This window comes from Tasmannia lanceolata, unplaced genomic scaffold (assembly GCF_043159265.1).
Source record: "Tasmannia lanceolata isolate RefF3 unplaced genomic scaffold, GAP_Taslan_0.1 ptg000011l, whole genome shotgun sequence".
Classification (NCBI taxonomy): domain Eukaryota; kingdom Viridiplantae; phylum Streptophyta; class Magnoliopsida; order Canellales; family Winteraceae; genus Tasmannia; species Tasmannia lanceolata.
The window spans coordinates 15,607,858-15,870,361 of NW_027518688.1; the positions used below are offsets into that span (position 1 = coordinate 15,607,858).

The 262,504-nt window shown below is 38.8% G+C and overlaps 8 protein-coding genes and 1 pseudogene across 12 annotated transcripts; 5 read left to right on the forward strand and 4 right to left on the reverse strand.

Moving 5' to 3' along the window:
- Positions 1-7,705: 7,705 nt before the first annotated feature.
- Positions 7,706-15,313, forward strand: LOC143886479 (uncharacterized). Of its 2 annotated transcripts, XM_077390455.1 has the most exons (5): positions 7,711-8,971; positions 11,446-11,551; positions 11,665-11,773; positions 11,898-11,945; positions 15,072-15,313. In XM_077390455.1, the coding sequence occupies exons 1-3, from the start codon at positions 7,779-7,781 to the stop codon at positions 11,752-11,754; spliced, it is 1,389 nt and encodes a 462-aa protein (XP_077246570.1). In that variant the 5' UTR covers positions 7,711-7,778; the 3' UTR covers positions 11,755-11,773; positions 11,898-11,945; positions 15,072-15,313. The 2 variants fall into 2 exon arrangements, with proteins under 2 accessions (XP_077246571.1, XP_077246570.1); XM_077390456.1 differs by lacking the exons at positions 11,665-11,773; positions 11,898-11,945; positions 15,072-15,313 and having other exon boundaries at positions 7,706-8,971; positions 11,398-11,536.
- A 4,791-nt stretch (positions 15,314-20,104) lies between these two features.
- Positions 20,105-21,848, forward strand: LOC143886179 (protein NUCLEAR FUSION DEFECTIVE 4-like). Its single transcript, XM_077390133.1, has 2 exons — positions 20,105-20,448; positions 21,254-21,848. The coding sequence occupies exons 1-2, from the start codon at positions 20,323-20,325 to the stop codon at positions 21,734-21,736; spliced, it is 609 nt and encodes a 202-aa protein (XP_077246248.1). The 5' UTR covers positions 20,105-20,322; the 3' UTR covers positions 21,737-21,848.
- Positions 21,849-27,266: 5,418 nt separating this feature from the next.
- Positions 27,267-31,762, reverse strand: LOC143886180 (uncharacterized). Its single transcript, XM_077390134.1, has 4 exons — positions 31,636-31,762; positions 28,890-29,088; positions 27,991-28,156; positions 27,267-27,525 (listed from the first exon to the last, which is right to left on the reverse strand). The coding sequence occupies exons 2-4, from the start codon at positions 29,078-29,080 to the stop codon at positions 27,352-27,354; spliced, it is 531 nt and encodes a 176-aa protein (XP_077246249.1). The 5' UTR covers positions 29,081-29,088; positions 31,636-31,762; the 3' UTR covers positions 27,267-27,351.
- A 13,905-nt stretch (positions 31,763-45,667) lies between these two features.
- LOC143885925 (uncharacterized) lies at positions 45,668-48,121 on the forward strand (annotated as a pseudogene).
- A 2,520-nt stretch (positions 48,122-50,641) lies between these two features.
- On the forward strand, positions 50,642-77,804 carry LOC143886481 (MLO-like protein 4). Of its 3 annotated transcripts, none has more exons than XM_077390457.1 (15): positions 50,642-50,905; positions 50,999-51,056; positions 51,502-51,734; positions 58,520-58,636; positions 58,882-58,942; positions 63,264-63,370; positions 65,569-65,643; positions 67,698-67,783; positions 68,899-68,948; positions 69,080-69,120; positions 69,226-69,393; positions 69,479-69,514; positions 74,722-74,789; positions 75,350-75,410; positions 77,228-77,804. In XM_077390457.1, exons 1-15 carry the CDS (start codon positions 50,792-50,794, stop codon positions 77,648-77,650), a joined length of 1,698 nt encoding a protein of 565 aa, XP_077246572.1. In that variant the 5' UTR covers positions 50,642-50,791; the 3' UTR covers positions 77,651-77,804. The 3 variants fall into 3 exon arrangements, with proteins under 3 accessions (XP_077246572.1, XP_077246573.1, XP_077246574.1); XM_077390458.1 differs by having other exon boundaries at positions 50,643-50,905; positions 63,273-63,370; XM_077390459.1 differs by having other exon boundaries at positions 50,646-50,883.
- Positions 77,805-80,031: 2,227 nt separating this feature from the next.
- Positions 80,032-146,747, reverse strand: LOC143886482 (uncharacterized). 2 transcript variants are annotated; one of them, XM_077390462.1, is made up of 10 exons: positions 146,720-146,747; positions 106,460-106,542; positions 94,216-94,328; positions 85,611-85,682; positions 83,744-83,779; positions 81,938-81,983; positions 81,469-81,556; positions 81,249-81,306; positions 80,708-80,811; positions 80,032-80,328 (listed from the first exon to the last, which is right to left on the reverse strand). In XM_077390462.1, the coding sequence occupies exons 2-9, from the start codon at positions 106,536-106,538 to the stop codon at positions 80,761-80,763; spliced, it is 543 nt and encodes a 180-aa protein (XP_077246577.1). In that variant the 5' UTR covers positions 106,539-106,542; positions 146,720-146,747; the 3' UTR covers positions 80,032-80,328; positions 80,708-80,760. The 2 variants fall into 2 exon arrangements, with proteins under 2 accessions (XP_077246577.1, XP_077246576.1); XM_077390461.1 differs by lacking the exon at positions 146,720-146,747 and having other exon boundaries at positions 106,460-106,579.
- Positions 118,917-122,103, reverse strand: LOC143885926 (uncharacterized). The gene is made up of 3 exons (XM_077389958.1): positions 120,379-122,103; positions 119,050-120,288; positions 118,917-118,925 (listed from the first exon to the last, which is right to left on the reverse strand). The coding sequence occupies exons 1-3, from the start codon at positions 122,101-122,103 to the stop codon at positions 118,917-118,919; spliced, it is 2,973 nt and encodes a 990-aa protein (XP_077246073.1).
- A 1,739-nt stretch (positions 146,748-148,486) lies between the features above and the next one.
- On the forward strand, positions 148,487-238,577 carry LOC143886181 (DEA(D/H)-box RNA helicase family protein). The gene is made up of 19 exons (XM_077390135.1): positions 148,487-148,808; positions 150,702-150,884; positions 154,712-154,780; positions 154,947-155,053; positions 170,149-170,227; positions 171,782-171,955; positions 174,137-174,285; positions 193,167-193,262; positions 194,762-194,864; positions 202,543-202,605; positions 203,049-203,110; positions 218,789-218,885; positions 221,574-221,692; positions 221,777-221,819; positions 221,974-222,075; positions 234,659-234,757; positions 234,867-234,953; positions 235,458-235,741; positions 238,180-238,577. The coding sequence occupies exons 1-19, from the start codon at positions 148,557-148,559 to the stop codon at positions 238,196-238,198; spliced, it is 2,187 nt and encodes a 728-aa protein (XP_077246250.1). The 5' UTR covers positions 148,487-148,556; the 3' UTR covers positions 238,199-238,577.
- Positions 238,578-240,554: 1,977 nt separating this feature from the next.
- LOC143885927 (uncharacterized) lies at positions 240,555-243,494 on the reverse strand. Its single transcript, XM_077389959.1, has one exon. The coding sequence runs from the start codon at positions 243,492-243,494 to the stop codon at positions 240,555-240,557; it is 2,940 nt and encodes a 979-aa protein (XP_077246074.1).
- Between the last annotated feature and the right edge of the window lie 19,010 nt (positions 243,495-262,504).

The window sequence follows — 262,504 nt, forward strand, 5'->3', positions numbered from 1 at the left end:
AAGGCACCCATTAAAGCTAAATAATTTCAATCCTACCTCCCTCCTTTATGCTTTTTTAATAAAAAATCTATAGGGTGATTTTAACCATCCGATTTAAGAGGAACAACGTATTATGGAAACCTCTATAGATTGGAGGGCTAGGATCAGCCTATGGAAATTATTTTTGGGGCACAACCCATTTATTTGTGTTCCATCACATGGACGGTTTGGATCAACCTGTGATGTGGTCCGTACAGTTCTTTATCGGCCCGTGCATCGCACGGGGTTTTTTACTAGTATATATATATATATATATATATATATATATATATATATATATATATATATATATGGAGAGAGAGAGAGAGAGAGAAGTATTGGTGCGCTTAAACGCACCATTTTTTTGGTGCGCTTAAGTTGTTATAACGCCTCCCATTGGTGCGCTTTAGCCGGACCCACAGGGACCCAAACATTTAAACGAATGGGAGGCATTATAACAACTTAAGCGCACCAAAAAAATGGTGCGCTTAAGGGCACCAACAGTTTTCTCATATATATATATATATATATATATATATATATACAGAGAGAGAGAGAGAGAGAGAGAGGTTGAAAAGGCCGAGGTTGGGGATTCTTATAGAGAACTATGGAGTTTGCGGGGAAATCTTTACCATGTGTGTACCGAGCCAAGCTGGGTTGTGGATGTGACCCGCATATGTAATTTTTGTTTCTTTTTTATCTATTTAAATCTATTCATTGCCATGGAAAAGGGCTTCTTGAACGGATTATGCTTATCTCTTTTTACCGTCCGAGTTTCGGTTTCCACTGGTTTAGTAGACCGTTTGGAAACATCTAATGTGCGACGTTTCACGCATTAAGCGTCTTTTCATTTTCTTTAAAATTGGTTTTCAGAGATAACAAAAGACATCCGAAAGGGAAAAGGCTCTTATGATCTCTCTGGTTTTGTCTTTTACAATCTTCTTCCTCCATTATTTTCTTATCAACGAAATCGGCAAGAGAAGAGAGTTCGAAAGGCATCCAAACTGCGTGAGTACACACTCCTGGAGTGAGAGTTGATACCCTGAAGGCATACGCCAATCAGCTCATCTACACCATTGATTCATCATAGTGGGAAGGAAATTTGCCTCAAGGACAGCAAATACAGATTCACATCTCAACTTGATAAGTAACGTCTTCTCTGTTTATATTCTTTACAATTCATTGCAAGAGATTATTGCTTTTGATAATTGCGATTTCATCTTCTACGATCATGATAATTAAGTCATGGTATGTTCTTAATCCCCAAATATTGATCTACATACATTACCAACAAGTACACTTGTTTCAATGCTTGTTTCCTAGAATTCTTTTTGCCATTCAAATAAAATGCTATTCTATGGTCAAACGAGAACTGAATATGTAATAATATATAGAGAAAAGTGTTCCTGCGCAGCTGCTCAGATAGCTTATATGAGCAACTGCTTTAAAAACTCATGTGGCCCTACATTTTTGGGGTGATCCAAAGCATTCATTTGGAAGGCCCTTCCATGGATAGGGTGCGTACCAAAAATCAGCCATTTAGGATCATCCTAACCCTGCCATTTGTGGAGGGAAAAAATTGCCAGAAACAGTGTCTGTCCATTTTCCCCTCCACCTTTGATTGGGTTAGGATGATCCTATAAGGCTGATTTTTTGTACACACCCTATTCATGGAAGGGCCTTTCAAATGAATGCTTTGGATCACCCCAAAAATGTGAGCCACATGAGTTTTTGATGCAAATCTGAGCAGCTGCATAAGAACACTATTCTCTAATATATAAGTCATATATTAATGGGACATGCATGCAGAGTCTGTTAACTTATCAACTTCTCCAAAAGCTTAAGTTGTTGGAGAAAGGCGTTATTTATCTTTTATACTTTAACAATCCCCGCACGTGTGGCCCACCTGGCAAACACGTGGCACATGTGGTCCTCACTTTGGGTCGACCATCGCATGTGGATTTTTGCTATCCGAGAGGTTTGAACTTGAGACCTTTTGCTCTGATACCATGTTAACTTACCAACTTCCCCAAAAGCTTAATGGCCGAAAAAAAATAAGGAACCCCATGCATATAAACCAATCAATAATCTACTAATGAGGCTAAGATAGAGGAGAAATTATATGGTGGCCACCCTTTACGTATAAAGGGCGGAGAGAGAAAATATCAGCCCCCTTGATTTTTGATCAAGGGGAAAGTCAAAAAAGGGGAGTTTGAGTGGATCAAAAATCAAGGGTGAGAGTTTTTTCCCTCTCTGCCCTTTATGTCAGACGGTCGGCCACCATATAAAAACTCAAGATAGAGAGCCCAATAGTAAAAAACCAATGGTCACACATGTATAGTAACTAGTAAAACAAGCACTCAGCACTCACCCACATGATAGAGAGTAATTTCTTTCTTCTTTGTCATTTGATATTTTCATTTTTGAGTATGAGATTTGATCTCATATTGTTTTTTTCTTACCATGCACCCCACATGTGTGCTGATGAGTGATTTACAAGTGAGCCTAATGCCATTTCTGGCCACCATGAAAAAAATATCCCATGGAATATTTGTGAGGCCAGTTGAGAGAGACGGGTGAGAGATGAAGAGACTTGAAAGGGTGAATGTGGGGAGCATGAAAAGCTCTTAAAAACGAAAAAAACAAAACACCAATTCTACATAGGTATTTTCTTTTCTTTCTTCCCTCTCAGCCCCTCTCATATTGTTGGGCCCACGAATTATTCCATACAATAATTTTTCATGGTTGCCAAACATGACTTAAGATTAGGCCCGTTAATTGAAAAATAAATCAAACCACTTCCAAACTAATGAGTGATCTATTAGACTGGGACCCACATATACAATAAAATGAGTAATCCACTACAAGCACCATCATAGATGACCTAGCAACCAAAAAAGGAAAAAAAAAATAAGGCCCACATGTATACTAATGATGTTCCATTAGTGAGGAGATTAGTAGAACACCCCTAATAGTCATTAAAGCAGCCATGAGTGATTCATTTGATTCGACAAACACCAATCACTTTCTTTACACAGTGCAATATTGGAGGAGAGTCTAATCGACAAAAGGCCCACTGGAAAAGTGATATATTAGTATTTAGGGATTAGTATGAGAAAACGGTTCCTACACATATGTGTAGAGAGTTCTCTACGCACTAGCTTAAAATACAGTGGGGGCCCACATTGTTTGGGTGATCCAAGCCATCCATTTTAAAGGCTCTCACATAGATAGGGTGTCTATAAAAAATCAGATCCATTGAGATCATCCCAACCCTACGATTTGTGGATGTAAAATGGATGTTTTTAAACCTTCACAAATTAGTCCATCTTTTGCCTCCACAGTTCGAATGGTTAGGATGATCCTATGGATCTGATTTTTTGTGGACACCCTATCTATGTGAGGGCCTTAAAAATGAATGGTTTGGATCACCCAAACAATGTGGGCCCCCACTGTATTTAAAGCTAGTGTGTAGATAACTTATCTACACGTGTGTAGGAACCGTTTTCTCTTGTAGTATTTGGTCATCGGAGATTAGGTATATATTCATTCAAAAGTTTATTCCTGACATAGTGGAATTTTAAATGATTTGATTAGAACAGCCCCTCTTTATTTTTTGGGATTTGCTAGGAACCAACGCAGAAAGAATTTCACCGATGGGTTGTTGCATGTGAGAGCAGCCACCTCAAATTAATTAAATGAATAAGACAAAATATGAGCCTGTGTGGCTGTTCTCACATGCAACAGCCCATCCATCTGCGAAATGCCTTCTGCGATGGTCACTAGCAAATCAATTCTTTTTTACTCCAGGGAAATGATACATTTTCCCCCTTCTCTTCCCCGGGCCACTCTCCTTTAGTGTATTTATGACTACTATTTTAACACTAGTGGGTGTGGCCCAGAGGAGAAAAAGGAGCAAATATATCATTTCCCTTTCTTGCTCACTAGGTATATAGTCCCCTTTGTCTCTTTTTGTAGGCCACCGGCATTCCTTTTGTGGAAAAGAAAAAGTAGAACAAAGCCCCACTCTCGTGGGGTGTCAACCACTGGTCTAATAGATTCAAAGTAGCTAATAAATGTGGGCTATTGATATTAGCACTGCAATGTTTTAATAAATACACTAAAGGAAAATGATATTTAAGCCCCTTTTGATCACTAGGGACACCCACCGCCAGTGTACGTTGCAATCAAACCCACCGGATTTTTCCGACATCAAGTACATTAGCCCCCCTTTGTCATTAATACACTGACACTGGTTGTCCCTGGTGATTAGAAGGGGCGTAAATATCACCTCCCTACACTAAATTATTATGTCTTTTGTTTTAAACAGTGTATATGGCTATTACAGTTCCCAAAAGAGCTCTTATAATTACAACACATAAGACAAGCTGATTTTATGCAATTATCAAAACATGGTAGTGCCAATATCAGTAGCCTAAATGTAGGACATAACAATCAAGTGTGTGGGAACTCGATAGTCACACGCAACTTTCAGAATTAATGAATCAGCCTTTTTCTTTTCACGTGGAATTAATTTCTATGAAACATTCATTTGGAGTTCTAATATCATTTTGCCACCAATGCTATGGACATAACAATCAAGTGTGTTGGGACTCAATGCACCTAGAATTAATAAATCCACCATTACTTTTCACGTGGAGTTAATTTCCGTGTTCGCCTCCGTTTCTTTTAACATAAAAATGGATGTAAAATTTGTTTTATGCTGTAAAATTAGCATAAAACAAATTTTACTTCCATTTTTACATCGAAAGAAACGGAGCCGAAACATTCATTTGGAGTGCTAATATCATTTCCCCACTGATGCACTATCATTCTCATATTCCTCTTTGGCCTATTACACAAGCCAATGCCGCGAATTGTATCCTAGATCCCATCTTTTATTGATCTAAACCATCCATTTCGTGAGCCTCACAAGTCATCTCTACCACTCGATCAAGACCAACATAAAACAAATGACAAAAATTTACGGATCATCTAGACGAAAATGAGAAAATGATTTATGAGAGAAGGATGTCGGCAAAGAAAGTGACATATTCTCTCCCTTTTCTTCCCTGGGCCAGTCTCCTCTAGTGTATATATGATTACTTTTATACTACAAGTGGGTGGGCCAAGTAAGGAAAAAGGGACTAATATATCGTTTACCATTTGCAGAATTCTAAAAAGAAAGGGGGACTATTGCCTTATATGATGTAAACCCTTATAGTCCCGTATTTTTCAAAAAGTACTGTGCGGACCACATCATAGGATGAACCAAACCGTCAATGTGATGGGCCACAACGTAAATAGGTAGTGCCCCAAAAAGTCATTTGCACAGCTCCAATCTACAGAGTTTTCCATAATATGCAATTCCTCAATAGATCGGAGGGTTGGGATCATCCTGTATAAATGATTTTACCTATTTACATTGTGGCCCATCACATGGACAGTTTGGATCATCCTATAGTGTGATCCGCACATTACTTTTTGAAAAATACGGGGGACTATAAGGGCTTACACCGTAATAAAACTCCCTAAAAGAGAACAATACTTTTTTGAAATTTCTGAACCGTCCATTTTATAGCAAACATATTAGAGGGTTAGGATTAGGGCTGCAACAGGGTCGGGTTGGGCGGGTTTTTCAAAACCCTAGCCCAGACCTGGATCCAATTATCTTGGCCCTGACCCGCCCTGACCCTGAGTCAGGGCCAAAAGATGTCAACCCAAGGCCCGCCCTACAGGGCTCAGCGCGGCCCTGGCCTGCCCTGATTGGCCCTAATTGGGTCCGGCCGGGCCGGATTAACCCTAGCGCAAACACATTGCTGTCCATAATATAAAAACAAAATTTTATAAGGTGTGTGACTGTACAATCCAGTGTTTTTCAAAAGTACAACCCACTTCATAGGATGATCGAACCGTTCATTTGTTGGGCCACAACATAAGTAGGTTGTGTCCCAAAATTCATTTCCATAAGATTATCTTAGCCATCCGATCTATAGACTGGACGGTTAGGATCATCCTATGAAGTGGGCCTTACAGTGCTTTTTTTTTAAAACACTGGACTATATGGCCACACACCATATAAAATCTCTATAAAAGCTCTGGTTTATAGATCCATTACTACTCGGATTTTTATAGTGTAAGGTGTCCGGACCTAATGGCACTTATTTTTTCAAAAAGAAAAAAAGAAGTAGTGGAGGCCACCTTATTAGAAGATACAAGCCATTTGCCACAATATAAATAGGGCATGCCCCTAAAATCATGTAAATAGGATGATATTAAGTTTTGTGGTTTGACAAGTCACATATACTGTAAAGTGTAAATAGGGTCGGGTTGGGCGGGGTCTGGGGTAAGGCGTGAAAAGGGTCAAGTCAGGTCGGGTTGGCCCCAGGTATCAACCCTAAGCCTGACCCGACCCTTAGTCAGGGCCTAAAAAATGAACCCAAGCCCACCCTCAGGGTTGGATTTTCCAACCCTGACCCTGTTCGGGCTCAGGGTGGGTCAGGGCTCACTGGGCCAAACTTGCACCCCTAGTTAGGATCATCCTATGGACATGATTTTCAGGACCCGGCTTATCTACGGAGGGCAACAACAAATGAATGGTTTGGATCATCTAAATAGAGATTTTATACTATGTAGGCCGTTATAGTCCCTTTTTTTTTCAAAAAGTACTGTACAAACTACACCATAGGATGATCCAAACCGTCCATTTGATGGGCCACAACGTAAATAAGTTGCCCCCAAGAAATCATTTTCATAGGATGATCTTAGCCCTCTGATCTAGAGGAACAGTTGTGATCATCCTATGGAAATGAATTTTGAGCCGGAACCTATTTTTACATTGTGGTCATCAAATGGATACCGTACGTTTTTGAAAGAAAAAAAAAAAACTGGCCCATTCGTATTAATCCCGCGCGTATATTTACTTTAATAATACGCCCGAACTTCACATTATTCCTTCCCTCAGTTATTGACAAAACCCGTTACCAAATTACCACACTCGATTCACCACGTAATCTAATCAAATCCCTCTTGCTCGACGCATGGTGCGCACTGCATGACGCACCCCCGAAACCAACAGTTGTAAAACTTGGGTTACTTCAACTGTTACGATCCTAAATGGGGGCCGCCTAATTATGGGACTGGGTGGGGCCCAGCCTGGTATGGGACAGGTTTAAAGGGCCTTGCCCGACAAATTCCATCAAAAGCGTGGTGGTATGTTATGGTCCTAGGTGGGGCCTGCCTAGGTATGGGATTAAGTGTGACCCAGCCTGGTATGGGACAGGTTTAAGGTTAACGGCAGCCTGTGAAAAGGGTTACCTGAAAAAAAGGCCATAGTGAAAGTCGTCACAGAGTGGGCTACAGAGGACGGCGGATTTGGAAGCATGGTGATATGTTACAGTCCTAAGTAGGGGCCCGCCTAGGTATGGGACAGGTTCAAAGGACCTTTGCCAACGTGTTCAATCATCTTTGGAGCTTTTGGCGAATGGGTAATGTACCTAACATCAACCGCCGTATAAGAGTTTCAACTCTTTTACTTATCTATGAAATTATATATTACCCCCTATTTTACATATCCCATTCCCATCTAGTGTAAAAAAGTAGCCATAATTACACTAGAGGAGGCTGTCCCAGATAAAAACGAGGGCCAAATATATCACTTCACCTAAACTCATACTCTAATAGTCGGTGGGATAGAGAGAGAGAGAGTCCAGATTCGAATATGCTATATCCCTTTTTTTCTCTTCTCCTCTTTTTATTGAATGATTTCTATTCTCATCTCTGCACTTTTTTTTTCCTTAGAAGCGAAGCAATCAAGAAGAAGAAAAATGGATTTTTTGCAGGAGCTCGTTTTAATTGCTTTGATTTCCATCCTCTTATCTCTCCTTCTCGCCAAGCTTGTTTCCATGGCTTCCTCTACTGATTTTGATACTGTTTCTCCAGATAAGATCGCTTTAGCTTCAGATCTTGTTGAAAAATCTGTCTTGGGAGAAAAAAGCGTGACGAGATCTGTGAAGCAGTCGTTTGGAGATGTGGAGAACAGTGGATTTGTTAAAGAAGGGGTTTTAAGTGAAGGAATTGGAAAAATCAGTGAGTTTGAATTCGGATCGGTGGTTGAAGAGGATGAGAGTAGTGGATTTGATAAAGAGGTGATTTTGAAAAACAGTGAGTCTGAATTAGAATCGGTGATAAAAGGGGCGGAGAGGAGTGGAATTGTTAAAGAAGTTGTTTTGAATGAAGGAATTCGGAAAAACGATGAGTTGGATTTCGGATCGGTGATGAAAGAGGTAGAGATGGTGAAGGATCGGTATTTTGAGCGAGAATCAGGGGCGGAAGCTGGATTTAGTGGGATTGAATTAGAGGAAGGTTTAAAAGAGGGGGAAATTGATGAATTTGAAGAAAAAATAATGACGATGGAAAGGTCTGATGAGGTTGAGACTGATGATTTAGACATAGTGAAAGAGGTGAAAGAGAAAAGATTAGAGAAAAATGGTGAATTTGATCTAGAAGTAGTGAAGGAAGATCCGCAATTGGGAAAGGCGATGGGATTTGAGGAGGCAGAGGAGAAAGATGATGAATTTGATCTGGAAGTAGTGAAGGGAGAGCGAGAATTGGGAAAGGATGAGTCTAATGAAGTAAAGAGAGGTTTGGAAGAGGTTAGGTTTGTTGAATATGAGTGTGATGGGGAAAATAGGGTTGGAGTGGAGGAGAGGAGAGAGGTTGAGAAGGATAGACTCTTTAATGAAGATGATGATTGGGAGGGAGTGGAAAGAAGCGAATTGGAGAAGCGTTTTGGTGCTGTGGCAAAGTTTGTTGTTTCAGGGAATTGTGATATCTTGTCTAAGGTTGGGAATGATGTGAAGATGGAACTTTATGGGCTTCACAAGGTTGCGATGGAAGGGCCTTGCTCTGAGCCACAGCCCTCAATGCTGAAGCTTTCTGCTCGTGCAAAATGGTATTGTGTTTTTGCTTGATTTAGCTCTTTGCTGGTTAGGGATTAGTTAGTTAATTGCTTTGATATGCTCTTGGTGAATCATCTAAACTGAAAAAATGTTTTTTGAAGGCAATATACTGTCTTGCAATGTTGAAATCTCTTGATTTATTTAACCTCTGTGATTTTGCTTGATTAACCACTTTGCTGGTTAGGGATTACATTGTTAATTGCTTTGATATGCTCTTGGTGAATCATATAAACTGGAAAAAAGTTATTTGAAGGCAATATACTGTCTTGCAATGTTGAAATCTCTTGATTTATTTAACCTGCTCTTTGCTGGTTAGGAATTGCTTGGTTAAATTGCTTTGATGTGCTACTGGTAAATCATATAAACTGGAAAAAAGTTTTACGAAGGCAATATGCTGTTGCAATGTTGAAATCTCTTGATTTATTCAACCTTCGTGATTTTGCTTGCTTTACCTCTTTGCTGGTTAGGGATTACTTGGTTAATTGCTTTGGTGATTCATATAAACTGGATAACATTTTTGAAGGTAATATACTGTCTTACCATGTTGAAATCTTTAGATGTATTTAACTTCATGGGTTGTCGGTGGGGAGGATTAGTTTTTAGTAGTAGTAAGGAGTGAAATTGAAGGATAGAAATGGAATAACACCATCCAAAATGGCCAGCCAACTCGACCCCGTGCCCATGTGCAATTGCATCACAACCAACTTATGCTGCTTCCCTGGTTTTTTTGTTGTCACCTTTGCTTTCCTACTATGCCATGAAACATTGACATCTAGAAACAGGACCAAAAGAAATTAAGAGAAATTTAGAGTCAAAATCAAGAAACCCGCAATTTGCACGATTTAGAAGTCTTTAACATTTACACCCAAGCTTATGAAAACCATTACTCTCTCTCTCTCTCTCTCTCTCTCTCTCTCTCTCTCTCTCTCTCTCTCTCTCTCTCTCTCTCTCTCTCTCTCTCTCTCTCTCTCTCTCTCTCTCTCTCTCTCTCTCTCTCTCTCTCTCTCTCTCTCTCTCTCTCTCTCTCTCTCTCTCTCTCTCTCTCTCTCACACACACACACACACACACGCGCGCGCGCGCGCGCTTGCGCACGTGCACACACTCGCATAAAAAAACCATGAATGAAGACTCCATTGAGAGCTCCAAAAACCCAAGTTGAAGCCTCAAAACCCAAAAAAAACAAGTAAAACGGAAAAGAGAAAAGAAAGAACAAATGACCTCATAGTCCAGGACTGTAGCTTCATAAACTGGACTTTTTTAATGACAGATAACTATATATAGAGCATAAAAAGGAGATTACAGATTCACATCAACGGGGAAAGAGAGTCCAGAATATCCCTTAAAGCCCCCAATTTAGCCAACCGATCCACTAGATCATTGGCACTCCTAGGGATATGAACAAAAGAGAGAAAGCTCTCGTTACACATAGAACTAATCTCATCCAAAAACTTAGCTAATCTCCATGGTCCAATGCTCGATCCTTGAACCCAAGAAATAACATTTGAAGAATCCCCCTCCACCTCTAGCTTGCCTTCCTTTTGATCGCTAAATAAAAACATGCTGAAGTGAAGAGCATGAATATCCGCTTCGGTAGGGTCCGTTATTCCAATCAACCCAGAGAAGACATAGATAATGGTACCGTTGCTATCTCTAAAAATCCCTCCAATTCCCTCTTTTCCAGGGTTGCCAAGAGAACAAGCATCGACATTGAGATTTAAACATTAGGTGGGGGAGGTCTCCAAATCGCTATTCTCTTTTCCTTTGGAATGGAACCCATCATGACTGTCTTCTAATTCTGTAAAATGCAAGCCGTAGAGTAGCCTCAAAAAGCATTATTTTGCCGAGGCTAATTTGCCACATTGAATCTGATCTTCCAAGCTAGTGTAAGGGAAGATGAAAACTTTTCCTCAAAAGTCCGAGTGTTCCTTTCCAACCAAATCTCCAACATGACCGCAAACGGAATGAGACACCAAAGTATTTTGATAAACTGGACTTTCCCATTTTCCAATTTGCACCCTAGTTGATTAGTTCATCATGCCATTAAGTTCATGCTACATGTCCGTTGAGGCTCTTGGCTTTCAAGTGGCTTTTTCTCAGTCCTCTTTATTATTGTTTTCCTTTTTCCCTCTTCCCTGAGGTTATATACTGCCGAAGCTCATGTTTTAATAGATCTGCTGTCTGAAAGCCTGACATACTGAATGGGCAAATTCGATACTATAGAAAGGTTCAAGGTTCATCTACTTCACCATCACCGATTTTAGTTCAAATGAAACCATACACCTTAGATTACGTTTTTACTAGAAGCTAATAAAACTCAGACCAATGCATTCTATGATGTATAATAGCCGTAAGGAACACGTAAGGACCTATTTTCAACCAAATTTCAGGGTATAGTTTGATTGCTAGTTATAATAACAGGCTAGAGAGCTGCTATGTGTGAGTGATGGAGAGGTTGCGTTGTGCAAGGCATGCGTGGAAACGATTGGGAAACATGGATCCAGAGGAGGCTATGGAGCAGTATATTGCTCTTCTTTCAAAGAGCATTCCTGGATGGTTCAGAGAAAAACTCGGAGTAAGTTTTGTTCTTGCAAGATTTAGAAAGTCCATTTTCTTTGGTGATTTCTACAGTTCATGATGTTGGGTGGAAAAATTTAGCTGTATTTCTTGATGTAATGCTTGTTACAGGAAGTTGAGAAACAGGAGGTAGGCGTTGAGACTCCAGAAGGATTATCTGGAACAAAAGCTTGTGGTTTAAGCTCATCTAAATGGCCTTAATAGGCTTCGAGAATAAAAGGTGCCTTGAGAAATGTTATTCCTTATCAATTTGAGTTGGCAAACAATGATAACTTTTGAGATTCCTTTTTCCGTCTATTGGTTCTTTCTTTGCCATGAAGTTTTCAAAATTAATTGTCCTGCAGGCATTGAAGGAGGTGACATTGTTGGTGGTCCAAAATCCTTTGAACAAGGTATGCCTATGGATCCACTTACTGTTAAATTTCTTAACTAAGGCTCCCACTGACCTTTTATACTCAAAAGGTGTAGCGGTAGAAAATTCTTAATATTTGGAATTTGAGATTATGTTAAACATAAACTCATGTATTTTTTTTCCTTTACCATTCAAAAAGTAAACAAAATTTGGATGCAGGCATCTGTTAAAAGAATTTAACTTGTTAGTGGTAGTTGGGAAATGATCTTGTTTTGACTCTGTATTACTTGATTATCACTATTCATACTTTATGAGTTGCTGTATTACACAAGAATTAATAAAGGATGCGTGTTTACTATTTCTTCACAGATGAGTGTCTGCACTCATTATTACTGAACTTAACTAATCCAAATCCTTAGACATGTGCTACACAGGTAACAAGTGTTGCTGTGTTGGACTCCAACATGGACATATAATGTTGTTATCTTTCAAAAAGAAAGGATATGGCATGTCACACTCGGGTGACTCATTATAAGATGGAGTTCAGACTTATAATTAACCAATTTAAAAAAAGAAATACTTGTAAATAATATTAGGGTTAAAATATGATTACATAAATGCGATTTTATCTTCTATATAAAAGCTTTACATCATGAAGGTTAAAATGCTGAAGAGGACTTTACTGTGGGGAAAAGTTAGAGTGCAAATGATCAAGTATGGAGAATATCTGACTATCATTTATTGATCAATGGATGCTAGAAAAATATCACTAAAATTAGGAAGAGTTAGTAGTTCTAACTTGGTACCCTTTGAGATGCGGAAATGACATCTGACTATCATTTATTGATCAATGGATGCTACAAAAACATCACAAAAATTGGGAAGAGTTAGTAGTTCTAACTTGGTATTCTTTGAGACGGGGAACAATCTTCATGAAAAATAGGAGTAAATGGTGGAGCCCTTCAGTTTCTGTATTTTGTAGTGGTATCATTGCCATACTGGGGCTTTTCTATTGTTAATGTAATTGGAAAAGATTTTAATATTTTATTTAAATTAGGATTTTGATGAGGGCATCCAATATGAATTTAGGGTGTTTCAGTGTAGGCGGAGATGGCATTTTCCATCTCTCGCTTCCATATGGTTAGATGATGGCATGCCAGCTTTCTTTCAAATAGATCCAGAACATTATGCCCACCTCCATTCCACTCAAGTGATTTGGAAAGTTAGAAACGAAGGAAAATTTCTTGGACCCAAAAGAACCCGAACTATGCTTGGTTATTCATAAAAAACTTTGTTGTCTTAGGCTTTGATATTCAATTGTTACACATTTTCTATCAAAGAGGGTATCTGTAGACACCTCATTTTGTTCTATCTTTAGCCTAACACCATTCATTTGCTTTGATGATGATGATGGTGATGTATATATGTGTATCGACGAGTTGAACTCTTTATAGGACATGAATTTCAAATGGTTTCAAAATGCCTTTGTTCTAAAATCATTTATAAATCCATCATTCTCAAAACATTTTTTAAAGAATTCTTCGATTTGGGTCTATAAAACATCTCAAAATAGGTTTAAAATGGCCTTTAGACATGTTTTATCGAATTCCTCCAGAAAATGCCTAGGAAAATGATTTGAAAAATATCCTTTAAAAAATCCGTCCGGCTATTGACAAGTCCATCACTTTCTTCATGAAAATTTTCTAAAGGATTCATTAGCGTACCCAACTACTTTGGGACAAAGGATATTACTACATGTTCCCTCAAAAATTCAAATTGTTTATTTGATTTCACACTTAGCTTGATGCTTTTGGTTTTTTTTTTTTTGGCAATGTTTAAGCCCCATATCGGTTTTGAGCGTCTTGTCTTGATTTTCAGTTCCTACATAAAAGAGTTCAACTCAATTCAAGGAGAAAGATATAAAAAAAAGGGCAGTGAAAATCAACCCCGAAACATTTCGACAGAAACTTTTTTTTATCTGAAAAAATTGCATATTTCACACATTTCGATCGAAACATTAACGAAATCCTAAAATTTTGGATGAAATCTGGTATTTTTCTGAATCCAAGTGGATTTCGTTTTGGTTGCTGCCGAAATCGCAATATTTCGGCCGAAACACTTCTTTTTGGCCGAAATTTAAAACCATGCCTTCAACTTTGTAGGAAAAATTTCCTTAAATTTGAAAAGTATTTCAATAAAAACTATATACATTGGTCCCAAGTCCCAACAGTTTGACAATCATTTTTACCTAAAGTGTAATAGGTCTCCTTTACTTTTAAAATCATAAAATGGTTACAAGAGGACACTTCACTTGGATAAATTACTGAAGATATGCCAAGAACAGAACTCTTTTAACATTGCTTCCTAAAATAGGCCAAATCAATAACATGGAAAGGTGATGGCACCCTGGACTGAGAAATGAGGTCTGGGCCCCTCCTGTAAGCAGAAACCCTACTAGCAACTTAATCTATCCAATTGAAAATCATTACTGAGTAAGCTGACCTTTCTAAGTTCTAAATTCAGAAGAAAGTTAGCAGTCCGGATATCATCTCATTGTTAGCCACATTCATTTTCATTATGAACAAAAAATCTGTTAGTTTAGAGAGTGTACTGCAAACGTTTCATCCAGGGCCTTCCTATTCATATACAGCAACTGTAATCATTCAAGCAGTAATTCTGCAACAAGGCTTTACGGTAACTAAAATACATGCTTTAATTACAGACTAGATTAAGGTAAAAAAAACAAGTTTACCTGTTCTTTAACATAAGAAACAAAGAAATTGTTTGTTGCGAATTTCTTAATTACATAATTTTCTGATAATGACTTTTGCATTGGTTCTATTTCTGTTCTTCATGTAATTGCTAGAGTTCCATTGTTTGTTGCATAGTATTGGATTGAGTTCTATATTGGGTGAAAGTCTACTTGCCTAGGCTCAGTGTTAAGAACTGATGGCTGATGCCCTTGACAAGTCCTCTTCTCTATCATCACCCTATTGCCCTTTCCACGTGAAATTACTAACCTCTTTTGGCCTCAGGATTGCCTTATAATTACTCGTTACATACAAAATCTCCCTTCTCGTTGCATCTTTCGTGATTTGGCTTAATTCAAGGATTTTCATCTAAGCATGTACACTTGCATTAACTTGGTTTTGTGTGGATTTTTCAGGACAATCAATGACAGGGTCCTCTCCAACTGTGGGACATTCCCAAGTATCTTACTGGAAACTGTGCTGACGCTATCGCCAAGGACAGGACTGTTTATATAAACATTAGTGTGACCTGTGTGATCTGAGGTTTGCTGAGTCTTCATTGTCAATAAGACTATGTATATATCCTACACTCTACTTTGACATATGGTTCCGTAAATAGCAATATTCATACGTATATAATTGTTAAGAGTTAAGACCATGCACCACTACTTATGGACCATAGAGATACTTTCCCAAACAACCATTGTTTCGAATGAATCAACCTTTTAGTCTTTAGGGTAGCATTTTTGAGAAATCATCATGTCCAGCCCAAGTTGTGTACATGTAGTTCACCCTTGCTGACCCTTGTGAAAAATACTTCTCAAGGAAAATCTTTTCTTAAGGAATTTGTTTCCCACCATTTAGGCCCTGTTTGGATTTCAGGATCTTTATGAAAAAGTTTGGAAAGGAAAAATATTTCTAAACGTTCCTACTCTGTCTAACGGAATGCAACCCTCTAATAGCAAGGGGTGTGGAATTTCCTCTGCAACGTTTGCTGAACCTAGTTTTGTTCTTTGTTTACACATGAAAAAAAGGATTTTGAACCCATCTTTTCAATTTCTATGGAGAAGATTTTATGGGCAAACCTAATTTACGTCTAGGCCCAACAAAGGAATGGTCTGGATTGTCCAAACAATGTAGGCCCTACTCTATGTTTGGGCTCAGCATACATGCATGTCTGTTGCAATCCAAATAGGGCCTAAAGGGCAAAAAAAAAAATGCTTATTTAGGCGGATATTATTCTAACCGTAAATAAGTTTGCCGGGAGAGACTGGAGGTGAAACAATCGTGCTTTCGGTGAGGGGAAAGGACAGAGATGAAGAATAGGTCTCGATTAGGGCTGCAACTCGAGCCGGGTTTTACCCGACCCGCATCGACTCGACCCGAAAATAACTTGGGTGGGGTTCAGGTTTCATGGGTTTCGGGTCGAGCCGGGTTTGAAGGGGCCCGACCCGACCCGAGTTACATAAGTTAGAGTATGTACATTTTTTTCTATTGTTAGTTAAAAGTTAAAAGTGAAAACGCTCGCACCCACTGTTATTGTATGTGAGTGTAATTTCTGCTTCTATGAGTTGAGTTGATTCAAGTGTTTGATTCAGCATTGTTTGATTGTAATTACAACATTGTTTGATTCAAGTGTAATGTGAGTGTAATTACATCATTGTTTGATTCAAGTGTACTGTGAGTGTGATTTCTACTTCTATGAGTTGAGTTGCCTTGCCAAACAAGAATTTTTCTTCAAAATTGCGTCAACGTGAAAATACGCGACCCGACCCGACCCAAGATATTTCTCGGGGAGGGTTGGGTTCTCCAAAACCCGACCCGCCCGACCCGAGTTGCAGCCCTAGTCTCGATAGTTGCGGGGCTCGTAAAATGTGAAGGGTAGCTGATTTTTTAACTAAATTTTTCTAAAAGTTAGGAAAGAGAGGAGATATTTATGGAGAGAGAGAGAGATTTACTCAAGAGGGAAGAGAGACTTAATAGAAGATAGATAGATTCTGTTACGTATATGTGTTCATATTTGGTCATGCACCATGCCATATATTGCTATTTGAGCCATTGTTTGAATGCCAGTGGTACCCTTACGTTTTATTTTTGAGTTTTACACAGCTGAAACTGATAAGACACAATAAATCTTGCACGTGCTTGAATTTTTATTGAGTACATGTTTGAACATTCTCAGTATACCCCTTAGTTGTAAATATCATTCTGGTGACCATTTCGTTTTGGTCACCAGGACGAAATGTTTCGGTCATTCTGGACATTTCGTCCAGATTTCGTTTGAAACTTTTCGTTCCGCAAAAAATTGTCCGGATTCCGATAAATTTCTGTCATTCCAGACATTTCGTCCGGATTCCAGTAAATTCTGTCCGAAATTTCTGGAATTGGATGAAATCCATAACGAAACGATTTTTTTGTCATTTCATTCCGTTTTTCAAACGAATTCGAGAATTTCGTCCGGAACGAAACGATATTTACAACTAAGGTATACCCTCAATCAATGTTTTAAATTTTGGTTTTGGAATGCATTTCGGTCCTCACCGAAACTGAAATTTTTGCCGAAATTTCATTCGAAATTCGACGAAATCAAAAAGCAATAATTTCTCTTGTCCGAAAATTCTGGCCCGGGAGAATATTAAATTAAGCCAAAATTCCAATTTTTTAGGATTTTCCTGAAATTTCATGAAAAACGAATACCGAAATTTCGTAATTTCTGTCGACAGTTAAAACCTTGCCCTCAATACACACCTGACTGTTAAGGTGCATTGGAAATTATATTTTACAATCTATTTCCCATGTTCTTTGAAAAAATTACACAAGTTCTGAGACTTCTTTTTACAAAAATTGCTGCAAAAATCATTTCCAATGCACGTTAACGAGTGCCCACATGTTGACTTTTTGGCACATTTTGTCATTCATTTAATTAACATCTGAGATGGCTGTTCTCACTTGCAAAAGCCAGCCGCGAAATGAATTTCTGCAAAATTGCCTAGCAAACCCCCTTAAACAAATCTTTAACATGATATTCAATAAACAAACTCCCTTACCAACCAAAAATCTTGGTTTACTAGATTTCTACTTTCTATCACCCTAGATGGATGGTCTAGATCATCTTCCATGTAGCCACCACCTGATTAGTGGGTCCCGCCATAGCATTGCACTTCACAGGATGCATCTGGATTGCCGGAATAAGGAAATCGGAATCGGCATCATAATCATATCCCTATTCTGATTCCTCCGGAAAGGGAATGCAAAAAGAAATTAAAATAAAAATAATTAATCAAAAAATCCCAATAAAATTTTCATTCCAACCGGGGCAGAATAAAAAATACCACCGCTTGGAGTAAAACAGATTCCATCATTATTTCCCGCTTTCATTCTTTCATTCCACGCTTACGCTACTTCTGCCCTCCCAATTCAGTTCATTGTTATGAACGCTGGAGCGGGTAGAATTGGAATTGGATTCACATTGCAACACCTGAGTCCAGTAATCTTATTATCTTCTATTGGATTTAACACCCGGATAAGAAAACCTTGCACCGTGGACTACAAAACCACTGGCAACAACTACACATTCTCCAACTACTCGGACGCAGTGAAAACTCTCATGTCTCTAACCCAACTCCAGCTCAACAACCTCTCTGTTGCCAAAGATGCCTGAAAAACCTTTGGCATCCTTTCCGAACTTGCTTCCGACCGTCTGTCTACTCCGGCCATCCTCCTCATCGGCTCCTTAGAAGGGTTCATAGGTTATGGAGTGCAATGGCTAGTTGTGAGCCAGAAAATAAGTCCTCTCCCTTACTGGCAGGTAAGGAAAAAAGCTTACACTTTCATTTTCCATGTTTATCCTGTTAAACAACCAATTACTCCAAAAGCTTAAGCAGTTAGAGTTGATGTTATTTAGTCATTTACACTTTAGAGAAAGGGAAAAGTGAGCGTACTCGGTCGAAGTAGATAAGCTTATCAACTCGCCCCACTAAAAACAGTAGGGCCCACATCTTTTGGGTGATCCAAACCATCCAATTGAAAGACCCTAACCTAAATATAGTGTCCACAAAAAATCAGCCTATAGGATCATCCTAACCCAACCAAATGTGAAGAGAAAATGTGAGCGATATAATACATACAGCTCTTGATATTTGATCCAACAACAGCCTCTTAAAAAGTGGGCTGCTGTTGGATCAAATACCAAGGGCAGTACCAGACAAATGGGACTTCACATCTTGCGCCATTTAAAAAATATATACTTCAACACTCCCCCTCATTTATGGTCTTTTTTTTGGTAGGCCCACACGTACAATTTAATACAAAGGAGTTGTGTTTTGAACTGAAAACTCTTTTTTTTTTTTTTTTTTTTTTTTTTTTTTTTTTTTTTTTTTTTTTTTTTTGATAACGAAGGGTGTCCCCACCCCCTTCGGGGGTAGGACTATTTCCCTACGGATGCGCGCAATCACCCGGAAACCTCGTGCATCGGGTAATCAAGGGGGGATTCGAACGCTCGTCACTGGGGAGCAAACCCATGACTTTACGCCAAAGAGCCACACCCTTCCGTGAGGGAATAGATCATACCATGTGAAACAACCAATTACTCCAAAAGCTTAAGCAGGTAGAGTTTGTGTTATTTAATCATTTATACTTGAGGAATGCTAGATTTACACGCACATGAAAATAAAAAAAGTAGGGGTGAAACTCAGGTCGGGTTGGGTCGAGATTGGGTTGAGGCCAACCCGAACCCAACGGAACCATTTATTCAACCCAAACCCAACCCAACCCAACCCAATCTGAGTTCCAACCCGATGAGGTTCAACTCGAGAGAAACCCTCTTTTCCAACTCGAACCCGACACGAGTTCAACCCAACTCAACCAAGGCTTTAAGCTTACTAAAATAAAAATGATAAAAACTGTCGGGTTTCACTCGGGTAGGGTTCCCCAAGCCCTCAACCCAAACCCGAACTCAGCCCGGGTTGGGAGACTTTTTTTCAGGTTGAAACCGACGTGTCCTCGCTTGGAACCTGACCCAAGTTGCACCCGTAAAAAAAGGAGCAAAGTGCACCCCTATTGGTCAGATTCCATTAAAGACATCTTAAGGCCGCCCTTTGCCCCCCTTTGTTTTGCAAGGGCACCTGTGAATCTAGCATTCCTCTTTATACTTTGTTAACAAAAAAATAGTTAGAATTTTTTATGGGTCCCTTTCTTTTGATTCAGAGGTGCATATTCCTCTGTATAGGCGGCAACAGTACGACGTGGATGAACACAGCAGTTCTAGTAACCTGCATGAGGAACTTCAGTAAAAATAGAGGACCTGTTTCTGGGATTTTGAAGGGTTTTTTAGGCCTGAGCACGGCAATTTTCACCGATATTTGCTCGGCGATTTTCTCTGATAATCCTTCATCATTATTGTTAATGCCTGCAATTGTCTGCATAACATCTATGGTATTTCTTATTGTCTTTCTTTAACGTCGTGGCAGTAATCATTGCCGTCTTATCTTTTGATGTTTGATATCTCAGGAAAGCATGGTCAGGATTTATCCAAGGCCTTTGCAGTGGGGCTTCTAGTTCTGATGGCAACCCCATTGGGGGTTCCAATTTACGCGGCGTGGAAATCATGAAAAAGGTGGGAATTGGATTTGGAATGTCAGATTAGTGAGAGGCTTTTGATTGGCGAAAATGCGGGTTTGGAGAAGGAAGGAGAGAAAGAAGAAAGAGGAGGTTTGGGTGTGGAAATCAGAGAAGATCACACGATTTTGGATCGGTTCCGGTACAGTGTCAGAGTATTTCAGAGTATTTCAGCAAGTAATTTCTCTTTTGATGATTCTTCTTTCAGAATGATGTTTATACTATATAGTTACCGAAAACTTTCTAGTTGGTTAGGAAGCTCACTTCCCTGAAAACTCGCTTCGAAAGCTAAGTTCTTCTCACTTCCCAAATTTAGGAGAAGCGCATGCTTCCTTGTGAATGTTAAACAAAGGGGTACACTTGTGAAGTATAAATGATTAAATAACACCAGCTTTAACCGTTTAAGATTTTTGGTTAATTGGCTTTTTCACATGGTATCAGAGCTATTGCTTCATGCCATGTCCTAGGTTCAAAACCCCGCAAACACCAACTCTAAGAGCTTAAGCTTTTGGAGTAATTGGACGTTTCAAGCAAATCCGAAATTTCAGATTTCGGTTGGGACCGAAACTGAAATTTTTTGAAATAAAAAATAAAAAATTTCAGAACTTTTGGCCGAAATTTTGAGAAATGCAAAATATTTTTAAAAAAGATTATTATTTTTCCAAAAATTTCACCGAAATTTAGTAAATAATATGCTAGCATCCATCGCAGAAGGGATTTCGCAGATGGGCTGTTGCATGTGAGAGCAGCCACACAGGCCCACTTTTCAGCAGATTTTGTCTTCATTCATGAGGTGGCTGCTCTCACATGCAACAGGCCATCCGTGAAATGCCTCCTGTGATGGACGCTAGCAAATCCCATATTAAAATATGCCTTTTCTTTGGTGTACCTGATTTGGAAGGCAGAAAAGTATACTGAAACCGAAATTTAAAACCATTTTCCTTGCTCTTCTGTTCATTTATCCATGAATTATCTTGTCCAGGAAGGCTGCGACACCGAGGCCCGTATGGAATGCAGCTTCTCAGATTCTGATGGCTGTTGGGTACGCAATGATGGCCATGGCCTTGCCGGGATCTTTACATATAGGCTGCATCCTGTCGGAATTTGCTACGGTGTCCGCCTCGCAGTCACCGTGCCAATAGCATCCCAGCTCTTCGGTCTCAAATACTACGGCCTCATCTACAACATTCTCATCTTAAATCTCCCCCTGGGATCCTTCCTCTTCTCCGGCAAACTCGCCAGTTTCTTGTACGACGCTCAGGCGATGAAAATGCCCGGCGGTGGAAACACTTGCGTCGGAGCTCACTGTTACAGGCTGGTGTTCTCGATCATGGGTCTTGCGTGTATTATCGGATTTGGGTTGGATGTTTTACTGGCATTTAGAACAAAGAACTTGTATATGAAAATCTACATGAGTAAGAAGTTGAGAAAAGTGCGGAAGGAGCCTGAAACCATGAAAGGTTGAAGGGTTAACCGTTTTGATTCTGTATCACGTTATGTACATTAGCCTCTGTAAGATAGATTGCGATATCTGTAAAGTAGGCCTTGATTTAGAGAGGGTGATTCTCAACTGTAATTGATCCCATTTTTCAACAGAATTTCATTTTTCTCTATTGAGCAGATCAGTCTTTGTTTAATGATAAAGACAATCCAAGTGGTCAGGGTAATTTCGGAATCAAGATTTGACGGGGAATTTATATGACCTACGTTCAATGGGTAAAAATGAAGATGTAGGGTGGTTGAGAGGAGCACTGAATATTTTGAGGGGTATTCCTTAGTTTCATTCCCATGGTGACAGTGTTATTTTAAAACCTTATAGTCGGATCCCTCTTGGATCTTTGTGTTAGAAGTTTCGAATCCTAGAAATTGCTAGCCTTATGTGGCCTTTGCATTGAGGCAATTCTATGTTTTGGCAACTACTCACTAGGTTTTGGAAGGTTCTTAATCTTGGGCTCCAAATTTTGCACTGGCAAGGTGCTATTCTTGCTATTATTGGACCCAAGATACCAAACAAAAGCTGCTTTATGGGAGCTTTCTTCTCTAATAAATATGGTCCCTCTTCCTCTCTATTATGTTTTCCATCTCTTGTAAGAGAAAATTCACGTCAAAAGGAAGGTCTCCCATTAATCGAATAGAGAATAGAAGGAAGAGAAAAGCAAGGGTCATTTCTGGGTTGGTTTTGTGCTCGGGCAAGCGAAGGCTCTTCATCGGATTCAAAGGATTTGGAAAGCATCAATGGCACTATCTAACCCTCTTAATATATGATGAGTTTTTCTCTGATTTGAATGCCAAAGATCCAAGGGATCGATTCCAGTGATGTTAGTTTAACACTTTGGCCATTAAAAGAAAAAAAAAAAAAAAAAAACTCATGCCATATGAGGAGAGAAAGAGCTTTACCATTCACGTCGGTTCCTTGATGAATAGATTCAGATACTTGTTGGGGCCTTCCTCCTTGTCCATGGTTGTGTAAGAAAAGCCCTAGGCCCCCCTTTGACCCAACTCGGTTGATGGAAAATCCATGTATTAGGTATGAGAATGCTCTTCAAATTGAGCACTTTTCTTCTAGTCTTGGAAGAGGGACCTTGGGGGCATTTTATTAGTTGAAGAGAGTTTCCATCAAAGTTAGTATCATCACCAACATGAATGTCATTTAACTTTATAGTCCACTTTATGTCTATTATAGATATTCTGCCTCTTTTCCTCTTTTATAACATCCATTTTTGTGCACAAAACTTATAATGGAGTAGCACATAAATAAAAACTTAAAGTGATCACGGTACAAATGTCTAAACATTCATGCGGACTCCCGCTATTTAACATAGTCAGCCTTATCCACCAACTTGCACGCTACATGTTCCTTAAAGAGTTTAGGTGATGAGCCTTTCGTCATTGGATCCTCTAACATAAGTGCGGTATTGATCCTGAATTATTTCCCTAACAACAAGATACTTTAAACTGATATGCTTATACCCATCTCCTTATCTGTTGTTCTTAGAAAAGAAAAGCGCATCGGCATTATCACAGTAGATTCTCAGCGGCTTCCTAATGTAGATTCTCAGTGGCTTGAAACCCTGAGATAAAATTTCGCAACCACAATGCTTGCGCCGAAGCTTCTCGGCATGCTATAAACTCCACTTTCACAGTGGACAAAGCTCTCATTCCCTGCTTAACACTTCCCCATGATATGGGTCCTCCCGAAAGCATGAAAATATAACTTGGTATGAATTTCAATGTGTCCCGACAATTGGCAGAGTCAGAGTCGGAATAGGCAATCACTTGAAGGCTATCCGTTTTTTTCTAAATGTGAGCATGCAGTCCTAACTCCCTTGCAGGTAACACATAACCTTTTTGGCAGATTTCAAGTGATTCATACCAAGACCACTCTGATATCTGCAGAGCATACCCACTGCATAGGCTATGTCTAGACGGGTGCATACTTCAGCGTACATAAGACTTCCTATTGCTGAAGCATAAGGAATTTTCTTCATTTGCCTTGTCAAAACATGGGAGTACCCATATCATCTATGTGTTAGTTGTCAAGGGTAGATTGATAGCCATCCTTGTGCGTGCCCATGCTAATATTCTTTGTATCATTCTAATTTTATTGGGTGTCTTCTGGTAATCTCCTTCTAGAATAGAGAGAGATAGAGACACATAACCTTTTAAAGGTTTTTTAGTAATTGAGTGAGAGGATGCCACCTCGGTAGACAAGGGACTGAAAAATAGAATAGCGGGCGAGTAGTCATCTACCGTTTAAACGCACTAGCATGACACCCAAGTTTACGAGTAAACTTTTGTATGTCTGTCAAAATGTACAACACATGCCAAGATTCCTAATAGTATGTTTTCAGTTTAGTGACTTCAGTCTAATCGAAAGAAGGGGAAATGTGGTGTTTAAGTTGGATGAGATTGTTGGTACATGTGAAAGAGAGCGCAACCCAATAAGTAGCTAGGTTCATAAAGAGGTGGATATATCCAATACTCTGTTACGAATTTAGGGCGACGAACAGCCCTCCGCAGTGACCCGTTAATAAACCAAACACAAAAGTGTGTTTCTTGTTTTGTGTGTTAACACTATGCAATTTTCTCAAATAGATTTGCAAGAACAAGATAAAACAAAGTGCAGGACAAACCACAAATAAAATACACAAGATTTATGCGGTTCACTACAGTGTGTGGCTATATCCACGAGAGAAGACTTCAAAAGATTTTACTATGTAGAAAATTAAAGGGGATTACAAGAAGCACTCACCGGATTACATAACTACAAAACTCCCTCCAATCACACGAGACACGAACTCGGTATGCTCTATGCCATCTAGGATCCAAGCGCTAGGTTCCCTAGTTACCCGTGCTTCTTCTTCTACATTCTCTTCCGAAGAGAGATTCAAAACCCAAACCCTTCAATTCCGTGTTCTTGAAAATGCTCTCTCTCTCTTCTTGAAGATGTTTTTCCACTTTCACTTTTTTTTCACCAAGTCATACACAAGCCTTGTTTTAGTAAAGAATAGTCTCCAAAACCTTCAATGTTTCCTATGTGAAATAGGATTTACGGTTTGCAAAACCCACTAGATGGGACTCTTAATAAAAGAGTCCCAAGAATCTCAACCGTAACATACTGGACAGATATTACTATCGTCAAAGGGATCGTAATGGGCTCCTAAATGCACAATTCCTCGGAAATATTACCTAGATTATTACAAAATGCATAGTTTGGTGCCTTCAAGTATGAATTCAAGCGAACTATTCAAAAAAAAAAGTATGAATTCAAGCGAGATCTTAACGTATACTAATCTGACTGGAAGGAATCAAATGTAAGAACATTAGAAGTAATCGCCTTCAATAACAAGCCAGAAGGAGTCCGGGAGTGAAGGAATCCCTATCATTGAAGGTTTGCAAATTCCATTGAAGGAGTCCAAGAGTGCACGAAGGGCACACGGTTCTTTTTCAACATGTAAGGAGATTGGCTAATAGCAATGCAAATCGGTTGGCATAAATGTGAGTCGGGAAAGCTCGTTTAGACTTCTTTCTTGATTTTCCTATCTTGTGTACCTTTCACTTATTTGTGGCTTTTGGATTTACATTTTATTTTGTATCTTGACCACCTCGGTTGTTGGTTTTTTTCCCATTTTAAACATAACACTCACCATTCAAAAAAAAACATGTCAGATAGGAAAGAATGAGTCTCTTTACTTGTTTTAGTCATTGTTTAGAGGAATCATCCAGCATGAAATGTATAGACCGAGCTCTAGTGTATGTATTTTCATCAACGCCGTGGTGACTATCTAATTTGACCCTCAACTGGTAGTTGTGACTTGCGAGGTCACAGTTCCTGCTCATAATCAAAGTGTAGCAGATAATAGTAAACAATTCAAAGTGTTGCAATAACATCAACTTTAGTTCAGAATTCAGTAGAGTTTGAATATGAATATGTGGGAATAAACAGATTCATTCAGACACGATATCTTTATTTCATTTGAAAACATAATGACTGTCTGAGGAGTTCAACAAAATTGCCAATGAGTTACAGAGGTTGTCAATGGATGGTTTTGAAAAGTATAAAATAAATCATACTGACCATTGTACCGACAGGTTACGATCTTGATAAAGTGCCCTTTGATATTACATTTGTTGGGCTTAAATGCGGCAAACCGGGATTGGTTGGGAACACTTTGAGAGGAAAAAACCCTCTTTTGATGTAGTTCTTCAATCATCTCAAGAATTCTAGATTGTCTCTTCTGCTGATTAAGCCATGAAATCTACTATTATCCCAAAAAAAATGCAAATGATATTACTTTAACAGATGAAAAGGATGGAAATTTAATGGTACCCAGAAGCAATTTGGTTGAACATGGAGGCCCTTGAGACTCATATTGTAATTCTAGGGAGCCATAGGAATATACATGGAATAAAATTCAAGATATAAATATAATACGATTTAATTGTAGGTTCTCAAGTCGGTTTCCCTACTGGTTCCCATAACATTTTTCTTTCAAGACACTGCATATCTGTAAAAGCATTACCCAACAACTCAATCCAAAATAGTACAAAAGATCAAATTGCCTATGTACTTTGAAAGGAGGAAATGAGTCCGGGCAATCAGTCTCACAATATTAGCTGGAATTGACCTAACTATCTGATTTGATCTTGCTGCCTATATAATGCAAGCAGATAACATTTATGTTTTGCTAATAGGAGAACAAGAAAAGATAACTTTCTGACAAACGATAGGGAGCTTTATTGATCATAAGCAAACTATAAATAACGTTAAGACAAGATCAACACCCAAATACAGAGCTTATAACACTTGACACATTGCTCAAAGCTTGTCCATGTCATTAGATCACAAGTAGGCTTCTTTAATAATATGTGAAAAGTTGGGTATGAACCACCTATGAGAATAACCTGTCAAAATAAGGTGTTGCCTCCCAATGACGACAATGTCGCAAAAGAAGTAGGACCTAAAGCAACATAATGATCATAATAACCTAGAAGCCGCCAATGACTCCAAAGACCAATTACAGAATTAGGAAAATCCCAAATCTGATAAAAACAGGTAAAAGAAATGTCATATTTCAAAAAAAAAAAAAAAAAAAAGCAATCAATGATGAGAAGTTGTTTTGTCTTTATCAAGTTAGAAGGAAAAAGTTGCGATGGGGAAAGTAACTCACACTATTCTCTGTCATAAGAATCCAGCTACAAGGCATACACAATATAAAGCTGACATGTGTTGCATGGATATGGATTCGCGTGTCGGGATCCGACATGGATTCGAGGTGTCGGATTCGGCAAACCCCAAAAAATAGGATATGTGGATTCGGTAATTTTTATTGAATAAAATAAATTTTTTTAAAATTAAAAATTTAAATAAATATGTGTGTATTCATGAAAATTTTGAGGCCGGACGGTCGAGGCGTTTTTCGATTGAGAGTTGAAGAAGGGGGAAGGGGGAAGGGGGAAGGGGGGTTGATGTTCAAGGGTGGAGGTCTAGGCGCTAGAGTTTTTATTAAAAGGGTACGAGGTGTGCTTTTATATAAAAAAGTTTAGAAGAAAACATGTTTAAGGAGAAATATACAAGATTCACATTTTACAAGAGACAACAATGTGTCGGATTCGCCCGAAAAAGCAGGATTTGTGCGGGACACGGCTGCGAAGAATCCAGGTGTGTCCCATTTCACGTGTGGAGACGTGTCGACACAGATTCGGAATGGGGGGCAAAGAATCCATGCAACACAGAAGCCGATGCCCCTGGAGCTGCCACAGAATAAAAGAAAATTTTCTCATGAGTGTCATTTCTGCTCAGCAGGTAAGTTGGGATTAAACCCCAAGTAAGTGTTTCTACTAGTGGGTGCTAACTATGAGTATCATGCACAAGGCTCAAACAAAAGAAACACATGTTTTCAACAGCTATCACCAGAATATAGGGAACATATCTATTTCGAAATTGAAGGGGTTACATAATCCATGAACCATATCCATTTCATATTTAAATGCATCTAGAAAAAGACCCAAAGAAAGCCCAGCCTTCCAATAATTAAACATGGTGATCAAATTCCTAAGCTTGTGAACCAGAGGAAAAGAAGCCCTATACATGAGGGCTCCAATTGCCTCCACCACAACCACAGCCAAACCAGCAGATAGAATGTCCCAGTCACCTGTTTGCCCTATAACAGTGGCGAAGGCAGTTGCACAGTAAAATCCCACCAAGAAAAAGAGTACCTTCATTGGAAAACCCTTTTTGATCTCCTTGATTCTTGCATTCAACTTAATTCGGAAAGCTTGAATAGCTCTAACCAGACGAGTTCCTCCATTAGTGCTACTGCTACTCTCTGAAGGGTCTGATCTGCCACCGTCCACACTACTCCTAACAGACCAGCCCACCCTTCTAAACAAAGTCAAGAAAGATTATCAGATTATGCAAATGGATTAATTACAACAAGATAGGATCCAGCAAACAATCCTAATAGCCATGCTTATTTTTAGAACTGCCAGGTTAGCCTTGTTTTTATGGATAGCAGAAGCATACAGTGTGTATAGATAAAAATTAAACATAAGAAAATAAAAAGGAATTTATGCCTTAAAATCATCAAAGAACTCTGCCAAATCTCAAAAGGATGATCAGAAATATATTAAAAAAATTTGATAATACTTGAAATGATTTGTTCACAAAATCGATGAGTCCAGTAACTATGGGATATATCTGCAAATGGGTATCAAATCAGGTTTGGAAATCAAGGATATTCTAGCATTTTAGCTCAGAAGATACAGTATAAAGTATAAGTGATAACAAATGCAAGGTTAAATTACAGAACATATCAATGTGTTGACTAGGAAACAAATTGTGATTGTAGGCATCACGAGAAAAATGCATGTGCATTAATCATTTTTCCAGCAGGCAGGAAATTATCATTCATAAATGCAAATGCCCAAGGTTTCCAGCCACTTAAATGAAAAAGTGGAGGTGTTTCAATATGTGCATGACAAACCAAAGGAGACAAAATCACAAGAATATCTCCTCGGTTAGAAGAAAATCATCATAACATAATTGTGAGATATAATCTCTATTACAAGAAATACGAAGTAGAATTTCCAAGAAACTTTAAAGATCAAAAATTTACCTGGAACGATAGAGTGAAGGCAGAACCGCATGATAAAAGCAAACGCTAGGATAGAGCCTCGAACTAAAAGTACAGGCAGTCTTCTGAAGGCAACCCACAAGAAGAAATCTTGATCTTAAAAGTTTAGAACATGGAAGCATGATACTTTTTGGATAATGGGGTAAAGCTGACATTTTTGTTGCCACCACCATACATGTACCTGCAAGTGAAAATTCAACTTTTTTGATAAAAGGAAGATCAACAACAAGTGTAGTAATAAAAAATAATCTAACCTTTCTCAGCTTGTCACATGAGAATCGTACCAATAAATTTACACAAGTAAGATATAGTTTAAAAAATAACAAAACACGGATATGTCTTTTACAGAGAAAAGGAAGTATTACATGTACATGCATGATGCATCCTAAGAGTCCTAATTGCATCTAAGTCGCTTCACCTTTCTTTCAGCCTAAGTGTATCCTGTTCCATGCATTATTGAATTATTTTTTGCCCAATGGGCATATCTATAAGAATATCTTGAGAAGTGAGATACATAGATAATTAAATATCTTGAGGTTTACTACCACACTTTGGCTGTATAAGGACGGTGAGAACCATCCTAGAGAAGAGAACTGCATGAGAGACTATAATACAAGGCATCCATGGAATGGAATCCAGAGTTCTCAAGGCCTGATGATAAATCCAGCAACAAAGGTCTAGCATGAATGAGATGCTTAAGTATTGCTTACAAGAGATTCAAATGATGAATACCAAAACAAGATGCTGAGAGCTGAGACCTTAGTTATTGATTCAGTTCTGATGAGCATTTTGTTTTGCTTGATAGGGCAGAACGTTTTAGTTATTCGTCCATTCCAGTGTTCTGTTCTGCAACATGCGCTAAGATAGGTGGATTCTTTTTTTTAAACACATTTTACTGCTTAAAACAACTCCTATGTGCATGAAATTGGATCTTGATGAGCCTAATTAATATCAAATTTAGCACAAAACATTAATAACACTCATAATTCATCATACTAAAAGCCAAATATAAACGATGCGTAGGGTTTTGAGGAAGAAATGAGCTTTTCATAAGTATAAAAATGAAAGATTTTGATGTATTTTGATGTCTTTTTAACCCCTACCCACTCGTTAGATAGGGTTAAAGATAACAAATGCCCTTCAAACCATAGTTTCAAAACTCCCCCACATCATCGTGGACTCCCCTACTCGACTCCACTTTACCATGGCCACATTCAACGTTTTGCCCTACGAAATCTAAAAACTCCTTTGACTCTCCCGAGTAATGACCACATCAACCGAGTACTCGGCCACATAATGCCGAGTCACTAAGGGTTTTCTTCAGCCACGTTTCGACCCACATCCGCGTTTTAAAACACTGCTTTGAAGGATTACCAAATGGCCACTAAAAAAAATTGACACACAAATAGAAGATTAAATTGCCCGAAATTCTGCTCGGTTTCGTCATGAACAAGCTGTTTCACCCTATTTCACTCATTTCGAGCAACATAGACCAAATTGGACCGAAACAGAACGAAGTTGACCAGATTTTTTGTCTGGTCAATATTAAATCATAGCTGGTGATTGTTGTCTTGAGTATGTGCCGAGAGTATCTTCCAACTGAAAAATATTTTTTGAGTGGTCAGAATCACTTGTATGGTGTGGGAAAAGTTGGGAAGAGTTTCAGCCCTGCAATGCTGCAACCCTATATATGACTTTCGCAATTGAGCTCCTACAAGACAGTGCTTGGCTACACGCAAATCAGGATTCTTGCAAGGCTCTGGCAGTGGATCATATCTTGCAATTTAAAATTATCTGGTACTTCTAAACATGAGTATTAAGCTAATGAAACCTTCTCATGTTGGATGAGAACCAGCAGAATGTAGTTAGCACCAAAATGATTAACATCCCATCAAGAACTGCAGGGTGCATTGATAGCTTATAAATGGCCTGTTCCCCCTTGGAAAGGACAGGAAAACAGTCATCAAATAAGGCAAATAGACAAGGTCTTTCGTCAATTGAGGAGCTCTTTGGAAGCAATCAAAATGGATCCTTGTTTGCATATGATTGCTTTTAATTTAATCTTATTAACAACTGGGATATTAAGGCATCTCTGGAAGCCATTAACTGTATCATTTCTAAAATTATTGTGACCATTATTTACAAATAACCATATTTAACTTAACCATTTGAATATGAGATTATATGCAAATAATTTCTAGAGATATCCAAAGAGGCCTTAATTCTCAAAGACTAATTTCCTATATTGGGTCAAATATACTCTCAAAGAATAAGCAAAGTGGCCCTACCTCCCAAAGATTAATCTCCTATATTGGGTCGAATATACTCTCAAAGAAAATCCAAAAAGGCCCTAACACTCATAGAGACTAATTTTCTAGAGATACCCAAAGAGGTCCTAACTCAAAGACTAATTTCCTATGTGTTTCTGCATATTATAACCATACCCATATGCTCCAAACATGTAAAACAATGTCAATTCTATGTTGGGTCGAATCAAAATGTCATCTTATTCCCAAATTGGGTCCCTGATATTACTAAGAACCCAATTATGGATTTAAGGTGAGGTTTCTTCTACTGTGATGTTCATTTCCTCAGTAAAACAACATCATGAGAAGCTAACGAAAGAAGAATGGAATGAAAATGAAAAAGAAGGAAAGCGGAATTCTACAATCCTCAGAACAGAGAAATAGAGAAAAATGAAATAAGAATCATGGTGAAACTGACATACCCGAGAAGCTCAAATTCGGGTGAAATTTTAAAATCCTCAATCTGTGGCGACACAAAATGAACCTTTGAATGGGAAGAAAGAGGGTGGGTATTTCATGATCATATTCTACAGAATATTGGAAAACACTTTGAAGACAGGATTCTGTATTGCATAAATAAAAGGGGAAAATACAAAAAGATCAAAACTTAAAATGACGAAAATACCCTTATCTTAGGGTTAAATTTTAATATAAACACCATCAACACTAATATGATTACCTCCCAGAAAAAGAGGGTGTCTTGGAAACACAAAGAACAAGGCTCTAGTCCCCCGGTAATTAAATCATACACACTTGTCTCACGGTTTGTTCCAAACAGCCAATCCAATCTTGCCATGTATCCCTTTATGGTATATTTGTCATTTGATACCAGATGAGGCAATGTTGGAAATTTTAAAGAATTTGAAAAATCAAAAGTGATTTTGCCTTGTCTTTAAAATTTAGAGGGAAAGATTCAAAATTTGATTTCCCTTTTATTTCAAAAGCTAGTGACTTTTGAGTGCTTTTTTGGGTTTAAATGAAAAAAAAAGATTTTTTAATGCCCAAAACGGTTCCATTTTACCCATTAATTGCTAAATGTTTTTTTTAATGGCACCCCAAACGGTTATGATAATAACACCTACTAAAGTTGCAAAATCATTTCATCTCTAACGGTCACAGATATGAATGTTGGAAGAGAAACGTTCAAGGCTTTTAATGGTGGCTTTTCTCAACATTAATACCCATTATTGGTGGCTCTTTCCAACAGACACTTTGTGGTCTATAAAAAGGAGAGGAGAATACGGTTTGGGTAAGGCTAAGAGTTTTTGAGGTCTACGTTTGGGGTGACTTTTGCCAACAGAAAAAGAAAGAGGTTTACACAGAAAAAGGTTTATGTTTTCTGGTTTTGCTTCATTTCCTTCCTTCTGTTCCTTCCGTGTCTGAGCACAGTTCTAAGGTGGTTCTGGGTGGACCAGTCAGCGAGTGCACGTGGACTGGAGCCATATTTGGCTGTTTTATCTTGGAGCGTTGATTCGCGGATCCCGGTTGCACCGGTAGGGGGCGGATACGATTCTTAAGGAGAGTGACCAGTGGCACGACTTAGCCTTCTCTCTTCGAATCTGGTTTTTTTCAAACGTTTTTCCATCAAAAGAGATATGTGCAATATGTTTTTCATGTTTTATTTCAATTATGGTTTAATTTACAATACATGAATTTTTTGCTTCAACTTGCACTGTTTTGAGGTCGAGTAACATGTTTTCGTTTCAAGTAATGTGTTTTGGGTTCAACTAAGCCATATATCATTCTTTCATTATTTGTTTATAAGATCAGTAGAAATCTGCTCCGTCAATTTTATCCAACAGTCTTAAGAATCATATTTGGGCTTCTTAAGATATGGATTCTTTCCAACAAACTTAAGAATCGTTGTATTTCAGATTTACTACTACTCTTATAAGGGTCAAACTTGTTACTGATCTATGATCTATGGCTTTCTAAAAAAAACCCAATTTTGGTGCAAACAAAGTCAAAAGATATGTTCAGATTTCTCAAAAGAAAATAGAACATTTTAATGATTTTTAACCTCATGTTATGATGTTGATCCGTTTATGTTTGCTCTTTAAAACATGAAAAGTTCCATAATTTATTCCAGTTACAGTTTTGAAATTTTACATGCTTAGTTGAAATTCATATGATGTTTTTTTTCATCGTTTAGTTAAAACTCTTTTGATGTTTGGAACTAAATGGATCACGTGGATGGGGTTTGGGAAATACCTTGTTTTTAAATTGGTGTAAAAACCCATCTCTTATTTGGTTTGGCAAATTAAAAGGTTGAGTACCTTATGACTCAATATTGTTATTGGCACCTAAACTAGTAGATTATATTTGTTTGACTTTGATTATGGATTTTCTTATTATATCTTTATACAATTGCCTGTTAAAATTTCTGTTTTAAGAAATTTTATTGGTTTGTTGATAAAAGAAAAGGGAATTCATGGTTGATCATCATAGGGGCTTGATATTTTGACCGTTTGCAGTGGCTCATAAAATCAGTAGCCTATGTCTTGATATCAACACCCATTTATCTAGTTAAATGTTTTGACACTCATTTGTTTTGGTAATGGTACATGGTCAAAAAAATGATGCTTGTCAAGTGTTTGCTAAAATGTCTTTAAGAGATAAGCATGTCTTGTTGAATGCTTGTAAATGAATCTAATGGCAATATAAGTAATGATTTATTTTCAATGAGAAAAAATCAGCATTACTTGAATGGGAATGCTATATAGTTCATATTCTTGTTCTTGTTAAGGAACTTGGTGTATTGCCATTATGTATTGGAAATGATGTTTTATATGTACTATGGCATGGAAACTCTAAGAGCCAAATTGGGTTTGGCATTACCCTAACTAGTTCATTCCATCTAAAGAAGAATTGATGAAATTCATCAATATAATGCATGTTAAAATGTCATTCTAATTTTCTATATTTTTTTGGAAAATAAGTAGATTTGGCATATTGGAACACAATTTGAATATTATATGCATTATGTACCTATTACATACATATTCTGCAGATTGCAGAATGTAAGTCCATAAAAATACTTATATGAAGATTGGACAATTGAATGCAATTACATATGCAATGATGCATGTAGTGTATGGACATGACTTTAAATTCTTGGTTGAGAGGTTAACCATAATTTTTGGAGTATGGAGGCTTAAAATGTAAATTTCATATACTCACTTATGGTTTGTTGCCTGATAGGTACATGTGTACATTAGATTGGGATGGATTGTACCTGGTAACTCAGAATTGAGAGGTAATTGTTCAAATTGTGGAGGTCCTACTGTTCAAGAAGGCTAGGTTGCGCTAATTGGATCTCTAATTGAGAGAATCCAAGTATACCAGTGGGTACTTATCCATCTTAAGTGGTGGAGCGATTTCATGAAAATCGGTTACACACATGTGTTGTAAAAGTCCCACTATATGATAGTAAGATTATAATAGCCTTATCTCTTGCAGGAGGTGGAGCCAAATGGCACAAGTTATGTTTTTGTGGCAGATGGGTTGTTATGACCAAGACTGGTTCCCTCGATAGTAACTGCCAAAAATGCTTTAGCCAAGGCCAAATGTAAGACCTTAAATGGCAAAAAGGGCATGTTTGCCTAAGGCATAAGTTGGTAAAGCATATGAGGGACAGTAACACTCGACCTTGTAAAGGCGGAGAGGAGTCAGCAGATCCTCTGGTAGAGCCACATAAAGCAGTGTATAAGACATCGGAAAGGAATGGGGTTAAAGCCCAAGGCATTAACCATTAGTGATGGACACCCAACCTATGTGAAAGGAGATCCCTAGAATTAGGTTCAATGGGTACTAACAAGTCACCGGATGGTTTGTTAACACTATCAACCCCTACTCCTAGATGCCAAATGTTGAAGGATAGTGTTCACTGCAAATGTGGTAGGATGAGTTTGAGACTCTTAATTAGTTCATAACCTTAATTGGGTGGTGTGTTACTTGCAGTGCACACTTGATGACTGACCTAAGTGAATGTGGAGGTGAGGCCGCTTCCTATGAAAATTTAACGGGTAATTCTCTAGAACATTCATGAGAACCAAGAGGGGAACAAGGCCAAAATGTTCCAATACTGTGAATGAATCACCGAGGAATCGAAGGTAGGGTGTGGGTAACAGGTTAGCCAGTTACACCTACTAGAAAGGGTTGAAAGAGTCTAACTCTACCCGTACTCGGTAACGTAATCTGTTTATCCTAAATATCGGTTGAAGTCCAAAAGACACCGGTATGAATTCACTTTATTTTTCTAATGTGCTCAGATGCTTCCGTTTTTAAACTCTAACTGTATTTTGAATCTTGTGGGGGATTGTTGGAAATTTTAAAGAATTTGAAAAATCAAAAGTGCTTTTGCCTTGTCTTTAAAATTTAGAGGGAAAGATTCAAAATTTGATTTCCCTTTTATTTCAAAAGCTAGTGACTTTTGGGTGCTTTTTTGGGTTTAAATGAAAAAAAAAAGATTTTTTAATGCCCAAAACGGTTTCCATTTTACCCCATTAATTGCTAAATGTTTTTTTTTAATGGCACCCCAAACAGTTATGATAATAACACCTACTGAAGTTGCAAAACCATTTCATCTCCAACGGTCACAGATATGAATGTTGGAAGAGAAACGTTCAAGGCTTTTAATGGTGGCTTTTCTCAACATTAATACCCATTATTGGTGGCTCTTTCCAACAGACACTTTGTGGTCTATGAAAAGGAGAGGAGAATACGGTTTGGGTAAGGCTAAGAGTTTTTGGGGTCTACGTTTGGGGTGACTTTTGCCAACAGAAAAAGAAAGAGGTTTACACAGAAAAAGGTTTATGTTTTCTGGTTTTGCTTCATTTCCTTCCTTCTGTTCCTTCCGTGTCTGAGCACAGTTCTAAGGTGGTTCTGGGTGGACCAGTCAGCGAGTGCACGTGGACTGGAGCCATATTTGGATGTTTTATCTTGGAGCGTCGATTCGCGGATCCCGGTTGCATCGGTAGGGGGCGGATACGATTCTTAGGGAGAGTGACCAGTGGCACGACTCAGCCTTCTCTCTTCGAATCTGGTTTTTTCCAAACGTTTTTCCATCAAAAGAGATAAGTGCAATATGTTTTCCATGTTTTATTTCAATTATGGTTTAATTTACAATACATGGATTTTTGGCTTCGACTTGCACTGTTTTGAGGTCGAGCAACATGTTTTCATTTCAAGTAATGTGTTTTGGGTTCAACTAAGCCATATATCATTCTTTCATTATTTATTTATAAGATCTGTAGAAATCTGATCCTTCTATTTTATCCAACAGTCTTAAGAATCATATTTGGGCTTCTTAAGATATAGATTCTTTCCAACAGGCAGCAATTTGTTTTCACTAAAATAGGCAGCAATTCTTAAGATATGGTTGCCGGGTTTTTTTCTTTTCCTGGGATTTATGTGGGTAAAGGTAGGAGACAAAGGAGGGGACAAGCATTAATTAGAGAAAGATATTATGATGAGTGGAGAGAGAAGGTAGAGAGAGAAAGAGAGACCACAATTTTCAAGACAAGATTTTGCTGATGTCACCAAGAAAAAGCTGATGTGACCACTAAATATTCTCCCACATAAATCCTAGGAAAAAAAAACCCAGCAACCAAACGGAGCAGCGAGTAGCTTTTAAGAGTGAATTCTACCCGGGTCCCAACAAGTGGTATCAGAGCCGGGGCATGGTAACCCCGGTGTACGCTCGAGGATGGAGAAAATTCCTTAGGAAAGATCTCAGTAACCCCGGTGTACCCTCAAGGACGAAGAAAATCACTCGGAAAAGATCTCGTAGTTCCCAAGTTGCTCTCGCATGGGCAAGATTTTCACATTGTTCCGCGTGGATGGGGAGATTGTTGGGGGCGCCAAGCAAAAGCACACATTGGAGAAGTGAAAGAGATGAAGATGGATATATAAAGGCTTGGGCACCCTCCTCTTAACGGCCAGCTTTTATAGCCAGCTCTTTTAGGATGGAGCTTAAAACCACCATCCACATTAACTTAAGCCACTAATGTGGAGGAGGAATAATATTTGACATCGTTGGGAGAGAGATGAATGTCTATCTAGCTGTAGCAATCCGATGGGCAAATTCTGGTCAAAACTAACAAGATAAACATAACCACATAAAACTTGCAAAACGAATGCATTAAGAGTAGACGTGATTCACATTGTTGAGAAAATTCGCCGGGCAAATCATATTGATCATGCACAAATAAGTAAAAGGTAAAATAAACACAAGCCACGAGATGAACACCGAGGTTTATGTTGTTCAACCAAGATGCTTACATCCACGTGTGAGAACATGATCTTCCTTTATGAGAAAAACAATATACAAGGACTATTATGGATTAACACAAAACCCACAAACACTTTGCAGCCTCCCACCACTTCTTAAGCTTGAATAGAAGTTGATTTTATACATAGGGTTTTGTAAAACCTAAAGAAAACCTTTTATTTCCATTTCTCCCTTCCCACCACAAGTTGTGGGAAATAAGGCAACTTTCCCAACACTCTCCACCTTGACTTATTTTCCACCCACATGAAGATTTTCCCATTGATGTTGCCACAAACTTCCGAAGTACCATCTACACACCATTGAATCACCTTGGTTCTATCTCCTCCTGATCTGATCAACACGGCCAATGCACCTGTTGGGTCACCTAGTCAACCATGGAGAGGGATCTCGATCCATCCTCTCCAACGCAGGTACCATTATCTTCTCACCATCGTCTGCAACCTAGAAACATGTCTCTTCACCAACTGTGAAAGAGACCCTACAACTCAGTTTCCAACTAACCATCAAGATCTTAGAAACATTAGTCACCATGTCCCCGACCAGACGATATAACCCTCCACACTTCTCACCTTTCATCAGAACCATACAGCTGTGTGTGATTTTCATGGCTCCACATGCAGCTGAATACTTGCAACTTCTAGAGTCCAACTGGCTAATTGATATTAGATTCTTTCGCATCTTTGGGACATATGCCACACCACCCAATGTACGAACCAACGTGTCGAACATCTTGATCTTCACTGTCCCAACCCCCATGACGTCACAAGTCGACCCGTCACCTAAGGAGAAGTGTGATTACTTATGGAGACTGTGAGAATATTTCTTCTTGTCTCTTGGAACGTATCAAAATATTTCCTCTTGTATCATACATGGACATAGTACCCTGAATCTAAAATTCACTCATCATTAGGAAAAGTGTGATTACTTGGAGACTGTGAGAATGTCTCCAACAACCTCTTCGCTCTGCTCATCTGTTAAAGCCACCACCATATTCGTACCACCAATGTCTGACTGGTCAACTCGCTTTGGACAATCCCACTCAATGTGGTTGTATCCCTTTCAACGATAGCATTGCATGCCCCTTCTGTCAACCTTGGATCTGGACCTACCTTTCCTACTCCCATGTCAGGCGACCTTCCTCTTGGATTTCCACCATGAACAACCAGCCCATGCTCATGATTCCCATCAAAAACATGTTTCTTCTGCATCGCATTCGATAAAGAGCAACGTCGTGACTTCTTCTAACTTCACTGTATCCTAACCATACAATAAAGTCATCACTAGATTTTTCATACGAATTAGGGAGTGAAGTAAGAAGCAAAAGGGCCTTATCTTCTTCCTTCACCTTGTCACCAACCTCGTGGAGTTGATCCATATGCTCGTTGAACACAATAATCTGTTCCAAAAGATTTCCACCTTCCCGCATGTTTAGCCCGTACAACTTTCGCTTCAGATACAACCAGTTGGCCAAGTTTTTTGACATATAAAGCTTTTCTAACTTCTCCCATAATTTAGGCCCTTCTTCTTCTTCCAAAATGTTAAACATAACATTATCTGCCAGACATAGCCGAATCGTACTAACCGCCTTCAACTCAATGTCTTCCCATTCGACATATGTCATCCTTTATGGCTTCCCACTGTTTCCCTTTAATGCCTTAGCTAATCCATGTTGAACTAGGATGTCCTTCACCCCATCATCCATAGGATAAATTTGACCACACCTAGCATGCAACACGTCAAAAAACGTCTACCAGGTCATTGCGCCTCCTCCTTGTTTGAATAATTGGTACCACAACTGAGCATCTCCCTCCAGATGGAAAGATGCAAGAACCACACGTTCTTCTTCTAGAGTTTGATGGAACTAAAAGAATTGTTCCACTCTACCGTCCAACTAGTTGTATCATCCTTGCCATTAAAACGGAAAAAATCAAGTTTGACAAATTTTGGGGCGAAAGACTGTTGTGAACCACTCTGACGCCTCTCATTAGTATTCCCAGGTCGTACATGATGGCTCGGGAGTGGAGCCATTAAGTTCTCACATTCTTCATGATCAATAATGGTAGGATGTGGATTAAGCTTCTCGAACAACTCCTTGAGCATGTCCATTATCTGTTGTTGTCGGATGGTGAGAGAACTCTCATTGCCTTCCAACTTCTCCACTTGTTGATCCATGTCCTTGCTCTACACCACTTTGGTACATAAAGAGGATTATCCCTCTTATTCTTTCTTGTGCCTATGACGGTTAACAAGAGTTGAGTAGGGAATAGTATTGGTTTAATGGAGGAAGTCGGGCCTCGTAACACAAAGTGTTGGTTTGACGAAAACTAGCCTCAAATAAATCTCATTAAATAAAAACTATCTTCCAAATACAATAACAATGATATTTGTATAAATCCAATAGAAAGTAACTTACTTCTACATGGAATACTTCCCTAAACATTAGCAACAAATATCCTACATGAAAACTCCTAAACAATAGCACTTTCCTAAAAAGCTGCAAAGCGATAATAACAACCTACACAATCATTGTGACTAAAATCTCCCAAACCCATGTTGCTTATCCCAACAACCACGTTACCATCCTTATCCCAACAACTACATCACATATAAACCTGGCAAACGGATGGGCCTAGCCGGGTTTCACCTGACCTGTACGGGTCCTGGTCATACGGAGGGGGGTGTCAAAAATGACCCGGAATTTTACGGGTCACTACTTGGTGGACCCGGACCCCACCCGCACGGGCCGGGTTGATCCGCGGGTCACCCGTTTTTTTTAAAGAATTTTAGTTGTTTTTCTTTTTTTAAAAACCCCTTTGGCACGTAGTTTCTTGAGAGTGGTTCACTGCTTGAGGATCAATTCACCACTTTTAACTTTTCCTGTGCCTTTGAAACTTAAACGTATTTGTGCCCTTCTTTCTTTCTTTTATTGTATTTTTCTCAATACCCAAGCATGGGTAACTGCTACATTTTTGCCTCGGGATAAGGCAATTTGAAATGACCATCTATAGGAAGATTAAAAAGCATCCTCTCCCCCCAAAAAGAATTTTCGTCATTTATTGGTTGAAGTTACATAAATGTATTTTGAAATGGCCATCTACAGACTACATGAATTAAATGAGAATCGGTTGAAGTTACATAAATGTCCTTCATATATTTTCGTCACATCCTCTTTTAACAGGCACCCGCGGGTCCACTCGGCCCGGACCAGTTTTGACGGGGTGGGTGGACCCGCGGGTTAAATTGAAACAAGTCACTACTTTGGGACCCGGACCTGGAAATTAAGGGTGGGTCGGTCGACCCGCTGGTCCGGGTCACTTCTTGCCATGTCTAATCACGTAGCATATCCCACTATGCACGTAACGCTCCCCCATTAAAATGACGGTCCCATCCTATGCAAGGATTGCCTAAAGCAAGATGCATTTTTCCCAGTAAAATTGTTAGGGGGGGTAATTCTACCCTCAAATTTGAATTGCCACTAGAGGATCTACCTGGGTAGAGATGGCAAGCCCATTATGGTCGTAAAATGGCAAGCCCAATCATATGCATGGGTTTAGGTAGGATAAGGGTGTCAATTTTGGCTCAGGCTCGGAAGCTCGCTCGAGCTCGGCTCGAATCCTTAACGAGCCGAGCCGAGCCGGCTTGCCAAGCTCGTTAAGCTTAACGAGCCGAGCCCGATTTAGGCCAGGCTCGGCTCGGCTCGTTAAGGCTCGTTAAGAATTTAATATATTTAAATATATATATTATATATTAATATATACACTAAAAGGGTTATCCAGGAGTGAAAGGGGGAGGCAAAATATGTCACTTCATTTTTGGAACCCCATTGGTTACTTGGACCACCCCCCATAGTGTAAAAAAAGTAGTCAAATTACACTAGATAGGGCTGTCCAGGGAAGATGAGGGGTGTGAACTTAATATAACCCGAGCTCGGTAAGGCTCGCGCGCCTGGCCAAGCTCGGCTCGGCTCGGCTCGTTTACACCCCTAGGTAGAGATGGTCGGTCCTGTCATATCAAAGCATGACGTGTAAAATAATGGGCACCACCCATGATGTAAAAAAATCTACCATAGAAAAATTCCAATAAAAATTTTTCATCAATTTTTTTCAATAGCATTTTTTCCATGGAAAGAAAACAAATGACGAAAAAAAGAAACAAGTTTAGTATATATTATAGATAGAGAAATGCCAGCGAGACCGAGAGTAAGACTGAGCAGGGACCAAATAAATGGAGTCTCACCACCAAGTTTTTAAATTTCGGTTTCGGTCGGCACTGAAACGGAAATATTTCGGCTTCGGTGGAAATCTTGTAAAATCACGGAAATGTATGGAAACATATGCAAATGATGAAATTTTTTATCTTTTAAAAACATATGCAAATGATAAAATGTTTAGAAGAAACTTTGGGAAATACTAAAATAAGCACAAATACATACTTAGAAACTATCATATAAGTAACAAAATCATCCATAATAGCTTAATGACACGAATACTTAGTGACATGCGTTGTCACGCATGTCTAGAATAGTAAAGTCAATAAAGAAGTATAATGTAATAAAGTATAAGATAGTACAATGACCAGTCTCCCCTATAAGGACCCCAACTCTGTGTCAATACCACATAGAGTTACAAGGTATTATTGGTTCCATGCCAATATGACATCCCATGCATAAGACTTTGTTGTGTTGTTCAATGATGTTTCCTACCAAATATCATCATCTACACTAATGAAATCAAATGAAATGCAAATAATAACATCTTTCCATTTTTTGCTCGGTCAAATTTAGGATATTTCAATCGAATTTTGGGAATTTCGATCGAATTTCAGTAATTTCAATCAAAATTTCTTGGAAATAATGATGTGAAAGGAAATCATTCGGATTTCATTTTGGCGGGTGTGGAAAAGGAAACATTTTGGTCGTTTCGGAAAAATTTTGAGAAAATTTAAAATCATGCTCACCACAACATCACAAGTGACGTGAGTCATCCCTTAGATGGCAGGAAAAATATTTCTTAAGGAAAAAAGTTTCCTAGAATTTATTTATTTCCACAATTTAGACGGAAATGATAAATTTTAGGGATATCATTATATACTAATAGTCCCTCTAAATAAAACTCAGTGGTACAAGTCACTTTTTTGCCATGTATTTAAACAATGGAAAAGCATGAAATTTTGAAAAACTTTTCTTTAAACTTTATCTTTCCCAAACTTTTCCAAAAAATCTTGAAAAAACAGGGTCTTCAGTGACCAATTTCCGACCTCTTCTACTGACTTGTATCAAATGCATTATTAAAATTCATCAGTGGTACACAAAAATCTATTAGAAGTGAAACAAGATATGGCACACAGATAAAAAAAGGATGGCTAACCATTTTGCACGAGTTTTAATTAAAAAGAATAGAGGCATTATGATTGTTTCAATAAATCTATTAGAAGTAGTTTTGATTGTAAACACTTACTTAGTGCACTCCAACGGTGGTCCTCCTCCTCGCCAACTCTAACCTCTTTCTCTACAACCTTCGTTGTAGTCATCTATATGAGAAACATATTATAAACCTTCCGATTTGGAAAAAATTATTACAAACACATTGAGATTTAAAAACATACATCTTCCTAGGGTATGTTTTTGCACGTGGTTGCATAATGGCCTTTTTCTCCATATTTTTTACACGTCCTTTGCTACTTGAGTTGAGATTGAGAGGGCTCCACTGGAGATGTTCCTGTCATTCCAGCAAATATTGCTCTTGTTAAGAACTGGACAGTACATGGACTCTACTGGGGAAGCTACAAAATACATCAACCTCATGTTCTTGATGACACTATGAAGGAGCTGCTTTCATGGCTAGCGAGGAGCTTGATAACCAGTGGCGGAACTACGCATTGCATTGGGGGGCCACGGCCCCCCCAAAGATTTGCAAAAAAATTAAATATCTATTATTTTATAGTTTCTCAAGGGGTGAAAATATCAATTCCCCCATCTAAGCCATCTCCTTATCCTTATGTTAGAAAAAGTAAAAAACTACCGTATAAACTTCCATTTTAGCCTTTTAGGAGAGTTCTCTGCTGAAACTTGGAAAGGGAAGTGAATAAGTGATCAAGTGAATATTCACCCCATTATTTTAAGGGGACCTCCATCGATATACTCTCTATTTCTAAACCCCCTTCAGCAAAATTGGTAATCGAATCGATCTCTAAATCTTTCATTTCAATTGCTTTCTTTATTTTAGGTTTTAGGGTTTTGTCTTTGCCTCATATGGTTTTCCTTTTCTACATTTGCATTTTCTAATCTAGAGTCTTAGTTCTTCTAAGTTTTTTGGGTTTCTATGAATGTCATCTCTTCATGGATTCCTCATGTTCTGTTAGAATGTCAAAAGCTTGTGATGAAATTAAGTTACTTTTCATATGAAGAAATCAGAGTGCAGCATGTATTTGTTGAGCCAACTCATCACAAAGTGGGACTAGGGTGGAAATCATGTTGCAGTATGTAAAAACCTGATTCAATCAGAAAAACCATCTGGGGTAGCACTGGGTTTATAAGTCTATCCGGTTTTCCCATGAAAAATCTTGACTCATCCGACCCAAGTTACAACAGAAATGGTAAGATTGGGAATAAAGCGGTCGCCCACCGTATATCAGTTCTAATCAAAGTGTAGGAATTCCAATCCCAATTACATGACCAAGCACCAGTAGTGAGGGAATATTAATAAGAGTAACTTATTTTGGCAAGGCTACTGATATTGGCACTTCCATGTTCTGATAATTGAACTAACTCATCGTCTTTTATTAGGGATTTGCTACTGCCCATCACAGACTGCATTTAGCGGATGGACTGTCGCATGTGAGAGCAGCCATCTCACGAATGAAGACAAAATCCATCTGTTTGGCTGCTCTCAAATGCAACAGCCCATCCACCAAATGCCTTCTGTGATGGATACTAGCAAATCCCCTTTTATTATTTATGCAGCTTTGAAACGTTATTACAACTCCCAAAAAGCTCTTACAAGCCAATTAAAGCAGAAAAGACAAGCCGTTTATGCAACTGTTATATGGTAGTGCCAATATCTATAGCCATACAAAGAAACTAGATTGCAAGAAAAGCATGTTGCCAAAAAAAAAAAAAAAAACATATACTCTCTATGGATGTTGGATATCATTAGATATTTGTTTCCTAAGCTTTTTTGAGCCTTTTATTTACAAAGATGGAGAAAGGTGAAAGAAGAGTAAGGCCCTGTTTGGATTTCCAGGAAAAACATTTCTGATGGTAATTTTTAGGTGTTATGGTTATTTCTATGATGCCATCAAAAAAATAAAAATAAAAATTGATTGGGGGTTATCAGTTATGGTTATTTCTATGATATTCTAAGAAGTGATTTTTCAATTCTGTTTTATCATTAAAAAAAGTGATTTGTCAATTCTGTTTCGATCACAACTAGGGGTGAGTTGGGACAGTTCTCTTTTAAAGCTGTCATATGTGAGAGTCAAATATTATTTTGCTCTTATTTTTAAGAATTCTAGCGTCACCAGGTATGAGGGTTGGTTAGTATCAAGTTTTTGTCTCTTGCCACTTTCAATGTTTAGTAGTTTGCTGATGCAGCACAAAACCCTTGATCCTTCAAATATGGATTGAAGACACTTAGGGTCTCGATGGCTCCGATTATCCTCATTTATGACAATTGTGGTAAATCTTGGAATTGTAAAATGGAGCATTTTTCTCCGTATTTTTTTTATTTTTTTAATACTACAAACTGGCATTATAGCCATAGCATATACAGGTTACATGGTTCACGATCATTCAAGAACTTTCACAGCATGGTAGTCATCAATTTCCTTTTGATTTCTTTTGTTTGGTTTCTAATTCTATTAATTTGATCCTGGTTGGGTGAATATCCAATGAAATGAGCAGATTATGCAAAGTTAGCTCATCATTTACATTGATTCCACTATCTATATTTCTATCTCTACTTCTCACAATCTTGACTCTTGAGGTGTGCCTCCTCTATGTTATCATTACTTCGTTATATATTTATGCATGCCCAGATGTCCTATTATCAATCTTCTTATTTATAAGATTAGTCATTAGTGGTTTATAAAATCCTTGAAAAATATTATACTAATTGATAGATAAAATTTTCAGGTTGTTTATTAATCCAGATTCACTCCTCAAAATTATAAGTTGAATCATGGGCAAACCAAAAACTATCGATGCATTCTTCAAAAAAAAGAATGTTAATGATTCAGAAGTCAGCACACCTTCTCCATTAAATTCTGACATGTCAAATGTTGAGCAACGTCCTTCTAAGTTACCAAGAACCCATCTTGAAGAGGTTGATACCACTTCCTTAGAACGTGATCCAGGATTGCGTCATCAAATGTGGGAATATCCTGTTAATCAAAGAGATGAAATTCGTCGTGCATATCTTATTGCTGGAACATATCAATATCAACTTTCAGAGTATCCTCTTTCTGGAGCAGAGAATCATCTTCGCCGATTTCAATCTTCTTAGTTCAAAAAATTTTGTTGGTTAGAATACTCCCCTTCAAAGGATGCTGCATTTTGTCTTCCATGCTATCTTTTTTGTAAGGAACCAACAGGACGCCCGGGATTAGGCGCGTTTACAAGTGAAGGGTTTCGAAATTGGAAAAAAGTGAATGATGGATTGAATTGTGCATTTTTAGGTCATGTTGGAAAAGACCATAATTCACCACATAAAATTGCTGAGAATGCTTGTCATGATCTATTGAATCAATCGCAGCATATTGAAAAGCTGATAGAAAAACAAACATCACAAGAGATTGAGAATAACCAGTTGCGACTCAAGACTTCCATAGACACTGTTCGTTGGTTAACATTTCAAGCATGTGCTTTTAGAGGTCATGATGAGAGCTTAAGTTCAAAAAATCGAGGTAATTTTATTGAAATGATAAAGATTTTGGCAGATTATAATGAAAAAGTTTCCGGGGTTGTCTTAGAAAATGCTCCAAAGAATGCCAAATACACATCGCCTAAAATTCAAAAGGAAATATTGCATATTTTCTCAAGTAAAGTGCGTAGTGCAATTCGTGAAGAAATTGGGGATGAAAAATTTTGCATTATTGTTGATGAAGCTAGAGATGAGTCTATGAGAGAGCAAATGGCTCTTATTTTGAGATTTGTTGATAATGATGGTTTTATTAGAGAACGATTTTTTGATCTAGTGCATGTTAGAGATACTACTGCATTGACTCTTAAAAAGGAGATATGTGATGTTCTCTCTCGTCACAGTCTCAACATTCAAAACATTCGAGGTCAAGGATATGATGGTGCTAATAATATGCGTGGTGAGTGGAATGGTTTAAAAGCCTTATTTCTTAAAGATTGCCCGTATGCATATTATGTGCATTGCCTAGCTCACCAATTACAATTAGCATTGGTTGGAGCATCCAGAGAAGTAATGTCTATTCATCATTTTTTCTCAAAGTTGTCTTCCATTGTTAATATTATCGGTGCCTCTTGCAAACGTCATGATGAATTGCAGTCTAACCAAGCGGATGATATTGCATATTTGATTTCTATCGATGAGATTGAGTCTGGTAGAGGGGCTAATCAAATCGGCACTTTGCAACGAGCTGGGGATACTCGATGGGGCTCCCATTATAGATCTATTTGCAGCTTACTAAAGATGTTTTCTGCTATTTGCACAGTGCTTATAAATATCATTAATGGAGGAGGAGCCACTTCTTCTCAACGTGGTGATGCAGATACCGCTTATGATATGATGACATCTTTTGAATTTGTTTTTTTATTACATTTGATGAAAGAAATCATGGGAATCACTGATGTTCTCTGCCATGCTTTGCAAAATCGTTCGCAAGACATTTTGAATGCTCTGCACTTAGTCTCAACTACAAAATTACTCATTCAAAAATTGAGGGAAGATGGCTGGAATAGTTTACTCGAGAATGCGAAATTATTTTGCGAAAGACGTGGGATTGAGATTCCTGATATGAGTGCCCCTTACACAGCAGGTCGTGGTCGGTCACGTGAATCACAGGATCCCATTACGATGGAGCACCATTATCGGGTTGACATATTTAATGCTGCAATAGACTCTCAATTGCAAGAGCTAAATAGCAGATTCAATGAGCAAGCAACATAGGTCCTTATTCTTAGTTCTGCTCTTGATCCTAAGGAGGCTTATAAATCTTTTAAAATTGAAGATATTCGTAATCTTGTGGAGAAATTTTATCCTCAAGATTTCTCAGAGCACGAAAAAATGCATTTGAGATTTCAACTGCAGCATTATGAGCTTGATATACTTCAGCATCCAGATTTTCAAAATATTTCCACAATTTCTGAACTTTGCCAGAGATTAAGTGCAACATGAAAGTCAGCGATCTATTATCTGATTGATAGATTGATACGTCTTGTGTTGACTCTTCCAGTTTCAACTGCAACTACAGAACGTGCATTTTCAGCTATGAAGCTTGTTAAAACAAGACTTCGTAACAAGATGGAAGATGAATTTCTTGCAGATTGCTTGGTGGTCTACATCGAAAAAAAAATCGCTGAGAGTTTCAGTACAGATATGATCGTAGATGAATTTTATGATATGAAAAGTCGACGGGCACAACTTAAATAGAAAGATTTAGGTTTACTTTTTTTGTTTTCTTTTGTCGGCTTCAATCAAAGTTGGCTAACACGTTCGCATATTCATGGAGTTTAGCATACTCTTCATGTATTGAAAGTCCTATCATAGTTTTAATTCATTAGTTTAAATTTATGGTTTAACTTTTTTATTCTATGAAAGTGTGTGTGTGTGTGTGTATCATGCAATTTTTTTACAACTAGTCCGGCCCCCCCAGGTGTAAATTCCTGGTTCCGCCCCTTTTGATAACCATCCATATTTCTCATGCTTACAGTCTATCACAGGCAAACCTTGCATTCTCTGCTATCAAAGAACGTAAAGCTATCGGCAAGGTGATGATCATATGCCTTGAATGCTTAGATTAAATTTCTCATTATCGTCTTGAAATGATTTAATATTTTTTTTAGAGGTCTGTATGTTTCAAGAAATGCAGTGTTTCACTTAATCTGTGATAAATGTTACTTTGTCCTTTGAGGTAAATTCTTTATGTTGGAATTACCATGTGGATAAGCTTGTTATATGGAATTATACTAGAATAATTTGAGTGTAAATAAAGGAAATCACCTGTGTATGTCTGGATTATGTTATGTTGGGCAATTGTTGTGTACTCTAAAATTACAGTGAAGATTGGATGCTCATATCCATTTTGCTTCTCATTTTTTTGTCATAGAGGACTGCTGAAATTTTCATTTCCCTAGGATGTACAGGGCTGATATCTGAATTCATTTTCTTCCAATAGTGGCACTCTCATTTTGATTGATTCAGGAAATCTTCTTTTAAAGGATGTTAATATAGAGGTGTCAATGATCCTTAGGGGGTAGATTTTTTTGTACACGTGGCACATTTTAATTGTTGGACTCTCTCATTGGTCTTACCCTTGGTCACGATATCATTTTCCTTATAGATATGGTGGGTTAGCTTTTGACTAACCCACAATTGATATAGAAATAAAGGGAAAAAAATAGAAGAGATATTTTAATTAATTAGCAGAGAGAGAGAGAGAGAGAGGAATGTTAAAATTTATTAAGAGAGAGTCAATTAGGAAAGAAGTGTGTAGTTAAACCACATTGTCTATAGAGAGAGATGAAATTTTATATATATATATATATATATATATATATATATATATATATATATATATATATATATATATATATAGTGGGAAAGGGATTTGCTAGGCAATTTTGTGGAAAGACACATTTGGCAGCTCACATTTGCAGGAGAAAACAGCCATCTCAGATGATTTAAATGAATAAGACAAATTCTGCAAAACAGTGAGCCTGTGTGGCTGTTATCTCAAGCAAAAGTGAGCCGCCAAATGGCTTTCTGAGAAATTACCCAGCAAATCCCAACGGGAAAACATGTGTCATGTGTATGAGTCCACATTTATTAAAACATTATAAAGTATTCATTTAATATGTAGCTTACTTATGTCTAATTACTGTTATTAAATATCTTGTATATACTAGAAATAATGAAATGCAGTAAATCATAAAATAATAAGGGCACGTTTGGCAGCCATGAAAGCAAAAAAAGCATTATTAGATTATTATTATTTTTCACTGTCTTTTGTAGGGCTTTTTATGCTTACCTAACTTCCACCTTTGAAAGTCTCTCCGGCTCTGCCTATCTATCATAACGGGCCCCACAATTATTCCAGAAGATTTTTTCATAGTTGCCTAACATGCCCCTCTTTTATATCTACAATACTATATAGTATCGCATCTCTTACTTTCAAAATACAGATACACCCCCTCAACTTTCTGACATTTTCAACAATTACCCTGACTTTTCAACAAGGTCATCAAAGACACCCCTTAGTTTTCAATAATGCTTCTTATCCAAAGAGGGGCACAGAAATCGTTCTTGGGGTGGACGGAACGGAGATATTGATATGTGACGGGGTGGATGAGAACGAAGAAATTGTCAGGGGTGCCTTTGATGAGTTTTGAACTATAGGGTGAAAAGTCAGGGATCTATTTCATGGACGGTGAAAAGTCACGAGGTGTTGTTGATGGCTTTAAAAAGTCAGGATTATGATTGAAAACGTCATAAAGTTGTTGATGGAGTGTATCTATACTTTTCCCTACTTTTTAAGGTGGCTATTGAATTTTGGGTTAAAGAATAGATGGACCTACTCTCCATTTCAAACCAAACCAGTAAAAGGGCACGTGCTGCAATGAGGCAATGTGCCCCCCACATGTGTGTGCGCGTGAGAGAGAGAGAGACCATGTTAATGTTTCTCAAATCAATGTACCATTTCCCCTTTGTTTAAACTTCTCTGATTTACTGGACAGCATAATGGTCAGTAGTAGTTGAACCAGACAAAGACGAAGTTAAAAAAAATAAAGGGAGTGCGAATATCGAATATGGAATATCAGTCCTTTTAATAATTAAACTCATTGAACACAAGACCTGTTCAACTTCACACTTGGAAAGCGTTCTCCCTCATATCATATTGCACAAAACTCTGTCGTTTTCAACACTTCTCGACAAACCCATGCAATATATTTTACACCATGTTTTATGCCCACCAGCTTTACCTCTCCATTAAACATGCAAAAAGGGCAAAGGAGAAAAAGAAGAAGAAGAAAAAAAATTGAACGTTGGATTTCATATTTCCAAATGTAATATCTTGAAATTTTAAGTACCCACAAAGGAAGGATGAAGGTAGGAAAATCATTGGAAGAAACCCCAACTTGGTCAGTTGCAACGGTCATAACTGGTTTGATTGCTCTTGGGTTCCTTTTTCAAAGGTCTATAAAACGTTCAGAAAGGGTATAAATGATGGTTCTTTTCTTTTATTCAGATTTTTGCTACTTGGGTTTTTATGATTCTAAGTTTTTTTTTTCTGTTTTGCCTTTTTGGCAGTGGTTGGTTAGGACTAGAAGGAAAGCTCTTCTTGCTGCTTTGAAGAAGATCAAACAAGGTGAGATATTGGGTTTCAAGAGATGGGTTTTTTTTTATTTTTTGGCTAATGATATTGGCAGTACTATGTTTTGATAATTGAACTAAATTAGCTTGTCTTTTCTTTTTCAATAGGCTTCACTGAGCTTTTGGGGAAGTGTAACATCCTTTAACAGCTTTTTAAATAATAAAAAACAAAATTATTCAGTGCAATTATTAAAACATGGTAGTGGCAATATCAGTACCCGTACTGATAATTGCACTAAATCAGCTTGTCTTTTCTATTTTAGTAGGCCTCTCTGAGCTTTTTGGGAACTGTAGCATCCTTTAACAGCTTTTTAAATAATAAAAGACAAAATGAATTAGTTTATTAAAACATGGTAGTGCCAATACCACTAGGCTTTTCTTTTTTTTTTGGTATTTTTTGCTTTTATTAGTTGAGGTTTTGTGTTTAATTTTGCAAGCAGAGCTCATGCTTTTTGGGCTCCTGTCTCTTCTATTGGGCCATTGGACTATATGGGTAGCTAAGATTTGTATAAAGTCTTCAACACTGAGTGCAAGATTTTATCCATGTTCTAAAGAAACTTATGACCTGGATGAAATGTTCTTAAAAAGTATGCCGGTATCTAGTTTGTACTCCTTGAATCAATCGGCTTTCGGAGAGCCAAAGAAGAGGTCGCGGTATGATTTCTGCCCCAAGGTAATTTTCATCCTAAACAAATTTGGATTGAATCTTTGTTTTCTTTTTGTGGTAAGTACAAAGTATATGTTAGTTTCTTTAATAACTTGCAGATTTACTTAGACTGTCTAATCTTGTTGGTCACTTTTTTTTTATACTCTTAAACATGGAATGTAAAGACTTGTATAAAGTGAGGTAGAAGAACCATATATATAAACGTGTGGCAAATATATGAAGTGGGCACTATGGTTAACTTGTTATGTCAATTTGAGGTTGTGGGAAGGAAACCGTTTCCATTGTAAAAATTGGTGGCAATATAAATATATGTGTTGGGAAAGTTGCCTTATTTCCCACAACCAAGTGGTTGTGGTGGGAAGGCAAGAGACAACATAGGAAAGTCGTTTTTCTACATGGAAACCTAAGTATAAAACTCCTTACATTCACACAATCAAAGGTGTGGGAGGCTTGAGGTGTGTTGGCTACCTCAAGGGGAGAGAGAGAGAGAGAGAGAGAGAGAGAGAGAGGTTATCTCATGGGTTTTTCTCTTGGGTGTTCTCTTGAGTTTTCTCTCGGTGCACGATCTTGGGTGAGAGAAGCAAGAAAAGGGTTGCGGGTTTGTGGGTTTGGGTTTAATCCATTGTATTCCTTGTATATTGTTTTTCTCAATGGTGGAAGATCGTGTTCTCACCTGTGGATGTAGGCAATTGGCCGAACCACGTCAAATCTTGGTGTTTATCTTGTGGCTTGTTTTCTTATTTACTTTTCCGTTTACTTGTGTACGATCGGATCAGATTTGCCAAGCAGATTTTCTCAACAACATATGTATGTATGTATGTATGTATGTATGTACTGTTGGAAAAGTTACCTTGTTTCCCATGGTTTGGTAGGACGCAAAATTAGAAACACATGTTTTTAGGTTTAGTAAAACCTAAGGTATAAAAAGGCAAGAGATGATTTTCTCTTAGCACGAGAGGCTCTTTGTGTGATGGCTGCAAAGAGGCGGCAAGGGAGAGAGAAGAGGTTTTCTTCTTGAGGTTCTCTTGGGTACGGTCTCAGTTGAGCAGCAAGGAAAGGGTTGCTAGTTTGTGGGTTTTCGGTTTTGGGTATTGGGTTTTATCCCATTGTAATCCTTTTATTTTGTTTTCTCATAGTGGAAGATCGTGTTCTCACCCGTGGAGGTAGGCATCTTAGCCGAACCATGTAAATCGGCGGATTTTCTCAACAAAACATCCACGGGAAAGAGAAGAGGTTTCTTTTCGAGGTTCTCTTGGGTACGGTCTTGGTTGAGAAGCAAGGAAAGAGTTATTGGTTTGTGGGTTTTGTGTTTGATCCCATTGTAATCCTTGTATTTTGTTTTCTCATAGTGGAAGATCGTGCTCTCGCCCATGGATGTAGGTTTCTTGGCCGAACCACGTAAATCTCAGTTTTCATCTTGTGCTTGTGTTTATGTTTACTTTTTGTTTTGCACTATCGAATCGGGTTTGCCTGACAGGTTTCTCAACAGTGGTACAGAGCTGTGGTTGGAGCGATCAGTGAGGGTGGGTGGAACAATCGTAGGTGTCATATTTGGATTGTGGTTAGAGCGATCATTGGTGATAGAAAGATTGTCCGGGAAATTCATGTTCAAGGTGGAGCTCCACAACGAGGGTGATCTAAGATGATGATAAAACCGGTTTCTACCGAATTTAACATCGACAGGTTTAACAGAAATGTTAGTTTCATCCTATGACAGATGAGGGTGGAGGACATCCTTGTTAAATGGGGCCTGGCTAAGGCGTTGAAGGGAAAGAATGGGAAGCCAGAGAAGATTACGAATACTGAGTGTATTGGATGCTATTGTCTGGTCAGGGACACGGTGACTAGTGTTCCTAAGATCTCGATGGTTGGATGGAAATGGATTGTCGTGTGCACCCGTAGGGTCTCTTTCACAGTTGGTGCAAAAATGGGTTTTTAGGTTGCAGACGATGGTGAGGAGGTGATGGTACCTGCAGTGGGGCGGAGGGATCGAGATCCCTCTCTGTGGTTAACAGAATGAGTCAACGGGCTAACAACTACACATGTGCATTGGCCGTGTTGGTCGAATTGGGAGGGGTCAGAACCAGGATGATTCGATGGTGTATAGCTAGTGCTTTGGAAGGCCAATGGTGGTTTGCAACCACAGAAGACCAGTGACGACAACTATGGAGAATCTTCTGGTGGCTGGGAAACAAGCCAAGGTGGAGATTGTTAGGAAATTTGCCTTGTTTACCACAATTTGGTGGGAAGCAAAATTAGAAACACGTGTTTTTAGGTTTTAGTAATATTTAAGGTATAAAAGGCAAGAGATGGTTTTGTCTTGGCACGGGAGGCTCTTGGTGTGACGGCTTCAAAGAGGAGGCAAGGGAGAGGGAAGAGGTTTTCTTCTTGGGATTCTCTTGGATATGGTCTTGATTGAGAAGCAATGAAAGGTTTGTGGGTTGTGGGTTTGATCCCATTGTAACCCTTGTATTTTGTTTTCTCATTGTGGAAGATAATTTTCTCGCCCGTGGATGTAGGCATCTTGACCGAACCACGTAAATCTCAGTGTTCATCTTGTGCTTGTGTTTCAAAAAGTGGTATCAGATCCAAGGCGTGGTAACTCTAGTGCACGCTCGAGGATGGAGAAAATCCCTCGGTGAAGATCTCGATAACCTCGGTGTACCCTTGAGGATGGAGAGAAATCCTCTGAGAAAGATCTCATAGTTCCCACGCTGCTGCTACATGGAAGGGCGAGATTCTCCACATTGCTTATGTGTAGAGGGGAAGATTGTTGGGGTTCCACGCAAAACCAAAGATCCTACATCGGAAAAGTAAAGAGCTATGGTTGGGCTTATAAGGGCTTGGGCACCCTCTCCTTAATGGCTAGATTTTAAGGGTGAGTTCTACTCAGTTCCCAACATATACTAACACATATGTATGTGTGTGTGTATTTGTATGTATGAATACACACACATATGTGTGTAGAAAAGAGTTCCTACTCCCTAGAATAGATAATTTATCCACTCCCTAGGCTTAAAATACAGTGAGGGCACATTGTTTGGGTGATCCAAAGCATTCATTTGATGGGCCCTTACATAGATAGGGTGTGCCCAAAAATTTAGCTCCATAGGATCATCCTAACTCTTCCAAGTGTGGAGGCAAAAAATGGACAGATTTGTGAAGGTTTATACTCGTCCATTTTTACGTCCACAAATTGAAGGGTCAGGATGATCTTATGGAGCTGATTTTTTGGGCACACCCTATCTATGTGAGGGCCCATCAAATGAATGCTTTGGGCCACCCAAACAATGTGCCCCCACTGTAATTTAAGCCTAGGGAGGTTATCTACTCTAGGGAGTAGGAACTCTCTCTCTCTCTCTCTCTCTCTCTCTCTCTCTCTCTCTCTCTCTCTCTATATATATATATATATATATATATATATATATATATATATATATATATATATAGGGAAAATTGTTTCTACACTCAATTGTAGATAAGCTTATTTGCGCTCGAGTGCAGAAACAGGGTGGGCCCACATTTTGGGGTGATCCAAAGTATTCATTTGATGGGGCCTATCATAAATAGGGTGTCCACAAAAAATCAGCTCCATTGGATCATCCTAACCTTTCCATCTGTGGAGGGAAAAAAATGGGCAGATTTGTCGACAAATAGTATCTATCCATTTCCCTCCACAAATGGACACCCTAAGATGATCCAATGGAGCTGATTTTTGGTACACACCCTATCTATGATACGGCCCATCAAATGAATGCTTTAGATCACCCAAAAAATGTAGGCCCACCCCTATTTTCTGCACTTGAGTGTAAATAAGCTATTTGCGCTCGAGCGCAAAAACAGTTTACCCTATATATACACACACACAGAGAAAGGTTTCTGAGCAATACTTCAAATAGCTTATCTGAGCAAGCTCATATAAATAGGGTAGGTAGCTATGTTGTTTGGGTTATGTTACATGTTGATTCTATAGGACCTGACATAGATAGGGTGTCCCTAAGAAATCATCTCCATAGGATCATGGTAAGCATTGATTTGTGGAGGTTTATTTATATATATATATATATATACTAGTAAAAAACCCCGTGCGATGCACTGGCCGACAAAGAACTGTACGGACCACATCATAGGTTGATCCAAACCGTCCATGTGATGGAACACAACAGAAATAGGTTGTGGGTTGTGTCCGTAAAATCATTTCCATAGGCTGATCCTAGCCCTCCAATCTATAGAGGTTTCCATAATATGTTGTTCCTCTTAAGGTGCCCGGAATTCGTCAATATTTTGAAAGGCGTCCTGAATCCGTAGTATTATGTAATATGTTCACAAAAATCCGTAGTATTATGTAACATATGTACCCAATCCGTAATTTTGCAAGTCACTATGTTGCTTTGTCTACTTTTTTTATTACAAAAGCATAAAGGAGGGGGGTAGGATTGAAATTATGTGGCTTTAATGGGTGCCTTTGTTAAAAACCATAAAGGAAGGGGTAGGATTGAAAATATGTGGGTTGAATGGTGCCTTTGTTAAAAAAAGTCAAAAAAAGTGATGTGTAATTCTATTAGAATTTTGGGAGAAATTCAAATAATTCTCTCCTTTTCTCTTCTGCTATATAGATATACTAGTAAAAAAACCCGTGCGATGCACGGGCCGACAAAGAACTGTACAGACCACATCATAGGTTGATCCAAACCGTCCATGTGATGGAACACAACATCAATACGTTGTGCCCGTAAAATCACTTCCATAGGCTGATCCTAGCCCTCCAAGCTATAGAGGTTTCCATAATCTGTTGTTCCTCTTCAGGTGCCTGGAATTCGTAAATATGTTACAGGTGTCCGGAATTCATAACATCCTCAAAAAATTCATAAGGAAAAGTAGTTTTTTCGTAATTGTCGTATATCGATACCTCGTCGTTGTAGTTTTTTCCGTAATTGTCATATACAGGTACCCGTTTCGGTACTTTTTCCGTAATTTTGCGACTTTCAAGCACTCTTTCCGTAATTTTCCTCCAAAACTTTAGTACGTAGTGATTATTATTGCCTTTGTCCACTTTTTTTATTCAAAAAGCATAAAGGAGGGGTTAGGATTGAATTATGTGGCTTTAATGGGTGCCTTTGTTACAAAGCATAAAGGAGGGGGTAGGATTGAAAATATGTGGGTTAAATGGGTGCCTTTGTTAAAAAAAAGTCAAAAAAAAGTGATGTGTAATTCTATTAGAATTTTGGGAGAAATTCAAATAATTCTCTCCTTTATATATATATATATATATATATATATATATATATAAATTGTGTATGCATATTTCTATGTTTATGCATTCTTACAGGGTGATGATAGATATGTAACTGTTTGACACCCAACTTGTCCTACAAACATTGGTAAGCATTGGTGTCTAATTCAATTGAAGTTTGAATACACTGATCATGGGAAGATATCAGGACTATGGCTTGGTGAAACAAGGTTTATATACAACCATTCCCTAGCACAATGAGAAAATAAAGGAGAACATGTAAAAGAACTCAATTTAAACCAACTCGTAAATCCTTTGAATGACTAAATCTCTAAATCTCTTCCACAAGATACTGAATGTAGTCAATCATTTTAGGCTAATCTCTAAATAACTCCAAGACAAATTCTAAGCTTTGTGGTCAGGTTGGTAGAGTGTTTGATGCTTCCTTTGATTATAGTCAATCTCTTCCCCAAGTAATGAATGTAGTCAATCATTTTTTTTGGAGTGTTTGACGCTTCCTTTGATTATACTCTAACATGATGGCAACCAACTTTGATATGCTTTATTGACTTGTTGTGCATTATCATTGTCACAAATTTTTTTTATTGGAAGACCGGGATGAAAACCAAGTTCTTTCCATGAAAAAATTGGACCACACAATCTCCCTAACAATTGAGGACATCTCTCTTTTATTCCATTTGAGCCAGCACTGTTCCTTTGTCCTTAGTTCTCTAACATATCAAACTGGGGGCCCATAATCACATGTTATCTAGTGGCGAATTGTCAAACAATGTGAGAATTGGCCCATTCATGAGTGAGAAGTTCGTAATTTCGAGGGAATAATTAAGAAACAACAAGATTCCTTGTTCTCTTCTTTTATCAGTAACTAACCTCTTTAATGGAAAACCAGCATAGCAAGATTTTTTTCCCTTCTATTTGTGCATAGAGTGACTGATATTAAGCACAATATTAGGATGTACCATGGGACTGTAGGGCTTATTGAATCTTATTTTCTTCAAGCTATGCCTGAATTTTGCTGTGGTTTGGAAATTCTATTGTTTGGCTACATCAATATTGTATGTAATTCCTTCTTTTATGCCATTAGGGACTTCCCATTCAACTATGTGATCATAAAAAGGAGGATTCAAGCTTCCTTAAATAGATAAGAGACCTCTGTAACTTTTATGTGCACAACCAGCGTGGGAGTTAAAGGCCAGAACATGATAGCAGTACATAATACAGTAAAATAACAAAATAACTAAGAAAAAATGTTAGTCTGCATTCTTAACACTCCGCCAAACTCAACTCTGTTTGAGGTTTGGGACCTAGCTCAAGTGAGATGTGATTTCAATTTCATTTTAATTATTAAGCTTCAATAACTTGTGAAAATTTCTGGCACAGATTAACTTTTGAATATTACAAATGCTAACAAGGCAGAAAACAATGTATTGTGTGTATGCCATAGTCAACCATTTTTGGTATGTTGACTTTTGGTTGTTGTTTCATCTAGAATGTTGACTTGTGATCTTTCATCACCGACAGTTTACTAATTGTGCAGGGGCATGAACCTTTTGCTTCATATGAAAGTCTTGAGCAGCTCCATCATTTATTGATTGTTCTTGGAATTATCCATGTTTCTTACAGTTCTCTCACTGTCGCTCTGGCCATGCTTAAGGTCAACTCTAATCCTTAAAGAACTTAGTCATCAGTTTGCATTTCCCTATGGCCGTCTTCATTTAATATTATGACAACTGGTTGTGAGTGCTAAACTGATTATTGGACTCAAAATTATGTTTAAATTTGAGTCAAATAATTGGTTTGGCCCTAACAATCGGCTGTGATAATCTTAAATGAACAGGGCCTAAGTTTGGAGATTTCTACTTTTTTAGAGGACTTTAATTTCTTCCTTTGTTCATCTAGATCTATAGCTGGAGGACCTGGGAATTTCAGGTGAGGTCAATGGCTATTCAAAATTTACAAGGTAAGAAGTTGATAATTTCAGGATACATTTAAGTGTTTATGAAATTAAAAAATTACTAGCTCCTAGAGATTAGATGATGAGGTCAATCACTGATTTCGTGATTAATTTGTTGTTTCTCCTCGTTTCTGTTGACCCGAAAATGTCCATTATCAAGGTATTTTAGTGTTGGATTATATGGATCTGGTTGATGAGAAAATACTTGAAGTAGACCTCCCAAGCATGTGAAATAAAGTAGAGAAGGGAGGAGTTCATAGAGTTGGAAGTCTTACCCCACGACTCCCATAAGATCTCTTTATTTATGCGCCTAAAATGAATGCTACAATAATCCCATTATAACCCTATGTATAATGTGTGACACCCTCGCTACACGCGATTAACATATGTAAACTACCCCATCTCTTAACACTTCCCTGAAACTAGAACATAGATTTCATCTATTCCTGGCTTGGAACAAATAATGGGAAACTTACCATGACCAAGTGCTTTGGTAAAGATGTTTCTTACTCGATCCTCGGATTTCACATATGGAGTAGAAATATGTTTACTCTAGATCTTTTCTCGAGTATAAGTGACAATCAACTTCAATATGTTTAGTCCTCATGAAATATTGAACTACTCGTTGCATGAATTTCCATCTAGAAACCATGTTGTGCTTCTTCCTTTTACAAGTTACCAAGTTCCCTCCAATAAAGGTGCAATATCCAATTGTAGAACTTATATCAAAGGGAGATCTAGTCTAATCAGTGTCAGAATGCTCTCAATACTCAAGTGACTGTTATGCTTAAAAATAACCCCTTTTACTTAGGGCACCTTTTAGATTTTGTAAGATGCGACTAATTCCTTTCCAATGGGGAACTTTCAGTGAGCACATTAACTAACTTAACACACTAGATGCAAAAGCAATCTCAGGGTGAACAATAGTTAAATTGATAAGCTTCCCAACAAGTTATCTCTATTTTCCTAGACCATCCAAGGACTCCCCTTGATCCTGTTGTAACTTACTGCTTGGATCCATAGGAGTATCAATGGGTTTTAGTACCCCCAACTAAAATAATATCTCTATCGTTAAATTTTTCACATACTCTATGATAGACTAATACCACATTTAGATCTAGATACCTCAATTCCAAGAAAATACCTTAGTTGATCCAAGTCTTTCATTTGGAAGTGCTGGAGACGATATTTATAAATTCTTGTTTGATCATTTACTTCCATAACAATGTCATCAATATTGACTTCCAAGACATAAAAGTAGAAGATTTCCTCAAAATAGATAGAGAGTGGTTCACATGGCACTTGCAAAACCCATATATAGTGGCAACAAAGTTAAATCTCTCAAACCACAGAAGAGGAGGCTTCTTTAAACCATAAATTACTTTCTTCAAACTACAAACTAGGGATGCAATTTGGGTTGCGTCGGTGATGCTGGCCAGGGAAGAGAAATAGAAGAATAAGAGAAAAAGAAGAACAGGAGAAGAAGAGAAGAGGAAGATGGGAAAAGGAAGAAGAAGAAGATATCTCTAAGAGTGATTAAATCCTTAATCAATTCAATTTATCATCAAAAACTAAAAAACTCTAATACATGAGGGCCTTATAGGCAATGGAAAAAAAATCATGGAAGCAAATAAAATCCCTAACTCTAAATAACATGGAAATAAATAAAAATCCCTAAGACTAAATACCATGTAAATAAAAATACTAAAAACTAAATAGCATGGAAATAAATCCCTAAAAGTCCTAATGGGAAAATATACCCCTTATTGGGCCTACAATCCTCTTCAGTCGGGTTGAGCTTTTGTTAAAAAAAATGAATTGGAATCAAGTCGGACCCTGCCTGATTTTATGGTAAAAGCTCAACCCAAATTTCCAAAAGTCAACCCGAGTTTCACCCTTTCTACAAACCTTATTTGACTCCCCTAAGCAGCAAGCCCAAGTAGTTGCTCCATACAAACTTAGGCCAATCAATATTTAAAAAAGCATTTTTAACATCAAGATGCCACAATGGCGAACCCATATTAGCAGCCATGGATATAACTACATGAAATGTATTAAGTTTAGCAATATGAGCAAAAGTATCAGAATACTCAACTTCAAAGGTTTGAATATATCATTTAGCAACTACCCTGTCATTTCACCTCTCAAACTTTTTTTGGTAGGTAAGCTGGGATTAAACCCATGACCTCAAGGTTGCAGAACAAAGCCTTAACCAATTGAGCTAGAGGCTCAACCCTGGCTTCAAACTTAACATCAACACCCCATAGGCCCATCTAAAACCAACCACACATTTTCTACCGAGTAAATTAGTAAGCCCCCAAAGTATTGTTTCATATGAGAGCAGATATCTCCTCATCCAATAGCTCTTTTCCATCCATCATGGGAAAGGGCATCCTGAAACAATTGGCAAAGAAATGGAAAAGGGGGGCAACATGAAATGCTTATGTGGAGGCAAATTATCAAAGGAAACTTATTGAGAAATATGATTCTTATTACAAGTTTGCTTAACTTTTTAAATAGAAATTGAATGATCAGAACTACTAGAAGTAGAGCTAGGATTTGCAGACTGATAATCTAACAGATTATCTTGTTGATTCATGACATTAGGTATTTTCCTTACTCTCCTCATGTACACCTGTAGGGACTGCTCATTGGATATATTAGGCAGACCAAAGGAAACAACTTCAAAAGGTACATGAAAAGAAGACAGAGAAGTAGCCACTAGAAGAGGAACAAAAGAAAATGGACACGTTACTTCTTGATAATCATGATGAAAATCTGTTATAAGTTTTGATGTTTCTTTTTAAAAAATATGAAGTATTCTAAAAAAGTAGCATCAATACACATACACCTCTTTTGAAGGCCATGATTGTAAATACAATACTGTTTTCGAGAATATCCCAAAAAAAAACCCTTTTTGAGTTCGAGAATATCCAAGGCAAAAAAATGACATGTATTAATAAACAAGCATTCATTCTAACTCTCTGTTCTGTTGAGGACTATCTTCACAAGCGGCTTGATGGAGAATTTCATGACTGCCAAGATAATTTTGAAACTATTCATATAAATACTCCTTAGCTTTATCAGAATATAGTGCACAAACATTTTGAACGTACTGATTTTGAATTTCTTTATGAAACAACATAAGAATGGAAAAAGTTTCGGTTATTTCTTTCATTAAAATATCATTCTTGAAAAATTACCAACAAATATCACAAAGTATTTATGTCTAGACAAGCCCTTTATTATAGATGGACCCCAAATATCATAATGAACCAAGGAAAAAGGAATTGACTACCGGAAATATCATAATGAACCATAGAAAAAGGAATTGACTCTCTTTATCATTTCTAGAGTGAAATAGGACTCTGTGATGCTTGTCTAACTCTCAAGCTTTACACTACAAAACTAGAGAATGAATGTGAAGAAGGAACTAAATACTTCAAAGTACTCAGATATAGATGACCAAGCTGACAATGCCAAAGATGTGAAGAGGAAGCCCGATGTAGAGGAACACCATCAAGTATACAATCGAGATAATAGAGGTCATATAACTCAAGTCTGCCACCAATTATCTCTCTATCTTTATACCTTGAAAAACACAAAAGGATAAAAAGTTATGACAAATGAAGGGTTTTGGTTAGTTTACTTAGAGATAACAACTTATAAGGTAACTTAGGAACATGGATGACTGAATATAGTCAAAGAGAAAAGGTAGAACAAACATTACCTCTACCAAACATACTTTATAAAGAACCATCAGCAAGTGTAATAAATGAGTGAAAGACACTTAATCAAATGAGGAAAACAAGATGTATCACCTATAATATGGCCAAAGACTCCTGAATCAATGACCTAGGGAGATGAATTCTATGAAACCAAAAAATGCAGAATTACCTGAGTTGTTCACAATAACCATGGATGGATGGCCCCTGGACTACTGGGAGGTCTTCACAAGCTTCTCACACTCATCTCATGAGTGAAATATTGAATCTCCGGCAAATTTGAGTCTGGTTTTTTTTGGAACCACTTGGTTTTCAATTTTCTTTGACATTGATGATTTTTACTCCAAAAAAAATATTTTATATTATTTATTCTATTTTTCTACCTAAAATTTCTTGTCCTTTATTGGGTTCCATAAATCATGAAGGTTGTTCTTGCTGTAGGTTTTCATGGCTTGTTTTTTCTTTGCCTTCTCATGAGTCTTAAACAATTCTTGTAGAGATCTTCCTACGAAATCTCTTCAATGTATTAATTTCTTACTACTATTCAATCTGATGTTTCACTTGTAGATGCTATGCATTTCAATTTTAATTTTTGAAGATAGGTTTCTCAGGTTTTGACACAAGGAATGTGGTAATTAGGGGCCAATCAACCTTTGCTTTCCACCATACCTCCCATCCATGGAGCCAGAACAAAGTTCTCATTTGGGCGGTAATGTCATGCACTCTAAAATTGATATATTGGTTTGGTAATTTTAAGGCTATTTTCATCGACAACTTTCTGTCTTTTATACTTCTGTGTGTTTAAATCTCCTAATGAATTCATAATCTTAATTGACCGCTACCGAGCTGTCTTGATATGTCCATGTCAAACTCAGCATGTTTAATTAGTTGATGAAAATAAAAATTGCTTATCTATTATATACATAAATTGGAAAACTTATAATGTTTTTTTAATGGTAAAGAATTAAATTAATAAGACAGGGGAACACCCTGCTATCGAGATGAACAAGATGGAACAAGCAAACAACGAAAAATAAAAAAAAACTAGAATTCAGCCCGGACCAGTCCGTCACAGGGGAAGAAAGTCAAAAGTCTCTAAAGACACTCTAGCTACCCCTTCCCTTGCTAGCCGATCCGCCTCACTATTCACCGATCTTCTCACATGCTGAAAAGAGATGGATGATCCCGCTACTCAATCCAATATCTCATCAACCCACTGAGCAAACCTCCAAGGATGAGAGAAGCCTCCACTTAACCACTTTTAATGTTAATCGGCCTATAAATGTGGTTCATTGCATTTAAGGTAATTATATAATATGGACTTCAAATGGATTGAATGGGATCTAAGGATTATTGATTGAGAAAAGAGGTGGATAAGATTGATTCAAGGGGTGGGTGGATTTGGAACAGAAGAGGGCACAAAGATACACTGGTTTAAAAGAGTGAGAAGAAGACGTGCAAAGAGAATGAACTCACATAAGATAATCTTGAGAGAGTGGAATGAGGAGATGAGATGAATAAAAATAGATGGTGATAATGGAGTAAATCATAAAACCGTCTCACATACGTTTCTTCCAGCTTCACAGTAGTGCTTTTTTAATAAAATATACTTGAGCTATTGCAACTTGACACTAGGTTAATGGGAAAAATTGAACCAGTTTGGCCAAGTTTGGAGTTGATTCGGCGAGTTTGAAAATTAATACTTGTAAACTTTATTTTTAATGATCACATTAATTAAATATTATTTTGGATATTAGAAGTATTAAAATAATTTATTTCCTTATATTGCAGACATAGATACACAGAAGTTTTGGTTGAAGCTGTTTGTAAAATTTCTTTTTAAATATCACATTAATAAAATATTATTTAGATATTAGAAGTATTAAAATAATGTATGGCCTTATATTGTAGACATGGACACACAGAAGTATTGGTTGAAGCTGTGTATTGGGAATTTCAACCAATTATAACTTACACATAGACCAACATTAAAGTCACATCAGCCACTAAGGTTATAGCAGACAAGTTTAGCTATAATCTCCACATTCAATCTGTTAGTTGCTGGTCCAAGAATTTACTGGTAAGTAGTTGAAAGTTGCATCTTTTGGATGAGGGCTTATTAATGTCAAACACAAACAAATCAAACTTTTTGTTCAATAGTAACTATAATAAGACCTTTATTTGTTAATTTGCCAATCATTTAAACATGACTTATTTGATGAATTATCTGAATGATAAGTGATGCAGTGACATTAACAACTGACTTGTTTATGGATCGATGGTGGAGCCAAAAATCATTTCGCAAGTAGTTTCCAAGATGTCCAGGAAGTTACTGAAAAATGTCTGGAAAAGTGTCTGGGAGCTTGGTCGAATTTAATAAGTGGCCCCACAGTTGGTGTCTAGCATAGTTCCTTTTATTCATTCACTTAATTTATGTTTTAATTGCTTTAAGTTATGTTGTGTGGATCCACTGGTTACATTTTGAGGAGTAGTACTTGAGTCATTTGGAAGAGTACCAAATGGAAGCATGTCTATTTACTGTAATGTTGCTAAAATGGAAATTTTATCTTCTGAGTAAGAACAATTAAAGTGTAAGTTGGAGAAATAATCTCTACACATCTAGTAGCAAAATCAATATTTTCATATGTAGGCTTTGACTGTGGTGTACAATTAATATTGTTCCCACATTTTTCTTAAAATTGTTCATGTAATTATGGACTCCGATGTTAGGTGCACACTATCATATTCTCTTCTTCAAAAAAACATCTAGATTCCACGCTAACTAATTTTCAAGCTTTTACTTTATTACTTGGTCTTAAATTTTACGTTCTACGGACATGTTTTCCATCATTGATTTGTTATCTCTATTTGGAACTAATTTCAAACTTAAACCGTTGCTATGTGCAGCTTTGCTTTATCCGCCAATTCTGGAGTTCTATAAACATAGCTGACTATATGGCTCTGCGTTGGGGCTTCATAACAGTTAGTTCTTTCTCAAGTTTGTTTCAATGGATGATTCCACAACATTGATCTTGTAAATCAGACAAATAAAAATCTATGGCTCAATTTATTCATATCAATTCATGCTTTACTAACTTTTTAAATCATTATTACTCTTTCAGTTATATTAAGGAGATTGGCAGCACCGTAGAAGATTCTTAATGATCTCTTCCACCTCACTTGTTGAAGCTCCCATTTTATATAATTCTCTATTGATTTAATTTATCTAAGTGCTTGACAATTGCTGCCCTTCACCACTCATTCTACAGTAGTGTAAAATTTGGCAGCAGTATTTAAGGATTCTTTGAAAGACTTCACCCTAAACCTTAAGTGCCTTAGAGAAATATCTAGTGGAAAGGATATTTTTATCCAACCCGAGGACATGAATGTCATCAGAAGTTCCAAAAGCAAAGGATTTATTTTATGGCTTAGATTGACCCAATCTGTGCCCATGACAGTAATTACAATTATAACATGAATTACCCATTATTACAAAAATGTTCTTTCGAACTTGTGTTTCTTCATGTGCTTCTAGAAGTCCCCCTCAAACTAGATTTTAACCAATTTGGAGGGCATTAAGATTGTTGAGATGGAATGGTGTTGGAAATGTTAATTGGGAATCCTAAATTTTCCGAAAAACCTTGTAGTCAGACAACTAAAGACATCATGTGATACTGCACAACTGTGACTATCTTCTTAATCTTACAATAAATTATAGCCACACCAAACCTGGAAAAAAAATCCCAGACAGGGAGTTACGATCCTATGGTCATGTTCATTGCAGGGAGAAACGTGATGGAAAGAACAGTCCAAATCGAGAGGTGTGATGGACAGAGTGAATAATCCAACGTATAACTCGAATTTGTGGCTCGCATTGATTAATGTAAATTGACTGATAGTATGAACTATATGGGCTATATCTGGTCGTAGAGTTATGAGGCAAAAAGAGTACCAGAAATATATGTTATGAGACTGGACCCATTGTGTGAGCTCTCAATTTAACTTTCAGCTCCATGTTTGTACCATTTTGTTACCAGTTAAGGTTTCTAGAATGGATACTTTTCTTGAATCCAATCATGTGCTGTCTTCAGCACTAAAAGTTATTCAAGAGAAGAATTAATCTACTTAGATTTAATCAGCCTAATTTTAAAGCAAACAATTATTTATTAATGTTTGTGCTCAACTTTGAGGTTGTCTAAGAAAGAATTTAATAGAGCATAATTTTCACTCAATATTCTATCTATTTTTCTCTGCCTACCAAAAAAATGTTTTAACCATTATTTTCTGCCATCATGCCTTCCATGGTCTTGCTCCTATTATGCCTTATTTGTATACCCATCCATCCTTTACTAGTTGTGATACATAAGTGTTTAAAAACTCATTGACTCGACTCGGAACTCGCCCGAGTCAACTCCCGTTTACCTTGGCCGATTCCGCATTGCACCGCATCCACATTCCGCGTTTTGTCTTACAGAGTCAATAAAAACTCCTTTGACTCTCCTGAGTTATGACCACGTCACCAATGTTATTGGCTGCGTCTGCACCGAGTCGACAAGGATTTTTCTTGGCCGCATTCCGCGTCACATCCGCGTTTTTAAACACGGATTTAACCATTCTACAAACAGTCCAAATCCATGCAGAGGAAATTCCTCAAATACTCAGTGAAACATTCCTATGCATAGGTAATGAGTATGAAACAAGCAAGAATTCAAGAAAGCTCTGAGATGTTATAATCATATAATAACCGATGTTTTGTATTTGAAATAATTATAAAAAACAAATAACATATCATTTCCTCATTCAAATAAATTCCATACGACACAATAATTGCTTGTGCATTGTCGGTCCCTTGGATGATCTAAGGAAATTTAGTATCTCCATATTAGATGCCACTCTTTCTGTAATCATGTCCTATTATGTTATGTTGTAAAAGGACTCTCTGGAGCAAATTCAAAATTAGGAGGCTAAGAGTAGTTAATCAGGATCACCAATGCATCTTTTTGGTCTCTTGCTTATAGTTTTATTGTTTTATGTAGAATCACAATCTTCACCCTTCCTATAATTTCCATAATTATATGTTGCGTAGCATGGAAGAGGAATTCCGTGATATCGTAGGCATCAGGTATTACGCTTCTCTCAAAGATTTGGATATCATTGCTCTTCTTTGAATAAAACCTGAATTGGGCCAGAAGTGGTATTATTTGTTTATAGTATTCTAATGAACCATTTAAATGTTTGGCTTAATCATGTTTATTTTTTATACAGTTTACAATTCAAGCAATACTTGACTACCCTGTTTAAATTGGACTAACTAGGCTAACCTGTGGGGGGCGTTAATTGAAATTACATTCTCATAATATTCTTATACAATTGAAATGGAGACAGGACCAGCTGTGGTCATCAAGCCTTCAAAAGAACTTTACATGTGCATCTGGTTATGTTGGATGTGAATGAGAAAATACATTTTTTGGTATTTGATCAGTTTGGTGAGAATGTACTGATCCGATCAAAATGATTTTCACTGCATGCAGAAAGTAAATTAACAATAATGTGGAGTGGCATAAATGACCATAATGGTAGGTTTGAATTGTAATTGTTAATATGAAACTATAACCCCCACGCCCTTTTTTCAACAAAGAAGTTTCAATATCTCCATGAGGCAACATTTCTTCAAACTTATAAGATATGAAGTCCATCTAAAAGATATTTCAACACTATGAAAAAAGTCAAACAATCAATCAATGGTTTAGTGGCCGTGATTTTGTGATGCGGAAATAGAGGAAACTGATCTGCTCATGGGTCAATGGGAATGCCTGAAAGCATTTTGCAAATAGCTTTTACGGTATTCAAAAAGTGGCCAAAAGGTGTCCAAGAACTTGGCCAGCTTTAATAAGTGGCCCCACGTTCGGAGTTAGCTTAGTTTCTTTTACTCATTCACTTAAGTTATGTTTTGAAGCGATTTAAATTATGTTTTGTGGGTCCACCTATTGAGTTTCTACTGAGATTCTCATGTCTTCCTGCTCTATTGACATTTTTCATCTTCTTCCTCAAGTCATTGGTTTTGTTTGCTTCATTTACATCGATAGTCACTCTCGGGATAAGATAGATCCTAGGAACACGAAGTGTATTTTCCTAGGATATCCCCTACTCTAAAAGGGTATAGGTTGTTATCATCATTCTTCCCATATGAATTCAGTATCCTAAATTCCATTTACCTTTTTTTGATACATTGTGCAGCATTCCACTCTGGGGTTATGCCATAATTTGTGTTATTCTAAACATCAATGGTAAGTTTCTCAAAGCTCATTTTTATTTTGAGAAGTTAATGACAGAGGCATTTCTCAATTATACCAAGCATCTTTGTTTTCTTTGGTATCAAATATTATCTCTAAAGCATGAATATTTGACTTTACTTCAGGAACAAATGCCAACTTTTGTCTGTCTTTTATTCCAGCTATTGTAAGTCCTCAACCTTCCATTTCTCTCGTTTATGCTGAGGTCACTGGTACTAAATGTCTATCCTTTGCTACTTATTTTATTTTCCTTTTCCCATAAATTTAATAGTTGATCCTACTAGTTGGTACAAAACTGCATCATATAGTGGTACAATTGGCTCTTGAAGTAGTGGATACAAGCCCAAGTACAGGAAATCAGTTAAACCCACGCGATGAACTATTTTGGTTTGGGAAGCCCAAACTTTTGTTGTGGCTAATCCAACTAATTTCTTTCCAGGTAAGAGGAAATAAAATATGCCTAGGTAACATATGAAATCTATCTTCCCATGAGATCTTATATGCTTTTGGCATTTTATTTGCAGAACGCATTTGAGATGGCAATATTTATTTGGTCACTGGTAAGAACTTACTATCAGGGTTAAACTGTGCTCCAGCTTGTATAAAATTTTGGTCTTATCTATTTTATACTCACATTCATTTTCATGCCCGGGAATTAACTGACAGTTACTTCTTTAGATAACACATATTTTATTCCAAGCATTGAATTAAACACTTGACATCTCTTAAACTGTTATTCGTGTTATATCATATAATATGCCGTGTGTAAATGCATGTTGATATGAAACGTATTAGCAAAATATTGTTGTGTTTTAGAAAGAAAATTTAAGTGCGGGGTTTATGCGCATTGTATAAAAAAACTGGCACAGAAATAGCTATGCAATAAAAATTGACATAAAATGTTTAGCAGTGAAACAGAAAAGGTTTGGAAAGAAAACAGGGCTCAAACTAAAATAAAAGTGAACCATGAAACGGGGAATGATTAGAGGTTGAACTTTGAAAATTTTTGTGTTCTTTCCTAATGAATAATGATCCATGGGTTTTAGTGTTTCTTTCCCTTCTTACCCAAAATAAATAGAATTTTAAAAAAAAAAAGTAAAAAAATGGGCAAACGAGTTTCAAATAATCAACTTACTTTTTCTAATTTTTTTTAAATAATTAGAAACAATATTTTTTCAATAAAAATGATTTTTTTTAGAAAGCACATGCTCCTTGCCATGTTTTGCTACTATTATCTGAAGTTAACATCTTCAGTTTGTCTTTCTTTTTCAGCCCCCTGGGATATAAATATAACATGAAACACTCCCCTCCTTTCCTTCTAATAAATATCTAGCGTACAAATATAGCATTGTCATCTTAGAAATGTCTTATGATAAGCAAGAGATGGAGTTGGTAATTAATTGTAATAAATATATTGATGAACAGTAAGCGTAGAGCATGCAATTTTTGTTTCTTATTTTTAATGTCATTTCATGCAAAATGGTTATATGCTATTCTGCCGTTTCCTTTGGTGACCTGATAAAAAAAAGTAAGATGTAGTAAAGGAGATGGGACAGTTTTATCCCAGTTATTATATGGAAGCTTTTTATGGAACTTTGACTTGATTCTTGTTTTTCGATTTGATATTGTTAGAGTATTTTTTTTGTTTAAATGTGTTTTGAAAAGAAACGTGTACTTTATTTGTAACGTGGGGTGCTTTGAAAAGAGAGTGAAAAGTGCTCTGTGAGAACTGAGAATAGTCCCACATTGGAAAATCAAGAAGTTGGGGAAAATCAAGAAGGTTCTTGAGAGGTTTGGTTTCAATGCCAGATGGAGGGATATTATTAAAGAGACCATTCATGGCTGCTGGTACTCAATTCTTATTAATGGGGAACCATAGGGTTACTTTCAATCGTCGAGGGGTGTTAGACAAGGTGACCCCCTATCTCCAAGCCTCTTCATTATAGCTGAAGAAATTCTAAGCAGAGGTCTTCAGGAGCAATTTCAAAAAGGTTATGCCCAATTCTATTCATTACCTAGAGGTACACTCCCTATCACCCATTGTCTTTATGCAGATGATACAATTATATTTTCTAATGGATCTAAGTCTTCAATTAACGCTATCTTGAAGTTTGTGGGCAGAATGAAAGGGCTTCAGGACAAAAGGTTAATAAGAATAAAAGTTGTTTCAAAGGATTATTGCCAATGCCACAGGTTTTTCCCATAAGGACGGTCCCATCTATTATCTTGGAGCTCCCATTTTCAAGGGAAGAATGAAGATAGAATACTATGATAAGTTGATAGGAAAAGTTCAGAAAAAAGTGGAGGGATGGAAAGCCAAACTTATATCTAATGGAGGAAAGCTCACTCTTATCAACCATGTTCTGTCTAGTGTGCCAGTGTACATTTGGCAGTATTAAGCCCACCTAAAACAGTTATCAAAAGAATAAATAGTATCATGGCCAATTTTTGGTGGGGTCATTCAGAATTTGGAAGAAAGCATCATTGGGTATCTTGGAGTGACATATGCAAGCCTAAGAAGGAAGGAGGCCTTTGAATAAAATCATTGTATGATTATTGCATTGCTTATCGGGTAAAATCATTTCATAAGCTCCATGAGAACACTACCCTTTTGGAGCAAAGTCATGAACTCTATCTACACCAAAGATAGTCATCTAAATGTTGTGCCTATTAGAAAGACAGCATCTAGGCAATGGAGAGACGTACTAAGCATCAGGGGAAATGGCTAGAAAATAGTAGATGGCTTATAGGGCATGGACAAATTCTTTTTTGGGCTGATAAATGGATAGGACATCAGCCTCTCATTGAATATATAGTCAACAGAACAGGGATCAATATTAACACCAAGGTTATGGAACTTCTTGATAATAAAAAAACTGGAATTTGGGCCAAGTAAGGAACCTCCTTCCTCCCCAGGTATGCACACATATTCTCAACACTCATATTCCTTTAAATGGTAGCAAAGATATGTTGGTATGGAGCCCATCCAAATGTGGAAAATTTCAGACTAAGACGGCATGGAAGGTTGTGCGTGAGTCAAGCTCAACTATCGAATGGGCGACTTATATATGGGATGAAATCCCTCCCAAAATTAGTGTTCATATCTGGAAAACATTCAAGGAAGCAATTAGTGTAGATGTCAGAGTTAAAAGTGTTCATATTCGTTTCGCATCCATGTGCAATTGTTGCAAGCACCCGAAAGAAGAAGACATAAATCACTTTTATTTGTATGTGGTGACATGGCAATTGAAGTATGGAAGGCTTTTGCGGTAATATTTCAGATTGATTGTGATATTTGCCATACAACACTTCATAGAGCCATGATATGGTTTCGCATGGCAAAAAAAAAGAGATACAAGAACATGGGAGTCATTGTGAGAAGCATTCCTATGTTCATCATGTGGGAGCTATGGAAAGAAAGGTGTGTAAGGAGATGGGAAGGAAAAGCTAAGAGTGCTAATTACATTATTTGGAAAGTCAAAGAATGGATCACAAGCATATGTAAGAAATTTACATTACATCCCAATAACAGGTTTCAATGTGAAGTTCTAAGATGGTTGGACATTACTCCCCAATATCACAAAGGTAATAAAATCAGTCTTATTCAGTGGAGGAGGCCAGAATAGGAAGGTTCAAGTTAAATGTTGATGGAGGATCTAAAGGTAATCCAGGAAAGTCGGGCGGAGGGGGCATTATTAGAAATGATAAAGCAAAGATGTGTGTGGCGTTCTCACATTTTTATGGTGAAGGATCCAATATGCAAGCAGAATATAGGGCCCTTTTAGATGGATTAAGACTTGCTAAGTCTTTCGATAAAAAACTACTTCAGATTGAATCTGATAGCAAAGTGCTATTAGACATGGTCCTAAATAAAGCTCAAATTCCTTGGGCCATTCAATACTGTTGGTCAGAAATTTCCTGCCTAATGCAAGATCTTACCCCCACTAATTCTCATGAATATCGAGAGGGCAATCAAGTTGCAGATGCTTTGGCCAATGAAGCTTGCCAAAGTCAGACCAATCAACAATTCTTCTTCTGGAGGGATCTTCCTAAAGAGGGAAAAGGAGCAATGAGATGTGATAGTGTGGGATCCCTAGTCTCCGTCTTAAGGGTTGATCATGTTTCTTGTTTTAAAGTAAGCTTTAGACGTACACGTCCTCATTGTTCTGTAAGCCTATTTGGGCCTTGGTCTTTGGATTTTTCTAATAAAATCATCGAGTCCGTCCCAGGACCTCGGTGCAAAATTCCGGGCTAAAAAAAAAAGAAGTTGGGGAGGAGGTCATAAATTTTTACCTACTTTTCCTTGCGCCTTAAAGTTTTTCGACTAAAGTACTATGCTCGGAAAACTCGCAACCTACAACTACTGCCTTCTTCTTTCATCAACCGGATCAGCTCATTCCTTTGAAATCGGTACTGCTCAAGAACTCAGTTAGTTAACCAAAGTCGGGAGATTCAAAGTCGGAGGTGGGATAACCGCAGGACAAGTGGGTTGGTTCGTTTCGTCCTCCTATCTACTCAATTATCTGTCTTTGTTCATGATCATGTTGGGAGAAAGGTATAAGTAGAGGAGTGGCTGTGAAACTGCGATTCCCCCTTTTCCATTGAAGTAGGGAGGGCCTCCAATTGAACGGATTGAGCAAGTTTGAATTGATGACAATGTGTGCTGACGACACATCTCGATCAATTCGTTCATGCGGGGCGGCGAACAAAAGCGGGTGTTGGGTTAAGGTCTTACCCTTTTGGGGCAGGAGCTACTCCCAGACATTAAGACCTTTTAGTCGTAACCAAAAGTGAGCTAGCCGTCTAATCAATGGCTGGACTCAACTCTCCCATCTAACTCATGAACTTGGTCCTACTTCACCGTCGAGAAACAAAAGAAGACTTCCATCTCCAAGCTCCAAGCAAGGTGTCAAGGACTTGCCTGCGGCTATGGCTGCGGCGGACACGTTGATCGACTACAAACAGTCGTCAAATTCTTCGGGTGGCGATACTAAAGGGAAGTCGAAGGAGAAGGACTACAAGAAGAGAGTTCATAAATTTTTACCTACTTTTCTTTCTTGCTTTGTTGCACAATGGGTTTTGGAGTGGTGGACCTGTGGGACAATACAACGCGGGGGCTTTCAGTGTGGTCCACCAGGGGAGTATCTCACAGTTGTCTTCATTGCGATCCACCGAGGCTATCCCATGGTTTCCTTCAATGTGGTCCATTGGGAAGTATCCCATGGTAGTCTTTGGTGTTGGCCCATCTAGAATATCTTCTAGTAGCTTAGTTATCAATTTTGTTTCGTTCTGGACTGAATTTCTAAATCATTTTCAAAAACGAAACTTTCTAGGGTAAATTTCAAAAATTCGCGTCTGTTTCGATCATTCAAAAAAAAAGAAGAAGAAGAAATGTCAGCCATAACACCCCATTCTTCTTGTCATGCTCATTTTCACCCAAACCATGTTGAACATCTGTAACTGTTGCACCAGGGTAATAATGTAACATAATGATTGAGTTAAAACATGTTATATGCTTGGAGCTCTGATGTGTTGCATGATCAAATGAATCAGTTCCCTTCTGTAGATTATCTTCCAATTCAAGTTTGGTTAGTTTTAATTTGATAAACTTCCTGTTTTACATCCTTTGCTGGAAAATTTTCTACAACATTTTCCTTGTGAAGAAATAATAACCTATTGTTTAAAGTAGGTTGTTCTGATATTTACTTTCATGGTATAAATTCCTTTTAGAAAAAATTTTACTGATATTGTTAACATTTTCATTCAGTGGGAAATAAAGGAACCTTCCTGTTTCATGAAGAACCGTGTATTCCTTGTTATTCGCCTGACATCCGGGTACGTCTTAATTATATTATTCTGTGCAACATTGAATACATGTGCATTAGGAATATCACTTTTTTGTTCTGTGCAACCTTGAATACATGTGCCTTAGGAATATTGTATCAACCGTAGATTTTTTTCTTTTAAATGCGACATTTGTAAAAGTGATGTTTAATTTCAGTTTACTACGAGACACTTGATGGTGGACCAAATAGATCCATGGTACACAATCTAGATTTTTAAAGATTCTCCTATAGAGATTTTTAATTCCCTACCATATAGGTCTCTAGACAACTTTCAGACCAGCCCATCTAAATAAGCCAGGCAATAGAGACATATGGTTCCTGAACCTCAAACAAATGCACATAAGTAATCATGATGGTACCTGTAAAAATATTGTAAATTGTATCTTCCTCTAATTACTTGAAATGCACCTAAGTAGTTTTCCCACATTTTTTATACACATAAATATGAGTAGTGGCACAGCATATGTTGTTCAAATAGAAGAGGTACATTTTTCTCATTTGAAATCTTATTGATGTGTGACAAACTCTTTTTTTTATTTATTATTGCAGGATCATTTTCCAATTCTGGTGTAGTTATAACACATTTCCCCTATATGTTATCATTACACAGGTTTGGCTTAAACTCTTGGGACTAAATGTTGAATATTTAATGCCTCTAATCTAGAAATAATTGTATTACATGATTTCCCTTTGGAATATATAAATTTTTTTAAGACTTCGTTTGTTTCATTTGTTCAAATTAAAATTCAAACTGTTCCTTGTGAGAAACTGAGTTCTCTTCAACCTAGTACTGGAATTGTACAAGTTTCATTTCACAGTGCATTCTTACAGGTTTCTCCCTCTTGAAGGAACCATATTACATTGTTTAGAATGCAACTTCCACTTACTGGAAAACAGTTGGTATATCTAACATCCCTAAAGGTAATACGCGAATTATCCATGAGAACCTCCCATTTTAAGGGAGTGTGATTTGCAATTGTGCATAGTGTAATTCAACCAGCAGGGACCGGAAAAGTCTTTTCTTTTTAAAAATATTTGAAAAGTGAAAAAGTGGGTTGGCCCACTTTACTTCCAATATAAGACGAGCGGGACAATCAAGAGGTTCAAAGAGATTAGAAGCAACTTTTGAGGATGTCGAAGTCCCGGGGTTCCTTTTAGAGCAATAGCATGTGCACCCCCAGTGGAAAGTTTTAGTATGAAGTAGATACTCTTATCTACTGGATTATACCTTGCTTGAGAAAGTTTTATAAAAATCCAACACCAAGCCATTGAATGCTCAAATACATTCAAGTTCACTGGTTCACCCAAACCAATCCTAACTCGGCCTGCTTTGTGTTTTGTTTTCACATATCAACCCTTTCTGTCTGGTCGGGTTTAACTTTCCAGGACTTAATATTTTGGATGCTATACTTTAGCATACAAAGCCTAATGAAACCCTGTCCAACGAACTATGATGTATGTTAAAATATAATCCTGTGTGTGTGTGTACCGTAATTTTGTGCTGGAAATTTTATGATTTTGGCATTTTGCAACTAAGTAATTATGTCTCATTCAGTGATGATATAATTTCCATCACATGACATGAAGATATAAAGCAGTTACATTGGTTATAAAAACACGGTGAATCATTCTCTAATAATTTGATGGATTTCATTTCCGGCACTTCTAACAGTTGGGTTGGGTAGGTCAAGCAACAGCTGTGGTTGGGTTGAGTTATCTTTGGGTTTGTCTTTGGTTGACACGTCTCTCGGTTGGGTCCTAGTCCCATAGCTCTTGGTTTGGGTTTGGACAGACCCATATCGGACTAACCATACCCACTTTCACCCCTACTGAGTACGAATCCAGAGCTGAGACATTGGAGTGTACAAAGAAATTAGAGGGGAAGTCAAATTAGCTTTTCAAGCAAAATCTGAAATCAAGTTAGCTTTTTCGGGTCTTATTGGAAACCCAAAGACTTAAATGAAGTCAAAGGCTTGAGCACTCTTGGAAGGGCTAGTATATCCTATAAACAGTGTTAATCTCCATGGTCAATGCTTCTACCTGCAGCCCAAGATTTCATTTTGGTATGCCTCACTAACACCCTCTCTACACCATCTCTTTTATGAAGTAAGGTCGGCCACTAATGTAATTGTGCTTTTTCATTAACTAAGACACACACACACAGAGGGAGAATGAATCTCAGTATGATATCACCAACCTTTGTCTCTCGCCCTTTACCTACAGTGCACAATCGGATTCTCTGAAATTGTCAAAAAAATCAGGAACCTCGTGGATATTTAAGTTTTTTTCTCCGTGTGTGTGTGTGTGTGTGTGTGTTCTTCATGCTTAAATAGCAAAAGAAGATTCATGCAGTTCATTACTCCACTGTCTAAACTTTATTATGACCTTTTGTGCACCTTACTAACAATCCTTGTTTTACTAATGTAGATGGGATCAAGGTTTAAGAAAGCCTTAATTGCTGAAAGTATCAGAGAATCACTTCACAGGTGGCACAGGAGAGTGAAGACAAAGTCAAGGCAAGATCGTTCGATCTCCAGTCTTGCAACTACGACATCAACCACGTCTTTGGATTCGATGGCGGATGAGATAGGTGAAATCAGCAATGCTTCTCCGAGTAGAACTTTGAATAGTTCAATGACAGATGAAAGGATATCAGCTTTGCAAGAGTCAATCATGGTGGAATCAGGTGAGATTTATGAACAACCTCATAGTGATGAGGCTTTGGAGGTTCCAAACTGTTCTAATCCTATATTTGACAATTATAATGATGATAATGATGATGATGAAAATGATGAAAATGATGGAAAAGATGCATCATGTCTTGTTTTATTACCTTTGGAAGGTGCTTAGTATTTTGTTTGGAAGAAAAATAGACATTTTCACAAAATTTATGAAAGATATTTGTTCTGTAAGGAGAATAGGAGATGGATCATCTTTAAGTTATGTTGATGCCACTAATTTTCAGATTATATTGGAAAGGAAAAAAGAAGTGAAGTGGTGTGTTTGTTTTGGATTTTGAGAAGTGATTATGAGTCCAAAACGACTCAACTCAACTCAACAAAGCCTTTGTCCCAAACTGGAGTTGGGGTCGGCTAAATGAATCCTTTAGAAAAATTTCATGAAGAAGGAAACTACCCGGCTCTAATCCTGGCTCTAGTTTGGGTTCTTCTACATGGATCATTTTCTTCCATTCTATCCTATCCAAGGTCATGTTCTCTGTTATGTTCCTAGCTATCAAGTCTTTCCTCACTGTTTCTGCCCAAGTTGTTTTCGATCTGCCCCTACCTCTTTTTACTACATCAATTTGGCACGAGTCGCCTCTTCTCACCGGAGCATCCAGAGGACTACGTTGGATATGTTCAGACCATCTTAAGCGGTGCGCTCTAATCCTGGCTCTAGTTTGGGTTCTTCTACATGGATCATTTTCTTCCATTCAATCATATCCAAGGTCATGTTCTCTGTTATGTTCCTAGCTATCAAGTCTTACCTCACTGTTTCTGCCCAAGTTGTTTTCGGTTTGCCCCTACCTCTTTTTACTACATCAATTTGGCACGAGTCGCCTCTTCTCACCAGAGCATCCAAAGGACTACGCGGATATGTTGAAACCATCTTAAGCGGTGCTCTCTCGTCTTCTCCTCAATTGGTGTCACCCCCACCTTTTTACGAATGTCTTCATTTTTAATTCTATCTAATCTTGTGTGGACGCACATCCATCTAAGCATTTGCATCTCTGCTACACTCATCTTATGCACATGCTGCTTCTTGGTGGCCCAACATTTTGAGCCGTACAGCATAGCTGGCCTCACAGTTGTCTTATAAAACTTTCCCTTGAACTTGGCAGGGATTTTACGGTTGTACAGAACTCCTTAAGCAAGCTTTCACTTCAACCAACCTGCTCTAATTCTATGGTTAACATCCTCTTCAATCCCTCCTTCCTTATGTAGAATTGAACCAAAACGACTCAAATGTAAGTTTAATTTTGAGTCCAATAATTAGTTTTGGACTTACAGTCTGATCTCAAAAATTCCAAAAAAAGCAGGGCCTCAGTATTTACTTTGATGGATTGTCTTGTCGAGATTTTATATGGTGTCTGGCCGTATGGTCCAGTGTTTTTTCAAAAAGTATTGTAAGGCCCACGTCATAGGATGATCCAATTGGGGCACAACGTAAATAGGTTGTACCCTAAAATATTTTCCATAGAATGATCCTAACCCTCCGATCTATACAGGGACTGCACATTATGAAAACCTCTATAGATCAGAGGGCTAGGATCATCCTATGCAAAAGATTTTCAGGGTGCAACCTATTTATAGCCTAACAGATAAAAGGTTTAGATCATCCTATAACATCACCTAGAGTACTTTTTGAAAAAATGCTGGACTGGCCCACACCATATGAATTCTCGTCTTAATATCTGATTATAATGTATATATGTACAAAAATACCCCCTTTATATGGGTATAAATATGTGCCTTTAATTACTTCTAATAAAAAATAAGAAAAAAGGTTAAAAAAGGTATTTCTTCCTCATAAAAACATCATTTCAATCTGGTCCTTCTGTTATCGGATCTCTATTAAATTCGAAATGGATCATGACCTAGACAGCAAATACAATGTCGGGCGGTAATTGGGCTTCATATCTGAGAAATTTAACCGGGTAATTGGGCTTCATGAATTTAACTCAGGCCATTTTCGTTTTGGATTTTTAGAATCGATTTTGAGTCCAAAACTGATTATTGGACTCAATTTAATTTTGAATCCAATAATCAGTTTTGTACTCAAAATCCAAAACGAACAGGGCCACAGGAAATCAAAATATGTAGAGATGAATGTCAATTTGCAACACATGAATCTTAACTTTAGCTATTTTGATGGTAGTCTAAATCTGTTTTGATGTTTATTTTACCATCATGGGCAAGATATAACATGAATCTTCACCACCGCTTTTCCAACCCTGAATATAATAATACTGATTCTCCTACTGGTCTTTTCAAGCTACAGAACTGTATCCACCTTCCTTCTTTACCTTTCAATAAACTTTGATATTCATCAGACCAAGATTTTCAGTTTTCCCACATATTTCTATTTAGTTTATGATGAAAATGGCCATCATAAACATTACCCAGATGTCTATGAATACATATGCAATTATTACAGAATGTAATTTCATGTGGAGAATGTAATGGTCATGAAAACTTCTGATGATTCAGAATGGACTGGTGCATATGATGTATTGCAATCACACTTTGTATATTCCAATTAGAGTATGGAATCTTAAAAAAGAGCACCAAAATACCTCAATTAATGTCCCAAGAAACTTTCACTATGACCAAAGATAGTTGCATCACAACATTAATTTAATCTATGAAATCTCTAATCCATGTAAAAATGTTTTGGGCACAAATTGTCATGGACCGCAGTCGGTCGGCATAGAGGACATGTCTAGACACCTGAGTATATAGGGAATGGAAAGAGTGATTGCTTCTCTCACCATACAAAGTCAATTGTTCAACCACCAACAAGATTACCTGGACAGCAGAACAAAACAGAAAACATGTGCTTATTATGCTGATCATGGTTGTAAAATGAGAGGGTCAGAAATTGGAGCAATAAATAAAAAGTGGGGGCATACCCATTGAAAATATTAAACTAAGGGCATGTTTGGCAACCATGAAAAAAAAAATCCATGGAATATTTGCTTCCCTAGGAGGTGGGGAGTATTTGCTTCCCTCAACAGAGAGAGAGAGAGAGAGGGGGGGGGGGGGGTGCTCCCCTTGGGTAAACAAATATTCCATAAATCTTTTTTTAGTGGTTGCCAAACATACGCTAATTTTTTTGTTTTGAAACTAACATTTTCATTCAATATATGAAGGACAAAATAAAATGGGAATGGGTTCCTTTCTATACCTGGCTGAAATAAAAGTTTCTGGGGTGGTCAAGCATACGAACTGGAGACATATCTACTCCTTCGAAGTTATGACCAGCAAACCTAAGGCACCGATGAGCAAATACTGCAAGAAAAAAAAATACAGCAATTAGAATCTAGATTTAAAAGCTTGCTTTGATTTTTATTTTATTTTTTTATTGAACAAACAGAAAATGTAATTTTAGGGAATTTTGTGACAAATAACTACTGAGACAATTGTAGTCTGCTATTATATAAAAATTGTATTCGAAAATTTTTATCAATATAGGAACTCATAAGAAGTCTAAAAAAATAAAAACGCTTTCCATGAATTGGCACTCAAGCATTTTCTATAAGTCCAGAGAATTTGTTCAACAAAACCCTCTATTACTCTACAAAAGTGGAGGCAACTGCCAACTATACTTGGACAATGAGGCACCTTTTCAATGGTGAAAGGGCAGCCACCATTTCAAAAAGGCCTGATATTGCTTTTTTCCATTTTTTGTTATCACCAAAAGTAAAAAATTTATAGAGAAAGCAGACCTTGATAATAGGTTTTTCAGTCATGATAATTGTCACCCAGCCAACATACGGTAGAAACCTGTAAAGGAATTGCCAGAACAGAACATTAAGACGAGGAGATCAAATGAATAGCCAGCCCATCGATTGATGGATGATGACCAGATAATAACAGTGATTAGTCCTTGCTAATGATAATTTATAAGATCAATGTAAAATTGATGCTAGATGCTAAAGATCTTACCCTACAGCCCTCCCCATGATATGATGACGCTGAAGCCAGAGCTGACCATGAGCATACAAAAGCCTGTCATCCCCGAAATTGTTATCCCCTGAAAAAGGGAAGGCCATAAAGAGACGGGAATAGCAGTATATCAGTAAAATTGCCACTGCTTCGAGATTAAAAAAAATCAAATCCGAGTCGCAAAAATTTTGGTTTAAAAGCATCAAATGGACAAGACATGTCATTCATTTACTAAAGGTGTAATAACTATTCTTGGACAACATGCATATGATTTCAATTGGTAGGATTATCAGGGATAATATATTACATGATATTCATTTTCAAATATATATATATATATATATATATATATATATATATATATATATATATATATATATATTACATGATATTACGCCTTAATATTATATCAGTGTCTTGGTTCTGTGGCGTTCTAATATTTAAAAATCTTTATTCAAATATTTGATACCTTTTGTAAGAACATCAACCTCTCCAGTATCCTGTCGTTCATGAACCTACAACAAAAGTTTATAGATTATCAGGAGAAAAGCTGTATCCATCTACGAAAGGCATCTCATTTCTTTTCTTTTTTTTGAAATGGCAATATATTGAAAGAATGGAACCGAGATGGTCCACAAAAATACAAAGAAAGAGAAAAGTTACATCAAAAGGAAAAGGCATCTCATTTCTTATGCGAGAGTACCTTTCGCAAGATCCATAGGCATCTCATTTTACATTTCTGTAGTTGCCCACAATTCTCAATAACCAGATCAATAATACCAAATTTCGACGAAACAGAGGACATGGCCTCACTTAAATCATTTAAATGACTTAAAAGAAACCTTATAACCTGACTGATGGGTAATAGGGCCCACCACTAAAACTTATCCAAACCCATATAAGAGACCAAGTACGGAACCCCCTAAGATAGATTTTTGGACGTGAGAACATCCCAAGCAGCTACCAAGAGAGTAGCTACCGCCCTTCTTAGTTAGTAGCGTGAGAGGGGCCCTCTCATGTAAGGCGCGCCTGACTTACGATACGTGAGAAGGGCGTGAGAGGGGCCTTCCATTAGTAAGGGTAGGGTAGCACAAGACTTACCAAAAAAGGGCGCGCTACGGCCCTATTAACCCTTCTCGTGTACGGGGGCCTACGGCCCTACACAACTTGCCAACTTCCCTTACTACTATACTAATAAGGCGCGATAATATATGGGGGGGCAACATGCATAGCATCTACTAAGCATACTGGCCCAGTGAACTTCGCCTTCATAAACTTGGCTAACAGAGATTCGGCCCTCGTTCACAGGGAAGGCAAACCGTATGTTAGTGCTAGGGACTGTTCATCACCGGCAGCACCTCCCCCCACTTCCCTCTTCCCTCCTTGACCCCCTTACCTTACTCCTTGGCTGTCGACCACAGATTTTCTGCACTTATTGTGCAGCTGACAGTCATCCCTGCACCTCCTAATCTTCTTCAACCACCCTGCTATTATCCTTGGCAGGTTACAGCCTTTATTCCCTCTTTCACCTTCTATCTCCTCATCTTCCTCTCTCTTGGACTGTATTGCTACTCGTAGGGGCTGTTCCCACTGGATTATCACATCTTCCTTTACTTTTAGGGAAGATTTTCACCACACCACTGCTCGTCTCGCTATCTCTGCTGCCTATGCATATATTTTTGCCGTCTCCATTGTGGCATGTGAGTTAAGTGATTGATGCATCCCTCATGTGGATCGGGTTGCCGCTACTTCTCCACCCCCTCTTGGGTTTAGGGTTTAGGGTTTAAGGGATCTGAGGGAGAAACACTTAATTTCCTGATGAGACCTGACCTCTACAGGACAAATATGATCTTGAACCACAGTAGGCGGATTGCAAAAACATCCAACCATCATAGATTTCACAAGGACATTTTTATCTATAGCATGAATTAACTGAATATCTTTCTTAAAATTATTCATGTGGGGGACTGGAATGTATAATAATAACTGTGGCCTTGATAAAATAGACCATTCAAGATATACTACCATTTTATGGCCTTTATAAATACAAGCATAAAGAGTTCATTTGATGGAGTGTCCAACAACCTAATAACAAAATGAGTAAAATGAATGACTATCAAAACTGATGTAAAAGAGAGAAAAGCCAACAAACAAGTCAATAACCCTCACTTCTAATCATGTTCATTGTGCATGTAGCCAATATTAAGGAGGGTCCTATCGCATAATACTGCAGTTAAAAAAGAATGAATGAAAAAGGGAGGCCCAAAATAACTACCTTAATTACTCGATGAACAATAGGAATTTCACGTCCCTGAATCAAAAATAGAAACAATTGGATAAAGGATATCAGTAAATGCTTGCGACATATATCCAGGAGATAAATAACAAGGTAAATGATAAATGTCTAGAGAGAATAGCAAGCACTCATCCATAAGATAAAACCAAAAAATACAGGGACAAGTATCAACCTCTATTACACATCCAATAAGCATCATTCAGAGACAAATACCAGATTACCAGCATTTAGATAAAGAAAACAACTAATAGTTTGTGCCAATTTCTAGCCCAAAGTTCTACAGAAAAGGTGATCATACCGAATGGAGCAGATTACCTGAAAAATAATAGGAAGAACTATAAACATTCATTTCTTTACTAGTATGAATCAAATGTGTCTATATAGCCTCATTAGTGAAAGAAGCCCCTAAATTTGTGAGAACAATTATCACGCAACCGTGTTTCTTCTCATTAAAGGAGTTCGTCTTTTCACTCCCAATAATAGCAAAAACTAAAGACAGATTTTTACGTCTAAAAGTGCAATAACAAAAAGGGCGGCCCAGTGCACGAGGCTCCCGCCATTGCGGGGTCTGGGGAGGGCTAGATGTACGCAGCCTTACCCCTGCTTTGCAGAGAGGCTGTTTCCATGACTCGAACCAGTGACCACCAGGTCACAATGGAGTAACCTTACCGTTGCGCCAAGGCTCGCCCTCTAAAAGTGCAACAATAATTCAGAGAAAATCTCAGGACAGGAGAAAGTAGAAAAACCTCATCTTTCACGGTTCACCCCCGCTCGGGCCAAACGGTCTGCCTCACTATTGGCCGATCTCCTGACATGGCGGGAAAAAAAAACCGGGGTTCCTTCTAGCCAATCTTGGATCTCCTCCAAGAAATCTACAAACATCTAGAGATAGGGGGATATCCCCTCAAGCCATCTGATGAAATTAAGGGAATCCCCTTCCGCTATCAGCCTAACTCACTCATCTCTCGCTACTTATCTTGCTACTTAATCTGATACCTTGCAACACAACCCTGAGCTCAGCTACAGTTATATTTATGATCCATTGTGCGTGCGGGCGTGTGTGTGTGTGTGTGCGCGCGCGCGTGTGTGTGTGTGGCTGAATCCCACACAAACTGATATTCACTATTGGGAATTTCTTAGCCACACATGTTGCACATGCTCATTCAATCATGACTCATCGACGTACAGGCCAATCATGGATGGCCCATAGTTGAAAAATCTTGTTGTTCACAAACAATGGATGTTTGGTAACATGGGCCTGGTCTATCCATTGGCGGGTCTCAACTCAGTGAGCATGTGCCAGATGTAAGGCTATGAAGTGACACAAAAACTAGCACACACATGCATGCAGGCCACACAAAATCATATGAATTACATAGAGATTTATAGTTTCTCAGGTGCATCCCTGTCGAATAATATCATAGAATTGTTTTCTAAGCATGTTAGAATAGCCCATAGCACACATAACTCCAAAATGAGCGAGCCATAACATAACTTCATGAAAAAGGTATTACATTGAAAATATATCTTCTTCCATGCAAGTTCTTTCACATCAAATGGAAATCCATCCAGAAAATTTTACTGGAGAACTTAGAAATATCTTAGGCATGATCAGCAAAGTGGCTTCTTCCCTTTTACAAAATTGAGGTAGTTAACAAATTTATTTGTGCAAATCCAATAGAAGATCAAAAGAACATTTGAACTTTGAAGTGCCCATTTTAACCAACAGAACAAAATTATTATATGAATGTTACAAAGTTCACAATCTCCATCAATATTGTAAACCAATAACAAAATGGCATTCACAATTAAGCAACCATGTTAAATAACAACAAAGAACCCATACATCAACGTTAAATACGACAATTTCCCCGGTACGAATAGGATCGCTACTCATGTGCAAGAACAATATATCACCCTGCAATAGTAAAAACAGCTGTCATTATTAAGAAAAGAGAAGGCAACAACACTAACAATAATGACTGCAACTTCAAGTACCACTTCAAACTAAAACACCTCAAATATGAATTACAAATATTGAAGAACTACCATTCAAAAAAAATATATTGAAGAACCTCCACATTACAAAGAAACCTATGCTGCCTCGTATTCCTAACAGGTGAAACTATTTACAAGTATTAAGTATAGTGTGGGCATAGGGTTGCATATGAATCATAAATCTCATCATAAAGCCAGATAATCACAGCTTGTCAAGCTGAGTTAAGGCTTAACATTTAGTACTTGACCTGAACAAAAAACAAAAAATAAAAATGGCATGCATGTATAAAAACTAAAACATTTTTTCTAGGCATGATTCCTACTAGCAGCACATTGGTAATAATCTAGTTTAAAAATTCAGTATTCCACTATTCCTTATATTCATTCAGCAGAAAAAACTAAAATACTGCTAGTTACTTTATAGGCTGGAGTTCTGAATATCAAACTAAGGAATAGTATAAATAGGATTGCAGTTTTTGTTTTGGGTTGCATGCTTTTTTTTTGAATTGTTTGTACTAATCCTCAAAACCTCAACCTATAAGGTTTAAGAAACGTTCCAAGCCATCGCGGCAATGGAGAGAATTGGTATTTTGGGTTGCATGCTTTGCCAATCAAATAACAAAAACTACTTTCCAATGTTTAAAATGCAAATTGATACAACGTTTAAAGGGCACAAGTTCAATCAAGACGTACTCAAAGACTTCTTCTTTTTTTCCAGGTGTGTCCTACGATCCCTATAATCATACCAATGATTCATGCACAATGATATAGATCACATGCCATTAGGACCCACACTGGATGTACAACAGTGCAACAAAAGTACCAATCAAATGATCCTAAGCAAGCATTCGATAGCTTGTAAATGGTTATTTGTTGGTCTGTTGCAAGAATCATTTGAGATTGTGGTATGTCTTTGGGTTTTGATGGGTCCGGCAGCGTATATCTGAATCTAAGTTCTCAAATTCACAACATGAAACTTGAAATTCGAGCCAAAAATGCATTTAGGTATTCCTGAACAGCGTCCCATGAACTGAAAATCACAACACTAACATTAATGTAAAGCAAACTAAAAGCATTGGTTTTCTTTATTTAATACCCAAGTACCAAAATATCTCCAAAATGAGAATCTTCTCAAGAACATGTGTTTTATGCCAGGGAAGAAAAGAAATAAAAAACAATTTGTTTATTTTTTACTGTATATTGTATATTTTTCTAGATGTGGTCATAGGAATACATGGCATGCTTTAAAATGTTTTAGGGGCATTCAATAGCCTTTGCACCTCATTTTATATTTAAACCTAAAAAATTAGAAACATAAAAACACGCGGAAAAAAGGATATGTGTGTAGATAACACTGGAAAATCGTGGTCACTTTACGTTTGCAGCATATAGACGTGTCGACACAGACAAGGGAGTGGACATGTGTCAACACGAATTTAGACACGTCCACCATCCTTTTCCTCTTTAGTTATGCAAATGATGTAAAAGCCAAAAAAGTAAGTTCCTTTTCCTTGCAAACAACTTTTCCTCCCTACGCGATATGCACAAAGAAAAAGTTACTTTTCCTGGCAAACAACTCAAAGACATCTATTTTCCCTTTTCCTCTATTGTTATGGCAAACATTTCAAACAATAACTTTCTTTTCTCACACGCAAACAGATATTTTAGTAACTTTCTTTTGTCTTTGAATACGGTTTTGTAAGCCCAATGGTTCTACCTTGGCCAATTCCTATCTAGTTTTGATGATTCCAAACACAAGTGATTTTGTGTTGTTATTACTAATATGTTTGATGATTATAGAAGATCTATTCCATCAAGCATCAAAGTCAGGGAGAGCATGGATCATGGCTTGAACCAATGGTGGAAATCATACGAAGCCAAAGTGAAGATGAAGGCTTGAACCTCTCATGAAGATCAAATGAGCCAAAGATAGAACCATTCATGAAGACCATGAGAAGCCAAAGAAAAGGAGAAAAGATCCATGAGCAATGAAGACTTGGAAGTGTTGAAGACAAAGTGAAGAATCAAGTGTGTTTCAAGTCTTTATATTGTATAAAGTCCAATCCTTAGCTTAGGGCTTAATAGAGGATCAAGGAGTCATCATTTAGAGTCCCAAAACATGATAATTTACAAGGGACAAGACATAGAGAACATACCCTAGATATTAGGATATTTATAGCCTAAATGCGAAAAATTGGCAGGGCCAATCGACTGCCCCTACACCAGTCGACTGGGGGTTTTGCAAAATACAAGTTGTTGGTAAAAAGCAAGTGGTCCAGCATTGGACCAGTCGACTGGGGAGTCCAGTCGGCTAGTGGCCTCCAGTCAACTGGTCTAGGCTTGAAAAACTAGCTGTTAGAGATACAACGGTTAGTTCTTGGGGACTTCGGTGAAATTACCAAAATGCCCTCCAATACCGGATGCTTATTAAACACGTCACTAGAAATACAATTAAGGGGGAGGATTGCTACCGAAAAATATTCTTTCGTTAACCGACCTCAAGCTTAGGAAGCATCCAGAGAAACGGCTAGTTCTAGTTTCTAAGCCTATATATAGGTCCCCAAGGGTTTCAAACTCAACTCTAACACTCTTAAACCCTAATGAAACACCTCTAGAATCAGAGAACCCTCCTTGAGCCTCTAGTTGGTCATATTCAAAGGATTGGACATAGGGATTTACTTGTACATCTTCTTCCACAACATTGTACCCTTTGAGAAGGGATTTTTGGTTTTCTTCTTTTGTAATCGACATTGTATTTGGGCGAGTGTTCGGAGAAGCGGAGCCCTCTCTCCGTGGTGAAGGATCGCCACCAAGGTTAAAGCAACTGGATTGTAATTGGCAACGGTCTTCGCCGAAGTTAAGAAGATCAACATAATGAAGCCATCAACGTGTTTAGTTGGTGGAGTGGAGTAGGCCTTGTGGGTTTGAGGACCGGACCACTTTAAATCCCCGGTGCATTCTCTTCTATCTCTTAATCTTTACTTTCATTTTTGCGCTTTGGATTTAGCTTTGTGTGCTTGATTGTTTGTTTGGTCTTTTAACTTTCTTTTGGAGAGCTTAAAATTGGGTTAAATTTAAAAGGCTAAAATTTGTTATTTTACCCAATTCCCCCTCTTGGGTTGCCATTCTAGGTTGGGCCACATAGATTTTTTCAGGTTTCTTTTCTCCTTGTTATCAAATAGATATTTTAGTAACTTTCTTTTCTCCTTGTTATGGACATTTTGTAGCTATTTAAAGATCCATCTTTGTGCCAATTATCACAGCAACTGTGAGACTCTACAACTTTAATTGTTACAACTGTGAGACTATGCAATAGTGCAAATTCTCTACAACTTTGACCAATGCAACCGTGAGGCTCTACAAGTTTGCAACTCTGCACCTTTAACTATGATTGGTTCCTCCCATGGTTTAAAATTTCGACCGAAATCTGAAATTTAGGATATCGGTCAAGACAGAACCCGAAACTACCTGAAACCGAAATTTCGGCCAGAGTCCTAAATTTCGGCAATTTACTTTTTTTCCAAAATTTCGGCTGAAATTTCAAATTTTACTTTTTTCCGAAATTACCGAAAGTACCAATTTCGGTCAAAATTTCAGAACAAGTTTGAAAAAAAAAAAAAAAATTTACAGAACTGAAATTTTGGTATTTCGGCCGAAATTTCAGTTTCGGCTATGTTTGAAACCGAAACCAAAAATTTAAACATCTGTGGGATTCGATTATTGAAAGAGTCAAACGGAAATTGGCTACATGGAAAAGAAATTATCTATCTCTGGGTGGGCGGGTCACATCGATCAAAGCAGCCTTATCAAATATGCTTGTATATTACATGTCCCTATTCAAGATTCCTGCCAAGGTGGCTTCTTGTATTGAAAAACTTCAGCGTGATTTTCTGTGGGAAGGAAGGGAGACCGGATGCGGCAAATATAAACATCTGCTTAAATGGAGCACTGTATGCCGGGCTAAAAGATATGGAGGACTCAGCATTGGTAAAATAAGATTACGTAACAAATCTTTGGTAGGCAAGTGGCTATCGAGATGTGGTACGGAGAAAAACGAATTGTGGCATGAAATTATTGGGGATAAATATGGTAGAAGTTGGGAGGATTGGGAATGTGGCTCTACGTCTGCTGGCAGAGCGTCTGGATCACGGCGCTACATCTGTTCTGTCAAGCTGGATTTTAAACCTCTTGTTAGAATCAAACCTGGACGTGGGAATGAGGTTAGATTCTGGATGGACTTATGGCTTGGCAAGGCCCCCATTGGCACTATCTTTCGGGATTTATTCAGACTCGCGCAGGACCCTGAAGCTAGGATTGCTGACTATTTACGAAGGGTGAATGGCGAACTCTTTTGGGACATTCGTCTTTGCAGGAATCTGAAAGACGGGGAGATTAATCATCTCACTTCCCTGCTTGCTCAACTTTCGGACCGATATTTATCTCATCACGAATGTGATAAATGGATCTGGATGCCGGAGTCTCATGGTCGCTTCTGCGTGAAGTCCTTTCATCAACTGAATGTGGAATCAAGGAGGACCGCTAGTAAGTTTCATCTATGGAATGCAAACATCCCACCTCGGATACAGTGTTTCGCTTGGACGGTATCCCATAGGTCGATAAATACATGTGAACGGCTTAAAGAAAGAAAGATTCAATGCGCTAGCTGGTGTGTCGTGTGCCACAACCACGAAGAGACGTTGGACCATCTACTTCTATTATGCCGTTTCTCCTATACGGTATGCATGGGTATTTTCAGATTTCTTGGGATTTCTTGGGTAATCCAAGATAGTATCACAAAGACCTTGCTAAATCGGGCAGGAGGTTTCCATGGTTGTCTTGGGAACCTGATGTAGTCCTCTATGCCTTTTGCTATGCCCCCCCCCCCCCCCCCCCCCCCCCCCCCCAACAGACACAGACACACACCGCCCACCTTGCGGTTGGATAAAACTTAATTTTGATGGGTCGTCGCTTGGTAACCCAAGGATGGCTGGCATTGGGGGTGCGAATCGCAATTTAGAAGGCCAGATTATAATGACATTTTCAGGTCCAGTCGGGATATGCGATGCCAACGAGGCTGAGGCAAGAGCCCTATTATTTGGATTGAAATGGTTCTGATCACACAATCTCAGTCCTTTGATTGTGGAAGGGGGGATTCCTCAAATGTCATTGCTTGGGCCGCAAATAAATGAGCGGGGCCTTGGCGCCTTTCTCATATTTTGGATGAGATCAGAGACTTGATCTACTGCCTAAAGCCGCAATTGGCGCATCGTAGGAGATCGGCTAATACAAAAGCAGACGAACTAGTGAAAGAGGGGGCTACTAGGAACGATATGGTAATTGTTTTTAACGAGGATGTAAACATACCTACTGCTGCTTAAGGTGTGGTTTTACTTTGGTTCATTGGGGGCATCTTGTCCCCCAGTACTTCTCAGCTGTACTTTGGCTTTGGATTATTAATAAAATTGTTAACTCAACTCAACTCAACAAAACCTTTGTCCCAAACTAGTTGGGGTCGGCTAAATGAATCCTTTAGAAAAAATTCATGAAGAAGGTAAAAGGAATCTACCCGGCTCTAATCCTGGTTCTAGTTGGGTTCTTCTACATGGATCATTTTCTTCCATTCTATCCTATCCAAGGTCATGTTCTCTGTTATGTTCCTAATGACAGAGAACATTGCCTTAAATCCAATATCGAATTGCACCTGGGAATGGACTGCGGAAAATGCAGCCCCTTTAGTTGTACTCCTGTAATGCCAATCTAGCCAGTAAAGGACATAGATATAGCATCTCCCAGACTATAGGTGTTTCATCACTTAGTACTCCTGCAATGCCTAGTTTTAAAAAAAATTAAAAACTACTTGGTTTTGATAAAAACAATAGTCATGTCCCTGTTTCTTTCTTTCTTTCTTTTTTTTTCTTTTTTTCTTTTTTTTTTTTTTTTTTTTTTGGGGGGGGGGGGGGGGGGGGGGGGGGGTGGGGTGTCCGACACTATGTGTCCGTGCCGACACGTGACACCCAATGTCTCCGTGTCCGTGCTGACACGCGACACCCATGTATGTGTCCACAAATCATATCTTTTGGAAAAAAACGGTGATTTCCATAAGATCCATCCACACCGTATTGCCTTTCCATATGAACGAGTCCAATGTCTCCCATCCCCCATCGCTCACTCCATACATGTCCTTGAGCACTAACCTTCACAACATTGAAGGCTCCTCACGAAACCTCCAAAGCCATTTGCCTAATAATGCATTATTAACTATCCTAAATTTTCGAGTGGCAACCCCTCCTTGCACTTCAGGACGACATTCTTCCTCCCAACTTACCAGGTGGAATTTCCTATTTTCCTCTTTATCATTCCCCATAAGAAGTTCCTACGCAACTGATTCAGTTTATTTATTTTCGAGCATGGCCACCTAAACAAAGACATAATGTAACAGAAGGTTGGCAAGAACGGCTTTGATATGGTGATCTTTCCTCAAAGGGAAAGCAAATTTTTCTTTCAGGGAGCAAGATTCCCTTCAGCTCTTTCGATAACCGGATCCCACATTCCTTTGGATGTCCGATCAGAACACAAGGGGAGACCCAAATAACTATTAGAGAGCAAACCTCTCCTACAACCAAAGTCTCTAGCAAACACCTCCTCCTCATTCAAGTGGATCGCAAGCAAAACCAACTTCGACAAGTTAATACATTGCCCCGAAAGGCCGAAACTGCTTCATAACATCTGAGCGGCTTTTATCCGCCTCACAAAAAAGTAGCGTGTCATCAGCATACTACTGGTGAGATACTTCTATACCTTCTATGTTAACTTTGAACCCATCAATCATATTTAACCTCGCTTTCCTCAACATTCTACTTAAGGATTAGACTAATAATGTTTATGCTTGCCATATGTATTGATGGATATAGCAATTATCACCTATTTATAGGAATTATCACCTACTTAGCACCTCATGTTGTTTCTTTAAATATCCATGCATATAATAGGATATACCCATGCTCGTACGTATCAGGGTTCTCAGAAAATCCAGAGTTGTACTTGTACCCATGTAAGAATTGTTGTATATCGCATCCATATCAACACCATCATATATTAAACAAGGGACAAAGGGTAAACTGGACACCTAATGCACTTTATAATCACCATATTCTGCCTGCTAGAAAAACCCAACATGCAAGGGTAAGATATGTTTTGTGTCATACATTTCTTCCAAAATATTTTCTGATAAAATGCTATATGTTTTGTGTGTATATGGATGCATATTAGCAAAGAAGAGAATAGGGTCTCTCTCTCTCTCCTCCTCCCCTCCCCCCCCTCATTTAAGTAATGTATTCCACTTTAGAAGAGGGCGGGTTTGTGTTAATATTGAGGAGGTTTTCTCTCGACTTATTTTATTATAGTTTCGTAAGGAAAAAAGCAAACATGGTAGCAATAATATGTGACTCAAAAAGAGGGAGAAGGTTACATTGGGAGGGTTTACATGGGACAGTATTAAATGAGTTTTTTTTTTTAATTTTAAGAATCCTTTTTTGAAAATGATGCGGGCATTGAGGACTCGAAGGTTAGTTAATGAAAAATAAATAAAAGAGGATATTAATGAGGAAGTGAGTTTTGTTAATTTAAAAAAATAACAAAACCTCTTGATTTATTTTGAAAATCTACATTAAGGAACTAGGTCCCAGTTACACCAACCGGATTGTTTCAGCTCATCAATGTGATAGCAAACCAAGAGAAGCTAGTTGTCAAGGACATAGGGTTCGCAAACCAGTACAAATATGGTTCAATAAGTTCTCCAAAAATAGAGAACCAATTAGCTATTCTACAATGAATCAATACACATGCATTTGGTTGCAGTTCTCCTCTATTACAGAGACCCAGGCAACATTGATATAAAGCCAGTTTAAAACTTTAAAATTCTTTCATGTTGCCAAAAAATGCTATTCTACATAGTAAGTCATATTTACCGGTGCTTGCAATATTTCTCTTTTGAGGTTGCTGTTCCTGCACAGTGCAGAAACAGGGTGGGGGCCCACATTTTTGGGGGGTCCAAAGATTCACTTGGAAGGCCCTTCCATGGATAGGGTGTGGCCCAAATGGGCAGAAACATGGACACACAGTGTCTGTCCATTCCCCTCCCCCAACCTTTGATTGGGTTAGGATGATCCAATGGGGCTGATTTTTGAGCCACACCCTATCCATGGAAGGGCCTTCCAAGTGAATGGTTTTGATCCCCCCAAAAATGTGGGCCCCCACCCTGTTTCTGCACTCGTGTGCAGGTAACTTACCTGCACACTTGTGCAGGAACAGTTTTCTCTTTTTCCAATCAAAATAGGAATGAAATATATAACTTATGTGCCCGAAAAGGGCCTATAGTGAGTAATTAAGTAGCAGCAAAACACAATCTCTAATATGAAACCACCTGCAAAAGTTGGTCTGCTAAACGGACTCACCCTCTTAAAGCCAGGTTCCATGCTTCCAGAAAGAACAACGACCACAGGTGATTCACTCCCAGTAATACACATTAATCCCTTCCATATTATCAGTGCAGATGTGACAATCATACCTGAAACACGTCACAAAATGGAAAATGTTCATATGCAGATATGCCCAATCACAAAACAGAAGAGAAAATTTCTATTATTTCTATTATTTTCCTATACATTTTTTTTTTATGGGTACTTCTTTTTTTTCCCTATACATACTTGGTTGGAAAAGAAAATATCAAATATAGAAGAATTCACAGAATATATTGAAATAAAGATGTATATAATAAGGATGCAAAATAAGTTTAATATTTTATTTTATTTTGAATGTTAACTGAATATATTAAAATGGGATAGACCGAAAAAAGGCCCCCCCGCACACCCCACTATGACAGAATTACACAAAGGAATAAAGGAAAATAGGAAAACAATACAATAAGAAATTAGGGGGGAGAAAGTCATAAACCTCCAGAGACTGCTTGACCGCTCCCGCTTTAGCCAACTTGTCAGCGACTTCATTGGCTGATCTCCTAACATTTTGGAAAGCTACAGAGCACCCGACCGTTATATCCTTTATTTCATCGAAAAAACGAAGAAATCTCCAAGGAGGAACCACCGAACCCTTAAGCCACCTAATGACATTTAACGAGTCTCCTTCCACGATAGTGTTTGCTACCCTCTCGCTCCCTAACAGCAAAATGCCTTGATATGCGGCTCTTACTTCAACTTCGTTTGAATCTGCAACACCTATAGGCCCAGAATAAGCCTGCACAACATCCCCATCTGAATTCCTTAAGATACCCCCGATCTCGGCTGGACCAGGGTTACCCAAGCTTGATCCGTCAAAGTTCAGCTTGGAAAATCCAACAAGAGGATTGACCCATTGCTGAGAAATTCTAGGAACTGGTACTTGACTGTTGCAAACCACTTTCCATCATGCACACAGGTCGAAAGCCGAAACAAATTTGAACATGAGCAGTGCCCTCGCCCAGGATATTGATAACGCAACTACCTTGATATACAGATAGTAAGAAGAATTAGCATGCCCAACAAAAATCCTATTGTTTCTTTCCGACCACAGAACCCACATCGTAGCCAATAACGATATCGACCACAAAACTTTACCTTTTTTTCTCCATGGACTCAGAGACCACCCTTCAAAAAGATCCTTCACATGGGAAGGGAATACCCACTCGATACCGAATCTCGACAGTACCCTTCCCCAAACCTCTCGAGCTACTTTGCAATGAATAAATAAATGCTCCACAGATTCTCCCGCTTCTATACACATAGCACAATGATTGACTATGATCATATTCCTTGCCCTCAAAAAATCTACCGTTTGAATACGGCCTTGGATCACCGACCAACCAAAGAAACAAATTCTTGGGGGAACCTTCATCTCCCACACTTTTGCAACAGAAAGATTTACCGCACACGGATTCAATCCTTTGTAGAAAGATTTGACCGAAAAATAACCCGAAGACTCCCACACCCAGATCCTTTTATCCGCCCCTGATGAACAAATGTAGTTACCTTCCAAGACCTGAAGTAATGAGACCAACGAGAGCAATTCCCTGTCAAAGAAATTTCTGCGGAACAGCGGCTTCCAGATCACCTTATTGTCCCGAAACTCAAAGCAATCTTTAACTAAAGCTTGTTTGTCACTGGCCACAACATATAGATCAGGGAACAAATCTTTTAAAGGAATGACGGAACACCATACCATATTCCAAAAAGAAATTCTATCCCCCGAGTATACTCTATATCTTATGCCACGGTCGAACCATGGACTCAAACGCAAAATATCCCTCCACAGAGTCACCCCTGTTTTGTTGAATCGATTTAGGGATCTCCAATTTCCCACGTCTGCGCCATATTTACCACCAATAACTTTCACCCACAACTGTGACTGTTCTTCGCCAAACCTCCACAGCCATTTCCCCAGGAGAGCAGCATTTACCTGTTTGATCTTACGGATCCCCAAACCTCCGCCAAGTACCGGCTTGCATACATCTTCCCAAGAGACCAAAGAGAAGCTCCTCTTTTCCTTCGATCCTCCCCACAAAAATCTCCTCTGAATCAATTCGATCCGCTTTGCAATAGAAATAGGGCACCTGAATAAAGATAATTGGTAAATAGGAATATTAGACAACACTGCCTTAATCAAAGTCAATCTTCCCCCTTTTGATACCAAATTCCTTTTCCATGTATCTAGTCTCCTTTCTATTCTTTCCACAATGGGCGCCCACGAACCTATTTTTGGTCTACCACCTCCCAAAGGGAGCCCAAGATAAGAAGAAGGGAACCTATCCAAAAGGCATCCCATTAGATTAGCCAAATTCTTTGCTTCCTCCTCCCCCACATTCACAGCATACATTCGAGACTTTGAAAAATTCGATCTTTGACCAGTGATGATTTCGTAACACCTCAGCACTGCTTTAAGATTCAAAATTTTCGAAATCTGGGGAGAACTAAATAAAAGAGTATCATCTGCAAATTGCAGATGAGACACTTCAACTCCGTTCTGGCCACATTGGATCCCCTTAACTAGTCCCACGGATTTGCCTTTCTCCATTAATAGACTCAAAGCTTCAGCAACGATAACGAACAGGAAAGGAGATAACGGGTCCCCTTGCCTCAAGCCTCGAGACGATCTAAAAAATCCTTTAGGAGAACCATTTATTAGGATGGAAAACCAAGCCGACGATAAGCAACTTTTGATTCACCCCCGCCAACGATTCCCAAACCCCATTTTCCCAAGGAAATGGTCCAAACAATGCCATTCTACTCTATCATACGCTTTTTCCATGTCAAGTTTGCACACAACCTCCGCAGAACCCGACTTAACCATCCAGTACACCGTTTCATTGGCCACCAACGAGCAATCCAAAATCTGCCTCTGGCTCACAAAACACACCGATTCATAGAAATGATCGAAGGAAGAGCCACTTTTAATCTGTCTGCCAATATTTTTCACAGGACTTTATAAAGGCAACCAACTAGACTGATAGGTCTAAAATCCGAGACCTTCACCGTGCCTTTAATTTTTGGCAGCAAAGCTATGAACGACACTCCAGGACCTCTATCCAACTCCATACCGTCAAAGAAGTCCTTGAAAAATTTAAAGATGTCCCCTTTAACATACTCCCAACAGGATTGGAAGAAGGCCAAACAAAAACCATCCGGCCCTGGAGCTTTATCGCGGGCCATCGAAAAAACCCCAATCTCCACCTCTTCTTCCGAGAACGGCCTTTCCAGCGCCAACCTGTTGTGGTCATCTAAAACCTTAAAATGCACTTCATCTAAGACCGGTCTCACAATGACTTCCGAATAATATAAAGACCTAAAGAAATCCAGAATTTCCTTGGTGATGACTTCCCGATTGAATGATGGAGCAACGTCGACCTCAAGAGCCGCTATATGATTGTTTCGCCTCCTCGCACTAGCGATGCTATCAAAGTAAGCTGTGTTTTTGTCCCGTTTTTGTCCCCTCCTTTAACCACAAAGCTCTTGATTTCTGCCTCCACAATATTTCATCCTGCAATAAAAGACATCTATATTCTTCCTTGTATCGACCCAACTCTATCAGCTCTTCCTCTAAAGCAGTCCCCTCCTCATCCGCCAAAGAGATAGCTCGAATACAGTCGAGTAACCACAATTTTCTTTCTGATCTTTCCCCCAGTCTATTAGAGTTCCATTCTTTGAGTTTCTTTTTTACCGCTCTGAGCTTTTCCCCTATGACAAAATCCGCCGCCCCTTCAACCTTGTGCGATACCCACCATCCCCCCATCAACTCCTCCATCTTAGGAAGTTCAAGCCAAGCCAGGTCAAACCTAAACGGGGAGGAACCCCAAGAATCCAATCTTGGATCCAGCAATAGCGGGCAGTGGTCTCAGACAGAATGAATAAGAGCCTTTTGATAGGAGTCCGGAAAGATGGATAACCACTCTGAGCACAACAAAAACCGATCAATCCGACTCTTCCTGGAGTTTCTAGACCAAGTAAATTTAGCCCCCGACAAAGGAATATCAATCAATTCATATCTAGCAATAAAAGCTGAAAAATCCCCCATACACTAATTGGATCTTCTGCACCCCATCCTTTCTTCCACCCATCTAACTTTGTTAAAATCCCCCCCCCCAAGCTCCACGGATGAACCCACTTATTCCTGACTACGGCTAATTCTTCCCATAAATTGACCTTGTCATTCCTCACTGTTGGACCATATATGCCTGTGAAGGTTACCAGGATAGGTTCCCCCACCTTCCTCAAGACAATTGAAACTGAAAACTTGCCTATCCATGATTCTTGTACTTCCCACCGTGATTGATCCCACATCACTAGAACGCCCCCTGCAGCTCCAATGGCATCCAAGGCTAGGAATTCGCATTCGCTCCTAAGCTCTTAATTAGAGACCTATTCACCCCCCCCCCCCCCAACTTAGTTTCTTGAATACAAACTGCCACAGGTTTATTATGTTTTACAACTGCCTTAACTTGGGCCTTTTTTTCCAAAGACCCCAACCCATTCACATTCCAAGAAATAATCTTCATGGACACACCGATTGGAGAGCTACAAGACGCCTTGGACCTCCTCTTCTACTGCTTTTCCTATTTGAAGATTTGGCGATTCTACCATTAGACCCATCATAATTAACATCGGATTTGAGTTTAGCTAATTCCCGCAGCATCTTCTTGATCCCCTCCAAGCTGGAAGGGTCGGATAACATTCTCTGATCTAACTCTCTTCCCTCAGCAACCCTGAACAAATTTATTAACTGATCCTCTGATCCGGAGTAAGTCAAGCCCAAAGCCCTGCTCGTAGAAATGATGTGGTTAACAAACACCTCCAGAATCTGAGCTTTAGGATCAACCCAGGAAATGGGTTTTGGATCTTCCTCCTGAGTAATAACCAAAGCCAGTTTATTACGCCTGTTATCGGACCAAAAAGATTCGTCGTTGCCCCTACTATCCTCCCCACCGATACCCTCCCGCCTATCCATCTGCACGCAACTATCGGAAGATGCATTTGATGAAGGAATAACGTCATTCGCCTCCTCACTTTGCAACAGTAACTGACCTTGACTCCCCTTTGATAAAGAAACATCCCCCTGAACGCCCTCCTCGCAGTTACTTGCTACCAGGGAGGCTTCTGCGAACTCGTCCAATAGATTAGAGATAAGATTAGAGTCACCCAGAATCCCTTCTTCCCCTCGGGTCCCCAAACTTGGTGATAGAAAGGTCGAAAAACCCTTGGCTAGCACAGACCAATTGACTAGAAGAGAAGGAGAAGAATTTTCAGAGACTTTCAACTGAAATTGGGAATCTTCCGTGCTTCCAACCCCACTTGGATAAGCTAAAGAAAGCCCATTGACCGAAATATCCATAAAGTCCATCAGGTCCCGTGGGCTTTGGGCCTCCAAACAGCAGAGGTTAAAAAGGTCCGCCGATCGAGATAACTCTATTCTTCCCAACGGAGAGGATTCAATAGGAAGGATTGGATGGCTAGATCCACAGATCCGAGGGATAGGTGAAGAAACAATCTGCTTTACCGGGCCCATCTGCAAGTATTGCTCATCTGATGGCTGAGGACCCACTAAGCTTAACAGGGGGATACGCGCCTCCACCACAGTCGAGAAACCTACTTCTGACGCACGTCGTACTGTAGACGAATGAGAACCCTCCACGTTGTCCCTCTGCATGGCAATCTTCTCAACGTTCAAATTGTCGTAGGCTATCCCCTTATAGCTCAAGCTACCACCACGTTTAGAGGACACGTCGCAGGGCATGCTAGAAGAGGAAGAGGCGTACGAAAGTTTTTCTTCTCCTTGATTGCTAATCTGCGCACCCCTCTTCTCCGGCACGACTCCGCCATGATTCTCGATCGAACCAGACCAAGGCTGAAAAAATAGTTCTACCGACTCCTCCGATTCACGAACTTCATTTAATATCTGTAAATCAAATCTTTAAAGAAGAAAAGCACCTAAGGAAAATCATTTATGCAAGCATAGGAGAACTGAAAAAGGGTTGGCCGTTCATTGGAAATATACAAATGATTCTAACATGAAATTGCAAACAGTAATTAGTGAGTATCTCACTGACAACATGTGAAAACAATTCTAGAACACTAGATTCAAGGAAAGTAGATCTACAAAAGAAGAAAATGACAAGGCTCATCTCCTTCTGAATATATGCATCACTCTAACATGATATTACAACGAATAACAAACAGCAAGGCATATCTCATTGATGGAGAGTGAAAAGATATCTTGAATACAACCTCAAAACATGGTTTTAAATTTCCACCAAAACCAACACGAAATGACCGAAATGTTTCCGTTTCCATCCCTACCGAGACCGAAATGCATAAACCAAAATCGTAAGTGTAATAGTCGTATACCATATTAGTATTATTATATAATTATATTTATACGAAGTGAATGCAAAATGTGGTGCATGCATTATTTATAAATATTGATATGAATTACAAGTGAAATTTTTTGGCAAGTACTAAATTGTTTGACATGCGCGACAGTGCATGTCATGAGGTGTCTAATGTTTTTAAACCATTATGGATGGTTGTCTTGCTTGTATAATGATTTATAAGTGAGTATTTGTGCTTATTCTAACCTTTCCTGAAGTTTCATCTTTAAATTCTATCGCTTGGATATGTTTTCATATGTTTCCTTCATTTTATAGGTTTCCACTGAAACTGAAACATTTCTGTTTCCATGACGACCAAAATCAAAACCGAAACCAAAATTTAAAACCATGAATCCAAAGAGATAAGAACCATAAAAAATCATGATTTTCTCTTAAAGAGAATGGAAGGAATATTATCTCTCACCCCCACAAAGATAAATTTGATTCAAACAACTTGCCCAGTGCCAGTGACAGCAGATAAACTTGAAAGGACTATATTGGAATTCCTAGAGATAAAGTGGTACAGAGAATGCACCTCATGATTGGAAGCTGGTATGCATATCGAAGGCTAAAGGAGGTCATTCGGGAGCATCAGTTTAGTCGTGCAGACTTGGAGTACCATACTAGGGTGTGAGATGCTGCACCATAGCACAAGGCAAGTTGCTAAAGGAGAGATGTTTGGTATGAGTTAATAGTATTCCGGATCTTGTTTTATTTAATTAGGTTTTAGTCGACTTAAGCAAAGTAAGGGTAAGGCTGTGTACATCTAGCCTTCCCCAGACCTCGCAATGGCAGGAGCCTCGTGCACTGGGCCGCCCTTTTTTTATAGTCGACTTAAGAATCATGGGAACGGTCAACTTAAAATATTGCTTTAGAGGGTATTTGAGTCTTCTAGTTCATTCTCACTTAATAAGTGTGGCTGAGATTAGACTATATTGATCCTTGAGATAGTCATTAGGGTTTGATATAGTATCAAGGGAGCATTAAGAGATGTAAGGAGTTATTATTGAAAGTTAGTGAAATTTTGATTGAGGGCTTCTTCCCAATCAAGTTATTGAAGGAATTGGAATAGATATTTGAGGATTTCTCCCCAATCAAGTTATTGAGGGAATTAGGATAGATATTTGAGGATCCTAGTCGGTACCAACATCTTGTGGGAAGACTTGTTAGACCATTACTCGTCCAGATATAGCATTCGCAATGAGTGTAGTGATTCAATTCATGCATTCTAAGAGGATTCTTCACTAGAATGTAGTTCATCAAATCCTAAGATATCTAAAGTATGCTCCAGGATGAGGAATTAATTATTTACGACTCAAATAAAGTATTGAGAGTTACTTAGATGATGATTTGGTAAAATACCTTCTGAATTCTGACAAACGATAAACTATTGGCTGGTGTACCTTAATTGGAGGGAAATTGAAGACATGGAAAAGTAAGCAACAGAGTATTATTTTATATCTAATGTTGAGGAAGAGTACCGAACAATGGCACATATTGCATCTAAGATGATGTGGATGAAGACACTAATGCAAGAGAAGAGGCTTAAGAATGATGACACAATGAAGATGTTTTGCGATAATCAAGTTGCTACACCTACACTCATACCCAGTAATTCAACGTTTAATGAAAAAAAAAATACAATGAAGCATATTGTCATTTTATTCCAAAAAGGTTACTAATAAACAGATATATACTCCATATGTGGTCAAAAGGTCATAGTCTGACGCTAGAATGCATTCCCTGCACTGATGGTGATGCGGATGAGGCGAAAATTCGTGCGGTGTGGAGTGGGGTTAAGCTCAACTAGGTATAACTAGGATTTGGATGGAAGGAGACTCCCAAAAGACTATCAGGTGGCTTAGGGAGGAGCTTAGACACTCCATAATGCTCCGTTTGGTTGCTCGTGGTGGCTCAGAAAGTAGTGGAATATGAAGTCAAAAGAAGTCAAGCAGGACGAGACAAGCATTTTGATTTGTCTAGAATTACCTCGGAGAATAGTGAAGCAGTGTTTGGTTGCGCGGCATATACTCGGAAACTAGGAGAATAAGTAGGGGTGTCATTACCAATATAGGGATAGAGGAAAGAGAGAGGCAAGAGAGAGCATCATTCCCTAGAAAATTCAACCAATATTTTTTAGTATTGGAAGGATTTGCTTTTAGAGGGGACAAGGATGTCAAGGAATCCACATCATCACACAAGTAATTATTACATGGGAGAAATCCAAGGGAGTCCAATGCTATTTTGGCAACCAAACATGGAATGGCATGACAAATCCAAACCAAAATCCGACGGCTGCCGAGCTTTTGTGCAACCAAACGAAGCATAAGGGAGTCTAAATCTTTAGACACTACTTAAGGGAGATTTTAGACTCTCTTTTTTTTTAAAGGTAATGATTTTATTTCATAATCCAAAAGTACAAGTAGAGGAGGGACAAGGTGTCCCCACAAAAGTACAATCCAAGAACATCCAATACAAGTTGACAGAATCCTGATGAGAGCTAAATCGCCTCCATCTTAGTTTAATTTAAACCAGCCATCGGGAGGTCCATACCAGCGGGGCAAGACTTTAAATGCTCATTTGTTCTCAGTCATTACTGTGGCACCAATCCGAAGTACCGCGCAAATGGAGTAAGGGACGCCACCCAAGTTCCTGGACCATGAGATGACGGCAATCTTGAGATGTCGAGAACAATGCGATACCAGGACTTAGACGCACCGTTAAATACCCGGTTATTCCTTTCCATCCAAAGATAACAGATAACCGCGAATGGAATGGCATTCCACATCAATTGCCAACACATCCGTGAAAAGCCCCGCACCAATTAAGTAAAAGCTGAGAAATATTGCTCGATAACACCCACGTCATGCCAAAGAATCTAAATATGGCCATACAAACAGCAAAGGTAAATGGGCAAATGAGGAGCACATGATCCAAAGTTTCCTCATGCTTACGACATAGCACGCACCAACTCGCAAATCTGAAACTCCATCTCTTGAGACGATCACACATATTGATGCATCAGTATGAGTCAGTCCAAGCAAAACCCACGATCCGTGGAGGAATGGCAGGTCGCCATAATCGAAATCTGTGTGATGTAGATCAATTGCCTTCATTTAGTTTCTTGAAGAACGACCTAACGGAAAAAACCCCCTCCGAATCAGGAGTCCAGATCCATCTATCCTCCACGTAGGGAGAAAGGTAAGAAGCAGATAATAGGGAGAGGAGAGATGAGAAAGAGGAAATTTCCCCATCCTTGAGATCGCGTCGTAACCGTATGTCCCAAAAGGAGCTCCTGCTGTCTGCACCTCTAATAAGATAATCTGAGATTCTGGCCTCTGATTTGCCGCAATGCGAAAGATATCAGGATAAGAGGTACACAGCGGCACATCCCCCAACCATAAATCAGCCCAAAAACGTATTTCGACCCCCAAACCTGCTCTGAATCTGACCAAGGCTCGAATTCCTCCCGGGCCGAGAAAATGGATCGCCAAGCAACCGATCTTTTTCAACTTGCCGGGCCACCACTCTCCCAATCTCCCCATCCCCTCCCATACTTTTCCCCAATAATATTGTTCCATAATGCATCTATATCCACCTCGAATCTCCATAGCCACTTCTCGAGGAGGGCCTTATTTCGAAGACATAGTTGCCCGATGCCCAATCCACCTTGTCGCTTTGCCATGCATACCTCGCTCCACTTTAGCAAATGCCTCAATTTTTTGTTACGTTCTTCCCTGCCCTCCCATAAGAAATCCCTTTGAATTTTCTCAATTCATGAAGCAACTTTACTGGGAATCTTGAACATCGACATATAGTAGACCGGCATATTAGATAATGACGCTTTGATCAGCGTTATGCGTCCACCGAAAGAAAGGTATTTCCTTTTCCACTTTGGAGTTTCCCTTCAATTCGTTCCACCACAGTGTCCCATAAAGCGATTTTGGGTATGCCAAAACCAAGTGGAAGCTCAAGATATTTGATAGGAAAGGAGTTCATAGAGCAACCGAGAATATTGGCATGGCTTTTTAGCAAAGCAGATCAAGGTTGATGCCGGCAATAGTGCTCTTAGAGAAATTTGTCCTCAGTCCCGATGCCATTTCAAACCAACGGAAAACCCCATTTAAATTATGAAATTCTGCAAGTCTGTCTTTGAGAAATACCAGCATATCATTGGAAAATTGTAGGTGTGAGATTGAAGAAGAGTTTCTGCAAGGCCAGAGACCGCTGAAGTAACCCTTTGATTCTGCCTTGGATATGAGAAGGCTCAATGCCTCCACGACCGTGATGAATAGATAAGGTGATAATGGATTGCCTCGCCGAAGTCCGCGAGTGCTTGAAAATATCCCTGTGGAGTCCCATTAATAAGCATGTAGAGAGATACCGTAGATATGCAAGATCTCATCCACGGGTTCCACTTATCCCAAAAACCCATTTCATTCAAAATGAAATCCACTTATCCCCAGACATTGTTTTAGACATTTTGTGCAGTATCAAGTGCCCCTTCTCCCACATACATAGGGAAGGAAATATAATGGTCGATCCTTTGGCCAATTTTGGAGTCTCATGTTAGAGTTTGATGGTTTGACACGAGATACCTAGTTTTAATCTTTATTTTTTGTTTTTTGTGTTATATATGTGTTATCTATGGCTAGCACGATTTAGTTTTCTTCATAAATCTCACTTCAAAAAAAAAGATCGACTAGAGAATTCCTTATTGTTCTCCATATTGTCGACTACGGATGCTGCTCAAATCAAAGGCCAACGAGACAAAATGATCCCCATAACACATGAACTCTGGGTTTGTAAAATTTGGATACTTACCTGAATCTCTAGTGTTAATTAGAGAACTCCTTACATTTCATTATTCTTTTCCCTAATAAGCACCAATTATGGTGTTGATCCAAAACAATGTTTCAAAACCCAGACTTGGGCCAGAATTCAACCAAGGGAAAATGAAGTCGACTCTAGCGAGTCAATGATTGACGTGAACATGGCTGGGGCGGGTCAAAGGAGTTGTAATTGACATGGCAGGGAAAAGGCATACACGTACAAAAACTCGACCAATGTTAAAAGGGAGTCAACTTGGGTAAGTCGGTAGTTGACTCGCTGAGTTTTTAAAAAGTAGTCTAAAAGATTCCTATTATTGCGCCTCCTTCATATACCAGTGTACTGTTTGTGGGTGGAATTCCTCACCCAGACATTGCTTTTAGCTCCCTGCACTTTCCATAAATTGTACAAAAAAGCACCCTCCTTACGGAATCTTGCTTTGTCCAACAATCACAATCCCCAAAATCAACTTGAAGGAAAAGGAATTCAGACCAGCCATATCTGAATGCATAATCAAAAGTTATAGTTTCTAGGTTCCAAAACTAGCAATGAAAAATGGAAAAAGAAAAAAGAAAAAGCAAGGACAATGATAATCCACAATGCCACGTTAATTCTTGTATAATAATCTCTTATATTCTCACATAAAGTAATAAACTCCATCAAAGTAAAGAACCCTAAAATCATCAATGTGATCTTTCATCATCTGAAACCAGTGTTTAAACAGCTTGATTGTAGCAGCATGTCAAAAATAGAAAATTGAGACTTGCTCAATTTAATTCAGAAACTTTCAGATGAAAATCAAAGCAGAGATCACAGAGAAAATTACAAATCATCCATTCCACAGAAACCCATTGAAGTAAAGAAATAAAGATCAAAACCCAATAATCTCAGCAGGAAGAGAAAACAATCTAAAGAAGAAAAACCAAGAAATCAGATGAAAAATAAAAGAAATGTACCGAGACTGATGGCCTGGGTGAGAACATGCCTAATCTGAAGGGAACGAATAGAGTCCAAGCTCTCGCCGATCCAACCCATTTTCCTCTCTCTCTCTCTCTCTCAGAGAGTTCTATATCGTTGGACAATGCAACAGAGGCCTCTAAAAGGGTTTTGGGCAGCTTTTTCTGAATTTACGGAAATACCCCGTTGGAGCAATGTTTTAAATTTCGGATTTCAGTCCAGACCGAAACCGAAACTGCCTTTACCCGAAATAATACTTTATTTTGGCGAAATACACTGAGCCCGAAATTTCGGTGTTTCGCGTATTTCGCCCGAAATTAACGAAATGAAGGCCAAATATTCAATTTTTGTCCAAAATTTCACAGTTAGAAATTTTATAGGGGCTGCATTACTTGCACGCTCCCCTTATAACGTGATTTGACATAAAGTTGCCCACTTTTCATGTCAAATCAGGTGATAAGGGGAGCGTGCATGAAATGCAAGGGGAGTGAAAATATCATCTCCCATTTTATAGGGGCGAAATTTTGAGATTTTATTGGAGCAAGATTTTATATGTCAAGATTTGATTGGAGCGAGATTTTATATTGTGTAAATTATTGTACGGTGTAATCCCATAGAATCCGGGTAGAAATCACTTTTTGAAAAACACCGTGTAATCTCATAGAATCTGGTAATTTTCAAAAAGTACTTGTGGACCCCGATCCGAGAGAGGCGCGGCGGTGAGGGACGTGCCCCCACATGCTAACAGTCTCAGGATCATCCACATGAATGGAGAGCTCTACCAAGGAACTCTCGAAAGAAGTGCCTCTCACAGCATGAGTGGCGATATAAAAGGTGAGATACCTCTCGATTCGGGGACTAGCCCAGATTCGAGGCGTACCTTAACAAAGAAGAGTCGCCATCCAAGGAAAAAGGCAAATGGGCCCTGGATCCCATACTATGCTCTGTTGCAACGGATAACCAGAGATTATAAAAAGAGGGTTCGTGCCTGGTTACGAATTTGGAAGGTCTAAAGAGCACCTCATCCGCCCAAGTGTAAACACCTGGTCTCTTATGCCATTTATTTAATGATTTTGAAGAGTTTTGAGCAAAAGTCATATGAAATGAGAATCAATATCACCGAGAAGACGTCTATCTAATCATGCATGTCTCGGAGATGAATTATAATCACACATAAAAAGAAATGAAATAAGTGTCGCCTAAGCAAAACTAGGTTATAAGTGACATGCCTAATGGGTGTCTAAGTTCTGGTGAACAAACACATGCATGACACACCAAAAAAGTATAAGATCTGCGCAATAAAGTAAGAAAACACTGCAAAACATAGAATATGACTCGATACCATACAACCCTAAAACTCTAATCTATACCTAGGCCCGAGTCTTTAGATGATCTGATGTTCATCCAAAGAAGCCTACGTATCCCCGCCTCCACGAGAATCAAGGCAACGTAGTTCTTCGCACCTATTCTAAGCTGTGATGCCTAAGACATCTAGACCTCTATCCTAGACTCGATCTAAAAGACCGGACTAGTTCTTAAAGCTTTTTGTGTGATTATTTAAATTCCAATGGATTGTAGATTTTAGGACACCCTATATGCCTTAACTAAATGCAGGTTAGCCCTAAGCTAATGCAGGTGGTTCTTATAATCTATGTGTAGCTAGGCTGTATATCCTAAGAAAACAGTAGGATCTATCGCATCTTAGACCTAGTCATCAATTGGCGATGTGGATCGCCAATTGACCGGACGGAGGCGTAAAACTCCTAGCTAGGACTCACTCCTAACTCTAACACAAACAAATAAAACACACAACAAACAAACAACGAACAAGGGAGCAACTCCCGACTCAAAAACTCTCTAACTAGGACATGCTCCTAACTCTAGAGGAAGATCTTTTCGAAGAAAACAATATTTTGAAGGATTTTTGTAATTTTTGAAAGATTTAAAATGCTTATTTTTAAAGGTTTGGCTGGACTTGGGATGTGGATCCCAAGCTGCACTACGTACCCTGTTGAAAGGGATCAAACCAACGTAGTTCGGAACAGAATTCCTAACTACTCTCCTAATGACTCAAGATTTTTGAGATTTTTGGTGTTTTAGATGTTTTTGATGTTTTTGACACGAGAGGACTGAATCCTATCATCATAAAGGGAAGACAGACTCCTGATATCCCGCAAAGGTTGGACAGCATCCTATGCTTTGCGGGGGGAATGAACAGAAACACGACTCTGCAAGGGTTGGACAGCATCCTATACCTTGCAAGAGCGGATAGAAGAACATGATCTGATGAAAGGTTGGATAAAATCCTAACCCCTATGATGATAGAATTTGATTCCTGAACAGGAGGACTGACTCTCTAGACTAAGGACGGATTCCTATGCTAGTGGACTATCAAACTAAGATAAAGCTCACAAGTAATAAGGAAAAAGAGACCTTGTGCATATTTGGCAAAGGTAAAACACCCAGCTGGGCCGGACAGCTACCTAGCCCTAGGGTGCAACAAATGTGCAACCCAATACCCATAAGGGTAGGGGTATGTTGCCAAGCCGAGCAAGGTGTTCTCCCAAAACCGAACGACGCACAAAGAGGAGGTTTAGTAAGAGAATGAGATTGGGTAAGTCTCTTAGACACAGAGGTAGGATAGAGAAAAATATTAACAAGGAAAAGAGACCTTGTGCATATTTGGTTTAGGTAAAACACTCAACCGGGCCGGACAGCTACCTAGCCCTAAGGTGCAACAAATGTGCAACCCAATACCCATAAGGTAAGGGGTATGATGCCAAGCCGAGCAAGGTGTTCTTCCAAAACCAAACAACGCACAAAAAGGAGGGTTTAAAACCTATGAGACTAGAGGTTAACTTAGGTTGATTCATTAATGAGACAATGCCTGTCTCCAAAGATTTGGATCTAAAAGACTAGGCAAGTCTTTTGAGAAAATAGAATGCTATTTGGACTGTGCAAGTCCCCCTATAGATGGGCTTGGGCTAGCGCCTTCATCGCCCTTGCAATGATAAGGGATTCTAGCATCTAAAGAAATTTAACAAAAATCTAAAAGACTGTGTTAGTCTATCAAAGAGAGAAGAAAAAGGCTACCAGATAGTTGTAAATTTCATTCTATTCTTATAAAAATACATCAAGTGCTAAGCAAAGAAGAATTTTCAAGAACATAGCAATCATAAAATGATAAACAATATTAATTAGTCCAGACCAGCCGCTGGATAGCCTAATAAAGTAAAAGTAAACAATATCAAACACTTCTATTCCCAACCATACACATCACCCCAATATGGGGACTCCAATGAAATCAGATGATGCTAAAGTAATCATCTGATATCAAATACACATGATAATATTTCTACATCCCGCCTTGAAATCAGACAGTACTCATGTCGATAATATCGAATAGAGTAGTCATCTGATCTCCTTCTTCCTATTTAAACAATTTATTTAAATAAATAATAAAAAAAAAAAATGAGTATAATAAGCTTCGAGATAAACTCACCTGAACAATTCATTTATTACCGTCTTCGAACCCTAACTCAAAACTTAGTATGAAAAAGAAGTATTAAATTTATAAGTACTGGACTGTAAATAAATGTGCTCACAAGACATGGATTGAATTAGATAGTCTGATTTTATAAGCATACAGAAGATAAACCTGTCCACAACTAGATAAACCAATTCTACAAACCTTCGGTCCATGAATTGTATTTTGCGCAACTTGTAGTACCATATGTAAAGAGAAAAACAGAATTTGTGCAATACCAATACATGTAATGCTAGTAATAAAAGGGAACACTAAATTAACAAACAATGATCTATATAAGCACTAATAAGCACTAGTCTTACAGGCATTGAACTATATGAACTGGACAAATTTACAACCTATAAATCTGCTCCCTGTCATTGCTCTTTTGAAGGTATAAAATGAAGATTTTAAGGCTGAAATGGATAATAAAGAAGATGATGATCAAAAGGTGACTAGGTTGGAAAAAGGGCTATATAAAATCTTATCAACTCATGAGTTGAAACAAAACAGGGGCTGAACCAGGAAAATATTTCATCGCTGGATTTAGGATTCAAGAGCTGATCTAAAACAGGGTTCAAACAGGGACTACAAAATCTTTATCATTTGATTCAAGAAATATATGGACGGTATGCATATAATGTATGGCCATTCAAACCTACAAGGAACTAAACTATATGGGAATAGAGCTTGAATGTAAAACCTGATAAAAACCAAACCCCTGAAACTAGTAGCTATATCCATGTGACCATAAACAATCGGTACTTACTTTTTAAAAATTTCTATGAAAATATTTATATTACATATGTAAAATGATTCCAATAAAAAACCTGGCAATTATATAAACTTAAGTAGAGAATAATTCAACCTATGTAGGATAATTTACTAATCAAATAAGAAAGGCATTTGAATTTCAAAGACTACAAACGAACCCTCTTGATTTGAATCATAAATCATTGTTATCTATCCTCTCTGGATACTACCAAGATTATATGAAAACGCCCATATTACTAATATCTCAAGCATATATATTTCAATTTATGCCAGTTAAGAGCCTGATATATAAGTTTGGAATATAAAAATCATAAGTACCACTCAAAATGAAACCAGTCAATATACTAAATGTAATAATGAACTTCAAAAACACATGATACATTCTCAATGAACAGATCTTTTAATATTCTAAAAGAATAGATGAAGAAACAAGCTATATAAGAAAAATCACACAGTGGAGATCCATAAACATATAAACACAGACAATTAACTCACTGATGGACAGATTCCATAATTAAGAATCCCTATCCGGCTCAATTGCTCATGATAATCTATATCAATAACTAAAAGGGACACACCTTAGCTAATATCTATACACATATGTGACAATCAATTTATCAAGAACTGATTTCATCCAATCAACGATAACGATGATGATATTACGATGAAAATCTATCAGAGATATCATGGAATTTTCAACTAAAAATCTGAACATTGACATTTCTGATCCTAAAAATAAAAATCCTACCCTTTCAGTTCATAGATTAACCATCAAGTGAGCGAAAATGCTAATTTACAGAGAAATTATTTGTACAGACGTTATTTTAGACAAATCACAAAAGAAAATCTCATAATCATAGCGTAATTTACAGAACATTGCTGTACAGAGCTCTTACCTCTTTTGCGCTTTTACTCTTTTCTTCTCAAGCTTAAAATTCTGATGAAACAACAGACTCTGCACCTTCAATTTCTTTGTTTTTGCCTCTGATTTTAGTAATCAATCTACTAATATATTCCTTCCTCTTCACTATTTTGAAAGAACAATAGATCAAGGTATTGACTGGCCGGAGCTTGTCAGAGTATGACCGGAAAGCAGTAGAAACGAAACCGGAGTTCTGGCGAGCTTGCCGGGAAGTCTGGCCGGAAAAGAAAAGGCTCGGTTAGGGTTTTAAGCCCAGAAAATCGAAAAAATTTAGGTCTTCTAAAAACAGATCTATGAGATCAAGCAACGGAGGAGAGTAGATCTGACGCTTTTCACAGATTTAAAGGAGATTTACTAAAGTTAGGGTATGAAATCGACAGATTTTGCAGAGGAAAAGTTGGATCTAAGATTTTATAATCTTGATTCGAAGTTAGGAAGTGTAATCTAGGGTTTGGATGAAGGTTATAATGTTAGGGTTTGTGATGAAGAAAATAAGGTATTTTCTAAGGTCTGAGATGAAAAGAAGCTGAAAATCAACCCCAAAAGAACAATTTGCAGAGAATAGAGTAACTAAAGGAAGAAAAGAGGTAGCCCTGGGGTTTTAGTCGGAGACTTGCCGGAGTATAGCCGGTGGTGAAGTGAAAAATGGTCGGCCGGCGAAGATGAGCGATGGAAATCGAAATTTGGGATCTCTCTTTCTCTAATTTTCGCTCTGCTAGGGTTTAGAAATCAAATCTTGTTTTTTTTTTTTTAGAAAATGAGTTTAAGTTTTTATTTATAGAAAATGGTGGAATCGATATTTACACTCAAATTGATAGGCGCACAAATGTGCGACCCTATCAGGATAATGCACCCCCTGCTTCCTGATAACTGCACTAACTCCACTTGTCTTTTTCAAATTTCTTCGTCGGATCTTTCTGGAATTTTGCAGGGATTTTTCTGGGGTCTTAAGGTTTCCAAAAATGTATTCATGGGTACTTAGGATCTTTGGATAACTTGAATTTTCCCTAAAGTACATAGATTTTTAGGTAAAATGAAAAACCTAGTGGGCCACCCCCCATTACACTACACACACCAATTCAGCCCGTTTGCTGGGCAAACGCGCTCAGATCATGATGAAATTTTGCAGGGGGTTAAAAGAGACCCGAATCTAGCCTAGGGTGAAGTTTGGGACCCTAATGCTGAGATTCGGATGGATTTGGCACGAGCTGGGAAGGTGTAGGGTTTAGTCAAAATGGGGTGTCTACAGATGCCCCTCTTTGGCAGAGCGTGCTTGTCGCGCGAATGTCAAAGCTGAACAGACGTCACATTTTGACTAGCCCCAAAATTGATTTAGAGAACGGGATGGAGAAAATGACTTGGTGAAGGTTGGATTATAAAAGGGTTGGTTTGTTAGGAATGTTGGTTTTCTGCTCAGAGGCGGATGGTTTTATGCTCAGAGGCAAAATGGTTTATGCACGGAGGTTGAAAGGTTTTAGCTTAGATGCTAGGGAATTTTAGCTCGGAGGCCTGAGTTTTTGCACAGAGGCTTGTTTCTATGTTCAAAATCATGGTTTTATGCTCAGAGGCGAGAATTTATGCTTGGAAGCAAGGTTTTATGCTCAGAGGCAAGGATTTATGCTCGGAGGCAAGTATTTTATGCTCAGAGGCAAGGATTTTATGCTCGGAGGCAAGGATTTTATGCTCGGAGGCAAGGATTTTATGCTCGGAGGCACGGATTTATGCTCGGAGGCGGGGTTTTATGCTCGGAGGTAAAGAATTTATGCTCGGAGGCAAAGTTTTATGCTCGGAGGCAGGGTTTTATGCTCGGAAGCAAGGTTTTATGCTCGGAGGCAAAGAATTTATGCTCGGAGGCAAGGTTTTATGCTCGGAGGCAATGGGTTTATGCTCGGAGGCAGAGAATTTATGCTCGGAGGCAAGGTTTTATGCATAAAAGCTTGATTTTTAGCTCAGAGGCTTGATGATTTAATTTGAATGCTTGGTTTATTTATATTGTGGATAGAAACTCCACTGGGGATTATGAGATAGGTTTTCAATAAGATGATAAGAAAAACTCTCAGAGGAATTTGACTAAAGCTCTACTGAAGTTCTTCTTATCTTCATTTAATGAAAATAATTATCTCAATTATCAGAGTTCACTTGATATCTTTTATGACCTGAACAGGTTATAAAAGATGCCCCTAGTACGAATTTACTTCCATGACAAATACATAGGATAGCAAACACAAGGAAAATGGTAAAAAGGGGTTTCATTTCCTGAATTTTTGAAGTTACAAATCTTTTCATATACAACAGACTGAATCTGATGATTTTCTTCTCTCTTTGTCAGCTGCCAACACTTTGAATGGTCTGAGTACCATCCTTCTGAACTCTGCTCTGCTCTGTATCACTTTCGAGGATCCACAACTTAATCATTTTTTTCATTACTCCAGCCTTAAAGAGACATTGACCACACAGGATTCCCCACACAAGATTTTGGAGTTTAACCTTGACTTGATAAGGAATGAACTGTGGCTAACAACAAAGGAAGGCTTTGACCATGACATGACTTGGGTTCTAAGGGAAACTGAATCTGCTTTTCAGCCTGATAATTATTTTAAAATGGTACATTCTACCACTTCTTAGAATCTTTCGAAAACCGTATTTAAAGGTATTTCATTCCTCTTTTCAAGTTTTCCGTCATGGTTATTATCCCTTTGGTTTGCTTAGTCTTAACTCCTTAGCTTATAGAGTGTCAGAAGAATCTCTACTGGCGCTTACTCAGACTTCAGAGTAATGCCTCAGAAGAAATGAAAGTCTTGCTGGCATTCAAAGATTTTGTCCTTTTGAAGTCACTGCCATGACCAAATTGCCTTTTCAGGTTTTTGATTTGGCGGACTGCATGCCTTATATTTTGGGTGGACTGTCTGCCCTTGCAGATTTTCCATCCAGCAGGCTCTGCACCTTGATTTTTGCCTAAGCCGCCCTTTCGGGTTTTCAACTTAGCAGGTGAATGACCCTAATTTTTGCCTAGACCGCCCTTTCGGGTTTTCAGTCTAGCGGGTCTAAGACTCCATCATTTTTTCTTTCTTTATGTTTCTCTACAAACCTGGACCTAAAATACACCAGAAGGACTTTTAGGTAGGCTTGGGTTCAAACAGGTTACATATTGGTGATTTTTCATGTATTTGACCGAATCTGGCCCTCCAGACTGCCTACGTATCCCCAAAGAAATGGGAATCAGGTCTGCGTAGTTCGCCCATTTTTGGGGTTTCAAGGATTGTTTGTTTTGTTCTTTCTTTCATGTTTTTAAGGATTTGAAAGATTTGGAGGTTATGAAAGATTTGACCGAACCTGAATTGATCAGGCTACCTACGTACCCTGTAGAGAGGGATCAGGTCATGACGTAGTTCAGGTTAAATATCTTTTATGACGCAAGTCATAAAAGATGCCCCTGGTTTGAATTTATCAAAGAAATAATGTTTTCTCTCTTTTTAGGCTCAAAGGGTTTGCAAATGGTATTTGACCTTTGGGTTGTTAGCTTTTGGCTCTGATCGATCAAAGACGGTCTCCTGGTGTATTTAAGCATAGTACTTCTTTAGTTGGTCTAGGTTTGTAGGTTCTGTTAATTTTTCTCCATTTTCATTGAGGAGTCTTACGGCTTTTCCGGGCAGGACTTCATCAACAATGTAAGGACCAGACCAGTTCGGCCTGAATTTTCCTCTGGGATCGAACACCGGTGCTCGATAAGATTTCAAGACGAGATCTCCTGGTTTCAGGTCTCGAACCTTGACTTTCTTATTGAATGCCCTTTCGATTCTTCTCTGATACCCTTGGATGTGGTATAAGGCTCTCAGCCTCTTTTCATCAATCATCTGCAATTCCTGATGTCTGGCTTTGGCCCACTCAGACTCTGGCAGATTTGCTTCCATCATAACTCTTAGAGACGGGATTCTCACTTCAACAGGGAGGACTGCTTCCATTCCATACACTAGAGAATATGGAGTTACACCTGTAGAGGATCTAATCGATGTCCTGTAAGCCCACAAAGCAAAAGGAAGCTTGTTCGACCAGTCCTTATAAGTCTCGGTCATCTTACTGATTATGACCTTGATATTCTTATTTGCTGCCTCTACAGCCCCGTTTGTTTGCGGTCTGTAAGGAGATGACTTGTGATGCTTGATTTTAAACTCTTCGCACAGGTGCACTACCTCTTTCTTGAAATGAGATCCATTATCAGAGATCAATTCATGAGGTACTCCATATCTGCAAATGATGTTTGCACGGATGAACTTCGCAACTGTATTGGAAGTTATGGAAGCATATGAAGCAGCTTCTATCCACTTCGTGAAATAGTCAATGGCCACCAAGATGTACTCGTGCCCACTTGACGACTTAGGATAGACTTTGCCAATGATATCAATCCCCCATACTGAAAATGGCCATGGCGAGGTCATAGAATGCAGCTCTGACGGAGGCACATGAATAAGATTCGCATAGACTTGGCATTTATGACATTTCTTCACAAATGCGAAACAATCTGTTTCCATTGAGGGCCAATAGAAACCGAGTCTAAGGATCTTCCTTGATAGCATTTTACCATTCATGTGAGGACCACAAACACCTTCATGTGTTTGTTCAATGAGCTCCGCAGCCTGATCTTCATCAACACACAGAAGCTGAATCCCATCAAAGGATCTTCTGTACAATTCTTCACCACAAATGATGAAGTTAGCGGCGAATCTCTGAAGAGTTTTTTTCTCTTTGTTGGAAGCTTCAGGGGGATGCCCCTTGCCTGAAATGAGATTTCGGATATCAGTATACCACGGTTTTCCATCTGGACATCGCGCTGATATCTCAATGGCATTTACATGCGCTGGAGCCCATTGCGACCTCACAGCTAAAGGCTGAACCTCCATTGTCTCAGAAATATCCAACATCGAGGCTAAAGTAGCCAAGGCATCTGCAAAATGATTCTTGGTTCTCGACAGATGGGTAAATGTGATACTCTTGAATTTCTTGGCCAGGGATTCGAGATAGAAATTATATGGGATCAATTTCGATTCTCTTGTCTTCCAATTACCATTGGTTTGACAAATTATCAGAATTGAATCTCCAAATACATCAATCTCTTGGACTTTCAAAATTAAAGCTGCCTCAAGTCCTGCGATACAAGCTTCGTACTCTGCCATGTTATTTGTACATTCGAATTGTAACTTGATGGATATCGGGATATATTCTTTCTTGGGAGATACAAGCACTGCTCCTATTCCTTGTCCTCGATTGTTTACAGCTCCATCAAAGTACATTGTCCATCTGGTACTTGGAATTTCTTCTTCAAGTTCCATGATCTCTTCATCAGGAAATTCAGCCTTCAGAAAAGCATTCTCCTCAACAGGAGCATCAGCTAGCTGCTCAGCAATAACCCGTCCTTTGACGGATTTCTGAGTGACATATGTGATGTCAAACTCAGATAACAATAGCAACCATCTTGCAGTTCTTCCTGTAAGGGCGGGCTTCTCGAATAAGTACTTCAACGGATCCATCCGTGAAAGCAAAAATACCTTATTCGATAAGAGATAATGTCTAAGCCTTTGAGTCGCCCAGACTAATGCTAGACAAGTCTTTTCCAAGATAGTGTACTTTATCTCGTACTCTAGCATTTTCTTACTGATGTAGTAGATAGGCTTCTCCTTCTTAGATCCTACATCTTGCTGAGCAAGCATACAACCCATTGCTGTATCTGTGATGGACAAATACATCAACAATGGTTGACCAGGAATGACTGGGGATAAGACAGGAGGCAAAGACAAACACTGCTTGACCTTTTCAAATGCTTCCTGACATTCTTCATTCCATTTCTTGGAGGAATTCTTTTTCAATAATTTGAAGATGGGTTCACATGTCATAGTTAAATGAGATATGAATCTCCTCAAGTATTGCACCTTGCCAAGGAATCCACGAATTTGCTTTTCCGTCTTTGGTGGTTGCATTTCTTGGATAGCCTTGATTTTCTGAGGGTCCACTTCGATTCCTCTTTCACTGACCATGAATCCCAGCAACTTCCCTGACGTGACCCCAAATACACATTTATTTGGGTTCAAGCGAAGTTGAAACTTTCGGATTCGCTCAAAGAACTTTCTCAAAGCGACTGTATGCTCTGGCCGAGTCCTGCCTTTGACAATCATGTCATCGACATAGACCTCGACCTCCTTATGAATCATGTCATGAAGAAGAGTTGTCGCAGCCCTCTGATAGGTAGCTCCAGCATTTTTGAGGCCAAACGGCATTACTCGGTAACAGTACGTCCCCCATTGAGTAATAAATGCCGTCTTCATCATATCCTCAGGCGCCATCTTGATCTGATTATAGCCTGAAAACCCATCCATGAAAGATAACAGAGCATGTCCAGCAGTGTTGTCTACCAGGATATCGATGTTCGGAAGAGGAAAGTCATCTTTCGGACTGGCCTTGTTCAGATCTCTGAAATCAACGCACATCCTGACTTTCCCATCTTTCTTGGGCACAGGAACTATATTTGCAAGCCATTCGGGATATTCCACTACTTCAATGAATTTTACCTCAAGTAGTTTCTTCACCTCATCATGAACCTTTAACTCCCATTCTGTCTTGAGTTTTCGGAGTTTTTGCTTCTTCGGCTTGATGCCCGGAATTAGAGGTAATCTGTGCTGGACAATGTCCTCACTCAATCCCGGCATGTCATCGTAAGACCAAGCAAAGACCTCCTTAAACTCTTTTAGCAAGGTGATTAATTCTTCGCGCTCCTCAGGAGATAAAGTTTTGCCAATCCGAATCTCCCGAATTAAAGTTTCATCACCTATATTTACGGTTTCAATTTCTTCTTCGAGTGGTTTTGCTCGGCGAATCTCCTCTTGTTGAATCATGTATTTGATTTCAAAAGGAGTTTCGTCGGCTTCCTCGTTTGAGGGGGAGTCTTGATTATTATTATTATTAGTTATTTGATCAGGCTTTGAAGCAGAATCAGAAACAGAATTAGAAATAAAGACAGGATCGTACACAAATGAGTCTTTTATTTCTTTTGCAGAATTGATGATTACATCGAATGATTCACCCACATCGGGCGTTACAGACTCTGAATTCAAATGAAATGACATGTTGACATCAGTATCAACATAGACAGGACTATGTACAAATGAAGAATCAGTGAAAACATCTTCTGACCGAGACTCGACAGGAACCGACTCTTCACCACCTCCGAGAACTACTCCGACCTCTATGGTACCTGCATCAAAAGAAAAGTTAGAAATGACAGACTCTGGGTTGAACTCAGAAACTGACACGTTTTTTGAAATGACTGACTCTTTTGAAAGGACTGGACTATACTGGAGGACTACTTGGGGTATAACCTGTGCGGTCCAATTGTCTAAGGGTCCAGTGGCTGGAGTAATGCAATCCCTTGGGCTCGTGAAGGGCACATCTCCTCCAATCATAGCGACGATTGGGGCCTCAACCTGATATAGGGAGTCTAGGAGATGCGGCTCAATATTTTCTGCCCAATCTGCAGCTGGTTTTTCTGCTATCGAAGCCAAGGCAAACTGCTCACTGTAGAAATCTTCTGACAACTCATCTGTGAAGAAGATCTCTAACCCTGGAAGCCTCTTCCCAGTCTTATCGCACCAGGTCTCAGGAAAACCATAGAACGGACAGTCTGCCCCTTCTCTTCTGAATCGGCCGTTCATAATCATGCTGTACGGTCCTGTCAGAAATTCTATACCTCGACGACGGCATTCAGCCCACTTCATCATATAACGCTTCATTTCTTGAACCTCTTTCGGAGTTGGCTCGTACCCTAACCCGAATAATCCGCCGACTGCTTTCAATTCCGGCCACTCAGTTGGGCCCTGCAGATTTCTTCCCAGACCAGTTCCCGGGACATAACCATATTTTCGCATTATCTTCACCACTTGAGTGTTCGTGCTTGATAAAAACATTATCTCTTCATTCATTGCTTCCCCAAAGGAAATTGTAGAGATTTCTAAAGAAAAACCGGTTAAACTAACATCTCTTGATTTTTCAGGGTTCAGTTCAGATGTTATTTGTCCAACTTCCGGCTCAGGGTCTCCTCGGACTGTTATCACTTTGTTATTCTTAACAAATTTCAACTTCTGATGCAAAGTTGAAGGAATAACTCCGACCTTGTGCAGCCAAGGTCGGCCCAGAAGAAGGAAGAAAGAAGTCTTTATATCGAGTACTTGGAATTCAACCTCAAAGGTTTCTCCCCCTATTTCGATATCGGTGGCCAGTATCCCGATCACGTCTCTTCTCGTACCATCGTATGCTAATATGCCTTGCTCAGATGGTATGAAGTTGTTGGGCCCAAATCCCAAAGTAACAGCGGTGCTCAAAGGACATACGTTTAGAGCAGACCCGTTGTCTACTAGCACTTCAGGTACCCTTTTCTTGTTGCAGATTATGGTAATCCTGAGAGGTCGAGTGTGATCTCTACCCTCCGGAGGCAAATCCTCATCAGTGAAAGATAAAGTCTTTGAGGCCCTTGCCATGGCAACTAGACTGACTAGTTCGTCAGGAGTAATCTCGACTGACACTTGGGATGCGTTAAGCTCTCGAAGTACAACTTGTCGGTGCTTTGGGGATGCCATCAACAAACCCCAAATTGAAACATTAGCTTGTGTTTTCTTCAATTGTTTCAACAAGTTGTCTTCTTCTTCTTCTACAGTCTGTCTTTGCCTCTGATTTTCTGATGCTCGGGCTATTTCGGCAGGATTCTCAGCTCTGAGTTCAACTGGCTTAAAGACCCGACCACCACGTGTGACATGACGAAGCTCGTCACACTGATCCTCTAGAAGCAACAAGTCTTCTTCCTCTAGTCTCAAAACATAGGGGACTTTTTCTTTCATCTCTTCTTCCTCCTCACTCTTGAGGACATAAGAACAAGAACACTCAGAGGATCCTGTTAATCCTTCATCTGGAAGGGACAGTATGTAAGGCTTCTTGTTTTCAATCGCTTCGTCTTCATCATCCCATCTCAGAACATACGGTCTATCAGAAATAACCGCACAAATACGGGAGTGATCTAAGAGGATTTCTTCAGTGAAAATGGCATACACGTTCGGGGGAGGCATTGCATGTGTAGGCAATGGGTTTCGAGTGACATTCGGTGCTTCAACGGCAAGATCCTTTGCTTCTATCATGTCTTGGATCTTGTGTCTTAAAGCCATGCATTTGTCAGTCAAATGCCCTGAATTCTGATGATAATCGCAGTACTGGTCCTTCCTCCAATACTTGGGCAAAGGGTTAGGAAGCTCTCTAGGTTCCAACAAAGTAATCTTTTTATCTCTCAGCAACTTCTTCAAAGCCACTGATAAGGAGTAAGGGAGGGGGTCAAACTGACGAAAAACCTTCTTTTCAATAGGCCTCCTAACTTCAGTCACCGTTCTGGATGGTGGTTGATCATAACCCGGTGGTCTGGCATAACTGGAAGGCCTGGTATAGTTAAGATTGTGCACCTCCTTCGGTGCCACAATAGGTCTTTTTCCCTCTCTCACATCAGACGAAGATCTTGATCTTAGTCCCTTGGACAAAGCATCTTCGATTTGAGTCCCTGTTTTTATCAGATGATTGAAGTCCAGAAAATATTGAATAGCCATGTGATGATAGTATTGCGGGGATAGGTTCTTGACAACAATCTTAATTTGATCGGCATCTGATAATCGATGTGTCATCTGCGCCGCTTTACGCCTCCATCGGCGAATGAAAGAAGTGAAGGTTTCATTGTGCCCTTGTTTCAGCGCCTTCAGATCTCTTTTTGTCACATCTATTCCCTCCTCCATGGAGAATTGCTCAACAAATCTATTGGCAATATCCTCCAGAGTTCTGATCTCTTCGGTTTTCAAGCTTAAAAACCATTTCTTTGCTGTTCCAGTAAGAGATCTAGGGAAAAGAAGAGCAATCTGCTCTGGAGTAAGCCCATGCTGCTGTAAGAGAGGAATAAGGGCTTTCAGATGACTCTTGGGACATCCTGTCCCATCATACTTATCATGATCCGGCATCTTGAAATTAGGAGGTAGCACAACTCCCGGTATTATCATATACTCGGCCATGTTTAGTTTTTTCGGACCCTGCATTTTCATGCTCTCCATCTCCTGGGCCATCTTATCCAACCTATCGACTATCCCCTTGCCTTTATCCAGATGGGGGAGACAGTTCTCTTCTTCATACTGCTCGTCATCAGAATTGTCAAAGATTGGCAACACAGGAGGCTGAGCCATCGTAGGAGGTGGGCGAGGCATGATTGGGGTTTGCTGAGGTGCAGGATTCTTGGTAGTAGATTCTCTGTCATTCTTTAATCGGGCTATTTCTTCATTAATGGTACTCAATTGTAACATTATCGCTTTCATCATCTCATTGGTGTCCATGCTATTTTGCCCATTCTCTGCCATCATTTCAGGGGTTGGTTGGACTGGTGAAAGTATTTCTTGAAAATTCAAGGAAGGCGATAAAGGAGAAGTAAAAGAAAAAGGTGACAAGGATTGCCGGCTCAGCCTGGAATCAGATGTCTGACGGGACCAGGTTGGTTTTGAAACGAGGATTTTCTTAGGAGCAATGGCTGCTCAATCAAGAATCCTGAAATGGAAGTATAATCACTAGATTAAAATTTTGATAATCGAGAAAACTATCTTGATCAAACAATGACAAAAGAAACAAAAACACACTTTCATTAATAAAATCCAAATTGTGATTACAACGGATGAAAAAAATAATCTCTGATCACAGCTGGATAAACAGACTGACAAGAATGGGAAATGCAGAAATCGGAATAACAAAACATGATATGGATCTTCAAGGTTCCTCAATCCGAGCTCGCCGGCTTGCGGGCTCTTCCGATATTTCTCCACGTCGGAATTTGCGAGATAAACCTAACCTCCTTTCTATATTTTTGTTTCCCCAAGCAGCCACAATGGATCGGACGAGATCAGGAGTAAGATCTTCACAAAGAGGAGGGACTATGATTCCGGGAGGACATGGAATTCCCGTAATCTGATGGAGAATTCGAATGGGTGCATAAAAAGAAGATTTCTCGATACCCATGAGGTAAACAAATGAATGTGGGTAAGTGCTAGTAAAAACATGAAAACATGAATGACTTACCCAGCGAAACTGGCTCTCCTCTACATGTTGTAACCAATTGTGCCATTCATCAATGGACTGAGGTTGGTCGACTATTGGTTTCCATGTATGGAAATTCTTCAGGGTATACGGATTTTGTTTTTGTCGCTGAAGAATTTGAAATTTTTCACCAAGCCAGACATACAACAACTTCACACACCCACAGAAATTGTCTTTGATATTTTGGGAAGCAATAAGATCTAGTCCCAAAAAGGTCTCTGCTAACATGGTAGGAATGGGATTCCTCCCTTTGTTAATTTGGTCTACCACAGTTAACAAGGTTAACGGAGCAACACGAGGGTTTTTCCGAATGACATATCGCGCAAAGACACTAAAAATCAAAGCATTGCGTCGACAACTCTGAAAACGAGAGTTAGTAGGATCGACGTTTTCAGAAAAAAGGGTGATGAGGTTCTGAACTTGTACACACGTATCCGTTAAGCATGAAAGTGCATCAACGGTTTGATTTTTGAATAGCTTGCAAAAAATGGAATGAGAGGAATCTATGTTCGAAGATTGTATCCAAAGTCCATCTGTTGGGAGCTCTAATAAAGCACACCAATCTTCGAATATAGGACAAAGCTCGAATGATCCAAATCGAAAAACATGAAGATTAGGATCCCAGAATCTAGTGGCTGCCTGGAGAAACTTCCAATTTATATCGGAAACACTCAAATGACTGAAGGCACAGATGAACCGATCAGCCATACTCCTATCCGAGGATTCTAGCGGAAGAGCCCCAATAGTCTCGCTTATCCAGCCTTTCAACAAATTATTCGCCATGATTTAACCTAAACACAAAGAATAGGATGGGATAATTAGGGAATGGAGGATAACTTGGAATAAACAAAGAATAAAGATGGACTTAACCAATAATCACAAGAAGGATATAATTGGCGACATCAAATGTTCCATTGATGATCAAAGATGATCAGAAACTCAGGGAAGAGACCACGGTCATAAAATGACAAAAGTAGATCATAGACCGGATCTAAATCTGAAAGGTGGACGACAAAAATGTACGATCAAGAAGATCAAAAATGATAGACTATGGTCATAGAGACAGCAGACAGGCTATCGACCATATCTAAGACAGGACGAACAATAATCTGAGTAATACAACAAAAGAATGGATAAATGAGGTTTGCATTTGAAGGATGAAAACAGGTAATATTTATCATTACTGGGTCGAGGAAATAAACCATAGCTATGAGTGTGACAGGTAGAAGCCACTAGCTAGGTTTAGATCTGAAAAATGAATATACACGATTGATTGATTCAAGCCCAGGAATCTCTACTAGAAAGTAGGTCCTGATCTTATAATCAAAAGATATATGGACAAAAATCTCAATGAATAGAGCAAAAGATAGGCCACGACCATGAGAGGGCAAGTAAAAGCCACTGGTCGGGTCTAGATCAGAAGAACGGACTGATATGACTAATTTGATTAGATAAGGAAGCCTCACTAATGAGTAAGCTCTAATCTGATAATCAAAATATAGATATATACATATATATCCTAACCAGGGGCACCAGCCCTAAATATGATTCCATAGAGTCAAGAAGCTTGACTCAAGACAGACATGTGAGTGTATTAGGACTGCGATGTAGTCATATAAGGTGAGCTACAATAATCTAAGAAATAGGACATGGCTCCTAAATCTAAGCTCCAACATGTGTGAGCAACACATGTTCGTCCTTATATGAATGCAATATATATATAAGCACATGCAGATCCTAATTGGGTTTTACTAAATCAGCATATATATCCATGTACATAATATATGTAAAATGAAAGTAGAGCTCCGGACTCAATCAGGTACTATGCATATGATCCATACTTTAAGTATATAACACAAGTACACCGAGTGTTATATACAGTATGCTTCATTGCTCACTGGCTGCTGTAAACACAAGTACACCGAGTGTTTACGACTGCAGCACTGGCGCATAGCTTGGTAATAGATACAACAGCACCATCTGGATAATGATATCCCATGAGGCACGCATTATATCTATCCCGTGGAGCCAATAATAAGAAAATCAATAAAAGAAAATAAAGAACAAAATGATGTATGCTGTGCAATGTGTGAATCCCTTGTTTTAAACACCTATCTGGTGCCCCTGGATTCTAAGCGATTACATTCCCATTTATAATGATTTCAGCTCAAAATTCTTCAAAATTAATAACAAATGGCATTTTAACAGAGTTAGGCAATGTTCTAAGAACTCCCCAGCAGAGTCGCCAGCCTGTGGACCCCGATCCGAGAGAGGCGCGGCGGTGAGGGACGTGCCCCCACATGCTAACAGTCTCAGGATCATCCACATGAATGGAGAGCTCTACCAAGGAACTCTCGAAAGAAGTGCCTCTCACAGCATGAGTGGCGATATAAAAGGTGAGATACCTCTCGATTCGGGGACTAGCCCAGATTCGAGGCGTACCTTAACAAAGAAGAGTCGCCATCCAAGGAAAAAGGCAAATGGGCCCTGGATCCCATACTATGCTCTGTTGCAACGGATAACCAGAGATTATAAAAAGAGGGTTCGTGCCTGGTTACGAATTTGGAAGGTCTAAAGAGCACCTCATCCGCCCAAGTGTAAACACCTGGTCTCTTATGCCATTTATTTAATGATTTTGAAGAGTTTTGAGCAAAAGTCATATGAAATGAGAATCAATATCACCGAGAAGACGTCTATCTAATCATGCATGTCTCGGAGATGAATTATAATCACACATAAAAAGAAATGAAATAAGTGTCGCCTAAGCAAAACTAGGTTATAAGTGACATGCCTAATGGGTGTCTAAGTTCTGGTGAACAAACACATGCATGACACACCAAAAAAGTATAAGGTCTGCGCAATAAAGTAAGAAAACACTGCAAAACATAGAATATGACTCGATACCATACAACCCTAAAACTCTAATCTATACCTAGGCCCGAGTCTTTAGATGATCTGATGTTCATCCAAAGAAGCCTACGTATCCCCGCCTCCACGAGAATCAAGGCAACGTAGTTCTTCGCACCTATTCTAAGCTGTGATGCCTAAGACATCTAGACCTCTATCCTAGACTCGATCTAAAAGACCGGACTAGTTCTTAAAGCTTTTTGTGTGATTATTTAAATTCCAATGGATTGTAGATTTTAGGACACCCTATATGCCTTAACTAAATGCAGGTTAGCCCTAAGCTAATGCAGGTGGTTCTTATAATCTATGTGTAGCTAGGCTGTATATCCTAAGAAAACAGTAGGATCTATCGCATCTTAGACCTAGTCATCAATTGGCGATGTGGATCGCCAATTGACCGGACGGAGGCGTAAAACTCCTAGCTAGGACTCACTCCTAACTCTAACACAAACAAATAAAACACACAACAAACAAACAACGAACAAGGGAGCAACTCCCGACTCAAAAACTCTCTAACTAGGACATGCTCCTAACTCTAGAGGAAGATCTTTTCGAAGAAAACAATATTTTGAAGGATTTTTGTAATTTTTGAAAGATTTAAAATGCTTATTTTTAAAGGTTTGGCTGGACTTGGGATGTGGATCCCAAGCTGCACTACGTACCCTGTTGAAAGGGATCAAACCAACGTAGTTCGGAACAGAATTCCTAACTACTCTCCTAATGACTCAAGATTTTTGAGATTTTTGGTGTTTTAGATGTTTTTGATGTTTTTGACACGAGAGGACTGAATCCTATCATCATAAAGGGAAGACAGACTCCTGATATCCCGCAAAGGTTGGACAGCATCCTATGCTTTGCGGGGGGAATGAACAGAAACACGACTCTGCAAGGGTTGGACAGCATCCTATACCTTGCAAGAGCGGATAGAAGAACATGATCTGATGAAAGGTTGGATAAAATCCTAACCCCTATGATGATAGAATTTGATTCCTGAACAGGAGGACTGACTCTCTAGACTAAGGACGGATTCCTATGCTAGTGGACTATCAAACTAAGATAAAGCTCACAAGTAATAAGGAAAAAGAGACCTTGTGCATATTTGGCAAAGGTAAAACACCCAGCTGGGCCGGACAGCTACCTAGCCCTAGGGTGCAACAAATGTGCAACCCAATACCCATAAGGGTAGGGGTATGTTGCCAAGCCGAGCAAGGTGTTCTCCCAAAACCGAACGACGCACAAAGAGGAGGTTTAGTAAGAGAATGAGATTGGGTAAGTCTCTTAGACACAGAGGTAGGATAGAGAAAAATATTAACAAGGAAAAGAGACCTTGTGCATATTTGGTTTAGGTAAAACACTCAACCGGGCCGGACAGCTACCTAGCCCTAAGGTGCAACAAATGTGCAACCCAATACCCATAAGGTAAGGGGTATGATGCCAAGCCGAGCAAGGTGTTCTTCCAAAACCAAACAACGCACAAAAAGGAGGGTTTAAAACCTATGAGACTAGAGGTTAACTTAGGTTGATTCATTAATGAGACAATGCCTGTCTCCAAAGATTTGGATCTAAAAGACTAGGCAAGTCTTTTGAGAAAATAGAATGCTATTTGGACTGTGCAAGTCCCCCTAGAGATGGGCTTGGGCTAGCGCCTTCATCGCCCTTGCAATGATAAGGGATTCTAGCATCTAAAGAAATTTAACAAAAATCTAAAAGACTGTGTTAGTCTATCAAAGAGAGAAGAAAAAGGCTACCAGATAGTTGTAAATTTCATTCTATTCTTATAAAAATACATCAAGTGCTAAGCAAAGAAGAATTTTCAAGAACATAGCAATCATAAAATGATAAACAATATTAATTAGTCCAGACCAGCCGCTGGATAGCCTAATAAAGTAAAAGTAAACAATATCAAACACTTCTATTCCCAACCATACACATCACCCCAATATGGGGACTCCAATGAAATCAGATGATGCTAAAGTAATCATCTGATATCAAATACACATGATAATATTTCTACATCCCGCCTTGAAATCAGACAGTACTCATGTCGATAATATCGAATAGAGTAGTCATCTGATCTCCTTCTTCCTATTTAAACAATTTATTTAAATAAATAAAAAAAAAAAAAATGAGTATAATAAGCTTCGAGATAAACTCACCTGAACAATTCATTTATTACCGTCTTCGAACCCTAACTCAAAACTTAGTATGAAAAAGAAGTATTAAATTTATAAGTACTGGACTGTAAATAAATGTGCTCACAAGACATGGATTGAATTAGATAGTCTGATTTTATAAGCATACAGAAGATAAACCTGTCCACAACTAGATAAACCAATTCTACAAACCTTCGGTCCATGAATTGTATTTTGCGCAACTTGTAGTACCATATGTAAAGAGAAAAACAGAATTTGTGCAATACCAATACATGTAATGCTAGTAATAAAAGGGAACACTAAATTAACAAACAATGATCTATATAAGCACTAATAAGCACTAGTCTTACAGGCATTGAACTATATGAACTGGACAAATTTACAACCTATAAATCTGCTCCCTGTCATTGCTCTTTTGAAGGTATAAAATGAAGATTTTAAGGCTGAAATGGATAATAAAGAAGATGATGATCAAAAGGTGACTAGGTTGGAAAAAGGGCTATATAAAATCTTATCAACTCATGAGTTGAAACAAAACAGGGGCTGAACCAGGAAAATATTTCATCGCTGGATTTAGGATTCAAGAGCTGATCTAAAACAGGGTTCAAACAGGGACTACAAAATCTTTATCATTTGATTCAAGAAATATATGGACGGTATGCATATAATGTATGGCCATTCAAACCTACAAGGAACTAAACTATATGGGAATAGAGCTTGAATGTAAAACCTGATAAAAACCAAACCCCTGAAACTAGTAGCTATATCCATGTGACCATAAACAATCGGTACTTACTTTTTAAAAATTTCTATGAAAATATTTATATTACATATGTAAAATGATTCCAATAAAAAACCTGGCAATTATATAAACTTAAGTAGAGAATAATTCAACCTATGTAGGATAATTTACTAATCAAATAAGAAAGGCATTTGAATTTCAAAGACTACAAACGAACCCTCTTGATTTGAATCATAAATCATTGTTATCTATCCTCTCTGGATACTACCAAGATTATATGAAAACGCCCATATTACTAATATCTCAAGCATATATATTTCAATTTATGCCAGTTAAGAGCCTGATATATAAGTTTGGAATATAAAAATCATAAGTACCACTCAAAATGAAACCAGTCAATATACTAAATGTAATAATGAACTTCAAAAACACATGATACATTCTCAATGAACAGATCTTTTAATATTCTAAAAGAATAGATGAAGAAACAAGCTATATAAGAAAAATCACACAGTGGAGATCCATAAACATATAAACACAGACAATTAACTCACTGATGGACAGATTCCATAATTAAGAATCCCTATCCGGCTCAATTGCTCATGATAATCTATATCAATAACTAAAAGGGACACACCTTAGCTAATATCTATACACATATGTGACAATCAATTTATCAAGAACTGATTTCATCCAATCAACGATAACGATGATGATATTACGATGAAAATCTATCAGAGATATCATGGAATTTTCAACTAAAAATCTGAACATTGACATTTCTGATCCTAAAAATAAAAATCCTACCCTTTCAGTTCATAGATTAACCATCAAGTGAGCGAAAATGCTAATTTACAGAGAAATTATTTGTACAGACGTTATTTTAGACAAATCACAAAAGAAAATCTCATAATCATAGCGTAATTTACAGAACATTGCTGTACAGAGCTCTTACCTCTTTTGCGCTTTTACTCTTTTCTTCTCAAGCTTAAAATTCTGATGAAACAACAGACTCTGCACCTTCAATTTCTTTGTTTTTGCCTCTGATTTTAGTAATCAATCTACTAATATATTCCTTCCTCTTCACTATTTTGAAAGAACAATAGATCAAGGTATTGACTGGCCGGAGCTTGTCAGAGTATGACCGGAAAGCAGTAGAAACGAAACCGGAGTTCTGGCGAGCTTGCCGGGAAGTCTGGCCGGAAAAGAAAAGGCTCGGTTAGGGTTTTAAGCCCAGAAAATCGAAAAAATTTAGGTCTTCTAAAAACAGATCTATGAGATCAAGCAACGGAGGAGAGTAGATCTGACGCTTTTCACAGATTTAAAGGAGATTTACTAAAGTTAGGGTATGAAATCGACAGATTTTGCAGAGGAAAAGTTGGATCTAAGATTTTATAATCTTGATTCGAAGTTAGGAAGTGTAATCTAGGGTTTGGATGAAGGTTATAATGTTAGGGTTTGTGATGAAGAAAATAAGGTATTTTCTAAGGTCTAAGATGAAAAGAAGCTGAAAATCAACCCCAAAAGAACAATTTGCAGAGAATAGAGTAACTAAAGGAAGAAAAGAGGTAGCCCTGGGGTTTTAGTCGGAGACTTGCCGGAGTATAGCCGGTGGTGAAGTGAAAAATGGTCGGCCGGCGAAGATGAGCGATGGAAATCGAAATTTGGGATCTCTCTTTCTCTAATTTTCGCTCTGCTAGGGTTTAGAAATCAAATCTTGTTTTTTTTTTTTTAGAAAATGAGTTTAAGTTTTTATTTATAGAAAATGGTGGAATCGATATTTACACTCAAATTGATAGGCGCACAAATGTGCGACCCTATCAGGATAATGCACCCCCTGCTTCCTGATAACTGCACTAACTCCACTTGTCTTTTTCAAATTTCTTCGTCGGATCTTTCTGGAATTTTGCAGGGATTTTTCTGGGGTCTTAAGGTTTCCAAAAATGTATTCATGGGTACTTAGGATCTTTGGATAACTTGAATTTTCCCTAAAGTACATAGATTTTTAGGTAAAATGAAAAACCTAGTGGGCCACCCCCCATTACACTACACACACCAATTCAGCCCGTTTGCTGGGCAAACGCGCTCAGATCATGATGAAATTTTGCAGGGGGTTAAAAGAGACCCGAATCTAGCCTAGGGTGAAGTTTGGGACCCTAATGCTGAGATTCGGATGGATTTGGCACGAGCTGGGAAGGTGTAGGGTTTAGTCAAAATGGGGTGTCTACAGTACTATACAGCTTGCACTATAGGATGATCCAAACCTTCCATTTGATGGATAGAAACGTAAATTGGTTGCTCCCCAATAGGAATTGTAGCATGCTAGCAGCCAATGAGAGAAATTTCGCCCAAAATTACAAGGATTTGGTTTTTTTTTTTTAAATATGGTTTTTTTCATGGTGTGCCGAGCCCGAAATTTCCGAATTTTTTGCCTAAGTTTCGGCAATTTCGCCCGAGATTTGGTATTAAAAATATTATTTTTTTAATTGTGCACTAGATTTCAGCCGAAATTTTGAAATTTCGGTTAGCTTAAGGGCGAAACGCATACCGAAACCGAAATTCAAAACCTTGCCTTAGAGGCCTCCCTAAAAATGAGAGGGTTGTCCCAAGGTAACAAAAAAAAGGATATATTATATCAATTGTGCACAATACAATTTTTTCAACAATAGTGGGTCATCGGACCCTTAATCCTCATTTTTTCAACAATAGGAGAAGATGAAGAAGACATATTTTATATGCTTTATTTGCAGCTGAGGGCAAAATTGTCTTTTTAGATTGTACATCACCATAATTCAATCACTTGATTTTCTATGCCAATCACCAAAATTTTCTAAATTTTTATGATATGGCTAGGTCTTTTACCCTTTTTTGCCATCCATGAAAAATTCTCCCCTATAAATCTCCATTCGCTCCCTTTACCAACTGTAGAATGGGAATCAGTAAGATCTCTCTCTCTCTCTCTCTCTCTGCTACCTTTTTTCCTCTCATCTCTCCTTACTCCTGAACACCCAAAACCATCCCCTTTTTCTCTCTTGAATGATTTGATAAAAAGCTTCTCCACAACTCTTATGGCGGATTTGTGCATGTGTTCATTTCTTTTTCAAATCCTATAATCCCAAGTCAATAAAGCTGCAAACTATTTCCTGTCAACTTCGTCCCCTTCAAAATCATTTAAAACCCCCACTAATCCCATTGAAATCTCATCTACCCGTTTCCGCCCGATTCTATAGGAAAAAAAGAGAATGGTTGCCGAACACGCCCTAAGTTTTCAAAAGGGCAAAGATCTTCTAAAACCCAAATCACCCCCTCCTCTTGGGTTTCCATTATACACCTGGGCCTAACATAAATTGATCCAGATCAGTGAGTGAACCATTCACTGCACCCACGTTGTTTGCTTATGGTCCAGTACCTAATAGCCGAGATAAGCCACTCCAATTCGTGTACAGAGGCAAGGCCTAATGATTGTTGTGTACGGGAAGAGATGTCCAGCTTCGGCTCCAGCCAGGAATATTTTATGTTTGCAAAGATCTCAGATATCATATCTTGCCTCCTCCCAAGATCTTGAATCCATTGGCATGATAATCCTACCTTTGCGGAAGGAGAAACACATGTCAATATAAAAGCACATCGCAAATTCCTTTAATAATACCCAATAAATGTCGCAAATTTCATTGATATACAACAATGACTAATTTTTAGGGCATACACTCCAACATGAGGCGCATTATGAGTTCTTAACGATGCCACTTGGCATCACTAATCCCCCATCAACTTTTCAGATCCCTGTGAATGAAGTATTTCGGCTGTACTTATGAAAATTTATCCTCGTCTTCTTCGATGATCTTAGCCTATAGTTGTACCCGGGAAGAGCATTTAGAGCATCTACAAATTGCACTTGATATTCTTCGTACCGACCACTTATATGCAAAGGAATCCAAATGCATGTTTGGATGTGAGAAGGTGGAGTATCTTAGCAATGCTAGTTCATATGAAGGAGTTGCGATAGGCCAAAATAAAATATCAGCCATGTTGGATTGGCCGTGTGCTACATCTCCAAGAGGCTTACATGGGTGCCTCGATCTCATTGGTTACTATTGCAAGTTCATAAAAGATAGTGGGAAGCTGGCTTCTCCTCTTACGACACTACTCACGAAAGGCTCATGGGGATGGAATCGGGATGCAAAAAACACCTAGCTTAAGAAATGATTGTAGCACCCATTTTGGCCTTGACCAATTTCTCCAAACCCTTTATCATTGCATGTGATGCCTTCGGATTGGGTATTTAAGGTGTGTTCCTGCAGGAAATAAGTCATAATGCATCCTAAGTCAAGCACTACATGGAAGCAACTTATCTTTGTCTACTTATGAAAAAAAAGTTGTTGGCTATCAATGTTGTTTTCGATGTGGAGACATTATTTCATGGGATGACCATTTGTAATCAAGACTGACTAGCAAAGCTTAAAACTCTTACTTGAGCAGTGAGTGGCAACAACCACTCAACACCGAGGTCTGTCAAAGTTACTTGGTTTTGATTACATCATCGGGTACAAAAAGGAGAAATAAAATACAATGGTTGATGCTTTGCCTCGCACGTACGAAGGAGAGCTCTTGGCCTTGTCGACTCGGTTACCGACTTGGCTTGAGCAAATTAGGACTGAAACGTGGATTGATCCTTATCTTCTTGAGTTGATCAAGACGATATAAGCTAGTCTTGTAGACTGTCAAAATTTTAATTAAGAAGGTGGGATTCTATTTCGAAAGGGTAGCATGGTTATAGGGCCAACATCGAGTCTAGGGAACCTTATCATCAAGGAGACGCATGAAACACCTCCTAGAGGACATTAAGGCTATGAAATGACCTTGAAAAGGGCCGCATGAAACACCCATTGGAGGACATTAAGGCTATGAAAGGACCATAAAAATGGCCACTTCATCTTTCTATTGGTGTGAGTTGCACAAACATGTCAAACATATATATGGTGAGAGAATGAGATGTTTGACAAAGCCAGAAATATGAAAACACTGCGTCGCCAGGTTTACTTCAGTCATTGCATATTCTTGATCTTGTATAGACATAAATACTGATGGATTTCATATATGGGCCGCCCTTCTCTCATAGTAAATCCATTGTTTTGGTAAGAGCTTTTTTGACTTTAAGGAACTCGCTTACAAATGAGCTCTTCCTATCATCCTCAGTTAGATAGCTGAACTGAAGTGCTTAATCGGTGCTTGGAGAATTGCTTAAGAGGCTTTACTAATGCCAAGCCAAATGAATGGGTCACTTGGTTTACAGATCAAACCTTTCTACTGGTTTGGTCTTCATTCTCGGTCCCCAACTCGATCACCGCATCATTATTCTTATTATTTTTTGAAATTGAAGGCAAAGCTAAAAAAGGGAAATGATAAATGTGCCCCTTTTCATCACATGGGACACCCACCTGCAGTGTACATGGCAATCAAATCCATTGAATCCTTCTGACGTGAAGTACAATAGCCCCTCTGCAGTCATTGATACACTGCTCTGAGTGTCCCAAGTGTTAGAATGGTGGGGAGACGAAAGGTCGGTGGAGAAGATAAGCATGAGTTGTGCTTGAAGCATTCCTCTCAGTGCATCTAGTTTGGAATGCAAAGACAGTTGCCCCCAGCCCCTATTTAAAAGGATAAATATTAAAAGGTTTAAGAGGGTAATGGGCTCCAGCCCATATGGGTCCACTACACCTGGTCCATTATCTATGGGCTCATATTAGAACATATCCAACAATCTCATCCTATGTTCTACATATAGTACAATCCAACAGATAGATAGTGTGATGTTCAAACAAAATTTTGAATCATCAACATCACCATATGGTCTATATCATAAAAGATCTGTAATCCAACTGAAAACATAAATCCTTTTATGACAAACCAAGAGTTATAGATATACAACAATCTAAACTCAGCCAAAAAAGTAGTTTCACATATAAGTGAACCACTACTGATCTTTGATGAATTCATTCATGGGGTATGATTCTCATCGAGATCCAAAAATAAGTTTCGCACACAAGTGAACTTTCAAGTGAACTTTCTATATAAAAAGTTTCACACACAAGTGAACTCTATACACATACTGAAATGAAGCATTACAGTCTTCATGACTTTAGACGATTTACTCATCTAGTAAGTCATCCTTATTAAAATCAAAAAACAAGACAAGCTCCTCCTTTTTCGCCAATCCCTATGAATTATCACATATGAATTTCATGAAAATGAATCCAACCAAATGTGTAAAACATAAATTACACGCATGAAAGTGTAGACACCCCATTTTGACCGGACCCAAATTCGTAGCGTTGATGTGAAACCTTGTCAACTCAGTGAGCTGGGGTCCTAAATTGAACCCTAGGGTAGCTTAAGGTCTCCCGTAGGTCTCCGTAAAATTTCGTCGAGATCCGAGCGCGTTTGCTCAGCGAACGAGCCAAGAGAGTGAGCGCAGTGCAGGCCAAAAGGGGGGCGAATTATCTGCACCGGGGGGTGTATTTATAAAGCCATTAAATATAAAGTTGAGAAGGAGGGTGATTTATCCTGCGATGGGCGCGCCCGGGCCGAATAGGACAAAAGTGGCGGGCGCGCCTCATCCTTTTCCGCGCGCCTCATCAAGTGAGGGTGCGAATATCAGCATTTTTTTTTATATATAAACAAAAAATCAAAAAGAGAAAGATCACTGTTCTATTTCTCGTGAAAAGAAGCAGAGAAATAAAAAAAAATTTGGGTTTTCCTCCCCTCCGATCGTCTTCTCCGATCATCTACTCCTAAAAGCTCCGGTCATATTCCGTCAAAAGATCTAAAAAGAGATTAAGAAGGGGATCTGAGATTTCTTTGTTTGAAATTCAGAGAGAGAGAGAGAGAGAAGTTGAAATTTCCAGATCTATCCCTTCGATCGTCTTCTCCGATCAGATTTGCCAGATTCCAGTTATTTCCGATCTCTGATCCTCTCCGGTCAGTCGATTTCCCCCATTAAATCATTTATTATCTTCTTCTTCAAGTTCTACTGTCATTATCTTCTCTTTCTATCTCATCTAAACCTTGTTTCTATCCTTTAAACTTTAGATCCGAGTTGCGAAATCCTAGATCCGGCCATTGCGATCCTAAAATCCGGCAGACTCCATTTTCCCCGGTCAAGCTCCAGAGATTTTCCGGCCAGGTTCTCGGATCTGAAACTTTAATTTGAAAATTCTCTAGATCCGATCGTTTATGATCCAGATCTAACCATGTTTTCTTCGTAAATAATTAGCTAGATCTGGTGATTTCATTGGAATTTGGTCAGGTGGTTAGAATTTGGGATCTGATTGATCTGGAGGTTTGAAAAGAGGATTGTAAATTTGAAAGAAGAAAGGAAAGCAAGGGGAAAAGGTGCTGCTTGTTGTGAAAATACAAAAAACTCAGGTATTATTTTGTTCTTGTCTTGGTTTGTGGATTGTATAATTATTCCTAAAAGTGTTTGGTTCATAGGCTAGATCTGCGTATTTGTTTGTGTGTGTATCGAAGTAGTTTTCGCATCAATATTTCGAGATCAAGTCATTGATCTTTGATTTCTTCAAATTTAATTTCATTTTGTTAATTATTAGGTGATTTCTCTGATGATTGTTGAGAGTGTACAATGGTGATTTTGTTTTGAGACTTGTGGAGATCTTTCACGATAATTCTTGTGTAATGACCATAAAAAGTACGGAACCAATAATGTGCAGATTTTGAATTTATTCTTAGTTTTATTTATTTATTTATCTATTGGAGTTCCAGATATGTTGTTGGAATCCTTTATAAACTTGTTGAATCTCTTTGATTTCATTTCCTCATGTATAGTTCCCTGTAATTTCATATGAGTTGAACAATCTTGTGATTCCAGCAATGACTTGGATCTTTCCCTACCTTACTCCTAGGTATTTGTTTTCTTTTTCGTTCTCCGAAAGCCAGAGACTATTTTAAAGCTTTAGATCTTACTAATTCTTTGGGTTTTTAGCTAGTTGATCTTTCCATTACATTATCAAGAGTGATTTCACTGTTAATTTTGATTGACTACATAATTATGATTGCATTAGATGTTGTTTATATATATGATGTTTAAAGCATATGACTTAAAGATGTGATGACTGAAATAATAAACTATGTCCAGTTTGGGATTATTCTATAGTCCTCTAGGTGTTGTCTTTAATTTCTCATGAGGAAATAATGGTACAATTTCTATCTCTTTCTAATGCAGAAGGGTCATCTGACTTTTGTTGTAATTTACGGCAAATAGGCCTCTTTTTACTCTTCTTACCTGACCTGCTAACCCTGCCTTCATATCAAGTAGATGTATTTCGAGATACACTTGAACCTTGAGACTGAACTTGGGACTACAATTTATTGATACCCTGTTTATGGCTGTATTGTGGACTCACCTGGCTTTTATCTGCCATCTAAGCTTCTTTCTCTTGTTTCTCCAATTTGCTCGCTTTCGATTTCAATGTCACTGTTTTCATCATCCTCGTCAGAAATGGCATCTTTTGGAAAAACTCCCATCAAAAAAAAAAAGAAGTCTGCAACATACAAACAGATTTCTCCCTTATTTTCATCCATATTTCTTCACTGTAATCTGCATTGCGAGGTAATATCAATGCATTTGGCATCTCCCTTACCTGAAGGGACAATTGGATAGATCAGTGCCCACCACCAAATAAAAGAAATGAAATCATTGTCACAAACAGATAAAAATTGAGCCTGCAATGAAATGTGCTTCAAATCTGTAGTCTCATATCCATAGTATTATTAGTCTTGTGTGTTTCATTGAGAAAACTGTGAAGATTATAAGGATTACACTCTTAATGAGCTTGTAGGAATATTTAACTGTAATATCTATATAATAGTCCCTGAAAACAAATGGATAAGATGCATATGGTGTCCTCAAAGTGTTCAAAGCCTCTTTATTTTCTCTTTGTTTCTTTGCATCCAGTCATATGCTTTATGTCCACTTGTTTAAATGAGCTAAGTGGTTTAACAATTTGATTTTCCATTATATAAAGGTTGTTTATTGGGTTCAAATGATGTAGCTGCTGTTGGGAATGATATTCACCATAGATTTTTTTTAAAAAAAAAAAAAAACTAAATAGCAATATTGTTATCTATAATAATAATGCTACCTCCCCATTCCATATTTCTGTAAGGACTGTGGTGAGAGTTTGTTATCTATTTTGCATTTACGGATGTAGGATTAAAAGGGAAAAATTGATTTTTATTAAGATGACATTCTTTGTCTTATTAGTAAATCCCCCATAGAAAGCATACGGCTATGACCTCACTAGTCACGCACTTAATTGTTAAAACTTTGAGTGAGATAAGAGCATTGGCCTGATATTCATCACTGCATAATTGTTATCCTATGGCTTGTATGCTTTAAAGAAATGATTCTAATTAGATTAAAGAGCACATAAATGCTATTCTGCACTATATAGCTATTATCCTACACGTTATTACTTTATAGTTGTGATGTTGTTTAGATTTAAAAGTGCATATGTGCTTTTCATCTTTGCATAGCTGCTGTCCCATAGTTTTTACACTTTCTAATTATGATTTCAGTTGATTCAAAAGTGCATATGTGCTGTCCATAATTGCGTAGTTGCTGTCCCCATAATTTCTACACTTTATAATTGTGATTTCAATTGATTTAAAAGTGCATATGTGCTGTCCATAATCACATATCTGCTGCCCCATAATTTCATTACTTTAAAATTATGATTTTAGTTGAGCTAAAAGCACATACCTGCTGCATAGCTGCTGCCCTATATTTTACAGGTTTTATAATTGCAATTTGGATTGAGTTAAAGAGCATATAGTCGATGTATATTTATTATATAACTTATGTCCTTATAAATTGTATACTTTATAATTGTAATTCATTCTTGGCTTAGCATTAATTGTTTTCATAAGAATTGCTGTGATTTGAAATTATCGCTTTGTTTTTAGGCTCCCTTCTTCTTTAAGGGCGATGAAGGCGCTAGCCCAAGCCCATTATCCTTAGGGGACTTGCATAGTCCAAAAAGGGTGCACCCCTCATTCTTTGAGTAGACTTGCCTAGTCTTTTAGACGCCTTTTAAGCATTAGAACCCTTCTCATTGTAAGGGCAATGATAGCGCTAGCTGGAGCCTGCCTTTTTAGGAAGACGTGCTTTGTCTCTTAAGGAGCTCCTCCTTTGAGGCAAACCTTGGTCATATTAGAGGGCTTACCCGTAGAAGGCGGGTCTTGCCTCGTTGATAGAACCCTTCTTAAGTTGTATCCCAATTTGTACCCCCTACTAGGAGACATGCTATGTCTCATTTGGCCTTGCTCCTTTGGAGTCAAGCCTCATTTGGAGCCTACCCTCAGGGAGGTTGCCTTGATTTTGACAAATAGTGTACCCCTAGGAGGCATGCCTTGCCTCATTTGTGGAGCCCCTATTTGGAGACAAGCCTTGTCTCATTTGAGGGTTTCCATTTTTAGAAGGCTTACCTAGCCTTATATTAGAGCAGCTCCTTTTTTAGAGAGTCTTTGACTCATTCCTCCTTTAAGTTGTAGTATTAGAGAGCCTTTGGCTCATTGGTCTTCTTTAGTGATTTTTTGTTAGAGAGTCGTTGACTCACTCGTCCTTTAGATAGTGTTATTAGAAAGTCTTTGGCTCAGTTGTCTTAGTTGGTATTATTAGAGAGTCTTTGACTCATTCGTCTTTGACGCTTTCGTCTCTTAGTTGGTATTATTAGAGAGTCTTTGACTCATTCGTCTTTGACGCTTTCGTCTCTTTAGCGATATTATCGGAGAGTCTTCGACTCTTTCATCTTTTCTTGGTATTGTTCGAGAGCCTCTATCTCAGTTGTATTCCCTCTTTAGTGTTATTTAATTAGGAGTTTCTCCTTTAGAGTTGTCATTGAATACTTTGATTAGAGACTAACTCAGTCTTATTAGAGCTTTGCTTGTTTGAGATCTTAGATTCGTTTTCTCTGTTCTTGGGGCAATTCTTTATGTGTTGTGGTTCGTCTCTTTGAGACGCTTGTTGTTTGTTCGGGGTTTTTCCTTTTGATTTAGGGCTTTGCCCTAGTTTGTGGTTATGCTTGCGTGTCCCCTTGAAGGGTGAAAACATTTAAGAATCCAAAAGCATTGGAATATTTTAAAATCTCAAAAAACACCAGAAATTCGAAACTCAAAAACATTTGAAAACTTTAAAAATGTCAAAAACATTTGAAAAACTTTAAAAATATCAAAAACATTTGAAAAATATTAAAACCCTTAAATCATTTGAAGTGTTAGGTTTTAGTCATGAGAGTTCATTTCGAACTACGTTGGCTTGATCCTCTTCCGAGGTACGTAGTGCAGCTTGGGATTTATATCCCAAGTCCAGCCAAACTTTTTGTAAATAATATTTTAAACTTTCTTCAAAAATCTTTAAAACCTTGTTTTTCAAAAGATCTCCCTTTAGAGTTAGGAGTTTCTCCTAGATAGAGAGTTTTAGAGTTAGGTGTTTCTTTTGATAGGTTGTTTGTTTGTTTGTTTGTTTGTTGTGTGCTTGTTTTAGAGTTAGGGGTCTGTCCTAGAGTTATAGGAGCGCCTCCGTCCGGTCAGTCGGCGATCCACATCGCCGAGTGATGACTAGAATAGGATACGCTAGTCCACCCTTTGTTTTCCTTAGGAAACACAGCCTAGTTACACATAGGTTGTAGGAACCACCTGCATTAGCCTAGGGCTAATCTGCATTTAGTTAGGGCATATAGGGTGTCCTAAAATCCACAATTCACTGGAATTTAAATAATCGTACAATAAACTTTAATAATTGGTCCGGTCTTTTAGATCGAGTCTATGATATAGAGCTAGGTGTCTTAGGCATCCTAGCTTAGAATAGGCGCGAAGAACTACGTTGCCTTGATTCTCGTGGAGGCGGGGATACGTAGGATTCTTTGGATGAATACCAGACCATCCGAGGACTCGGGCTAATAATTTAGAGTCTTAGGATTTGTTGTGTAGTTATTGTATGATATGTTTTCTTACTTTTTTGTACTGATCCTATACCTTTAGTTGTAGCTTGCATGTGTTCGCACATTAGAACTTAGACACCTATTAGGCATGTCACTCATAACCTAGCTATACTTAGGTGACACATCTTTCATTTTATTTTATATGTGTTTATTATTTTTATCCTCAGGAAATGCATGCTTAGGTAGACGACTCCTGAGGATTGTTCCCATTTCACATGATTTTTACCCAAACTTCTTTGGAATTAATAATAAATGGCATAAGAGACCAAGTGCTTGTACTCGGACGAATTTGGGGTGCTCTCAGACCTTCTCCATTCGTAACAAGGCACGAACCTATATATATTTCTGGTTATCCATTGCACAGAGGATTTGATTTTAGGGTTCCATGGCATATCCATGGATGGCGACTCTGAGTTTATTTTAGGTATGTCTCGGTTTCGAGCCTTGGCTCCTAATCAAGACATATCTCATTCGTTTTGTATCACCACTCGTGCTATGCTATGAGGGTGGCATCCGTTTTGAGAGTTCCTTTGTAGAGCTATCCACACACGTGGATGATCCAGAGGGTGTTAGGGACCCGTTCCCTCACCGTCCTCGGATCGGGGTCCACAGAAAGTATCTAGTTCTACTTAAAGAACTTAGTACAACCCAATAATTCACGAAAGTAACTAGTTCTATCATAAGAATTTAGTACTCTTCTAAAATGGCTGAAAAAGGTATCAGTATTACTCTCATCATAGGCATTATGGTCAAGTTTCAATAATGAACAAATTCAATAAAGAACAAGACCAACAACATCATGGCTTCTTTTGCATTATTAAAGAACTATTTCATCATAATTATAAAGTTTCACTAAAAAAAAAAAACCAAAATAGTTTCATTTGCAAAGAACCATATCATGTTTCCTTAGAATGAAACAGTCATCTTATCTCTGATTGGGTTAAATTTGATCATCTATGTATGGAATGTCCAACCCTTCCCAAAAAGGATAACCAGACTTGAGGTATGTTGTATCATTTATATATGGAATGTACAAAATTTCTCAAATGAGGGTATATCATCTATGTATGGAATGATACACAACTTCTGTAACACCTAGGAGAACATATCAAGTGCCTATCTTTGGGCCATAAGGGAGATTCAAAAATTCAAACTTAACATGGATAATGTAGATTAAGTCCATAACATGGATAAAGTAAGTTAGGTCGAGTCTACATAGATTTTAACCTATAGATTAAGTCCTGTCTACACAGACTTTAACCAAGTTAAGTCTTGTTCACATAGACTTTAACCTATAAATTAATTCTTGTCTTACACAGACTTTAACTTCATTTTCCTCTGTCTATACAGACTTTAATCCATTTCCTTACAGTTTTGAATATTCAATCTATGTACGATCCCTTTTGTGAGAGCTTCGGCCTATTATCCTTCGATTTCATATCAATGAAAGTGATAATCCCGTGTTCTTGAGATAATTCAGCATGGCATTTCTCAGCCCAAGATATCTCCTCTTACCATTAAAGAGTGAGTTCTTCACAACCATAGTTGTAGCTTGATTATCACAAAACACACATAAGGAACTAATCCTTAATCCACTAAAGAACTAATCTTTAACCGGTTCAGTGGAATGTCCATAACCATAATCAAATTCTTTATCCCTTAGCTTTCATTTCGAACTGAAGCTAGAGCATAAAATTCCAATTCGACTTCCACACAACAACAATAAATTTGCTGTCCTCTGATTCTGAGCCCCATGATCCATCAGAATAAACTTCCATAATAAGTGGATAGCCACCATAGTTTTGAGCATTCTTGTGAGTGCTCTTAACATCTCACCAGTTTTATAAGGGCATCCATATGCTCATGGCAAGGATTGCTAGTCTAATGACTCAGTATGCCAACTATAAAGGCTATATCTGGTCTAGTGCAATATATAACATACATGAGACTACCAATCAATTTAGAATAATCTAACTGATCCACACACTGTCTCTTCCTTAGAGATCAGCTTCTTGGTATAATTACATGGTGTCTCAATCAGATTGCACTCACTGCATCCCCAATTGGAAAGTAGTTTTCAGTATAATGGCAAAGGTCAAGGGTGATTCCTTGCCTTTTAAAAACTTACTTTCATACCAAGAATGGTGTTAACAACACCCAGATCTTATCATGTTGAATTCTTTACCCAATATTAGTTCCACGTAACTCACCATAAAGAGAGTTTTGAAACAAGAATCAACATCTACATTTAAACAAATAATTATGACATCATTTGATACCATAAAGATAGTAAAGGCATTTATCCGAGTAATTGATTAGAAAACTCATAGCTCTTTACAACTTAGTCGAGTTTCTATGTCACAATTTAGGTGCTTAATTAATACCATACCAGGATTGTTAAATCATAACATCCATACAAATTTTGTATAATCACATACAAATATTTACTTTCAACTCAAAGCCTTAGCCCCATTTGGCAAATCAACTAGCTGTCAGGTTAGATAAGCAACAGAGAGCTCATTTCATCAAGAATGGCTTCTGCTAATATCAAAGAGTCCCTAGATCTCATCACTTTCTAAAAGGATGATGGATGATGCTCCATATGGTCGGTCACATAGTCCTCACCATAACCCTTGGGTACTCTATGACATAAGCTGTAACTCATAAGAAATGGAGGAGCAATTGAGTTTGGCACTCTATTTAGGATGTGACTTGCAACTAAAGTAATTTCTCCCCAAATGATACCAGGAATGCTAGCTGGCAATAACATGGAGTTTAACACTTACGTTAACTTCATGTTCTCACACTCAGCTATGTCACATGATTGAGGCAAGTGAGGAGCAGTGGTTTCAAGAATTACGCTCTAAGAAGCACATAATTCTTTGAACCCTGTTAATGTATATCCTTCTCCTCTTTTATCACACCTAAACTTCACTTGTCAAACTTAATTGACATATATAATGGTGTATTATGAGTGTTAGTAAATTTGACCATTTTCTGATAGTGCACATGTCCCAATCGGTTGTGTAACAACTTAGGATCAAGTAGCAGTGAATTATCCTAACTAACAGTCTCATTTTCTAAACTCAAACTATACATACGATCTATCAAATATGCACAACCAAAATAGTATGAGTTAACAATCAAAATTACTCTACCACACATAAATGAAGTGCATATACCAAAATAGTAGTAACTACTTATATAGTTACACATCTTATATAGTCAGTTGTTTACCTAAAGAAAGGGCCAAGTTCGCAGTATCAGTGTGAGTGACCTCTCCATGTCTGCTCCACTAGCCACTGTACCAGTCTCCTTTACTTCGGTAATACCAGTGAAAAATTTCTTTGAGTTGCAAGCATGGCATGTGGCACCTCTATTTAACCACCAATCTGAAGAAGTACTAGCTTTATCCTTGCCCAACATGACAGAAAAGCTTTTAGGCTCAGCTTTTTCTACAAACATAGTAGCTTCCTTCTGTGGTGTGTCAGATTTAACCATCTTAGGTAGCCTACAATATGCAGCAAAGTGACCATATCTCCCACAATTGTAGCACTTGCCTTTCTTTTTCTTAAAGACAGTCTTTTTTGCTTCCAACTTGGGGACATCACCTTTAGATGACTTGGACTTCTTAGGAAATTTCTTGGGATACATCACCGTCTTAGCAGCTGTCTATTACAAACATCTCCAAGTTATTCCTAGATCTATTCTCATCTTCGATTCGAATGAATCGTGTGAGATCATCCAGTCACACTTGCACCTTCTTTCTATACATTTCTATCTTGAAAGAGTGCCATGCAGATGGTAACTTGTAAATGATTGCACTCACAAGAACTGAATCATACACTACTATTTTCTTATTGGTTAATTTAGATCTCAAATTCTCTAGATCAGTAACTTGGGGAGTGATTTCTATGTCCTCTTAGAACTTGAAATCCATGAATTTGTCTACTAAATGAGTCTTGGACAATTCCTCCTCCTTTGGAATTGAGCATCTAAATTATCCCAAATATCTTTAGTAGTGTCAAACTTGCTATAGGTTTCTGCAAGACGGTCTGACAGACAATTTAACAAATAGTCTTTGCAGAAATTCTCATCTCGAATCTATTGAGATTCCTTAACACCTTCAATTGTATCAGCAAAGGTACTCAAGACGGTGTGGAAAACATTCAAGTACTTCAAACCGAATTGAGTCTTTCGCTTCCAGGAATAAAATTCTGAACCTTCAAACGATTGAAGTTTGATCATCTCAAAGGGAATTGCAGTCTTTTCCATTTTATTTTCAAATTAAAACACAAATTGGAAAGAGTGCACCTGATTTGCGAATCGCAAAAGCAAAGCCAAGAAACTGCAAACCAACTCCAATACCCGATTCCGAGATAAGAGCAAACCAACCAAAACGAAAGTCGAGGCAAGGTGATTGCGATATGCAAATCTAATAGCCAATGCGACACCCTTCAGCAAAAGATTACCACCAAGGTAATAACCCAAACCCAATTGACAGCTATTGGGCTTTACAGGGGGTGAGAACAAAGTATCAGCCAGGGCGAAACCTGAGGCGAGGTAAAGCCAACCAGCTGAAAGAACCTAGCTTTTGGGAACTATTTGCTAGGAACCAAGCTTGTCTGAGTTCTCACTCTTCCTCTCCAAGTGGGCGACAAACTAGTTGCAAGATCACAAAATTCGTATGAACTAGTACAAAATTGATTTCATATCATGAACCAGTTTCAATTGCCTAACCGATGGTAGAGAAAACAGTTGAGAACTGTGATAAACCAGTTGTGATAATTTGTCTGAGAAAAACCAGTTCCAAGAACCGATCACAAGTGGTACGGAGGTAACCAGTTTGCCCAAAAAATTCAGCATATGGCCTATTGCAGCCAAGTTGAAATCCTCCACCAAAAAATCTCAAGTGAAGAAAGTGAAGAAAGAGAGAAAGATTGTAACAACCCCAAAAAGCCATACGTGAGAAGCTTTCTTTACATAAAATATATTGCCAAAATCTTTTCTCAAAATAGGAGAGAGAAAGTCAGTGTTGTAAAACCATGAAAAGGAGGGCTGCCCATATCAAATGGATGAGGGGGCTACAAACGTCCTTGTTCTGGTAAAAACAAAACCCTTCAATACCTGATTCTGCTGTGAGGGTATGTTGATTTCTTTCTCCAGATTCGACAAAGCACACAACACTTTTTGGATTACGTGGTGGGAGAGATAAGATCAAACGATAAATTAAGAGGCAGACGTTCCTCTTTCTCTTGTATTCCAACGAGGGTTCCCAACAAGGGTTTCAACGAGAGTTCCTAACGGTCCTATCTGTTGAGAAGAGGCACACCAACAATTCAGCCCCAAACTTGATTGTAATCCCAACGAGGGTTTCTTAATTCCGAACTAACTCTGTGGGAGAGGAAACCCACCACCAAATACGAATTTTGAGGCTTTTCAAAGCCAAGAGATTTCAGCAATTATGTCTGAAATTGCAGAGAAGAAACCCCCAATTCGTCTGTAGTTGGAAGAAAATTCCGACCTCAACGCCCTTTTTCAATCGAACAAAAATTAGGTTCTAGTGCTTCAAGATTGTTAGAACGGCGGGGAGACGAAAGGTCGGTGGAGAAGATAAGCATGAGTTGTGCTTGAAGCATTCCTCTCAATGCATCTAGTTTGGAATGCAAAGACCCCCCAGCCCCTATTTAAAAGGATAAATATTAAAGGGTTTAAGAGGGTAATGGGCTCCAGCCCATATGGGCCCACTACACCTGGTCCATTATCTATGGGCTTATATTATAACATATCCAACACCAAGTGATGAAAAAGGGACGCATTTATCATTTCCTCCCCAAAAGGAACCATGTTGCTAACATGTAAAAAGGCTACTGGTTCGGTTTCCACTCTCAACTCGGTTACCATATCATGAGATTTTATATGGTGGCCGACCTTTACATGTAAAAGTCGGAGAGAGTAAACCCCCCTCCCTCAATTTTTGATCCAAGAAAAACCCCATTTTTTTACTTTTCCTTGGATCACAAATCAAGGGTAGTAGGCTCTCTCTCTCTCTCTCTCTCTCTCTCTCTCTCTCTCTCTCTCTCTCTCCCTCTCTCTCTCTCTCCGCCCTTGTTACTACACGGTCGGCTACCATATAATTTCTCCCATATCATTATTCTTCTTCTTATTATTATTTAAAATTTAAGATCCGACACCTTCAGAAGAGTGCCAGCTGCTAGCATCATAAACGCCCTTATCAGTATGTAGTGATGGGGCTTTAAAGAAACCGTATTTTGCTTCAAAACCTTTACGTGCCCTAAATACCCTTACGTGAGAGGGGCTAATAAGGGCTAAGATGGGCTCCCTACTAATTGAACTTACCTAAGAGGGGCATTAATAGGGCTAGGTGGAGTCCCCATCACATAAGGGGGCGCAAACGGCTTGAACTTTGTACTATATTCTCAAGGGCTAAGAGGAGCACGAAGGTTCTTTATTTTCATTCATTTAAATACTGAAATGCTTATGTAGTAGTGGTTTATTCAGTTGAGTATTCAAGTTTATTAGAGTTCCTTCTAGGGAACTTAGTTTTTGATGTATACATAGGGAAAGCCGTGTGCAATGTCTTTGGATTTTTTTTCCTATGGAGAAAATTCGTGTCTTGTAGGGTGTATTTTCTCTATAAAGCACAAAAAAAGAAATTGATTTTAGAAAAAAAAAATCCCATATAAAATGAGTAGAAAAGTCAATTTCAATGCAATAAAATTTATAGAAATTTATTTTCAACAAACTAATTTTCCAACAGAAATGATATCAGCACAATCCTATTTTGATATTTTCGCTAACCCATCTTGTCTTTAGGAGCTGTTTGGAGACGCAGATTTTAGAATCTTGGATTTCCTCAAAATCCCAATGGGAGACAAGAGAAGGAGACCATCAATTTCGCTTTTCTTTATAATCTTGGATTTTAAGTAAGAAATCTAAGTTTTAGAAATCTCTCCCCCATATTGAGATTATTGAGATTTCTAAAACCCGAAAACATGGGATGATCTCCTACTCTCTTGCTGAAGGAAAGAAGGACGAGAAATCAGAAAACAACGGACGGTCTCCTCCTCCTCTTGTCTCCCGTCAAGTGTTTTGAGTAAATCCAAGATTCTGAAATCCGCGTAGCCAAATGGCTCTGTAGTGTTTAAGAAGCTATCAAAAGGTTATTACATTTCCCAAAAATATCTCATGAGCCAATTAAAGAAGAAAATAGAGCTGGGTTTGTGCAAATATCAAAATAAGGTTGGGTTTGTGCAAAATCAAAATAAGGTTGTGGTGATAACATTTCCCTTTTTCCAAATACAAAATTTCCTCTATGCATCCCCTTCTATTACAATTTCACCTCATATTTTTCAAAATGGACTGTACAGCCCACACCACAGGATGATCCAAACTGTCTATTTGATGGGCCACAACGTAAATAGGTTGTGCCCCGATAATCATTTCCATAGGATGATCCTACCCCTCCGATGTATGGAGAAACTTCTATAGATGAGAGGGCTAGGATCATCCTATGGAAATGATTATGGGGCACAACCTATTACATGGCCCATCAAATCGACGATTTAAATCATCCTACGGTGTGGGCAGTCCATTTTGAAAAACAAGGTGAATATTGTAATACGACCTACTTAAGCTGTAATGAGACAAGCATCTAAATCTGGTTGATGAATCTTTCAAAAAAAAAATCCTTTCACTATGGAGGCTAGCAATTCCCTCATATGTACTATTGAAAAAAACTGCATGTAGAAGGACTAGGGACTGTTTGGTAATTCTCGCTTAGGTTTAGGTAACGCTTCATATACGGCCTAGACATAGGGACAAAAGGCACAAAACCCTTCCTCCCAAAACCCTACTCTCCCCCAGTTTTTCGTTTTCGTCTGTTCATGGACCAAACTTTCGAATTCGAGGCTGCTAGTTCTGACGAAGAGATAGAAAACGAAGAAGATAATGAAATCAAAGAAGCTCAATCTCCATGGGAATTCGCATCCTATTCTGAATCAGTTGCAGAAGAACATGCTCAGAAGAGCACCACTTCCATCGATTACAAAATCTCCAGACTTCTCGAAGAACGATCTGTTCCATTGCCCGATGAGGCCGAGGATGATGATAGCATAATCTCCGAACCAGATCAGCATGTAATATCTCTTTGCTCTTTCTTTCTCTTCGATTTTCATCAATTTTTGTTTTTTATTTTAGGGCACGTTTGGATATCATGATTTTTTTTTTCCTGTTTTTGAGCAACTTCTCACCTTCATCTCAGTTGTGTTCTCTCAAATCTCTCTCCTTCTTCCTCCATTTGGAGACACTAATTTATATGGACTATGGGAGCAAAGATAGAACTTTACAGTTATAGATATCCATAACATGGATATGGTTGCGGATCTTCGTATTTCATACCATGAGGTAGGACACATAATTTATATAATCAGAAAATTTAAACCGATTTTTTGGAAAGATAATTGCAATATATTAGAAAGAAGGAGGAGAATTACAAAGAGGCAAAGGTTGCCCCTGTATTCACGATCGCTCTGCACTCCAGATTCGGCGAACGAATCGGCTAGGCCATTGGATCGGATGTTGGGTGATCCGGGAATACAAGAAAAGGGAACATCTGAAGTATTACAAACACCAACTATCCAATTGATAAAAGAGGCTGATCTCAATGGTCTGACACTCCTCCTGTCCAAGAACTTACATTAGAAACTCTTTTTTTTTTTTGAAAAGAAAGATATTAGAAACAAGGAAGAAAATTACAATGGGGCAGAGGCTGCCCTTCACGTACACAATCCCTCTGGGCTTCAGATTTGGCCAACGAATCAACAAGGTCGTTGGCAGACCTTGTAGTACAAGAAAAGGAAACGCTTACTATCTCATTGACAGAAGAGGCTAATCTCAAAGGTCTCCTACTCTTTACTTCCGCTCAATGAGACGCCTTTGATGATGGGAGGAACACTAAAATCCCTCTTGAGAATTCTTAATCCAACTAAAAAAGCCTTGATACCATATTGGAATCAAATCTACCGATCATGCCAGGGAACAAGTAGATAACAGTCCCATTCAAATCTCTGAATACTCCTTCCACTCCCGTTGGCCCTGAATTACCCAAGGAATAGCTATCGAAGTTATGATTGATGACAGATGTTCGTGGGCACTTCCGCACAACAACCTTCTTCTTTGGAACATGAAAGTAAATATTTTTCTTCTTCTTTGGTATGTACAATTAGAAACACTTGTAGAATTTAACTTTAATTATATTTTTTGGGTTTCTTTTCATAGTCTGGAACAATTACGGTTAGTTCCATTGTTAACAAAACAGTATGTGTGATAGTGGAAATGATATTTCTTTCTTGTTCTTAGAGAAGCAAATGGTGGGTGGTCTTTTTGCCAATGAGGGTGTTCTTAGAGATGTTTTAGCCTCGGTGCAACACTGCAACCTCTGCCCTTTCTTCAATGTCTATTCTTATGCCTAGTTTAACACGGGGAACTGAGCTATGTGTTGATAATAGCGTCTACAAGATCTACATACTCAAATTTGAATCACCTAACAAACAAGAAGCATGATGGTTAATTTGGTGAGGTGTCATATATTTGAACTTTTAAGCATGGCATTTAATTCGTCTAATTGATTATACCTTGGATAGATACCTTGGGCTTTTCTGTGTTTGCTTGGCCTTGAAAAACATGCTAGTTTGGAAAACAATTCACATCTCTCTTTGGTACTTAAGCTATTGCGCCATTTTCCATTCCCCATGATTGCCTAATTGCTTCTCATTTTCATTCTAGATTATTCAAATAGTTCGTATAGCTTTATGTAGCACTTTAAATTGGTATGAGATTCAGAAGGTTTCATGCATTGTTTAAACGTTTACTACTTTAGTTTGGGTCACAATAACTTGAAATATTATCTGTTCTTCCTTTATATTTCTTGTGTACCTAACATTCTTATGAATTCATATTTTGAGTACAAAAATTCCCTTGTACATAAAAACAAAGGTTAGCGATCTTATGGCATTTGTTTCTATTTATAGGAAAATTATAAGCCAGAGGATGCTGATGTTGACCGTGGAGATGCTCCTGGATGTCCCAGTACCTTTTTCGCTCCATCTGAAGGCACTTCTTTTCATGCAAATTCATTCATCGAGCTTAATCTCTCTCGACCTTTACTTCGAGCTTGTGAAGCCTTGGGTTATAAAAAACCAACACCAATCCAGGTCTTGTTATTGTTACATGTACATTTAATTTTCACTTCATTGTTTATTGTTACTTTTTTATTTTAATAAGTTCCCAGGTTTTATGTCAAAATTCGGGAAATAGAAATGTTTCCCCCATTACACTTGATAACATATAATATTACATTATCTGGTAAGGGAATTGATATATTCGTCCCCTTTTCTTCCTTGGGCCACCCTCCTCTATTATATTTATGACTACTCTATTACATTAAAGTGGGTGGCCCAGGGAATAAAAGGGGGCAAATATATCGTTGCCCTTTGGTAAAATGAAATTAACAGTTCAATGTAATAACTAATATGCACAATTCAATTTAAAGCAAAAACATGTAAAACACAAAGTTCAATAATACATTTGCAGCAACACTCACCGCTATTGAAGAAGAAAAGGAATATTGGAGTTGTGGGAGATTCTCATTTCACCAACTCTTATTAGATGTTTTTTTGAATGGTAGCAATTCATTAAAGAAAAGGGAAGACCGAGATAGTCAAGCCCAGAACACAAGAGCGAAAAAAGAAAAGAAAAATACGAAGAAAGTATACAATTACGGAGGGAGGAAATCAAACAAGTCCAAACCAAGCCTGCCCATCCCTATCTGCCTCCTGGTTTGCCGATCTTCTAATATGATTGAAAACTATGGCAAAATCACATATCCGATCTTCGATTTCGTCAAACAAAGATGCAAACCTCCAACGCGGCACTCGCACACCTCTTAGCCATCTAATGACATTCATTGAGTCACCTTCCACAATTATCGAGTTCAAGAGTTCACTTGGAATACACTTTATACCTTGATGAGCAGCTTTTACTTTTGCCTCACTAGAATCTGCCGTCCCAATGGGACCGGAGAATGCCCATAACACCTCATCCAATGAATTCCTCAATACTGCACCAATCCCCGACAGACCTGGATTGCCCAAGCTAGAGCCATCAAAGTTTAGCTTGAGCCGGTGGAGCCTCCCAATTATGAACTATGATGCTCCGCCTCATTACTCTTGCATATTATCCTCCATCCCTCCCATAAGTCATGAGCCGATACAAATAAAAACATAGGGGTACTCTCGCCTAGGAAGACCGGAATGCGAGGATTTTTGATAGAGTTGCAAACTCTTATTGGACTTATATTAGAAAGAGTTATTGAATGGATAATTTGTCTTGGTGAAATACTTCCATGATGGGAATCCAGTGGGCACAAAAGCCCACATATAGCCAAATATTCAAGCATCCCTACCTGGCTACGTTTTTATATGAGAAAGAAGAAAAAACAACCATATTCATACCTTGTCGATAATGCCATGGTGTCATCCTTACATCATTTTTTGCCATGGTGTCATCCTTACATCATTTTTTTAAACAAAGAAATATTTTATTAAAAAAACAAAAGTGCATAAAGCCAAGTGGACATAAGCCAAGAGCATAAAAGGAAAAAAAAAACCAAAAAAACAAAACTACATTGTAGGCATCACATGCCACACCATGATATCAGAACTCTCGTTCCAAAATTTGCTAGAGAATCTTCCCTAACATCTCCTTCTTATGGATAATGAGAGAAGGACCGCCTAGAAAATGGTGACAATAATTCATTTATTCCATGGAATTATCTTCTCAATTGCCAAGGAGGACATATATCATCTTTGTGGCCACTTGAATTGGAATTAAGTTGTTGACTTCTTTCTCTTATTCCAAAGTTTGGATTAAAGACGATTCTCCGACATTATTAAGCAACTTTCCGGATTTCAACATTGTCATTCATTGTGACTTTACTTTTTTCTGACAAACTTTAGCATGATGTGGGGTGGGTAGTTGTGGGCCGGGGGGGGGGGGGGAGGGGGGGAGGGGATCCAAATGTTAGGGACTCTCGAAATCCATGATTTATTATGGTTATCCTAACGTCATCTTGTCCCTGCTGATTCTTTAGCAATGATTTGTGACGGTCTTTTTGTGATTATTAGAAGAGTCCTAATCTTACTTATGAATTTTGTTTCATTTCGACCGAAACAGACAAAACGTATCGTACTAATCGCAAAACTGGTATGTAAAACAAGAATGAAACGTATTGGCCATATCATAAGCAGTATAGATCATGAGGAAGGCACCTCTTTTTGGCTTGACAAATGGTGTGGGGATCAAATCCTAGTTGAGGGCTTCCAAATCTTTTTGTGAAACAACCAGTTACTCCAAAAGCTTAAGCTGTTGGAGAAGGCGTTATTTAATCTTTTATACTTTAACACTCCCCCTTACGTGTGGCCCCTCTTTCCATGGTTTCCGTGCACGTGGCACATGTGGCCCCTCTTTTGGGTTTGGCCATTGCATGTGGATTTTTGCTACCAAGGAGGTTTGAACTCGAGACCTTTGGCTCTGATTCCATCTGAAACAACCACTTACTCCAAAAGCTTAAGCTGATGGAGATGGTGTTATTTAATTTTTTATACTTTTAACACTCCCCCTCACGTGTGGCCCATCTTTCCAGGATTGGCCTACATGTGGCCCTTCTTTTGGGTTTGGCCATTGCATGTGGATTTTTGTTATCAAGGAGGTTTGCACTCGGGACCCTTGGCTCTGATACCATGTGAAACAACCAGTTACTCCAAAAGCTTAAGCTGTTGGAGAAGGTGTTATTTAATCTTTTATACTTTAACACTTTTTAAGAAAGAGATGACCCCTAGGGCACCTATTGCGGATCGTGTGTCTAGACATGGCTATAATCCGGTCATTACCAAGATCTTGCACGGCGGATTATCTCTGAGAGCTTCTAACGAATTCTTAGAACTAACTTCCCCTTTTGCTGAATTCTTAGAACAAAAATAAATAAAAATTCTACTCCCATTGTCATCAATCGTCATTGAACTTCTAGCTGTTGAAGGGTTTTTAAAAAATAAAAATAAATCTTGGTTATTATATTTAGTGGCTTAAACAATTGTCTAAACTTAGTAAATCTCTTAAGGTGGCGGTAGAACTTTTTTTAACAAAAGTTTTTCACGTATTTGGAAAGTATTGCTTCCATAATCTGTTTGGGAGCCCAAGATATCGGAGAACCTCCTCTTGGTGGCTGGACAAAACTGAATTTTAATGGTCGCAATAAAATCTTAGTGGTGGACAATTTAGAGACCTAGGAGCAGGCATTATGGGGGAATGGTTTTGGATTTTGCAAGACCTTGCGATTATATTCATGCTATTGGGACTGGAGTACAGGGGATATTTGCAAAGGCTAGATTTTGGATCGAAGGAGATTCTCTTACTACAATTGGGTTGCTTATAGCGGGAATGTGATCCTCCGTGGTGTTATATAAGATTTTTATTGAGATGAAAGTGTGCTTGGCTAGAAGGGCTGAATTCTAGTTCAACAAACATTTGATTACAAGCCCGCTTTTACCACTATCTGTCTATTGACGGCAAACTCCAAACCCACATTGGGGTCCTCAAGCTATACCAAATCTCAAGATTTACCTTCCTACCCAAAGTAAGAACCTTACAACCAATGGCATTCTCAGTATTGACCTTGGACTTTTTTTGGGCTGTCTTTTAAACTGGCTTTGTCTATATCCTAGCCATTTTGCAAAATAGGAAATTTCCCTCTTTTGCCTTAATGGAAATGAAATTGTTTCTCTATAGCAAAAAAAAAGAAAAAAGAAAGAAGAAAAAGAAAACTCTCCGATGCGTACTTCTAGTAAGTAAAAGTTCTACTGGAAGCACCATTTTTTTTGGAATGGTTACTGGAAGCATCATTTTATCATATTATAGACAACTTGCCATTAACATGTCATCTCTTCTTCACATCATGCTTTAACTGTACATTTCCTTGCTTTAGGCAGCATGCATACCATTAGCATTAACTGGACGTGATATCTGTGGGAGTGCCATTACTGGTTCTGGAAAGGTATATGCTCAACAGTTTATTTTAATTCATTTTTTTCTTGGGTCTTAGGTTCTTACTCTTTTTATTTTATAGACTTGAAATTTTTCTTGGCCCTAAGTTTTCTTAGTTTTTTTAGCCATTCGAAAAAAGCCATTAAAAAAAGTTTCTTACTTTTTTCATCGTATAGACAGCTGCCTTCACCTTGCCTGTTCTGGAGAGATTACTGTTTCGTCCTAAGCGTATACCTGCAATCCGGGTGCTAGTCCTTACTCCAACAAGAGAATTGGCTGCGCAGTAAGTCTTTCTTTCTTTTCTTCATTTGATTGCCCTGCCTTATGTTTTGTTCTTTTATATACCCACGCGATTTTTTTGTGCAACTTACCTTATGTCAATTGTGACCCTAATATTTAGTGAGCTTCCGACCTGTAGACTCTAAAAGTTTGCTTTCTAGTTAGTTTTTTTTTTTATTATCAATTCATGTACTACAACTTCCATATTTCATACTAATCTATTTTACAGTCTTCAAGTCTAGTATCGTTATTCATATAGTCATATTAGTTTTTTTTTCTGGAATTTCTTTTGGTATGTATGAACGTAAGCTGAAAATAAGTAATACATTTATGCTTCTAACGTTCTTTTAGGGATCTAGGTTTGCACCAGTTACATAAATTATTTATTATGTTGTTGATCTAAGTCTGAGAGGAATGTAGGCTTTAGAACTTTATACTTCCTTCTAACTCATTGAATTGTTAGGATAGAAAGTAAGATTTGGGGGCGGGTTCTCATATACGAGATTGTACGACTTATATCAATTGAATGAATTGATTCATTATTGAACTTGATCCCAAAAGTGCCATTTGCTCAATAGAATGGAAAGTTAGTCATTTTTTAAAACCAATGTCATTGGTGGGTGGGTTTCATTAGTGCTAAAATGAGGGGATTTTTCATATTGCTGCTTACTTCTTCCCGTAGATGCTCGCTCTGCACACGGTTCTTCATTGTTTATAAGCATTTATTCAAACTTCGACATTTGAACCTACGCGCTACTATCCCTCTAGGTGCGATATAGGCTAAAGATCTGGTCTGAGGATTCTCGATCTTTTGGGGGCTGAAAAGTTTTGACTTCTTGTGCGAATAACTCGAGGAAACTGGGTCCTTTTGGCCTCAGGCTGTTGATTATGGCCCACCATAAACCTGTGTTTTAGGAGAATCTATCCTTTCCTCACACTTTCCTTGATGCCGGCAGGGATGAAGAAGATTTTGGGGAGGAGAGTGGAGGGCAGGCTTTGGGTCTTCTTAGTATGAGTGACGAGTGGTCTTGGTACGCAAGGGAAGAACGATGGTTTCAACATGCTATGCAATGGTCTTGGTACTCTCAATTCTTGTTATGAAGAGATCGTAACTTAAAGAATGGGAAAGAACAATGTTGGAGATAAAATTAAGAGTTAAATGGTTTTATGAAGTGGATAAGAACCTCACCTTTTTAAATTGTATTGCTAATGCAATGAGAAGTTGCATCCTCAATATTTAGATTGACGGAGTTACATTGGGCACGCTTGAGGTGTGGTTGATTAGTCCTCTTTTTTCCCAACCTTTTACGAATCAAAGTGTTTGGAAAGACTGATGCTTTGGGATTTGACTTTCTTGAGTTGTTAACCACTGTTTTTGTTGACAGAAACTTTGAGGAAGAAGAGGTTAGAAGGGCTGCTTTCGATTTGCTCTGGATCAGATGGTTCTTACTATCTTTTCTGTGAGTTTATTTTACTTCTTTTGTGGTGAGCTGATGCAAGTAAGTTTGTTTGGATTATCATAGGTGGACATATGTTCTTGTTTTCCTCTTGCTTGTTAGGAAAAGATTTGAATCCGTGGAAAGGGTATTTGAAATTGGTTGACCTCCTTGCTTCTTTCATGGCACAAGCCTTTCCTGCCGAGCGCCCTTTCTCGGTCCAAAAGAGTCAAAATGTGGTACTGGCACTAAAATTTCATCACAAAAACGACTCACCAAGTTAGGATACTAACCAATACTAATGTAATATAAAAGAATTGTCTTTCTCTATACTTCCCTCTGTTTTGTTGCTATTGCGGGACTCACATGATGAACTATTGAGATCACCAACTATTACTTGTATTATCTCAGATTTCATCTATATGACTCCAAGGAAAGAGGACTTGTGAGAATCCATGAAAGTGTCATTTTGTACATGGTTCTAATTGGTTCCATGCCGTGTTGGTAAATATCACTTCTCCCCATTTGTGATTTGGTAAATATCACTTCTTCCTATTGGTGATTCAGTCCTGGTTTATGCACCCAACAAACCCAAGATGATATCCCCGCTGTTTGAAAATTACATATTTTATATAAGCTGCAATTAGGGTTTTCCAGAGTGTGAAATCAATCCTGCAGCAAGTAACACAAAGCTAAAATAGAGTTAGATTTGTGCTAGAACAATCCAATAAAACATAAAATAAACACCCAACTAATAAAGAATTTAGTCATAAATGTTGGCTGGAAGGGAATATGTCAAAATCTAGTGCCAATGGGTTTCGAAACAATTTTCTTCTCAAGATAATAAAGATCAAGCAATGTCAAATTCGTTAATCCAGAGTGTGAAACCAATCCTGCAGCAAGTAACACAAAGCTAAAACAGATTTAAGAGATTTATGCTAGGACAATCCAATAAAACATAAAATAAACACCCATTTAATAAAGAGTTTAGTCATAAAGGTTGGCTGGAAGGGAATATGTCAAAATCTAGTGCCAATGGGTTTCGAAACAATTTTCTTCTCAAGAAAATAAAGATCAAGCAATACCCAGAATTTATTTAGGAAGCCGGGCTGGCACCTTAAATTTTATTGATATAAGAAAAAAGTGCAAGAGGGGGACATGACACCTTACCTCTGGATTCAAAAAAGACTTGACTCAACTTACTTGCATTGAATACTTGGTATACCCAAAGCATCACATTTAGCTGCACCTCATGTTCTATTAGGAAGATCTCTCCAAAATCTGAATACATTCCATTTATTATCGCAAGCATGATTCGCTAAAAGAATCGCCAATTTGATTTTCCTCTCTGTAGGCATAAGACATCTGCGGTTTTAGATCATGCTAGTAAAAATTTATGGCCCTAAAGGGTCATATTTGTCCTTAAGTAAATCAACCAACACCTGCAATGAGACTTGATCCAAATCTTATCAAATCCTAATGCTTTGCAGTATCTTAGGCTGTCAAATATACTTCTTTCTTTTGCTTGCCTGTTAGTTGGAATATTACACACCAGGGTTGCCTTTGGAAGCCCCATCCGTGTTTAGCTTGATCTCACCTTCCCTTAGTTTTTCCCAAGCTACTTTCCATATCGTAATAAGATTAATCGGTTTAAGAAAAGTAGACATTTTGCTAAGCGCCCAAGCTTCCCAGTCAAAGCAATCGATTATAAGTGAGAAGGACTTGGCTAGCATCTTTCCTCAAGCTTTGATGTTCATTATGATCGCATTTGTTGTCTTCCTTAAGCCCTCTATCCACCTTCTACACCTTCCCTTCCATATCTCCCAAGATTAAGGTATGGAATGATCTTCAAAGCAAAATCAGTCATAGATTTTTTTTTTCCTTTTAGCTAATTCAAATTACTGCAAGAGTCTAACGGTTATAGGTTACTTTTGAAACAACGGAACATCAAGTTGGGAGGCCAAATAGCTCTACAAAGCTCTATGTAAGCCCAAGGGTTCCCATGGGTTAATCATTCATCTTACCTTCTTGTTTTGATGCTAGCAAACTAAATTGATAGCTTTCATGGACTAATGTGTCGCTTTGAGGTGTTGTGTCATATACAGGAATTTCATGTCATAATCGCCATTACACAACTCAACTCAACACATAGCTTGTGGATCAAGAAAGCAAGGAACAAAGAGCTTGCACCTACATTGGAGTCATCACCATTTGGAGATATCAAGTCAAGAAGCTCAGCATGAAGATCCCACAAGTTCCCCAACAAGTGTCAAGAAGGAGCTTGGAGTTGAACATGCCATGGTGACACCTCATGTACCTCAACATGCATTGAAGATTGGAGGTAAAGTCACAAGAGCCAAGACAAAGCTCAAGATGTTCACTCAAGCGTAAGAAGTCCAAGGAAGTGCAAAGGAGCCAAGACAGTCCAAGAAGACTCAAGGTTCTTATGTTTAGAATGTAGTTGGAGTCCCCATAGGCTGATCCTAGCCCTCCAATAAGCCCAAGACCTAAGGCTAAAGCCCCTGGATTTTAAAAGTTAAAAATGAAATTTTACTCAGGGCCAGTCGACCGCGGGATGCTACCTGAAAGTCCAGGGCATCTCGAAATTTATCGGGCCGGTCGACCGGGGTAAGCTGGGCGACCGCGGATATGTTTTCTGGAAATCCAGAAAACATCCAGGTTGGGCTTGGAGGTCGACCGCCATAGGTCCGGTCGACCGCGATAGTGTTTTTGAGTCGAAAATTAATTTCAAACAGGTAGCCCTCGCCGGTATGAAATTTGAAATTCAAACTAAGAGCCCGATAAGGGCGGGCGACCGCTGTGCCTTAGTCGACCGCCGCGACAAGGAAATAGATCCGTTGGGGCCTTCGCAGGTTGACTTTTTCAACCCTGTAATTTACAGTTTTACCCCCAAACGGTCATATTTCCTTGTGGGCTGTATATACACTATCTAAACCTTTCTAAACAACCTTTTGGCAAGATTAAATCCTATCTTCTTGAACCTAAAATTCTATATGAAAGGTTAAAACCTCTTTGAACTTGTCTCTGTACATTCTATCAAGAGGTACTCCATAGGCTTTACATTTTATCTTCCTTGGAGTGTTTATGAGCTTTCAAAGTTGTAATCAGCCTATCTAAGAGGCAAAGAGAGTTCTTTTCTTTTATTTCTTCATTTGTTTGTGAGGGTCTCCGATTCGGTCCGTTAAGAAAGGTGAATCATTGTAAGAGGGAGGTGGCCTCGTAAGGCTTCGTGCAGAAAGGGTGTGATTTTTTTGAAGGAGAAGCTTGTGTACGGCTTTGAGATTCGCCCGTTGAAGAATCTCATTGGTTAGTGGAGATTCCTAAGGAGGAAAACTTGGAAGAGTGGAGTAGGTCAAGTTGTGACCAAACCACTATAAATCTTGTGCCTTGTGGATGCTTTCTCTTCTCCCTCTCTTTGCACTTGGTGATTGATAATCTCTACCCTTTAAATTGCATTTATGGTTTATTGAACAAGGGTTAGAGTATATAAGCTTAAAGTAACAACTAAACCCTAAATTTCACTATATTGATTATTTGAACAAGGGTTAGATTAACTAGTGCTTAATTAGTAAATTGATTTTAATAATCCACTTAATTAAGCCCCAAATTTTTAATTAGCCAATTCACCCCCCTCTTGGATTGTCACCTTGTATTTCACTCTAGCTAGCGCACTATCAACAAATATGTGATTCAAATCCTCTTTGGTGATGGATAGAAAAGGGGTAGAAATTTCTTTGAGCCTGCCGTCAACTGGGATCTCATTGGAATTTTTTTTCCAAATAAAGCAACCCACTTTTGTAGGTAGTTCCCTCCAGATATATGATGACCATCTTTTCTTCAGCTTTTTACCTCTGACCTTGTTCCAAGCAGATGTGGTAGAAAAGTGTCCATAATTGTTATGAATCTAGGTGCCGGTTCGGACTAATCCTTTGGGGAGCAGGTGGGTTTTGATAGGTTGCTAGAAAAGTCTCTTCGTTGTGGGTGTCTGGTGAGGAGCGTCTTCTCCGGCGCTTCCAAGTCGTTCTGGTGTGGGGTCTCCCTGTTGTTCTCGGATTATCTCCCCCCATTTCTGCTGTCTCTGCTTCTCCATTCGTTCCTGCTGTCTCGGTTTCTCTGTTTGTTTCTTCCTCTTCATCTTCATCTTTGTCTTCCTCTTCTTCTTCTGTATTAGTGGGAGTACTCTCTGGTTCTGTGTCAGACTCCTCCACTGTATACACTTCTGGTTCATCATATTCACTATCTGCCTCTGAATCGGTTCCCATCTTGTTATCTTCATTTGTTTCCGTCTCATATCAAGTTGTGCGAGGTGAGAACTGTCTGCACATTGTGAGACTGTTAAGCTCGTTTTGGCTTGCAGCTCCTATTTATGGAGGAATTTGTTAAGAACATGAACTCAAATGGGCATGAGAGGAATATGGATCAGAATGCTTTTCAACCCCGAATCTGGAATAACAACAGGGTTCTCTGGCTAAAGAGTACCTATCAGGGAGAAAAAGATTACAGGAGGTTTGGAAAGTAAAACGTAGTAGAAGAGATGAGAGAATGTTTAGGGTGGCAAAAAGAAGAAAAGAAAGTAATTTAGGGGATTGGAAATGCTCTAAGTGTAAGTTTATCAACTTTAGAAGAAGGGTGGAATGTTACAGGTGCGGGAAAGTTTGGTCGAGGTTTGACATTAATGTTCCCTCTACTTTTTCAAGAAACTCATTAGTCATCTCATCCAAGGAGAAGTTGACAGAACCTTTGCCTAAGGTAGCTGCAAGTGAAGAGGAGGCAAAGAAAACAGGGGTTTTCTCTGACGTAGCTCGTAATGAGGAGGGGTTTGCAGGCTATGCTGCTGAGCCAGAATTTAAAGAGGATACAGTTTTTTGTCCAGAAGAAATCTGGGCGGACTCCATCGCATTAGCTTCCCAGTTCAGTATTAATAGCACTCTATGGGGGAAAACTAAAGGTGGAATAACTCTTGATGTAGAGGAGTTGCAAATGTGGTTGGAAAAGATGTCAGGAAACACAGGAAGCTTAAAGGTTACGCAGGTGGCTCCTCAGGAGTTTGCTATTGCCTCTTCACAAATTCTCTTACTGGACTCGTATAAGGTTCAATGGGCAAGTGCTGAAGCTAGTCCATTCGAAAGGGTATCTGAGTGGAAGGATAGATTTTTAGGGAATTTCTTATCTTCTTGGTGGTCGATTAAAGGTTTGCCTCCTCATGCTTGGTCTGTGGTCAATTTCAGATTAGTGGGATGCAGAATCGGGAGAGTGCTAGCGACAGATGGGTCTTGCGAACAGGGTAATGAGTATGAGACGGCTATGATATTATTAATGGTATCCAATTCTGCTCCCGTTGTAATGAAAATTCCGGTGTGGATAGATGAAACAGTATTCTGGGTGGTGGTATCACGATGTTTTACTCGACCTTGGCTCACTGAAGTTCGTGAATCGGAGGAGACGGCAGAATTATTTTTTCAACCTTGGTCTGGTTCGATCGAGTATAATGGCGGAGTCGTGCCGGAGAAGAGGGGTGCTCAGTTTAGCAATCAAGGGGGAGAAAAACTTTCGTACGCCTCTTCTTCTTCTAGCCTTCCCTGCGACGTGTCCTCTTCACGTGATGGTAGCCTGAGCTATAAGGGGGTAGCTTACGGCGATTTGAACGTTGAGATGATTACCATGCAGAGGGACATCGTGGAGGGTTCTCATTTGTCTCCAGTACGGCGATCGTCAGAAGTAGGTTTCTCGACTTTGGTGGAGTCGCATACCCCTCTGATAAGATTAGTGGGTTCTCAACCGTCGGATGATCAATATATGCAGATGGGCCCTTTATCGCGGTTTGTTTCTTCGCCTATCCCTCGGATCTATGGATCTAGCCGTCCTAACCTTTCTATTGAATCCTCTCCGTCTGGTATTATAAAGTTATCACGTTCGGCGGATCTTTTTAATCTGAGCTGTTTGGAGGCCCATAGCCCACGGGATCTGATGGACTTTTTGGACATTTCGGTTAATGGGCTTCCTATATCTTATCCAAGTGGGGTTTGTAGTGCGGCAGATTCCCAAATCAGGTTGAAAGCCTCTGTGAATTTTTCTCCTTCTTTTATAGTCAATTGGTCTGTGCGAGCCAAGTGTTATTCGATCCTTCAAACACCAAGTTTGGGGGCCCGAGGGGTAGAAGGGATTCTGGGTGAATCTAATCTTATCTCTAATCTGTTGGACGAGTTTGCAGAAGCTTCCCTGGAAGCAAGTAACTGCGAGGAGGTTGTTCAGGGTGATGTTTTTTTGACAAGGGGGAGTCAAGGTCGGTTACTGTTGCAAAGTGAGGAGGCGAATGATGTTATCCCTTCATCAAATGTATCTTCAGACAGATTTGCGCAGATGTATAGGCGGGAGGGTATCGGTGGGAAGGATAGTAGGGGCAACGAAGACTCATCTTGGTCCGATAACAGGTGCAATAACCTGGCTTTGGTTATTACTCAGGAGGAAGATCCTAAACCCATTTCCTGGGTTGATCCTAAATCTCAGATTTTGGAGGTGTTTGTCAACCACATTATTTCTACGAGCAGGGCTTTGGGCTTGACTTACTCCGGATCAGAGGACCAGTTAATAAATTTGTTCAGAGTTGCGGAGGGAAGAGAATTAAATCAGAGAATGTTATCCGACCCTTCCAGCTTGGAGGGGATCAAGAAGATGCTTCTTGATCCTAAATCTCAGATTTTGGAGGTGTTTGTCAACCACATTATTTCTACGAGCAGGGCTTTGGGCTTTACTTACTCCGGATCAGAGGACCAGTTAATAAATTTGTTCAGGGTTGCGGAGGGAAGAGAATTAGATCAGAGAATATTATCCGACCCTTCCAGCTTGGAGGGGATCAAGAAGATGCTGCGGGAATTAGCTAAAGTCCAATCCGATGTTAATTATGATGGGTCTAATGGTAGAAACTCCAAATCTTCAAATAGGAAAATTAGTAAAAGAGGAGGACCCAGGGGTCATTTAGCTCTCAAATCGGTGTGTCCATGAAGATAATTTCTTGGAATGTAAATGGGTTGGGGTCTTAGGAAAAAAAGGCTCAAGTTAAAGAAGTTGTAAAACATAATAAACCTGAGGTAGTTTGTATTCAAGAAACTAAGATGGGGGTGGTGAATAGGTCTCTAATTAAGAGCTTAGGAGCGAATGCGAATTGGGAATTCCTAGCCTTGGATGCCATTGGAGCTGCAGGGGGCGTTCTAGTTATGTGGGATCAATCAAGGTGGGAAGTGCAAGAATCATGGATAGGTAAGTTTTCAGTTTCAATTGTCTTGAGGAAGGTGGGGGAACCTGTCCTGGTAACCTTCACTGGCATATATGGTTCAACAGTGAGGAACGACAAGGTACATTTATGGGAAGAACTAGCCGTAGTCAGGAATAAGTGGGGACATCCGTGGTGCTTGGGGGGGGAGGGGGGAATTTTAACGAAGTTAGATGGGTTGAAGAGAGGCTGGGCTGCAGAAGATCCAATAAGTATATGGGTGATTTTTCTGATTTTATTGCTAGGCATGAATTGATTGATATTCCTTTGTCGGGGGCTAAATTTACTTGGTCTAGAAACTCCAGGAAGAGTCGGATTGATCGGTTTTTGTTTTGCTCAGAGTGGTTATCCATCTTTCCGGACTCATATCAAAAGGCTCTTATTCATTCTGTCTCGGATCACTGCCCGTTATTGCTGGATCCGAGATTGGATTCTTGGGGTCCCTCTCCGTTTAGGTTTGACCGGGCTTGGCTTGAAATTCCAAAGATGGAGGAGTTGATGGGGGGATGGTGGGTATCGCACAAGGTTGAAGGGGCGGCGGATTTTGTAATAGGGGAAAAGCTCAGAGCGGTAAAGAAGAAAATCAAAGAATGGAACTCTAATAGACTGGGGGAAAGATCAGAACGAAAGTTGTGGTTACTTGACAGTATTCGAGCTATCTCTTTGGCGAATGAGGAGGGGACTGCTTTAGAGGAAGAGCTGAATGAGTTGGGTCGATACAAGGAAGAACATAGATGTCTTTTATTGCAGGATGAAATATCGTGGAGGCAGAAATCAAGAGCTTTGTGGTTGAAGGAGGGGGACAAAAGTACTGCTTACTTTCATAGCATAGCTAGTCCGAGAAGGCGAAACAATCGTATAGCGGCTCTAGAGGTCGACGGTGCACCATCATACAATAGGGAAGTCATCACCGAGGAAATTCTGGATTTCTATAGGACTTTATATTCTTCGGAAGTCATTGTGAGACCGGTCTTAGATGATGTGCATTTTAAGGTGCTAGATGAGAACAGTAGGATGGTGTTGGAAAGGCCGTTCTCAGAAGAAGAGGTGGAGATTGGGGTTTTTTCGATGGACCGCGATAAAGCTCCAGGGTCGGATGGTTTTTGTCTGTCTTTCTTCCAATCTTGCTGGGAGTATGTGAAAGGGGACATCTTTAAATTTTTCAAGGACTTCTTTGAAGGTATGGTGTTGGATAGAGACACTGGTGCGTCGTTCATAGCTCTGTTGCCAAAAATTAAAGGCGCGGTGAAGGTCTCGGATTTTAGACTTATCAGTCTGGTTGGTTGCCTTTATAAAGTCCTGTCAAAGATTTTGGCAGAGAGAATAAAAGTGGTTCTTCCTCTTATTATTTCGTTGAATCAGTGTGCTTTAGTGAGCCAGCGGCAGATTTTGGATTGCTCGTTGTTGGCCAATGAAACGGTGGATTGGTTAAGACGGGTACTGCAGGGGTTGTGTGCAAACTTTACATGGAAAAAGCGTATGATAGAGTAGAATGGCATTGTTTGGATCATTTCCTTGGGAAAATGGGGTTTGGGAATCGGTGGCGGGGGTGGATAAAAAGTTGCTTATCGTCGGCTTGGTTTTCCATCCTTATAAATGGTTCTCCAAAGGATTTTTTAGATTGACAAGAGGCTTGAGGCAAGGGGATCAGTTATCTCCTTTCTTGTTCGTTATTGTTGCTGGGCTTTGAGTCTCTTAATGGAGAAAGGCAAATCCGTGGGACTACTTAAGGGGATACAATGTGGCCAGAATGGAGTTGAAGTGTCGCATCTGCAATTTGCGGATGATACTCTATTATTTAGTTCCCCCCAGATATCGGAAATTTTGAATCTTAAAGCGGTGCTGAGGTGCTATGAAATCGTCACTATTCAAAGATTGAATTTTTCAAAGTCTCGAATGTATACTGTGAATGTGGGAGAGGAGGAAGCAAAGTATTTGGCTAATCTAATGGGGTGCCTTTTGGATAGTTTTCCTTCTTATCTTGGGCTCCCTTTGGGAGGTGGTAGACCAAAAATAGGTTCGTGGGCACCCATTGTGGAAAGAATCGAAAGGAGACTAGATACCTGGAAAAGGAATTTGGTATCAAAAGGGGGAAGATTGACTTTGATTAAGGCTGTGTTGTCTAATATTCCTATTTACCAATTATCTTTATTCATGTGCCCTATTAGCATTGCAAAGCGTATCGAATTGATTCAGAGGAGGTTTTTGTGGGGAGGATCGAAGGAAAAGAGGAGCCTCTCTTTGGTCTCTTGGGAAGATGTATGCAAGCCTGTACTAGGCGGAGGTTTGGGGATAAGAAAGATCAATCATGTAAATGCTGCTCTCTTGGGGAAATGGTTGTGGAGGTTTGGCGAAGAACAGTCATAGTTGTGGGCGAAAGTTATTTGCGGTAAATATGGCGCAGATGTGGGAAATTGGAGATCTTTAAATTGTTTCAACAAAACAGGGGTGAATTTGTGGAGGGATATTTTGCGTTTGAGTTCATGGTTTGACCCTAGAATAAGATATAGAGTTTACTCGGGGGATAGAATTTCTTTTTGGAATATGGTATGGTGTTCCGTCATTCCTTTAAAAGATTTGTTCCCTGATCTATATGTTGTGGCCGTAGACAAGCAAGCTTTAGTTAAAGATTGCTTCGAGTTTCGAGACAATAAGGTGATCTGGAAGCCGCTGTTTCGCAGAAATTTCTTTGATAGGGAATTGCTCTCGATGGTCTCGTTACTTCAGGTCTTGGAAGGTAATTATATTAGTTCTTTAGGGGTGGATAAAAGGTTATGGGTTTGGGATTCTACGGGTTATTTTTCGGTAAAATCTTTCTACAAGGGACTGAATCCGTTTGAGGAAAATCTTTCTGTTGCAAAATTGTGGAAGATTAAGGTTCCCCCAAGAATTTATTTCTTTGGATGGTCGGCGATTCAAGGCCGTATTCAAACGGTAGACTTTTTGAGGGCAAGGAATATGATCATAGTCAATCATTGCACTTTGTGTATAGAAGCGGGGGAGTCTGTGGAGCACTTATTTATTCATTGCAAAGTAGCTCGAGAGGTTTGGGGAGGGGTACTGTCGAGATTCGGTATCTCGTGGGTATACCCTTCCAATGTGAAGGATCTTTTTGAAGGGTGGTCTTTTATTCCATGGAGGAAAAAAGGGAAAGTTTTGTGGTCGATTTCGTTATTGGCCACGATGTGGGTTCTGTGGACGGAAAGAAATAATAGGATTTTCGTTGGGCGTGCTAATTCTTCTTACTATTTATATATCAAGGTAGTCGCGTTGTCGATTTCCTGGGCGAGGGCGCTGCCATTGTTCAAATTTGTCTCGACGTTCGACCTGTGGGCGGGAGGAAAGTGGTTTGCAACAGTCAAGTCCCCGATCCTAGAATTTCTCAGAAATGGGTCAATCCTCCTGTTGGCTTTTCCAAGCTGAACTTTGACGGATCAAGCTTGGGCAACCCCGGTCAAGCCGGGATCGGGGGTGTCTTTAGGAATTCAGATGGGGAAGTTGTACAGGCTTATTCCGGGCCTATCAGTGTTGCAGAATCAAACGAAGCTGAAGTTAGAGCCGCATATCAAGGCATTCTGCTGTTAGGGAGCGAGAGGGTAGCGAACACTATCGTGGAAGGAGACTCGTTAAATGTCATTAGGTGGCTTAAGGGTTCGGTGGTTCCTCCTTGGAGATTTCTTCATTTTTTCGATGAAATAAAGGATATAACGGTTGGGTGCTCTGTCGCGTTCCAAAATGTTAGGAGATCAGCTAATGAAGTCCCTGACAAGTTGGCTAAAGCGGGTGCGGTCAAGCTGTCTCTGGAGCTATACGACTTTCTGCCCCCTTAATGTCTTATTGTATTGTTTTCCTTTTTCCTTTCCTCCTTTGTGTAATACTGTCATAGTGGGGTGTGTGGGGGGACTTTTCGGTCTCTCCCTTTTTAATATATTCAGTTACCATTCAAAAAAAAAAAAATTTGTTATGAATCTAAACTAGTTCATCCTCCATAAATTTTTCGGTAAATGGGTAATATACATAAATGGGTAGCATAAGTTTTAAAGTCGGTAACGTAAATATTTAATGTTTAAAATTATTATTAAATCTAATTATTATTAGGTACCATATATTTTAGGGTAAATAGGTAATATACATTAATGGATAGCATGAGTTCTAAAGTTGGTAACGTAAATATTTAAGTTTAAAAATATTATTACATTTGCTTTTTTTTATTTATATTCCACTCTTTATTGATTTTGATCATTTTGGGGTCGTTTGGATCTGCGGATTTTAGAATCGAGGTTTTAGTTTGAAAAAGAAAAAGAATGTAAAAGAGGGTTCATGATCAAGCTGCTGTATGCTGTCCTAACAACGTTTCTTGGATCTGAAGTAAGAAATCCAGGTTTTAGAAATCTCTCCCGCATCCTGAGATTTCTAAAATCTGGAAACATGGGATGATCTGCTACTCTCATTGACGGAAAGAAGGGTGAGAAATCAGAAAACGACGGCTGGTCCGCTTCTTCTTTTCTCCCATCTACAATTTTGAAGAAATCCCGGATTCTAAAATCTGCGGGGCCGTTTGGATATGTGGATTTTAGAAACCTAGATTTCCTCAAAATTGTATATGGGAGGCGAGAGTAGAAAGTAACCAGCCGTCGTTTTTTGATTTCTCACCCTTATTTCCAGCAGCAAGAGCAGCAAATCACCCCATGTTTCCAGGTTTTAAAAATCTCAGGATGCGAGAGAGATTTCTGAAACCTGGTTTTCTTACTTAAAATCCAAGAAATGCCGTCAGCGCAGCATGCAACAACTTGAACATTAACTCTCTTTTACACTGTTTTCAACTTAAAACCTGGTTTCTAAAATCTGCGTGTCCAAACGGCCCCTTAATGTTTTTTGTAAATATTTTGTAAACTATTTTGTTAACAACCGAATACTCTACCGTGTCAACCGAGTACTCGACCGCATTGTGCTGAGTCTACTAGGATTTTCTTCGGCCGCGTTCCGTGCGCATTTTTAAACACTGTTATAAAAAATTATCATTAATTTCACTAGTATTTATATTTTTATATATTAATTTTATCATTTATTTTGATCATTTAATGTTTTTATGAATATTTATTTGGATCATTCTCAATTTTTATAACTGTAACCTTTTTATTAGGATTTTTTTTTTCATTATGAATAGTGATAATAAATTAATAATATGCCTAAAACATATAGCTAAGTTTTAGGGTAACATAAATTTACCTACATTATTTTAGTAACCTAATAATATACCTAAATTCACCTAAATAACTATCATTAGTTAATTATGATAACATTCCTATTTCTTACAAAAACTGATAATTTTCCTATATTAGGTAAATTATAATAATTATTTGTTTAGTAAACATAAGTTAGGTGTTTACCTAAATAACATAACTTAAAAAGCCATTCAAAAAAAAAAACCTTAATAAATTAACAACTCATATGATTATATATTATCGATTAAATAATTTTGGTATATTATTAAGTATTTTTTTTCATTTTTATTGGGAATTAACTATGTATTTTTATGATTAAATAATTTTTGGAGTTCCCTTTCTGTTTTACAAATTTTTATGTTTTAAATAAGTTTGGGAGATGATTTTTTTGCCCCCCTTCCCTGTAGGATAATGCGCCCCCCTTTTAACGTGAATTGTGGACAGACTTTAACGCTTTTTGATGTCAAATCACGTTAAAAGGGGGTTGAGTCGTATGGGCGATTTGACACAATTGTGTAATAAATATATAAACTTATGGCCAATATTGTGTAACATGGTCCGGGACCAGTACAATTGTTATATTGGGCCAACTCCAGGATGTACAAATTGGCATGCTATGCATGCTGAGTGGAGATCTCGTCCGCTCAATACAGCCTGGGAAAAAAACGAGGGCAATTGATCTGTTGAGCCAACTCCAGGATGTACAATTTGGCCTGCTCTGCATGCTGAGTGGATCTTGTCCGCTCAATAAGGCCTGCAAAAAAGCAATGGTCAACAATTGTTTGTTTGTCAATATCATTTTCTTTTTGAAATGGTTTAACTTTTGTTGCTACTAAAAAGTTGTTTATGTGTTGTTGACATTTAATGGAAGTTGGACAGCTTCTTTACTATATCACAATATATTTGATATTTTGATCTCCATTTGAATCTCATGCCAAGGTGTAATTCATGTTGTATGGTGTATCTTTTTAGTTGTTTATTCTGAATGGTGTGGACCTTTTATTAATTTGACAGGGTTCATACTGTGATTTAGAAGCTTGCGGGTGTGATTCATGTTGTAGGGTTTATCTTTTTAGTTACGTTTATTCTGAATGTAAGTCTATATCAATTGGGGCTGAATGCTGTGGACATTATATTATTTTGACAGGGTTCATAGTATGATTGAGAAGATTGCACAGTTTACTGATATCAGATGTTGCCTTATTCTTGGTGGGCTTTCATCGAAGGTTTGTATATAAAATTTATTGTGCTTGTGCAGCTAGTATTTTGTGGAAGTACAGCCCTTTCTTGTTAATGAATTCCTCCTTGTGTTTTATTTATTCGTTCCTAGAAGGTTGAGCTATAAAGAGGCGCCTTACTAGCCAAGAATTGTTGGCAAAGTGCATTCTAACATGTTTTTTTGAGATGACAGTTCACTTCATATTTTAATGTTTGCCGAAATTGTCTTACCTTATTTTATATATAAATCTATATGTTTTTTTTACTGATACTCTTCTCTAATTTGGATGGTTTGAGGCATAGTGCCAATATTGTTCTCAGGAATTTATCAAGATGGTTCAAAGTTCGATTTTTTACCATGACAACAATCAGGAAATTATTGTGAAAACTAAAATATTTATAAAAATCTATAAAATTCAAAAATCAATAGCGAGGAAATTATGGAAAATAATATTTTATATAATCAACAAGGTAGAATGGATGAAAATGATCCATGTAGACGAACCCAACTAGTGTCAGGATTAGACTCAGTCAATTTGAGTCAATTTGAGCCAGATAGATCCTTTCACCTTCTTCATGAAATTTTTCTAAAGGATTTCGTTAGCCCGACCCCAACTAGTTTGGGACAAAGGCTTAATTGAGTTGAGTTGAGTCGTATAAATCAACAAGGTAAATTGATTTTATTGACAATAATTGTCCCGTAGGTTTGAGACACTTGAGCTATTTTCACGGCTTTACGGTAGGGATGGCAAAATTGGCCGAACCAAACCGGAACCGAGCTGAAACTGAACCGAAAATTTGGTTTCGGTTTGGTAAAACCAAACCAATTCAAATTTCGGTTTGGGGATCAAACCGAACTGAACTGAATATTTCCAATTATTATGAGTAAGGGGTGGCAAAATTGGCGGAACCGAACCGAAAATTCGGTTTCGGTTTGGTAAAACCAAACCGATTCAAATTTCGGTTCGATTCGGTTTGGGGGTCGAACCGAACCAAAACCGAACCATTGCCACCCCTACTTTACGGGCTGTGAAATACTAAAGAAGCATCTTTTGATTTTTCTATGCAGCTTTGATTTCGTTTTAGGTTCTAGTTTGGCAATATTGGTAATGATCATTAACTGATTACGATGTACTATAGCGAATGCCATTCTTATAGATGAAATCTGTAGTTGTATCAGTTCTCAGGTGCTCACTCTTGCTGTACACTTTTTTGAATGGCACACTCTTACTTTATATTTGGCTTCCTGAAGTTGTTTTTATTGAAATCATGGATTTAAATTTCGGTTTCGGTTTTGGTCCCTACCAAGCCGAAACCGTTTTTTTTTTTCCAATTTTGGTCATTTCGGCCGAAAGTTTTACAATTTCGATCAAAATGACCAAATTTTGGCTGCAATCCAAACCGAAATCTGAAATTTTCAGATTTCGGTCTCAACCGAAATCCGTTCCGAAATTCGGATTTTGGCCAAAATTTAAAACAATGATTGGAATACACTATTTTTACATTTTTATAACTTAATGGTTATTGTTATCTATTTACTTATGACTTGATATTATATTCAGATGCAAGAGGTAGCCTTGAGGTCCATGCCTGATATTGTTGTAGCAACTCCGGGAAGGATGATAGATCATTTACGCAATTCTCAATCAGTCGGGCTGGAAGATCTTGCAGTTTTAATCCTTGATGAGGCAGATCGCCTGTTGGAGCTGGGTTTTAGTGCTGAGATTCAGGAGCTGGTATCTCGTCACAGTTCCTTGTTGATTTCATCTGTTTGAACTGAAATTTCCATCTCTTTGCATTTTGGATTTTATTTTCCAGGATCTTTTGTGAAAAATCTGACATTTCAAAGCCCTTTTTTCTCATTTACGCTTGATAAGGTGAGAGAATTGTTTTAAATTTCCACCGAAACCGACACGAAAGAGCCGAAATGTTTCTATTTCCATCCCCACCGAAACAAATACCGAAACGATCGAAATGCATAAATTAAAACCGTAAGTGTAATAATTGTATACTATGTCAGTATGTATTACATAATTATATTTTTATGAATTGCATGCAAATGTGGTGCATGTATTAAATGTAAACATTTACATGAATTATATGTGAAATTTAATATGTACTAAATTATCAGACATACGCAACAATACATGTCACTAGGTGGTCGATGCTTTTAAACCATTATAGATGATTGTCTTGCTTATGCGATGGTTTCTAAGTGTGTATCATTTCTTATTCTAGCATTTCCTAAAGTTTCATCGTTAAATTCTATCATTTGCACATGTTTCCATATGCTTCCGTTATTTTACCGGATTTGCACCAAAATTTCCAACCGTAACCGGAACCAAAATTTAAAACCTTACTTAAGACTAACCGATGATCCACTATCTAGACTGTGATGCCAAGAGGAAGACGATCTCAGCAAAAACACGGGGGGCCAGATCAACGTTCTTCACCGACTTACCTTTTTATGCAATATTCACCAAGTTACTTATTTATAGCCATTAAATATATTTTGTAGCTATTAAATTTTCCTAAAGCTATTAGTTTCCTTATAAATATAATTATTCATAGCTCTTAAATGTTATAACTTAAAATGGCATAGCATGGATCACCTATGTTATTAACTTACTGGTAAATGCAAAAAAGAAAGTCACTTTTATGTGCCTTCTTAAAGGACACTTGTTTGGTGGCACTTTTCGAGTTACTCTTTTGTAGCTATTAAGTGTCTTTTTTTAATGGAGCTATTACATGTCTTTTGTAGCTATTAAATTTTCACTTTTCGAGTTACTCATTTGTAGCTATTAAATATCTTTTTTTAATGGAGCTATTAAATATCTTTTGTTGCTATCAAGTTTTCCTAAAGCTATTAGTTACCTTATAAATATAATTATTCATAGCTATTAAATGTTATAACCTAAAATGACATAGCATGCATCACCTATGTTATTAACTTACAGGTAAATGCTAAAAAGAAAGTCACTTTTTCGTGCCTTCTTAAAGGACACTTGTTTGGTGGCACTTCTCTCATTTATATGATCTGAACGGCAACCATAAGGTCACCCAATTGGCGAAAATGCTAATGATGAACAAGCATATGGAATCATATGAAAATGATGAAAATTTAAGATGAGACTTCCAGAACCATTCAAAAAAAAGAAGATGAAACTTCCAGAAATGCTAAATGAAGCACAAATAGACACTAAAACAACATAACGTAAGTAAGAAAAATAACCATAATTGTTTAGCAATTTCGGTCTGATAATTTTGTACATAATACATACACCACATTTTACTTGCAATCCACATAAAAATAATTATGTAACACATAATGGCATAGCATAATATACCACTAATAGGCTAAGTGGCAAATAATGATATTTTTATTATTAAGACCATTAAAAATGATGTTTTTGTTTTTAAGAATGTTTTTAATATTTTATTAATAAGTTAAAACATAAATAAAAAACAGTTAGAATATACAACATAAATTTTGTGTATAACTATGGCATGGTCAAATCTGCCCATGCCTTGATTTTATTAATTTTTTGAAATATAGCCCTTTCAGTGAATAATGGGTTATGTTTTGGTTCCGGAATGCGTTTCGGAGGGAATGAAAATAGAAACATTTCGATTGTTTTGTGTCGGTTTCAGCAGAAATTTAGAATCATGTTTTGTGTATACGTTAAAGAGAAAACTCAAAATTACACCTTTGCCCCTTAAGCATGATTAGGCCCCATTATTAGCACTCACACATGCACGTCAACGCTCATGACTATATCTGTAACCAGTTAAGAACTGCAGTTGGCCCTTTTGGGAGTTCTGAGAAAGGTTTATGTATGGTTGATGTGTTTTTAAACAAAAAGTAAAAAAGTTCTTATAACTTCCCACTTTTTGTCTAACAACATTTTATTTTTCAGGTTCGTCTTTGTCCAAAACGGAGACAAACAATGCTGTTTTCAGCTACAATGACTGAAGAGGTTGACGATCTTATCAAGCTTTCTCTAACTAGGCCAATGCGCCTTTCCGCTGATCCTTCTACGAAACGACCAGCAACATTGATTGAGGAGTAATCTTTTCTTTTCTTTCAATTTTATTGAATTTCACATATAATTCTTATATTCTGAATCATCGATCTACTTTCTTTTCAATGGATAAGATTATTCTACTTTAGTCTTCAAATATTGCAACCCTTATCCTGTGGTTTTTTCTTGTTTGACATTTCATTCAATGCTTTGGTGGGCAAGGGGCCCTATCTATGAAATTATATCATCAACATGTAAAATTTGAGCTATCATTTCAGCGGGTTGCTAGGGACCATCGCATAAGGCATTTCACGGAACCGCTGTTGCGTGAGAGAGCAGCCACATATGCTCAGATTTTGTCGTATTCATTTAATTCATCTGAACATATGTGGCTGCTCTCTCATGAAGTTGGGGTCGGCTAATGAAGAAGGTGGGGTCGGCTAATGAATCCTTTAGATTATTTTCACGAAGAAGGTGAAAGAATCTACTCGGCTCAAATTGTCTAAGTCTAATCCTGACACTAGTTGGGTTCATCTACATGGATCATTTTCTTCCATTCTCTCTTATCCAAGGTCATGTTCTCTGTTATGTTCCTAGCCATCAAGTCTTTCCTCACTGTTTCTACCCAAGTTTTTTTGGTCCGCCCCTACCTCTTTTTACTCCATCAACTTGGCACGAGTCACTACTCACTTTGGAGCATCCAAAGGCCTACGTTGGAAATGCCCAAACCATCTTAAGCGGTGCTCTCTCATCTTCTCCTCAATTGGTGCCACCCCCACCTTCTTACGGATGTCTTCATTTTTTATTCTATCGAACCTTGTGTAGTCGTACATCCATCTAAGCATTCGCATCTCCGCTACACTCATCTTATGCACATGCTGCTTCTTAGTGGCCCAACATTCTGAGCCGTACAATATGGCTGGTGTCACAGCTGTCTTATAAAACTTTCCCTTCAACCTGGTAGGTATTTTACGGTAGCACAGAACTCCTGAAGCATGCTTTCACTTCAACCAACCTGCTCTTATTATGTGGCTAACATCCTCTTCAATCTCTCATTCCTTATGTAGGATTGAACTAAGATAGCGAAAGATATCCCTCTTAGGTACCTCTTCTGTCTAGTCTTATTTACTACATCCTCGGCCCCCTCCTTACATTACTAAATTTGCACTTCATATACTCTGTCTTAGTCCTGCTCAGTCTAAAACCTTTGGATTCCAAGTAGTTCTCCTTAACCCTAACTTAGCATTAACTCCTGCTTTGGTTTCGTCAATTAATACTGTGTCATCTGCAAATAACATACACCACGGCACCTCACCTTGGATACCCTCCGTAAGTTCATCCACAACTAGCGTAAAAAGATAAGGCTTAGAGCCGATCCTTGGTGCGGTCCTATTCTAATCGGAAACTCCTTAGTCTTGCCATTCGTAGTTCTCACACATTTTCTTTGAATGGTAAAATAACTATTTAAGTTCCGATATCCGTAGTTCTGACACTAGTTACTGCTACTCCGTACATATCCTTAATCACATCAACATATTTAGTAGGCACTTTTTCCTTTCAAGGACCCACTGCATAACACTCCTGGGAACCTTATCATATGCTTTCTCCAAATCAATGAAAACCATATGAATGTCCTTTTTATTTTCTCTAAATCTCTCCATTAACCGCCTAATCAAGAAGATAGCTTCCATAGTCGATCGTCAGCTATGAAGCTAAACTGATTCTTCGACACCTTAGTCTCTTTTCTTAGTCTATGCTCAGTTACCCTCTCCCAAAGCTTCATGGTGTGACTCATTAGCTTAGTTCCCCGGTAATTGGTGCAACTCTGAATATCCCCTTTATTCTTATAAACAGGTTGATGCAGCACCGTGAAGAGAAATTGAGAAAAGGGGAGAGAAATAGACGAAAGGAGAGAGAATTAGATTAATAGGGGAAGAAGAGACGAAAATAACCTGAAGAAGAGGAGACGAATTTAGGGAGAAGTAGAAGAAGAAAAGAATAGACGAATTTAGGGAGAGAAGAGAAGAAATCAGAAGAGGGAAGAAGAAAATTAGAATTAGAGGGAGAAGAATCTTTATTCAATATCAATCAAAGTTACAAAATAAATTGTAAAGAGGCCTATATATAGGCAAATAAACAACCTAAAAGATAGAAACCTACTAAAATAAGAATTTCTAAAAATAACATGGAAAATAAAATCCTAGAAACTAATAACATGGAAATAAAAATACTAGAAACTAAATAATGCGGAAATAAATCCCAATATCTGCATCATTCTCCTCTGCTTGAAAAAGAACTCGCCCTCGAGTTCTAGTCCACCTGGGTCAAAGATGTAAACAATCCGCTGAAGTAATAGAACACGTAATCCGGCGGAAGCAATCATCATGTCTACCGCTCGAGACAATCGAGAGAAGTATCTGCAAGGTCGGCGGAAGAAGAGAAAAGAAAGGGCCCATGTAGACTCATGCGAACAGAATTTGCGCTAGAGAAGTAAACTAGCTGGGAAGAACGCAATGTACTCCTCTTGGATCGGTAGGATCGGCATAACAACAATGGGCAGTACCAATCCATAACTAGCCTCAACATGGTCATCATCTACTGGTATCACATCGGGCGCAATGGAATCAACAACAAAGTCATCTGCTAGAATCGTATCCGGCATAGTGATATCAGATGGGCAATCCTCCTGATCAATCTGCATAACAAGTACCTCTGTGTCAGCCAAATCTCGACAATCTGCTCAACTGGCTAAAAAATAGTGCAATCCTCCGTAATATACTCTCAATCATCTGTCTCAAGTAATGGCTCGTCAAGCAAGGCACTCGTCTCTGACTCATGGTGGTGCTTGGTCGACTCTATCAATGGATCAACCTCATGCTGCTCGGCCAAAATATCTGTCTCGACTGTAGAAGTGGCAAAATCTCTCTCTAGATGCTCAGCAATCGGTGCGGCAGAAATCTCAGAAGCATCATGTGCAACGATGTCGATATCAGCAATCAACTGAGTCTCTAACTCTGGATCGTCCATCTCAGAGCCTGAATCTGAAAGAATCAAAGGCTCAACGTCGATGATCTCATCAATACTAGCATCGGGCTCCGTAAGAATAGCAACAACGTTAGGTGTGACGGATGAAGTAGTGAAGCGGCTCTGCAAATATGACTCGCGCATGCGACGCTCGAAATATCGGTTTTCGGCAGCAATTTCAGCGTCTCGTGCACGGCGTGCTGCGACTTCTCGTTCACGTCGAGCTGCTTCTTCTCGTCGAGCAGCTTCTTCACGCATCAATCTTTGGTCATACACTGCTCGCTAATGGTTATATCTCTGTCGATTTTGATAGTGGTATGTAAACTCATAACGAACATCCTCCCATCGACGAAATGAGGCTTACAAAACTCACGACGCTCGTTAATGAAGAAATTCCATCTCGACTTGGCTTCGCGGCACACTGTATCCGTGACTTTGCGAATTGTTATTTGATGATCATAACCACAGTACCTATGGTATGCATTAAGTGCCTGGATCCAATCTAAACACGCATCCGCGACATCTCCATAGGGATAGGTGCAGTCATCATAACCATAGAAATATGGAACCTGTGGTGCAGAAGAATATCGATGATCATATCTATCACAATATGGACCAGCTGGCGGAGCCATAGGGATCTGTGGCGAAAACTGAAATCAATTGTCTAATCTGTCTGGCATGTCGAAAGAAGCACAACGTCTGTCGCGGATCTGAAATCGGATGAGTGAAAGCTGATGATCGGAAGAAGGGGCGCTATCAACGGCTGAGATGGCTCTTGAAACTGTACTGAAGACTGCTGTCTGTTGCTGAAAATAGGATGGATGCGCTCTAAAAGTTGTCACGAACAACTTTCGTGTTGAGGTCGAGGGCCAATTTTGAGCAGAAGTAGCCCGAATGAAGAGAGAGAAATATAGTCGGAGAGATGAGAGATAAACTAGAAAGTGTAGAGAGAGGTGAGAGAGAAGAATTTTCTATTTTTCTTTTTCTTTTCATTTCTTTTTCCTGATTTTTTTTCTTTGTTTCTGATTCTTTATCTTGGGGTGCCGAAAGGTAATTGTGTGTGGGGGGGGGGGGGGGGGGGTTTACTTTATTTGGTAAAGTAAATAATTACACCTAAAGGGGGTGTTCTAGGGAAGAAGAGGAGGTGGTGTAATTAAGTGGAAATAAATAAAGAGTGGGGCTGTCCAACGGAAAAAAATAGGGGTTACTTTTATTTCTCAAGTGGCAAGTTACTGCTTCAAAAAGTAACTTGGTAGGATTTTTAAAAACTGAAAAAACAAGTCTCCTATTTGCCTTGCAAAGGCAACCAAAGCCACGTGCGTTGCAAAGTACCTACTTTTTTTTTTCTTCAAAAAGTAACCACTTCCATAAGGTAATTTCCAAAAAGTATTTTTACTTTCCTTTTTTTTTTCTACAAGTTACCATGCACATGCAATTGAGTTTCCGTACAAGCCTTCTTTCTTGTGTTTCTATTGTTACCTGTAGCCAAAGGGTGCTAAAGTAAAGGCCGCTGTTAGTCAAATAGGGAAACTGACAGATGTAAACAAGGCAATTGCCAATGAAAAGGAGTAACTTGCTATGCAAGGCACCCAATATTCCTACTTTTTAGGTTTCCTTATCAGAGAAGAAACCTGTTGCCTATCCTTGGTTTGCACGGATGTTGCTCTGCAATTGTTGCCTTTCCCTCAACAACTAAAATTAGAAGAAATAAATCCTGGATCTGTGGTACAACCTCCACGGAAACAAAATCGAATTGGTGAATAGAAAGTCTCTTCTGGGCAGAATTGTCCTGTGAAAATCTGTGGCTAGGTCTGTGATGGGTCAGGGGCTAGGGTTAGGGTTTATATGGGGAGCGGTTTGGGGCTTTCTTAGGACTGGTTTTGTGATTTAGCATGTGAGATTGTGGGGCTTGTGGCTTAGAACAAAAATAGATTTGGGTGGCTGAAATTAATAGGTTTCGGTTGAGGGAAAGATGGGATGCAAAGATGAGATGGGTTTAGTGATGGTTTTAAGTGTGCTTTTAGGCTGATGGGGGCTGTTTGGGATAAATTAACTGTAGATGTGGTTACAAAGAGGATGCTCTGTGGCTGTTTGGAGTAGGAAAACAGTGGGTTACAGGTGGTTTTATGGGTGGAGGTGGTGGCTTAAGAGGATCAAAGCGGATGTTAATAGGTGGGATAAAGATAATGGTTGGGCCAATAAAATACTAACCTGCAGAACGTGAAGGGCTGATTGGTCTCCTATCTTTGAAGGCTTGTTGATGTTGACGCCGGAGATTGTTGAAATCGTCTTCAACCGCGAAGAACGCTTGGATCGTAGGCTTTGATACCAAATTGATGCAGCACCGTGAAGAGAAATTGAGAAAAGGGGAGAGAAATAGACGAAAGGGGAGAGAAATAGAAGAATAGGGGAAGAAGAGACGAAAATAACCTGAAGAAGAAGAGACGAATTTAGGGAGAAGTAGAAGAAGAAGAGACGAATTTAGGGAGAGAAGAGAAGAAATCAGAAGAGGGAAGAAGAAAATTAGAATTAGAGGGAGAAGCATCTTTATTCAATATCAATTAAAGTTACAAAATAAATTGTAAAGAGGCCTATATATAGGCAAATAAACAACCTAAAAGATAGAAACCTACTAAAATAAGAATTTCAAAAAATAACATGGAAAATAAAATCCTAGAAACTAATAACATGGAAATAAAAATACTAGAAACTAAATAATGCGGAAATAAATCCTAATATCTGCATCACAGGTACTAATGTACTCTTCCTCCACTCATCAGGCATCTTCTTAGTTTTCAAAATATTGTTAAATAATCTAGTTAACCAAACCAAACCCACATCACCCAAGCATCTCCAAGTCTCAATAGGAATACCTTCAGGCCCCATAGCCTTACCTAATTTCACATTTTTCATAGCTACTTTTATCTTTGATGTTCGGATGCTACGAACAAACCTCCGGTTTGTATCATCAAAAGCACTATGAAGTCGTCCCAAATTCGCTACGGGTTCTCCATTAAACAACTTATCGAATTAACTTCTCCACCTTTCTTTAACCTCGTTTTCTTTTATTAGCAATATTTGATTCTCGTCTTTGATGCATTTTATATTATTCAAGTCCCTGCTCTTCCTTTCTCTCATCTTAGCAAGCTTGTAAACATCTTTTTCACTCTCTTTCGTCCCTAACTTGTGGTACAAATCCTCATAGGCCTTGCCTCTAACTTCCCTTACTACCTTCTTGGCTTCTTTTTTAGCCAATTTATACTTCTCAATGTTCTCCTCATTTCTACACTTTTGTAAACATTTATAACACTCCCTTTTAAACCTAATCGCCTTTTGGACCTCCTCATTCCACCACCACGATCTTTAGATAGCGGCCCACTTCCTCTAGATTCTCCAAGTATTTCTCTAGCCACTTTCCTGATGTAACTAGACATCTCATTCCACATAATAATAGTCCCGTCATGACTCCAATGTCCTTCTTTAAGCAGTCTATCCTTAAACATATTTAGTTTTTTCCCTTTGAAATCCCACCACGTAGTCCTCAGATGTCTAACATCTCTAAAAATTCTTTTCTCTTCCGATGTTTAATGCATATATCCAACACCACCAGCCTATGTTGTGTGATTAAACACTCCCCGGGTATGACTTTACAATCTTTACACACTTTTGTCCTCTTTCCTAGTGAGGATAGAATCTATCTGGCTACAGTTTGTGTCACGGCTAAAGGTTATTAAGTGTGAATCTCTTTTCTCAAAAAAGTATTTGTTAACAGCAAATCATATGCCACGGCGAACTCCAAAATATCTTCTCATGCCTCATTCATATTGCCAAAACCTAGTCCTCCATGAACCCTCTCAAAACCTCCACCACTTTTTCCCACATGCTCGTTTAAATCTCTTCCTATAAATAACTTCTCTCCATTTGATATTCCTTGGACTACTTCATCCATATCCTCTCAAAATTGTCTCTTGACAGAGTCGTTTAATCATATTTGAGGGACATACGCACTAATAACATTAATCGTTTCTTCACCTAATATTAATTTAGTTACAATAATTCTATCACCTTTCCTTTTAGCATCTACAACCTCATTTTTTAGGCTCTTATCTATCATAATCCCTACACCATTTTTATTCCTCTCCTTCCCTATATACGGTATACCTAAGGTTTGAAATTTCGGTTTCGAACCCAACCGAAATTGATTTTTTTAAAATTTTGGTCATTTCGGCCAAAAATTTAAAATTTCAGCTGAAATGAGCAAATTTCGGCCGAAATCAAACCCAAAATCTGAAATTTTAAAATTTCGGTCCAAACCGAAATCCGAAGTTCGGCCAAAATTTAAAGCCATGTGTATACCATGACTTGAAACCCGTATTTTCTATTTCCCTAGATTTTTCTCCTTACCCTTTTAGTCTCCTGAAGGGAGGCTCAATTAATCCTCCTTCTCAGCGTATCGACTAATTCCCTCAGCTTACCTGTTAGTAAACCTATGTTCCAACTGGCTAAACGAATCCTACTCCCTAGCAAATCCCTTCATTTTATGGATGATTTGGAATATTATATTTGCTTCATCTACTTGTTCTACAATGCGCTTTACAGTATAATACCCCTTTTCCATTTTATTATGAAAATCTAGCCCTTTTAGAGCATAATGGGTTATGTTTCAAGTCCATCATGGAATCCAAGATTTTAAAGTTTCAGTCTCCACAAAAATGTTTAGCTGGAAGTTTCAATGAAAATCCCGTAAAATCATGGAAACATGTAGAAACATATGGAAATGATAGAATTTTAAGATGAAACTTAAGGAAATGCTAGAATAGGCACAAATACGCTTAGGAACCATCACATAAGCAATCTGTTGAACTCGCTGTTCCCAAAAGTAAAAGGGATAAACATAAAGTAGAAAAATACTTTAATAGAAAAGAAAAAATAAAAAAATAAAAATGAGGGAGTAGGAGCGAGTGAGCGGTTTCTGAACGAGCAGCAGATGGGTTTAGAAGAGATGATCGTGCTCCGCCATGCGTGGCTAGTAGAGCTAATCTAGTTCCGCTAGGAGGAGGTAATGTCGGCCAAAGTTTATCATCTGAGAATAGATGGGTTTTGTCAAAGGATAAGAGATCCAAAAGGATAGATAGGGTTTCGAATAGACGCTTGGAAGGTGGATTCGGAGATTGGAGATGCTGTAGATGTGGGTTTAGGAACTTTAAAAAAAGGATGGCTTGTTGGGAGTGTAACAAGATCCGGTCAAGCCTAGATTTTAACTTTCCTCCTCAGCAAAGAAGGAAAAATCCGGTGATTGGTAACCAGGAAGAAACTCAGTCAGGACTGAGATCAGGAAAAGTTTCTCCACAGACTTCGGAAGGAGTGGCCTTCAATCTGAAAGTGGTCCCCCTGAAATCCATTAGTAATGCTGATTTGGGCATCTGGGGAAGCATTAAACGAGGTTGGTCTGGAGATTTAAAGGCTATGGAATCCTGGCTTAATCGTAAGAATGGTGTTCAATGTGAAGTAGTTGTTTATAGAATTTCCGAGCTGGGGATATTGATTACTCCTCCGATGGGGATTAATAGAAATCATCTCATATCTGCCTGGAAGTCTGTAGTTAATTCTCCATTTATTGAGCTTTTACTTTGGGACAAGAAATTTAGTTTGGAAGGAAGTGTTCACTGGTGGTGCATTGAGGGCTTGCCTCCACAGGAGTGGTGCGAAGAAAACTTTAGAAGAATAGTTAAAAATAGGAAAAGTGATGCAGGGATATTGAGCAGAAATTGAGGGGAAGAAGAGAGAAGAAGAATTAGGGAAGAAGAGAGAGAAGAATAGGGGAAGAAGAAATAGATGAATTCAGTAGGGGAGAGTAAACGAGAGTTTCAAATCAATATCATGCAAAAAGTATTCAATAACGTTTGCTTAAGGCTTTAAATAGCCAATTTACATCCCAAAACAAATAGAAACCTACTAAAACTAAACTCTAAGAAATAGAAACCAACTAAAATAGGACAACATGAAATGACTAAAATATCCCTAACTAAAACTAATAATAACAAAAAGGTCTCTGTGAGGCCCAAATAAGGATCAAAACAACTTTAAGGGCCTGTCGGAGGGTGGGCGTGTCTCGAATAGACGCACAAAGGGCGCCGATCTCCATCAAAAAGTGGTGGAGATGGATCCTTCATGTCAAGCTGGGAATGGGTATTCGTTTGCCAAACTATTAATTTCATCTGTAGGGGTGCTAGGAAAGGTGATATCCATTCAGGTGTCCTTAGATGGGGCCATCAGATGGGTGGGGGTGAGAAAGGAGGAGGAGAAGGGGAAGACCATCTCAGAAGGCGTATCGTCGGATCATGATGATTCAGATAGTGAAGATGAAATAGGGAGTAACTTTTCGGTGGACGAATCTTTCTCTGAGGATCTGGGATCGTTGGAGGTGATGTCGGATGACGAGAAACTTTATGGTTCAGAGGCGAATGTCTTGGAAGAGGAGGCTCACGATAGCCTTGGTTGCTATCCTGCACTGCATGGGGGCGCAGGTTAGTAATAGGACACATGGCGATGCTTTTGAATTTCAAAATAGTGCGTCACCAATAGGGTACAAGTGGAGAAGTATCTGTGGAGGAAATCTTGTAAATTCGGAGGTGGTGGACCCCACTTGTTCGATTAATAACTTCCTCGATATCATCGATGCTATTTCTCCAGTTTCCACTCAAAAGGAAGTTTCTTTTTTGGATAACTCTCATCGGGTAGCGGGTCAGGCTATCAGTGTAAGTGGGTCCTGGGCTTTCGGTTCGAAGGTCACCGAAACCGATTTTGGGCTTGAAATAAGCCCATTAGCAATTAATAATCAAAATCTACTGGAGCCTTTATTGATTCTGATTGGTGGGCCCAATATTAGTAGCCGAAGTTTGTCTTCTAATTGTGCTTTTGGTGGCTCGTGGGAAGGCGAAGGGTCTATAAACAATAGTAGCTACTCTATTTCATTCAAGGAAGAATTCTATGTGGAGGAAGATGAGGCGGGTGACTGCTATTTGGTTGTGATGAGCAGAAACTTGGTCATAAGGGGGGTTGCTTCTTGTCTGGACTTTGACTCCAAGGAAGAGATAGATGATCGCTCTCAGGAAGTATTCTCGCGAGTTGGAATTCCGCCAAAGACCCATTTATCTACCTTAAAGCTAGCAATAATTGGTTTTTCAATGTGTTTCTGTGATAGCATTCGAATGGAGGTGCTTGGAAGGGGTCCTCTTTGTCTTAATTCCTTTGATAATCTGGTTACCATTTCCATGGAAAATATGAATCTCAGTAAGAATTATATTGTGGAATGCTTGGGGGAGAAAAGATTCAGTGGGGTGATTGATCCAAAGGAGCCGGTGGGAGATACTCTGTCCTTGCAGACATGGTTTTAAATTTCGGCCGAAATATTTCGGTTTCTGCTAAAACGAAATGAAATGCACAGAGTTTCGGAAAAGTACAAAATTTAAGCCGAAACGTTTCTGAAATTTCGGCTGTGTCGGTGAAATTTCGTTTCACAGAGTCGGAAAAGTAGAAAATTTCGCCCGAAATTTCGGAAATTTCGCTTCTCTGATTTTACAAGATTTTGTCCGAAATTTCGTACCGAAACCGAAACGTTTCGGTTTCGCTGGTGACCGAAACCGAAACCGAGATTTAAAACCTTGCTTGCAGAAGTGTTGTGTCCGTGGTAGTGCCAGTGAGATAAAAAGGTGTTGGGTTTACATCCTATAGCTGGCTCCAATACTCAGATGTTTCAAAAATTATGTTCTGAGGAGCACAATTCTATGTCTCAGCATTCGGTTTCTTTGGGTAATAAGGAGTTTTGGGAGGGATCTCAGGAAGTAGTGGTGGATTTTTGTGTGAACCATACTTTGGGTGTTTGCAAAGAATTGGGTGTGGTCTATGTTGGTCGTGAGGAGGAATTCAAGGCGGAGATTAAATCAGTTTAGTTAAGGGACTCAGAGGCTCAAGGGACTACTGAAAAAGGACTAGAAGAATTCGTAAAAAAGAAAGCTCGGGAATTACAAAGGCTAAAATCCGATATTAATTATGATGGAGGAACGTCTGGGGTTGGATCCCTATCGGAGCAGCGTGGGAGGAAGGGGAGGAACAGCGGAATTGAAGGTCCATTATGAAGATAGTCTCATGGAATTCTAACGGATTGGGGCTCATGATAAAAAGATTCAGGTGAAGGAGTTATTAAAAAAAGTGAATCCAAATCTTATTTGTATCCAGGAAACAATGATGGAATCCATTTCTAGAAGGGTCATAAGAAGTTTGGGAGTGAGGTCGGAATGGGATTTTGAGTATGTTCCTTCTGTGGGGGCTTCAGGGGGCATATTAGTGGTTTGGTATGGGTCCAATTGGAAGAAGCAAGATGTATGGCGGGGTAAGTTTTCTATTTCTGTGGCTCTTAAAAAAGTGGAGGATGTGTCGATGTGGTTGTTTACTAGAGTCTATAGTCCGGTTCTAAGGGAAGAAAAAGGGTCTTTTTGGGAAGAGTTGGGGAGGGTTAGGAATTCTTGTTCCTTGGTGCATAGGTGGAGATTTCATTGAAGTTGAGGCAGTAGGGGAGAGAGCGGGCTGTCTAAGAACTAGTCAAAATATGAGGGTTTTTGTAGATTTCATTGCTGAGCATGAGCTTGTTGATCTTCCATTAGTTGGTGCATTTTTTACATGGTCTAGAGGAGAAAGCCGTAGTCGATTAGCTCGCTTTTTGATTTCGCCTGAATGGTTGGATATAGTTCCGAGAGTTTTTCAAAGAGCATTGGTTCACTCAGAATTGGAGCATTGTCCTATTCTTCTTGATCCGAGATTGGAATCATGGGGCCTGCCTCCTTTCAGATTGAAAATTGTGTGGCTTAGTTATCTTCATATGGAGGAGAGGTTGGGAGAGTGGTGGGAGGCCTGTCAAGTGGAGGGGCCAGCGGATGTGTTATAGGTCATACGTTAAGATTTGTTAAGAAGAAATTGAAAGAGTGGGTTGAGGAGAGGAAGAAGCAATTGGTTGGAGAATAGGATGGTAGAGTTGGTAGCTCTGGATGAGAGTGGTTTGGGGGCAAAGGAGTGGGAAGAGTCGGGTAAAGTTAAGCAAGAGCATAAGGCTATTCTTCTTCATGATGAAATAACATGGCGTCAAAAATCCAGAGTGAAAGTGGTTGTTGGAAGTGGACAAAAATTCAGCATACTTTCATGCTATGGCTAGTGCTAGAAGAGAATAGAATTGAATCTTTAAATGTTAATGACCTCGTGGTTTCCAGTAAGGAGGGGGTTACCTCGACAGTTGTTGACTTTTTCTCTTCCTTATACCGTCTGATAATATTTCACGCCCTATACCTGAGGAGGTGGAATTTAACAGTTTAAGTCTAGAGGAGAGCTCTAAGTTGGAAAAGCATTTTGAGATTGAGGAGATTGAAAAACGAGTGTTCTCTCTGGCAAGAGATAAAGATCCTGGACCTGATGGATTTTGCTTAGCATTTTTCCAGGTTTGTTGATCTTATGTCAAGAATGATATCTTAAGATTTTTCAGTGAGTTCCATGAGGGTGTGTCACTCGACAGGGGTTTGGGCGTTACTTTCATAGCTTTGATCCCTAAGGTGGAGGGAGCTTCAAGGGTCTTCGAGTTTCGGCCTATCAGCTTAGTTGGTTGTTTATACAAAGTCTTAGCTACAGTGTTGGCGGATCGGCTCAAAATGGTACTCGCTTCCATTATCTCTAATGGTCAAAGTGCTTTTATTAGTAAGACACAAATTTTAGATTGCTCTCTTATTGCAAATGAAACCATAGATTCATATATAAGAAATGGTGAAAAGGGGGTGTTGTGCAAACTTGATATGGAGAAGGCCTATGATAGAGTGGAATGGGATTGTTTAGATTATCTTCTTGGAAGAATGGGTTTTGGGAGTATTTGGAGAGGATGGATAAGGAAGTGTGTCTCCGCTGCTTGGTTTTCTATTCTTTTAAATGGTTCTCCTAAAGGCTTCTTCAAGTCCTCTAGAGGCTTAAGGCAAGGGGATCCCCTATCACCTTTCCTTTTTGTTATAATAGCGGAAACTCTTACCAAGTTGATTCAAAAAGGCAGCGTGAAGGGTCTGTATGAAGGCTTTATCATTGGGAAAGAAAAAGTGGAAATGTCGATTTTGCAATTTGCAGATGATATACTTTTATTTTGTGCTCCATACTCTGTTAAAATTCTGAATCTCAAGGCGACTCTTAGATGTTATGTATTTATCACAGGTCAATGGTCCAATTTCCAGAAATCAAGATTGTATGCGATAAATATTTCTTCAAGGGAAGCTTGCTGTTTTGCAAAAATTCTTGGTTGCAAATTAGATTCTCTCCCTTCAACCTACCTTGGTTTACCATTGGGGGTGGGAAGACCGAACAAACCTCTTTGGTATCCAATTGTAGAAAAGATAGAGAGAAGATTGGAAACTTGGAAGAGAAATCTAGTTTCAAAAGGGGGAGATTGACTCTGGTGAAGTCGGTCTTGACTAATATTCCGGTGTATTATTTAAGTGTCCAGTAAGTGTGTCTTTGAGAATTGAGCAGATTCAACGAAGATTCTTATGGGGTGGATCGGATGATAAAAAAGATATTCCTTTGGTGAAATGGGAGAAGGTTTGTATTCCTATTAAGAATGGTGGATTGGGCATTAGAAGCATTAAAGGTTTTAAGTAAATGGCTTTGACGGTTTGGGGATGAGCAATCTTCTCTATGGGTGAAGGTGATAGGTAGCAAGTATGGTTTCTTATCAGGAGGATGGGAATCAGATGATATCTTTGCTAAGAAGGGTTTAACAGTTTGGCGAGACATATTCAGCATGAGGCATGAGTTTAATCAGGGAATCTGATTTAAAGTATACTCAGGGGATCGTCTCAGATTCTGGTTAGATGCGTGGTGTGCAAAGGATTCTCTGGGAGACCTATTTCCAGATTTGTTGTTGGTTGCCTCAAGCAAGGAATCTCTTGTGTGTGAATGTTTTGACCGCGTTGATGACAGGGTGATTTGGAGACCGAGATTCAGGAGGATTTTTTTGATAGAGAGCTTAATTCTATCTCGCAATTGTTGAAGCTCATTGAAGGGTGCTATATCAAGAGAAGTGGGTCAGATAGAGGAATAAGGATATGGAACTCTTCCGGTTTTTTTTACGGTGAAGTCTTTCTACTTTAGATGCTCACCAATTAATGAGGATTCTCTTTCGGCCAAGGTGTGAAAATCTCATTGCCCCCCTAGAGTATGCTTCTTTGGGTGGGCAATTAGCAGTGGGAGAATCCAAACAATTGAATTTTTTAGGAGAAGGGGTATGTGGCTAGTGGATCATTGTCCTCTTTGCTTGGAGGATGGAGAATCCATAGATCATATGTTTATCCATTGTAAAGTAGCGAGAGAAATTTGGGGTATGATACTAGCGAGATTCAGAATTCAATGGGTGTTCCCATCATCAATATCGCAACTTCTTGAATGTTGGGATTATGTGCCTTGGAAGAAGAAGGGGAAAGTCTTATGGAGGATTTGTCTTTTGGCGATGTAGTGGTCCTTATGGAAAGAAAGAAATGCGAGAGTTTTTGAGGGGAAAGCCAAGTCTCCATATTGGGTGTTCATCAAAATAATTGCTTTAGCTATTCTGTGGGCGAGGAGTCTTCCTTTGTTTAGATTTGTATCGGCTTTTGACCTTTGGGAGGGTTGGCGGATTGTTTGCAATGAGGTCGAAAGAAGACCTCGAGTCATTCAGCAATGGGTCCCGCCTCCTCATGGTTATTTCAAATTAAATTTTGATGGAGCTTGCTTTGGCAACCCGGGTCCATCGGGTATTGGAGGTTTATATAGAGATGATCTTGGGGAGGTTGTGTGGGCGTTTTCGGGCCCAAGTGGAAGAGGGGATTCAAGTGAGGCGGAAGTTAGAGTGGCGTATAATGGAATTTTGCACTTAAGTATAGACCAATTGGACAAGGTGATAGTGGAAGGAGATTCTTTTTTTTTTTAAAATGGGTGGAAGGAGATTCTTCTAACGTTGTTAGGTGGCTATCGGGGGTGGTGTCCCCTCCTTAGAGGTTTCTTAGTTTTTTTGATGAGATATCAGATTGGGTGGCTGGGTCCTCTATCATCTTTGATCATGTTAGAAGAACGGGCAATGGTGAAGCCGATTCTTTAGCCAAGTCGGGAGTTAGCAGGTTGGACATGGAGTGGTTTGACTTCCTCCCTCTGTGAATTATATCTCGTATTTCTTTTTTCCCTTATGTAATGTTTGAGGACCATCCCGGTTCCCCATTAATTCAATATATCATTATTTAAAAAAAAAAGAAAAGGAAAAAAGAAAGTCCACGACCGAGGGAAACATAAATCCCTAAAATTAAGGAAACAGAAAAATCTCGCAAAGAAGGGAATGAGTCCTCCACTTTTCAAAAAGAGGGAATTACGTAACTCCCCACAAAAGGGGAAGTTGTGAGCGTGGAATCTTAGATAAGGGATGAGGTGGCATTCACAACGACTCCAAGAAGAGAAATTGGAGATCGTGAAATTGATAATGGGTACAGTGGCACTTGCCATCTACTTAAAAAGAATTCTATAAATAGAGGGAAGATCCTTTGGAAAAAGGGATCTGATCTTTTGGAGGAAAAAGCTACACAAAGAAGAATAAGGACAAAAGAAGAAAAAAAGGAGAAAAAGGTGAGAAAAGATTTCTCGCACTAATGGTTTCTATTTCTTTTTCGTAGACTTCTTCCAAAAGGTTCCAAAAAGGAGACATGGAAGAAGACCTTTATCCTTCGGGAGAAAGAAGAAAATCTCTTTAGAATCTCTTCCCAGAGACTCTCTAAAGGGAGAAGACCTTTCTCTTCTGTGAGAAAGATGATAAAGATGACAGTTTCCCAAAAGGAAGAAGGCCTTTCTCCTTCGGGAGACAGAAGAAAATCCCTTTAAAATCTCTTCCCAGAGACTCTAAATGTCTCTTTAGAATCTTTTCTCAGAGACTCTCTGAGGGGAGAAAACCTTTCTCCTCCGTGAGAAAGATGATAAAGATGACAGTTCCCCAAAAGGAAGAAGACCTTTCTACTTCGGGAGAGAGAAGAAAATCCCTCCGGAAGAGAGATGATAAAGAAGATGAAAGAAAATCCCTTCAGAATCTGTTCCCATTAACTCTTTAAAGGGAGAAAACCTTTCTCCTTGACTCAAAAGAGTTCCTCTTCAGAAGACTCCCTTACGAAGGAGTCGAAATAAAAATCATCAGAGAGTCGAATCCACTCTCTCTTGGGATGATAATCATAACTTGTATTTAGGTAGGGAACCTCTTGATGGATAATAATCAGAGGTATTTTCTTCTTCAAGAAATGTAATTAACGACCATTAGAGCCGGAAGTGTACGACCCCTACCAAAATTAATAAAACCTCTTCTCGCAAGAGGGAAATTTAACCTCAATGCGTTTTATGTGTGATTCTCTTTTTCGTGATTGTGAAATTTGTTGCGAACACAATCCAACCATTTTTAATGGTTACAAACAATGCTGAAAATATGGAGAAAGGAAGTCTTTAGAGATGTATTTCAGAACTTAAGAGATGCTGAAGACATGGTTACTTTGGCTGAAAATTCGTATGATCAGAATCCCTCAAAATGCCGAATCTTTGGCTCTCGCTCGTCAGAACCTGCATCAATCTCTGTTAAAAGAAGAAATATTTATGAGGCAAAAAAGTCAAAGGAAAAGTGGATGAAAGGTGACAAAACGACGTTTTTCTTTTTTCATGGATTGGTAATGCATAAAATATCTTATAATGGCATAAATCATGGTTTTAAGTTTCTCCGAAACGGCCGGAATGTTTCTGTTTCCATCCCCACCGAAACATCTCAATGAATTCCTTCCACATAATTGTTTTGTGATTGGTTTGTGATTTGTAGGGACTCTATTTCCCCCCGGAGAACCAATATGTATGGGTTCCTCCCCATGTCGGATGGCTAAAACTGAATTTTGATAGGTATAGCAAGGTCATAATGATGAACACTGCTAAGACTTGGAAAGCAGGAACTGAGGGTAGTGTTTCAACTGCTAAAGGTGCTTTATTATTCGGCTTATGCAAGTCCAAGTGGTGATAGTCTGGCGAGAAAGGCGGAAATTTGGCCACTTTGACGGGGATTTAGTACTTGGAGGGGGTTTCTGTCACTAAAGTTTGGATTGTGTAGGTGACTCCTCTAATACCATATCGTTATTCCAAGAAAATAGTAATCCTCATTTGAGACAGAGAAGGTCATTTTTAGGTATGTAGTTTTTCTGATTGCCCTGAGCTATAAAGCACGGGTACTCTATGGAGGCCCACACACCGGTATCGGGTGTGTATTGGGTCCAGGTGTGCTCGGGTATGGACCCAAACATCATCGGGAGGATGAGGGTGTACCCGGGTGCACCCGCACTCTCCGGAGGCCCTCATCATCCGCCCTGGGTCCGCCCTGGGTACTCTCTGGAGGCCTACACACCCATATTGGTGATGTTATCGTTATTTGATTGTTCTCCAATTAAATTGTTTGAATTCTTTAATAAATTTTTATAATATATAATAAAATATAAAATATATTATAGTCAGCGTACCCCAACGTACACATATCCTATTTTTTTTAAAAAATCATGTATCCATGTACCCGTATCGTGTCGTACCCGCACCCCGTACCTGTGTCCGTGCTTCATAGGCCCTGAGTCCTCCCTCACTTATATGTATTGTGAAGGAAAATGTAGGGCAGATTATTTCGTAAATTTTGGGGTTAATTGGATTGAGTCGAGGGTGTGGGATGAGATGCTCTTTTGTAGTGTGTATGCCTTTTGCGGTATATGTTTGGGTGACCAGCCTTTTTATTTCCTTCATGCTTTAATAAAATCTAACTGTTCACGATAAATCAAAGGACATTATGCAATAATTTATTGTAACGATGCCACAAGTTGGAGGATTTGTGTTCACTTTTTGGCGAGTGGTTCTTCCCCTATATCCATTTTGAAGGAAACCCAGAGTCTGACTCTCCAGCTAACTATGCTGTTCATTGTAGAGACATTGTAGTGTCACATGAAATCCCTGAGTTGTAACTTGTAATTTTCTTTATTTTTTTTCTTGTTCTCTTTCTTTCTCTTCTGCAGCCTCTGGCCCCCTTTTTTGTTTTATGAAAAATCGGTCCAAAAGAAAGTTTTGATGATAAAATTTTTTCATTCCAATAAAAGAAAAGAAAAAAGAAAAGAAAGATTTGATGACACTACTAGTATTTTTTTAGCAGTTGGTTTCTTCTGTTACAGAATAAAACATTGTTTGCAGTTGGGCAAATTCGGCCTGAAAATTAAGCAATTCAGAGGGATTAGTCAGAGAATATGATAATATTTCTTTGTTACACCTTTGCTTGTATTTGCTACTCTGTTATTTTTTTTGATATCTTTTCATTATAATAAGTGTTGAACTTACCAACCTCTCCAGAAGCTTATGCTGTTGGAGAAAGGCGTTATTTATCTTTTATACTTTAACACTCCCCCGCACGTGTGGCCCACTTGGCAAACACGTGGCACATGTGGTCCCACTTTTGGCCGACCATCTCATCTGGATTTTTGCTATCCGGGAGGTTTGAACTCGAGACCTTTGGCTCTGATACCATGTTAACTAACCAACTTCTCCAGAAGCTTAAGCTGTTGGAGAAAAGTGTTATTTATCTTTTATACTTTAACAATAAGTATTATGTTTATGTTTGAAACACTTGAGTTTGTTTCTTGTCATTTAGGTTGCAATATTTTATCATTTATATAGCAATATTTTTCATTCTTATTGGGATATTCTTTATAAATTGTGATTGGATTATGATTGCTATTATTTTATTGTTTCTTATTTTAATGTTTGAGCTTTATCCAACCGCTCCATAATTATGATCACTTTCGTGCAGGGTAGTTAGGATAAGACGTATGCGGGAAGTAAATCAGGAGGCAGTTCTTCTTGCACTATGCTCCAAAACCTTCACCAGCAAAGTGATCATTTTCAGGTATTTATCATAACATATCATGAGAAAAATACTGTTTTCTTCATTAGCAATATATTTTTTATGCAACCAGTGGTCAAACCACAAGCTCATCTTGGAAATTAGCTTTTTTACTCTTGAGTTTGATTAGGCTTTGTCAATGAATAACTTGCTATTTTTTAAAAGGTTTGCCACTTGGTAGTTGTTTTATAAAATTGGAGTTTGGACTTGGAATGCAGAGCCAACCAAACCAAGTCAACTCAGCCGAGTTTTGAGACTAACGATCATTGTAGGTTCATAAATTTCTGGTTGAAGATTTTTTAGAGACATAGCAATGGTTGTGAGTCTTGTGACAGCATAGCAATCCACCTCTTTCACTCTCAATCAAACTCTTGCAACCACACCAACCATCTAAATCTTTCCTTTTTATCATTCTTGCTTGTGTAATCTATATCCTGGATCACCATTCTTGGAAGAATGATACTCCACAGGACATCCAATCAAAACCTAGCTCCAAATCTTCACACTTCCTCAGATAAAAAAGAGGAAGCAGATAATTTATAAAAGCGGAGCTGAAGAGCAACCCCATTTCCCCTGGAAGCCCTTGGATGGGGGTCTTCTTTTACATATATCACCAAACAAAATAGCAAACACTAGACGATAAGAGTCGAAGATGACATAGGAGACTAAGATTAACATTTCGTAGTGAAAAAGGGTTAAAAACCCATTGCGACTTACAAGAGAAAGTACTGGAAATAATTGACATGGCAGCAAAAAAGAACGTAATTTTCAGACCAGAAAACTAAACAAACCACGAAATGACTATTTAATCAAGACCATATGTTGTCACAAACATTGCTTTGTCCCGGACCCAGCCTCCGAGTCGTGGCCATCTCAAAATCCTCGTCGAGCAAGCAGCCACCCTTGTCCGCTGTCTTAGCAGCGCCAACACCACCAGCGGCTTATTCCTTTTCCCTGTTCTGAACCCTGATCTGCCTTTTCACCCTCAACCCCTTCACCACACCCACTGCTGATGAATTTTTTGGGGTCACCCCCATGGACAGGGCTGCAAATAGATTGGTCTGATGCGCTCCGATGGTTATCATAGATTTTCTTACAAGAATGGCAGTCTGGGATGGGAGAGGGTAAAAAATGGGTGTGGAAATATTATTTCGACGCGCGCGCGTACACTATATATATATGGAGAGAGAGAGAGAGAGAGAGAGAGAGAGAGAGAGAGAGAGAGAGAGAGAGAGAGAGAGAGAGGAATGCTAAAGTGAAGGGTACCCTTGCAAAAACCAGCCGCTAGGGCGCCCCATCTTATTCACGTCCACTTAAAAATGTAAAAGTAATGGAATAATTAATACACTTTGATGACGTGTATCCAATGGGGGTGTCCTTGCGGCTGGTTTTTGCAAGGGTGCCCTTCACTTTAGCATTCCTCCTATGTGCGCACGCGTGCATGTGTGTACGTGTTGAGAATGCTGTGCTATAACATATTGACGTGATGTTTCTGGTGGCAGTGGAACAAAGCAGGCTGCACATAGGTTGAAGATTTTATTTGGTCTATCTGGATATAAAGCTGCTGAACTTCATGGTAATCTTACCCAGGTTCAGCGTCTTGATGTGAGTGGCATTATTCTCTAATATTAGATTTTGCATCCTTAAATGTGGTAATAGTTTGCCTGTTTTGGGGAATCATTAATCCTGTTAGATGTACAATACAATTATTTTAAAGATTTGGTTGTGATTTGAAATTTCATGAGCTGATAGCTATAAGTTCTCACTTCTTTCAATTAGAATTCTCTCTTTAACTGGCTTGCTGCTTTCCGATAGTTCTAATTGTTGGAATCTGATTGTTACCCTGGCATCATTTTCCAATTAATTGTTGTTTTCTATTTTTTTTTACGAAATTAACTGTAGTTGCTACAATTCTTGAACTTATAGCTTATTGAAGAGAGGTTGTAAATAAGGCAAAAGCTTGCCATTCACAAAACAAGGCAAAAGCTTGAGTTTTTGATCATTGGAAAGAGGTTTTTGATGCACATATTCTAACGTTTTATTATTCCCATGTGGTAATGTAGATGGGAATAATAAAAAAAATATTATTCCCCTCACCATGGATAGGGTACAGATCCTAAATGTTGAAAACGCCTGGGTGATGCCACATTCATCCTCATTTTCTTTGTTTGAATTTCTTGATTCAAATGGAGGCGAAATGTTTCTTCGAAGGTGTGATGATTCATTCTTCTGTCTTTTTTTTCCATCTGAGCTCCAATGTGCTTCATGTTGCTCGAAGTAATTAGTCTGTTGGAAGAGCCAATCGTTTGTTGATTGTGCAATGATCGGAGTAGAAAAATTCCCACCCGTCATGCCAATCATTATATTCGACATGTCGAATCTTTTCAAGCGAAGGAGTATGATAGGGACCATCCTAGGGGCCATATTTTGAAAGTGTTTTAGCTGTCTTTTAACTCCCTTAAGTTAAATGAGGGGTATTGTGGTCTTTCATGGTTTTAAATTTCCTCGAAGTTTCCTCGAAATGACTGAAATTTTTTTATTTCTGTCCCACCGAAACGAAATCTACATGATTTCCTATCCCATCATTTTCCCCCAAAATTTTGACCTAAATTCCCAAAATTCGACCGAAATTTCCGAATTGGTCGGAACGACAAAAAAAGAAAGATGTTATTTGCATTTCATTTCATTAATGTAGAGAATGATGTTTGGTAGGGAACATCATTGAACTGCTTCATGTTGTTCGAAGTACTTAGTCTGTTGGAAGGGCCAATCGTTTGTAGATTGTGCAATGATCAGAGTGGAAAAATTCCCACCCGTCATGACAATTATTATATTCGACCTGTCTTCCTCGAAATTTCCCCAAAATGACCGAAATATTTTTATTTCCATCCCACTAAAACGAAATCTACATGATTTCCTTTCCCATCATTTTTTCCCAAAATTTTGACCGAAATTCCCAAAATTCGATCGAAATTTCTGGAATGGTCGACAAAAAAAGAAAGATATTCCTTATTCATAAAAAGAAACAAAGAAAGAAAGATATTATTTGCGTTTCATTCATTAATGTAGAGAATGATGTTTGGTAGGGAACATCATTGAACTGCATAACAAAGTAACTGTAACTTATGCATGAGATTTCATATTGGCATGGGACCAATAATACCTCGTTACTATGTGGTATTGACATAGAGTTGGGGTCCTTAGAGGGAAGGCTGATCATTGTACTTTCTTATATTTCATTACATTGTACTTCTGTATTGACTTTATTGTTCTTGACATGCACGGCAACACATATCACTAGGTGTTTGATGTGATTATGCCATTATAGATGATTTTGTTGCTTATATGATGGTTTCTAAGATGTATTTGTGCTTATTCTAGCATTTTCCAAAGTTTTATCTTAAAATTTCATCATTTGCTTATGTTTTTTTAAAAGATTAAAAGAATTCATCATTTAAATATGTTTCCATACGTTTCTGTGATTTTACAAGATTTTCACCAAAATTTCCACCGAAACCGAAATGTTTCCGCTTTCGTGCCGACCGAAATCGAAATCGAAATTTATACCTTGCTATCTTTTTCCACCAATATCATTTGGTTTCTTTGAGTTATGAGGGTTTTAAATAGGCCTCACACATGTATTATTGGAATTTTAAGTGGGGAAAAAGTTTTTAAGTCATTGGAGGGTATTTTGGTCCAAAGTGTTAGGTTTTTGTTTAGGATTTTAGAACTTTTCAGTTCTCATTATTTTCTTATATATGGTAAGCCTCAGGGCACTTTTCTTCATATGATGATATATTGGAACGATGATGAATGAAAATCAGTTTTTCTTGCTTTCTTGCAAATCATGGATGTGAAGTCTGAATCAGTTTGGCTTCATGCCCGGACGATCGACTATGGAACCTATCTTCTTAATTAGGCGGTTAATGGAGAGATTTAGAGAAAATAAAAAGGACCTTCATATGGTTTTCATTGATTTGGGGAAAGCGTATGATAGGGTTCCTAGGAATGTTATGTGGTGGGTCCTTGAAAGGAAAAAAGTGCCTACTAAATATGTTGATGTGATTAAGGATATGTAGAATGGAGCAGTAACTAGTGTCAGAACCACGGATGGCACGTCTAGTGAGTTTCCAATTACAATAGGACTGCATCAAGGATCAGCTCTAAGCGCTTATCTTTTTACGCCAGTTATGGACTGCATCAAGTATCCAGGATGAGGTGCCGTGGTGTATATTATTTGCAAATGAATTAGTATTAATCGACGAAACCAAAGCAGGAGTAAATGCTAAGTTAGAGTTATGGAGAACTACTTGGAATCCAAAGGTTTTAGACTGAGTAGGACTAAGACAGAATATATGGAATGCAACTTTAGTAATGTAAGGAGGCGAGATGAGGATGTAGTAAATATGACTGGACAGGAGGTACCTAAGAGATATCTTTCGCTATCTTGGTTCAATTCTACATAAGGAAGGAGAGATTGAAGAGGATGTTAACCATATAATAAGAGTAGGTTGGTTGAAGTGGAAGCTTTCAAGAGTTTTGTGCGACTGTAAAATCCCTACCAAGTTGAAGGGAAAGTTTTATAAGACAGCTGTGCGGCTAGCCATTACGGCTCAGGATGTTGGGCCACCAAGAAGCAGCATGTGCATGAGATGAGTGTGGCGGAGATGCGAATGCTTAGATGGATGAGCGGCCACACAAGGTTAGATAGAATTAAAAAGGAAGACATCCGTAAAAAGGTGGGGGTGGCACCAATTGAGGAGAAGATGAGAGAACACCGCTTAAGATGGTTTGGACATATCCAATGTACGCCTTTGGATGCTCCGGTGAGAAGAGGCGACTCGTGCCAAATTGGTGGGCAGACCAAAAACAACTTGATAGAAACAGTGAGGAGATACTTGATTGCTAGGAACATATCAGAGAATATGACCTTGGATATGATAGAATGGAAGAAAATAATCCACATAGAAGAACCCAAGTAGAGCCAAGATTAGAGCCGGATAGATTCCTTTCACATTCTTCATGAATTTTTTCCATAGGATTCATTTAGCCGACCCCAGCTAGTTTGGGACAAAGGCTTTGTTGAGTTGAGTTGAGTTGGGCATAGATGTGAAGTCTACTTTCTCAACTTGCGTGGCCTTGACCCCTTTGGTGCAATGCCTCGGGATTACTAGTGGGAATCTAGCACAATGCAGTGTTTCAAAACACGGATGCGATGCGGAACGTGGCAGAAGAAAATCCTCGTCGACTTGGCACGACGCGGTCAAGTACTCGGTTGACGCGGCCATAATTCGGTAGAGTCAAAGGAGTTTTTATTGACTTTGTAGGGCAAAATGCGGAACGCAGCAACAAAACATGGAACACGACCAATGTAAAAGGGAGTCAACTCGGGGGAGTCCACGATGACGCGTGGGAGTTTTAAAACTAAGCTTTTATGTGATGGCTAGGAAAAATCTAGAGTGATTCCAGATCTGATATATCTTGTTTCCCCTGCAATCTATATTTCTTTTCTTTTCTTTATTCTCTTCTTTTCTTAGTTTCGTCCACATAAACAATTTATCCGGGAACCGAATATATTCCTTTTACCTTGCCTGAAACCTCAAAATCCTATTTTTTTCTCTTGTTTTACCCATCCCATCTCAACTTAAACTATGTGTCCCTTAATCTTTCCCAAAGCCCTTGCTTGCACTTTCTAGGCAAATTTGCAACTTCGCAGCATACGCCCCTACTTTTCCGGCATATTTCTTTATCCTTCTAAACCTACCTGAAACCTAGTAGAAATATTTTTCCAATTTAATCACAAATTTTAGGACCTGAAACAGTAATTTTTATACATCCTTTTCACCCCATTGTCCCTTGATTCATCCTACATCAGTTTGGTGTCAGAGCAAAGTATTAGGCCTTCGCTCATCTTGTATGAGATTTGGTATCCGAGCGAAGTTTTTAGTCCCTCCTTCGATCGCGTTGCATCAATATTATACTAACAACATGATTTCTATCACCCATTGGGCATGAGTTCTAATTAGAACTGTTTAAAAACTGCCTGCAACAATCAACCCGCTTGAGTTGACCCCCTTTTACCTTTGTTGAGTTCTAATTTGAACCCGACTTTTGCCCTACCTAGACATTCAAAACTCGTTTCAGTTTTGGCCACATTAGTTATTGTTTCTCTTGACTCATCTCTCTTTTACCATGGCTCTGAGCTTTGAAACCTTGGGTACGAGCAAGGAAAGAACTTTGGGCCTTGCGGTGAATGAAACTCACTGCTCTTTAGCCTACTTAATTTTGACCGGATTTCTTAGGGTTATCTGGGTCCTAGCCACCAAGGGGAGTGATTAGAGACTAGGAGGGTTGAGGAGATTGTATGAGTCTTCGACATCTTGTAAACACTAATCATTTAATCGAGCGGAGATCGATTCCATTGAAAAAAGCAGATATTGAAATATTTTTAACTGTGGGCCAAAAATTTCTAAAGATGAATTGTTAGGTCCCCTATTAGTAAGAGAGGATGCAACGAATGTGATTGCTTCATTATCAAGACAGGGCTTCAGTATCAAGAAAGAATCTAGTCCTTGCAGCTAGGAAACACAATTGTGGAAGTGCAAGACCTTTGTAGATTGGTAACTCCTTACCTTAAAACTTTTTTTTATGAATGCTAAAGATAATTTATTGAAACCAAAGGACCAAGACGATCCCAATCAGTACATCAGAAGAAATACAAACAAAATAGAAACATCAAAAGATTGAGAAAAAACAACCAGATCTAGGGAGGAAGAAAATCAAAGATCTCAATGCGCTCCCTAGATACACCATCTTTGGCCAATTTATCTGCCTCACCATTTGCTGATCGTCTCACATGATTAAAAGATACGGATGGCATCCCAATCCTGTCATGTATCTCATCAAACAGTGATGCGAATCTCCACGAAACAATCTTTGATCTTCTTAACCATCCAATGACATTGAGTGAATCACCTTCGACAACCACCTTGTTTAGGTCTACATTTTGGAGTAGTTTGATTCCATAATGTACGGCGCAAACTTCTGCTTCATTAGAGTCTGCTATACCGGTATGACCACTAAAGGCCCATAATACAATTCCATTTGCATCCCTCAATAGACCTCCCATACCTGAAGGGCCTGGATTCCCCAAACTTGAACCGTCAAAATTAAGTTTTAAAATTCCTTGAATAGGCGGAGACCATTGTTTTAGAATTATTACTGTATCCCGCTACAAATCTCTTTCCAACTATGCCATAAATTATATCCCGATACGAATCCGAAACTTTCTATTGTTTTAGCCCAGGAAATAGTTAAAGCAATCACCTCATTAAATAGAAATTGTGCTCCATTTGTGTATCCCTTAAAGATCTTAGCATTACGTTCTTTCCAAATAATTCAAATGGTGGCTAAAAAGCTAACTTGCCAAAGTATCTTGCCTTTTTTCTTCCATGGTGCCGTAGCCTAGCTTTCGAAGAGCTCCCTGAAATTAGCCGGGAACACCTAAGCTATCCCAAATCTAGCCAATAATTGACCCCATGCCTCTCTAGCGACCTTGCAGTGTACTACAAGGTGATTCACCATCCTCCATACAAAGTGTACAATGATTGATAACCAACATATTTCTTTTTTCGAGGAAGTCGATGGTCTGTATCCTTTGAAGAATTGCTGCCCAACCAAACAAGCATACCCTCAAAGGTACCTTTATGTCCCATACTTTAGCTACTTTGGAGCTAGCAGGGCAAGGTAGAAGCTGATGGTAAAATGATTTAACCGTGAATTCCCCATTTGAGTTCCAGACCGAAATCCGTTTGTCTTTCCCATCTATCTTGATGTAGATCTTTTCCAAAGTCTGAAAAAGTCTTTCTACACCTTCAAGTTCTCTATCAAAGAATTTTTTTCTAAAAGATAGAGATCACACAACCTTGTTATCTGTTATGATAAAGCAATCCTTCACCATTACCTCCTTTACCGATGCTAATGCAAACAACTGCGGAAAAGCTTCCTTCAAAGGAATATCAGTGCAACACTTATCCCACCAAAACCGAACCCTGTCCTCATCATATACCCTGAATCTTGTCCCTTGCATGAATTTTGCTTGAAAACATAATACATCCCTCCATGGTGTTTTATTCCTTTTCTTGAATTTATCCTCTGATTCCCAGTGTCCTATACATGATCCTTATTTATTTTGAATCGCTTTTGCCCATAGCTGATTCTCCTCTTCTCCAAATCTCCATAGCCACTTGCCTAACATTGCTTGATTAGTCTCCTTAATTCGTCTAATGCCAAGGCCATCCGCCATAATGGGTTTGTATTCTTCCTTCTAGCTAACCAATGAAAGACCTTTCCTTACCTTAAAACTTATTCCAAGACAAAAAATGTAGTGATGAAAAATTTTGCTTGAGAGAGAGAGAGAGAGAGAGAGAGAGAGAGAGAGAGAGAGAGAGAGAGAGAGAGAGAGGCGATAGGGAAGCACCAAGAATGGGGTTAGGTCTACTTCTTTTATAATGCATTGAAGGACTTTGTATATTTTTTCGTTATTTTCCCTTTTCCTTTTTGGTGTAGCTTGGAGGGGTCACCTTATCCTTTTGTTGCTCTTCTCTTGTGCTCAATGTGCTTGACATTGTTGGCTTGCTATTTGGGTTCATAGTTTCAACCTTTTTTCTCAAGGAATTTTATTCACAAACTTGTTTATTTATTTCTGTAAATGTTTCTAAGTAATTTGGGTTCATAATTTCAAAGGCTTTTGTCACAATATTTGATTTTATTTGGATGTTAATTTTATATTTACCTTGTAATTAAAAAAAAATTCTTTATATTTGCGAATATTTTGAGATCAGGATTGTCTCCCAACTTGTCTTTTATGTTGGTGTCTGTATAGTTTTTTTTCCAAGATGTTGTAATTGCTCAATGGTTATGCACTTTCAGTCTTTCTTAATACTATTTTTAAGATGCAGCTACTTGTTCTTTGCTAATAAATTTTTTTTATTGTATTGGTTTTATCACCTGCCAATGTTTACTAGAATTACATGAAAAAAGCATATTTTTTTTCAGTCTGATGCAAAGTAATTAGTAATTAACTGATCTTGTTGGACTATTCCACTTGTTGCTAAATGGGTGCCTTCCATTTTACATCAATTAAATAATGTTTTGCACATTGTGTATTGAATTCTTATCCCTTATTTTTTTTTTTTTTTTGAATTGAGTCTCACTGCTATTTTTTCAGTTTGAATTGAATCTCAATATTATTTCTTACTTGTTTGGTTGGTTGTTTTTGAAGGCACTGGAACTTTTCAGGAAGCAGCAAGTGGATTTTCTGATTGCGACTGATGTTGCTGCCCGTGTGAGCAAAATTACTTTCTGCTTGTTTCAACTAGCCTTCTATTATAGTTAACACATTTGCTGTCATGCGCACGTGTGCTTGTTTTTGTATAGGTGTTTCTAATTTGTTTCTTCTTGACTGGATGGGATTATCCATAACCAAGGTTTTCAACATTACTTACCTGTGGGATTTTCCAAGTGGGCAGTTACTAGTGAATAGTCACCTTTGTAGTCCGGAAAACCCTGAGAGTCTTTCTGTTCTCCTGACATCCCTTTTTTTTTTTTTTTTGAAATGGTAATAGAATATATTGAAAAAATGAGAACCGAGATGGTCCTCGAGAGAACATGAATTGTATGTGTTAGTGTTTCTTGACATCCCATATAACAACCATTGCCATGATATCAGCTTACATTAAGACTGCTTTTGTTTTTTCACGATGTCTCACTTTTGGTTCTATTCTGTAGGGACTTGACATAATTGGTGTTCAAACAGTTATAAACTTTGCATGCCCACGGGACCTTACGAGGTATATGACTTCTTCACTACTTGTTGATGCTATGTATTACATCTCTAACATATGATCCATATAATTCTCTACTACATGATTAATGTGTCCCTGCTTCCACTATTGATCTGCTGAATGACTTTTTAGAATAGCTGTTTTGCATCGCCCAACTAGATTTATCATAGATCTTGATACCAAGAGGTAGTTTTCATCGTTCATTTTTGTTTTGTGATGTCTTCCCGAGTGCTTGCCCTCATTTTGACTTTGTGGTGCCTTTCGTCCATGAAATTGCCGTTGTTTTTGCTACTCAAGTGAACATTACCATGATGTTAACTTCACAATTAGAATTTGTTTCCATGATGAGATATGCACATGCAATTATGGCTTGCATTTTCTTTTGAGAGCCAACATCATAAAGCAATCAAGGGTTTTCCCTCTTGTTTGATTATTGGAGATAGATCCTCTTCATCTAGTAACATGACAAGACTGTCAGTCTTACAACTTCCATTACATGCCATACAACTACTCATAGTAGCCATATGATTCTTCTCTCTTCCATCGAGTTGGCACTTGAGAATTAAGATCTTCAATGTGGTGGATTAAGATGACCTAGTGTTAATTAAACATTATCTACTACTTTGCGGGCCCAATCCATATCACCGACTCCATAGAAGCCGAGGTTCGTGCTCTCCACCAAAGATTGACCATTTTCATCAGACAGATGGAGGGTAGTTTGGAAGTAGAAAGCAATTCCTCTAAGACAATTTTGTGCGTTAGAGGGATTTGCGACGGGCCATGGAGACTAGCCAATCTCATGGATGAGATTAAAGATCTGAGTATCTACGGCAGTTTCTCTTTTTCTTTCATTCCTATAAGCGCCAACGATTTGGTTGATTGTCTAGCCAAATTAGGAGCATCTGGCAACATTATGGTGTCTTCCTTATTGTAGAGCCTGTTACAAGGTAGGTCTTCTTGTAACGTGTGACTCCATCAAGGACCTTTCTAAATTGGTGAGATGCTTTTCTAGTTGGGATTTAACTTGAGTTAAGTTGGGATAATGATGTAATGCAAAGAGATCACTACAGAACAAATGAATCATTATCCTAGGATGCATGTGAAGATCAAGGCTCACAAACTCCCACCTATGAAGCTGACAATTTACTCGACGGGTCGTGTCTTTTCAAGCGGGGGAGTAATTTGGGGACCATCCTAGGACTGACTGTATTCAAATTTTTATGTATTATTCATGTGTCCTAGTGGTCACGGGTAAGGTCGTGAGACTTGGCCTGGTGGTCACGAGTTCGAGTGGGAGCATTGGGAGCCTTGGCACAACGGTAAGGTTGCTCCACTGTGACCCAGTCGTCACTGGTTTGTGTGTTGGAAATAGCCTCTCTGCAAAGCAGGAGTAAGGCTGCGTACATCTAGCCCTCCCCAGACCCTGCAATGGGGGGAGCCTCGTGCACTGGGCCGCCCTTTTATTCATGTGTCCTTTAAATCCCTTAAGTTATAGGAGGGTTACTACGGTCTTTTTCCACCAATATCACACCTTTCAAAATATGATGCTGACACATACATACAATAGGGATAAGATGCCATATTGCTGAAGTGAACTGGATGGAATCTACTCTTGCTGAAGCATGGTTTCAAATTTCGGTTTCGGAATGCGTTTCGGTCCTCACCGAAACCGAAATTTCGGCCGAAATCAATCTACAGGCTATTTTATCTTGTAGAGAATTTCGACCAAAATTACTGAAATTTTGGCATAAATTACGTAATTTCGGCCGAAATTTCGAGATAATATCAAATAGTCATAAAAAATCGAGATTTTTTGGTGAAATCCCTTGAATTTCGGCTGAAATAAACTCCCGTTTTGGGTATTACCAATTTTGGTTTCGGTCGACCGAAACCTGAAATTTAAAACCATGGGCTGAAGTTATATTATTGATGAGGTGTGGGGATCACCACTCTGTCGTCTTCTAATGGCGCAACGAATCTTGGATCATGATGAGAATAATAGAAAATGTATGTATCTCTTCCCCAAAACTCTCAAGTGCATGAAGACCAAGGCATCCACTCAAGGCCTATGTAAGGAGCACTCCTCTCATAGTTTGGGCATCGGTTAAAACCACATTGGTTGCATAGAGAAATCCTAAGTGTGTAGTTCTTTTGTTGAAATTCTTCTTCCTTTGTTTTTCTTCCCTTGTGAGAGTGTTTGTAATATTTTCCTTTTGATAAACTCTAGGAAGTACCTTTGTAGGTTTTCGGCAGATATGCCTATTAGTGGGTCTAGTATATGTGCAAAGGGGTCTTCAGGTATGTGTGGGCCAGGTGTGTTTTCCTCTTCAGCCATACATGCAGGTCCAGAAGAATCTTGTCTATCCTTTGGCTTCTTGAGCGGAGGTTCACTTTACATTTCCAGACTGTGGAGTGGTCCTCTCCAATGGTAATCTTCTTGGAGTGATTCATTCACTCTACTTTTAACTTCTATTATTTTAGAAGTGTACAGTTTGATTAAGGAGGACTTGGAACCAAGGATGGACATTTTGCAATTTTTGTACTGGACATGGATCCTTGGGCTTGGTGGGTGTTTGGTTGGGGGGGGGGGGGGGCAGGGGGTGGTGTGCTTGTCCCGTAACATATCCTACGCAAATTCGAGCACCAAACCAACAACCTATGAACCAGAGGGAGGCTACAAGCTTGCAACCATTTTTTGAGTGCCATGTTGTTAATAATTGTTTACAGTCTGCATGACCTAAAACATAATTGGGCATTCTTTTGATTTTACCATTGATTAATCAGAGAATCCCAATACTGGGTTTGGAATGCTTGATTTTGTCGAAAATATCTCATTTACGATCAAATGGTTTCATAGCAAAGTTGAAACCAAGTTTCTTAATAAGGTTTTCATTATGTTTCTCTCACCTTTTTTAATGTCTGTACAAGGCAGAGCACACAAAGTTATTTTCTATAGCTTTCAATTGAGGTGGGTCATCCATTGACTTTACTGGTGATGTTAACCACCAGCCATTATGGTCAAGGTCGAAATCATTCAAGGGTTTGAATTTCTAGTATTTGTTATGGCTTTCCAAAATTTCTAATGGATTTGACGTCAGTTCGACTGTTTTTGTTTCATAGATAGAAAAAGTTGTGGTTTGTGCTTATTTTGATTTGTTCGAGTATTGAATTTCCTGGAGAAGAGATATCTATGATTTATTGAGTCTCTATGATACAATTATACAAGCTGTAGTTTCATTCTTTGATATCTGAGTACTTGTTTAGGCCCTACTTATCATGCCCAAAACCGCACAATATCAATACTCATACCAAATACCTAGTGGATGCTTCTTTTGGTTAAATGACTGTCATGTTTCAAACATATATGAGTTTCATTGAATTAACTGTCATGTTCTCCGTTTGTTAGTGATACATTAGAAAGGGATGAAAGTCGAGAAGAGAGGAAAGGAGAGATGGAGAATGCGTTAGAGAGAGTTCTCTTACTCCCTTACAAGTTACACACATAAAATATATAAATATATAATAGATACATGGAAAGACATAAATTCCCCTCATGAGAGGTGTATTACAGGACCACTCTTAACACTCCCCCTCAAGCTAGACTTTGTATATCATAGATCCCCAGCTTGTTACATAGATCACTTAATCTACCCCTGCTTAGGGGTTTTGTAAACATGTCTGCTATTTGATCATTTGACCTTGTGAACACTGAGCAAATCTCCCCTTTTTGAATCCTATGACGAATGAAATGACAATCCACCTCTATGTGTTTTGTCCTCTCATGAAACACTGGATTCATGGCTATATGAATGTCGGATTTGTTGTCGCAGTGGAGAGAAGCAGGTGACGAATAGGGCAAACCAATCTCTGACATGAATGACCTCAACCATATCAACTCGTAGCTTGTATATGCCATGGCTCTATATTGTGCTTCTGCACTTGACCTTGACACAACCTCTTGTTTCTTACTCTTCCACAACACCAAGTTGCCTCCAACAAAAGTACAATAGCCATTTGTAGACCTCATGTCTGTAGGAGATCCTGCCCAATCTGTTTCTGAATATCCCTCAATCCTCATGTGACTATGTAATCTGAAGAGGAGTCCTTTACCAGGAGCTTTCTTCAGATATTTCACTATCTGGATAAGAGCCGACCAATGAGGTGTCCTTGGTGCACTCATATACTGACTAACTACATCGACTGCGTCAGAAATATCTGGGTTTTTGATCATGAGGTAAATCAGCTTCCCAACTAAACATCTGTATCTGCCTGGATCTTTTAATAATTCCCCCTGATCAGGTGAAAGCTTGATATTTAGGTCCATGCGTGTCTCAGCTGGCTTTGCTCCCATAAGACCAGTCTCCTCCAATATATCTAGTGCTTACTTTCTTTGTGATAAAGATAGCCCCAAAGATAGCCCTCCACTTGAATGTGCTACCTCTATCCCTAGAAAGTACCTCAGACGACCAAGATCTTTGGTATAGAATTCTTTCTGAAGAAAATTCTCCAGTCTCTGTATACCTGCACTGTCATTTCCTGTAATTATGATATCATCAACATACACAATCAGGAAGATCCTCTCATCTTTACCCTGAGAGCTGAAGAAAGAATGGTCTAGTGCACATTGTTTCATCCCAAATCGTGTCACTGCCTCACTGAACTTTCAAACCAGGCACGAGGGGATTGCCTAAGACCATATATTGCCTTCTGTAACTTGCAAACTACATGTCTCATCTCCCCTTGAGCAACATACCCAGGAGGTTGCTCCATGTAAACCTCTTCCTGCAGATCACCATTCAAGAATGCATTCTTGACATCTAGCTGATAGAGAGGTCATGACATGTTCACTGCAAGGGATATCAAAACGCGCACTGAAGGAACTTTTGCCACAGGTGAAAAAGTCTCCGTGTAATCAATGCCATAGGTCTGTGTATACCCCTTTGCAACTAATCGAGCCTTCAATCTCTCTACTGTCCCATCTGGTAGGTATTTCACAGTAAACACCCACTTACAGCCTACTACCTGAGCCCCTGGAGGAAGAGGGACCAACTGCCATGTGTGATTTGATTTCATAGCACCAATCTCTGCATCCATTGCTGCTCGCCAACCTGGATGAGCCATAGCATATACAATAGAACGAGGAATCGAAATAGAGGACACAGATGAAAGAAATGAACTATAAGAGGGTGACAAATGAGTATAAGACACCACATCAGAAATGAGATGATGTGTAGAACGAGAGCGTGTACGGGATGAAATAGGAGCCTCATCAGGAGAAACAGTTACCTCTAGAGTAAGGGGAAGTTCTGCGAGCTGTGAGGGAACTGGTGGGCATGAGGTATCTTCTAGACAAGAAGGTAACGAAGATTGCTGACGGCGTCTAGAATAAACCTGCAACGGCTTCGAATGTTATTCAGGTGGCAAAGCTGTGACTGGAACGGGTAACGGTAGCTGAACCTGATCGATAGGAAGTGGTATAGACACAGACCCGGTAAAATATGGGGTATCCTAAAAAAAAGAGACATATGCGGACACTTAGACACGGCGAAGTTGGAGACTATAACATCTATAGCCCTTCTGAGTACGAGAATAGTTCAAGAAAACACACTTGATAGCACGGGGATCCAATTTATCGAGTCCAGGAGTAAGATCATGAACAAAACATGTGCCACCAAAGACCCTAGGAAGTAATGGAAAAGGGATTCCCTGATGGATGTAGAACCGAAAAAGGTGAACGATTTTTAAGAATTGATGATGGAAGACGATTGGCCAGAAAGCAGGATGTGAGAATGGCGTCAGCCCAATATGACTTTGGAACACGCATCTGGTAAAGAAGATTTCAAGCCATGTCTACAAGATACCCAAGTTTCCTCTTTGCAACACCATTTTGCTGAGAGATATGAGCACAAGATGACTGATGAATAATGCCACGACTAGATAGAAACTCGTGAAACCTATTAGAAACAGAGAAGTATTCACGTGCATTGTCAGTGCGCAAGCATTTAAGAGAACTGGAGTACTGATTAGTAATTTCAGCATAAAAAGAACGAAAGACAGGAAAAACTTTTGAACGATCTTTTATTACATATAACCAAGACATTCTTGAATAATCGTTCACAAATACAATAAAATATCGATATCCAAATATAGACGGAGTTCTACCTGGACCCCAAATATCGGAATGTACCAACTCAAATGGACTAGAAACACGACTAACCGAGCGGGATTGAAAGGAAACACGATGGTGTTTTCCATACTGACAAGACTCACAATCAAACTGACTAACAGGACCAAACAAAACTGAAGAATGCTATAACCGATCTACTGGGGGATGACCAAGACGGCAGTGCCACATGAACGAATCAGCTGAAGTGCGCAACGCAGTTGGCGGAGCATCACCGTCAAAGTAGTAGAGTCCTACCTCATGGCCCGTTCCAATCCTCCTCCCAGTCGCAAGATCCTGAAAAGAACAATAAGAGGGAGAGAAGGTCACAGAACAGTTAAGGCGATGAGTAAGTTGACTAACAGAAAGAAGATTACAAGGAAAACTAGGAACACATAAAACAGAAGAGATAGGCAAACTAGGACTGAGAGATGTGTCCCCTACGCCAGAGATAGGGCACATAGCCCCATTAGCCAAAGTGACTGATGTAGAAGTGGAACTAGGCTTAAAGGGGCTTAGAATACTACTGTTACCAGTCATATGATGGGAGGCTCCAGAGTCAATAAGCCATGGATTGGTACGACTGAGAGAACAGGATGGGTTGCTACCTTCCGTCGCGAGAGTGGCAATGGGTTGTTTCCCTTTCTCCTGTAGACGCAGTAGAGACTCATACGTGTTACGGGAAACAACCAGTGTATCAGAAGAACCAGACATGGCAGTTACAGTTGTCGAACTCACTGAGGGAGCCCCAGAAACATGATGTGCCCCTCGTGGGGGACGTAACTTTGGGTGCAAGTCATAACAGTAATCGGCAATATGACCGTCCATGCCACAGTGAGTACAATAACGGGATCCACAACCACCAGTACAACGGCCTCCCCCTGAGTCACGACCAAAACCTCGACCAGAGCCGCAACGACTATGACCACGCCCACTACGGGTACCGCGTCCATAACTAGACTGAGCGGCTAAAGCAGATCTCTCACCAACAGAATCATCAGGAACATCAACTCTAAGTGCTCGCTGAACACGAGAGAAAACTACATCAAGAGATGGTAAACTGCCCTCACACACGATCAATTGTCGAATAGGAAGAAACTCTCTTCCTTGACCATCCAAAAACTGAACTAGTCGCAACTCCTCTTTCTGTTTCGCCAATACAACATGATCTGTAGAAGGTGGAAAGTAAGAGTTCAGCTGCTCACACAAACCAACAAATTCAGAGTAGTACTCAGAAACCGATCGCTCCCCTCGCTTCGACTTGAGGAGATCTAAATAAACATCACAGATCTTTGTAAGATTGTTGGTTCCTGAGTAGAGCATCTGTAACGACCCGATACCACCGAGTCGCTACGAGCAAAAGAACATAAAATCATGTAAATTTTTTTTTAAAAACATATGGAGAGCATGAGTAAAGATAACCAACAACCATAACCAATATCTTATTAGCAAAAGAGGGTGAGCAATCGGAAAAAAAAGAATGCCCAGGGAAGAGGATTGGCAATGTCATGATTGTCGCTATCATAATTTTGGATGGCGGTTTAGATGTAGAAGATGCTCACAGGCTAGATTGATTCCCAAACATGCCCAAGAGAAAAGGATTGGGGCATGGTTTTGCTCTCCTTGCCAATACCTAAACTATAAATGGAGGGTTGAATGTCGCTGGTGTCATTCGACCAAATCATCATTAAAATGGATTCCTTGATCTCTCAGGGCGCAATCTAAGGATGATGAAGACAACCTTTGGCCCGACTCGGGTAAAATTTATCGCAACAGAAACTTTGCAATTCCTACTTTATCTATTTCAGGGCAAGAAGTGGATGTGCGATCAGGTTCTCTTAGATCCTGCTTGATTGGGAAAAAGAAACATGATAATGAGTCTTTGCAGGAGCTGTGTAATTGGGCACGAGTGTTCTAGGAGCTCCCATCATTACACTGCCTTTCTATGCTGGCAAAGGATGAAGTTCTTTTTATGTTTGATTCAGAGTCGCAGGCTTCACAGATCATTACTAAGGGATCTGCAGCCTTGGACAACTATCTACTTTCCCTCTCACCATAGAAGAAGGAATTTATTCAAGGAGAGGAGGTGCTTTGGGTTTGTTTTTATGTCATCCCTTTGCACGCCTGGGCTGTTTCTACGGTGGAGGCTTTAGGGGGGCTCTTTGGTAAGGTTGTAGAAACCAAAATGGAGGGCAACCATCAGAATTGTATGAGCTTCGTTTCGGCTAAGATTCTAGCCCCTCGATGGCTCTTCCCTCATTCGGGTGTAAGGCTCCAAATCTTTGGCTAGTACTATCCCATCGGGGTTGAGCTCTCAAAGGAAACCCCTGAATCCGACGCCCAGGAATCCGGTTCATCGTTAGCGGCGGATCGGCCTCCGGTGACCTCAAGGCCATTGCCAGGTGAGCCGTTCGACCCTATTGGGAATTCAAATTCAAATTCAAAATTCCTTGCTGGGAGGCCCAAGATAGAGACGTTGGTTATCCCAGAAAAAGGCATGATGGGACCTGAACAGAGGAATGAAGATTATTTGGGTTTGTTGGTAAGTCCCAAGAAACCTACCCATCACATCAGACGGAAGCATGCTGAAAGAGCTTCGTCAACCGTGCCCCTGGCGGTTCTTACAAAGACTCGACTTTCTCAGTCAGGGATTTAAGTTCCCAAGATCATCTCATCATGAATAAGACGAGCACCATCTTGGGTTCCAAACCGGGTGCAAAGAAGAAACTTAGCAGGTTGTTTAAACTCTTAAAGTTCTATTCCAGGCCTCCTAGGTTTGGCCCTATCTATAACTAGATCTATAAATGGGGTTCCCGGGGTTGAAAAAGGCTATGACAATCAAAAGTACCCAGATCATTTGATTTTTCCATTGATAACTAGAGAGGCGTATTGTCAGAATCATAGGTCTCCTCCCTAGGAATGGAGGGCCCAAGGCTCCATAACCTTTGGTTTTGCTATTAAAAGGCCTTCCCCGTCTAGTTTTGAAGATATGATCCTTAACAAAGTCGGAATGGCCTCCCTTGAGGATCTGGGAAGACCAGCTTCTCCAAGTAGTCAGCTCTCCCTCTCTATTTCGTTCTGGGACCTTATCAGGAATTCGGGGATCGGACTTTGCTTTCGATGGAGACAAAAGCGATTCCACATTAAGGCGGCGGGTTGCCGCTTGGTGGAGAAAATTTTGGCGATCAACGACCCTATGGAAGTCCTGATCCCGTTTTTCGGGGTTGTATATATGCTAGAGTCCCTGACTCAGCATGGCATGTTTAGGTCTCCGGTTTTGTTGGCTTGTCTAGATCACCAAACTAAAAGACTATCCAAATGGTGATGACAAAATTTGTTTTGAGGAAAGCCTTGCATGAGAGGCCCCCAAATATGGCACTTTTCGTTGGATTCGATATGTTGGAGGCCTTGGGGTAGTGCTATGGAGTTTGGAGGAGTGGTGAAGTCTATCCAGGCTACGATTTCAGATAGTAGGGAGGTAAAATAGGTATTCGGCAGGAATGCAGTGTCTAGATGAGTGGTCCTCACTGAGTGGGATGAAATAGGAGATTTTCTTCGTTGGTATTATCTAGTCTAGGAGTATGCTCCAAGCCATCCTTAATTGATTCTATGTATTGCAAGATGGGACCTCTGGTCCCCAATGTAACTTCCATAGTATCAATAAAATTGTCATCTTTAAGAAAAAAAAAAAACCAATATCTTATTCTAATTTAAATAAGTCTACCATAACATGAAATCCTTACAATAAGCATACTCCATATGAAAGATAAAGTCTCAACAACTAAAATCCAAAACAAATAAAGTCTCAACATAACATAAAGTCTCCATAAGTAAGAAAAACAAATGACGTATAACATCATAACACCACAAGCCATGACACGAACTCGCCGAGCACACAATCCCTTAACCCGTTGTTTCTTCGTTTGCAAATGCTCTGCCGTCTAACGCCTCAACTCCTGTGGTGGAGAAAAATAGCGTTAGAGCAGGGTCCTCCAGAGACCGGCATGCAGTATAATCCAGATCCTTAGCGAATATCTAAAGGCAATAGTAAATAACTGGAAAGAAAACTACACGATCCATAGCAATATAAATAGAAATGAATGACAATGATGCATGGTCGTGCTATGTGTACATCGAGTATGTGAAATGAGACAGCACATTCCCCAGGTACATCCGGCTTTTTCCCAATTTGCTTTTCTGTCAGTTCTTTTCTGACATTTTCCTTTTGCCAGTGTCCTTGCCGCACGACTACCCACTATCCTTGTCCAAAGGTAATGGCATTATGGTTTTGGATTACGGTCTCGCATTTAATGCCGAGCCGTTTCGGGGATCTTATAGCTTTGGATGGTTTGCCAACGAAAGGCAGTACACGCTTCTCGCGCTGGACTTTGGACCTTAGGTCCCAGGATGATACCACCACACCCTTAATTCCCCCCCCAGTCTCTCCCATGTATGATATGCAAATGGGGGTTTTGAAGTACATTACCTTTGCCTTTTTCTTCTCCTGCATTCTTTTGCATAAGGGTTAGAAACAATTTATTACCCATTGCATTTCAAATAAACAAGTGCAATAAGCTAAACAGTTATAATTGAGACATAATTGTATACGCAGAATTACATTGCATATGACATGTTATATTGAAAACAATTGCAAAACAAGGTCTAGCTGTCACCTGCCTTTTCATACCTGGGATGTGTGAGAGATTAAAAAGGGCCCCTCTAAGTGGGAAAGGAAGTAGTAGGCCTGAAATCAAAGAATCATTCACTAAGTTGTTCGTTTATATAGCAATTCAAGTCCTAAGTATTCTTTCCATAATTACCCCCTTCCATATACAATATAAACTGTCGGATTTGTCCCATATTGTTTTTCACACACACACACACACACAATCAGTTTTAAGTTTGTCCAGTTCGTTTCTCCCGTAAACACGCACTAACAGAGTGATTGCTGCCCATTATTTGTGCAATGATTTATGTGAATATGCATACCATGTTTCTGTCTGGTTTGGACTCAAAGACATACACCTAAAGTTCATAAATCTGATCCGGTTTGGACAAAAAAAAAACACGCACACTTATAACTCATAAATTTGGTCCATTTCAGACTAAAAAAATACATATACTTATGAGTCGTAAATCTGGTCCTTTTTGGGCTTGAAAATGCATGCACTCACAGTTCACAAATCTGGTCTATTTTGGACCCGAAAATTTTATGCACATACAATTCAGAGATCTTTTCCATTTTGGACTCGAAAATACACTTACAGTTCACAAATCTGGTCCTTTTTGGACTCGAGAATACATACAAAACATATTATAAATCTGTCCTGTTTTGGGGACATAACTACACACACTTAATATGTATAAACACCCAGATGGTAACCCTTGAAAATTTCCAGACTTGATACACCTAACACGTACTCAAGATGTCTTAAAACTTCCAGATTTGAGGCACATAAACACAATCATCGAAATGTCTTAAAAATTTCCAGGTTTGAAACGCACACATACTCAAAATGCCTTCAAAATTTTCAGGTTTGAGGCACACAAACACACACTCAAATTGCGAAAAAAAATTTCTAGATTTGATACACACAACATACATATGAAAACTTTTCAAAATTTCTAGGTTTAATACACATGACATACATACGAAAAATCTTCAAAAATTCCCAAATTTAATTCATGTAACCACATACATAATAACCCTTGGAGATTTCTAGATTTAAATCCACCTACACATATGTATACAAGGTCTATGAATAAAGAAAAATGAAGGTATAGAGTACCTACTTGGAAATCCGAACAACAACAATGGAGTCTCCCTTTCTTCTCCTTCTCTTCTTTTCTTCTCCCTCCTCTCTTTTCTTTTTCTTTTTTCTTTTTCTTGCTCTTTTCTGTCTCTCTCTTTGGCTCACGCTTTGGGAGTGAAGGGGAGAGGTTGTAGGCGCACGTTTTCTCCACACCTTGTGGAGAAAACGTAGCTACAAAATAGGTATTTTCTCTTTTCTTTTTTTTTTGAGTTATTGCTAAATATATTCCCTAATAAGATTGGTAACTTGCCAATCCAATAGAATTTCTCAAATCTTTCCCCAAATCCTACAACTAAGGATTTAAAAGGGGATTTTTAATTTTCCAAACAATAAGTGGGCCCACTAGGGATGCGCACAACTCACTCCCTGAGTTGTGCGTACGATTTTTCCAATCTCCTCCCAATCATGCAACTTGAGATCCCATTTATTCTCTTTCCCTCCTTATCTTATCAACTTTGGTTATTTTCTTCCACTTTTATTAATATTTTATATTCTAATTATGACATCATACTTATTCTCCAAGATTAAGGGCAATCTTTTTAATTATTTAAATCTACTCAAGTGGCCCACAAAATTGCACTTTTTCCCATAAGAAGGGAAAACATGGATCTCTCCACTAAATAATGGATTTTTCCATTTATTTAAAAAAAAAACTTTCCATTGACTTAATTTTCCACGGAAAACCCAACCCCCGAAGCTCCTAGAGTAATTAATGAGATTAAACAAGGGCCACTGATTCTTAAACCAATAGATCTAAGTTAATCAAGGACGAAAAAAGAGATCCAAATTTGGGATCAAGAACCGACCTAAAGTGGATCGGTGATCTCGATCCTCAAATTATGATCCAATGGTCCAAAATCCATAATTTACAACAATGAAAGAAACGATAAAAAATGGTGGTCGTTATAGCGTCTCTGCACGCAACCAAACTGCTCTCGAGGATTCCATAAACAACATGTGACTGGCAATCTTTGGTTCCACGGTTTGACATAAAAGATGTTGAAAATTGGCATCCTCCTGGCTCCACTTGTCATATGTGGAGTCCTTAGGTGATGGTGGATCTGCAGTGATATAACTCAGTTTTCCCTGGCCACGAAGATAAAGTTTAATGGCACGACTCCATGCAGGGTAGTTAGATCCATCAAGCTTGATTATAGTCATAGAAGTCACAGGGAAAGTACTAGTGACAGTAGATGAGGTTAAGGGTGTCAATTTTGGCTCGGGCTCGGAGGCTCACTCGAGCTCGGCTCGAATCCTTAACGAGCCGAGCCGAGCCGGCTCTCCAGGCTCGTTAAGCTTAACGAGCCGAGCCCAATTTAGGCCAGGCTCGGCTCGGCTCGTTAAGGCTCGTTAAGAATTTAATATATTTAAATATATATATTATATATTAATTTATGCATTAAAAGGGTTGTCCAGGGAGTGAAAGGGGGGGGGGGGGGGCGCAAAATATGTCACTTCATTTTTGGAACCCCATTTGTTACTAGGACCACCCCCCATAGTGTAAAAAAATTAGTCAAATTACACTAATAGGGCTGTCCAGGGAAGATGAGGGGTGTGAACATAATATAACCCGAGCTCGGTAAGGCTCGCGAGCCTGACTGAGCCGAGCCGAGCCCGAGCCTGGTTCAAGCCCGAGCCCGAGCCGAGCTTTTGAGCTTAACGAGCCAATCCGAGCCTGGCCAAGCTCGGCTCGGCTCGTTTACACCCCTAGATGACGTAGATGGCGTGGCCATGATGAATAATTAAACGAAATCACAACAACAACAGTAATCCCACACAACTACAACAGAATGAATTAGCTGTTATTCACCCAACTAACAATACCACGAACAACCACATAAGCAACCATCGGCAGATCCCCCAATCTGATTAACATCCTCCTATGTTTGAACAGTGATCACAGAACGATCCACAATCCACAGAATATCACACACAAACCGCTATCAATGAAACGAAACCAAATCACGAATATGGAATCAACCCTCTAATAAATCGCCCAATCAAGACAACCACATAAATTATCTCATGTGGATCCACCAACATCAACAGATCAACAAGGGCAACTAGTATCTATGATCATCTAAAAATCAGCATACACCAATATTCACGAAGACCATCAGAAGGTCCATGGAGAGATGGGAACCATAATGACGAAGAAACTGCATCCCAACAATAGAGAATCCAAGATAATCTCCATCCGGGCCATCAACACGAGAGTCGGAGGCTTATGTCGTGATTTAGATCATAAAGGAAATAGCCAGAGAGTGAAAAATATGGGTTTCAGGGTATGCGCAAGGTATGTTTTTAGGTTTTGAGTTTTGGGTTTTTAGGTTTTCGCAAGTTAGGGCTTTGGTTTTTGGGTAGGTTTAGGGTTGGTGAATGAGATATGGTTAGGGTTAGGGTTTGTGAATGAGAAGGAATGATCTTCTAGGTGGATCTTCAACCTTAAGCTCGGATACCATGATACATTAGAAAGGGATGAAAGTAGAGGAGAGAGGAGAGAGGAGAGAGGAGAGAGGAGAGAGGAGAGAGGAGAGGAGAGATGGAGAATGCGTTAGAGAGAGTTCTCTTACTCCCTTACACGCATAAAATATATAAATATATAATAGATACATGGAAAGATATAAATACCCCTCATGAGAGGTGTATCACACGACCACTCTTAACAGTTAGTATAGGATGTTTTATTTATACATCCTATACTAACTAAATCTAACTTAAAAGTTGGAATTAACATATGTCAGTTTCTTAAAAGATGGTTCCTTTGTGTCATATGGATTCTATTCTAAAATTATTATTAATTCCATCTTCTTTTTTTTTTTTTTTTGAATGGTAGTTTAATTCCATCTTTAAGTTAGATTTAGTTAAAACTTATTTTATTTATACATTTATTGTGCGTTATCTAATGGGACCGAATACCTGTATCAGTATCTGTGTCCTAGATTTTGGAAAAAGGCTAAGTATTTCTGTTCCCGTGCCTGTGTCTGTATCCGTACCATCTTTATATCCGCATCTAGGTTTCCTAGGTTCCATTAGACTCAAATCAATATTAATTTTCCGGTAACATTTTGGTTTTCAATGTTTACCTCCTCCCCAGCGTTTATTTTGTTTGTTTTGTTTATGAAACCTAATCATTTCATATGACTTGATGAGAGTTTGCTCCATGAGGTTATCTGGACTTTTTTCTCAGTGGAATAATAAAGTTTCCTTGTCATCTTTGTACATAATGTATGAGCACTCATCATCTTGGGCACAACAGAGGAATACACATTCTTCTTGACATCAAAGGAACCTCGAAGTGTGGTTTTGTAGTCCTTGTTGTGGACTGGGTTGGATGATAAAGAACTTCAGGAATCTGTTGTTTTACATCGGGAAAGAAAAACAAATGCTGTCTTATTCACAGATTGTATTTTTACACTGAATTTTAGAAAAGTGATCTGCATCTTCTAAGCATTTTGTCTGTAAATTATGGTTTAAAATGTGTTGATCTTTGTATATTTAATTATGAAACAAGGCAATGCCACACTTTAACCTAGATCTGGTAAACGTTTAGGCAAATGTTATTATGAGATTAAATGCGCTTAAGGATTCCATTTTCTATTCGGATTGCTTTCTGTTCTTTGATGTTGGTTTTTCTTCTGATTCGAACATTATTTTCGTTTCCATATTCTAATGATGCTTTTCTTTTACATTGTTTCTGGTACACAGCTATGTACACAGAGTGGGTCGTACAGCAAGAGCTGGAAGAGAAGGATATGCTGTTACCTTTGTCACTGATAACGATAGATCTGTTTTAAGGGCCATTGTGAGCAATATATATTCTTTCTTTCATTTATTTATTTTTTAATATTTCTGTGTCTTATGCTTCTTTCCAATCAAAGATACCATAAAATACAATTTCTGTTCAATCTTATTTGATTAGCTTTCTATCACTGAGGATATCTTGAAAAGGCTCAATTGGAAAGGCTGCATCAAACACCTCCAAAACATCTCCTAACCCCAGACTCATCTAACTAATCCACCTCGCTGTTGGTAGACCGGAGAAAATGATGAAAGATCGGGCATGACCCTCCATCACATAAGCAAGACCACCAACCGTAATTGTTTAACCACCTAGTGATGAATTGTTGGTGGATTTCAAATCGTTTTTTAAGCCTCATTGATCATTGATTGCCCTCTTTTGACTTATTATTCACCTTTGTAGACCCACATAAAAAACAACTGAGAATATTAGATTTGATTTTTAGCATTATAATTCTCTCTTGCTTGTGTCTACTCATGGGAGATCAAGATAGGCGAGATTCTTGCTCTGAACCACATGTTTGTATGTGCACATGTGCAAGGGTGTGTGTGAAAGGCCCGCTTGGGGGTCCCCTTTGCATTTCCATGCTCGCATCACTGTGAGCCAGACCGAGTCAGCAGTTTTTTAAGTTCTACCGTAGGTTTCGTGTTGGAGGCACTACCAACCAAGCCCCATGTCTAAGATTTAAGTAGGATGGGATGAACCTTGTTGACACTAGGGTGCATGTAATTGTGTGACTTCTCGAGCGTAGTGTGTAAGTTCATCTTGGTTTGTCTATATGAGACACCCTAGTGTAAGGGGCCAATTGTTAGAACAATTAGGACAACATAAGGCGGAACAAAGAGAAGAAGAATTGGACTGTACTACTCACAACCTTCTATGGACAACCTAATAGCTGCAGGCAAACCATCGAATAGATCCGATGGATCAATACTGTTCTAGGGTTTTAGCCTTTCAACTAAACTAGTCAAGAAACAGCTTAACCTAGGTCAAACCAGTGTCCTACTCCTGAATTTTAAGATTGATCAGAAGACTAGAGCCAAACTATTGTAGGATCAATGACTTTAATCTTAGATATGATAGTGACTTGAGTTGCTTTTGCTCTTAGTTATACATCTAACTTTTTGGTTCTTCTGTCTCTACTATTTAACCCTTTGCCATTATTTTTATTCCCACCCACTAAAGTAAATTGATCTTAAGAAGGCTCACCTTCTGTCAGCTTATTAATCCCAAGGAGGCTTCCACTTCAATCAATTTTCCTTTTAGGGTTATGATTCCTGTGAAGGTTTACCATTTGTTATGTTTTGAATGTGAGATGTGAGTATTGATGTCATTGGTCGTGTTCTCTAACTGGTGACCTCTGATCTCATTGGTCAATTGTCTTAACTAGTCTTAAGACGGTTTTCACTTCGATCAATTTTCCTTTCAAGGATCGGAGTACTATGAAGGTTTACCTTGGTGTTAAGTATTGATCTCACTGGTCAGTCCTTTTCAATTGTAACTCTAATTAGAAATCAAATTTCAGATGATATTTAAAGAGTTAGGGAGAATAGTTACTCTGTCCCAAAAAATTAGTGCAAACCTAATCTGAGATAGATTGAGTATGACTTGGTTGAGTCATGGAGATAGTGTTGGCTAAAACCCTTTCAAGTTAGGAGGCTCGATCTATCTTGAAGAAGTGTCTAATTCAATTTAACACTTTGAAGTGCCTCTATTTTGATTTGCATCAAGGGTTATTTACTACTCGAATATTCGTGCAGAGATTATTTAGAACTAGATTAACTTTTTTTTTAATATATAAAAGAAGTATTGAGCTGGGATGGTCTTACAATATTCAGTTTGTCAATGTTCTTACCAAGCATTGACAGGTCCTTTGCTTTCTTTTCTTGTAGACAAAATGGCATGGCTTACCACATTGATCTAAATAAGTTCTAACCCTAGTGCACCTGATTATGAAATTTATCTCGAACAGTTTTCATTTGGTTGAACGAAATGTGTACTAATCTTTTATTGTCGTACAATGACTAATTTAATTCAGCATGCTGTATACTCTTCAGGTAAGATGAAACTGATGATAGCAAAGCAAAAAGAACGAAATATTAGGAAGCTCCATAAAAAGGGCCCAGAACTTCCAACTGAAATTCTTGTCCAAAGGACACCCAAACCACAATCACAAAAGTAGACATGAATTATACACTACATTTGGATGGGCTCCCATATCATCAAATGATTACTAGATGCTCCTTTTGAATGTGGGTGAATATGTGATGGTCCATGTAGGACATGAACTAATTTCTCCGAAACAATAGATATTTTTGTTAGTGATAATAAAGTAATTTCCTAGTGGAGCTGATTTTTTTTTTTCAACCTGTTAAAACTGTTAGTTTTCATACTTTGCTTTATCTGATTTTGGATATTTTATATAATGTTTGTGTGTTGGTGCATGTAATCAGGGAACCGGCCTTGATATTTGTTCCAACGACAGCCCATTTTTCATAGGCTGTTGGTGTGTCAAATATCAAGGGTGGCACCTATGTGGTACACCATTCAACGCCCGAACAATTTATAATTTCACCTGATTTGTGTAATGCACTGAAATGATAATTGCAATTTTGTTTCTCAAGAAAAAATGTGTTTCTTTTAACTGTTTTGTACAAGATTGATTGATTAAGCATTATTTAAATGTACTAGGCAAAAAGAGCTGGCTCAAAGCTGAGGAGTCGAATAGTTGCGGAGCAGTCCATAGTAAAGTGGTGTCAGATAATTGAGCAAATGGAAGATCAAGTTCCTGCCATTTTCCAAGAAGAAAGGTTTCCTTTTGGATATTGTATGCAATTTTATTCTCACTAATTATTTTTCTACACTTCTTAGTGGGAAACACATACATTGTGCAGGGAAGAGAAAGCTTTAAGGAAAGCTGAAATGGAAGCAACAAAGGTTTTTGTCTTTTCCATGATCCTTGTTTTGCTTAGATTAATTCTCATGTGGATTCTTAGCTTGCCATTTTTTTACTTCGAAATGAATTTTGCTTTTTATCAATGCTTTTTAGTCTATTTTAAAGTGAGGTTTTTGCACTTCCATGATTTTACAGGCGGAAAATATGATTGAGCACAGGGAAGAAATTTATTCACGCCCAAAGCGAACCTGGTTTGCAACAGAGAAGGAGAAGAAGCTTACAGCTAAGGCTGCGAAGGTAAAGTTCCATTACATCATGGCTGTTTGTGCTCACACACATACATAATACTCTCACTTTTTTGATAATGTCACTCTTTATTTCACAAATTATGTACTAAGCGGTAATAAGCTGTTGACATTCTTAAAAAAGCTATCAACAACCAATCACGGCTTTAAATTTCCACCAAAATCCACACGAAACGATTGAAATATTCCTGTTTCCATCCCATCGAAATGCATATCGAAACTGATACTGTAACGACCCAGATTTTGGACATTTTTATTTTCAATTCCCAAAATCCAAATCGCTACCACAAAAGAAACGATACAAGTCCAGATTGAAATATACCAAATATTTCTTCTTCTTCTGAAGTTAGAAAGTATAAAAGAATTTAAATGCAATTAATTAAAATCGATCAAACTTTAATCTGTGTATACTAGTTATAATCAAGAACTCCAACACTATTAAAGAATTTAGCAAGAGAGATTAGCATGAATAAAAGGACTAAGGCGGCCTCACGCCGAAACTACAAATCCACTCCCTTGACTCGGCTCTCGGTCATTACGCTTCCCATTAAATCCCGTGTTATTCAGTGTCGCGAAACCTGAGATATATATATAGCAACATTAGATACAACGATCTAGCAGAGTCATTCAGCTACCCAAACATGTATAGAGTGAAGCAGTAACATAGTATACTGAATAGAATGACCGTATGGAATAAACAGGAATAAAACTTGTAAAATTAAGAGAAGATTTCACTAATTCTTTGCTAATCTTACAATCAAACCTAATGAGTGTTTATATAAAACACTCAAGCGGATAAACATAGAAACTAGTATCACAAGATTTATGGAAAGAGATTTGACAAGATATGAGAAGATAATCTCAATACCTAATCTAGCCTGCCTGCATAATCTTCCCCAATTAATCTAAATCAAATCTTGGAAAATGTGATTTTATTCTACCTAATCAAACCATAGTTGCCTAATCTAACCTATTGGTGAGATCTCACATATTCTAACATGCCCCCTCAAACGTATATGGATTGAAAATCGATATACGTTTGATTACAATGAATATCCCCCAAAAAATGTAAAAATTTGCCAATTTTGTTGCACGTTGTCACGATTGATGTTTGTTTGATGTATGTTGCCAATATTGTTGAAGATGATGGTTTCCTGTTGTTGAAGAATGTGTCGCATTAAAAGGTAAGCCGCGAAGAGCTTCAAGGAACTGGATTGGACTCAAGCCTGAATGGGCGAGTCATTAGGCCGATTAGAATATCGAATTCTGAAAATGGGTCACAATGGACCAATGCCAGAATGGGCAAGAAATGAGTCACAATGGACGAATGCTGGAATGGGCAAGAAATGACATCTATGGGCAAAAGAAAGCCTCAATGGGCAGACTTCACGGGTCAGCTTGAGATACCGATCCTTATGAAAGAGAAATTGCTCTATCAGGCACGAACCTCAGGGAGAGAGGCCCCTCAACTGAGTAGAGCTCCTATTTCGGGCACGCACCACAGAGAGGTACCTCAACCGAAATAGGCGAAAGACAAAAATATAAAGAAAGAGAGGAAAGAAATAGAAGAGAAAGCGACAAATAGCGGCTAGGAATGGTGGCAATAATTATTGATGAAAACTTGGACATTGGGAAAAAGTGTGCAAATGTCAAATATGTGTTTTGAAAATGCAAATCCCTTTTTTTTTATTTGTGAAGGTGTTGACAGCAAAATAAGGAGGCCGTGTAATTGGCACAAGATGATGAGAGGGGTGCATTCAAGAAGATGAGGGGTTATTGAAGGCAACCAAGAAAGTCTTGAAAATTAGATGAGAAAAAAATGCAAGGAGATTGAAAAAAAATGCTAAGGTTGCAAGGAGATTGAAACTAATGAAGCCGGTAAGGAAGGCAGTACTAGTGGTGCTAATTTGAGAAAGCGAATGTGGGAGCCATGGTGGCCGGGTGGACGGCTAGATCGGCTATCCGCTGGAGATAGCAGCTATTTGTCTTGTGGTCACTCCAAGATCGGTGGCTTTTATACCGTGTAAAATTAGGAGAAGATTTCACTAATTCTTTGCTTATCTTACAATCAAACCTAATGAGTGTTTATATAGAACACTCAAGATGATAAACATAGAAACTAGTATCACAAGATTTATGGAAAGAGATTTGACAAGATATGAGAAGATAATCTCAATACCTAATCTAGCTTGCCTGCATAATCTTCCCCAATTAATCTAAATCAAATCTTGGAAGATGTGATTTTATTCTACCTAATCAAACCATAGTTGCCTAATCTAACCTATTGGTGAGATCTCACATATTCTAACAAAACTTAAGAGGATAAATAAGATAATAGGAATAAGAGTGACAAGAAGTAAATAAACTGTGTGAAATATGCATGAAATATGGGATGGTTACACGAGGTACTCCAGCTCTCCATAGCCTGTTACTTTTGCCTACATGGACTGCCCACTTCCCCGCCCAAAGATAGTGGCCGTGAGGACTTGTTACGGCAGACTCTACCGCCTCATGGACTCTTGGTCTTAAGAGGATTCCACATTGACAAGGGGTTGCGCTCATCACCCGTGTCGTCTAAATATTCGGGGATTAGCTCAATGGCCTCCCATCACCCATTCCATTAACCGTGCTCATGCAATATTCCTTACCTTTCCGAGGATTGATGACATAGCAATAATTTCCTTTACTTTTTTATCAATAGAATCTGCTATCGTACAACAGGTATAACATTACATTTCGATAAGACAACTAATAGGTTTCCAATTATCATATGCTATAAGAATAATAAGTGAATGTGGTGTAACATTTTGTCAGGTCTAGGCATGTGACATGTTACTATTCAAAGAAGCTAGATTATTGCATCAACTTCCCTTATTGAAAACCATACAAAGTTTAGGTTTAGCTATCACCTGCCTTTAACTTACGAAAGAGGGCGAATGGAGCGATCCCTGCTAGGGAGAGTGAAACAGTCCTGAAGTCAATCATTGAGCGTAACAGTGTCAATTTATTTAGGTTTAAGTTTTCCAAACACTCACACACTCTACATCCTGCAATTCTGTTTTTGGGGCACAACAATGCACATGCAAGGAACACAACTGCTGCCCTGTTTTTGGGCACACAAGGCATGCACACAAGACACCAATTGCGGCCCTGTTTTGGGCACAAAAGTCCACACTCATACACAACTAACTGCAAGTTTTGGGGCACCAACACACAGGTACAACTAACTGCGGGTTTTGGGGCACCAATACACAGACATACACAACTAACTGCTGTCCTGTTTTGGGGCACCAACTCACACAGACAATGCTAGTTGCTGCCATGTTTTTGGGCATAAATTATATACACAGAAAACACTATTGCTGCCCTGTTTTGGGGCATGATTTGTTTTTGGGCACAAAATTATATACACAGAAAACACTATTGCTGCCCTGTTTTTGGGCATAAAAATATGTGTACATAGAAACACCATTGCTGCCCTGTTTTTGGGCACGAAAACACGCACACAGACAACACTATTTCTGTCCAGATTTATGACACATAAATACACTCACAGACAGCGTTGTTGCTGTCCAGATTTGAGATACAAACACAAGCATTTACTATTTACAAAACTGGTCCGTTTTTTTTATCCAAATACATGCAGATACTGACCACCAATCTGGTCCATGTTTGGACTCATGACAAAAATTTATAGGTTCTTATATACTATGATAGGTATACTAGTAGTGATGAATCAATCGTTTTCCCAATATACCATTATTAGTATATAAGTACTGACAAATCAATAGGTTCCTAAATATTAAATACTAATATCAGTGTATAAGTGCTGACGAAAATTTACGGGTGTATACACTCTAGAAGTAGCATACACATGAAAATAAAAGATTTCATGTGCATAACTGGCTGCTAGAAGCATCTCATGAAAATAAAATAAAGGATTTAATGTGCATAACTGGCTGCTACAAGCATCTCATAATTATTGATCCCATGGGAGGTCTGAACTAGCATCTCATGGGAGGTCGAAATGGAGAATGGTCGGAGGACTGGCAGTGCTGCTGCTGCTGCTCCTAATATAATTTTAGATGGAGGAAAGAATGTTGAAGGTGTCTGCAGGTTAAACCAACTCTGAAACCTTCTCCTTCTCTTAATGGTATTTGCCCCAATAAGAGTTTTAGAAATGGCCCTGGTGGTTGGTTTTGTTCCCCTTGCAAATATTTCAATTTCAGATGGCGAGATAAATGCTGTTGGTGTCAACGGTCTAAAACCCCCTCAAAATGGGTGGCTAAGGATGAAGCGGATAGTCGTTGGCCTGATTCAGGTAAAATCGTTTCCTTTGAGGGTAATGAGAGCCCAGCCTTTTCCGTTTCAGGCAAGGAAGTACTTACTCTTATGGACTCCCTTAAATCATGTCTTATAGGGAAAATGAAAGACAATTCCAGGTCTTTAAAGGACCTTTGGATTTGGGCGTGAAAAACCTGGGATTCTCCATCCCTTTCCTGCCCCTGTTCCCTGGCAAAGGATGAGGTTCTCTTTATGTTTGATTTTGAATCCCTGGTGCTAAGATCCTGGCCATGGGACCCGAAGCCCTTGGTAATCGCTTAATCAAGGAGAGGAAGCCCTTTGGGGTAATTTTTATGGTATCCCTTTACATGTTTCGGCTGTCTCAACAGTGGAAGCTTTAGGGAACCTCTTTGGTAAAGTTCTGAAAACTAAAATGGAAGGCAATCACCATCACTGTATGAGTTTTGTCTTAGCAAAAATTCTGGCCCCCTAGTGGCTCTTCCATGGATCTTGTGTTAGAATTAGAGTTTTCGATAAGGTTTATTCCATTGGGATTGAGCTCCAGAAATAACAAATTTTTAAGAATGGTGTATCAGAACCCCTTATGCTCTTGGTCATGCCGATTCGGTTATTTCACCACCATTTGGGGATCCCTTACCCATGGTGGATCTTTCGCAGACTGATGGCAGGTCCCTCGCTGAGCCGTTGTGTTCAAATTTCAAATTCAAAGTTGGAGCTGACAACGACCTTGAGAAAGTACTGATGGGGCCTGCATTTATGAGCAGTGGACAGAGGAGTAAGACCGTTGACCCTGCTCCCCCTAGGGAAAAAGTTTTATAGTCGGATTTTCATGTAAAAGCTTCACAGAATGGCTCTTTTCTGGATGGGACCCTCGAACCCTCCCCCTTTTCAAAGATTAGGAAACCTTTCCCCAGGCACAAAGGAGATTCTTGAGCGCGAATTCCAAGTTGGTGGGTATTCACTCAAAAATTAGGGAAATGATCGACTTCCGAGCTGCTGGGGGATTTGAAGGTTTGAAAGTGGTAACCAAAGGGCACGAGTCTCATCGAAGCACTATGATGTACCTGTTGGAGGTAGCACTGGCTTTGATTCCGGGACCTAGAAAGAGCGGGATGTTCAAGATCCTAAAATCTTTTGCCAAAAGGGGGAGGATCTGATTTGTCCCTTTATTGAATTAAAAGTTGAAAATATTCTTCGATGTTATCTGCAAAGCCCACTTCTGGGGAGGCGTATCCACTCTCCTGGATGGGATGGCTTGCTTACATGCTGTAAATGACAGTAATGAGTAGTAACTACTAATGTTCTTTGGAATTTGGGGAACAATTCGATGGAATCGATAAAAAGGTAAGCTTTAGGGTTTTCTTTTGGAAGCATAGATGGATGATCAAGGGCTTCAAGAATCATCTTCTTGCCCAGGAGGTCGAAGGTAGAATCTTTTCATAGAAATCATGGTGCTGCATTCAATTCTTGATAAGATCAGAGGAATGGTTTATGTCGATGAGTTAGTAGTAGCCAATGCTTTCCTCGTTAGATCTGGAAGCCGGCCAGAGGATAGGAGGCATCGAAGTAATGTACGGCATGTTTCTAGGGAGATGGCCATTTCAGTTCTGGAGGAAGAAATAGAATCTCGATCTTCCCCTGACTTTATGGAAAAGTCTCTGGGAGAGCCTGGCAAGGCTTTTCCGACCTCCTTTCTCCAAAGCTTCCTGGATGAGCTTGGGAAATGTTCGTACTAAATTTTGGGATAAATTTGTGGTGCAACAGGTTTTCTCTCTGTGTAGTGGTGATGTTGTTGCAGCCATGGATCTTCAATGTAATTATCCAGGAGGTAGGGTTGGGGGCTTCTTGTTACATGGTTGATGGAAAATATGACGTATATTACTAAAGTGATCTAGTTAAGACTTTCTGGTTATATTAGAAGAGGACGACGTCACAGAGAAACAGGAATGGCTATTCAATTGGGTAGAATGTGTTGATGTGGTGGTTCTTTGTACTGTTTTGACCCTAAAAACTCAGGATTATAATCCTGGCTATTACTTGTTGGGACTGCTGGTCCCCAATGTAATTTTCATAGATTCAATAAAATTGCCTTCTTTCAAAAAAAATAACTGCTTGTTACAAATCTTCAGTTAATCTCTGTACTTAAATATATACCGAAAATCATATGTTTATATGTAAGAAAACCACATATTTTTATGTGAATAATTAACTGTTGAATTTCTCTGATCAACATGTATTCATTGATACACACCGAAAATCATTCGTATATACATAGGGAAACCACAGACTTTTATGTGAATAAGAACTGTAGAAAATCTTTGGATTAATATGTATTTACACAATCATATTTACACCCATACGAAAATGTCAGATTTTAGGTGCATACATAACTATCGAAAATCTTTAGTATAACCAATCGGTATGTGCGCCGCCGCCGCCCCCCCCCCCCCCCCCCCCCAACCCACCACACACACACACACACACACACATATATATATATGAGGAAAATGATTGTGAGCTTGAAGCTCATATAGCTTATATGAGCTTGAGGGCCCAAACACATGTGGGCCCACATTGTTAGGATGATCCAAAGCATTCATTTGAAAGGCCCTTACATAGATAAGGTGTGTACAAAAAATCAGCTCCATAGGATCATCCTAACCCATCCAAAAGTGGAGGGCAAAATGGACAGACATCGTTTGCCACAAATCTGCCCATTTTTGCCATCCGCTTTTGGAGGGGTTAGGATGATCCAATGGAGCTGATTTTTGGTACACACCCTATCTATGATAGGGCCTTGCAAATGAATGGTTTGGATCACCACAAACAATGTGGGACCCATGTGTTTGGGTCCTCAAGCTCATATAAGCTATATGAGCTTCAAGCTCACGATCATTTTCTTCTATATATATATATGAGAGAACTGTTGGTGCGCTTAAGTTGTTATAACGCCTTCCATTCGTTTAAATGTTTGGGTCCCGCTTAAGCTCACCAATGGGAGGTGTTATAACAACTTAAGCGCACCAAAAAAATGGTGCGCTTAAGCTCACCAACAGTTCTCTCTCTCTCTCTCTCTCTCTCTCTCTCTCTCTCTCTCTCTCTCTATATATATATATATATATATATATATATATATATTTGAAATGGTGAAAGAATGAATTAATAAAGAGAACCGAGAAGGACACACACACAGATATATATATCAGAAGAGAAAAGGAGAGAATTATTTGAATTTCTCCAAAAATTCTATGAGAATTACACATCACTTTTTTTGACTTTTTTTAACAAAGGCACCCATTCAACCCACATATTTTCAATCCTACCCCCTCCTTTATACTTTTTAACAAAGGCACCCATTAAACCCACATAATTTCAATCCTACCCCCCTCCTTTATGCTTTTTTAATTATGGAAACCTCTATAGATTGGAGGGCTAGGATCAGCCTATGGAAATGATATTACGGGCACAACCTATTGATGTTGTGTTCCATCACATGGACGGTTTGGATCAACCTATGATGTGATCTGTACAGTTCTTTGTCTGCCCGTGCATCGCATATATATATATATATATATATATATATATATATATATATAGCAGAAGAGAAAATGAGAGAATTATTTGAATTTCTCCTAAAAGTCTGAGAATTACACAGCACTTTTTTTGACTTTTTTTAACAAAGGCACCCATTCAACCCACATATTTTCAATCCTACCCTCTCTTTTATGCTTTTTAACAAAGGCACCCATTAAAGCCACATAATTTCAATCCTACCCCCTCCTTTATGCTTTTTAACAAAGGCACCAATTAAAGCCACATAATTTCAATCCTACCCACCTCCTTTATGCTTTTTTAATTATGGAAACCTCTATAGATTGGAGGGCTAGGATCAGCCTATAGACATGATTTTACGGGCACAACCTATTGATGTTGTGTTCCATCACATGGACGGTTTGGATCAACCTATGATCAAGGTTTTAAATCTCGGTTTCGGTACGAAATTTCAGACGAAATCTTGTAAAAATTTCACCGAAATTTCGGGGGAGGATATTTCCGAAACGTTTCACCGAAATTTCCGAAATGTTTCACCGAAATTTTACCGAAACGAAACGTTTCGGCGAAGTTTGGTACTTTTCCGACTCACTGTGAATTTCGTTTCGTTTTCCACCGAAACCGAAATATTTCGGCTTTCGTTTCGGCCGAAATTTAAAACCATGCCTATGATGTGGTCCGTACAGTTCTTTGTCGACCCGTGCATCGCACGGGGTTTTTTACTAGTATATATATGTGTGTGTGTGTCGAAAATCATCATTAGGCACATTTATACATGCGGAATCATGTCCTAGAACTAATGAAGATCATGGGTCAAAATCCTAGATACACATATCAAAAATAAAAAGAGAGGGTAACGGGGTGCTTACTTGGATAATATGGAGCCATTGAACTCCCTTCCTCCTTCTCCTCCTCTACTCATCCTCCTTTTCCTTTCTCTTTTTCTCTTTCTCTACTCTTTTTCTTTCTTTCTTTCTTTCTTTTCACATTTTTGGCTCCCACTTGGGTTGGATGAATTTTCCAAACCAAGGGGAGTGATTTAGGTTATTTATAACTTTTTTCCACTTTTCCTTTTCCTTTCTTTTCCTCTTTTAAAATTTAAGATTGTTTGCTTCCCATTTAGTCTCTTAAATTCAATGAGTCATACGTCAATTCTATAGGATTTGGAAAACATATACAATATTACCAATTTATTTTATAATTTAAATATATAAAGCAAAGATTAAAAACTTACCAAAAAGAACACAATCCCGAAATAACCCTATACCCAAATGGTAAATGGGCTATAACTTCATCAAATCACATCCAAACCATGTGATTTGGACCCGTTGGATAGGTAATCGAAAAACCTATTGAATGAGTCCAAAATCAAGTCAAACGGACAAGATTTGATGTCTCAAATTTAAGCTACAAGAAAAATGACGAAAATAAATTAAAAAAGAATAATCTCCCTTCTTTAATTTAGATTTTGAAAGTTGAATATCTCTCCTAATGTTTTATGTGCCATTTATGATTACCAGAAAGAGGGAAAGAAAGTCAACCATGGGAGATTTACCATTTAGGCAAATCCCATGATTGGGCACACTTTCTCCTGATGGCAAATTTGTCCAACCTATGTGGAAGGGAAGATATTTTCCATAGAAAATCAATTACATGGAAAATCTCAAGATCAATTACATCGATCGACGATCTTAGGGGTCTAATTGTGGGTCCATTGGATCAAAAGGCACAAATCGAAGATCTAAACCGTTGATCTTCGATTGTGGAATCTACTGCCAAGATTAAAGTATATTTTTACCAATTTCACCGACCTTTGGTGGGGTTGGCCATTACAGATACGCTTGGTTTTAAATTTCCACCAAAATCGACATGAAACGACCAAAATGTTTCCATTTCCATCCCCACTGAAACATTACCGAAATCGAAACATATACCGAAACCAAAATCGTAAATGCATTAGTGGTATACTATATCGGTATGTGTATATAGTTAAATTTATATGAATTGCATGTGAAAATGTGGTGTATGTATTATACTATTATGTATAAATATTTATCTATAATGTATACTAAGCATGTTTCTTTCTGCTTTCTTTCAAAGAAAAAAGTTTATTGGAAAACCTTTTCTTTATACCTCATGTTTTGTTTTTATAGGGTGGGTGGGGCCCACTATTTTATGCTTGCTATGGTCGGCCTACTATTTTACACTTCATGCAATGAGGGGGTGGGGCCCAACATTTTGTAACCATGCCTAGCATGGGTGGAGGGCCTGGAGGCCACCATTCTACACCTCATGATTTGATGTTGTGGGGCCCACCATTCTACACCTCATGTTTTGATGTGGTGGGGCCCACCATTCTACACCTCATGTCTTTTATGTGGTGGGCCATACCCATGCATAGGGTTGGGTCTACCATTTTACAGCTGATGTTATTGATGGGGTGATGCCAATGTCTTACACCTCATGTTTCATGTTTGTTATGGGATGGGGCCTGCCATTTTACACCTAGAGTTTTGTGGGTGAGGCCCACCATCTTTACCCTAACCTATGCTTAGGGTGGAGCCCACTATTTTACCCGTAATGTTATTGATGTGTGACCGTTAAAAAAAAAAATGTTATTGATGATGTGGGGTCCACCATCTCTATCCTAACATATTCATTAGGGTGGGTCTCACCATCTTACACCTCATGTTGTGATGGTGTGGGGCCCATTATTTTACACCATGCCTAGCATGGTACCAGAAAACTAGTACGAATTATATTTGCGATGTGGTATGTACTGAATGATCAGACATGTACGACAATGGATGTCACTAAGGGTTTGATGTTATTAAACAATTATAGATGAGTCATTATATTGTACTTCATTTATGAAATTAATACATGGAGTGGCTTCCTACATTTTTTTTCCTAAATACTTCTGAGTTTAAAATGAACCTTACTATTCCAGATATGCGGGAGAACGCATGCCACTAGGTATTCGATGTTAATCCATTAGGATGGTTGTCTTGCTTATGTGATGGTTTCTAAGTTTATACTTGTGTTTATTCGAGCAGTTCTTGAAGTTTCATCTTAAATTTCCATCATTTGAATTTGTTTCTATGTTTCTGTATATTTCCATGATTTTACAGGATTTCCACCAAAACTTCAGACTGAGACCGACGTTTTTCCGCTTCTGTGGCAACCGCCATTCATGCTAATACCAAAATTTAAAATCTTGGGCTGCATGGCTCCAATTAGTGTTTGGACATTCATCCAAAATATCAATCACTTCAAGAAGTTTATGATTTTTTCGCTTGGTCTGTCCATTTGTTAGTGGAGTGTTCACACATCCTGTTTGATCTAGTGTGCCATGTTGCTCACATTAAGATTAAAAGATGGTAGAAGAATACTCTACTCTTATCAAAATGAAAAATACATATGTTTGTACCAACTGATGCTTCAATTCCATATGGAATGATTTGGAAAGGGAAAACAACTCAACACGATCTTTCATTAAATGAACTCATGTCATTGTTGACCAATCATGCACAAATGTAACAAAATATTCAAATCCAGACAGACTTGTAATCTGAACGGGACCCAATCATCATATTGAAATAAAGAAAATGGAACAATTTGATTCTCCATTCGAGAAGGAAACGACACTTGGTAATATTTACGGAACAAATGCTTTAAAGCAAATGATAAAGAAGACACCGTACTTTTCAAATGCTTTACAGCAAGATGACCCAAATGGCCACACCATTAATAGCATGAAACATCGTCTTGAAGCGCATATCGCAATGATTTTGTCAAAGTAGTGCATACCTGCAGACTCACGACCTCCACCAATCTCCTTAGTCTTTAGATCATGAAAGAAAAATCATGGTGGTTAAAATGAGCAAGTTAGTAACTTTGCTTACATACATGAGATTGAAAGGAAATTTTGACTTGTAACACAGAAGATAATGGTTCCACCGTTCCAGAGAAGATAATGTTAGAACCAGTAGAAATATCCCCAATATTCTTTGAAATTGTGCGATATTTTACAAGTTTTTTTATAATACGACAAAATCTTGAAAATTTCCATAGATTCTGAAAAATCATCGAGATATCTTTACATTTTATATTTACCAGAAAAGTATCTTGAAATATCACAATAAATTCACGATATTATTTGTTGTCCTAATTTTATTATTGAATTTTATATTTTTTTATGTATTTTATTTTTCCAAAATTTTCTGGATATAAACCAGAAAATAGCAAAAAATAAAATAAAATATCCAAAGATACACCCTTCTTGAGAATTTCCTGTGTAACTTTCGTTAGAACTAGGAGTGCAATACCGACTCTAGAGACTCTAACATCGGTACCGTCGGTTAGGGTGATAGAATCAGATTAAGAAATCTTATTTAACAAGGAAAGCAATACCTATATAACCTGTAATATGATATGATGCTCCCAGATCAATGGCCGAAGGAGTTGATGATTATTTGGTTGCTGCTTTGTGTGGGTTTTAGGGATGATATGCCATGTATAGCTTCTAAAATGGGAATTAAAGTTTTTTTGGAAGATGCGGATGTAAATTGAGATGGGTTTTGTGAAATTGTGAGCTTCCATATTGACCAGGAAAGAAATGCCTAGAAATCTCATTTATACTTTTGTCATCTTCAGCTATATGGCACTGTTTCCTTGAAAAATAGTTGTACTTATACAGTACTTGGCTCTCTTAACAGGCAGCTATGGGGAAGGATCAGAGTGGTGCAAATGAGGTCATCAGTGCTCAGCAGGCAGAGGACCTGAAAATGAAGGAAAAGAGACGGAGGGAGCGCGAGGTTTTTCATTTTTCTCTTACTTTTTAGTCTTCCGTATCTATTTTATTTGTTTGGATGTCATTTGTGGCATAAGCAGATGACATGCTATGGGCTCATTTCTCTTAAACAGAAAAATATGCCCCGGAAGAAACGTCGAAGGTTGGAAGCTGCTCGGGAGATGTTGGAGGATGAAGGACAAACTGGCGATTTGGAACAGGTTTGTGAGTAGATGTGTTAGTATCGAGGTTTTTTGGCCGAAATTCGGCACAAAAAAATCAATTAAATATTTATTTTGAAATTTTGAATGAAAAATTCATTTTGTTCTAAATTTCCCGGATTTCGGCCAAATTTTGGGATATTTCTATAATTTCGGTTTCGGGCCCAACCGAAATTTCGGTATTTCAGCCCAAATTTCAGTATTTCATTCTAAATTTCAAACGGTTAGTATGCATGCATGCATGGCATTTCCAACATAATTCTCGAACTTTTCATTGGTTCTAGGAATGTTCCCCTTGGGTTACCTGTTATTGCTTATTAACAATAATTGTGTGTGTATCTTCTTATTAACTTTCATCTATTTATTTTATCTTCAATTGGATATTTCTCTGTTCAGAGTTTTATCAGTTCATTAATACATGTCAGGTATAGCATTTTTCTGACAGGAAACACCAATACACAGCACAATTTCAGTTTCGAATGATACTAGTTTTTTTTTCTGCAGGGCAATGGAAATGTTAAGAAAGATAAGGCTGGCAAATCACTTGTCAACCTGGGTTATCAACGGGCTAAATCATTGAAGTCCATAAAGAAGGCCCATGAGGCTGGGAAGACTGTGAGGAAGGTGGGCAAAACAATGAAAAACCCTTCTCAAAGATCTCAATCAAGAACAAAAGAAATGCAGGAATTATTTGAGAGTGATATGAGCGAAAGAAAACAAACAAATAAGAGGAGCATTCATGGAGCTGGTACCAAAAAGGTCCAGCGTTCTTTTAAGAGCAAATCACGGTGAGGATCTCCTTGCAGATTATAAGTCTTTTTAGTTTTTATTTTTGTGCATTCATGAGGCAATCTTATTCAGCATGGATTGTGGCATCATGAAAATAACCGTTTTCTTCAATGTTGTTTCATGCGTATGATTTAATTTCGATTCTCTGCTTTATGCATTCCTAACCTGGTCATGTTTTGGTGCAAACCCAAGGGTTCATGGGCTATTCCGAAGAACTTTAGAAGCTCGATAAGTTAGTCTTCAATTTAAAATAGCATTACCAGTCCCAATGTCAGATTAAACATTCAAGAAGTTAATCAAATCATGTTAAGGTATTTACTTTAAGATAGATGTTGAGATAATTCAATAATAAGCTTAAAATCTATCCCAAGCATGCATTTGCAATAACAATTTACACCAAAAAGAAGCAATATCCAAATATGGGCAGTAAGTATGAAAGCTCTGTCGACAAACTGAAAATGAAGAAATTGTGACCTCTAGGGCCCAAATAACAACCACCAAGCCAAAGGAAAAATAGTCTCAAGGATAGGCTAAAGGTAGGCGTGGCTGGTTGATGGTATTGGAGGCTAAGTCAAGTCCAATAAACGTAGAAGCGGTCAAATCTCACCCGGAAGGCGAGCACGTTGCCCTCAAATTTTGTGTAGGGGAGGCCCAAGAAGGATGATGGAGAAGTCGGGAGGGTCTGAATAATCCAAGGCAGTGCCAATCAGCAATATGTCGTGGCCGGTGTGAAGAGATGGTTATAAACCGCACGTGCGCAGTTTAACACCTTTCTTCAATTTGTATCCTCTAGCCTTTAATGTCCAGTGCGCAGTGAGTAATAGGTCAATTTGTACACCCGCCATTCATGCAGTAGTTGGTAATATCACACTTCTCTTGCATCCCCTCAACCCATGTGAGAAAGGAGAGGAGCCCGACAATCAGCTCTTCATCCATTGTTTGGTATCGAGGAAGATAGGAGTGGGGTTCTTGGATGGTTTGGAGTGCATTGTGGTTATTGGATGACCCATTTTGTGGGGCATGGATCCTTTGGAAGGAGAGAAATCTAAGGATGCTCAAGGATAAGGAATATTTGGTGAGATAATCATTTTCCACATTAGTACCTTGAGTTTTTCTTGGGTAGTGTGTGAGAAAGGAGAGGAGCCCGACAATCAGCTCTTCATCCATTGTTTGGTAGCGAGGAAGATAGGAGTGGGGTTCTTGGATGGTTTGGAGTGCATTGTGGTTATTGGGTGACCCATTTTGTAGGCATGGATCCTTTGGAAGGAGAGAAATCTAAGGATGCTCAAGGATAAGGAATATTTGGTGAGATAATCATTTTCCACATTAGTACCTTGAGTTTTTCTTGGGTAGTGTGTGGAGACTTCTATCGAAGTTGGAATGAGATCAGCTATGGAGTGAAGCTCAAGGAGAAAGAATTCTCTAAAATGGGTCCCACCATCCCCTCTCTCTTAAATTAGCTTTGATGGTTACTGTTAGGTAGCTCGGGCCTGACTGAAAAAATGGAATGTTCAGATATGACAATGTGAAATTGTGAAAGCCCTGGGTACTTTGTGGACTCTGTTGAAGCTGAATCACATGCTCTTCTTGCCAGCATTTAAGTACTTCCAGCAGATCTGGGTAGGAGATTATCGATGGATGACAAATCGGTTAATTTTACATCTTGAGTGCTTCATCGTAATCTGAAGCCTTGGAGGTTATAGGTCGTTTTCTTCTTCTTCTTCTTCTTCTTTTGTGGGGGTGTGGTATGCAGGGTTCAGGTGTTCATTTTTTTTGGATAGGTAAGCTCGGCTTGAACCTCCGACCTCTATGTCAAAGAACGAACCCTTGACCATTGAGCTAGAGGCTCAATCCCTAGTTCAGGTGTTCATTTGTGCATGTATTCAGAGGGTCCAACAATGTTGTGTATTCATTGGCGAAAGAGGGTGCACGTAAGACTGTTCTCACCTTTGGACAATCTCTACGTCTTTTTTTTAATTCTGGTTTTTTTTTCCGGAGAATTTTTTTCTTATCTTTCTATAAATGAAAAGGAAAAAGAAAATACCATGTCGAAACAGAGTAGTGAGCCATATGTATGGTTTGAGGGCCGACTTGGATGGTGAAGGCAAAGTACTTGTTGAAGAATATTTGATGACGAGTGGTTGAGAATATGAATGGTTTAATTTAAACAAATGTGGTTAATGTCTTGTTGGAATATAAACTCTCTTCTGCTTAACCTTTAGAAAAAAAAAAAAAAAAAAACACTCTCTTCTGCTTTCCTGACTAAGGCTATTAAGGAATTAGACTGGATTGCTGTGTGTTTGTATCTGCAACCAACAACTTCAAGGCTATTTTCTTACAATTAGTCTGAAATGAATTTTATAAGCTAAAAGTATGATCACATCCACACATATTATCAAGAAGGGTCTCTGATTGCTTCTTTGAATTATCTTTCCAGGTACAAGCGCAAGAAGTGAGATCTCTCTGAATTTCACTTACAGATCCTGCGAAACGGATAGCTAACTGTTGCAGCCTGTTATATTTATGACGGCGGACCTTTTATGGGGTTCTCATTTTTGTCCAAATATCATCGCTCCATGTAAGTGCAGAAATATATAATTTATTATTCGAGGATGTGTAATCAAATCCCTCGCATTGTCACACTTTTCGAGTCCTGGTCTGGTGTAGTTGCATCAGATTTCAGGTCAAAGAACTTTTCAGGATTTATTAACACATCTATCATATTTCTGCACAAATAGAAACTATGGAGGTGAGTGTACAAATCCAGCATATAGCTGAGGTTGTGATGTAAGCTTGATGTAGCGCGGCCGTAACCCAAGTTACTATTAATGTCGATTTCTCTGGCATTCCCTACAATCAAATCTCACTGAGGCTCCGTTTCTTTCGACGTAAAAAAATGGACATCAAATTTGTTTTATGTTCATTTTTTACAACATAAAACAAATTTTACGCCCATTTTTATGTCAAAAGAAATGGAGTCATCGTAAAAATGGACGTAAAATATGTTTTATGTTCATTTTTACAGCATAAAACAACAAAATTTATGATCATTTTTATGTCGAAAGAAACGGAGCCTAAAGGGTTGGTTACACACGAAATTTAGGGTTTTTGAAGGGGAAGGGAGACAAGCGAGAAATTCTGTTTTTTGCACTTTTTTGTTGCGCTTTGCCTTGGCTTTCTTTGCAAATATATACCATTCCATTGGGCTAATGCCTTCTAAACCTTGCCCTTTGTGGGCTGAATCACAAGCATTTAAAGATGGACTTTGTCCTAATTATATAGGTAAGACATTTGGATGTGGTGTTGGAAATGCCCTTTTAATCAATTCTTATAAAAACCTAACCAGGGATGGATAGTCCAAAACGGATTGAAATCAGTTTAATACAAACAACAAACGAGCTGAGAGAAATTCATAATGTAACAAAAAAAGTATAGTAATACGGCCAATGGATCAATTAAATAGATGTCAACTTCCTACTTCCAAGAAAGAGATTTTATAGAACTGTCTTTGCCGAGTGGTTGAGATGGCTCCAACCATAAGAAAGGATTTTTCAATAAAATGAAGAGAGAATGAGAGACAATTGGCAGGAAAAAAATATTAGCAAAGTGGAGGGTATTTTTTTGCAAGGGAATATTGGTCAATATATTTTAACCACATGTTGGCCCAAATGGATAATTATGAGTTGCATTTTACAAAGGAAAAAATAAAGTTTCACCCCCTCAACTTTCTAACCCATTCATCTATTACCCTCAATTAGTGGAACCGTGTGACTCAAAACAAAAAAAAAACACAAAAAAAGATGAGATGTACACTATATGGGAGTGTCCCAAGGAAAAATAGGGGGCCAATATATCATTTCTCTTTCATCTTATTTACCTTCTTTAATATTTTTCCCAAACTCTATTTATTCTTATTTAAATAAAGTTGAATTTGTGTTTGATTTGAGTAAACAAAAAAACATGGCCAATTTCACTACAATCAAGTGTCAGCCAGTTTAATCTAATTTTTTGAATATTGATATAATCAAATGCTTTAAAAACTCAGACTCGAATGATAACTCGGCCATGGTAAATGGCATAAAAAGGATTTGACTCGGGTGAGCCAATGATTGAACTTGTCACTTTCCCTCACTGGCTCCTGCAAGTTAAAGGAGTTTTGATTGACTTAGTAAGGGAGCATGATGGTGGTTATGCATGATCCAAGTTAAAGGAGTTTTGTTGAATTATCTCAACATCTATCTCAACATCTTTCCCTCACTCGGGTGAGCCAATGCTCCTGCAAGTTAAAAGAAATCTGTATGTTGGTTATGCATGATCCAAGCAAAACAATGGGTGCGTCCACACCCAAACCAAAATAAAAGCTGATCTCATGTGGGTGGGCCCTGCTAAGTTTCATTAGATTGGGCACATCCTTTTTTTCTGGGATCAATTCATATCATCTTTTACCCACAACCAGATCAAATACTACTTAATGTGAAGACCCAATTCATTCATTTTTTGTTAGAAATATTTTATGACAGATATACAGATACATGAACCCAGATTTCACTGGCTGAAATGGCCTCTATGAAACATTAAAAAAGAGGTGAGATGAAACAATTACACCTATATTTTCTGGCAATCAATCTAATCATATATCCATCCATCCACCCTTATTCAATCTGTTTTAACTAAAGTCCCTCCCACATTGCTAATGGAAACAATCCCTCTTCTGGGCTAATTAACTAAGCATAAATTCTTCTGATCACCAAGGCAGCAACAGAGACCTGAGAACCTTGGGAAAAAAAAAACTTGGACACCTCTTGCCTCAAACTAATGCCATGAAGTCTCCTGTTTGTAACCAAGCATGTTGAGTTCCCAACCACACTCTGGTTCTTTTCGTTTCAGTGTCATCCCTGTAGACTTCATCTGCTCCTCCATTAAACTGTTTTGCCCATGAACAAATAGCTGCCTGAAGCTCCCCATTTCCCTACTCTCACCCTCCATCGATGGGATGCCTGAATTCAAATCAAAGCCAGACCTTGGAACCCCACCTGATGGTGCACCCATTACACTCATAAGAAAGGATGGCCTTGAGAAGGACGGCGGAGCTGTTGAAGATGACCCCAATATCTGTGGTATGACAGTTGCTCCTCTGGAATCTACCATGTAAGGGACAGAGTTGGGTCCATACATATCTGGAGGGAGAGACATGGTGGGTCCCATTGCGAGGCCGTTGTAGCCGTATCCTGCAAGTGGAGCAGGTGCATAAGCCAGCACAGGGCGGGCCCCTGCACCGCTTTCCACTCTTACCAAATTAGCACTCATGGCAGAATCCATACTCGGTCCGTTTGGAAGAAAGGACCGAGTTCGGTTGACGAATTCCTTTCTGTCGACGTCCATTCTCGAACCCATGATCAACACACCAGGGTCATCTAGTTTAAGGCTTCTATATGTGATTTTGTCTTGAGATGATGATTTATCCAGCATAGATTGTCGGCCATGAGAATCGCGGGTATCTAAGAAAGACGGGTTGTCATTCAAATCAATGTTTATCATGGAAGGATGCCTTGACGATGAGGATAAAGCGGGCGATGGGCTACGGTTACCATTTTGAAGGTGATGGAATTGTCCATCCACCCTTTGATCCAATAATGGAAATGGGTAAGTATCGTCATTGTCACTAAGGCGGTTGAGGTCCAACTTGAGCCGTTCCGCCCTTCTTGAACTGACTTCGAGAGAAGAGTCTCCTGAAGGAAGGCCAGATGATACTGGGACTTGTTTTGTTGAAACCAGATCGATGGCTGCATCATTGTCACCATCAGCAACATTCAGATCAAATTTGAGGAAATTCTGCTTCGATTTTGAACTGTGGCTGCTTGCCTCACCATCCAGAGTTCTTCGAGGAGATGCTGGACGGAAGGCACTTGTTCTTGCGGAACCCCTCCACCCTAATTCCCCTTCAAAGTGCAAAGGGGTAACAGGCAACCCAGGAGCTCCTTTAGAAATGGCAACAACAGGGATGGGTGTAGACAAGGTGATTGGCTGATTAAGGGCGGGAATTGGGCTTTCTATTTCCTCAGCATAAACATCATTTAGATCAAAATCACATCTTTCTTTTTCAATGTTCCCAGTTGATTCTCGAGCAAATTTTGCGAGCTCAGATGAGTCTACATCCTGCATTCCATCTTGAGATTCAATGTCAATGTTTGAAATTTTCAAGCGCTTCACTTTAGCAGAGCCACCATCAGGAAAATCTTGTTCTGTTGGCAATTCATTCTCATTGGGATGTTCCATCATGGCCTCACCCTGTTCGTCTTCCACGGAATCAGGGCTACCCGACTGCATTATTTCGTGCTCCGAATTTTTATCAGAAGAGGAGCTACATAAAGGTTCTCTATAATCCACAACCTCTCGCTCCACTTCTTTAGCGACTTGCCGAGCAACTTCCAATGCATCATCCACCCCATAATCAATTTCCATTTCTGACCTCCTATCCCTCTCATCCAGGTCCCTTGAGATCACAGGATCATCTCCCCTGTTACCGTTCAAATTCGATATGGTAACAGACTCTTTAAAATTGCTACATGTTCCAAAAGGTTCCTTCCTGAGAAAAGAAGCCTCTGGACTCTCTGGCTTTCCAAGGATACACCCATTGTTAGCCACATCCAGCGACACCTTAGGATAGCAATCACCAGTTTCACAGCTAAAATCAGACACGGTCCTCCTGGGACAAGATTCACCCTCTTTGGCATCGATAGGAACAAGCTTTTCGAGTCCAGTAGGTGAAACAATGCAATTTTCATTCTTGCTGAATTTACAAAGGCTATTTTTATTCATGCCCATCTCAGTCTCTATCTCTTTTGTTTCATTAGTGGCATCTTTTAACTTGGAAACATCAGATAATCTGTCATCAACATTTCTATTGCTTGGACTTGGAGAACCATGTGTCCCTGTGGAGGTTATTCCTTCTCCTTCTGGACACCGCAAAGCTTTTTCAGTAACAGACGAGCTTTCTTGAGAAGTGTTTGACACGAGAGACGAGCACAGTGAACTCAAATCCTCTGGAATCCCATTAACATCTGCCGGATTTGAAGTGGCCGGCGGCACATCCTGGGTAGGTGAAGATTTTTTTACATCCTTGACTTCAATCTGGGAAACAACTGAACCTCTAGCAGACTCTACATGACTGGTTCCATCACAATTTGTTTTGGAAGGTGACAAATCACGATCACCCTCTGTGGTTGTGTCCACATCAGCTGACTTAGGTTCCTCGCCACAGAAAGCCCTTCCTTTCTCTACATCCTGACAATCTGTGTCTTTATCCTTCACCTGATTCCAACTATCATACAAGGTTTTTGCCTTTTCCTGGACTTTTGAGCTCCTGTGAGAACAGAGTTGCTTGACAGTGACCCCAATTCCAGCTGCGATTGACTGCTCATAAGATACAGGCAGCTTCTCAAGTGCTCCTAATAATGAATTGATTGATTCTTCCACAAAATTGTTGTCGTCATCAGTACACTTTTGAGCTTCCTGAAGCCACTGATTGACAAACCAAAGTCCTTCTAACCGAATAAAATGGATAAGACAATCCTTGTTTTCTGTGGCCGCTAAGATACCTGCAACACTTGACCATTGTCGGGCTGTGTCACCTACATTCTTACTAACAAAATCTTTCTCCTTCTGCATAACAGCAACCAACTCTTCAACTCTTGCAAGGGTTGTGAATCCATCTTTCATCTCAGTGAGGGTAAAGAAGTCTTCGAGCGTCATATTGATTTCATACAGCAGCTAGGAGCTTACAAGCTTCAATATGGTATGTTTGAAAAATAGTAATATTCCCATCATCTGCTTATTCAAGTTGCGGCAAGAGGAAAGTTGAAATACGATTGCAGTCAAGATTTAGGACCAAGGCATGGGCATTAGCTGATAACCTACTCTGATTTAATGTAGTATTTCCAAAAGCAAGGATAATTTAAGCAACAACTTAATTTAACAATTGAATTCCATGATAACAAACCAAAAAGCAACTTTATAATTCAAGAATTAACCAATCACATACACTCTTGATGTGTGAGGCTGAGAATGCCACAAGAGAGAGAGAGAGAGAGAGAGAGAAGAAGAAGAAGAAGAAGAAGAAATATATGTACATACATACATGTGTGTGTGTGAAGGATGGAGGCTATTATAAAATGTAACCACAGATATGAAAATCTACAAGCCCTATGTTCAGATGCAAACACCATTACCAAACAATTATTGATCATTAACACATAATAGTCTTTTGTGTAGTGCTAAGTTATAGCGCTCGAGCGCAGCTAAGCTTAGCCGCGCTCGAGCACAGAAACAGGGTGGGGCCACATTTTGGGTGGGATCCAAAGCATTCATTTGATGGGCCCTTTCATGGGTAGTGTCCACCAAAAATCAGCTCCATTGGATCACCTTAGGGTGTCCATTTGTGGGGCCAAAAATGGACAGATTTGTGGACAAACAGTATCTGTCCATTTTTGGCCCCACAAATGGACACCCATTGGTGATCCAATGGAGCTGATTTCTGGTAGGCCCCCCATCCATGATGAGGCCTTCCAAATGAATGGTTAAGATCACCCCCCCCCCCAAAAAAAAAAAAAATGGCCCCACCCCCCTGTTTCTGTGCTCGCTGCGCTCGAGCGCAGCAACCCTTCTCTCTCTCTCTCTCTCTCTCTATATATATATATATATATATATATATATATATATATATATATATATATATATATATATATGGAATCTGAGCTCAGATAGGTTTTCTGAGGTAGAGTTTTTAAATAGGATAGGTGCCTATGTTGTTTGGGTTATGTTAGATATTGATTCTATAGGACCTAACATAGATAGGGTGTCCCTAAGAAATCATCTCCATAGGATCATGGTAAGCGTTGATTTGTGGAGGTTTAATAAGGACGTCTACAAAATGGTCCATTTTGTGCCTCTACAGATCGAACGGTTAGGATGATAGTATGGAGATGGTTTCTTAGGAACAACCTATCTATGTCAGGTTCTATGGAATGAATGGGTTGGATGAGTCAAACAACATGGGAGATGCCCTATTTTAAAACTCTACGTTAGAAATTCTATTTGAGCTTGAGCTCAGATATCGTGCCCCCTATATATATATATATATATATATATATATATATATATATATATATATATATATATATATATATATATATATATATATATATATATATAGTAAACAATTACTGCGCTCGAGTGCAGGAAACATGATGTGCCCACATCTTTTGGGTGATCCTAAGCATTCATTTGAAAGGCACCAACATGTATGGGGTGTGTACCAAAAATCAGCTCCATTGGATCAATCTAACCCTTCCATTTGTGGGGTGAAAAAATGGGCAGATTTGTGGACAAACAGTATCGGTCCATTTTCTCATAGCTTATCTGAGCAAGCTCATATAAATAGGGTATGTAGCTATCTTGTTTGGGTTATGTTAGATATTGATTCTATAGGACCTAACATAGATAGGGTGTCCCTAAGAAATCATCTCCATAGGATCATGGTAAGCGTTGATTTGTGGAGGTTCAAAATGGACATCTAGAATGTGGGTCCATTTTGTGCTTCTACAGATCGAATGGTTAAGATGATCCTATGGAGATGGTTTGTTAGGAACACCCTATCTATGTGAGGTTCTATAGAATGAATGGGTTGGATGAGTCAAACAACATGGGAGATGTATATATATATATATATATATATATATATATATATATATATATATATATATATATATATATATATATAATCTTTCCTCGGAAGCTGTGAAGCATACGCTTGGAAGTTGATTCCCTTTAGCTTGACAGACTTTTTGGTCATTCGCTTCGGGTGATATCCTTCCTTTGAGCCTGTACTTGTCCTCGGGAAGTTGGGAGTGAAGAAAATCTATTGGTGGATTAGGAAGTTGGCTGGGTTTCAGACCAGTAAGTTGAAAGTTGTTGTGTTAGATCTGGCTGGATGAACTAGTGCTCCTTATCACGTTGTAATTAAGAGTAGTTTCTATTTTGTTTCATCTATAGGATCAAGAGTATGCTCTTGACCAATTATGCTATGTAAATGCAAGTTGGGACCTCCCAATGTAATTCTCATAGTATAAATAAATACATTTTGTCAACTTTCAAAATATATATATATATATATATATATATATATATATAAAACTCAACTCAACTAATCCTTTGTCCCATATATATATATATATATATATATATATATATATATATATGTATGAGGAAACTGTTGGTGAGCTTAAGCTCAAAAATTATGGTGAGCTAGCTTGCCCAATCACATGGGGGCCCACTTTGTTAGGATGATCCAAACCATTCATTTGAAAGTCCCTTACATAGATGGGGGGTGTACCAAAAATCAGCTCCATAGGATCATCCTAACCCCTCCATTTGTGGAGGACAAAAATGGACAGACACAAATCTGCCCCATTTTTGTCCTCCACAAATGGAGGGGTTAGGATGATCCTATGGAGCTGATTTTTGGTACACCCCCTATCTATGATAAGGCCTTGCAAATGAATGGTTTGGATCACTCCCCAAAATGTGGGACCCATGTGATTGGGCAAGCTAGCTCACCATAAGTTTGGTGAGCTTAAGCTCACCAAACAGTTTCCTCATATGAGAGAGAGAGAGAGAGAGAGATTTGTTTTTATATGGATTCTGCTAAGTTATTAACAAGCTATCAACAACAAAAAGGAAATATATTCTAAATACATCGCTCTAGGCACTAAACTAAAGCCAAGGAAAAATATAATTTACAGATCCACTATACAGACCAAATACATTCAGCATTTGGCTAATTTCTGAATCACATGCCAAGGTAGAAGTAAACTCTTCTAGATTTAATTGCTAGAATCACATAAAAACATGTTTTGTGTCATGTCCTTCTACACAGAGGAGGACAAAGTGCTCCTATACAAATTTGAATTCTCTTAGAAGTAATGGTTATCTGAGAGCGGATTAAAATGCAACTGATAGAACCTTATGCCAACATAGTTGGGATTATATGCAAAGCACGAAGAGCAGAAGAGTAGAAGACAAACCCACATGGGTCGTCTTCTTTTTCTTTTTTTAATGATACAAACCCACATGGGTTTTTAACTCTTTTATAACCAAAATGGCTAAAATTGACTAAAACACCCTTATGTGGTGTTTTCTGACACTTGCCCCTCAAGCTGAAATGATCTTTTGAACACTCTTCGTTAGTTTGTCAAATTGTGATGCTGATCAATTGAAATGGTTTTTTCATGGAAGAAGGGATTTTGCGATATTTTTATTGCACATTGATCATCACATAAAAGTGTGTAATGTAAGAATTGAGATGTAGTTCTTGTAACAGATGGCATAACACAGTAAATTCCGCTGTAGTCCCGGCCATAGCTTTATACTCAACCTCTGTGCTATATCTCACTACGATGCGCTGTTTTTTCACTATTCCGTGATGAAGGAAACCATTTACCAACACACAAAATGAGTTATTGATATCAATGAATCAGGATTGCCTATCCAATCTGCATCAATGTACCCTGCTCGCTGAATATAAACCCCTAAGTAGGTTCCACAGTGAAGCCCACAATCAATAGTACTCCTAACAATATCTTAAAGATCTTCTAAGCTGCTTGTATGTGTTTTTTTTCTGGGTCATGAAGATGCAAACAGACTTGATTTACTACATTAGTAATATCAAGTCTAGTGAATGTGAGATACTGTAAAGACCCTCGGGTGCACTATTCCTGGTGTTCTAAACTTTTGGAATTCATCCTTTGGTTAAAAGTTGCCCTTCAAAATGATTGTTCGTTCTGAATTTCCACATAAGCTAGCACAAGCACCATACCTGATTCAATGTGTCTGATAAAAGAAGTTATCAGACTTGCTTCTCTTGTAATTCCTTCCGACCGAATGGTGAAGTCTTTCAAACCACGCATAGCAAGCCTTCTTACGGTTATATTGCCTCCTTTAATCTGCACACATACATTTTTTGTCACCAATTTCGAGCCCCTCGAACTGCTCTCTATAGACCACTTCCTTCAATTGTCCATGTAAAAAGGCGACTGAAGTTCTCATCATAATCAAGGCCATGTAGTTAGTTGATCCTTGTACAAAGCTCCCATCTCGTCTTGCATAGCCTCTACCCACTTGTTACCAGTGAAGGCTTCAGTGAGAGAGGACAAATCACACATATTGCTCATCTATGCTTCCAATGCCTGCTTGTCCTTGTTCTAACTAATGCAAAGCTTTTCATAGGGTTGTAAAATGCCAAACATGTGGTTCTAATCAGCAATAGGGTGGGATATAGTGGTGAGAGGTGGAGTGGTGGGGAATGTAGAAGATTCCCCCATAATCTCGCGTGGTATGCAAGTAGGGTCATAGAGATGAGACTTATCAAATGTGACATGACATGATATTATAACCTTTCATGATGATAATGAGTAGTAGTTGTACCCCTTATGCTCTTCATTATAACCCAAAAAGTACTTGTAATGATACCGTGAGAGTGGCAGAAATCCCTGACAACCTGAGATTTATAGTCACTTACATTGTCACTCAGTAAGTGTTTGATGCATGTGCCAGGGGGTTCATTGACAAAAGTATTGAACCGGGAAAAGACGAAAAGAACACCAAATACATATTTTAAGAAAAAATATATAGGAAAAACAAGAGAAATCATCTATGAATATAACATAAAAGCGTGAACCATAAAGGGAAGGAGTTGGTCTTCAGACATCATAATGTACCAACTCAAAAGCAAAACAAGGGTGAAAATTATTTATACCAAGTAGAAGAAAGTTTAGTGTGTGATGCAGGACAATACCTAATTTAGGGAGATTCCTACACTCCCAATGGGATAAAGGCTTTAGGAAAGATTTAGGGTTAACACGGAAGACTCAAACACCTAAAGAACTAACTTAGGGCTGATTTGGCTCTAATTTTATTACGGGGCAGCAGCAATAACGAGACGTTAAATGCTTTCAATAATAAGAAAAATCACAATTAAAAAGAAATAAACCTTATACAAAATAACCAATAGGTAAAAGATCCTCTAGGTGGATTCTTAATGGCAAAATTAGTCCTAAACTAGGTTTTACGCATGCAACCAATTAAAAGAACTAAAAGCTAATGCAAATACCGATGAATTAGATGTATCAAGCATGAAAATAGTAATAATCAACAACAGTGAAGGGTTCAAAGCAGTCCAGATTTAGAGTAAAGGGTATTTTAGTAATTTGATCTGGAATTTTGGGGTTATACTATTGTCCGGATTACAGTTATGATCTAGAAAGGTAAAAGGAAGTAAATCTAGGGTTGAGGGAGGGGTTTTGATGGTAGGTTTAGGCTAGGGATCTCAAAAGTTAGTTTTAAGGCTTGAAAGGGGTGCAAATCTCAACTAGGCTCAAAAGGGGTTTAGGGTAAAGGATCTTGAGTGTTTTAGCTGAGGTTTAATCACAAAATCAATCCCTCAAAATCTCAGATTGAGATCTTGAATAACAAACAAGATATATGGATTTTGGTTTTTACGAAGAAACTGAAAAGATTGATGTACTAACCTTGTTGTGTAGATTTGATAGAGAAAGGGAGTAGAGAAGAAGAGAGAAGATGAGAAGGATGATTCCAAACCGCCAAGAAGAAAAGAGAAGAAGAAAACCCAAATTTCTTGCTTCAAGCAAAATGTCAATTCTATTCAATATTCAAAAGTCCCTTACATTGCTTTCATAAGATGTATTTATAAGAAAAGAAACCCTAGAAGATAACTTGAAGTTAAAACTAATCGCAACCATTCATCTAATCCAAAGTAAACTAAATAAAGTTAAAAACTTACCTAAAATAGAAATCCCGTAACAGAACTATACCACTTCCTAAAAACACCAATAACTTGCTCAAATGACATCCAAATCATGTGATCTTAGACTCATTAGATAGGTAATTAAAAAAACTTTCTATTAATACCAAAAAACACGCCAAACGGATGAGATTTGATGTCTAAAAAGTAGGCTACAAATAAAATGACAAAAATATAAGATAAAAAAAAAAAAAGGATGCCCATGTCTGTGGCCCATGCTAGAGTCTCCACCACCAGTCTCGTCCATGTCTGTGCTTGTAAACCTTGAATTCTTTCGCATTGTTGGTGTCCCCATCAGTGTGCTTCCAACAGTGACAAATTAGACTCGCAAAGCTTATTAAAAGAAACATTAATACGGATCATTCAAAAAAAAAAAAGAAACATTAATACGGGACTATGACACTAGACTGTAAAGCACTACTAGTAGTGTCCAAACGATAGTGCCACACCAACAAAGATGGATATAACACAGGCACAAAGAAAGATTTAACATAGATAACGAACGAGGAACTTTTTTTTTTTTTGGAAAGGTACCTATTTTATTCCATGAAAAAAGTACATTCAAAGAGGCCCCTCTTTGACTGTACTACTAGTAGACTGTAAAGCACTACTGGTAGTGTCCAAACGATAGTGCCACACCAACAAAGATGGATATAACACAGGTACAAAGAAATATTTAACATAGATAACGAACGAGGAACTTCTTTTTTTTGGAAAGGTACCTATTTTATTCCATGAAAAAAGTACATTCAAAGAGGGGCAAGATGTCCCTATGAAGTTCGAAACACAAAAACAATCAGGAGGGATACAGGTTCCTCCCACGGGCGAAAACTAAGAAGCCCCCGAGATGGGTTCATTAAAAACAATAACTTCGCAGGACCGTCCGAAAGTGAGTTTGTCGATCGTCTCATATGCGTCACGTGAGGGCGGACTATCCGTATGATGTCATGGATCTCGTCCACCATATTTACCAATCTCCATGGCCCAGCACACCGGTTTGTCGCCCAAGCAATAACATTTGCCGAGTCCGCTTCGACAATTAGGGGTCCCAAATTATGGGGGGGCTTCAAACTACCCAAGGCCAAAGAGTAACGCTTTCACTTCTGCCTCATTAGCGTCGCACGTGCCAACCAGACTGGAGTAAGTAAACACAAAAACAATCAGGAGGGATACAGGTTCCTCCCGCGGGCGAAAACTAAGAAGCCCCCGAGATGGGTTCATTAAAAACAATAACTTTGCAAGACATGAGTTTGCCGATCGTCTCATATGCGTCATGTGACGGCGGACTATCCGTATGATGTCATGGATCTCGTCTACCGTATTTGCCAATCTCCATGGTCCAGCACACCGGTTTGTCGCTCAAGCAATAACGTTTGTCGAGTCCCCTTCGACAATTAGGGGTCCCAAATTATGGGCTTCGAACCACCTAAGGCCAACGAATAACGCCTTCACTTCTGCCTCATTCGCGTCGCACGTGCCAACCAGACCGGAGTAAGTCATAATGGTGGTGTCATTAGCATCGCAAATGACACAACCAATCCCCGCCATTCAAGGGCTCCCCTTAGAACTCCCGTCAAAATTAAGGATCCCCCCCTCCCCCTCTTCTTTTAATAACGAATGAGGATCTAAAGTCAGAAGTGTCCCAAATGTAAAGGCCCTTGCGACGAGCACCCTTAGTGAGGAGTGTTCCCGAATCCCGATTGCAGATCCTTAACAAAAACATAAAATTGTAAAGTAACATGAAAAATATTAACTGAATATTAGATAGATAATAGCTTGCACTGAATAGTGGGAACCGGATACACATAAATATTGCCATGGCTAATAGGTACGGAAACCCATCACCCAATACATGAAGAACTGAAATATGGAACTAATGAAAAAAGATTAAATGCATCATTAGTTAGATAAGGGTGGCACACGCATCAACCACCCAAAAGTTTTAGACATAGTGAGGAACATATCTCTCAGTTGATGAGCAAGAGTTAATTGAGGATACTGGTTAAAATACTCCAAATCGTACAAGCTATAGCACTCAACAACAGTGTGGTTTCGATGAGCACAAATCTTACATCTATAGAGGGAGGCCTGCTACGACAAGAAGCAGAGCCAGAATCCCAAGGAAACTAAGGGTCCGTTTCAATATGCGGATTTTAGAATCTTGGATTTCCTCAAAATTGTAGATGGGAGACGGGAGAAGAAAGAGACCAGCCGTAGTTTTCTGATTTCTCGCCCTTCTTTCCAACAGCAACAGATCAGGAGATTGTCCCATGTTTCCAGCTTTTAGAAATCTCAGGATGGGGGAGAGATTTCTAAAATCTGGATTTCTTACTTAAAATCCAAGAAACGCTGTCAGGACAGCATACAACAGTTTGATCATGAACCCTCTTTTACACTGTTTTCAAACTAAAACTTGGATTCTAAAATCTGTGTATCCAAACGGCCCCTCAATGCGTGAATTAGGGTGTCTGGTAGTAGGTGGGGCAACCGGACAGGTAATAGACCACACTGCGGGGCCATCATACTGAGGGCAAGGGGTATACTTTCCAAGACGAGGTGCAAGACACCCTTGATGTCAATAGAGGGGATTCCCACACCCTCTGCCCTATGTGTGACCATATCATGTCCACAGCCATGATTCCATGTGCTGGGCGATGCAGTTGAATAGAGCACCTAGAAAGTATCTAGAGATAAAGATTGATAGATTGATGCCTTAGCAGATGTCTTCGTAGATTGAAGGCCATTATACTAGAGCAACAAGACTTGTAGCTCAGGGAAGGACAATAGCACAGATCAAGTCAACATCGGGGTGCTGAAAATGTGGAAGTCCTCACCAAGTATGTCCAGTGTGTAATATATATTGTGCTCGTCAAGGGGTTGTCTAATTTGCAGCAAATTGATCAAACAATTTCATCTTCAGTAAGTATTTATGAGTGGACAGGGATCCTTTCAGGAATTCGGAATCTTGGTCTGAAGCTGCATAATACAAACATTGAATTGTTGGGTGAAAGTCTTCAAGAGATTTCCACAAGTTGTATGAAGATGTGATTTCGATGTGATCCGACCGTTGGATCGTTCCTTTTCCTAGATTGATTTTTTTTTTCGAATGGTTCCTTTTCCTAGATTTATACACTCTATTTGTTATCTTTGATTACATTAGTTATTTTAGACATCATTTTGGATCTAGATGTGGGGGATGTCCACATCATCTAGGGCCCACCCTTGCACACACCATTTTTTTCCTTTTGTTCGGTTAGTATGTCCTGTTATGCCCTTATATGGTTGATTGTTCTTCTTATTCTTTCTCGCTAACGCTTGGGAATTCCTAGAGACTGAGCAACTAAGTTTAGTTCTATTTCTAGCGTGACTACGGGCACGGCAGTCTTTTCATCTTCAACTAAGTGAGCTAGCAAAGGGGCCCACCAAGAAGAAATATAAAAGAAAGAACAAGTGGAGAAAAGCCCCAACTTTGAAGAATATTGCATAAAATCTAAAACAAGGAGCCGTCGGCCTCCCTCCCAAGACGCCATGGGCACCATCTCTTCTTCCCCTCACGCAAGGTGAGTCCTTCCCTGTCTTCTCCTCCTATCTTCTTTTTCTCATCTTTCTCTCTCTTGGTTCTCTTCTTTCCTCTTCTCCTCTTTCCCCTTAGTTTCTTTCTTTCGTTCTCTCCTCTATCCCTGCTACTGCCCACATCTCTCTCCCTCTCATCTCTTTCTCGTAGCCTCATACCCTCTCCCTCTCTTTCTGTTCTCTCACCTCAAATCTCTCTCTTCTCTCACGCCTCCATTCAAATCTCTCTCTCTCACGTCCCTCACTGATCTTTATTCTTCTCACGCCCTTCTCCATCGTCACTGATATCTCTTTCATTATCTCGTCTTTCTACTCACATTTCCTTTCTTTCTTTCACCTCCCCTTTCTTGATCCCTTTTTGCTTCTTTCGGCTCCTTCTCTCATTCCCTCGAACCCTCAATATTCTCCTCCCTTCACCTCTCTCTCAATTTTCTCTTCTCCACTTCCCTTTTCCCCTCCAGATTCGTTGTTCTAAATGACGACACTATTGCCCGGAGTTTCATATCATGCCCACGGGTCTCTCCCCCACTCTCTTAGGCCTCTTGCTAGAGCCGATTTGAGGTGGAAAGGCTGTTGTGTTTTCCGGGTGAGATTTTTCCTTTATTTTCAGCCTTTTTTGAGCCTTTTAACATCCATAGGAACCTTTACTTGTTTTACTCTAGATCATCTTACGATTTTTACCCTTATTTAGAGTAGATTTGGGCCCTAGATTCCTATTTTATTTTGTGGGCAGCAGTTAAACAAAGGTTACTCACTCTTTTGAGCCCCATATTCTCATCTCCTATTGTTATTTGGATTGTCATATGCAATATTGCTTAGTATAAAATCTTTTTCATTGATGGTTTCCCTTTTAAAGCTAATCTACTAATTTCTTTATGCCTAGATTAACCAATTACTGCTTGCTTCTCTGTTTATGAACGGATATGGCTATATGAATGTGAAAGTTTGGTTCCATTGAGCTTCTAAATTCTTTGTAGTCACTCGCGAGCCTCCGGGTTTGCACCAAATTTCAAGAACTAGGGCTAAAACATTTGAAGAAATGGTGAAGTATAGCCAAGATATGATAGATTGATCCTTCGTAAGTCCAGCTTGATAAGCTAGATTGTTTTCCCAATAATGTCTTTATTTCATCTGTAGTAGTATCTCCACTTCCTTTCTTCACCCATATAACGGGTTTGAGAGCTAGTCCTTCAAGGTGATCAAGAATGCCCTAGGCACATATCAATGGGTGGGATTTGGCCTTTCCAAAGGAGGTAATTGTCATTGGTAAGTTTTATGGTTACAAGATGGGGTAAGATAGTCAATGGAGCCCTCATACTTGAAGAGGAAGATGAAAGAACAGAAGAGATGTCATAGGGAAAACGTGAGTGAGAAATTAGATAATTCGTTGTTCATGGTTTTAGATTTCAGCTGACGCATTTCGTTTAAGCCAAAATATTTCGATTTCGGCTGCCACCGAAACAAAATCCACTTGGATTCGGAAAAATACCTTATTCCGTCCGAAATTTCGGGAATCCATTAATGTGAATACGCAAAATATGCAACTTTTCAAATAAAAAAGTAAAGTTTCCGTTGATATGTCGACATAAACCCTGACAAAAATCAACTCCACTTGCAGAAAAAGAGAAGAATACCTAGATTCCTTTAAAATATTTCTAAAAAACCAACAAAAATAATAATTTGAAAAAAAGAAAATGAAAAAAAGGAGGTGAAGAATCCTACATATATTTCGGCCATGATTTTGTTCGAAATGTTTACATGATTTTCAGGATTTCAGCTGAAATTTAGGACTGAAACAGAAACCGAAATTTAAAACCTTATTTGGAGAGAAGGGGGGGGGGAGGGGGGGATGATTAAGGAGGGAAAGGGGGTTGGATTTTGTGTTTTTTTTTTTTTTGAAAGATGACATATTTTCATTGATATTATGAAAATTACATTGGGGACCAGGAGTCCCAACTGGCGTTACATAGTAACAAGTAAAACTGTCCAGGGCATACCCTAAGGCAGAGATAATGAACAAAAAACTGGATTCTTCCTCCCTGCACCATGCCATCCAAAAGAAACTTTTCCGGACTATGCTCTGCCAGCTGCCCTGCACTTCAATCATGCGGTGGGCTACCTCAGCCATTCTAAAAAAATACACCCAAAACTTCTTTAACAGCAACATCACCATATTCATTTACTAATTAGCAAAGTAGAAGAGCATCCAGGTCGCAATGCTTCGACAGGCGAAAGACCATTGTCTCTCAAGCTATTGAAGATCTAATACTTTCCTCAGCGCATCTGGAATCTGACATTATATGGGACAAATACTCCAGCTATCTTCACCAATCCACCATTCTAAAACACTACCTTAACACCGATCATCAGAAATAAAACCAAACACATGGATTCCACTTTCTAAACAACAAAAACACCCTACCCTTTGAACAGCCCTTTTCCTTCCCCACCCAAGAAACCGGTTAAAAAGATACTCCAACTGAACCTAAACTCAAAAACCTAAAGAAACTAGTATGCATATCCATAGGGGAATCCCCTAAAAAGTAGCTTCTTTCTTCTTTTTCTCTCCCCAGTCCCTTGCAGCCATAGACTCAAACATTGCCTTCGTTGCTTCCAAATTCTCCTCATACCCTATTCCGAAAACATCTCCAATAGATAACATGTCGTCGAACTCCTCTGAAAGGTACCCTCGATCCTCCTGTACCCTTGAACTATCTTCCACCAATTTTCCTTTTCCTTTGATATTCTTCTCCGGACATAGACGCTCTCGGACTAGTTGGCTAACCTCCAGATTCATCGAGTCACGGGAGATTGGTTCCTCTGGTAAACTTGCCTTCAATTTTTCCAACCTCCGAATTTCCGCCGCCTTCTCCTCTTCCCAGCGAGTCCGACAGGACCGCCTTTCCTCTTCCAGGGCTTCCTGGAAATTGGACACTTTTAAGAGCGGTGCACAAGCGTCCTGGACATCCTTCTTCCCTAATAAACTGATAGAGTCCTCCTTATTTCCCCTAACATCCGAATTGAAATGCTTCTCATGGTTCTTTAGAAAAATCTCCCTCAGAGTAGAGGAGGATTCCTTTCTAGGCCAATTTCTCATTATATTCCAATTCCTTCAATAAATCTAAATCACCTACTTCAAAGGCGATGTTCTGACTGCACTTTCTTTTTCTATCCATGGTTCCTTCATCTCCCAAGATAGCTGGCGTGGACGGATTATCAACTTCTTGTAAAAAAAATTTAAATTTCAACTACAAAACTATTCTTCCTGATCTCCTCCTTCCTGATACGACCAAGAAGGTTTCTTTTAAAAAAGAGAGACCACCTCTAGTTGCCAAAGAGAGAGCCTCATACTTAGAATTTCTTCGCGAGGGCCCACCCTTCCCAATATGAAGATGTTTATGGGACCGAGATGGATTGGCTCGATCCACTTTCCAATATCCTTTATTAAATGTCGAATTCCTCGCCTTTCCTTTAATACGCTTATTCTTGTTGAGAAACCTGTTTTTTATTTTGAGCATCCCCTTGGCTTCCGCCGACTTTAGCAAAACGGCAAGATCTTTGTGATTGGCTTTACCCCGAAACAGGTGTTCCAGCATTTAAGGATTTCTGAGAAGCTCTTTTTCCACGCCATCCCATCGATCCACGCAATGACGCTTTTCTTCTATCTGACTTCCCAGACGACTGTTTCAGGGGCGATTCGGAAGGCGGGCGATCCAAACAACACAGGGGGGGCCACCAACAGCTCTTTGCGACCAACAATGTTATCCTCGGGATTGACAAAGGAACTTACAACATTTTCCTTCGAAACGGCCAACACCGGCGACCCCTCTCTGATGGCATTTCAGGCTCATCAAAGGGGGTAGAATTCTGTACACTAAAATCCCCCACCACCGACAAGTCCACACTATTAAGACATTCCATGTCAACCGCCTTAACTTTCACAGAGTAAATGCTAGCATCAACCCGTAGATTAATAAATGAGGGTAATGAATTCCAAAGCGGAGTGAGGACCAGAGCAGAGGCATAAGCCAGACAGTGGTCGTGGCTGCCATATAATTGGATCTGAGATACTTGACCTAGATGATGACCAAGGGCCTCAAAGAGATGCTAAAATGAACCTTTTCCTTAAGTGGAGTGCCAAAATGCACCGAAATTAAAAAGGGGATGCGTTTAATGAAGCGACCAAAATGTTTTTTGTTTCCATCCCCACCAAAACGATACAGAGACCAAAATGCATAACAAAACAAAACCGAAGTGTATTAGTAGTATATCACACCAATATGTGTTCATAATTATGTTAAAAGAATTACATGTGAGATGTGGTGTATGTCTTACGTATAAATATAAAATATTTAAAAGAATTACATGTGAAATGTAGTATGTAATGAATTATCATATGTACTCAAAAGCCCATGTAACAGCAATACCACATGTTGACCAACGCCACCAAATGTAGAATTAGCTCAGCCAGAAAATTAGGAAGTTGGAACTCTTACAGAACCATATGTGAAACAGCCAATGTAACAGAAATACCACATGTTGACCTATGTTACCAAATGTAGAATTAGCTGAGCCAGAAAATTAGGAACTTGGAACTCTTACAAAACCATCTGTGAAACTTGCTTCGACCTGTTAGATCTATCTGCAACTAGATAAAGAAGCATTGTCAAGCCAATACAGCTTTTGTCTTGAAAACTCTTTGATGTAGGACAGCTTGGAAGGAAAGATTGAAGAACAAAGGGACTGAAACTATTCTAAGGGTTTATGTTTGATTTATGGCTTTGAATGGGGTTTCAAGGGCTCAAGAATCAAGAAAATGATGAAGGAAACACAGATAATCAAGAGATCTAAAGGCATATTTTCGAATTAAGAAAAGTTGCTAAAATACATACTAGCCCAGATACTTGGGAGAGATCCAACCATTGGATCAGTCTTAAAACTGGATAAGGATACTTTGAATTTCCATTTACAACCCATGGGCCTTTCAAAGCGATGCCTTCACAACAAGCATGTCAAAGGGATGTCGTGGGAGCAAGCATGCCACCACAATGTAACCCAATAAGCCAAGTCAAGCGCACCCATGTATGGCTGCAAGCATAGCAAGGACGAGAGCTATAAATGCATATTGCATTTTATTTTGAAATTCCTTTGATCGTTATGTATTCACTCTCCTATATCAAGGATTATATTCGAGAAATCTTGCAGTTCTAAGTGTTATGGGAAGAGTGGAGCTTCTTCTTTTCAACATTTCTTCTTTCAGAGCCCCATTGTCACATCAAAAGACAACCATTCATACAGGGAGTCTTTTGAGAGCTCTCTATCAACAATCCGATGATATGTTTGATGGGGTTGAAATCTCTTCAGTTGGGGAAAAATGATGGGGGTCATCGACGACAACATATGCCAAGATTAATTATATGCCAAGATTAATTATATCCCAAAGTGATGAGGATATCCAACCTGAGTTTGGGGTGTATCAGCATAGGCGGAGACGCTAGCCTCCATCTCTCACTTCCATGTAGTTAGATGATGGCATCCCTACCGATGCTACTAAGCGGATCAGCACCGATTCAGCTTAAGGCTATTGCACCCAGGTGGTTATACCCTGTCACAAATATCGTTCTCGGGAATTTCTCGGCAAGGGAAATTCTCGGGATATATTACTATTTTTAATTTTTTCGGATTGTATCAGGAAAACGATAAAAATAAAATTATTTAAAAAATATATAAAAATATAAAATCTAAGAAAAAATATAAAATAAAAATAACGTAAAAATATTGGGATAATATCGTGATATTATCCCAATATTTTACGATAAAAATGAAAATATCGCTATATTTTTTACATCTCAGGGTTATTTTGGGATTTTGTCGTTTTATTAAAATTTCGCGATAAAAACGCGATATTTATCAGAGATATTTGTGACATAGGTTATACTCATCTCTTGCCAAGTGTCTCTCATTAAAGAAGAGCACCCAGTTAGTTGTACCCCTCACTCCTCTTCTCAAGCCATGTGTCCAACTCTCATTAAGGGAGAGCACTCAAGTAGCTATACTCATCTCTCCTCTTCTCTTGCCATGTATCCAACTCTCATTACAGGAGAACACCCAGGTAGTTATGTAACTACACTTCTCTCCTCTTCTCTTAAAGAGGGTTCTTTGTATGTTACTTTTCATTAACAAATAGAATATTGAATAAAGAATTGGTTTGTTTGCTCTGGTGCAAATCATGGGGAAATCCCACGTCTTCGATGTGAGACACCTTGCGACCATTGGTGAGACAGCCGAGAAGTTTGTGAGACGCTAACCCATCTATCTTTATATCCATTTATCCCTTCCGTTTAACAAGCTATCGTTTATGTTATCACAGTCGTAAATATATTACTTCCATGTTCGTTTTGTGTTTCTATCCACTGTTTCCTATCTTTTATTCCTCCTTTCATCTGGAATAGTGAGACGGTATTTAAGACATCTTTTCCCACGTCTTCGATGTGAGACACCTTGCAACCATTGGTAAGACAGCCGGGAAGTTTGTGAGACCTTAACCCATCTATCTTTATATCCATCTATCCCTTCCGTTTAGCAAGCTATCGTTTATGTTATCAGAGTCATAAATATATTACCTCCATGTTCGTTTTGTGATTCTATCCATTGTTCGCTTCTTTTCCCTAGTTGTCCTACATAACTCTTTGAACAAAATATGCAAGCTTGAGTGATCTCACGGATCACATGAGAATCTAACAGCAATGTAGCTACCTAGACATAATTATATAAACATGGACTTATGGACACGGATATGCGTAGAAGAGATACAAATTGGCATTTTTAGTATCCAGGATGTGGATATAGACATAAGTACCCAGATTATGAGATATGGCATAATCAGATAATACATATATAAATACAAAGAATAGAAGATGCACTAATTTAGCTCAGCAAAAGGAATTTACTATGTACTTATTGAAACATCTAGATGACTAACATGGTCAAATTTAAAATGCAAATATGTAATAGCAACAAACAAAAAGAATGGTAATTCAAAGAGAGTGTCGTAAAGTTCAAGCATGTTAGTTAATTTTTTTTGAAATATGACAATTTTATTGATACTATGAAAGTTACATTGAGGACCAGAGGTCCCGACTGGCAATACATAGAATCAATTAAGGATGGCCAGGAGCATACTCCTAGACCAGTTATGCAAAAGAAAAGATCTTCTAATTCATCCACTACAGTGAGGATCACCCATCCATACATTGCTAGCCTACCGAGTAACTACTTTACCTCCCTACTATCTAGGAGCACAGCCTAAAGAATCTTCTTCACTCCCAAAAAGCTCCGTAGCACTACCACAAGGCCTTCAAAAGGTCGAATCCACCGAAAAGTGCCATATTTGGGGGCCTCTCATGCATGGCTTTCCTCAAAATAGACTTGTCATCACCATTTAGAAGTTTGGTGATCTAGGCACGCCAACAAAACCGAGATAGACTCAAACATGTTATGCTGAATCTGGGATTCAAGTAGATATACATCCCCAGACAATGGGATCAAGAATTCCAGAGGGTCGCTGATCACCAGGGCAGCCTCCTCCAGACTGTAACCCCTCATCTTAAAGAGGAAGCAATTTCGTCTCCATCCAATATAACGTCCAAACCCCAAAATCCTGCTGAAATCCCATAACAAAAAGAGCAGGTTCTTTAGAGGAGCTGATTTTCCAGGAACCTCAAGGGAGGCCATTCCTACAAAGTTAGGATTCTGTCTCCAAACCTAGATGAGTAAGTTCTTTTATAGCAAAACCGAGGGCGGGCCATGGAGCCTCCGCTCCAAGGGAGGAGAGATATAAGTCTGACAATACGCCTCCCTAGATCCAAAAGACAAAAAACGTAGCACTTTCCAACCCTGGGACCCCGGCTATAGATCTAGCTATAGATAGGGCCAAACCTAGGAGGCCTTGAAATAGGCCTTTAAAAGTCTAATCAATCTATTAACTTTCTTCTTTACACCCGATTCGGAACCCAAGATAGTGCTCATCTTATTCCTAATGAAATGGTCTTGGGACCTTAAGCCCCTAAGAGAGGAGGTTAAATTGTAAAATCAGCCAAGGGCGCGATTGACGAAATTCTTTCTGACAAATGGAGCATGCTTCCGTCTGAAATGGGGGTTAGGTTTTTTGGGGCTCACCACCAAATCCAAAAAAAACTTCATTTCTCTGTTCAAGTCCCATCAAGTCTTTTCCTGGAATAGCTAACGGCTCTTTCTCAGGCCTTCCAGCAATGAAATTTGAATTTGGATTTGAAATCCCAATGGGGCCCAACGGATCACCAGGAAGGGTCATTGAGGTTGCCGGAATCTGATCCGCCGCTAAGGAGGAATCCGATTCCTGGGTGGTAGATTCAGGAATTTCCTTCGAGATCTCAACCCCAATGGGATAGAACTAGTCATAAATTTTGAGCATTACACCAGAATTAGGAAAAAGCCATCGAGGGGCTAGAACCTTAGCCGAAACGAAGCTCATACAATTCTTATGATTTCCCTCCATTTTTGTTTCTATAACCTTGTCAAAAAGACCCCCTAAAGCCTCCACCGTAGAGACAGCCCAGGCATGCAAAGGGATGCCATAAAACCGAACCCAAATTACCTCCTCTCCTTGGATGAAATCTTTGTTCCAAGGTGAGAGAGAGTAGATGATAGAGTTTTGTAATACTGAAAAAGCAAGTGAGAAATATTGGGAAAGAACTGAACCCGAAATATATTCCCCAAACAAGCCTTATATCTAACGTCGATTCAAATACGTCAAGTTGGAATTTGTAGCATTAGAATTTTAAAAATGGGAAAAACACATGACACGGGAAAAAGAATACTTTCTTTTAGCAATATTTTCATGTACACCCTTTTTTCTTCCTCTATCTCTCCCTTCTAGTTTTTTTTATTTTCCCTTCTATTTTCTCCACATCGTGTTCCAACTCGAATTTCATATTTACTAACAAATGCTTAGGTTCGAAGAATCATAATGAGACTTTTCCAAGGCTCGAAGCAACCAATTAGCTTTGACTTTAACCGTCGCCAGACCAGTTTTTATTTAATGATACAATCGCCCCACCATTTACCCCTTTACTTTCCAAGGCACCACTCCACTACTTTGTGTCTCCCCTCATAGTTTTTTTTTTCCAATGCATTACAAAGCATGAGTTTTTCCACAGCTTGGTCGCCTTCATGTCAAAGAATACCAATTTATTGACCAAGACTGACTTATGTACGTTCTACAATCAGATAGCCACATGAGATGCCATATACACCCAAGCATTCATAATTTTTT

What these genes read in the sequence shown, in the direction of transcription:
- LOC143886479 (XM_077390455.1), top strand. Translation starts at nt 7,779, where the DNA reads ATGATTTCTATTCTCATCTCTGCACTTTTTTTTTCCTTAGAAGCGAAG. An exon ending in CTTTCTGCTCGTGCAAAATG is followed by an intron (nt 8,972 to 11,445) that starts GTATTGTGTTTT and finishes GCGTTGTGCAAG; the next exon opens with GCATGCGTGGAAACGATTGG. An exon ending in GGTTCAGAGAAAAACTCGGA is followed by an intron (nt 11,552 to 11,664) that starts GTAAGTTTTGTT and finishes TGCTTGTTACAG; the next exon opens with GAAGTTGAGAAACAGGAGGT.
- LOC143886179 (XM_077390133.1), top strand. Translation starts at nt 20,323, where the DNA reads ATGCGGGTTTGGAGAAGGAAGGAGAGAAAGAAGAAAGAGGAGGTTTGG. An exon ending in ATTTCAGAGTATTTCAGCAA is followed by an intron (nt 20,449 to 21,253) that starts GTAATTTCTCTT and finishes TATCTTGTCCAG; the next exon opens with GAAGGCTGCGACACCGAGGC.
- LOC143886180 (XM_077390134.1), bottom strand. Translation starts at nt 29,080, where the DNA reads ATGGTGGTGGCAACAAAAATGTCAGCTTTACCCCATTATCCAAAAAGT. An exon ending in CCTTCACTCTATCGTTCCAG is followed by an intron (nt 28,157 to 28,889) that starts GTAAATTTTTGA and finishes GACTTTGTTTAG; the next exon opens with AAGGGTGGGCTGGTCTGTTA. An exon ending in AAAAGGGTTTTCCAATGAAG is followed by an intron (nt 27,526 to 27,990) that starts GTACTCTTTTTC and finishes ATTCTGTGGCAG; the next exon opens with CTCCAGGGGCATCGGCTTCT.
- LOC143886481 (XM_077390457.1), top strand. Translation starts at nt 50,792, where the DNA reads ATGAAGGTAGGAAAATCATTGGAAGAAACCCCAACTTGGTCAGTTGCA. An exon ending in TTTGAAGAAGATCAAACAAG is followed by an intron (nt 51,057 to 51,501) that starts GTGAGATATTGG and finishes TTTTGCAAGCAG; the next exon opens with AGCTCATGCTTTTTGGGCTC. An exon ending in TGCGTTGGGGCTTCATAACA is followed by an intron (nt 65,644 to 67,697) that starts GTTAGTTCTTTC and finishes TGTTTTATGTAG; the next exon opens with AATCACAATCTTCACCCTTC.
- LOC143886482 (XM_077390462.1), bottom strand. Translation starts at nt 106,538, where the DNA reads ATGGGTTGGATCGGCGAGAGCTTGGACTCTATTCGTTCCCTTCAGATT. An exon ending in TGGAACCTGGCTTTAAGAGG is followed by an intron (nt 85,683 to 94,215) that starts GTGAGTCCGTTT and finishes TTACTATTGCAG; the next exon opens with GGTGATATATTGTTCTTGCA. An exon ending in GGTTGATGTTCTTACAAAAG is followed by an intron (nt 81,557 to 81,937) that starts GTATCAAATATT and finishes TCCCTTTTTCAG; the next exon opens with GGGATAACAATTTCGGGGAT.
- LOC143885926 (XM_077389958.1), bottom strand. Translation starts at nt 122,103, where the DNA reads ATGGCAGAGAATGGGCAAAATAGCATGGACACCAATGAGATGATGAAA. An exon ending in ATCAGAGGCAAAGACAGACT is followed by an intron (nt 120,289 to 120,378) that starts GTAGAAGAAGAA and finishes GCATCCCCAAAG; the next exon opens with CACCGACAAGTTGTACTTCG.
- LOC143886181 (XM_077390135.1), top strand. Translation starts at nt 148,557, where the DNA reads ATGGACCAAACTTTCGAATTCGAGGCTGCTAGTTCTGACGAAGAGATA. An exon ending in CCATTACTGGTTCTGGAAAG is followed by an intron (nt 154,781 to 154,946) that starts GTATATGCTCAA and finishes TTCATCGTATAG; the next exon opens with ACAGCTGCCTTCACCTTGCC. An exon ending in ACAAGAGAATTGGCTGCGCA is followed by an intron (nt 155,054 to 170,148) that starts GTAAGTCTTTCT and finishes TTATTTTGACAG; the next exon opens with GGTTCATAGTATGATTGAGA.
- LOC143885927 (XM_077389959.1), bottom strand. Translation starts at nt 243,494, where the DNA reads ATGACGCTCGAAGACTTCTTTACCCTCACTGAGATGAAAGATGGATTC.